Source organism: Scyliorhinus torazame, chromosome 3 (genome assembly GCF_047496885.1).
Source record: "Scyliorhinus torazame isolate Kashiwa2021f chromosome 3, sScyTor2.1, whole genome shotgun sequence".
NCBI classification, from domain to species: Eukaryota; Metazoa; Chordata; class Chondrichthyes; order Carcharhiniformes; family Scyliorhinidae; genus Scyliorhinus; species Scyliorhinus torazame.
Window position 1 is genome coordinate 165,526,364 of NC_092709.1, and position 288,358 is coordinate 165,814,721.

General features: G+C 45.7%; 1 protein-coding gene and 1 long non-coding RNA gene across 3 annotated transcripts; both read right to left on the reverse strand.

Moving 5' to 3' along the window:
- Positions 1-15,504: 15,504 nt before the first annotated feature.
- On the reverse strand, positions 15,505-34,374 carry LOC140409552 (uncharacterized). Its single transcript, XR_011940392.1, has 3 exons — positions 34,271-34,374; positions 18,691-18,928; positions 15,505-15,552 (listed from the first exon to the last, which is right to left on the reverse strand). It is a non-coding gene; the product is annotated as an uncharacterized lncRNA (long non-coding RNA).
- Positions 34,375-47,738: 13,364 nt separating this feature from the next.
- dhx15 (DEAH (Asp-Glu-Ala-His) box helicase 15) lies at positions 47,739-219,265 on the reverse strand. 2 transcript variants are annotated; one of them, XM_072496497.1, is made up of 14 exons: positions 218,911-219,265; positions 178,727-179,066; positions 176,193-176,386; positions 174,629-174,788; positions 170,875-171,093; positions 125,727-125,894; positions 87,201-87,287; positions 83,599-83,748; positions 81,857-81,965; positions 76,622-76,813; positions 75,214-75,336; positions 69,519-69,709; positions 63,913-64,082; positions 47,739-48,409 (listed from the first exon to the last, which is right to left on the reverse strand). In XM_072496497.1, the coding sequence occupies exons 1-14, from the start codon at positions 218,979-218,981 to the stop codon at positions 48,292-48,294; spliced, it is 2,292 nt and encodes a 763-aa protein (XP_072352598.1). In that variant the 5' UTR covers positions 218,982-219,265; the 3' UTR covers positions 47,739-48,291. The 2 variants fall into 2 exon arrangements, with proteins under 2 accessions (XP_072352598.1, XP_072352600.1); XM_072496499.1 differs by lacking the exon at positions 218,911-219,265 and adding an exon at positions 218,570-218,818.
- Positions 219,266-288,358: the final 69,093 nt, after the last annotated feature.

The following is a 288,358-nucleotide window of genomic DNA, read 5'->3' on the forward strand; positions in this document are numbered from 1 at the left end:
CCAAATTTCTTTACCCGTCAGTCTGGCCTCAATAAAAGTCGAGATGAATTTGCAGGTACAGCATTAGTTATTTTATTTGGCTTGCAAGCTTGATTCATTTCACAGAGGAATAAGACACATCCAGTCTCCTACACCCCGGAAAGCGAATGAACAAAGAGACAAAGGGATCTCTGCAAATCAATTCAAATGGTATCAAGTTTCACATACACGATTCCCATAGGTCATCCTATACCCCTCCTGACCTAGTCAGACATTCTGATTGGCTCACTTCCAATCCCTTCCTCTGGCCCCTATGACCCAGCATCCTTTTCTCCTCCTTTGGTGGACACACCTCCTCCTTGCTTTGCCATGCGGTCTGAAATCCTTTGTCTGTGAACTCACCAGAATGAGACTGGCCTATCTCTACATTACAGTAACTAATATCTCTAAAGTAACTATTTTATATCACATTCGTCACAACCGCTTCTGTTCCTGAAAGATCATTGGCTATCTTATGTTGTCAGTATTGACGCTCTTCCAAAGCAGTTGAAACACCAAACAGCGCAATCATTTATATCTCACAAATAGCATCCAGAATGTAGTCAGAAAACTGCTGCTTTCATCCAACATCACTTGGCAGTACCCATCCTTTTCATCATAAATGTTAATCGAATCCACACCGGTTGGTGAAGTTAAAAATAAGACACAGCTGCTTTCTTTTCTGGAATGAGTCAATGCTACACTAATCCTCCCATCGTCCCAGCTAGCCCCATTTATTAGTGTACAAATACCAATCACATGTTTAACAGTGTAATTGTCATTAAACAATAACAATGTAGTTAATAGGACATTGACAGGAAAGACCTTTGCCGTGGTAAGTTGAGGCAAAATTTCTTAAAGCGGTTAGCATGGAGTCGTGAATTCTCTTCAATGCTTTCTATGCACACTCTCAGCTTTCAAAGATTTCAAAGTGTTCAGATACTTTTCTGCAGCAGTTTGTTTCCGGTCCAACGAGAGGGCAAATACTGTTAAGACCTAGTTCCGGACAATGAGCTGATCCTAGTGGATCAAACATCAGTGGGAGGGGGTTTGGGACAGTGGCCATTATTTCATAAGGTTTAGGTTGACCACAGAAAATAACTGGAGGAAAGCTAACTTTGATGGGATGAGCATGAGCCATCTTTGATGGCATCTAATTCCAGTGAGCTGGAATCAAATGATGGCAGAAAAGACAGTGGTTGAACAATGGGCCACCATCAAAAAATAAATATTGCAGGCAATATTCAGGTATTTTCCCTTGAAAGGCAAAAAAAAAAAATCACAGAATCTCTATAGTGCAGAAGGAGGCCATTTGATCAGAGTCTGCACCTACCCTTGGAAAGAGTACCCTATCTAGGCCCATGCCCCTGTAATCCTATCCCTGTAACCCAGTAACTCCACTAAGGGGCAATTTAGCATGGCCAATCCACATGCACATCTTTGGACAACAGAAGAAACTGGAGCACCCGGAGAAACCCACACAGACACGGGTCCCTGGCACTGTAAGCCAGCAGTGCTAACCATTGTGCCACCCTGTGGTAGGACAAATTAATCCAGAGGGCCCTGGATAGCGTGTCAGATAGAGGTGAAGATGAAAAGGAAGAAATGTGCATATGACAGATTTCAAGTAGAAAATAATATATAAATATATATGTATAAATATATATATATATATAATAAAAGGGGGACTTGCATGTGGAGGCAGAGAAAATAGCAGAGTATTAAACAAGTACTTTACATTTGTCTTTACAAAAGAAGATGGTGAGAATGGAGGTAACGGACACCCTAAAACAACATCCAATAAAGAAGGAGGTGTTAGAAAGGCTATCTTTACTTAAAATTGATAAGGTACCAGGACTGGAGATGTATCCAATGGTACGGAGGGAAGTGAGAAATTACAGAGGCACTAGTGATAATCTTTCAGTCTTCTTTAGACACAGGGTGACACCAGGGGATTGAGAATTGTGGATGTTATACCCTTGTTCAAAAAGTGGTCAAGAATAAAGCTGGCAGAGGCAGCACGGTGGGGCAGTGGGTTAGCCCTGCTGCCTCACGGCGCCGAGGCCCCAAGTTCGATCCCGGCTCTGGGTCACTGTCCTTGTGGAGTTTGCACATTCTCTCCCTGTCTGCTTGGGTTTCGCCCCCAAAACCCAAAGATGTGCAGGCTAGGTGGATTGGCCACGCTAAAATTGCCCCTTATTGGAAACAAAATGAATTGGGTACTCTAAATTTATTTTAAATTTTTTAAAAAAGAAATAATTAAGCTAGCAACGACAGATCAGTCAGTTGACTTCATGTGGTGAATGTATTATGTCAATAATCCACCATTGTATTTGTATCTGTGCTATGCTGTTGCCCTTGTGGGCTCCTCCTATGGGCCATTGTATGGCATTATCCATCGGGGAACATATTGGGGCCTGTATGGGCTCCGCCCATGGCTCCTCCCCTTGAAGGGAGGTATAAAGAGCAGTCGACCTGTAGGTGGTTCTCAGTATTGGATCAGTCGCAGGCAAGCACTGTTCTAAGTTGATTAAAGCCACAGTTTACTTCTACTCCCGTCTCGAGTGAATTGATGGTCGCATCACTTCAGTGGTAGAGTTACGTCTGGAAACTATAGTTCGGGACATAATCAATGATCACTTGGACAAATGCAGGACAATTAATAAAAGTCAGCATGGAATCATTAAGGGAAAAGCATGTTTGATTAACTTGCTAGAGGCGGTTGATTAGGGAAACATTGTTGATGTGGTTGTACATGGATTTTCAAAAGGCATTTGATATAGTGTCACACAACAGACTTGTGAGCAAAATTCTAGCTCATGAAATAAAAGAGTAAGTTGGCACTTGGATACAAAATTAGTTGAGTTGCAGAAATAGTGTGATGATTGGAAGTTTTAGGAAACTTGGATTATAAATGTAGCAGACAACTTAAGGGTTAAAAGCCTGGGGTTAGTGTATGTTTGACTATAGGTGTCATGTTTTTCCAAAAAAAATTCTGCTTGCAGAGCTTGCGTGTTTTTCGCAGCCAAAGATGAAACCGATGAAGGAATGTGCTTATCAGTCTGGGTTAATGCACAGTGGATTGACAGGGGAGGTCCCTGGGGAGTTAGTGTTCTTTTGCAGCCTGCTGAGGTAATGGGCTGGATTCTCCGATTTTCAGGCTGTGTCCTGCGCCAGTGTGGGAATGGTGGTGTATTACGACCGAGAAATCTGCCGCACAACGGCCACCGATGCTCCGTTTGGTGGGGGGCTAGCAGGCAGGCAGCAGAGAGCACATGGCTCTAGCTGCCGATACTGCCGGAGAATTGCCGGGTCTGTGGTCGCGCGTTCACACGGCGGCGGCCGGGTGCAGACCCGGCCTGCCGAATAGTGCCGCCGGGCCACCCCCCAACAGTACCCCAGACCCTGCCAAAGTCCCCGCTGCCTGGCACCCCCCCCCCCCCCCAACCTGTAGCGACGCTGGACTGAGTCCGCAGCCGCCAAGCCGTGTTCCCGACAAATAATAGCATGAATGACCCTCGCCATCGGGAACTCGGCCGGTCGGGGGCGGAGCACCGGGGGAGGGTTTCAGGCAACTCCTAGAGTATACCGGTTTGGAGGGGCGGAGCATCGCAAAAGCGGCACCACCCCCCCCTCAATTTTGGCATGAACGTTGATTCTCCGGCCGATCGCCGAATGTGATTCCGGCGTCGGTGACCGGAGAATCCCACCCCAAGTTTTTTCTCGCTTGGGGAGAAGAGGTCATTGCTGGTTGGAGCTCAGGCAGTGAAGCAGTGAGTTTTGAGAAGCTTCGAGAGAGAGAAAGAGAGAGAGAGAAGCTGAATTCTGATCTGCTTGATGCTAGTCCACAATTCTTTCAAAGTGAGATAGTTAAAAAGAGTAATAATACTAAAAAGCAAATAAGCCTAGTCTGAAGAAAAGGAAAACGACCTAGTTGAAGCAGCTATTCAAAGACATTCAGCCACAATCTAAAGGCGTTTCAACTGGAGCCAAATCTGTTAAGTATTACTCTATGCCCTGCTAATTTTAATCTGGATTAAGAGCTGTATGCTTCTTTCCCTGTTGTTTAATGGGAATTTGTATAGGCATGCTAAGGGCTAATTGTAAGCTGTTCTTCTCGGGTGTGAAGTTAAAGGTTTAATGTTGTATTCATAATAAAGTATTGTTTTACAAATACCAAAGCTCTATTTTTTCATGCAATGGAGTGAATCATTCTTTCCGCACAGTCTTAAAATAAACTAAAATATTGGGGTTTTGGTGCAGTATCCTAGTCACGGTTGGTATCTGGTCTGGGATCGTAATAACAGTAAATAGTGATAAATGATTTCTTTTTCAGATTGGAAGAAGGTTTGCAGTGAATTTCCCTTGCTTTTTCTGGTATATATTAGACTGTGGTGGTCAAGGCATGATTTCAAAATTTGCAGATGATACGAAGATTGGAAACAACTGGGATGAGGATCATCTTTTTGAAAAATATTTTATTGAGGCATTTCTATATTATACATCAAACATAACCACAAAACAAAACAAGCCAACAGGGCTGCAAGTAACCAAATACCTAACACCCCACCATCCCACTCCCAAGCTCCCCTACCTCCCCATTTTATCCCCCCCCCCCCCTCCCGAATCCCACCATTCTATTAACATCCGTCTCCGGGCTACCAGGGAGGCAAAGGCCAAGACATTGGCCTCTCTAGCCCCTCAGACTCCCGGGTCTTCTGACACTCCAAAGATCGCCACTTGAGACCACCTTCATCTTCAGCACCTCTGACTTAACGTTGGCAAACCACTGCCAGAATCTCCATAGCTTCGGACAAGCCCAAAACATATGGACATGATTCGCAGGCCGCCCCGCACAACCTCCACACTTATCTTCCACCCCTTCAAAAAATTTGCTCATCCTGACCACCGTCATGTGCGTCCTGTGGACCACCCTTAAACTGAATAAGGCTAAGCCTAGCTAACGCATGATGAGGATGCATTCACCCTCCTCAATGCCTCCTCCCACAGCCCAGCCTCCAACGTCCTCCCCAACCCCCAACGTCCTCCCCAACCCTTCCTCCCACTTCCGCTTGTTATGGGTCCGGGTTTACAAAACCCCAAAGTGTTTCCTGGAGTTTAACCAACCCACAACTTTTAGTAGATTGTGGTGTGGGAAGCACACGGCGTACTCTCCAGGTGTGATACAGCAATTGTGGACAAATGGTTTTAAAAACAAAACAATGTTTATTCTATGAACTCAAGTTAACCTCTTAAAAACAAACCTTGAATATCTTAATACCCATTACTTCAAAGATAACCCCAAAAGACTACAACACAAATAATCTTTCAAACTGTTCCTTTAAACATCAAAAAGACTTCAACCATCAAAAACAGACATGAGGTTACATTCAATATATTTATAGTCTTTTAGTATTTATGACATCTACCCCCTGCCACCCCAAGAAAAACAAACAAACCATCAATTCAAGAAGGTTTCATTTTTCACCATTGCACCATCAATTAAGAAATGCACACAGGAAAACTAATTTTTCGTTTAAAAAAAAAAAACCCAAAACACACGCAAACTGGCATAATAATATAGTCCATTTTTCCCGTTCTTCTTCCTCCAACCGAAATCCTTCCCGATTGACAGTCTCTTTGAACAAGAAAGTCTCTACACGATCCATCCATTCCTCTACGCCTCGGCATTTCTCTTTAAAGTTAGATACTTCAGTTCAATCTGATCACAGGTCCCTTGCAATTCTTCAATACAGGAGTATCGGTTACCACAGCTTTCAGGCTGCAAAATGCATGTTGAAAGTCCGCTGTCCATTGAAAGTTTTTTATACGTTTCTTCAGCATGTCCGTCAGTGCAGCTATCACGTCACAAAACACTTGCACAAATGTTCGATCAAATCCACTCATGCCACAAAATCAAATTATTTCTCGTCGTGTCGAGGGTATCGGAAACTCCCCAATAACTTTCGTTTTCACATCCCGTGGGACCAATCGACCCTGTCCGATTGTATGGCCAAGGAAAGTGACGTGGGCTTTTCCAAATTCACTTTTGGCTAGGTTTATCACCAAACCCGCCTCCTGAAGTCGATCGAATAACTCCATCAGATGTTTTAAATGTTCTGTCCATGTCTGGCTGAAAACTATCAGATCGTCGATAAATTGGGTAATCCTGAAATGACTGTATTAGTTAATCGTTGAAATGTCGTTGGGCGTTTTTCATGCTAAATGGCATAACTTTGAACTGGTATATACCATCTGGAGTCACAGAAGATGAAATCTCCTTCGCCCTTTCAGATAAAGGTACCTGCCAGTAACCTTTAAGTAAATTCAATTTGGAAATAAAAGCGGATTGTCCCACTTTCTCAATGCAATCCTCCAAACGTGGGATAGAATAAGAGTCCGTTCTTGTAACTGCATTAACCTTTCTATAGTCCACACACAACCGTTGGGTACCGTCTGGTTTTGGCACCATCACTGCGTGTGATCTCCATTGGCTGCAACCCACTTCAGTTATGCCATTTATAAGCATACTCTCAATCTCTTTGTTAACCTGCACAATTTTAAAGGGTTAAGTCTATATGAATGTTGTTTGATTGGAACAGCATTTCCCACCACATCTACATCATGTATAGCCATTTTAGTACTTCCCAATTTATCTCTACAAACTTGCCCACGTGATACCAATAACTCTTTCAGGTCAGTCCGTTTTTCCTCTGGAAGGTAACTCAACATTTTATTCCAATTTTTAAGAAAAGCCTCATTTTCCAATTTAATTTGAGGTATGTCAAATTCACAGTCATCTGGATTTGGTTTGTCACGGAGCTAGAATCATTAAAACCTCCTCCTTTTTCTCTCCTTCCCTTTAAAAGTACCTTTTAAGCATATTCACATGACACACTCGGTGAGTCTTCCTTTTATCTGGTGTTTTTAACCACATAATTCACCTCACTTAATTTCCTTTCAATCTGATGCAGTCCACAAAACCTAGCTTTTAAAGGCTCACCTACCACTGGTAACAACACTAAAACTTTATCTCCACTGGCAAAACTACGAACTTTGGATTTCTTGTCCACGACCCGTTTCATCACATTTTGTGCAACTTTCAAATGTTGTCTAGCCAATTCATCTGCTCTATTTAATCGTTCCCTAAAATTTGACACGTAATCCAATAGTGTAACTTCCGATTTCTCACCCACCAATTTTTCCTTAATCAATTACAGGGAATGAGTTTCGGAGCCATGAGGTCATGTTGCAGCTGTACAAAACTCTGGTGCGGCCGCATTTGGAGTATTGCGTGCAATTCTGGTCGCCGCATTATAGGAAGGATGTGGAAGCATTGGAAAGGGTGCAGAGGAGATTTACCAGAATGTTGCCTGGTATTGAAGGACGATCTTATGAGGAAAGGCTGAGGGACTTGAGGCTGTTTTCGTTAGAGAGAAGAAGGTTAAGAGGTGACTTAATTGAGGCATACAAGATGATCAGAGGATTGGACAGGGTGGACAGTGAGAGCCTTTTTCCTCGGATGGTGATGTCTAGCACGAGGGGACATAGCTGTAAATTGAGGGGAGATAGATATGACAGATGTCAGAGGTAGGTTCTTTATTCACAGAGTAGTAAGGGCGTGGAATGCCCTGCCTGCAACAGTAGTGGACTCGCCAACACAAAGGGCATTCAAATGGTCATTGGATAGACATATGGACGATAAGGGAATAGTGTAGATGGGCTTTAGAGGGGTTTCACAGGTCGGCGCAACATCGAGGGCCGAAGGCCTGTACTGCACTGTAATGTTCTATGTTCCAATTGAAGTGATCCACTTACCTCATGACCAAAAATATGCTCAAAAAGACTAAATTTGGTTGACTCATTAGGTGCATCCCTAATTGCAAACAGTACGAATGGAATTCCTTTATCCCAATCCTCTGGATAATCGTGACAATAAGCCCTCAACATTATCTTTCATGTCTGATGCCACCTTTCTAACGCTCCCTGTGATTCAGGATGGTACGCAGTTGATTTAAATTGTTTTATTCCTAAGCTATCCATAACTTCTTTGAATAGCTTTGAGGTAATATTTGATCCGATTGAATTTCTGTGGGTAGTCCATATCTAGTAAAGAATTGAAGTAACTCCTCCACAATCTTTTTAGCTGTAATATTACGTACTAGAATGGTATCTGGAAACCTAGTAGACACATCCATTATCGTCAAAAGATATTGATTCCCACTTTTTGTTTTAGGAAGCGGTCCTACACAATCAATTAGGACATTGTAAAAGGTTCCTCAAATGCTGGAATGGGTATTAAGGGCGCTGGTTTTATCACTGCTTGAGGTTTCCCTATCACTTGACATGTGTGACATGATTGACAAAATTTAACTACATCTTTGTGTAGTCCAGGCCAATAAAAATGTTTCTGGATTTTAGCTGGAGTTTACCTTATCCCCAAATGACCTCCCACTGGTACCTCATGTGCATCTCACAACACCTCCTTTCTATACCCTACCGGCAATACTACTTGATGAACCTCTGCCCACTTTTCATCCGCCTGCATATGTACAGGTCTCCATTTTCTCATCAAGACATCACTTTTACGGTAATAACACTCTGGTATACTCGCAGATTCCTCTTCTGTACATGCTTTCTGATACATCCATTTTATTTCTACATCTTTCTGTTGTAACTCCGCCAATTTTCCTGAACTAAAAATATCCGCCTCATCCTCCACCTGTTCTTGTTCCTTTTCAACCGTCTGATCAAAAATAGTTTCTGATAATTGCACTTCAACTTCACTCTTTGATTTCTCCTCTTGTCTTAACCTGCGACTTTGCGACCTTGTTACTGCACAATCCGGAAAAATCCCAGGATATTCGTCCTTCCAACACTTCAGTTGTCTGATTTTCCACTGGCTTATCAACCACAGTAGGCATCACTCCCACCTGCGATCCAGCTATATCATTACCCAAGATAAACTATTCCTGGACAAGATAGATTCTCTATTACTCCTACAACCACTTCACCACTCTTCACTGGACTTTCCAACCTTACTTTATATAATGGAACTCTAATCCTCTCACCCTGAATTCCACATATTACCACCTTTTCTGGCAACATTCTTCCCAAACTACATAATTCCTCATCTCTTACCATTAAAGATCGACTAGCTCCTGTATCTCTTAAAATTGTGACTTCTTTACCTGCTCCTCCCGATACACATGAGTAAACTTTACCCACACAAGTAAATACTTTAAAGACATCTGCCACCTTCTTATCAATCACCTCTTGATCAGGCTGTACAATCTTTTGCACCTCCTTCACTTCACTTGGGCTTTCCTTTACCACTTTAACAAACCCCAGTGTCTTATCCTGTTTTATCACATCAGCCTTCCTGGTGCTTTTCTTCAACCACCAACACTGTGACTTTACATGGCCTAGTTTATTAGTGAAAACATTTGAAACTTTTCATTTCTTTGCCACCCTCCTGGATCTCTTCTTAAAATCTGAGATACACTCTCTTTATTATCTCCCATCAGATCACCTTTGCCTTCACCACTTGAGTATTTCTCATGTCCCCAGTTTCTATCCCTCACAGGCTGAAACTGATGTTGGAAACCAAGCTTTGATTTATGAAATAATTCACAATCATCTGCCATTTCTGCTGCTAACCGCGCAGTTTCAACCCTCTGCTCTTCCATACGGGGTCTCACTACATCAGGAATTGAATTTTTAACCTGTTCCAAAAGTATAATTTCTCAGAGCTTCATACGTTTGATCTATTTTCAAAGCCCTTATCCACCTATCAAAATTACTCTGTTTGAGCCTTTCAAACTCCATGTATGTTTGACCAAATTCTTTCCTTAAATTTCTAAACCTTTATCTGTAGGCTTCAGGCACTAATTCATATGCACCTAAGATGGATTTTTTCACCTCCTCATACGTCCCAGATACCTCCTCCGGTGGTGATGCAAAGACTTCACGAGCTCTACCTACCAGCTTTGTTTGAATCAGTAATACCCACATGTCCTGTAGCCATTTCATTTGTTTAGCTACCTTCTCAAATGAAATGAAAAAGGCTTCTACCTCCTTCTCGTCAAACCTTGGACACATTTAAATAGATTCCCACCAAGCCTTCGACTTTGACGCTCTTTCTCACTATCCTCATCACTATCATCCAACTGTACGTTTCCCTTTGCATCTGCCAATTTTAACTGACTGTCATGTTTCATGGCCATTTTCTGAAGTTCAAATTCTCTCTGTTTATCTTTTTCCCTGATCAGTAACTCTCTTTTTCTTTTTGTTCTGCTAAGGGTATTCTTTCTTTTCTCCTTTCTTCTCTCTTCTTTTCTTTTCCCTCTCTCTCTCTTTCTTCTTCCTCTCTACCTCTTTCGTATTCAAGCTGCTTTAATTCTTTCTCATGTTCCATTTGTTTAATTTGCAACTGAATTTTTGCCATTTCCAATGAGTCAAACTGTATCTCAGGCAACTTTAAATGCTTAGCCGCCACCATAATTACTTCACTTTTTCGCATGTTGTCAGGTAATGTTAACTGCAATGTTTTTGCCAAATCTAACAGTCTGCTTTTAGTCTCCATCCGTAAGGTACTGCGTGTGACTGTCTCCACCCCCAAAAACTTCAGAGCCTCAGAAAGAGCCAGTGTCCACAACACACTCCCTACTTTAACTGAAATACCGCACCTGAAAAGCAACCACAATATGCTCACTCCTCACTGTCTTTAAGTTCACTAAGCCAATCCAATAGATAGACTTTTATCCCGGACGGGCCTCCAATTTGTTATGGGCCAGGGTTTAGGGAACCCCAAAGTGTATCATGGAGTTCACCTGACCCACAACTTTTAATAGATTGTGGTATGGGGAGCACATGGCCCACTCTACAGGTGTGATACAGCGGAAATCGAAAAGTATTTTTTAAAGCAAAACAATGTTTATTCTATAAACTCATGTTAACCTTTTAAAACATACAGTGAACATCTTAGCAACCATTAATTCAAATACAACCCCCAAAGAAGTAAGTAATCCTTAACTTCCCAAACAACATCAAGAAGAAACACCTTTTAACAGAAGCACATCAGGTTTACATTCACTACTGAAAACATTTATAATTCTGAATTCACCAAATGATCAAGAGATAGTCTTTTCATGGCAGAGAGTACAACAGTACACTGGCTCTGTCTGGCTTCAGCTCCAACACTGAAAACAAAACTAGAACACTCCCTGCAGCCTGCTCAAAAACAAAAGTAAAAAGCTCCACCCACTCTCTGACACTACTGCAGTAGTAAACACCCATTTCTTAAAGGTACTCTCACTACAGATATTTATATATACACCCATTTATAAACACCCATTTCTTAAAGGTACTCTCACATGACATGCATCTCATTAGGTGGAAATACTTCAAACTCAAAGCATTCGTATGAACATTTGCAGTGGGGGCCCTATATAAGAGTGGGATCCAAGCTATAAATCCAGGCCCAAAGCCAAACCTCCTGAGGATCTCAAACAAATAACCCCACTCTACCCTATCAAATGCCTTTTCCACACCTAATGAAATAATCACCTCCGGCTCAGGGGCTGGAGAGGGGGGACAAAACAAAATTAAACAGTCTCCAAACAATGGCTGACAACTGCCTAGTCTGAACAGCCAGAGTTCTGCTCCTCTGATATAATCCATGAGAGGCAGGGCTCTAGGCACATAGCCAAGACCTTCACCAACAACTTCACAATTACATTCAGTAACAAAATAGGGTGATACAATCCACACTATGCTGGATCTTTATCTTTCTTTAAGATCAAGGAGATCAACACCTGTGCCAATGCAGCCGGCAACCTTCCCCGTGACATCGAATCTTGAAACATTTCGAACAGCAACGGGGCCAACTGTCCCGCACATTTCTTATAAAAGTCGACCTGGAATCAGTCTGTCCTGGCATCTTATCCAACTGCATCAGATCCCCGTTGCATCACTTCCTCTTAGGTCAGCGGGCACTCCAGTTCCACCCTTCTCTCCAGTTCTACAACCGGGATAAACAAACCATTCAACAACTCCAACATTGACAACCCACCTCAAACACAACTGTAGTGATCTCTGCATACGTAAATACATGATTGATTGATTGATGTGCAGTCAATATAGTCAGATGATCACTACAGGGCAACACTACCAGGGAGTGTATAAGCAAGCTCAAGCAGTTTTCCTGCTCTTCGTGTGTGTTGTAGCTAGAGAATAGAAGTACAACCAGCTCAGAGTGTAGAGTATTGTATTCATTGTTAATTTAATTCAATCTTGGTTAATTCAATTACTAGTCAAAGTATTAAAGTAAAGAACTCACAAGTATATTATTTTGTTACTCAATAAATAATTTGTCATCGACTGGAAGAGTTTTGAGTGTTTATCATCAAAGTTAAGTGTAACTCGGCAAGACAAATGAGTAGCGTATATATTACACCCTGTAATATAACATGGTACCAGCATATAAAAGCTTTAAGAACTGGTAGACAGATTACAAAAGAAAAGAAAAGGTTCCAGCACAGACTATTCGACTGTGGACGGCTTCGCAGCAAACGGATCCTCGACAACAAATTGATTCGATGGACCACGTTCAAGCTCCACGGCAGCTGAAAACTACCGGTAATTTAAAACTAAACTGAAAACTATTTAAACAACAGTTCCAACTCTATTTGGAAGCTAATGATTTAAATACAGCCTCTGAAGCTAGAAGAATAGCACTGCTACTGTCAATGGTAGGTCAGCAAGCTATAGAGATATATAATTCATTTATATACTCAGAAGGCGAAGATAAAAGCAAATTTGGTGTGATTATCGCAAAGTTTGATGACCACTGCAAGACAAATGAAATACTGGAGCGTTTCAGGTTTCATAAGAGGTTGCAGAAAAACGGCGAACTGACCACAAGCTTTGTCACCGACTTAAAGCTGCACAGACATGTAATTTTGCTGATTTACGTGATTCTTTAATAAGAGATCAAATTGTTTACGGACTAAACGACGAAAGCCTAAGAGAAGCATTACTGAGAAAGAATGATCTAACGTTCAAAATCGCGATAGAAAAATGTATTTCGCACGAGCAAAGCAGAAATCAATATTTGGAGTTTTATCACCGCGAAAAGGGATCAAAATTCCACCATGAGGTTGAGAGTGTTAAAATGGTGTCGCAGGCAGCAAAGAAACATGTTCAGGATGGCAGCTATCTTGCACGTGCACACTCCAGCTCGGGACATGAGTAGTTAGTTTAGAAATGCAAGGCTCAACAGAAGAAGTCTACGCATGCGTGAATGTCCATCATGCATCAGAGACACAACGTCATGACATGCTATTGATGTGGTAACACCCACTTAAAGGGGAAATGACCTGCTCAAGATAAAAGATGTTTAAAGTGTTCCAAACTTAACCATTTTGCTTCTCAGTGTAAATCAACAGTGATATATCCTGGTACAACACAGAAACAACATTTCAATGTTCGCAGCATTGATAGAATGGAAAACAACAATTCAAACAAGAATTTCTCAGAAAATGATGACTATTGTTCCCTGGAAAATATGTTTTTGTTGGCATCATTGATGTAGTGGAGAATCTTCAATCAACAACAAAGGCCCCTCAGCAAATTAACTACATTGACATCAACAGTGAATGGACAATGACAGTACAAGTGAATAAAAGCCCAATATTATTCAAACTTGATGACGAGCAAAGATCTCTCAACAATCCAAGGAGATTACGAGATAGTACCTGCGGCATGCAAATTAAAAGATTATAATGGTAACCAGATTGTGTCACAAGGATCGTGCCATTTAAAAGTTGTCAACAAGAATGTCCAGAAAACACTTTGTTTTGAAATTGTGGATGATCACAAAGGTTCTTTATTAGGTGCTCAAGCAAGCAAAGAGTTGCAGTTAATCCAAAGAATCTTCATGCACACAAATGAGACATCACGAATGGAAGAAGACATCTACCTACTGCTAAGTGAATACCGTAACGTTTTTCGAGGTATGGGCACATTGCCATACCAATACAATATTTTGCTCAAGAAGGATGCAAAACCCGTCATACATCCACCAAGAAGAGTACCAGTACCTCTGCGTGAGACTAAAAGCAGAATTACAGAGATTACAATCTCAAGGAATAATTTCCAGAGTGTCACAACCGACTGACTGGGGTCAGCTCGTTGGTTTGCGTCAAGAAACCTTCAGACATCTCAGAATCTGTATGGATCCCAAAGATCTAAACAAGAACGTCCTTGGGAACACTACCCTATTTCCAAGTGAGAGGAAATTACTTCTGAGATGGCAAATGCATGCATTTTACAAAATTAAATGCATCACAAGGCTTCTGGCAGATGCAGCTCGGTGACTCCAGCAAACTACCCTGTATGTTCAACACGCCATTTGGACGTTGCTGTTTTAATCGAATACCTTTTGGGATCATCTCAGCCTCAGAGAATTTTCACCGAATCATGGAGCAGATGACGGAAAATATTGAAGGTGTCAAGAGTATATGTGGACGACAATATTATTTGGTCAGCTACTGAGGAAGAACACATTGCAAGACTAAGAAAAGTATTTAACCGAAAACATCAATATGGTCAAAAACTGAACCAATCTAAATGTACATTTGCCACTTCGTCCTTGAATTTCTTAGGTGATTCCGTTTCAGCTCAAGGTGTCAGGCCGGATAGTGAAAAGATATCAGCAGTACAGAATATGCAGCAGCCGAAAGACAAGAAAGCTGTACTTCGATTTCTTGGATTCATAAATTTCCAATGAATCAAACGGTATCTCAGGCAACTCTGAATGCTTAACCACCACCATAATTACCTCATCTTCTCGCATTTTGTCAGGTAATGTTAACTGCAATGTTTTTGCCAAATCTAACAGTCTGCTTTTAGTCTCTGTCCGTAAGGTACTGCGTGTGACCGTCTCCACCCCCAAAAACTTCTGAGCCTCTGAGCCATTGTCCACAACACACTCCCCACTTAAACTAAAATACCACACCTGAAAAGCAACCACAATATGCTCACCCCTCACTGTCTTGAAGTTCACTAAGCCAATCCAATAGATAGACTTTTATCCCAGACGAGCCCCCAATTGTTATGGGTCCGGGTTTACAGAACCCCAAAGTGTTTCATGGAGTTCAACCAACCCACAACTTTTAATAGATTGTGGTGTGGGAAGCACATGGCGTACTCTCCAGGTGTGATACAGCAATTGTGGACAAATGTTTTTTGAAACAAAACAATGTTTATTCTATGAACTCAAGTTAACCTTTTAAAAACAAACCTTGAATATCTTAACACTCATTACTTCAAAGATAACCCCAAAAGACTACAACACTAAATAATTCTTCAAACTGTTCCTTTAAACACCCAAACGACTTCAACCTTCAAAAACAGACACAAGGTTACATTCAATATATTTAGTGTCTTTGGATTTGCAGACATCAACAGACCAGCTGTTTCTTCCTGCAGCTCTCAGCAAAATACACAGACACTCCCAGCCTTCTCCTCAAACTGAAACCAAAAGCAGAAGTGAGCTCAGCTCCCCCCACACTCTGACATCACTTCAGTAATATGATCAGCTCCATTTCTTAAAGGTACATTGCTTAAACATGCATTTCTTAAAGGTACTCTCACATGACACGCTTCACTAACTATCTGGGCACCCTCCCAATTCATCAACACCGTGTAAATTTCTGACTCTTTACCCTGCCCTAACCCTGTTCTTGACATGGGGTGAGGATAATCTTGAATTTCAAAAGGACATAGACATTTTGGTGGATTGGCTAGACAAGTGGCAGATGAAGCTCAATGCAGAGAAGTGTGAGGCAACCCATCTTGGTAGGACGAACATGTAGAAATACTGGAGTCATATATGTTTACAACATGGAAACAGGCCCGTTAGCCCAGTTGTTCATGCAGCCCAGTTTCTATCACTAAGCTAGTCCCACCTGCCTGCATTTGGCCCATATCCTTCTATACCCACCCTGCCCATGTAACTGTCTGTCTTTTAAAGGAAAAAATTGTACCCGCCTCTACCCGCTCGTTCCAGATGCTCACCACCCTGTGTGTGAAAAATGTCCCCTCTGGTCTCTTTGTATCTCTCCCCTCTCACCTTAAACATATGCCCTCTAGTTCTAGACTTCTCTTACCTTTGAGAAAAGATATAAAAAATATAAAACATAAGGGGAGAAACCTGAAAGGAAATGAAGCAGAGGGAACTTGGTGTATTTGTACATAAGTCATTGAAGGTGACAGGGAGAGCAGTTAATAAAGCATATTGTATCTCAGGCTTAATTAATAAGGGTATTGAATACAGGAATAAGGTCATATTGAACTTGTATAAGATACTAGTTAGGGCTCACCTGGTGTGCTGAATCCAGTTCTGGGAGCCATACCAGAGGAAGGATGTGAAGGCATTGGAGAGAATACAGAGGAGATACACCAGACTGATTCCAGGGATAAAGAACTGCAGCTATGAAGTTAGATTTGGAGGTTGGGAATATTTTCCTTGAGGAAAAGAGTAGTGAGAAACTATTTCCATTCAAGACAGTGTCAAGAGCTATTGGGCACAGATTCAAAATAATTGACAAAAGGAGTAAAATTATGCGAGGAAACATTTTTTTCCCCCGCAGAGGGTGGTTTGAAGCTGGAACAAACTTCCTGAGGGTGGTGGAGGCAGGTTCGAATTAGACATTCAAAAGGGAATTGGCTTGCTCTCTGAAAAGGATGTGCAAGATTACAGGGATAAGACAGGGGAGTGGGACAAGGTAGAATGCCCTTTCAGAGAGTCAGTGAGACTCGATGGGCCAAATGGCCTCCTTCTACACTGTAAAGATTCTGTAACTCTGTGGTCCCAGGACTTCCGGTGACAGCCATGGAGCGAATGGTCGCATATTTGGTGGCTCCCGCTCAAGGTGGATTTTTTCGGTCTTTCCCCGCCCGAAGCGTGTAGCATTTGAGGGCAAAAGGTGCAGGAGTGCCCAGGGATCAGCGGACAAGGAGCACCACGCGAACGAAAGAGCAATTGGAGCAGAATTTTTGCGGTGCATCACAGGTAAAGTTGGTAGAGGGCTGTATATGCGGCGAGCATGCTGGAGATGTTGATGGAGGGGGGCCTTTGACCAGTCTCTCGAGGTGGACTGAGCGCACAGGGCGCTGAGGAGGAGGGCACAGGTGGGCGAGTCGCCGAGGGCAATTGTGGTGCGGCTGCATTGCTTTTTGGATACGGAAAAGATCCTACGATGGGCAGACCAAGAAGTATACCGAGGAAGGGAGTGAGCTGTGCGGGTCTACAGTTGGCTGAGAGGGGCTGGGTTCAACCGGATAAAGGCTGCCCTCTTTGAAAAGGGGCTGAAGTTTTGAGTATTATACCCGGCCCACCTGTGGGTGACTTTCCAGAAACAGGAGCTTTATTTCAATATGCTAGAGGAGGCAACTGACTTTATGAGGGACAATGGACTGGGAGGAGTATGAGGACATTGAGCTTTGGAAGAGTTATGTGTGCTTCTTAAAATATCTTGGCGGGGGAGCAGTGATGGGGAGGGTCTTTTGTTACTCTGTGTGCTGGCGGTTGAGATGGTCAGGTTGTTTGGGGGGGGGGGGGGGAGGGAAAAAGAGAGAACTGGAAGGAAAAAGAGAAGTTGGAGGGCTTGGGCGGGGATCACCATGCTAGCTGGTGGGTTAGTTAACGGGAATGAAGTGGGAATTGGGATTATTTGTTTGGGGATGGGGGGGGGGGGGGGGGGGGAAAGAGTTGCTGACAAGGATGTAGTTGGTGCAACACAGTTGGGAAGTGATTAATGGAGGTGGACATCGAAGGATGGGCCTGGAGGGGTGCGTGATGTGGGCCAGAGGCTGGGCCAAAAAGGTATATGGCTGATCGGTAGAGGAAGGGGGTGGGCAGCCCACCCCTGACTAGGCTGGTCACGTGGATCGTGAGGGGTTTGAATGAGCCGTTAAACGCATGTTCACACATAAGAGGAGTCTGAAGGCAGACATGGCATTTTTGCAGGACATGCACCTGAAATTGGGGGATCAGATGAGGCTGAGAAAGGAATCGGTGGGACAGGTGTTTCATTTGGGGCTGGATATGAAGACGAGGGAGGTGGCTGTGTTGCTCAATAAGAGGGCTAGTTTGAGGTGGGGAGATTTGTGGCCGATCTGAAGGGTAGGTATGTGATGGTCAGCAAGAAATTGAAGGGGATGCCGGTAGTCCTGATGAATGTTTATGCCTGGTGGACACACACCGGCTTAATACGGGGAACAATTTCAATATGGTCCGAGAACAGTGTTTGGACTGGTCAAGTCCTAACATCGTCGAGGGTGTCGGCGGTGGCGAGAGTGGAGGAGATTCATGGAACGCATTGGGGGGGGGGGGGGGGCAACTGCCGCAGTAGAGACTAGATGTGGGGTTGCTGACGGATGAGGTGTGAGCTGCCATGCGGAGCTATGTGGAATTGAGCGACACAGGGGAGGTCACAGCCGCTACGTTGTGGGAGGCACTTAAGGCTGTAATGAGAGTTTATTTCAATTCGGGCACGGAGGGAGATGGTGGAGAGGGAGGCACATAGCATCAGTATCTGTCTGACATGTCACAATAACTTGATTCTCTCCTACTGCAGTTATCATTCCAATAGTCACAGTGCCAACCTGTTCCGAGGTGTAAAGTGATTCATCAGTTTCATTGTCCAATATCTCTCCAGCAACCATCTTTATCAGTTTACTTTTCTTCTTTTCAGCAAAACATTTGCGTACAAAGTGATTCCACTTCTTTCAGTTAGAGCACTGCTTTCCCCACACTGAGCATGCTTCCTTTTCTTTTGGGTGATGTCCTCCGCAATATCTCGATCCAGTACTCTGGCTTGATCCTTCTGAAAATAGTTCTTCACTTTTCTTTGAAAAATATTTTGAGATATATTTCTATATATATATATATATAATATATTTATATATATACACACACACATATCAAACACAACAATAAAAAAGCAAGCAAACAGGAATGCAAATAATAGGGCAGCACGGTGGCACTGTGGATAGTACTGCTGCCTCACGGCGCCGAGGTCTCAGGTTCGATCCCAGCTCTGGGTCATTGTTCGTGTGGAGTTTGCACATTCTCCCCGTGTTCGCCTGGGTTTCGCCCACACAACCCAAAAGATGTGCAGGGTAGGGGGAATGGCCACGTTAAATTGCCCCTTAATTTGAAAAAATGAATTGGGTACTCTAAATTTATATTAAAAAAAGGAATGCAAATAATCAAAACAAATAAATATCGAACACTCCACCATCCTGCCTCCCCAACCTCCTTTTTTACCCCCCTGCCCCCCTCTACGCCCTCCTCCATCCACTGCTGACATCTTAACTATTTTCGAAGAGGTCGACGAACGGCTGCCATCTCTGGGCAAACTCTTCCACAGACCCTCTCAGGGCAAACTTTATCTTCCACAGCCTGAGGAACTGCTCACCCAAACCCCCGGTTTCGGTGGTCCCGAGTCCTGCCATTCCAATTAGATCCGTCTCCGAGCTACCAGAGAGGCAAAGGCCAGGACATTGGCCTCTCTCACCCCCTGGACTCCCGGGTCTTCTGACACTCCAAAGTTCGCCACTTCTGGACTTGGGACCACCTTCACCCTCAAGATCTTCGACATAACGTCAGCGAACCCCCGCCAGAATCCCCCAAGCTTCGGACAGGCCCAAAACATGTGGACATGATTCGTGGGCCCACCCGCACACTGCCCACACCTATTCTGCCCTTCAAAAAACCTACTGATACTGGCCACAGTCATATGTACCCTGTGAACTACTTTGAACTGAATAAGGCTAAGTCTAGCACACATTCACCCTCAAAGCCTCCTCCCAAAGTCCCACCTCCACCTCCCTCCCGAACTCTTCCCTATCCCTATCGGGGTTTCCTCCCAACCCATTAACTCCTTATGTATTTCCAACACCCTACCCTCACCCAACCACCGTTTTTGACACCACTTTGTCCTGTAGCTCCTGGGGCGGCAAATGGGGAAAGGTCAAAACCTGCTTCCTGACAAAATCCTATACCTGTAAATACCGGAACCCATTCCCAGCAGGCAACACAAATCCTCCACCAACCCCATCAAACTCGAGAAGCTGGCCCCAACGAATAGATCCCCAAACCGCTCAACCCCCGCCCGTTGCCACCCCCAGAAGCCCCCATCCTGCACCCCCGGGAACAAACCTATGATTCCCGCAGATCGGTGCCCAAACCGAGGCACCCTCCAGCCTCAGGTGCTGCCGCCACTGTTCCCACACCCTCCGGGCCCCCAGCAGTACCAGTCTTGTGGAGTACCTGACTGGCGTGAACGGTAGAGGAGCCGTCAACAATGCCACATGACTCGAATCCTTACAAGAGGCTGCCTCTACCGCTCCCATACCGACCCCTCCCTGACTACCCACTTCATAACCATGGCTATATTCGCCGCACAACAATAATTCATCAAGTTTGGCAGAGCCAACCCACCCCCCCACCCCTCGACCCCGCTCCAGCAGCACCCTCTTAACTCGCAGGGCTTTACCTGCCCAAACAAACCCGGATATCAGTGCAGATCGGGAGATTCTGGAACACAAATAAGAACCTCGGGAGAACCGTCATCCTCACCGATTGCACCCGTCCCGCCAGCGACAGCACAACCCACCTCCTAAAACCCCCTTCATTTGCTCCACCAACTGAGCCAGATTCAGCTTGTGCAATTGCTCCCACCCCCGCAACACCCGAATGCCCAAATACCTAAAAGCTCACCCCCACTACTCGAAACGGCAACTCCCCAAACCCCCTCTCCTAGATCAGGAAAACCTCGCTCTTCCCCATATTCAATTTGTACCCTGAGAACTAACCAAATTCTTCCAATATGCCCATAACCTCGTCCCACAGTGCACCCTGAAAAACTCAGAGCTCACCCGGTTTGTTCGCACACTCACCTTTGGCGCCAGATAGAACAGCAGGACCCAATCCACAAACCCCTGCCCAAATCCAAACCGCCCCAACACCTCCCACAAATAGTCCCACCCGGTCAAAGGCCTTTTTTCATCCATGGCGACCACCACCTCCACACTTCGTTCCTCCGGGGGTATCATTATAACATTTAACAACCCCCTGATATTAGCCGACAGATGCCTCCCCTTCACAAACCCCGTCAGATCCACCCCGATCACCCCGGAACACAATCCTCAATCCATGAGGCTAGGACCTTGGCAAGAAATGTAGCGTCCAGTAATGAAATTGGCCGGTAAGACCAACTCTGCTCCGGATCCTTATCCTTCTTTAAAATTAAGGAGATTGAGGCCTGCGATAACGTAAGAGAGCAGAACCCCCTGCTCCTTCGCATCATTGAACGCCCTTACCAGCAGGGGCCCCATGTCCCCCAAAAACTTTTTATAAAACACCGTGAACCCATCCAGGCCCGGGGTCTTCCACGCCTGCAAACCCTCCAACACCTCCACCAGCCCAATGGGAGCTCCCAGTCCCTCCACCAGCTCCTCTTCCACTTTAGGCAATTCCAGCCCATCTAAGAAACGCCTCATTCCCTTCACCCCAGCCGGGGTTCCGACTCATATAGTCTCTTATAAAAGTTCCCGACCACCCCATTCACCCCCACCGGTTTTCCCCCTCCTATCCTTCACCTTTGCGATCTCCGACGTCGCCTCCTGCTTCCTCAATTGATGTGCAAGCATCCTTCTCGCCTTTGTCACGTATTCATAGACCGCCACCCTAGCCCTTCTCAACTGCCCTAGCACCTTACCCGTAGATATCAGTCCAAATTTCATCTCGACTTTCTGCCACTCCCTCAACAACCCCGCCTCAGAGGCCTCCGAATTCCTCCTTATCCACCTGCAGAATCTCATGCACTAACCTCAGCATCTCCGCACGCTCCGCCTTGTCTCGATGTGTCCTTATTGAAATAAACTCCCCCCTCACCACTGGCTTCAACGCCTTGTTGCTAACTTTTGGTTGGTTCAATTGGCGGTTTTATAACCTTTGCTCTCGAGTCGTCAGGTATCTTTATGATACTGCCACGAGGTTCAAGTTCAAGTAATGATCAATAACTCAATACACCGATTAGTAAGATTCAAATCAAAGCACATTTATTATACACAGTAATCGCTACTCATGCACAAATTCTACTTCTAAGCTACTTCTACAACTAACAGGCCTATACTTAGCTTCGGACTGGCCCACCAGGTCAGGGGAACAAATGGCCTTTCGTTCGGGTTCTGAGTCTGCGGGATTCGAAGTTGGTACAGATTGGTAGCTAGGAGCGCCTATCTCGTAGCGAGCGTTGACTTAAGACTTACTGGATATCGGCGGCAGCTGCACCGGTCACGGTCAAGGGTTGGTTCGCGTTGCTGAGTGACCTGGTCAAGAAGACGATTTGAACTTGGGGGCTTAACTTTATAGTCCCCAGGGGCTTCCCGCCTTTCGGGGCGGACCTTGTACCTGGTTCCAAGTGATTGGACTTCGTTCCAATCGCTTGGTTCGATTTCTCCAATACTGGAGGGGTTCCCTGATCGATGGGCGGTCTTGAAGTGTCCGTTAACCTCTTTTGTGTTCGCTCCTGCTGGCGCCGAGGAGTCTGGCTTAGCTTTGTTTGTCCCAAATGTTGCGATTGTTCCCGGGGATCGCTTATTAGTATGTAGATGGCTGCTACATTATTATGCAGAGGCTGCTTGTATCGATGCTGTCTGGGCTTTTGCAGAGTTTAATACACAGTAGCTTGCACCTGCTGGTTTCTGCCTGTGTTGGCTGAATTTCCCTTCAGCCTTTGCTGTTCTCCATTTTAAATCGGGACTTGGCCAACCCAGGTGGCTACAGCCTCCCAATGTGTGGCAGTGACACCTCACTTGTGTCATTAAGCTCCACATATACCCGAATAGCAGCCCTCACCCACTCACAAACCTCCTCATCTGCCAACAGTCCCACATCCAACCTCCACAGCGGGCACACGCCCACCCCCCCGCCCTCGATTCACCTGCAAGTCCATCCAATGCAGCGCATGGTCCAAAACCACAATCGTCAGGTACTCTGGACCAACCTCCTCCGCCAACAACTACCTGTCCATCACAAAATAATCGATCCGGGAGTACACCCTATATACATCGGAGAAGAACGAAAATTCCTTCGCCCTCCACTGGTCCACTCCTCCCATACGCTCCATAAACCCTTTCAATTCCCTCGCCATTGCTGATACTGTCATGAGAATGTCGCTTTAAGAAATGGTTAGCTGCTCATGTTACTGCAGTGATGTCAGAGTGTGGGTGGAGCTGAGCTCTGGTTCTGCTTTTTAGTTTCACTTTGAGAAAACCTTGGGTGTGTCTGTCTTTTTGGTTTCGTGTTTCAGAATGTGTTGCAGCTGAAGTGAGCCAAAGCGGCTGTATTGTTGAGCTCTCTGCCATGAAGGACTATCTCTTAATCATTTGGTGAATTCAGAATTATAAAATGTTTTCAGTATTGAATGTAAACTCTGATGTGCTTCTGTTTAAAGGTTTGTTAAGTCTTCTGGGTGAAAAGGACACCATACAGGTTACTTAGTGTTGTATTCTTTGGGGGGTGTATTTGATTTACTGGTTGCTAAGATATTCACTGTTTGTTTATAAAAAGGTTAACTTGAGTTCATAGAATAAACATTGTTTTGTTTTAAAAAATACTTTTCCATTTCTGAAGTACCACACTTGTAGAGTGGGCCGTGTGCTTCCCATACCACAATCTATTAAAAGTTGTGGGTCAGGTGAACTCCATGATACACTTTGGGATTCTCTAAACTCTGACCCATAACAATACCCTCCCCTATCTCGGACGCAACCAATCCAATTTTGGCTCAAGAACCATGTTAAAATCTCCCCCCATTTTCAACCGTGCGAGTCTAGATCCGGGATCTTCCCCAGCACCCGCTTCATAAACTCTACATCGTCCCAGTTTGGGGCATAGACATTCTCCAACACCAGCGGCATTCCCTCCAATTTCCCACTCACCATTTCGAATCTCCCCCGAGTCTGCCACTGTGTTCCCCACTTCAAGCTACCCGCTTATTTATCAAGATCGCCACCCCTCTCGTCTTCAAATCCTATCCTGAATGAAAGACCTGACCTACCCACCATTTCATTAGCCTGGTTTGATCTCCATCTTCAGGCGAGTTACCTGCAAGAATGCCACATCTGCTTCAAGCTCAACAAATGTACAAACACGCAGGCCCTCTTGACCAGCCCGTTCAACCCTCTCACATTCCATATGATCAGGGGACTCCTCCAACCCACCAGACCCACCCTCGGATGTCCATCGTCATCAACCCCCCTTATACCGTATTTTTACAGTCCCTCTCCTGTCAGCATTCCTCCCCCCCCTCCCACATACACAAAAAAAAAATCAATCCCAACCCCAAACAACACACTAACCACTTGCTCCCCCCACTGCGCTTCCGTGAACTAGCCTGCCCAGCTAGCCTAGCATCCTACCCCCCACTGATTCCCCTCACCCCCCACCACTCACACACCATCTTGGTGCAAAGAACAATATCAACAATCAAAGTCAGAAAAAAACCCAGAGGAACAAAGGACAATAGCCCCCAGAGAAAAAACTAACCCAATGCACTCACCCAGAACCCAACGAAGGCCCCCCCACCCCCCCCAGGGAGACACGAACGTTACAGCCATAACTTTCACACAAGAAAAAAAAACCCCACAAGGGGAAAAAAAAAAAAAAAAAAAAATAGGGGGGGGGGGGGGGACGGGGGACGACACCCCCCAAACTCCCCAGCAAGGGGGGAACAGGGAGAACCAACCTCCCCAAATACCTCCTCCAAAGTTCAAAGTCCTCCTTTTCTTGCTAGTCCATTGTCTCTCACAAACTCCATCGCTTCCCCAGTGTTCCAAAATAATTTTCCCGACCATTGTAGGTCACCCAGAGGCGGACCAGGTACAGCACCCCCTTCTTAAAGAAGGCAGCCTTCACTCGGTTAGAGCCCGCTCTCCTGTTGGCCAGTTCTGCATCCAGGTCCTGGTACTCCAAAGCTTGTTGCCCTCCCAGGTATATTGCCTCGTCTGCTTGGCCCACCTCAAGATACGTTCTTTGTCAAGAAACTAGTACAACCGCACCCCCATTGCCCTTGGCGGCTCATTATCCTGTGGCTTCCTCATTAGTGCCCTATGCGTCCGATCCACCTCCAGGGACTGTTCAAAGATCCCCTCGCCCAGCAACTTGGCTACATAAGAGCCAGCTTCTGATCCCTCAGTGCCCTCAGATTCCGTCTCCGGGAACGGTTCTCCAGATCTTCCACCTTCTCCTGAAACTGCTTACGGGTATTTCGCAACACCCCCATCTGGACCGCCAACGCAGTAAGCTGCTCCTCAAGCTCTTCTGGATCGCCTGGCTTTGAGTCTCCAACCTGAGCTCCACGCGGTGGATCCTCGCCTTAAGCAGGTCCACCATCTTCGCCAGGTCCTCCAGAGACTCCTTTCTCTGCTGGGTGAACTTCTCATTCAAGAAGTCCACCAGCTGCTCCATAGGCCATTGAGTTGAAGGGGCCTACACCTTGCTCGCCACCATATTTCCCTGTGTTGCAGGAAATGTTTCTTGCTCTGGTAACTCCTTTTGCCTAAAACCACTTTTGGTCCACGAACCCATCCACCGGTGGAATAAACTCTTCCTCCACCACTCCTGCGCCTTATTCTATCGAAATATCCATCCGTTAATCGGGAAAAAGGCCCAAGGGCAGCAAGGTAGCACAGTGGTTAGCACTGCTGCATCATGGCGCCGAGGTCCCAGGTTCGATCTCAGCTCTGGGTCACTCTCCGTGTGGAGTTTGCACATTCTCCCCGTGTTTGCGTGAGTTTTGCCCCTACAACCCCAAGATGTGCAGGGTAGGTGGATTGGCCACGCTGACTTGCCCCTTAATTGGAAAAAATTAATTGGGTACTCTAATTTTAAAAAAGCAATCGGGGAAAACGCCCAAAAACAGTCACAAGTAGGAGCTGCCAAATGTGTGATCACTCACACCATGGCCGCCACCGGAAGTGCCAATAGTTCTTCCTTTTTTCCATTATCTTGTGCTTGGAAGGCACGGGCTGCCTCTCAACATAGGGCAAAGTCTCTCCAATCAATACGTCTCAGCGGATGATTGACGACTTCAGAGCTTCTGCACAGCTTTCTTGAGAATAAGTTTCTCTCAGCAGACTTGCTCTCACAGAGGGATCTCTTTTTTCGAAGACTATCGTAAGACCATCCTTCAGTTTCTCAAGATCATAAGATCCAGCAAGATATTTCAGTGCAGTCATACACTGTCAGCATGCTCCCCCTGTTCCTGAGCTCTGGACATGTAAAGTTCATTAATAATGTTAGTTGAGGGCTCAAAGTTGGTCATCAAGTACTCCAAAATTTCACAAGACTGGCGTTTCTGCTTCTCGGTGAGGACTAGGGAGCAAAGCAGTTTAAAACACTCTTTCCCCAGCACTGGTAACAGAGTTGCTACTCTTATTTTTTCAGGTTTTCTGTGTCAATGCAAAGTCCTGCCACTAAGACTTGAAAAATTACTGCATTCATCTTCGTAGGAACCAATACTGGAGCATTCAAAGTCATCCTGATTCAACCAGGAGTCAATGTCCTGTACAAAATTGCAGACTGAAATTTTAATTATTCTCTCTTACAGTGGCTGGCTCTCTTCCAACTTGAGGAAATTCATCAAAATCAGTCCTTATTGGCATACAAGCAAATAGTCCTGATTACATTGATCCACCGTGTTCTCATTGCTCTAAAACCCTTTTCCTTTCATTCATGTATCCAAACTAGTCTTGAATGTTGACATAATTTCTGCCTCAAATACTTTGATACACCACGGCAGCTTTTTGCATAATGACCCGAGGTCAGAGGCCACCCAATTATTGACATTTTACATTTCTTAAAAGCTATAGGATTGATATGAAGAGTTCTCCTCTCCATATTGGTGTCATTTATAACACTCTAAACTCAAGACCTCTGCCACCAAGTGAAAACTGCGTGGGCTGGATTCTCCGTCCTGCCACGCCAGATTCCTGGTTCAGCACGCCGGCGGGATGCTGGTCAATGAGGTTTCCCATTGTGGGGCAGCCCCACGCCGTCGGCAAACCCCCAGGCTGCTGGCAAAATGGAGCATCCCGACGGCAGAGAATCCAGCCATGTATCTTTTTGCAGCTAGCATCTTCTTTCCGCAAATAAGTATTTTGCTGGTGCCGCTTGCAAACAGTGTTCGGCACTTGTTTGGTAAAGCTGTCGGAGGTTACAGGCACCCCCTGCATTGGAAGAATGTGTTGTTATAACAGCTAGATTTTACTTTCTCTCTCCAGGAACAGCCATTGCTGTCACAGATGCTGTCAGCAGATATCGCATAGTAGGAGGTGCAGTTCCAGTGTACTCAATTTTGTGAAGCAGAGGCAGTGAAGATGGATCTTCCGACAATTCAAGGTGGGTTTCAGCAGGATCTAGAAGCACACATCCAAGGCTGGTGAGCAGTGTTGGTGAATGATTTATTTATCATTTGTTGACCTTCAAGAACTCCTTTTCCTTATCTAAATCACACAGTATATTTGTTCAGTGTGACAGCAACAATCACAAATTGTTGGCAGCCCGGTAGCATAGTGGATAGCATAATTGCTTCACAGCTCCAGCGTCCCAGGTTCGATTCCCGGCTGGGTCACTGTCTGTGCGGAGTCTGCACGTTCTCCCAGTGTCTGTATGGGTTTCCTCCGGGTGCTCCAGTTTCCTCCCACAGTCCAAAGATGTGCGGGTTAGGTGGGTTACAGGGATAGGGTAGATAGGTGGGCTTGAGTAGGGTGCTCTTTATAAGGGCCGGTTGCAGACTCGATGGGCCGAATGGCCTCCTTCTGCAATGAAAATTCTATGACTCTATGAAATAATGAAGGAAAGTGATGGCAAACAACAATGGCAGAATTGCCAGCAGAATCAAAACTAAAACCAACTGATGCATGGAGCAAACTGCAAGATGTAAATAATGCAAAAAAAGGGTATTTTATCAGGCAGTAAATCTCCCTTTACCAAACCTCCTTGATCAAGTCTCAGTCTTTCTCTGTACCTTAATTTATATTTACAAAGTACAAGTTGTCAGTAAAACCTCTTCTGAGATGGCACAATTCAGCACCTGCTTGTAATCAACAAAATGTTTAAATGAAGAGCCTGCATGGCAGTAGTAAAACCACATTTCTCTGGTCCTAAATTATCCAATCAATAATCAGGTACAATTGATTTTCCAATCTATGCACACCAATGAGGTTCTGCACCATTGATGAAATCTCAGGAACAGTAGCTCATAACCATGGAAACGTAGTTTTTAAGGGTTTAAAAAAAAAAGACAAATTGTAAGCTCCAATTTTAAGACAACAGCATATTTGGAACTGTGCTCACCCCAATTTGTTGATCCAATGCTGGCAGTGTGGCAAAACGGCCTGCAAAACCGTCAACCATGCAAAAGCTCAGAGCCCCATGTGTTTCAATAAATTCTGGCACAATATTGTCATATACTACTGCCTACCCACGCTTCAAGCCCTGTAGGACTTCTTAGTATTGCAACCTCAAAAAGGGGCAGGGCTGATGTCTTCTCTGTGCTGCTGATGGTGTCATCTTAGTTCACCATGGATATTTCTTTTGTTTTTGTCAAGGGGTGCCTTAGTTATGGCAAGCAGGTGGCTGGAGACATGGTTTGGAGTAGCTGAGGGGTAGTTTTGAGTGGGTGGCTGCAAGGCGATGGATTAGGCTCCAGCACCTTCTGCTGGAGTGTGTGAAGTTTAGCTCTGAAACGGTTTCCTCCCACTTGGTGCAGTGCACGGCTTTGAGGGACTTCAGATGGCCTCTGTTACAACCTGCCTGCTTACCATTGGCTGGGGACTAATGACAATCCCACAATCCTGTGGGAGTATGAGCTTCCCCAATGAGGGGGGGGGCGGAGAAATCATTAGCAGACTCCCTGTATAAATAAAGCTGGCCAGTTTGGAACCAGCAGGAAGGAGTAAGCAGCAAGCAAGTTTGCTGCAGTTGTGTATATATATATGTTACTGTAAATAAATGTTATTTCTTTGTATCCTTGAAACTCGTGCTGGATTCTTCGTGGCCGTCACAAAAGCCTCCTACCTTTGGATCACCGATGCTTCGTATGCCTTTAGGAGGGCAGCACTCTCTTCATGTAAAAATGGGATATAGATAGGTTTGTAGCCATGGGAACTGCCATGAAGGCTGCTTTGTAGATGGTACCGCAGACATGGTTATATACTTCATCAACAGTGATTTTTGTAGCAGGATTGTTGAGATGCTATGTCCCAAAGTTTCACTGTACCTTGTCCAGTTTGCATCTTCTTGGGGCTGTTGACGACTGGAACACGTAGGCCTATGTAAACCAATAGTGGACAGTGTTGGCTGTGTGTAAAGTCATCTAAGACAAGGCCCTGTGCAGGGTGGGGGTTACCATTAGGAGAACTGACCCAGCACAGGTCAGGAGAGTAATCCTTACGCCATCTGGATGAATGGAATGCTTGGGATCGTGTACAAGTGTCAGATCATTTTGGGAGCCCACTCTGCAAACGCTTCATCATGGTCCAGTACTGGGTATCCTCCCACAGTCCAAAGACGTGCAGGTTAGGTGAATTGGCCATGATAAATTGCCCTTAGTGTCCAAAAAAGGTGGGAGGGGTTATTGGGTTACGGGGATAGGGTGGAAGTGAGGGCTTAAGTGAGTCGGTGCAGGCACTGTGCCTTAATTTACACATCGATGGCTGGATGGGGAGGGTGGGCAAGACTTGCTGCTCCGAGCTGATGTTAGTAGATATTGATTCTGTCACCATTAGGGTGTCAGAGAAAGTGGTCGCTGTCAGATGATTTGCTTGAGCACTGTCAATTCTGGGTCTGGTCTAGCATAGTGGGCTAAACAGCTGGCTTGTAATACTTAACAAGACCTGCAGCGTGGGTTCAATTCCTCTACCGGCCTCCCTGAACAGGTGCCAGAATGTGACGACTAGGGGCTTTTCACAGTAACTTCATTGAAGCTTACTTGTGACAATAAGTGATTATTATTATGTGGCACACCCATGTTTGGCATGAGGGTGGTAGCACAGGAGGTCGTAGCCTTTGATGGAATAGCAGTAATCCTTTGGCTGTTCCGCTGTGGGCTTCTTGCAGGCAAATTATATCAATGGAGTGTTGAGCAGCAGGACTTTGAGGCTTTGCTTGGCTGCCGACAGGCCCGCAACGTTGAGTTGGAAGATTCGGAGCGGGCCCTGCTGCAATGTAATCTTGGGGCATTTTTTCATTTTACGTTTTGGCTTTGGGACTTTGACTAGGATTCCTGTGTGGACTCTTCTCATGAAGTTTCCTTTGGAATTTAATCTGCTGGTAGGATCATTAACTTCCCCAGGCAAGCCTGGGTACTGGCGGGTGGCACCACATGAACACTGATCCATTGCTCCTTAAGAAATTGCTTCACGAACTTGAACTTTCTCGGGCGTTTCCTAATATCACAATTGCATTGAATATTTTGGTTGTTTGCCTGCATCAGTGGCTTCAGGTGAACAACTTTCAACATGCTGAAGCAGGTAAAGGTCTATCGTTATTCAACTATGGACAAGAGCATTTGAATGGTCGTGCCATGCTTAATATCAACAGTAACATTGCATGAAAGCTAGATTTTTCTTCCATAATTAATGCATTCAGACAGAAAAGGGCTATTTTTGTTGTGGTTCCGGGCCTCAAAAGCTGGAAGTGGCTTGGGCCCCTCTGGACCGCGCGCGGAGAAGGCCTGGCTACGAGTCATAAAATTGGGAAAGCCAACAAATTTTTAAAGGGCTGCTACTCCTGCTAAACAGCAATTACTTGTCATTTTTCTGCTTGTAATTTGAAGGGAACGTTGGCAATGAGGATGGCACCAAAAGTGAAAATCAGGACCACTGGCATGAATTGCCCCGGCAATAATAACGAGAACAATGTGAAGCATTTGTAGCTAATTTTGCTAGCAATGTGTTTTTGGCCAGAGATCATTTAAGAAAATCAAATAATTTTCTTTTCAGAGTTCCCAGATTTCAAAAGCAAGCTCATGCAAGTTTCTGCACTGCTGAACATTAACAATATATCACAATCAATTTATGCTGATTGTAAATTGATCAGCATATCGTAGGGTCCATTGTTGGAAAGAATCTACCATAGATTCAATACGTTGCAGATCCTATCTGTGGATCAATGTTGGCAGGGCTAGAGAAGAGGGTTTTGGCAGAAGTAGCTAAGAGGTTTAATTAAGGTCACTAATGTTCCTTGCTGCTTCTCCATCAATGGGTTGGTTTAGCACAGTGGGCTAAATAGCTGGCTTGTAATGCAGAACAATGCCAGTAGCGCGGGTTCAATTCCCGTACGAGCCTCCCCGAACAGGTGCCGGAATGTGGCGAATAGGGGCTTTTCACAGTAACTTCATTGAAACCTACTTGTGCCAATAAGCACAATTATTATTTAATTATTATTATTTAAAAGCTGCCTCAAAATCATTTTTATCTCGATGCATGTTCATCTGTTATAATTCTTCTATTAAACAATCTTGCCTCTTTGAAGGAACTCGGGACATGTTCCTCACTCAAGGCATCACGTAAATGCACATAGTCAATACTGAATGTGCTCATGGTGAGAATACATGCTTACATGGATGATAAAAAGATGAAGGGGTGGGGGGATTTTGATTCATTTGGCTAGCCCAAGAAATTAAAATCAGAACACAAAGTTCACTACCTATTGTGGTACTGAAAACAGGCCGAGAAGATACACATCGGCCAGGAACAGAAACTGTCTCATGAGACCCAGGCTGGAATCGATACTGACCATCTGCAAAAAGCACCCAAGTTAAGGCAGAAACCTGTTATTGCTATATGAACTTTGATCACCCACTCCAAGTCCATGAATATGTAACAAACTTCCAGACACAGGTGATCAACTTTGCAGCAGGACGAAGAACAGACAAAAGAAGCCATCAGACTCATTAATGAGCTGATGGCTGGTCAGACAAAGGGACTTTCAGAGGACAATGTGTTTTGATTGAACCACCATCGATAAACAGGAGTATCCGGTCTTTCCCATTAACCAGTTGGGGTCTGGCTCGGACAATGGCTGGTGGTGGGAGTAGAATACTGAAGGAGGCTGGAGAGGAAATTGCTGAGGCCTTGACAGAAATCTTTGGATCCTCACTGTCTTCAGGGGATGTCCCGGAGGACTGGAGAATAGCCAATGTTGTTCCTCTGTTTAAGAAGGGTAGCAAGGATAATCCAGGGAACTACAGGCCGGTGAGGCTTACTTCAGTGGTAGGGAAATTACTGGAGAGAATTCTTCGAGACAGGATCTACTCCCATTTGGAAGCAAATGGAAGTATTAGTGAGAGGCAGCATGGTTTTGTGAAGGGGAGGTCGTGTCTCACTAACTTGATAAGAGTTTTTCGAGGAGGTCACTAAGATGATTGATGCAGGTAGGGCAGTGGATGTTGTCTATATGGACTTCAGTAAGGCCTTTGACAAGGTCCCTCATGGTAGACTAGTACAAAAGGTGAAGTCACACGGGATCAGGGGTGAGCTGGCAAGGTGGATACAGAACTGGCTAGGTCATAGAAGGCAGAGAGTAGCAATGGAAGGATGCTTTTCTAATTGGAGGGCTGTGACCAGTGGTGTTCCACAGGGATCAGTGCTGGGACCTTTGCTCTTTGTAGTATATATAAATGATTTGGAGGAAAATGTAACTGGTCTGATTAGTAAGTTTGCAGACGACACAAAGGTTGGTGGAATTGCGGATAGCGATGAGGACTGTCAGAGGATACAGGAGGATTTAGATTGTTTGGAGACTTGGGCGGAGAGATGGCAGATGGAATTTAATCCGGACAAATGTGAGGTAATGCATTTTGGAAGGTCTAATGCAGGTAGGGAATATACAGTGAATGGTAGAACCCTCAAGAGTATTGAAAGTCAAAGAGATCTAGGAGTACAGGTCCACAGGTCGTTGAAAGGGGCAACACAGGTGGAGAAGGTAGTCAAGAAGGCATACGGCATGCCTGCCTTCATTGGCCGGGGCATTGAGTATAAGAATTGGCAAGTCATGCTGCAGCTGTATAGAACTTTAGTTAGGCCACACTTGGAGTATAGTGTTCAATTCTGGTCTCCACACTACCAGAAGGATGTGGAGGCTTTAGAGAGGGTGCAGAAGAGATTTACCAGAATGTTGCCTGGTATGGAGGGCATTAGCTATGAGGAGCGGTTGAATAAACTCGGTTTGTTCTCACTGGAACGAAGGAGGTTGAGGGGAGACCTGATAGAGGTCTACAAAATTATGAGGGGCATAGACAGAGTGAATAGTCAGAGGCTTTTCCCCAGGGTAGAGGGGTCAATTACTAGGGGGCATAGGTTTAAGGTGAGAGGGGCAAGGTTTAGAGTAGATGTACGAGGTAAGTTTTTTTACGCAGAGGGTAGTGGGTGCCTGGAACTCGCTACCGGAGGTGGCGGAAGCAGGGACGATAGTGACATTTAAGGGGCATCTTGACAAATACATGAATAGGATGGGAATAGAGGGATACGGACCCAGGAAGTGTGAAGATTGTAGTTTAGTCGGGCAGCATGGTCGGCACGGGCTTGGAGGGCCGAAGGGCCTGTTCCTGTGCTGTACATTTCTTTGTTCTTTGTATACATATGACTCAATCCAAGCTTCCCAGTATAAGAAAGCAGCATCAAACAGATCTTGAGTGAGTACCTGGGAGTTGCCCAGACACAGCCATCGCAAGAACAGGCCCTGGGTTTCGAACCCAGAGAAGACATCAACATTGAGTGATCGAAGCCTGCCAGCCTCCTTTACTAAGTATGGGTAAAACACAAACTCAGCTGCAAGTCTGAGTCATATTTTCTTGAGTAATATCCACATCATATTTTCTTGAGTAATAGAATTGTGAATAAAATTGCATTAAACGGTGAACCTGTTTTGTCCTTTGTTCACCTCGTAAATAAGGGCACCCAAGTAAAACCTTTGAGTAAGTAAACTGGTCAAACGTATCAGAGGTTTTTAACATTATAAAACCTTAAATTATTTTCGTTTTAAAGAAACTGCTTAACTACTCTATTTTGAGTTTCCAAGGCATTTTAAATGTCACCTCAACAGTCATTACACAAACCACCTCCAATTTAGTCAATTTTATATTTACCATTTAGTCTCACTCGAACTTACCCGTGGCTTCAAACTGTTTTGGTGCAGGATGCTTATAGAAATTAAGTTTGTGCCTTCTTCTTGGGTTTAGTCATAATTTCAATAAAGGCAACAGCTGTTGTTCTAGGGTAAAAGCCACAATCAAAATGGTAAATGTTGATCAATCAGGAAGTCATGACTTTCAAGACTGCTTCAGTTCTACACCTTTCCTTCTTCATCTTGGAAATAAAAAATATCTTTAAACCATGATTAGAATGCATTGTAGCAATTATTTCAAGACTAAGTATGATATCTATTTGGAATTATAGAATCAATAGATTAAGAACCCAACAGTTTTCACAATACACAAAATAGAAATTTACAGCATTTATTTTTCTAAGCAGATTCACTGCTTCCAGCACTCAAGTCAGGAACAGATAGTGTCTAGCAGAATGATTTTTTGTTTAGCCAGATATGAAATGAGCAGAAATCCATCACTTAGATTCTCCAAATTAGGCAGATAAATCTAAGTGTAGAATTTCTGCATGTTTAAAACAAAATATTTGCACTCTCTTATTTATTAAAATTCCGAGAGCTGGGACTGCAGTTTAGACCACACAATTTATCAATAGAGGGCACTGGCATTCTTGCCACTGGTTGTCCAGCTGGTATCCCGTTCCCAGTTGCATCAGGCCTGCAGCTCTGAAAACATGTTGGAAGAATGCCAGTTCGATCGGTACAGAATTTAGAGCATAAGGTGGCCATTCGGCCCATCGAGTCAGCACTGGCCCTTGGAAAGAGCACCCTACTTAAGCCCACATCTCCACCGATCCCCATAAGCCCATCTAACCTTTTTGGACACGAAGGGCAATTCAGCACGGCCAATCCACCTAACTTGCACATCTTTGGACTGTGGGAGGAGACCGGAGCACCTGGAGGAAACCCACGCAGATACGGGGAGAACGTGCAGACTCCGGAGTGACCCAAGCACGGAATCGAAACTGGAGCTGTGAAGCAACAGTGCTAACCACTGTGCTACCATGCCGCCCCACCGATGCCAGCTCTGCCCCTCTTGGTTCTCGCAGTGAATATCTGGTCAATAATTAACTGTTTCTGAGTACTGTGGACATCCATGGTTCAGTTACATGATTACGGGGGTTACCACAGCCATTGGATAGGTTTGAAACTTCCATCAGCAAGTGCCATCTGGGATTAATTCATTCCAAGGAGACTCCATCTACTGGTTAACGTAAGAGAAGGAAAGTCAAGCAGAATATTTCCAGCATTAAGTGCGTAATTTCAAAATTTGAAGGAAATCTTAGAGACAGATCTCCCACTCTTCAGGGGATGGAATCATAGCTAAACTTACACCTTCTTCAGAATAGAGTGGGCATACATTTTGAATATATTACATCTTCTCAATGAGCGCACATAACATCTGGCACGGTTGAAAGGGCCATGCTTGCAATGAATGGGAGGTACTTAAGTGGAGTAGATTTGATATCTCTATCCTCTTAATTTTGATCAGAGAAAAAGGTCTCAGGGAGTCGAATTGACATCACCAAGAATGATGAAACAAAACGATGCAGAGTCAAAGTGAAAAGTCTTAATTTAGGAGCTGACTTTTTAAAAAATAATTGAGAGTACCCAATTCATTTTTTCCAATTAAGGGACAATTTAGCACAGCCAATCCACCTAACCTGCATATCTTTTGGGTTGTGGGGTCGAAACCCACGCTGACACGGGGAGAATGTGCAAATTCCACACAGACAGTGACCCAGAGCCGGAATCGAACCTGGGACCTCGGTGAGGCATCAGGGCTAACCCACTGCGCCACCATGCTGCCCCCTAGGTGCTGACTTCGGAATGGCATACAAAAGAACATTTCAAGTGAGGGTCAGGAGAGCTCTAAGGAGATGTTAGTAGAGATGGGGTGAGGCCAAAATGGAACTTGGTAAGTACTATGCTGTCATCATGGTGGTTTGAATGTGATTGTTAATAGAATAAATAACCAGTTAGGAAGATTTTGGTGGCTGGGAGAAGGGGCGGGGGCTGCTATGGGGGCAGGAGGCAAGAGTCACCACTCATGAGACAGGTTTCTGTAAGTATCAGAATATTAATAGATTCTTCCACAGTGGATATCAACAGATTCAACGTTCTGGATGACAACATGGCGAGATTGGGAAAGAGCACCAAACAGAGTTTAACCCCCCATTCTACCCCTCCCTAAGCTGGGTGACAGTTTGCATTTATATGGCACCTTCAATAAAGTAATATGTCCGAGGGTCTTAAATATTTGGTAATGAAGGATGTGGCAGCTAGGGACGTTGCACTGCGACAGCTAGCAATGGATGCTGTAATAAATAAAGCAAATAATAGTAGATGCAGGAGTGGTCTTGCACTCATTCAAGGTGGACATTTAAACAAGAGAGGACAAATTGCGGAGTTAAGTATCAGGCCCGGGGTGTGTGGGTTAGGGGGAAATCAAGTTAGTCGCATGGTTATTAGCAAGGGAGAAGTTAAAATGTGACAGAAAAGCATTGCAGATATTTGTGATGAAAACAGTGAATGATGAGGTATCAAAGCACTTCTTTAGTCCATGGTACTAACGAAAGACAGTGCCTTCAGGTTTAGATGGGGTTTAAGTTAACATTGAAATGTGTGCACATTGAGGAAAAGGGAGAATAGATTTGATTATTTATTCAACAGTATGGTCGCTGTAGAGAATTATCTTGCAGTAAAACTCCTATTATACTTCTTATAACCATGATCATAAATAAACATTGGGGCAAAAAATTCCAAACCTATTTTTCAAGCAAGTTATTTTTCCCAAATACGAGACGCCACAATTCTATATATTACATTGAATCCACAACTCAGAAATAGGCCATTCAATCTAACTGGTCTATGCTAATATTAATGCTCTACATGAGCCTCCTCCCACCTCTCCATCCTTCCGTTCCTTTCTCCCATATGTTTAACAGCAGTAGTGGTGGTCTGCCCTAGGCCAGATCCTCTGCTCATTTTCTCCATGCCTCATGATCTTCCGCATTCCTCTTCAGTTGCTTGTAGGAGACTCCAATTTTCAATTTTGTCTAACACCATCATTCTCTTCCTCTCTCTTGGTCTACCTCCCTCTAATCCTGCTCGAGCTTGTTTATCCAGCCTCCCTGTAAAATGATCAATTAAGTACTTCATCCCAGGCATTAACAAAGATGCAAATAAATTCTATTATGTAATTTATGCAACTTTCTATTCCCCTGATGTTTAATAGAAAGACATCATGATGATTGAGATGCTGGTGTGCGAACAGCCGAAAAACAAAATAATTGAATTTAATTCAGCAAACTTTGCATCTTATTGTCTCTGAAATGAAATGAATTACATTGTAATTTTATTTTGCGGGAGCTATTTGTTTAGCATTGAACCATTAATTTAATTGGAGAATCCTGCCATTTTAATTTAAAACAATGTAATAACTTTCATAGGTAAGAGATCCAGCTATACAAAAGGATTTAATCAAGCAAAGTTCAGTGAAGTACAACTTTGCTACTTACCACCAGTAATCAAGAAGCTGTCATTCACAACCATTCTAGCTCTTTCGCAATATCTAATTTGGTCATTACCACATTTCCCCCGTGCAGAAATGGGTGCGTGATGGCAGTAAGAGGTAGCTATCTTTCTCAAGATTTGTTTTGCTGAATTTAAATTTGGCTATTCCAATAGGGGAATGACTATGAATTTATTCCATGACAAGTATTAGAACAGCATTCTGCTCCCTAAGTCTATTCTTGGATAATATGCACTAGCATTACAATGTACCAAATTTATTCACAATGCTATCTATATGAAAATTTACAGTTGTAATATAGCTATTATAGTATAACAAAGTCTGAAGGGTAGACAGACTTGGAAAATATGTATTTGCTGATGAACAGCTTCATGGAAATTGCGTTCATATACAGTAAATGAGGTGCCCTGCTGATAAATAGGTTCAGGAGAAACACTACTGTCTTGGTGCATTTTTCACTAATCTTTTAAATCCTCTCTGGCCACAGGAGAAGTGCCAGAGGACTGGAGAACAAGAATGTAGTACCATTATTCAAGACGGGAAATAGGGGGGAAAAAACAAGGAACAGGCCAGTGGGTTTAACAAGCGGAGAGGCATGGATTAATCAAGGATAGTTAGCATGACTTTGTCAGGGGGAGATCATGTCTAACAAATATGATTGAATTTTACAAGGTGGTGGCCAGGTATGTAGATGAGGACAATGCAGTTGATGAACTTCAGTAAGGCTTTCGACAAGATCCCACATCGGAGTCTGATCCAGAAGGTAAACGTCTATGAGGTCCAGAGCAATTTGGCAAACGGCAGGGGGTGATGGTTGAAAGGTGTTTTTGTGACTGGAAGCCTGTCTCCAGGGGTGTACTGCAGGGATCAGTGCTGGTTTCCTTGGTGTTTGTCGTGTACATTAATGATTGAAAATGGTGGCATGATCAGTAGGTTTGCGATGACACGAAAATTGGTGGTGTGGTAAACAGCAAGGAGGAAAGCCTTAGATTACAGGATGATACAGATGGACTGACCAGATGGGAGAACAGTGGCAAATGGAATTTAAGCGAGAGCTGTGAGGTGATGCATTTTGGGAGGGCTAACAATGCAGCGGAATACACAATGAATGGTAGGACGCTAGGACGTACAGCGAACCAGACGGACCTTGGGGTGCATGCCCAAAGATTCCTGAAGGCAGGACAGGTAGATAATGTGGTTAAAAAGGTATGTGGGATATATCTCTTTATTAGCTGAAGCAAAGAATATAAGAGAATGGAAGTTATGATGGAGCTGTATAAACACTTGTTGGGCCACAGCTGGAGTACTTTATACAGTTCTGGTCACCACAATAGAAATGATGTGATTGCACCAGAAAGGGTGCAGAGGATGCTCACCAGGACATTGCCTTGGCTAGTGCAAACATTGTATTTGAAAAATGGTACCTCCGACAGTACAGCACTCCAGTACTGTCAGCATGGTTGTAGAGTTGGACTTGAATTTACAATCTTTTCTCTGAGATGAGAGTACTACCAAATAACCATGGCCAACAATTATACCACAAAACTAGTGAATGCAGTAAAACAGGTGGATTCAGATATCAGGACAGGATGAAATGACCAGTGCTTTACCAATGTAATCCAAGCTAACAGTGAGTTAGTTAGACTTATCCTCAAGTATCACAATATACCTAAAGGCTTATTGACACAGTGGATAAGATATTATCTTTCCGAGCAGGATTTATATCCAGTGCAAAAATATTTACGTTTTTTCCATTACTTTGTTTCTAACAAAGAAAGACAAAACAGTAGTGTTGACAGAATTGGTTTAAATTTTGCTCTCGAAAAGCCTGTCTTTTCTCTTCAGTGATACTGATCACACAACCTTTTGAAACACAGGCTTTTCATCACAGCAAGGGGGTACCCACAAAGCTATGTGTGGCTTGGGAAAATCAATGATAGTAACAGCGTTGTGTGAAAAGGCATGGGCATCTAATCTCCGTTTGTCAATCGGTTTCAGCACCTGTGATCATAAAACATTATAGACAGCACTGCACCGAACAGGAAGAGAATCATAAAAGAAAATTGCTTAAAGAGAGGCCATGTTCTTACTTAGTCAGAAAGAAACCTCTTGCTTCTGTGGCATGAACTTAGAGAAACCTTCTTTATGATTCCTTATTCGTAGCCAAGTATGCAGTTTCTGGATGTGAGGCCAGTGTGTGTAACTCTGAATGGTTGTTTCAAGTGTTCAGATAAATGTTTCTGTCAATAACAAATTAAGTGAATTTTCAGGCATGTTACTTTAAAGGATAAATGACTTGTTCAAGATTCAGTACAAATCGGCTTGAAAATCTCTTCTTGCTCTTGGCTCCAAATATTAATTGGAGTCTCACCAAAGTTCCTAGTGGATGTGGGGCGACATCACGAAATAGCTCACTTGTGGAAAAAAGCCAATATTATAATCTTTTGAATAGCTGAGTACAGAAAAAATAATAATACTGTTGCAGAATCAGAATAGTGAGTTTTTGAGGTGACAGACGAGGTGCATAATTACTGGGGGGGGGGGGGTTGTACTTCATCCCATTGTTCTTTATCTAACATAAGACCTTCATTTTCCAACCTTCAACTTAAACACACAGTATACAAGTTACTTCCTCCTGCCAGACCTTGTTTGAAGGTTTTGGGAAATCACTCAACTCCCATCCAACCCACATTGAGATCAACCACGGTGGCTTTATACTCCAAAAAGCTGCTTCAGAGGACATGATGAGATTCAGCGGCACTCAGCTAATATTGAAGTTTTCCATACTCAAAATACTTTGATAGAGGTCCAGATAGGAAAGGATATCAATCTGTCCTTGCAAAATATTCTTTGATCTTACCTGCAGGATGATTTCTTGCCAGTTGGCAAAAATGTATAATTCAGTCCTCTGACTAATGAGCCACATTTGTTGCCAAGTTTATCTTAGATAGAAACGGCTCAATGGATTTTTTGACACTTCTATTCAGTCTACCCGTTTCTCTCAGCACCATTTTGTTTCATGCAATATTAACATTCATTTTTCTCGTGGAACATAGAAAATGATGCTCCATTCTGAGCCAGATGGAATTGAGATATCACAGAGTTAAGATTTGGGAGGTGAGCTTACTATCATGCTGGGCTTGTGCTGATTAAATCATGAGTTTAGGAGGCATTTTAGCCCACTTTGCTGATGCTACCGCTTCCAGTGGAGCTGTCAAATTTATTCCCATAACTTTATTCCTTTCCAATAACTTTAGTAAGTTTATTAATTCCACCATTAAAATGACACCCATGGTAAACCATTCCATACCCTTTTAAATTAAAGAATGTTTGAGAACTAAGATTGTTCATTTTCAGCTGTAGTCATCATAATTCCTGAAATTAAGGGATAGGTCACAACATGACGTACAGAAAGCAACTCAAAAGCATTTGTGTCTTTTTCTCCAAATAAAAATGTTCACTTCAGCAGGTATCCCAGTTATTTCCTCCAAATGGCAAATCTTTGTGTCTGCAGCACAATCCCAATATCTTTTGCCTTTAGTATAAATGAAAGGCACTGAAAAGTATTTGTTTTACAAAGGAATTTAGATTACTTTAGTACTTGGTTTCCTCCTAAAATACTAGTATCACACGTAAATTAAGACGGTAATATATCAATTGCATGTAATTAAGACATCTATTGTACTTTGCAATGTCTCCCAAAGAGCTCACTAAAAAAGTGAAAGTCATCTATCTACACAATCTGGCAAAAAATGGACCTTACTCACGATGCATGGTAAAAAAAAAAAAGTATGCAGATTATTCCAGGTAGTTAGCTTGAATTGCGAGTTTCTCAAAACAAGCTCGGTAGCAGCTGCTGTGCATGCTGGTGATTCTCTGGTACCACTAAGAATGCCCTGGTCGCAAGGCAAGACTAAGTTAACGGTCATACAGACCCATTGAGGTGTCCAAAACTTTTCTATTGTAGAAAAGTTGGACTGACTTGCTGAACTGGTTTTAGTTATATAATCATTTCAATGCCACTAACAAAACTGCACTTTAAATATGTACCCAGTTCTGGTCATCAAAACACACGAGAGGTGTTCAAGTGTTGGAGGCAGTGCAGAGGAAAACTAATCCCTCATGTCAACGGTATAGGGGATGAGAAAGGTGGAAATGTGGCCTTTTCAAAGTAGAAAATCGCAGAAAGGTTACCTTATAGAGTTAAGATTGGAGATGCTATAGAAAAAGTAAATCCAAACACTTCAAATTAAATTGTGAGAATAGGGCAAGGGGTCACAGGTTCAAATTAATTAAAGACATTTGTAGGATTTAGAGGCGAAAACTCTGAAAACAAAATGCTCGAGGATTTTCTGGATGGATTAATTTGTTTGGCTGATTGGTTTTTCTTGTTCATAGGTTTCCTATGAGTTTTTTAAATCAGCTGCTGGTTGGGTATGGTTTGTACCCTTGCCCATTTCAAACACCAGCAGGGACTGGAGGTTTGTTTGACACAATACACCAGTCTTTGGGACGTGTGGCCTATGTACCTAGCATCACACTGGCACTGTAATTCATATACCATATTATTAATTTGTGTGATAAGACAGAATGTTCCTTTTGGCTTGACGGCAGCATTTTGCTGTTCGCAATAGGCAAGGAACAGACCATACACAACCAGCCCATGCTTGCAAAACTCACAAGTGTCCAACATTAGATGCGATTTTGCAATTGGATGTTTGTTCAATATTACGTTGACAACAAATTTAAGATAGTCAGTCAGGCTTGCAGTGAGGTGCACTTGCATGTACTAGACGCTACATATTAATACACAGGGCCCTGTTCTTTGCAAACAGAAAAAACATTTTCACACGTTGCGCCTGTTTCAGCTAAACAAAGTACATGATAGCCATTCATTGATCTGTTCCTCAGGACAATGCCTTGACCAATCAGTTAAGCTGCCTGGTTTAAATTTTCAGCAGCTAGCTGTCAGTTACCATTAGCTGAAGTTCTCAATGGCAACGTCTCTACCAATCGGAGCCCACTTGCCAACCAATCAGCACTCTCTTCTCGGAATGTAAAGTTTTTGTTTCCCTGATCTTGGTATTCTTGCGATTGTCCTGACGAGTGCAAGACAAAAAGCTTCTAAAAAATTTACTTTTTCAACAATACTCAAGTTCTGTACGATCAAATGGCTTTTTAAAAAAATCGTTAACAAAATGCTGGATGAATCTCGAAATCAATAATGGAAGTTTCTAAGCAGATAGTGTGTCTTGTGAAGGTGCAATATTAGCAGCATAATCACGATATTTAGCTTAAAAATGGTTTTCATTGCCAATTTTGGAATAAAAATCAAAATTAGTTGAAAATGGGGGGGGGGGGGGGGAAAGAGGAGAGGTACTTAGTAAATGGAAGAATATTTGCCATTAAAATTTCAGCATAGTCTTTTAGACAGTCACTAAGCACGTAGTTAAGATAAAAAAACAGACACTTGTTTAAGCAACATAGAAACAAACCCAGGAAAGCATCAATGACTGCAATGGCCTACTTTGTATTGCACACAGTGAAAGAAGCATTTGTGCAATAATGCCTCAGGGTTCGAAGTGCTGGGCACTCTGCCCCATTTATATTGTGTTGTATTTATATTCCACAAGATTGGAACAAAACTGTACAAAAAGGAGAAACAACGGAGATGGAAAAAGTATTTGGGGTGTGGAAACTAGGAAATATTAAGAGAGAGACACAAATATAGTCCAGAAATTGCAGCTGTGGTGAGGGATGAGGAAAAGAACTGATGTAAATAAAAATATAATTGTCACGTGATAATTATCTTTGGATTGTGTATTGAACTTGAGAGGAAGTGCTACAGGACTTTTATCACCACGTGTAGCTGAACAGGCAGCATAAAATCAAATCTAGTGAAAAGTCAATTTTACAGCAAACCTCAATACTGAAAAAAATTATATATATATCATAATATTTCATGCAATTTTCCTAATTATCTTTTAATAAGACAAATTTCAGAACATTGTACAAGTTATAATTTTCCCCAGAAGTTTAACTAAGTTGGTTAGAAGCCCACAATAGTTGACATCAAACATGGACTGTCAGAAGGAATAAAAGTTCCCTGATCTAAATGTCTCATCTCAGTCATTATTTTTTCCTTTGGAAAGGATCAAGGAGGTTTGGTGATTGTGGGTTGAGAGCAAAAAGTAATCAGCGTCTGATGCTCTTTCAGTTGCACAGCAGTCAATTAATCAGTAAGAGAACAGCAATTTTATAGTCATAATATAGATGTCTACAGCCATTCTTGATTTATAGCCAAGCACACTGGTGAAGGAGCGTCTTTCATTGAACAAGGCTTATGTTTTTTACAAGATGCTGCAATTAGTGTAACTTTTCAATTACAGGGGGCGGGGGGGGGGGGGGGAAAACTCTGCCTTGTGGTGACTTTCATAACTGACCTATCTGACATCTCACAATTTGTTCAGAAAATGTACATTATTCCCCTTGCTCATGGAGTGGTATTCTTTGGGAAATTCAGGAGATCACAACATTTACAGTTTAAATTATTCACCAGGAATGAAACATTTTCTCCAGTACACATCTGTCCATTCTAAATGGCAAACACGTTCCTTGTATTTTACTAAACTTTTCCCCCAAAAGGAACGTGACAAAAACGTAAATATGGTGACATTAGTTAGCTGCAAGGATGAATATGGCCAAGGGCACAACCATTAGCCTGCAATTATCACAATTTAAAAAGCTTACCCAAAGACATTTAAATATCAGTAACAAATGAGCACAGTTCATATGCTTTTCAAAACAAGAATCCGGTGAGCTTTTATTTACCAAACAAAAAGATAGATAGGGCATCCAAAGCTAAAGCTACCTGGATAACAAAAATAGAGAAATACAACAGGAAAAAAGGTTTATGGCATATCAGGTACAGAATACAGGGAAATTATAAAGACACAAGGACAAGGAGGGAGTATGTGAGAAGATTAGCATATCGACGTAAAAAGAGAATCCACCATTTTTTGTAAACAAAGTAAAAAGGGTAGTTAAATAAATGGTGGAACCATTAGGGACAAATAAGCAAGTCTTCAAGTTGAGGCCGAAATCTTAATTGAGTATTTTGCATCAGCCTTCACAAAAAGAGTATATACATATATATATATATTGAATAGGGTAAAAATTGATATAAAGACGATGCTAAAAAGGTTAGCATCACTCAAGATTAACAAGCCAACCATTCCAGATGGGACATCTCCTAGGTTGTTGAGAGAAGCAAGGGTGGAAATAGTAGAAACTCTGACCATATTTCAATCCTCCTCAGATACGAGTGGTCCCAGAGGGCTGAAGGATTGAAAACATTACACTCCTATTCAAAATAGGACAGGGACATCTGATAACTACAGGTCAGTCAAAAGTCAACGGTGTAAAAACTACTAGACACCATTGTCAAGGATTAAATTAATTCTTCTCCGGGGAAGAATGGGTTAACAAGAAACTGATTTGTTAAAGAAAATTAGCGCGATTAAGGTGTTTGATGAAGTAACGGATGCTTGATGAAGGTAGCGCAACAGTTGTATATATGACTTTCAAAAGTCAAAAGGAATGGAGAAACTACTTCTCCCAAAGGGTCGTGAATCTGTGGAATTTGCTACCCAGAGTGCGGTGGATGCTGGGACAGTGAGTAAATTTAAGGAGCTAGACAGATTTTGAGTTAGTAATGAGTTGAAGGGTTACAGAGAACGGGCAGGATGGTGGAGTTGAGGTCATGATGAGATCAGCCATGATCGTATTGAATGGTGGAGCAGGCTCAAGAGGCTAAATTGCTTACTCCTATTTCTTATGTTCTAAGAAAGAACTATTTTGTCTAATTCCACCTTCCAGCTCTTGGTCTGCAGCCCCTGTGTAACAGCAGCTCAAGCACAAATCTGGTGTTCTTGATTGATATGGGGATCAGGGGCTATGGGGAAAAGGCAGGAGAATGGGGATGAGGAACATATCAGCCATGATCGAATGTCGGAGCAGACTCGATGGACCAAATGGCCCAATTCTGCCCCTACAGTGACACATTACAGGCATTTGGAAAAGAAAAGCACATGAGATTCAAGTGGTAACTTGAGTACATAGTTGGCTAAGTGATAGGTGACAGTGTGCTGTGTTGAACATGTTTTTCTAACTGGAAGGGTGCAGCAGGCTCTGCCCTGGTGTCGGTACAGGACCATTGTTTTTTCTGCTATATTTAAATGACTTGGACTTGGGTACAGGGAGTACAATTTCAAAGTTTGCAGATTATTTACTACATTGGCAAGTTTTGTTACAATGAGCAGAATAATAGCAGCTTTCAGAAATACAGACGGACCGGCGAAATGGGCAGAGATGGCAGATGCAATTTAATGCAGTTAAGCGTGATGTGATGATGCACTTAGGGCAACACGGTAGCATTGTGGAGGGCAGCACGGTAGCATTGTGGATAGCACAATTGCTTCACAGCTCCAGGGTCCCAGGTTCGATTCTGGCTTGGGTCACTGTCTATGCGGAGTCTGCACATCCTCCCCGGTGTGTGCGTGGGTTTCCTCCGGGTGCTCCGGTTTCCTCCCACAGTCCAAAGATATGCAGGTTAGGTGGATTGGCCATGATAAATTGCCCATAGTGTCCAAAATTGCCCTTAGTGTTGGGTGGGGTTACTGGGATAGGGTGGAGGTGTGGACCTTGGGTAGGGTGCTCTTTCCAAGGGTCAGTGCAGACTCGATGGGCCGAATGGCATCCTTCTGCACTGTAATTTCTATGAAACACAATGGAGAATCGGTACAATCTAAATAGTACCATTTTTAGGGAGGTGGGTCGAAGAACAGAATCACCTGGGGGTGCACATTGACAATTTTCTGAAGGTGGCAGGGCAATTTGATAAGGCAATTAGGAAAGCTGATGGGGTACTTGACTTTGTAAATAGGGTCACTGAATAAAATACAAGGAATGTGCCAAACATGTCCAAATCACTGGTTAGGCCTCAGCTGAAGTACTGTGTACCATTCTGGTTGCCACACTTTCCAAAAGGTACAAAAAGGCCTTGGAAAGGGTGCCAGGGATGATGGGCTTCTGTTATGTGGAAAGATTGAAGAAGCTTCGAGAAGATGAGGTTAAGCAGAGACTCAATAGAGCTATTGAAAATTGAGTGACTTTGACAAAACAATTAAGGAGAAACTATTTTCTCTCACTTGTGTGTTAGTAACTAGGTTTTGGATTTAAAATAATTGGCAAAAAGTAGTAGAGAGAAAATTAGGCAACATTTTTCCACAGAAGGTTGTTGAGATGCACAATCTGAAAAACAGTGGAAGAATAATCAATAGGAAGCTTCAAAAGGCATTGGACACATAGGACTAATTTTTAGGTTATTGGGAAAATGTTGGGTTGTTGGACAGCTATTTTCAAGAGCCAGTACACGCACAATGAGCCAAAGGAGATCTTTCTGTTCCCCAAGATACAGCTTTTCAAAACCATTAGCGGTCCCATCCAAGTCTTTTTTCTATTGGAGTCTAGAGGCACTAACTTTCACGATAACATCGCCAAGAGGACATCTCCAGCTCTAACAACTGGCTGCACTTCCTGTGGTAGGTAAAGATCTTTAAAAGTCAAATTCAGCAAAAGTTAGTAAAGTACATATGTGAAGTTGGTCACAAAATAAATGGTGTACTTGACTTCGTAAATAAAGCTACCACGCTTATGATAACAGTTCAAATGGCCGCGATGCCAAAGGAAAGATGGCCACACAAGGGTGCTGTAACAGATGCTATATGCACTGTGCAAAAATAAAATCATTTAAGGGTAAATGTCATCTATGGTCCTTCCAAAGGTTACTTGGCTTACCTGAAGGATGTAGAGAATCAATGATGAAAATCTATTTCAAACTACCTCTTCCTTCCCAATAAGACACTGCATACACAAAACTTAACTTGTCACTATACCTTTATTTAAGTCAAAAATTGGTGTTGGGAAAATTCAGAGGTGCCTACATATAAATTTTCCAAGTTCTTTGAATCTCTACAACTTTCTAGTAAGAATGTCAACATGGGCAGGATCATGCAGTATGTGGTTGAGAAATACATACTTTAATTGCCAACTCTGAATCACTACAAGAAATTCAGACAGGATTGTAATAATGATGAAACTCTTTAAAAATTAACAGTTACAGCATTATTCCCAAACCTTTGCCCACCCCAGCCCCATAAAACCCAACAGGGTTTGTGACAAAAGTCAACATAACAATAAAAAAAGCCACATAACACCAGCAACATACTATGTTGCTCAACACAGTGTTACACAACCTGTCATAAACAAGGTTTTTTAAAAAATAAAGTGAGGAATTGTCCAGCCATTTGAGAGAAAACATCCATAGGTTTTCCTTAATAGACAAATTAAATTTGTTACTGGGCAGAATCTGAAGTCCATACTTCTTCAATATGAAATCTGCATTTGCCTGGCCTCCTACTTCAGAATTACTTCAGTATTGAGAATATTCCTTGGACTGAAGTTTGCCAATAATGCGTTCCAGTTGTCTTTTGGCCTCGCACTGGGGAAAGTTGCCCATTTCATAGTATTGAGGAGCGATCTTCACTAACCTATTGAAAAAAAAAAAGTAAATTTGACTATATCTGAAAATTTACACAGCAGAAAGTTTACCAAGCATCAACAAACTCAGGCAGAACTCAAACATCATTTTTGTTTCTGCTGATCACTCGATAGAATTACTTAGGACTGCGTGACAGCATTTTCAACCTGCGCACTTAACTATCTAGCTACAGTATAAAAGTCATTAGAAAACTGAACAATAGTCAGATTAACAAACTATGGAAATCAAAAGGTAGTCAGAAGTTGAACGCAACACAACTGCAGTTGTAAAATACTGGAAGAAAAAAGGTTAGTGCAGCTATTGCGATATTGTTTTTTGATGAGAATTTAATACAGAATGGTTTTCGGTTATAATTTTCCACATCGGAGAAGAGTAGCCTGAAGTGAGTTGTTTGGAAGACGAGCAAGCAAAGCAGGCTGAGATTTCAATCCTTCCCCACAGGCAGGAAGAATCAGCAAGTCATCACTATCAGCTAACAACGGTTGGTTGGAAAGCAACCCAGAAAATCCCTGGAGCCAAGGAAGGCCTGGAAGACTGCAATTCACCAGTTTACTAATTCACCATGTAATCTGAAGCAGGGATTTGGCAGCTGGCTACACTTTGTCAACAAACAGGACCATGCTCCTTTTATCACCACCATCCCATATTAAAACTTCCAATGTACTACTTCCAATGATAGTCAGAAGCTGATATCACCCTCAATGTGCACACATTATTACTGTTGCCCCATTTCAATGGATCAATCCCAGTTAATGCCCCTGGAAAGAATGACAACCAACCAGAATACAACCAAAATCCACTGTACGCGCTTTAGACACACAAGGGCCGGGATTCACCGATATCGCGGCCAAGTGTTGACGCCGGCGTCAATGGGCCTCCAGGCCCAATAATTCTCCTCTTCTTCGGGGGCTAGAACTGCGCCGGAATGCTGTGCGCTGCTCCGGCGCCGAAAGCCAGCCCTACACGGCCGGCGACGGTCCATGCGTGCGCGCCACGGCCATCTCCGTGCCGGTGCATGGGGCCATCTCCGCACCGGCCCCCGTGCAACATGGCGGAGCCCTAAAGTGGCCCGGCGCGGAGGAACATAGGCCCCCCCCGGAATAAACGCGCCTGCCGATCGGTAGCTCCTGATCACGGGCCTGGCCACCGTGGACGCCCGCCCCGGAGTCAGATCCCCCCCCCAAACCAGGACAGCCCCCACAGCCAGAACGGGAGGTCCCGCCGGGTGGGACCACACGTAAACCACGCCAGCGGGACTCGGCAGGCCACTCGGCCTGTCGAGCGCGGAGAATCGCCCGGGGGTGGTGGCGCTTTCAAAGGCTCCCGACCGGGATTGGCGCACATTCTCCAGTTTCCGGAGAATCGGCGGCCCAGCGTAGGAGCGGCATCCCCCCCCCCCCCCCCCCCCCCCCCGATTCTCCGACCCAGCGCGGGCTCAGAGGATCCCGGCCTAGGGGTCCATTCAAATTTTAGGTTTAGGTCAGCCCCCCTAGTTTTATGAGGACACCCAACAGAACAATTTTCCTGCACTGCAAAACTTGCTTTCCAAGAAATTTGCATTTAATCCCTAATCACATTTCAATGTGGAAGCAGGGGCCGAGATTTTCCTATTAAATACTGAGCTGATTGGAAATAATTCATGTATAAATTCTTTAAGAAATATTTCTTTTTAAAGATTAAGTCATGTATAATATTTTAAAAAGACTTTTAAGAGATTTTCCATTTTACTATAAATTTTACAAAAATCATAAGCAGATGATGCACAAAAGCAACATAACAAAAAGCAGCCAATCATATCCACTCCATCCACCAAGATAGGCAACTGAAAAAACAAGCGATCTCCGGTAGAACCCCTCCGCCAACCCCCTAACGGTGTACTTCGACTTTCCCCAAGGACAAGAATTCCATTGTCGCGCAACCAGGCGCTGGGCGGAGAAGGCCACCACCCCAGCAGAACTCACCTCCTGGCAATCAGCAAGGCGAAGGCAAGGACACCTGCCGTCACTTCCATTTGCAGCCCTGGCGAGTCAGACACCCCAAAAGCGGCCATCAGAGGATAAGGCTTCAGATCAATATTCAGAATCAACGACATGTTGAAGGAGACCCAAAAGTTTACCAGTTTGGGGCAAAACCAGAACGTGTGTATGATTGGCCGACCCCCCCCCCCCCCCCCCCGGAACACTGCTTGCGCCAGTCCTCTACTTCGGGGGAAAAAAACTCACCAATTCTAGTTTTGGTCAGGTGGGCCCTGTACACCCCCTTAAGGTGGACTAGGCCAAGTCGCACACATGAAGATGTGGAATTCACCCCGCGAAGGGCCTCACTCCACTGCTCATTATCCACTATAGGCCCCAGCACCCTCTCCCATTTCGCCTTCACCCCACCTGCCAAAGCAGAATCCTCAGACAAAATTTGCTCATAAATACCCTCTTCCAACCCCGTCAGCGAAAGCATCCTTCCCAACATAGATGTCCCCGTTGCCTCGGAAAATGTTGGGAAGGCATAATTCCGGAACATAATCCCTCTTCTCCCCAGTTCAAACTTCGCCAACAATTCCTCCAAGCTGACAAACCGACCATCTATAAACAAATCCCCGAATCTCTCCAGCCTTCCCTCACCCCGAATGTGGCATCCAATCTGGATGGCTCAAATAAATGATTGGCAAAGATCGAGGCCAGCCTCGGCCTAGCTCCAACCTTAAAATGCTGCCTGAACTGTCTCCATATCCTGTGCACAAAACCACCGGGTTCGAGGAGTATCTAGCCGGAGAAAGCGGAGGCGAGGTCGTCACCAACATACCCAGACTAGACCCCCCTACACAACCTACAACACCAGGAATGATTGTTAGATGTTCCGGGGTTTAGATGTTTTCAGAAGAATAGGGAGGGAGGGAAAAGAGGAGGGGGAGTTGCATTGTTAATTTGTGAGTGCACCACAGCTGCAGAAAAGGAGGTAGTTGAGGAGGGTTTGTCTACTGAGTCAGTATGGGTGGAAGTCAGAAACAAGAAAGGAGCAGTCACTTTATTGGGAGTTTTCTATAGACCGCCCCCCCCCAATAACAACAGAGAGATAGAGGAACAGATTGGGCGGCAGGCCTTGAAAAAGTGCAGAAGTAACAGAGTTGTTGTAATGGGTGACTTCAACTTTCCTAATATTGACTGGAACCTCCTTAGTGCAAATGGTTTGGATGGAGCAGATTTTGTCAGGTGTGTACAGGAAGGATTCCTGACTCAATATGTAGATAGGCCGATTAGGGGGGAGGCCATATTGGACTGGGTGCTCGGCAACGAACCAGGCCAGGTGTCAGATGTCTCGGTGGGAGAGCATTTCGGTGACAGTGACCACAACTCCTTGACCTTTACCATAGTCATGGAGAGTGATAGGAACACACAGCATGGGAATGTATTTAATTGGGGGAGGGGAAATTATACTGCTGTTAGACAGGAGCTGAGGAGCATAAAGTGGGAACAATTGTTCTTGGGGAAATGCACAACAGTAATGTTGGGATTGTTTAAGGAGCACTTGCTGCGAGTGCTGGATAGTTTTGTCCCACTGAGACGAGGAAGGAATGGTAAGGTGAAGGAGCCTTGGATGACAAGAGAAGTGGAGCTTCTAGTCAAGAGGAAGAAGGAAGCTTACGTAAGGTTGAGGAAGCAAGGATCTGACTCGGCTCTGGAGGGTAACAAGGTAGCCAGGAAGGAACTCAAAAATGGACTGAGGAGAGCTAGAAGGGGGGCATGAAAAAGCCCTGGCAGGAAGGATTAGGGAAAACCCCAAGGCGTTCTACACTTGTGAGAAATAAGATGATCAGACTGAGAGTAGGGCCAATCAGGGATAGTGGAGGGAACTTGTGCCTAGAGTCTGAAGAGATGGGGGAGGCTCTAAATGAATACTTTGCTTCAGTATTCACTAGAGAGAGGGACCTTGTTGCCCATGATAATAGTGTGAACCAGGTTAATAGACTCAAACAGGTTGATATTAAGGAGGAGGATGTGCTGGAAATTTTGAAAAGCATCAGGATAGATAAGTCCTCTGGGCCTGACGGGATATACCCAAGGTTACTACGGGAAGCGAGGGAGGAGATTACTGCGCCATTGGCGATGATCTTTGCGTCCTCACTCTCCATTGGAGTAGTACCGCATGATTGGAGGGAGGTGAATGTTGTTCCCCTACTCAAGAAAGGCAATCAGGAAATCCCTGGGAATTACAGACCCATCAGTCTTATGTCTGTGGTGAGCAAAATATTGGAAAGGATTCTGAGAGATAGGATTTATGATTATTTAGAAAAACATAGTTTGATTAAAGATAGTCAGCATGGCTTTGTGAGGGGCAGGTCATGCCTCACAAGCCTCATTGAATTCTTTGAGGATGTGACGAGACACATTGATGAAGGTCAGGCAGTGGTGTATACGGATTTCAGTAAGGCATTTGATAAGGTTCCCCATGGTAGGCTCATTCAGAAAGTTAGGGGGCATGGGATACAGGGCAATTTGGCTGTCTGGGTACAGAATTGGCTGGCCGAAAGAAGACAGCGAGTGGTAGTGGATGGAAAGTATTCCGCCTGGAGGTCGGTGACCAGTGGTGTCCCGCAAGGATTTGTTCTGGGACCTCTGCTCTTCGTGGTTTTTATAAATGACTTGGATGAGGAAGTGGAAGGGTGGGTTAGTAAGTTTGCCGATGACACAAAGGTTGGTGGAGTTGTAGATAGTGTTGAGGGTCGTTGCAGGTTACAACAGGACATTGACAGGATGCAGAGCTGTGCTGAGAAGTGGCAGATGGAGTTCAACCTTGATAAATGTGAAGTGATTCATTTTGGAAGGTCGAATTTGAATGCTGAATATAGGGTTAAAGGCAAGATTTTTGGAAGTGTGGAGGAACAGAGGGATCTTGGGGTCCACGTACATAGATCCCTCAAAGGTGCCACCCAGGTTGATAGGATTGTTAAGAAGGCGTATGGTGTGTTGGCTTTCATTAACAGGGGGATTGAGTTTAAGAGCTGCGAAAAGGCATGTTTGGCTCCCCTCCCTGGGAGGTTAACCGGAAAACATTCACTTTTTCAGAATCAGCTTGTAACCCGAAAATGAACCAAAGCTCCGCAATAGCTCCATTATATCACCCATAGTCGGGACCTGGTCTGCAACATAAAACAGCAGATCGTCAGCGTATAGAGACACCCTATGCTTCACCTCTCCCCTCTTTATTCCCTTCTACTTACCTTAAACCCACAAAGTTATGGCTAAAGACTCAAACGCTAATGCAAATAAGAGGGGAGACATCGAACACCCCTGTCCAGTCCCCCTTTTCAAATGAAAATACCCTGAACTCAAGGTACTTGTACGAACACTGGCCAAGGGGCCCTGTACCACAACCGTACCCATGAAATCAATTTTGTCTCTAAACCGAACCTCTCGAAAAGGTACCTCCACTCCACCCTGTCGTATACTTTCTCGGCATCATAAGACACAATCACCTCCAGCGCGGGCTTCTGGGCGGGGAGAGAACCACATTTAACATGCTCCGAATATTGGCTGACAATTGTCGGCTCTTGACAAGGTTTGTCTGATCCTCCGCAATCACCTTGGGGAGACAGGGCTCCAGCTTGACCGCCAATACCGTAGCCAGAATCGTGGCAACCACTTTTTTTTTTTTTATAAATGGGATCTGGGTGGCACTGGTTAGGCCAGCATTTATGGCCCATCCCTAGTTGCCCGTCAGAAGGTGGTGGGGAGTTGCCTTCTTGTACCAATGCAGTCCTTGAGGAGTAGGTCACCCACTGTGCTGTTAGGGAGGGAGTTCCAGGATTTTGACCCAGCGACAGTGAATGAACGGCAATATATTTCCAAGTCAGGGTGGTGAAAACCTCCAGGTGCTGGGTTCCCAGGTATCTGCTGCTCTTGTCCTTCTAGATGGTAGTGGTCGTGGGTTTGGAAGGTTTGTCTGAGGAACCTTGGTGAGTTACTGCAGTGCATCTTGTAGATGGTACAGATGGCTACCACTGTTCGTCGGTGTTGGAGAAATTGAATGTTTGTGGAAGGGGGAGCAATCAAGCAGGCTGCTTTGTCCTGGATAATGTTGAGCTTCTGGAGTGTTGTTAGAGCTGCACTCATCCAGCAAGTGGAGAGTATTCCATTACAGTTCAGACTTGTGCCTTGTAGATGGTGGACAGGATTTTAGGGGGGGGGGGGGGGGGGGGGGTCAGGAGGTGAGTTATTCGCCGAGGATTCCTAGTCTTTGACCTGCCCTGGTAGCCACGATATTAATATGGCTAGTCCAGTTCATTTTCTGATCAATGGTAACCCCCAAGATGTTGATTGTGGGGGATTCAGCGATGGTAATGCCATTTAACAACGGGATAGGCCGTTATGACACACACACACTCAATTAGGTCTTTATCCTTTTTCAACAGTAGTGAAATGGAGACCTGCGAGAGTGTAGCAGGCAGAGACCCCTGGGACAGAGTCGTTAAAATATATTTATCAGCAACGGAACCAACTGATCTTTGAACGTCTTGTAGAATTCCACTGGAAATCCATCAGACCCATGCGCTTTACCTGTTTGCATTCGCCCAATACCAGTCAAAGTCTTCTCAGGGCCTAACGAGGCTTCCAACCCCCACCTCCGGCAACTCCAACCTATCTAAAAATATTGACAAGTCCTCCAAATCCCCCCCAGACTCAGACCGTCCAAGATGCTTGTAAAAAGCCTCAAATGCCACGTTAACTTTACCTGGGGCAGAAGCCAAACTACCAGTCGAATTCCTAACCTGAATAATCTCCCAGAAGGTGGCCTGTCGCCACAGCTGATAGCTCGTCTTCTCCCCATATTCATAAAAGACCCCCCTCAAATGCAGCAACTGTCCATCATCTTTCCCATAGATAACAGATCAAACTGTGTCTGCAGCTTTTCCTGTCCGAGATAGGGTAGCACAAGTACCTGCGGCCCATCTCAAAGATATCATCCACCAACCTGTGTCTCCATATGCACGTTGCACGACGTCATCTCTCCTCTAATCACCGCCTTCAAGGCTTCCAAAAGCGGAAGGAGAGAGAGAACCATTCCTATTGAATTCTACATACTCACCAATGCTTTGGACATGCACCCACAAGGCCCCAAATCCGCCAATAGCCCTACATCTAAACTCCATGGTAGGCGCTGAGCAGGGCCCGGCTCCAAAACCAAATCCACCAGATGCGTGGGGCGCACCACTCTAAACCTCACTCCACTCTTATGTAAAGCCAGCCGCTTGGGCCTTCTTAAAAGCCATCCGCTTCTTCACAAGCTCCGCACGGACATCCTGGTGTTTTCTAACGTGGCATTCCTCCCATCTCAGATCATGATTCTCCTTGGCCCACTTCAGGACCTGCTCCTTTTCCTGAAAGCAGTGGAATCAACGCCCCCCCCCTCCCCCCCGAGGCTTCTGCTGCAGTGTTCGATGGGCCCTATCCAACACTGGAAGGGACGCCATCTGCGAAAAGTATGCAGTTGGATTCGAGCCCTCCACAACCTCACTACCCTGAGGTTTTGTCTATTTGACCGATTCTCCAGGTCATCTACCTTCGCCCGCAGATTCATATTCTTCATTGCCACCACGGAGATCTCGTCGCTGTGCCTCAAAGCTGCTCCACCCCCCTTCAACCCCTCTCCATGCTCCTTCACAGCTTCCGAGTCCTCTCCAACTTTTCGTGGACAGGACCCAGCGCCTCCTCGAGCCACTTGGAGAATATTGAATATCCTTCTCCATTGCCTCCAAAAATGCTTTTCAAACTGCTTTTCAAACTCAGTAGCCAGTATCCCAGTTAGCATACCTACTGTGGTCGGGGCAGCCCCGGGTGTGAACTGCTACCCACAGACTTAGCTGTGGTCTTTTTTGACATAGTTCCACATTAGGCCCCCTCTACTATCTTATAGGAAGGGTTTGTCCACCAAAGAGCTCTGGGAACTGGGCATTAAGGGCCAAAAAACAATGCCCTGGTGGGAGATACCTAGTGCATGACTTCCTCCTACGTGCCACCACTGAAAGTCCCCCAGTCATGTATAACTTATGCCTACTTAAACTGACTGTTGCCAGATAGAAATATTGGTGTAGGAAGCAAGAAAGAAGTGGGAGACTTGTTCACACAAACTGTTAATAGGACCCATTGGGCAATGGAAGTAGGTGGCCATGCAGTACAGAATGATAAATAATATTAGCAGGTCATACAAAGTAAAAAGAGCCTACCCCACCTACCAAGAACATGCATCAGTGTTTTTCAAACTTTTTGGTCAGGGACCCATTTTTGCCAACTGGCCATCCTTCAGTACCCACGTGGCCAACTTTCACGACCCACCATTTTCACTTACCTGGAATGTGACAGGTGAGCCTATTTGGCCATCACGATCTCACTTGCTTTGTCATTCAACATTACATTTCTGCTAAAGGTTTCAACTGACATCCGTTGAAAAAAATCAAGAGGTTTGTCCTCGAACTCGCCATGCTTAGTCTTCAAATGCCTTTGAAGTTTTGAGGGTTTAAAACTTCCATTTGGCAGTACTTCCTTGTATATAACACACATGGGCTTTGCATCCTGATTTGCACTGGCACAATTAATAAAGCCATACCTTAAAAAAAAATCTTTATACCGATTTGTTCCAGATTTCAGCTTCTTTTTCATGGGCTGTTCACCAGATTCTCTGGAACTCACACCAGCACTGCTTTGTCCTGCTGTGGACTCTCCTGAACAGTTCACACCATCACTGCTTTGTCCTGCTGTGCATTCTCCTGAGAAACTCCCTCCATCAGATTTAGTTGTGAGATCCTGGCCTGTGTCTCTGGCCCTCTCTTCCTTATTACAAAACAATCCGTTTAAAGTTCTTCAAGTCCTGTTGCTTGCTTGCTGCTAACGAAATGGAGGAATCTCTCTTCAGTCCAGCGCACATGACATCAGTGTACAGGGCACTTGACCTGCTCTCTGCCTCTGCTCGAGGCAGGAAGACTCCATCGATATAAAAAAAAGACTGCTCCTGGGTCAGCGCGCTGAAGTCAGGAAGCGGCGGTCTGCCCCTCTCGGCTTCGGGCCTGCGTAGTTGAGGGGGCACACATGCGTGTGATGGCCGGCATTCTGAAAGCCGGTCTGGTCAGCTGGGCACTACTTCCTGCGATCAGGAACACCACAACTCATGGCCCCACGATGTACCCGACTGCAACCCTCCCGCAGGTCGCTACCCTGGGTTTTAAAATGACTAATGTACATGACAAAGTATATATGTCTTTTAATAGCCCCTACTTCACGCTGTTTAATATACCTCAATGGTTCATCATTACAGTCCCCAGATTTTGGGAAGGGAGGGTGGGAGTTGTTGGGAAACTTGGGTAGCTGGATTCAGCAGGGCAAAGAGTAAATATCCACTGAAACATTGCTCATTTCAAAGAGCCTGGCGTTGCATTTTCCTGCAAGAAAATGTCCTGAACGACAAAAGACAATTCCTAAAGTACAGTTTAAAAATCCCCAAAACCCACTAGACTGGCATACTCGATTATTGTAACCAGTGACTCTGCCTTTATCCACTGGAGCACACAGGCAAATAAAACTGAAGTCCCGAGCATCTTGGTTAATAAATCTTCTGTTCCCTCTTTACGCCTCCCAACAAAGAAATCCAATGCTACAATAATTCTGGAGAACATTATCTGATGCAAGAAGCACATTAATTTTTAAAATTTGATTATCAAAAGAGGTGTATTTTGCCTCGAGAGCTTTCAGCATGAAATGCTGTGCATGCAATAGTTTCTGGAAGCTGTAGCTCAAATCAAGAAGTCGAAATGGTGATGGTGTAGTTTTTTGTCCAAAGTTCTTCCATTGAGTCTACAAGCACAGAAACAGGCCATTCAACACAACTGGTCTATGTGGATGTTTATACCTTACATGAGCTTCCTCTAAGCCTATCACAGCATATCACTTATTCCTTTCCAATCCTCCTCATGTGCTTAGCGACCTTCCCCTCAAATTCATTTCTTCTATTCAGCTGAACTGCTCCATGTGGTAGCATGTGCCATATTCCCATTACTCATTTTCCATGAGATGTCAAACCAAGGTCCTATCTGCTTGGTTGGATGGACACAAAAGACCCATGGCACTATTTCAAAGAACAGGGAAACAGGGAAGTTAGCCCCAGTATCCTGGCCAATACTTATCCCTCAATTGTTCCCCTACTCTACATTCCCCAATAAACTCTGATTTTAATAATATTATTCTTTATTAGTGTTACAAGTAGGCTTATATTAACACTGCAACAAAGTTACTGTACAAATCCCCTAGTCGCCACACTCAAGTGCCTGTTTGGGTACACTTGAGGGAAAATTCAGAATGTCCTATTCACCTAGCAAGCACGTCTTTGGGGACTTGTGGGAGGAAACCGGAGCACCCGGAGGAAACGGACGCAGACACGGGGAGAAGATGCAGACTCCGCACAGACAGTGACTGAAGCCGGGAATCAAACCCGGATCCCTGGCACTGTGAAGCAACAGTGCTATCACTGTGCTGTATTTTCCATTACCAGATCCAGAAGGGATTCCTCTTTTATTGGGCTTCATATGTACAGAGCAGGAAAGTGGCCCTGAAAACAAAAAACACACTTCTCCTTTCCCTACCTCTTACTTCCAGTTTATTTATGACGGGGAGTAGCTGAAATCCCCGAAGAATATTAATCAACGTTTCGCATTTCGTTTTTGGAGAAGTTAGTAGCTTCTGAAATCCCCAACACATCAATGTACCAAATCTATTATCTGTAAAACTGTAGTTACAAATCATAAATGTTTCCCCGTTTCATTTAGGAATTGCCTGGGACTTCAAAGTGCTTGGCTTGCTGAGATATCTGATGGTGTGAAAGGCATTTTATAAATGCAAGTCTTTTTTCTTTATCCACCAGAGGAAATAGTTTCTATTTCTACTCTATCCAATAACTATTATTTTAAGCACCTTCATTAATTCGCTCCTAAACACTAGCCTGAAGGGAATACAAACCAAGTTAAAGTAACCTGCCCATTAAGCCCCAGTATCATTCTGGTCAATCTGCACTGCATCTCTTCCATTGCCAATGTATCTTCTTTGAGATGTGGTACCCAGAACTGAATGCAGTACTTCAGAAGAGGTCTGACAACTGAAAAATATTTTCCCTCCCCACCCCTCATTTCAAACTTCCTTGAAATAAAGACCAACATTCCACCAGCCTTTTTGATTATTTTTTTGTATCGGTTTACCATATTTAGAGATTTGTGGACATGGACAGTTCAACCTCTTTCCTACTCCAATTCATGTTTCTCATCATTAAGAAAATATTCTCATCTGCCTTTCTTGAATTCAAAGTGGATAACCCCACTTCCCTGCATTGAACGCCATCTGGCAGTTTAGACTGACTATGTCGCTTTCTATTTTCCTGCTCCTTCTACGCAAGTCAGTGTGTCTTAGTTATACTACTTTCTATTCCTTCAGCCAAGTCATTGACGTATAATGGTGAACGGTAAAATAGTAAGTGGAAGCCAGTAACTTGGTCACTCTGTTCATAATATTCCTGTAACGCAGATAAGCTTAGTGTCAAAGAGGTGGGTTTTAAGGAAAAGTGAGATAGAGGCAAAGCAGTTTTGGGAGGAAAATTAGGACCAAGGCAGCTGAAATCACAGGTACCAATGGAGAAATTATTAACATCTGGAATGCTCAAGAGGCCAGATTAGAGCACAAATATTGAAGAGTTGTGCACCTGGAGGAGAATATAAAGGTAGGAAGCGATGATGCCATGAAGGTGATGAGAATTTTAATACCAAGATGTTGCTTGGACCTATGCAGATTAACAAGTACAGGAGTGGTGGGTCCTCGCAGGCCATTAAAGAGCCCTGGGTGGTCTGGGACAGGGAAGGGTAGTACCCTGGCACTCAGGCATTGCCAAAGGTTTGGCCCAGGTGGGTGCCTTGCCCATTTGCATGGGGGGGGGGGGGGGGGGGGGGGGGAGGAAAGAGGTCAGGGCAGCCAGTAAAAATGGTGCCCCAATCTCCGAGGAACCAGTCCTGCTGGTGAGCTCAGCTCGGCAGCGCATAGTGTGGTCTCGACGGGAGAAACGCCGAGGCCCAAAAATGCTTCAAAGTGCCAGTGAATGGCGGCATTAATCTCGGCGCTGCAGCTGTCGAGTAACACCCCGCCAAACACGCCCAAAAGCGGACTTTGTTTCAAGTCTGCTGAATCACACTCTATTTCACCAAACAGCAGAACAGGCTTGAGGGGTTATATGGAAAATTCCTGCTCCTTAGTTCTTGTCCTCACTCTATCGATGCCTGCATCATCGTTTCTCCTCACATTTTCAGTTGTTGGCACTGTATAAATTGCCATTCAGGTCATTTACATGTTTTTATTTATCACTCCCCCTTTATTTTAATGGGTATTTTCTTATAACTTCCTATAACCTTTTCAGATCAGTGTATTGTTATGGGCCAGGGTTTAGAGAACCCCAAAATGTATCATGGAGTTCACCTAACCCACAACTTTTAATAGATTGTGGTACGGGGAGCACACTGCCCACTCTACAGGTGTGGTACAGCTGAAATGGAAAAGTATTTTTTTAAAGCAAAACAATGATTATTCTATGAACTCACGTTAACCTTTTTAAAACATAGTGAACATCTTGGCAACCATTAATTCAAATACATCCCCCAAAGAATACAACATTAAGTAATCCTTTAAGCTTTCCTTTTACCATCCATAAGACTTAAAACACCAGGTTAAAGTCAGGTTAGTGATGCAAACACTTCACTCGCCCTACTTACCAGCTTTGTTTGAATCAGTAATACCCACATGTCCTGTGGCCATTTCATTTGTTTAGCCACCTTCTCAAATGAAATGAAAAAGGCTTCCACCTCCTTCTCGTCAAACCTTGGCAATGCTTGGACATATCCAAATAGATTCCCACCAAGCCTTCGACTTGACGCTCTTTCTCACTATCCTCATCACTATCAACCAACTGTACGTTTCCCTTTACGTCTGCCAATTTTAACTGACTGTCATGTTTCATGGCCATTTTCTGAAGTTCATACTCTCTCTCTTTATCTTTTTCCCTGATCTGTATCACCCTTTCTCTTTCTTTTTGTTCTGCTAGGGCTATTCTTTCTGTTTTCCTTTCTTCTCTCTCTATTTCCTCTCGCTCTCTTTCTCTTTCTTTTCCCTCTCTCTCTCTTTCGTATTCAAGCTGCTTTAATGCTTTCTCCTGTTCCATTTGTTTAATTTGCAACTGAAGTTTTGATATTTCCAATGAGTCAAACTGTATCTCAGGCAACTTTAAATGCTTAGCCACCGCCATAATTACCTAATTTTTTCGTATTTTGTCAGGTAATGTTAACTGCAATGTTTTTGCCAAATCTAACAGTCTGCTTTTAGTCTCTGTCTGTAAGGTACTGCTTGTGACCGTCCACACCCCAAAAAACTTCAGAGCCTCTGAAAGAGCCATTGTCCACAACACACTCCCTACTTAAACTAAAATACCACACCTGAAAATCAACCACAATATGCATACCCCTCACTCACTTTAAGTTCACTAAGCCACAATATGCTCACCGCTCGCTAACTTTAAGTTCACTAAGACAATCCAATAGATAGACTTTTATCCCAGACGAGCCCCCAATTTGTTATGGGCCAGGGTTTAGAGAACGCCCAAAGTGTATCATGGAGTTCACCTAACCTACACCTTTTAATAGATTGTGGTATGGGGAGCACACGGCCTACTCTACAGGTGTGGTACAGCAGAAATGGAAAAGTATTTTTTTTAAAGCAAAATAATGTTTATTCTATGAACTCAAGTTAACCTTTTTAAAACAGTGAACATCTTAGCAACCATTAATTCAATACAACCCCCAAAGAGTACAACACTAAGTAATCCTTTAAGCTTTCCTTTTAACATCCATAAGACTTAAAACACCTTTTGCCAGAAGCACATCAGGTTAAAGTCACTACTGAGAGCAGTTATTAGTTTTAAATCACCAGGATAGGCAGCCCGGTGGCGCAGTGGTAGCACTGCAGTCTCACGGTGCCGAGGTCCCAGGTTCGACCCCGGCTCTGGGTCACTGTCCATGTGGAGTTTGCACATTCTCCCCGTGTTTGCGTGGGTTTCACCCCCACAACACAAAGATGTGCAAAGTAGGTGGATTGAACATGCTAAATTGCCCCTTAATTGGAAAAAATGAATTGGGTACACTAAATTTTTTTTAAAAAAATCACCAGGATCGATTTACAGTCTTTAGATTACAGAGAGAACTCTAATACACCTTCTGGCTGTGACTGCAGCTATCCAGCTCTGAAAACAAAACTAAAACATACCCTGCAGCAAACAGCCTAAAATGAAAGTAAAAAGCTGACAGACAGCCCAGCTCCACCCACACTCTGACATCACCGATAAACACCCATTTCTTAAAGGTGCATTTCTTAAACACACATTTTTTAAAGGTACTCTCACATGGCAGTATGCTATCACTTTTTAAAATACTCTCATCCCTTTGTTTCTTATCTTCAGCTTTCCACTAAAACGGTCTCTGCCTGAAGTACAAGACTGCGATAATTAACATTCTGCGCTTATGAAACTGAAGTCTGAATATTACTGCTGACTGAACACCATCCTCAACATAATAAAAACTGTGTGTCGGAAAATTATTAGGTTCATATCGCAAAGCATTCATAAAACATTCCAAAGTCACGCTTTTTCCATTGCATTTTCAAACAGCATGATGATATAGATTTTATTTATAAATGCATGGTTTTCTCGTCCAAGCAAAGCTGTAGAACAGTCCATGCATGCAGAACAAACTAGATCACCATATACAATTTACATTTCCTGATCCCTGCAATCTCATTTGAGTTAAGCCAGAAAATGAAAGGCAATAGTCAGCCACCACTATAGCTCCGCATAAATTGAACATAAAAATACTATTAAATTACACAGTCTAAAATGTGATTGATCAAAGTGTCTGCAGCCTGATTATAGATATTTGGTAGTGACTAAGTATCACAAGTGGATAGTTTTAATGACCATTACAAGAATGCTCCAGGAATGGCAATCAATGCTTCTCTGAGCAATATATATAACACATGAGCGACGCTTCAGCTGTACAGTTTTACCCAAAACAGATATTTAACTTTTCCATTAGTGAAATGACAAGTTCAAAAATTTTGAAGGAAACAAGCATCGACACGACCAAGTCAGAGTCTTTCTAACCCCTTCTTTTTTTGCCATATTAAAATTCTGCTATTGGTGTTTTTCTCTGTTTAGATAAAACTCCAGAATTAAAGGTCGAGGTCAGGAATTATTATTTAATTATACGAAGTATCTATCTTTGAGCCTTGTTCGAATTATTTTAAATGATGTTGGAAATCTCGGTTTCACGATTCAAGACTGGTTGATCAAAATTAAACACTTAGCGGATGGGGCTATAGGCAGATTGCAGTAAATACACAATACTAATAAATCTGTGTCGCAGAACATTACCATTCCGGTTTGATGTCTGTACAGGTGCGGATGTAATTTTTAGTGGTAAGTACAAATTCATTGTAGAGCACCCATTCGGGTTTGTGGTCCAGGACAGTCGAAGGATGAAGCTGCACAACCTGGTTATCTTTCACCGTCAAATAGTGGCCCGTGCGTTCCAAGTGAGCCACCTGAAACAAAAATATTGACAGAAAATAGCCATTAGTCATCACACAAAGCATTCGGGCATACTTTTGGCGAGGGCAGGTAGGGGTGGAAAGCAAAGGAAAAAATTACTCTTCTTTCGAACATTCTTATTATTACGAGCCTCATCATAAATCGAAATGCCAATTAAACCTTCAGTCAAAAGGAAAAGTCTAGTATCCATGATATTTTCCTGTTTTCCAGTCATATAGATGTATCTAAGTTTCACCAGGTTTACGAAGAAGAGTACACCTCCTTCAGAATAGTTATAATTTAATTACGTACCAACATCCTTTTAAAAGTATAGGGAGAATAAAATACCTTGGGAGTGTCCCCTGGGAGAAGTAATATTCCTTCCGAAGTAGAGAATGAATATAACGGTAACTAAAACACCAAAATTGGTTTGATGTGGTTGTAGAGGGTTGTTTTCCAAACTGGAGGCCTGTGACCAACAGTATGCCTCAGGGATCAGTGGTGGGTCGTTATCTGTCATTGATATTAATGGATTGGATGAGAATTTAGAAGACATGGTTAGTAAGTTTGCAGGTGACACCAAGATTGGTGGCATAGTGGACAGTGAAGAAGGCTATCTATGATTGCAACGGGATCTTGATCAATTGAGCCAGTGGGACGACGAGTGGCAGATCGAGTTTAATTTAGATAAATATGAGGTGTTGCATTTTGGTAGATCGACTCGGGGCAGGACCTACTCAGTTAATGGTAGGGAGTCGGGGAGAGTTATAGAACAAAGAGATCTAGGAGTACAGGTTCATAGCTCCTTGGAAGTGGAGTCACTGGTGGACAGGGTGGTGAAGAAGGCATTTGGCATGCTTAGTTTCATTGGTCAGAACATTCAATACAGGAGTTGGGACGTCTTGTTGAAGTTGTACAAGACATTAGTAAGGCCACACTTGGAATACTGTGTATAGTTCTGGTCACCCTATTATAGAAAGGATATTATTAAACTCGAAAGAGTGCAGAAAAGATTTACTAGGATGCAACCGGAACTTGATGTTTGAGTTATAAGGAGAGACTGGATAGACTGGGACTTTTTTCTCTGGAGAGTAGGAGGCTTCGGGGTGATTTTATAGAGCTCTAAAAAATAATGAGGGGCATAAAGTAGTTAGCTATAAGGTAGTCAACATCTTTTCCCCAAAGGTAAAGAGTTTAAAACTAGAGGGAATAGGTTTAAGGTGAGAGGGGAGATACAATATAGAGTCCAGAGGTGCAATCTTTTCACACAAAAGGTGGTGAGTGCCTGGAACGAACTGCCAGAGGGAGAAGTAGAGGTGGGTACAATTTTGTCTTTTAAAAAGCATTTAGCCAGTTATATGGGCAAGATGGGTATAGAGGGATATGGGCAGGCAATTGGGACTAGCTGTGTGGTAAAAACTGGGCGGCAGACAAGTTGGGCCGAAGGGCCTGTTTCCATGCTGAAAATGTCTATGACCAGATAATAAATGTGTTTAGTGCTTGAAATGAAAGCAACTTAAATGAGGATTTGTCACCAAATTTGTTGCAGTGTATGTGTCATCATGCACTTCTAATAAAGGAAATACCTTAAGACATATTAAGAAAAAAAAAAAATCAATAACATAAATAAATACCAGTAAGCCATGCTTTTTATTTGGTATTTTTTTGTTGCAGCATTGAAGTTTCCAGTGTGAGGATCGTCCAACAACAGGTACAGCAGGCAGTAAAGGCGGAAAATGGTATGTTGGCCTTCACAGCGAGAGGATTTCAGTATAGGAATAGGGATGTTTTACTGCAATTGTATAGGGCGTTGTTGAGGCCACAACTGGAGTATTGTGGGCAGTTTTGGTGTCCTTGTCTGAGGAAGGATGTTCTTGCTATGGAGGGAGTGCAGCGAAGGTTTACCAGGCTGATTCCTGGGATGGCGGAACTGTCATATGAGGAGACACTAGTTGGTTAGTATTATATTTATTGTAGTTTAGAAGAGTGAGAGGGATCTCATAGAAACGTCTAAAATTCTAACAGGATTAGACAAGGTAGATTCAGGAAGAATGTTCCCGATGGTGGAGGAGTCCAGAACTAGGAGCAATAGTTTGAGGATAAGGGGTAAACCTTTTAGGGCTAAGGCGAGGAGAATTTTCACTACCACAAAAAGTAGTTGATGCCCAAAACCTTGTATGATTTCAAAATGGAATTAGATATAGTTCTTGAGGCTAAAGGAATCAAGGAATATTGGCTCCTGCTTCTATTTTTTATGCTTCTATGTATGTTTACTATATAGTAGATATCTTTACTGTTGCCTTAACCTGGTCATGCTGAACTTTTATGAAGTTTAAATCTCACTCCATCATTTTTTTTTTTTAAATTTAGAGTACCCAATTCATTTTTTCCAATTAAGGGGCAATTTAGCATGGCCAATCCACCTGCACATCTCTGGGTTCTGGGGGTGAAACCCACGCAAGCACGGGGAGAATATGCAAACTCCACACGGACAGTGACCCAGAGCCGGGATCGAACCTGGGACCTCGGTGCCGTGAGGGTGCAGGGCTAACCCACTGCGCCACCGTGCTGCCCAGAAATCTCACTCCATCATATAAGTAACTGTAGGTCTCTTAGAAAATTTTATAATACTAGAAATATATTATAATTTACTGAAGTATGCAGCTGTCACAAATATTTAAATAGCTTGACAAAAAACTTCAAGTTGGCTGCAATTCAAAGCATCAGAAAAACAACACTTCTCTGCCAAGAGTTCCATATACACCGCATTGCATTTCTGGCACTGCAATGAACTTATTATTTCACTGTCAAGCCCCAGCGTCCCATTAAATTATCAATATCTCCCATCCCTCTGAAGAGCATGAGTCACACCGTATATAATAACCCACATCTATTTCCAGGCTTTTCGATTCTGATGGTAGGTTTTTAAACTTGATGCCATCCACTCCTCAATTTGCTTCCATCATCCTATCATATGTCTTTAATTTTATTTCAGCACACACACACCACTGAGATTTGCGCTTAAAATGACTGATAAATAAACGGCCCGTTTAACAATACAATTGTCCTGTGAAAACTTGACAGCTTCCATTTTTGTTGAAGGTCAAATAGCCTGTCTTTTTTTTAAATTATGTTGGAGGTAAAACAATTTTTAAAAATCTTCAGACAGTAACAACCTGTTTGATTACATCAGTCCTGTTACAATCTGCAGGCTCACTCAACAAGTCCTTAGATACAATACAGAAGGCTACTGTACTGTTATCCAAATTTATGATCAGTTAATTGATAACCCTTTCACCACCAACCCCAACTCCCTCCCTCCCCCACTGCTGGTTGCTTTTCAGAATGGCATTAAAAGTAATCGATTCAAACCTGGAGAATACAAAAGCTATGATACGTGCTGTGGTTATGATGTTGACCAGCAAGACTACTACCATTGACAGCTACTCAAAATCTATTCTTGTTAGTGCCAAGGGCAAGTTTCTTTTTTGAATTTTCAAATCAGAATTAACAACCCCGTGAGGAAGACAAAAACTACAGCCGTTTGTGAAAAGCAATTCTTCAAAACCTAAAAACCAAGAATGAGACAAACTCCAATGCGGTTTCTTGCAATATGCTCATAACAATATTCAATGGGAAGGATCACACTTTCGCCAACTGGACGCTGACATTGGACAAAACCCTTCATTTCCAAAAATATTCTGTCATCACCAACAAATCTACACAATGTGCAACATATACCTCAAAACATTCCCCAGGTACTTCAACTCATTCTATCCAAATACAGTATATTAAATTTGGTTTATGGGACACAAATGCCATTATCTCTTCTACCTATAATGCCCATTACCCCGCTAGATGACACTGTTACAGGATTGCAAACACCAGAGAATTTATTCCTCAACACACACAAACAGTGAGTTTGTAAGTTTGCAGGGGGAGGGACATGCAATGACACACAAGAGACAACAGAACTATTTTCACAATGCAATTTGAAAAATACACAGCTACCTTGCCTCAAGTCCTTGTGAATGCACTGCATAATTTTTATCAGTGGCTCTCTTAATTTCTTTGGATGTTAAAATATCACCGATGCTAAAAGGACCGGCCAGCCTTTAATCTGACTAAAACATCCAAAGCAACAATAAGTAAAATCATAATTTTTAAATTTAAACGTTAAGTAACCTGTGGCTTTGTGAAGATTTGACACAGATTTGAGTAGAAAACTAGCCACAACGCTTTATGCACTAATCAGCATATTTAAGATTACCATTGTACAGTAATAAGATACCGGAGTAGAAAATGGTGAGTTTTTTAAAAAATCAATCCACAAATCCATGATGTTTTGCTAGGAAATCTCGTCTCTATTAAGTGATCTGAAGTTTGAAAGCAAAACTCCAAAATGGCAACACGTTTCAAATAAAGGAAAAGGAGAAAAGCAGCACGAATAAAACTTGGGATGTACATTTCAAACTGCAGACGAACCTTATGAATTCTCACAGCTACATGAACAGCTTGAATTTTACAGATCACCAAAAAGCCCCAATCCATTTACTGATTGTGAAATACAAGTCCACTAATATTTTCCATTTATTTTAACGATTTAAGCATTCAGCTGCTAAATGAATTTGGAATTGATGATCAAGCCAGAAACATTGACTAATAAATTCTTTTCCCATTAGAAACAATAGGGAATGTTGCAGAAATCATAACATCGGTTTGATTTGTAAAAGTATAAATAACCCCATCTAATAGAGTTGGAGGCACAGATCAGTCATCATATAATTGAAACACGGAACAGGTTGGAGGGATTGCATGATCTATGTCTGATTTTGTTATTGTCCAATATCCAGATTGAAGATCAAGTCCTCTTCTGTATGCTCATGTGTTTTTGTGCTTATTCGTTTTCCAAAGGTAACAACTCTTGCTAACGTAATGCTCCAAAGACAACAGCCACCCACCAGTAGAGCGAGCTCAGGCAACCCACCACAGCTGATGTTGAAATTGTCGCATTGCATTTTGTGCTCTCTTGTTCGACTTTTTGGCAAATCTTAAGCACTCCACACTCTGATCTCTTCTTTACATTCAACATCTATGACAATTTTTTCTTTGATTTTAAATTTCATTCCATTATGATCTTTTGTTTCTGTCTAATCCTAGAGTCGCACTCAACTTTCAGCCCGTAAGACCCCAACTTCTCATTCTTGCGTTTTCAGTCACCCTCCTTTTTCTTCTTTATTCAAAATTGATGAAGTGCTTTCTTCAATAAAGTCTGTTCCCATTAACAACTTGCTTCTACCACACTGCAGACACACACAATTGGCACATGTAGTACAATGCTTGATGTTTCAACCAGCAGAGATTTAAAGCTACAAATGAATGAAAGACTCTCCAAATGTTAAATTATTGAACATTTCATGAACATGAGTTAACAACGGCTTTTACTATACCTGCATAAAGTAGCCAGAGACCAGCGCCTTTCTAATGTTTATGTAATAGTCTCGACTTGTGAATTCTGTACTTCTCCGGGGCAAGTTGAATCGGTCCATGATTCGTGACAGCTGTTGACGTACATTGTCAGCAGACATCAAGGATCTGTAGTTAATAAAGTTGTCATAGCACCACTGAACCGACTCATGGTCTAAAAATAAAAACAGTGCATCACGATTAATAAAAATATTGCAATTAAATTATAGCTTTATAAAGCATTTAAAAAGCCACTGCAGCATAAAATAGCTCTTTTCATTAAAGTCTCCCATCAAGGTCGTAAACGTGCAGGTACGCAACCCAAATCAGAATCCTGAAGGCAATTCATTCTGTTGTGAGGGAGTGCCAACTGCAGGCCAAGTGCTTTGCCAAAGGCACAAGAGAAGAGTCACAGGGATTCACTTTAGGTATCTTCAAGCTTTAAAAAAAAAAGGTCAGCTTTCACAAGTTAATCATTACCATAAGCAAATCACCCACCGGCTCAGTGAGAAGTGGAGGAAATGATCTGACAAATTCATTTAGTTTGAGATACTGATATTCTACCTTGAAGAAAACTTGGAAGTTCAATGAAGTAATATAATGGTACTCTGAATTCAATCACAGTCAAAACTTCCATTTTCCTGTGTTATTTATTTGCTGAATTTGAACTACTGGAAAATATCATTTTTCTTAATAGAAAAAAATGACAATATTTGTAAGACTTGTTCACTAAAATATTCCAGTTAATGACTGGAGCATTATTGTTGACCTATTGTGTTGATTATGATAAGACTTCCCAATTTGGACTTGGGTCTTTTTTACACTGCACAATTGGAATAAAAACACCCATGTCCAAATTTATTTATTTATTTTTATTTATTGGCAGGAGCAGCCTTGCTCACAAATTAATGATTACATGCTCTACTCTAAAACAGCACTATGGGGATTGTAACGAATGCTAAATCACAAATTGTTGGAGTTAATCATTTCAAGGGAAAGGATCACAAACTCAAAAGCAACCAGATTTTCTGGGAATCAATACAAGATGCCCAAAACATGGAGACTGTAGGAAAACTGTTAAAGGAAAACTTGGAATTACAAAACAAAAGAAGCAAAACTTCTTTTCCCACTACCTGCCTGTCTTCTCTCGAAGAAGCCAGTTCACACTACCATACTGTTTTACATGTTCTGGCATCAGTCACTCTTCATGCAAATACACACACCTCAGCAAGGTCGGTGCCTTGCCCACTGTCCTCTTTTACATGCCAATATACATTCTAGCAGGAGTCAGTGAAGAAACCTGACATAGCCTGTACACATTGTGGGGATCCACGTCACCCCAAATGAGGTCATTTAACTCAGCAGAGACCTTCCTGGCTGGTACAGTGGAATATCAACTAAGGCAGATGATTTATCGGCAATGCCATCACGGAAGCCAAAAGAAATCAAAAGATTTTATCCCACTCCTTGTGTAAATCTTGTTGCCAGGTTATCGCCCATCTCCAGTTGCCAGAGAAGATAGTCGTGGGTTGCACATGGAGAGTGTCAAGCCCACCAAGACTCCGACATCTGTCTCAGCTTCATCCCAAACTACTTCAACGCCACTCAGGGAGTCTGTGTTGCTTGCCTTGTTCTTCCTCGGTACATATTTTACATTTGTCTGCAGCATAAACTTGAGAAAAATCTAAAATGTTCCCAATGAGGAACCCATAAAGGACTGACAATGCAACTTCCAAACACATGGCGTTAAAAAGAACTGATAATCCCTAAACAATTCAAACTCTAATGGTCCATAAAGTACGAGCAAACACAGCATAATGCTGTTAAGAACTGGAGTCTAATTAACAGATGGCATGCTGAATGCCCCAGAATATGCAGGAAGATGAGAAATCAACTTGATATAGTGCCACTCTGCAACACTTTTTCACTTTGTTCTCAGCTTCATTTAAGCTATAGTATTTAAGCTATAAAGTAACAAGCAGATAGTTTTCTTTGGACTTTTTTAGCTGCTGAACAAAAGCATTACTTTTTATTATCGACTACTTCAATTGTCACTGTTCAAAAACAAAATGTTTCCATGAATCCATGAAATACCCAACTCCCTAACGCAGAAGTTGTACCAATGGACAATAATCAACACAGCGCATGCACGCCCAACAGACTGGGTGTTGTTGGATTCTTCAGCTTTCTAAGTTCATCTATTTTGTTCTGAACATTGCAGGAAATGTGGTGTAACACTTTTTTATATGATGATCATCTGCAACGAGTGTTGAATTTTTCCACTGTATTTAAATGCTTTAAATACAGTCAGGGAAGTGCTAGGTTTGTTTTTGATGCGTGTAATGTATTGCCTGAAACAATGCCAAACAGTATATTGTATGACAAAGGCCCAGGGCCCAGAGAGCACAAAATAAATTTAAAATTTGTGCTTCATTCCTTTTACATCTACACTCACATTTTCTGCCTTGTTTGTCCTTTATATTACAGCTTAGGGAGCAAATGATCGTATGATGCAATTAGCTTGCGACCTAGAGCTGGGCCTCTTCTTTCTACTTTTACATATCTCTTGAAAATGACTGCCAGTTTGTTTGATGTCCTGCCTCAACACCAACTTAATACAGCAGCTAAAAAGTAGAGTGGAGTCCGAGGAGATAGAAGACGTGCTAAATGAATATTTTTCGTCAGTATTCACACAGGAAAAAGATAGTGTTGTCGAGGAGAATATGGAGATTCAGGCTACTAGACTAGAAGGGCTTGAGGTTCATAAGGAGGAGGTGTTAACATTTCTGGAAAGTGTGAAAATAGCTAAGTCCCCTGGGCCGGATGGAATTTATCCTAGGATTCTCTGGGAAGCTAGGGAGGAGATTGCTGAGCCTTTGGCTTTGATCTTTAAGTCATCCTTGTCTACAGGAATAGTGCCAGAAGACTGGAGGATAGCAAATGTTGTCCCCTTGTTCAAGAAGGGGAGTAGAGACAACCCCGGTAACTATAGACCAGTGAGCCTTACTTCTGTTCTGGGCAAAATCTTGGAAAGGTTTATAAGAGATAGGATGTATAATCATCTGGAAAGGAATAATTTGATTAGAGATAGTCAACACGGTTTTGTGAAGGGTAGGTCGTGCCTCACAAACCTTATTGAGTTCTTTGAGAAGGTGACCAAACAGGTGGATGAGGGTAAAGCAGTTGATGTGGTGTATATGGATTTCAGTAAAGCTTTTGATAAGGTTCCCCACGGTAGGCTACTGCAGAAAATACGGAGGCATGGGATTCAGGGTGATTTAGCAGTTTGGATCAGAAATCGTCTAGCTGGAAGAAGACAAAGGGTGGTGGTTGATGGGAAATGTTCAGACTGGAGTCCAGTTACTAGTGGTGTACCACAAGGATCTGTCTTGGGGCCACTGCTGTTTGTCATTTTTATAAATGACCTGAAGGAGGATGTAGAAGGATGGATGAGTAAATTTGCAGATGACACTAAAGTCGGTGGAGTTATGGACAGTGCGGAAGGATGTTAAAAGTTACAGAGGGACATAGATAAGCTGCAGCGCTGGGCTGAGAGGTGGCAAATGGAGTTTAATGCAGAAAAGTGTGAGATGATTCATTTTGAGAGGAATAACAGGAAGACAGAGTGCTGCCAAGATTCTTGGCAGTGTGGATGAGCAGCGAGATCTCGGTGTCTATGTACACAGATCCCTGAAAGTTGCCACCCAGGTTGAGAGGGTTGTTAAGAAGGCGTACGGTGTGTTAACTTTTATTGGTAGAGGGATTGAGTTTCGGAGCCATGAGGTCATGTTGCAGCTGTACAAAACTCTGGTGCGGCCGCATTTGGAGTATTGCGTGCAATTCTGGTCGCCGCATTATAGGAAGGATGTGGAAGCATTGGAAAGGGTGCAGAGGAGATTTACCAGAATGTTGCCTGGTATGGAGGGAAGATCTTACGAGGAAAGGCTGAGGGACTTGAGGCGGTTTTCGTTAGGGAGAAGGTTAAGAGGTGACTTAATTGAGGCATACAAGATGATCAGAGGATTGGATAGGGTGGACAGTGAGAGCCTTTTTCCTCGGATGGTGATGTCTAGGATGAGGGGACATAGCTTTAAATTGAGGGGAGATAGATATAAGACAGATGTCGGAGGTAGGTTCTTTACTCAGAGAGTAGTAAGGGCATGGAATGATCTGCCTGTAACAGTAGTGGACTCGCCAACACTAAGGGCATTCAAATGGTCATTGGATAGACACATGGATGATAAGGGAATAGTGTAGATGGGCTTAGAGTGGTTTCACAGGTCGGCGCAACTTCGAGGGCCGAAGGGCCTGTACTGCGCTGTAATGTTCTATGTTCTAAAAGCACAAAAACCATAGAGGGGGCTGGAAAGATCAACATTTTGTGAGTATCTGATGGGACCCACTTCTTTAGAGGCTGAAAAACTGGAGCTAAACTTTTGCTATGTTCAAGGTAACGATAAAAGCATCAAAGCGAGCAATGGACTGGCAGAATGGTGTAGGCACTAGGCCCCACACCTTCTTCACACCCCTCCCCCCGCTGAGGAATATCTTTCCATCCAATTATTTGAATGCATTGAAAATTGGGTAATATGGATTTATCATTTTCTAGCTCCCATGCCCTTTTTAAATGTCGCTCCAGGTACGAGTGCGCAACTGTGAATCCAGGCTTGTGCAGCACTCTCTCCAATACAGACCATATAAAGTTCCAACCAAGAAGTCACCAAACCGAGCAAATTTCTGCCCAGTTATAGCCTGAAATTCAGCTACTAGTTTCAAACCAGTAACAGCAAATCCTTGCGCAGCACATAAGCCAAAGAAAACCACTCCTCTTTCACCCCATTATGAATGTCCTAGTTATAGCTTCAGACACTATTCCTGTTGCAAATTAGAATGCAGGATGTAAGCTATTCAGCTACTTATTCTTTTCTGGCTGTTTAATGAGAATTCAACGGTTATATACTGAAAGAAAACTGATAACATACTGAAGTAATAGTATAATTGGGAAACAAAGACCCACCTGAAGAAGACACAAATAGAGAACATATTGATTTTTGAATTTATATTAAATTGTTTATAAGTAATACCCTCCCTGTGCAGGATTCCTCTTTACAAATAATGAAAACAAATGTTGCAATTCAGTGAACATGCTTTGTAGGGTTTGACATTTTGATGCATAAATCATTGACAATTCTTAAATGGTGGGAACATTGCATTAATGTCTTTCAGGCAAATGAACAGACAGGTTTGGATGTTGCAACACCATGTTACATTGTTACCTCCCAATTTCTTGCAGCGTAGCCCACTGAGTGCCTTTAATAGCATAAAATACACCAAGAAAAGGCCATAAAATAGGTTTACAATCTAGTCTTAGAGGTAGAGTCTATTAAGGTGGCAAGGAACTACTGTACGACAGTAGTCCTGTAAAATGAATAATTAAAAACAAAAATGTCAATACAAATTTGGGGCAGCATTTAAGCTATGACTGCAGTGATCTTCATACGAAGTCCACTTTAAATAGTACAGGGACAGCTGCACAGCAATTCCTTGGTGAACAATTCTCAGATGTGTATGCTGAAGCTCAATATTCAGGAGTTTACTGTACAAAGTTGTGCAAGCCCACAAAACAAACCCATTTGAAGATCTGCCCCAGATAAATGGAAAGTAAAACATTTAACTTACTTTGCTTGAATGCATGGTAAACGTTGAGCAGGGTCAGGTGATCTCCATCTATATGTGCGAACCGCATCTTGGCTTCGTCGGCTGCTTTCTTAGCTTCCGTTGGGCGAACAAAACACTGTGGGACTAAACAATGTTGGTATGGGCCCAACACAGACGCCCATATGGATGAGTCACTCATTCACAGACACAGGAACAAGGCCTAGCTAGGTCAGTTCAGAGAGCATTGGGCAGGGCATGATGGGACATGGTCACCAACTGCATCTTGGACTGTCTACTACCTTGGCTTGGTACCAAACATCAACACCTACTCACATCTGCAAGACAAGAGTGTTTCAGAAGCTACACAATTACCAGATTTTAGTGAAAAAGGCGGTGCATAGGGCAATACAGAACTATCATAATGTATTAACTGAATGCCTTCTGTAAGCATTTTCCTAACCTACTAAAGATATATGTAACTATAAAACGTTTAGTATTTGAAGTGTACAATAGATGACTCGAATCTCACCCTTGCAAACAGGTTAAAAACCCAGGAAGAACAAAAGGAAGCAAGGATGAAACTCTGCCCTGCCCAGCTGCTCTGAATCTGATTTAATCTATAGTACTGTACTGACACAGAGTTCAAGTCTGTCGCCTTGCTAAACATTACTTACAAAAACGTAATCAGCCCATTAATGGTTTTGTATAAGTATTCTACAGGATAGAATCAGCATTATTAATGAAATACAAAACCACAAGTTACCTAAATTAGTGACCGGTGTTTAGGTCACAACGAGCATTAGTGCCGCCCATCTCTGCCAATTGGATACGCCAAAATAATGTAAACTGTCAAACCACGTTACTTTTTGTAGCTCAATTGCACAAATACTTTAAAATCTCACACAAGTCTTCATTATCTCAGCCAATTATTAAATTCAAAATATTTTGTTTTTTCTGGATCCTAGGGAAGTAGGATTGCAAAATGATTTCTCTACTATTGAAATTCTAAGACTGGGGTGAAAATTAGTTTCTGGACTACAAAATATTAAACCCAACTATGCTGAGCAGTCTCAATAGTCATCAACACCTCTCCTTCATTCAGCTTTCCTCCCATACTAGATAACTGCTTGAGCAGAAGTGATTTATGGGCAGAATAAATGTTAAAAATGGTTTAAAAAAATACCTGAAATTAAGCATCAAATCTGGAAAATTGTAATCAGAATTGCTTGAGCTTGTACATTCTTCAGTTCAAATCTTTTCAAAACTTCACTACTTTCCACAGACCATTCAAATACATTACATTGTGCTTACTGGGCATCCATACAACACATTCCCTTGGAATAGATCAACTCTACCACAAAACCTGTTAAATAATTTTGTTTTGTCTAACTGCAAGTCATGTTTTTACAATTCCGTCCCCGCTTATTACCTGACAACATTGCAGTGATGGAGAGAATCTCATTTGAACAGTTGTGTTCACAGCTGGCAATAACCATCTTGGCCAACTGTGGATCTAATGGGAATTCTGCCATCATGGACCCAAGTTCCGTCAGGTCTCCGTCGTCATTCAGTGCAGCGAGGTAATTCAAAAGCTCCAAGGCTCTCATCAGTGTCTCAGGAGCTAAAACACAATTATTAGAGACATAATCTTTGATGAGTCAAAACCACTCAGCTGATGTACTATTTGGTATCCCTAATTTAGGTCAATATTTAGACATACACCTTTCCAATGTGGTCTCAACTTTCTCCGGAATTCAATTTGGGCAACTTGACAAATTAGACCGCATTGCCTTTCGCCAATCTGAACCCAAAACTATTCAAGCCAACACAATCAATGACACGGGACTGGCCCAGAAAAGGAGATGGCTAGTCGGCGGGGCGTGAGAGCCCCTCCAATCCGGCTGATAACGTGGAACGTGAGGGGCCTGAATGGGCTGGTGAAGAGGGCTCGAGTGTTCGCGCACTTAAAGGGACTGAAGGCGGACGAGGCCATGCTCCAAGAGACACATCTGAAGGTGGCGGACCAGGTCAGGTTAAGGACAGGTATTCCACTTGGGACTGGACGCGAAGAATAGAGGGGTGGCAATATTGGTGGGAAAGCGGGTGTCATTTGAGGCCAAGACTATTGTAGCGGACAATGGAGGGCGATATGTAATGGTGAGCAGTAGGCTGCAAGGGATGTGGGTGGTGTTGGTAAACGTATACGCCCCGAACTGGGATGATGCAGGATTCATGAAGCGCATGTTGGGGCGCATTCCGGAGATAGGAGGCCTGATAATGGGAGGGGACTTCAATACAGTGTTGGATCCAGCACTAGACTGCTCCAAATCAAGGACTGGAAAGAGGCCGGCGGCAGCCAAGGTACTTAGGGGGTTTATGGATCAGATGGGGGGAGTGGACCCATGGCGGTTTGCAAGGCCGCAAGCCAGGGAATTTTCTTTCTTCTCCCATGTACACAAAGCCTACTCCCGGATAGATTTCTTTGTTCTGGGTAGGGCGCTCATCCCGAGGGTGGAGGGGACGGAGTATTCGGCTATAGCCGTTTCGGACCATGCCCCACACTGGGTGGAACTGGAGTTGGGAGAGGAGAGGGACCAACGCCCATTGTGGCGGCTGGATGTGGGACTGCTGGCGGACGAGGTGGTGTGTGGGAAGGTGAGGGTGTGTATCGAAAGGTACTTGGAGGCCAACGACAACGGGGAGGTGCGGGTGGGGGTGGTATGGGAGGCGTTGAAGGCGGTGATCAGGGGAGAGCTAAATTCCATTAGGGCTCATAGGGAGAAGACAGACGGTATGGAAAGAGAGAGGTTAGTGGGGGAAATTTTGAGAGTGGACTGGAGATACGCAGAGGCCCTGGAGGAAAGATTACTTGGGGAAAGACGACGGCTCCAGATGGAGTTTGACCTGTTGACCACAGGGAAGGCGGAGGCACAGGAGGAAAGCGCAGGCGGCGACCTACGAGTGTGGGGAAAAGGCTAGTCGGATGCTGGCGCACCAACTCCGTAAGAGGATGGCAGCGAGGGAAATAGGGGGAGTCAAAGATGGAAGGGGAGCCACGGTTCGGAGTGCGACAAAAATAAACGAGGTATTCAAGGCCTTTTATGAAGAGCTGTACAGATCCCAGCCCCCAGCGGGGGAAGAGGGGATGAGACGATTCCTAGATCAGCTGAGATTCCCGAGGGTGGAGGAGCAAGAGGTGGCTGGTTTGGGGGCACCAAATGGGTTGGAGGAGCTGAGCAAGGGCTTGGGGAGCATGCAGGCGGGGAAGGCCCCGGGACCGGACGGATTCCCGGTGGAGTTCTACAGGAAGTACGCAGACCTGTTGGCCCCGCTACTGGTGAGGACCTTTAATAAGGCAAGAGAGGAGGGGACCCTGCCCCCGACAATGTCGGAAGCGACAATTTATTTGATCCTAAAGCGGGACAAGGACCCACTGCAATGTGGATCGTACAGGCCGATCTCGCTCCTCAATGTGGATGCGAAGTTGCAGGCAAAAGTGCTGGCCACGAGGATCGAGGACTGTGACCCGGGGGTAATCCACGAGGACCAGACGGGATTTGTAAAGGGCAGGCAACTAAACACCAATGTGCGGCGGCTCTTAAACGTGATAATGATGCCATCGGAGGAGGGAGAGGCGGAGATAGTGGCAGCTATGGACGCGGAGAAGACCTTTGACCGAGTAGAGTGGGAGTACCTCTGATGGGGGTGCTGCGCAGGTTTGGGTTCGGGGTAGGGTTTATCAATTGGGTTAAGCTCCTTTACAGAGCCCCGATGGCAAGTGTAGTGACGAACCGGCGGAGGTTGGAGTACTTTCGACTGTACCGAGGGACGAGGCAGGGGTGCCACCTGTCCCCCCTGTTGTTCGCATTGGCGATCAAACCATTGGCCATGTCATTGAGGGAGTTTAATAAATGGAAGGGGGTGGTCCGAGGGGGAGAAGAGTATCGGGTGTCGCTATATGCGGATGACCTGTTGCTGTACGTGGCGGATCCAATGGAGGGGATGGTGGAGGTCATGCAGACTCTAAGGGAGTTTGGGGAGTTTTCGGGCTATAAGCTCAATGTAGGGAAGAGTGAGCTCTTTGTATTACAGACGGGGGACCAAGAAAGAGGGACAGGGGACCTACTGCTGAGGAGGGCGGAGGGGTGCTTTCGGTATCTGGGGATCCAGATAGCCAGGAGTTGGGGGACCCTACATAAACTGAATCTGACGAGGTTGGTGGAGCAAATGGAGGAGGATTTCAAAAGATGCGACATGTTACCGCTCTCGCTAGCGGGTAGAGTGCAGTCGGTCAAAATGGTGGTCCTTCCGAGGTTTCTGTTTGTGTTTCAGTGCCTTCCCATCGTGATCACGAAGACCTTTTTTAAGAGAGTAGGCAGGAGTATTATGGGGCTTGTGTGGGTGAATAAGACCCCGAGAGTAAGGAGAGGGTTCCTGGAACGCAGTAGGGACCGAGGAGGGTTGGCGCTGCCAAACCTGGGGAGCTACTACTGGGCAGCAAATGTGGCGATGATCCGCAAGTGGGTTATGGAGGGAGAGGGGGCGGCATGGAAGAGGATGGAGATGACGTCCTGTAAAGGAACGAGCCTGGGGGCGTTGGTGACGGCACCGCTGCCGCACTCGCCGACAAAGTATACCACGAGCCCGGTGGTGGCAGCAACGCTCAGGATCTGGGGCCAGTGGAGATGGCACCGGGGTGCAATGGGAGCATCGGTGTGGTCCCCGATCAGGGGTAACTACCGGTTTTGTCCCGGGGAAGATGGACGGGGGGTTCCAGAGCTGGCATCGGGCGGGGATTGGAAGAATGGGGGACCTGTTCATCGACGGGACGTTTGCGAGCCTAGGGGCACTGGAGGAGAAGTTCGAGTTACCCCCGGGAAATGCCTTTAGATATATGCAGGTGAGGGCTTGTGTGAGGCGACAGGTGAGGGAATTCCCGTTGCTCCCGGCACAAGAAGTTCAAGATAGGGTGATCTCGGGTGTATGGGTCGGGGAGGGCAAGGTGTCGGAAATACACCAGGAGTTGAAAGAAGAGGGGGAAGCGCTGGTAGAAGAGTTGAAGGGTAAATGGGAGGAGGAGCTGGGGGAGGAGATCGAGGAAGGTCTGTGGGCTGATGCCCTAGGTAGGGTTAATTCCTCCTCCTCGTGTGCCAGGCTCAGCCTGATACAATTTAAGGTGGCCCACAGAGCGCACTTGACGGGGGCGAGGTTGAGTAGGTTCTTTGGGGTAGAGGGCAGCTGTGGAAGGTGCTCAGGGAGCCCGGCGAACCATGTCCATATGTTTTGGTCATGCCCGGCACTGGAGGGGTTCTGGAGAAGAGTGAAAGTCCGGGTCAAGCCAAGCTGGGGGCTAGCAACATTTGGAGTAGTGGACGAACCGTGAGTGCAGAAGGCGAAAGAGGCCGGCATTCTGGCCTCCCTAGTAGCCCGGCAAAGGATCTTGCTAATGTGGAAGGAGGCGAAGCCCCCCAGCCTGGAGAAATGATATGGCTGGGTTCATAAAGTTGGAGAGGATTAAGTTCGCCTTGAGAGGGTCTGCGCAGGGGTTTTACAGGCGGTGGCAACCGTTCCTAGACTATCTCGCGGAGCGTTAGAGGAAGGTCGGGCAGCAGCAACCTTTTGGGTGGGGGGGGGGGGGGGGGGGGGGGGGGGGGGGAGAGACTGCCTTGGAGGGTGGATGAGCAAGAGATAACATGAAGGGTTGGGGAAACTGGCACGTACGGGTGAGGGCCAGTGTACAAAGCCGTGTAAATATATCATTTTGCCATGTATATATCTTGCTCTGCGCGATTTCTCGTTTTTTTTTGTTACGGGGGGGGGGGTATTGTTTGTAAGGGATAAAAATTGTGTTAAAAAAACTTTAATAAATATATATTTTTTTAAAAGTCTACGCACTAGATTTACTTTGACAGAATGCAAACACATGCCTAGATTTTTGGAAATAATTTGCACTGCATATTGAATATGCTATTATAACATCAGGGTTGGAAAATTTCACTGGCCCCTTTCAAGTTTGATCAAACTGAAAGATAGACCAACAGCCAATTTCCAATAAACACCCCAGTTTTCTCCAACCTTCTTTTCTCAGCATTCCTGTTAGTGTTATTAAACTGAAGCACCCATGAAACTCAATGGTGGCACTCTCAATTTGGGTTAACACATTGTCAGTGTAGCACCATTTCAGGAATGCAGCATATTAATTGGACTGATATTTCACTACCGCACGTGAACCTTGCACTGTCAGAGTTGCTGCCTTTCACATGCAACATTAAAGCTAGGTCCCAAATGCCTGCTCATGGGGATGTACAATAGCGCAGGGCACCACTGAGGGAGAATCTGTCTGCTCAGAGATGTCAACACTGAAAACTCAATGTCCTGCCTTAGCCTGGGAATTTCATAACCCTCCAGAGCTTTCCAACAGAGAATGACCACAAATAGTAATCCTTTCACAATACCTAGAATGGTAGCTTAGAACAGACGAACTGCAGAATGTGAATTACACAAAGATAATCTGAGATCTATTGACATTTTGTAGACGTAACAGCAATATTACAGCTCAGCAAGGCAAATGTAAACTAGATGATTCCAAAATGGATCTAAACAATAGAGAGAGATTAAAGCTGCTTTAAATATTTCAGAAAGTAAAATTTGTCCAGCTCCTTACCTGGTGGATCCATGAAGTCAAAATGTACCAAGTCATCAATGCCAAGTTTCTTCAGTTGAAGAACTACAGAACCCAGATTAGACCTCAAAATTTCAGGGTAAGTATTGTCCTGTTAATTTAATAAAGATCAAATAAAATTATTGAGAAAGGCTTACAATCTCCCAGTGTAAACAACAAGAACAACTTGTATTTTTGTAGCACATTTAACATAAGAAGTCCTGTGGCACTTCACAGGAACATTATAAAACAAAATTCGACACCTGGCCACATAAAAGAGATATCTACAAAGTTGACCCAAAAGATTGGTTAAAGATCAACATGTTGCTTAACTTGGAGCCATTTTAGGTCAACAAGCACAGGACTTGGTGCAAGTTCAGATGTGGGCAGCATAGTTCTGGATGATCTCAAGTTTATAGAGGGTGAAACATGAGACAACAGTCAGCAATATACTGGAATAGTCAAGTCTAGAAGTAACAAAAGACATGGATAAGGGTTTCAGCAACAGATAAGCTGAGACAGGGACAGAGTCAGACAAAGTTGGGAATAGGGGGTTTTGGTGTTGGTGCTATTATGTGGTCAGAAGTTCACCCTGGGGTCAGTTGCGATGCCCTGTGAAGCTACTGACTTTTCAAATTTCCTGCCTCACTGTCAATTTAGTTTTAGTACACCAAGATAATTACCAAACTATATTATGTAGACCAGCTAACTTAAAATGCTGGCATTGCATTTCAGCATCATGCTTTGGAAGCAGCAACTAACATGGGATTATTCATGAAGATTATCTATATGTGAGAATCTGCCTTTGCAAGAGAGAAACAAGGTCATTAAAAAAATTCTTTTAAAAATAAATTTAAAGTGCCCAATTCGTTTTTTTCCCAATTAAGGGGCAATTTAGCGTGGCCAATCCACCTACCCTGCACATCTTTGCGTTGTGGGGAGACCCACGTAGACACGGGGAGAATTGCAAACTCCCCACGGACAGTGACTCAGGGCCGGGATCGAACCCGGGTCCTCGGCGCTATGAAGCAGCAGTGCTAACCACTGCGCCACCATGCCGTCCTTCGATAGAAGCAAGGTTGCCCTAAACACCATGAAGGCTAAATTCCCTCAACAATGACATCATGGTACTATAGCCGTGCCTGATATTTCCTTTACTGGTATCACATACAACCATCCGGAACACAGCCATCAACAAATCTTTTCTCGAAGGAGGCTATTAATCGCAAAAGGGACAATGAAAGGGGTTTGAAAGTTAGAGATGAGGTATGTGGAGGTTTCTTCAATTCAAATGAATCCAGACAGAGTTTTTTTTGTACCTCACCCATTTTGTAAACAAATATCCAGAATGGGTGGGAAGGCACAAAATACAGCTCCAATTGATGTTATCCTTACTCGGCATTCGTATGTATGTACTTTCCAGCATTGTGGACGATAATCAGAAATGAGATTGATAAAGCTGCAGACTCACAGCCCAAGTTACACTTAAGGGAAAGTCAGCAGGTACGATCCCGTGATGCTATAAGGTGGTAGGGTAGACCGAGCAATCCAGACTCGTGTTTCTAGGTCAAAGGATTAAGTGTTTGAATATCCCTCCAGATGGAGAAACAAATACATTAATCATCAATTGGATAGTTCCAGGTAAATGTCAGAATTTTCTGATATCGATAAACATCATGCAAATTCTCTATATTGATATAGTGTAACAAGTAGATACTGATTGCAAAGAGATGTACAAAACTTGCCTGCATTTCAGTTTTATAGGCCTTTTCAGTATATAGTCTGAAGCACTTTCCTGGTCTAGTACGACCAGCACGACCAGCTCTTTGCTGTGCAGATGCTTTGCTGATAGCCGTCACCAATAACGATTCAACTCTGATACGTGGGTTATATACCTGTTGATCATGAAAAGACAGTGAACACATTTGCATTGAACACCAAAACCAGAGTACTAGACAGGCCAAAAGGTCAAAGGACAAGAAAATATTTTCCTCTCTCAAAGTCAAATGCAAACAAAGTGCCGATTCTTCAAAAGGCAACACAAAAATAATCCATAGCAACAGAACGATGAGGATCATTTAAAAAATAAATGTCCTGGTCCTTCAACTTCAACAGTAAAAGTGAAGTAGATATACCTTGACAAAGAAACCTCTGTATCAATAATCATTTTCGGACTGTTTTGACTTCTTTACTCTTTTCTCAAACTAACCATCTCCAATACTCACCTTAACCCCACCTATGCTTTTCCTATGTTCGAGCAAAATGTCTGGGAACAAAAGGTTAAAAGGAACAAGACATCGAACAAGGTTTAGCTTTAGATAGATTTTGGTTCAAATGATCAACATAGATTAATAAACAGTGCCAATAATAGTCTGAGCTGCTGGAAAATGAAGCCATGCAACAATGAGCGATGATTTCACTGAAAGGCAGAACAGGCTCAAGAGGCTAAAATGGCTCCTACAGCCCCAATGTGCCTGCTACAAGAATGGAAGGAGGAAGGTGACCATAAAGCCAGCTTTAGGATGGTAAATGGACTGTTATTACAAACTATAAACTCTGCATAGATCAGATGGGAGGAATGACCATCTGCTAAGTATTTATTTTTAATGGCTTTCAGTGGGGGTGCAAGTGGGGACGAGAAATATTGCTATTTTGAATTAAAAAGTGGCACGATCCTGTGATAAATAGCAAGAGAAAAGTAAAACCATAATGACTCATTGCAAAGAAAAAAAGGCTGAGTGTATGCTTGTGGCATCCCTATTATTTTCTTGTATTATTTTCAGTATGACATCTAACTCTGGCTTTACTCTACATGATCTGCTGCTTATCATTTGTCATTCCAGGTAAGTTTAGACTTTAAGGCCATATTAAGAAAACTATAAAATGCACTATTCAGCGATCCACGTTATAAATACTTGCTCGTTCACCATGATGAATACAAGTTCATGATTGGTACTGATATCATCTGTGGTCAATTCAACCTCACTATTTTAGATCAATTCAGTAATGGCTCATTCAGTTATGTATGGATATGGAGGATTAGACTAAGCACGAGAAATCTGCCTCCTTTAGCAGAGAAGAGGAAGAAAGGGTCGCAAAGAAAACTGAGCACAATGAAATATACATTTATAAATCTGCAGGCAGAAATGTTTTAAAATTCATTTTTACAGGATGTGGACTTCGCTGGCTAGGCAAGCCTTTGTTGCCCACCCCCAATTGCCCATGAGAAGGTAGTGGTGAGCTGCCTTCTTGAATCGTGGTGTAGGTACACCTATTGTGCTATTAGGGAGCGAGTTCCAGGATTTTGACCCAGTGAGTGAAGGAACAGTGATATATTTCCAAGTCAGGATAGTGAGTGACTTGGAGGGAAACCTCCAGGATGTGTTCCCATGTATCTGCTGCTCTTGTCCTTCTAAATGGTAATGGTCATGGGTTTGGAAGGTGCTGCCTTAGGAGCCTTCCTGTGTTCCTGTAGTGCATCTTGTAGATGGTACACACTGCTGCTACTGTGCGTCGGTGGTGGAGTTAGTGAACGTTTGAGGAAGGGGTGCCAATCAAGTAGGCTGCTTTGTCCTGGATGGTGTCGAACTTCGAGTGTCATTGGAGCTGCACTCATCCATCACACTCCTCACTTGTACCTTGTAGGTGATGGCAGGCGTCAGAGAATTACTTGCCTCAGGATTCCTAGCCTTTGACCTGCTCTTGTAGCCACAGTAATTATATAGCTAGTGCAGTTCTGTTTCTGGACAATGGTAACCCCCCAGGATGTTGATAGTCAGATATTCAATGATGGTAATGCCATTTAATGTCAAGGTTTGATTCTCTCATATTGGGGATGGTCGTTGCCTGGTACTTTATTGAATATTATCACTTGTCAGCCCAAGGCTGGATATTGTCAAGGTTTTGCTGCATTTGCATGTGGGCTGCTTCAGTGTCTGAGGAGTAACAGATGGTGCTGAACATGTCAGCAAACATCCTCACATCTGACCTTATGTTAGAAGGAAGAGCATTGAAGCAGCTGAAGATGGTTGGGCCTAGGACACTGCCCTGAGAAACTCTAGTTATGTTCCAGGAATGACCCTCCGACAACCACAACCATCTTTCTTTGTCCTAGGTTTGACTCCAACCAGGAGAGTTTGCCCCGATTCCCATTGACTCCAGTTTTGCTAGGATTTCTTGATGCCACATTCGGTTAAATGTTGCCTTGATGTCAAGGGCAGTCATTCTCCCCTCATCTCTTGTTCAGCTCTTTTGCCCGTGTTTGAACCAAGGCTGTAATGACATCAGGAGCTGAGTGACACTGTGGGAACTCAATCGGAGTTTCAGTGAGCAGGTTATTGCTAAGTGCCGCTTCAGAGCACTGTTGATGACTCCTTCCATCACTTTACTGATGATTGAGAAGTCGGTGAGGATGAGTCCAGTATGTTTATCCTCTTGTTGGTTCTCGCACCACTAGTCGTAGACCAAATCTAGCAGCTATATCATTCAGAACTCGGCCAGCTCGGTCAGTCACTAATGGTGCTGCCGAGTCACTCTTGGTGATGGACATTGAAGTCCCCCACCATTTTGTGCCCTTACATGTTGGCATCCTCAGTGCACAAATGGTGTTCAACATGGACAGTGGACGGTACATGGTCATCAACAGGAGGTTTCCTTGCCCATGCTTGACTTGAAGCTTCATGGGATCAGGAGTCGATGTTGAGGACTCCCAGGGCAACTCCCTCCCGACTGCATACCATTCTGCTGCCACCTGTCAGTGGGACAGGACATGCCAAGGGATGGTGGCAGTGGTGTTTGGGAGGTTATATGGAAGGCGAGTACGACTTTGTCAGGCTGTTGCTTGATTAGTCTGTGAGACAGCTTTCCCAATTTTGGTACAAGCCCCCAGATGTTAGAGAGGAGAACTTCACTGGATTGGATTTTCCGTTATCGCTTCCAGTCCCCATGTCGATGCCAGCTGCTCCGCCCAGTCTCTTTCCTTTTTACTGACTTCATAGAGGTTTTGATGCAACTGAGTGGCTTTCCTTCCCTAAAGAACATTAGTGAACCAGCTGTTTTTTTTAAACATTGGTTTCATGGTTATCATTAGGCTTTTAATTCCAGATATTTATTGGATTCAATTTCCACCATCTGCCATGGTGGGATTCAAACTCGGTCCCTGGAGCATTACCCTGGGTCTCTCGATCCCCAGTCCTGCGACAATACCACTACGCCACCACCTCCCTTTTAAATGTGAGGGTTTATGGGCAGGAATACCATGAAACTCTTGCCAAAATGACAAAGTAGTGGCAGATAAAGAGGGGTGCAAACATCTGTTGAAAATGGAATGGACCACTTAAATACTTGCCTTCTGTTTAGCAAAGCCAGGATCAATCACAAACACAACACCATCAATAGTGAGTGAAGTTTCAGCAATATTTGTGGACACGACAACCTAAAGGTAAGAAAATAAACGCAAATGAAAATTCATAGCAATGTTTGAACAATATCTTTCAGGCTGTTAAAATAAATTATTTACTCGAATGTATCAAAATTAAATGTTAACAGATCAAAACTCACCCAAAACAAAACTGATCCATGATAAATGTTTTAATTTATCTGGTATGTTCATTATTCTATTTGTAATAATAAGCACACGGTGTGATATTTACAAGCAATGGACAACACAGGTAAACAGGAATAACATGGTAAATTTTAATAACTACTAACACCTCCGGTTCTACAATCAATCCCAGTGTACAGCACAGCCCAAAATTACACAGTCGTAACTAAATCAAAAGACTAATTTCAAAAATACAGATGAGACATCTGCTGAAACCAGCAGGAGCGCTGGCTATTTAATTCATGGTCCACTCTAAAATTACAAAGAGTGGGCCTTCAGGCAGAAAATCAGCGCTAAGTTACACCCACCATGTCCATTTACTTTTTGCTACTATTTTAGGCTAATAAAATAATTCAGATGTTGAGCTGAATCAGACCACTCTGCTCTGACACCTTATAAAAGATTCTTTCCATACTCCGAGCTTTCCGGAGCTGGCGTGTATATTACAAATACTCCCAATACCTTGTTGGATTACAATCCCCTCCGACCTGACCTCTGCATTTCCAACCGTTCAACCTCAGGCACCAAACTTTAAAGGTGGGCTGAAGAAATATACACAAGGTTTTCTCCTTTGGGTGCAGTGAACTCACAAACTGATCCTCGTCGGAGATTTCAATTCCAGAGTCGGGTAGGGTGAGAATCTCTGAAAGGGTGTGAAAGGAAAGAAGGAGCAAGGAAGGCTAACTCCCATCGGTGTCCTTCTCCTGGCGAATGACTAGAACACAACCTTGTCATTGCCAACACTCTGGTCCAGCAGAAAGACAAGCACGAGACCTCATGGCATCACCCACGGTCCAAACACTGCCCCTGCTCATCTACATCATCGGTTGAATAAGGAACTGCAGAGATGTCCACATCACCCACACCGTGGCAGGTCCTGATGACTGGTGGACCGATCAGCACTTCATTTGACCTACCATCTTCATGAGCCTGGCCCCAAACAGCACGGCAACAGAAGCGATTCCACAAGACAATTATCCAAAACCTCAAATATTCTACCAGGGCAGCCTTTTCAGTCAGCTCCTCAATGTCATCCTGCAGCCACATGGAGCCACGGTGTCTGTAGTGCCTTGTCCACCCTAATGTCCACCGTAACAAGCACCTGCGGAGATACTTGGTCTCTTTACCAGGAAATATTTGAAACTGGTTTGATGAAAATAACATACAGGACATAATTGAACTCAAATTTTTCATTGACTGAAAACTTCACTGCAACTCAAGAGAAAAGCAGCAGACCGACATGTGCCTAATATAAAGAACAAATGATGAGTAGAAATATCACCAGAGATCCAACACCCCGCGAACACCAATGACATGCACAGTTTCTTCAGCACGGTCAAGATGGTCCATGGCCAAAGCACTCAAGGGCCCAACCCACTGAGAGTCAAGCCTCAAGGAAAGGACAGTCATAGTGTTTGCCGGAGAGACCATTTTGAAGAACTCCTCAATTGAGACTCTGTCTTTGATTTGAACACACTCAACTTCGGTCTTCAATACCCCATCCAGCTCGGTCTCCGTACTATCTGGGTCGAGCGAGAAGTTGAAAAAGCCATTTTGACAGCTGAAAAACAAAGAAAAAATACCTCTGGAGCAGACTGAAGCCTGCTGAAATGTTGAAACACTGTGGAGATGCACCCCCAACACAGTTGCACCACCTCATATTCTTCACCTGGGAAGAGGAAGTGCATGCCGGGGGATCTCAGAGAAACTGTGATTGTGACTTTGCTAATATCTTTTCATGAGATGCGGGCATCGCTGGCTAGGTCAGAATTTATTGCCCACCCCTAATTGCCCAAGATTAAGTTCAAGAAGGCAGATATATTGTTCTGCAGTAACTACAGAGCAGTGTCTGTGCTGCTTGTCCCAGGGCAAAGCGCTGCAAGGATCCTCCTCAATCGCCTCCTCCCAGTGGCCCAGGAATGGCTTCCAGAGTCGCAGTGTGGGTTTTTCCCCATCGAGAGGCACCACAGACATACATGATCTTCATTATGTTTGCAAATTCAAGGGAAGTGCAAGGCAACAGCACCGAACACTGTACATGGCCTTTCTCGACCTCATGAAAGCCTTATGATTCTGAAAGCGTGAAGGCTCAGCCTCAAATTTGGATGCTCTTTGCCTATGGAACCAGCACAAACCCCATCTCAGTGAAGACCAGGGTCAAACAAATCTGCCCCATCACACCAACCATCTTTTCTATTTTCCTCACTGCAATACTGCACCTCGCCTTCAGCAAGCAATCCACAGACGTGGAGATAATTTACAGAACAGACTTGTTCAGCCTGTGCTGCCTTCAAACAAAAACCATCCCAACCTGAGTCATAGAGCTTCAGAAGGCGTTTGTGCCACTCACTAAGAAATTGAGCTCCAGAGAATTGGCCTTTCACTCGGAAAACCAAGGGGCTCTTCCAACCACCTGTAACACCTCAATCAACTGATCAAGGTCAACTGTGAAATACAAGATAACATGGGCCACTTTCTGCATCTTAGGACCCCCTCCTTAATGAAGGCAAGCATTGACGTCAAAGATCATCATTGCCTCCAATGTGCAAACTCAGCCTCTGCCAACTGTAGAGTAGTTTTGAGGACAAGGATCTCAAAACCCAAGACTAAGGTCAGTATTTACAAGACAGCAGTGATTGCTGTGCTCCTTGTAAGCTTCAGAGACTTAGACAATCTCAAACCAATGGAGAAATACCACCAGCAGTGCCCACACAAAATCCTCCAAATCCGATGACAAGAAAGGCAATTCAACAGCAACATCTTCTCCAAAGCCAATATGCCCACTCAAACCCAGCTCCACTGGGCGTAGGGTTAATGACACAAAAACATTGAAAATAGGAGTAGGAAGACAACATTTAGCCATTCGAGCCTGCTCCACTATTCATTTTCATCATGGCTAATCATTCAACTCAATAGCTTGTTCCCACCTTCGCCCCATATCATGGGATCACAACAGTGCAGAAGGAGGCCATTTGGCCCATCGAGTCTGCACAAACCCTCCAAACGAGCATCCTACCTAGGCCCATGACCCCTCCCTATCTCGTAATCCAGTAACCCCACCGAAACTTGTGGACACTAAGGAGCAATTTAGCATGGCCATCACACCGAACCTGCACATCTTTGGACTGTGGGAGAAAACCGGAGCACCCAGAGGAAAGCCACAGAGACACGGGGAGAATGTGCAAACTCCACAGTCATCCAAGTTCAAATCCGGATCCCTGGTGCTGTGAGGCAGCATTGCTAACCACTGTGCCACCATGCAACCCTTTGATTTCTTTCACCCCAAGAGATATATCTAATTACTTCTTGAAAATATACAATGTTTTGGTCTCAACTACTTTCTGTGGTGGAGAATTCCACAGGCTTACCACTCTCTGGGTGAAGAAATTTCTCATCTCAGTCTTAAATTATCTACCCTGTTTCTTCAGACTGTGACCCCTGGTTCTGGACTCCCCCACCATCGGGAACATCCTTCCTGCAACTATCCGGTTTAGTCCTGTTAGAATTTTACAGGTTTCTAGGAGAGCCCCCTTTTAAACTCCAGCAAATATAATCCTCACCGACTCAAGCTCGCCTCATATGTCAGTCCCTCTATCCCAGGGATCAATCTGGTAAGCCTTCGCAGCACTCCCTCTTATAGCAAGAACATTCTTCCTCAGATAAGGAAAACCAAAACTGCACACAATATTCCAGGTGTGGTCTCACCAAGGCCCTGTACAACTGCAGCAAGAAATCCTTGCTCCTGAACTCAAATCCTCGCGTTATGAAAGCCAACATACCATTTACCTTCTTTGCTGCCTGCTGCATCTGCAGATTGACCTTCAAACAGCAGGAGTACTCAGGTCTCTTTGCACTTTCCCCTCTCTCAATCTACAGCCATTCAGATAATAACCTGCCTTCCTGTTTTCACTACCAAAGTGGATAGCTTCACATTTATCCACATTATGCTTCATCTGCCATGCATTTGCCCACTCACTCAGCTTGTCCAGATCACACTGAAGCATCTTTGCATCCTCCTCACAGCTAAACCTTCTACCCTTGTGTCATCTGCAAGTTTAGAGATATTACATTTAGTTCCCTCATCCAAGTCATTAATATAACGGGTGAACAGCTGGGGTCCTAGCACCGATTCCTGCGGTACCCCACCAGCCACTGCCTGACATCAGACTCTCAAAGGAATCGCTCTACTCCGAGCAGGAGATGCCCAGGAAGACAGCAGAAACACTTTAGGGACATCCTCAGTGCACCCCTGAAGTCATCACAAACATCCCCGCTTGTGACTGACCAAAGCGGAGGCGGCCTATCCAGAAAGTTACCAAACACATCAACTGGGAATTTTCAGAGGTGAAGTCAAGGCATCAGAGGAAGCATACAAACTTCCAAACAACCAATCTACCCAACCCTTCAAACACCCCATGCATACCAAAAACTCTTATTTTTTTCCCCTTTATTTGTTCTGCTCCTTATTCCTTTAACTTGCATCTTCCCTCAAAAAAGAACAAATTCTCATATTTGAAATGATTGCTTGTACTGATTTTAAAAGATCGCGGCCTAGTTTCGGGAGCCGTTCGGAGGAGGAAGCAGTCTCTGTCAGGAAGAGAACCTGAGAACATCTAAGATACTCAGAAGGTAAGAAGGTAAGTAAGTGATTTTTACTTTTATACCTTTTTCAAATTGTGTGTGTCGGGGGGGGGGGGGGGGGGGGGGGGAGAGAAACTGAAGTGACATCACAGAAAAGCTGTGACCGGAGTGGCTGGTTGGGAATCTACACTAAATTAAAAAAATTAAGCATTGGTAACTAATTAAACATAATTACTTAATTATAATTTAGAGGGGTATCTAAGCCAGAGATCGGAGAGTACTATATTTAGCTTTTGCATTTATATTAGAAATCTAGTGCTAGGAAACAGTTAGTTAACAGTAACTTTTTTAAAAATAAAAAATAAAAATATAATTTTGAAAAAAAAACTTTTAATTTTAATTAATTGACGCAATGTCAGTTAGAGGGGTGCAGTGCTCCGACTGTGAGATGGGGCAGGTCCGGGAGGCTTCCAGCGTCCCGGATGGCTTCATCTGCAGAAAGTGCACCCAACTGGAGCTCCTCACAGACCGCATGGTTCGGTTGGAGCAGCAATTGGATGCACTTAGGAGCATGCAGGTGGCGGAAAGCGTCATAGATCGCAGTTATATAAATGTGGTCACACCCAAGGTGCAGGCAGAGAAATGGGTGACCACCAGAATGGGCAGGCAGTCAATGGGGGAATCCCCTGTGGTTGTCCCCCTCTCGAACAGGTATACCCCTTTCGATACTGTTGGGGGGGGGATAGCCTATCAGGGGAAAACAGCAGCAGCCAGAGCAGTGGCACCACGGCTGGCTCTGATGTTCAGAAGGGAGGGTCAAAGCGCAGAAGAGCAATAGTAATAGGGGACTCTATAGTCAGGGGCACAGATAGGCGCTTCTGTGGATGTGAAAGAGACTCCAGGATGGTATGTTGCCTCCCTGGTGCCAGGGTCCAGGATGTCTCCAAACGGGTAGAGGGCATCCTGAAGGGAGAGGGCAAACAGGCAGAGGTCGTTGTACATATTGGTACTAACGACATAGGCAGGAAGCGGCATGAGGTCCTGCAGCAGGAGTTCAGGGAGCTAGACAGAAAGTTAAAAGACAGGACCTCTAGGGTTGTAATCTAGGGATTACTCCCTGTGCCACGTGCCAGTGAGGCTAGAAATAGGAAGATAGAGCAGCTAAACACGTGGCTAAACAGCTGGTGTAGGAGGGAGGGTTTCCGTTATCCGGAGCTCTTCAGGGGCAGGTGTGACCTATATAAGGACGGGTTGCATCTAAACCGGAGGGGCATAAATATCCTGGCCGCGAGGTTTGCTAGTGTCACACGGGAGGGTTTAAACTAGTATGGCAGGGGGGTGGGCACGGGAGCAATAGGTCAGAAGGAGAGAGCATTGAGGGAGAACTAGGGAATAGGGACAGTGGGGCTCTGAGGCAGAGCAGACAGGGAGAAGTTGCTGAACACAGCAGGTCTGGTGGCCTGAAGTGCATATGTTTTAATGCAAGAAGTATTACGGGTAAGGCAGATGAACTTAAGAGCTTGGATTAGTACTTGGAACTATGATGTTGTTGCCATTACAGAGACCTGGTTGAGGGAAGGGCAGGATTGGCAGCTAAACGTTCCAGGATTTAGATGATTCAGGCGGGATAGAGGGGGATGTAAAAGGGGTGGCGGAGTTGCGCTACTGGTTCGGGAGAATATCACAGCTGTACTGCGGGAGGACACCTCAGCGGGCAGGGAGGCTATATGGGTAGAGATCAGGAATAAGAAGGGTGCAGTCACAATGTTGGGGGTTTACTACAGGCCTCCCAACAGCCAGCAGGAGATAGAGGAGCAGATAGGTAGACAGATTTTGGAAAAGAGTAAAATCAACAGGGTTGTGGTGATGGGAGACTTCAACTTCCCCAATATTGACTGGGACTCACTTAGCGCCAGGGGCTTAGACGGGGCGGAGTTTGTAAGGAGCAACCAGGAGGGCTTCTTAAAACAATATGTGGACAGTCCAACTAGGGAAGGGGCGGTACTGGACCTGGTATTGGGGAATGAGCCCGGCCAGGTGGTAGATGTTTCAGTAGGGGAGCATTTCGGGAACAGTGACCACAATTCAGTAAGTTTTAAAGTGCTGGTGGACAAGGATAAGAGTGGTCCTAGGGTGAATGTGCTAAATTGGGGGAAGGCTAATTATAACAATATTAGGCAGGAACTGAAGAACCTAGATTGGGGGCGGATGTTTGAAGGCAAATCAACATCTGACATGTGGGAGGCTTTCAAGTGTCAGTTGAAAGGAATTCAGGACCGGCATGTTCCTGTGAGGAAGAAGGAAAAATACGGCAATTTTCAGGAACCTTGGAAAACGAGAGATATTGTAGGCCTCGTCAAAAAGAAAAAGGAGGCATTTGTCAGGGCTAAAAGGCTGGGAACAGACGAAGCCGATGTGGAATATAAGGAAAGTAGGAAGGAACTTAAGCAAGGAGTCAGGAGGGCTAGAAGGGGGTCACGAAAAGTCATTGGCAAATAGGGTTAAGGAAAATCCCAGGGCTTTTTACACGTACATAAAAAGCAAGAGGGTAGCAAGGGAAAGGGTTGGCCCACTGAAGGATAGGCAAGGGAATCTATGTGTGGAGCCAGAGGAAATGGGCGAGGTACTAAATGAATACTTTGCATCAGTATTCACCAAAGAGAAGAAATTGGTAGATGTTGAGTCTGGAGAAGGGTGTGTAGATAGCCTGGGTCACATTGAGATCCAAAAAGACGAGGTGTTGGGTGTCTTAAAAAATATTAAGGTAGATAAGTCCCCAGGGCCTGATGGGATCTACCCCAGAATACTGAAAGAGGCTGGAGAGGAAATTGCTGAGGCCTTGACAGGAGGCCTTGAGGATCTTTGGATCCTCACTGTCTTCAGGTGATGTCCCGGAGGACAGGAGAATAGCCAATGTTGTTCCTCTGTTTAGAAGGGTAGCAAGGATAATCCAGGGAACTACAGGCCGGTGAGCCTTACTTCAGTGGTAGGGAAATTACTGGAGAGAATTCTTCGAGACAGGATCTACTCCCATTAGGAAGCAAATGTACGTATTAGTGAGAGGCAGCATGGTTTTGTGAAGGGGAGGTCGTGTCTCACTAACTTGATAAGAGTTTTTTGAGGAGGTCACAAAGATGATTGATGCAGGTAGGGCAGCGGATGTTGTCTATATGGACTTCAGTAAGGCCTTTGACAAGGTCCCTCATGGTAGACTAGTACAAAAGGTGAAGTCACACGGGATCAGGGGTGAGCTGGCAAGGTGGATACAGAACTGGTTAGGTCATAGAAGGCAGAGAGTAGCAATGGAAGGATGCTTTTCTAATTGGAGGGCTGTGACCAGTGGTGTTCCACAGGGATCAGTGCTGGGACCTTTGCTGTTTGTAGTATATAGAAATGATTTGGAGGAAAATGTAACTGGTCTGATTAGTAAGTTTGCAGACGACACAAAGGTTGGTGGAATTGCGGATAGCGATGAGGACTGTCAGAGGATACAGCAGGATTTAGATTGTTTGGAGACTTGGGCGGAGAGATGGCAGATGGAGTTTAATCCGGACAAATGTGAGATAATGCATTTTGGAAGGTCTAATGCAGGTAGGGAATATACAGTGAATGGTAGAACCCTCAAGAGTATTGAAAGCCAGAGAGATCTAGGAGTACAGGTCCACAGGTCACTGAAAGGGGCAACACAGGTGGAGAAGGTAGTCAAGAAGGCATACGGCATGCTTGCCTTCATTGGCCGGGGCATTGAGTATAAGAATTGGCAAGTCATGTTGCAGCTGTATAGAACCTTAGTTAGGCCACACTTGGAGTATAGTGTTCAATTCTGGTCGCCACACTACCAGAAGGATGTGGAGGCTTTAGAGAGGGTGCAGCAGAGATTTACCAGAATGTTGCCTGGTATGGAGGGCATTAGCTATGAGGAGCAGTTGAATAAACTCGGTTTGTTCTCACTGGAACGAAGGAGGTTGAGAGGCGACCTGATAGAGGTCTACAAAATTATGAGGGGCATGGACAGAGTGGATAGTCAGAGGCTTTTCCCCGGGGTAGAGGGGTCAATTACTAGGGGGCATAGGTTTAAGGTGAGAGGGGCAAGGTTTAGAGTAGATGTACGAGGCAAGTTTTTTTACGCAGAGGGTAGTGGGTGCCTGGAACACGCTACCGGAGGAGGTGGTGGTGGAAGCAGGGACGATAGTGACATTTAAGGGGCATCTTGACAAATACATGAATAGGATGGGAATAGAGGGATACGGACCCAGGAAGTGTAGAAGATTGTAGTTTAGTCGGGAAGCATGGTCGGCACGGGCTTGGAGGGCCGAAGGGCCTGTTCCTGTGCTGTACATTTCTTTGTTCTTTGATAATGCAGTAAGTTTCTAGGCATTTGATTTGTAAATAAAATATATTAAGTGCATTGATGAGGATCCAAGTATTAGCCCTAATGAAAAGTCTGTGCCCTTAATATGATTCCCGTAGTAGCACTGCACGCAGGGAGGTCTTTTCAAATCAACTTCCCTCCAATAGTTTGTCCGATTTTCTGGGAAGATGGCTCAGCAGTAAACAATATCTGTCCAATTCTGACCTGCAGAAACAGAGTAATTATTTCTTTTTAAAATAAACCTTGTGCTGAATGACAGCACCAGCACACCTTGGAATCTGAAAAGTTAGCAACGTTGGTGTAGGTTCACACGTTCTCCAAAACCAAGACCCTCAGGATATGATCGCAAAACCGCTGCTCCTAACCCAAGCAATGAGGCAGGCTGAACGAATTCCAGTGAAATTGTGCACGTACAAATCATGCCCAACAGATTAATCGTACTGGCTTACACCATCATCATTGTACTGCTTGTATCATCAGTGACTGAGTCCAAAGTGATAGTTCTTGAACTTGTTAATGTATCACATCTGATAGATTTATAGAAGTGGAGGATCGTTCATGGCAATTCAATAGCAAGTACATTATTTTCCATCAACCTCCTGGAAGCAGGATGAAGTTGCTGTCTTGTTTCTGTTCTCTGCTGAATTTCAATGACCGTTCCTTCATGGTATTGTGGTGATTTATCAGTGTTCCCAAGCAGTCCAGGGACCCTTGTGGGAAGGCAGCACTGGAACTGGAATATTGGCTTTATGGTACTTTAGAATCTTAGATTATTTTTTCTTCATGGGTAGGATTTGGGTCAGTCATTGTTAACTATGCCTACAACAGAAATTCATCCACACAGGTTTAAAAACCAGAGCCACGGCCGCTGGCCGGCAGCGGGTCCACAGCCAGGATGACCAATTTAATCTCCTCCCACATCCTGAGCAGGCGAATGGCCCCCAAACAGTGCAATCTGCCGGCCTGCCAGAAGGCAGGAAAACTGACCGAATCCTGCTGCAGCCAAGCATTTACAATTGGAGTCAATGGTCTCACTCCACGAATAGGTTGGGCCACACTATTGAGAGAGTAGGTGTTTGCTTTTAAGTCTCTCGCATGGGACTGGACGCACGCAGAACTTTTATCGACTCGCCTATTGTAAAATCATTAAATGGAAAAAGAACTGCCCATATGTTAGGAACAGAGAGTGGGAAAACCTAATAACCAATTAGGTTGTGTGGGGAAGCCTGACCTAATGATTGGAAACTCATTCAGTTAGGATGAGAAGGCTCATCAGGGAACACTTAAGTGATCCAACACTATGGCTCTTCAAATAAAAAAATCTAATTTTGAACACAACTGCAGAGAGAATATGCTTACCAAAACCTTAGGAATTGTCACGGAGGTCAATGGAACTGCACTGGTTATCATTTTAACTGAACTGTACTTATAATAGAATAGAACCATCTAATCCATTCAGTGAGATGGAGGTCATTTGGCCCATCGGGTTTGCACTGACCCTCTGAATGAGCACCCTACCCCAGGCGCACTCCCCCACCCTATTCCCGTATTCCCACCTAACCTGCGTGTCAATTTTTATCATGGCCAATCCATCTAAACTGCACATTTTTTGGACTGTGGAAGAAAACCCAAACACTAGGAGAATGTACAAACTCCACAAGGCTGGAAATGAACCCAGGTGCTGTGAGGCAGCAGTGCTAACCACTGTGCTGCCCCAGTCTCATACTGGTGGATGACACAGCAGTTGGCACTGCTGCCTCACAGCACCAGGTTGAATTCTGACCTTGGGTGACTGTGTGTGGAGTTTGTACATTCTCCCTGTGTCTGCATGGGTTTCCTCCCATAGTTCAAAGATGTGCAAGTTAGGTGGATTGGCCATGCTACATTGCCCCTTGGTGTCCAACGGTTAGGTGGGGTTACGGGGGATAGGGTGGGGCAGTGGGCCTGAGTCGGGAGCTCTTTCAGAGCGTCAGTGTAGACTCAATAGGCCGAATGGCTACCTTCTGCACTGTAGTGATTCTATACTTGCTTTAATGTTTTGTGTTCAAAACTGATACAGGCTTACTGATTTAACCTTATTTAAAAACTGAATGACACTGTTTTTGGGGAACTACTTCCCCAACACAACTTCCACTAAATGTTCTCCCAAATTTTGATCCCAAGAGTAAAAATCAGAAAACATTCCAAAAATCAGCAACAAAAACCCAACTTTTGAAAGGACTTCTTTGCTCATGGTGTTTATGTTCTATGCAAACTCAATATGCAGTCATTATAAATCAATCACTTCAACAAGTCTCTTGTTTTTCTTTTAATACATGGCATTGTGACCCAAGTTTTGAAGTTTGCATACTCTGAAATCTAAATCAATCACCTTGATTTCTGACACTTCCGTTTGTGCACTCAATCTTTAATCTGGTAGTGGTGCAAGTAGCACGAGGAGAGTTTGGATGTTCATGAGCAATGTGCCCCAGTGGTGAATTAGGGCTCTATCTGGGAGTTTAATGCAGACATGCAAGTGTGGGGCACTATGAGGGGCAGGGGTTTTCATAAATGGCAAAGAACAGGCAGATTAGCAGACAGCAGAGAAACCAAACCACTCATTTTAACTTTTAACATTCTCATCTTGGTTTTCAAATCCCTCCATAGCCTTGCCCCTCACTATCTCTGTAGTCTCAAGCCCCACAATCCCAATACGAAACGCTTGAGAATCCCTGATTTTAATCACTGCACCAATGGTGGCTGTGCCTTCAGCTGCCTGGGGCCAAAGTTCCAGAATTCCCTCACTAAACCACTTTGTACTCTACCTCATTTTCCTCCTTAACATGGATTTTAGCCACCTGGCCTAGGATCTCCTTATTGGGCTGTGTCAAGGGCTCTGAGGCAACTCGGAACACTTAAATACATTGAGGGTGTTAGACAAATACAAGTGGTTGTGGAAAAGGGTCACTGGAGAATGTAAAGCTTTGCAACAGCGAGTGGCTGACACAACAGCCACCGTCTCCTTTTAAAACAGGAAACCAGGTAATTATTTGAAGCATGGCTGCAAGAGGAAAGAGCAACCAATAGGTGAGTTTGAGGGTATGGATTGGCAGCCAATGCCTGGGTTGGAAGACAAACTGAAGACAACAGCGAATGGGTGGGCATTTGAGCCGATTGGGTGGGGGGGGGGGGTCAACAAGCTAAGAATTTGAGTTCTGCTGACTAGCAGAAAATCCTTTGATTAATTAACCACAATTGATTTTGTGGTTTGATGCACCTGGATCTTTAGAGAGATTCCAGATATTCACTGGTTACTTGGGCTCACGTTCTTTGGGTTACCATCTTGTAATAAACTGTGAGACTTTGGATGATACCTGCTAAAGTTTGACCCGTTTGTTTGAACCAATTTCCTTGGATAGAGCAAAAACGGAAAATGCTCTCCAAGTAGTACTGACCACAGTTTAGTAAAAATCCGTCAATGTTTCATGAAATACCCTGAAGAGACATTCATTGCAGTCACGGCTCTTGATGTTCTCACCAATTTAGCTTTACAAAGATGGCTGGCATGCTCCAGTAAATATGTTGGTTTTACCACCATCTGGTGACAAGTGTAAGGAGCTGCATCAGTATGTCAGATGGTCATGTAAACATTAGACCCTGCTGCAATATATTCAGTATGTCACTTACAAACAAAGAACAAAGAACAAAGAAATGTACAGCACAGGAACAGGCCCTTCGGCCCTCCAAGCCCGTGCCGACCATACTGCCCGACTAAACTACAATCTTCTACACTTCCTGGGTCCGTATCCTTCTATTCCCATCCTATTCATATATTTGTCAAGATGCCCCTTAAATGTCCCTATCGTCCCTGCCTCCACTACCTCCTCCGGTAGTGAGTTCCAGGCACCCACTACCCTCTGCGTAAAAAACTTGCCTCGTACATCTACTCTAAACTTTGCCCCTCTCACCTTAAACCTATGCCCCCTAGTAATTGACCCCTCTACCCTGGGGAAAAGCCTCTGACTATCCACTCTGTCTATGCCCCTCATAATTTTGTATACCTCTATCAGGTCGCCCCTCAACCTCCTTCGTTCCAGTGAGAACAAACCGAGTTTATTCAATCGCTCCTCATAGCTTATGCCCTCCATACCAGGCAACATTCTGGTAAATCTCTTCTGCACCCTCTCTAAAGCCTCCACATCCTTCTGGTAGTGTGGCGACCAGAATTGAACACTATACTCCAAGTGTGGCCTAACTAAGGTTCTATACAGCTGCAACATGACTTGCCAATTCTTATACTCAATGCCCCGGCCAATGAAGGCAAGCATGCCGTATGCCTTCTTGACTACCTTCTCCACCTGTGTAGCCCCTTTCAGTGATCTGTGGACCTGTACTCCTAGATCTCTTTGACTTTCAATACTCTTGAGGGTTCTACCATTCACTGTATATTCCCTACCTGCATTAGCCCTTCCAAAATGCATTACCTCACATTTGTCCAGGTTAAACTCCATCTGCCATCTCTCCGCCCAAGTCTCCAGACAATCTAAATCCTGCTGTATCCTCAGACAGTCCTCATCGCTATCCGCAATTCCACCAACCTTTGTGTCGTCTGCAAACTTACTAATCAGACCAGTTACATTTTCCTCCAAATCATTTATATATACTACAAAGAGCAAAGGTCCCAGCACTGATCCCTGTGGAACACCACTGGTCACAGCCCTCCAATTAGAAAAGCATCCCTCCATTGCTACCCTCTGCCTTCTATGGCCTAGCCAGTTCTGTATCCACCTTGCCAGTTCACCCCTGATCCCGTGTGACTTCACCTTTTGTACTAGTCTACCATGAGGGACCTTGTCAAAGGCCTTACTGAAGTCCATATAGACAACATCTACTGCCCTACCTGCATCAATCATCTTAGTGACCTCCTCGAAAAACTCGATCAAGTTAGTGAGACACGACCTCCCCTTCACAAAACCGTGCTGCCTCTCACTAATACGTCCATTTGCTTCCAAATGGGAGTAGATCCTGTCTCGAAGAATTCTCTCCAGTAATTTCCCTACCACTGAAGTAAGGCTCACCGGCCTGTAGTTCCCGGGATTATCCCTGCCACCCTTCTTAAACAGAGGAACAACATTGGCTATTCTCCAGTCCTCCGGGACATCCCCTGAAGACAGCGAGGATCCAAAGATTTCTGTCAAGGCCTCAGCAATTTCCTCTCCAGCCTCCTTCAGTATTCTGGGGTAGATCCCATCCGGCCCTGGGGACTTATCTACCTTAATATTTTTTAAGACACCCAACACCTCATCTTTTTGGATCACAATGTGACCCAGGCTATCTACACCCCCTTCTCCAGACTCAACATCTACCAATTCCTTCTCTTTGGTGAATACTGATGCAAAGTATTCATTTAGTACCTCGCCCATTTCCTCTGGCTCCACACATAGATTCCCTTGCCTATCCTTCAGTGGGCCAACCCTTTCCCTGGCTACCCTCTTGCTTTTTATGTAAGTGTAAAAAGCCTTGGGATTTTCCTTAACCCTATTTGCCAATGACTTTTCATGACCCCTTCTAGCCCTCCTGACTCCCTGCTTAAGTTCCTTCCTACTTTCCTTATATGCCACACAGGCTTCGTCTGTTCCCAGCCTTTTAGCCCTGACAAATGCCTCCTTTTTCTTTTTGACGAGGCCTACAATATCATTTGTCATCCAAGGTTCCCGAAAATTGCCGTATTTGTCTTTCTTCCTCACAGGAACATGCCTGTCCTGTATTCCTATCAACTGACATTTGAAAGCCTCCCACATGTCAGATGTTGATTTGCCCTCAAACATCCGCCCCCAATCTATGCTCTTCAGTTCCCGCCTAATATTGTTATAATTAGCCTTCCCCCAATTTAGCACATTCATCCTCGGACCACTCTTATCCTTGTCCACCAGTACTTTAAAACTTACTGAATTGTGGTCACTGTTACCGAAATGCTCCCCTACTGAAACATCTACCACCTGGCCGGGCTCATTCCCCAATACCAGGTCCAGTACTGCCTCTTCCCTAGTTGGACTGTTTACATATTGTTTTAAGAAGCCCTCCTGGATGCTCCTTACAAACTCTGCCCCGTCTAAGCCCCTGGCACTAAGTGAGTCCCAGTCAATATTGGGGAAGTTGAAGTCTCCCATCACCACAACCCTGTTGTTTTTACTCTTTTCCAAAATCTGTCTACCTATCTGCTCCTCTATCTCCCGCTGGCTGTTGGGAGGCCTGTAGTATACCCCCAACATTGTGACTGCACCCTTCTTATTCCTGATCTCTACCCATATAGCCTCACTGCCCTCTGAGGTGTCCTCTCGCTGTATAGCTGTGATACTCTCCTGAACAAGTAGCGCAACTCCGCCTCCCCTTTTACATCCCCCTCTATCCCGCCTGAAACATCTAAATCCTGGAACGTTTAGCTGCCAATCCTGCCCTTCCCTCAACCAGGTCTCTGTAATGGCAACAACATCATAGTTCCAAGTACTAATCCAAGCTCTAAGTTCATCTGCCTTACCCGTAATGCTCCTTGCATTAAAACATATGCACTTCAGGCCACCAGACCCGCTGTGTTCAGCAACTTCTCCCCGTCTGCTCTGCCTCAGAGCCACACTGTCCATATTCCCTAGTTCTCCCTCAACGCTCTCACCTTCTGACCTATTGCTCCTGTGCCCACCCCCCTGCCATACTAGTTTAAACCCTCCCGTGTGACACTAGCAAATCTCGCGGCCAGGATATTTATGCCTCTCCGGTTTAGATGCAACCCGTCCATCTTATACAGGTCACACCTGCCCCGGAAGAGCTCCCAGTGTTCCAGATAACCGAAACCCTCCCTCCTACACCAGCTGTTTAGCCACGTGTTTGTCTGCTCTATCTTCCTATTTCTAGCCTCACTGGCACGTGGCACAGGGAGTAATCCCGAGATTACAACCCTCGAGGTCCTGTCTTTTAACTTTCTGCCTAGCTCCCTGAACTCCTGCTGCAGGACCTCATGCCTCTTCCTGCCTATGTCGTTAGTACCAATATGTACAACGACCTCTACCTGTTTGCCCTCCCCCTTCAGGATTCCCTCTACCCGTTCGGAGACATCCTGGACCCTGGCACCAGGGAGGCAACATACCATCCTGGAGTCTCTTTCACGTCCACAGAAGCGCCTATCTGTTCCCCTGACTATAGAGTCCCCTATAACTATTACTCTTCTGCGCTTTGACCCTCCCTTCTGAACATCAGAGCCAGCCGTGGTGCCACTGCTCTGGCTGCTGCTGTTTTCCCCTGATAGGCTATCCCCCCCGACAGTATCCAAAGGGGTATACCTGTTCGAGAGGGGGACAACCACAGGGGATTCCTGCACTGACTGCCTGCCCTTTCTGGTGGTCACCCATTTCTCTGCCTGCACCTTGGGTGTGACCACACTTACATAACTGCGATCTATGACGCTTTCCGCCACCTGCATGCTCCTAAGTGCATCCAATTGCTGCTCCAACCGAACCATGCGGTCTGTGAGGAGCTGCAGTTGGGTGCACTTTCTGCAGATGAAGCCATCCAGGACGCTGGAAGCCTCCCGGACCTGCCACATCTCACAGTCAGAGCACAGCACCCCTCTAACTGACATTGCGTCAATTAATTAAAATTAAAATTTGTCTTTTTTTTTATAAATACTTTTTTTTTTTTTAAATTACAAAGTTACTGTCAACTATCTGTTTCCTAGCACTAGATTTCTAATAGAAATGCGATAGCTAACTATAATATCCTCCGATCTCTGGCTTAGATATCCTCTAAATTATAATTAAGTTATTATGTTTAATTAGTTCCCAAATAGTCAAAAAAATTTAGGTTAGAATCCCAACCAGCCACTCAGGTCACAGCTTTTCTGTCCCCCCCGACACACACAATTTGAAAAAAGGTATAAAAGTAAAAATCACTTGCTTACCTTCTGAGATGTTCTCAGGTTCTCTCGCTGACAGAGACTGCTCCTCCACCTCCAATCCTTGGCCTGCACAATGCTAATAATATATAATATAATATGGCACTTACCTTACACCAATGGGTCTTATTATTAGGTTAGAGGAGGAGGGTGGGTGGGAGACACTACACGTGTAGTGTCTCGGGTTTCCTCTCCACCAGAATTTATTGGGGGGGGGGGGGGGGGGGGGGGGGGGACTTGCCAGAGGTCGAACTTCCGGTTCCCGCCGAAATCCAAAGGGCTGCTCCTGTAAAGGTAAGTGCTTTTAAACTAACTACTCACCTCCAAGAAGGCCCCTGCGCACCGCTGCCGCCGAAATCCAATGGGCTGCTCCTGTAAAGGTAAGAGCTTTTAAACTAACTACTCACCTCCAAGAAGGCCCCTGCGCACCGCTGCCGCCGAAATCCAATGGGCTGCTCCTGTAAAGGTAAGAGCTTTTAAACTAACTACTCACCTCCAAGAAGGCCCCTGCGCATCGCTGCCGCCGAAATCCAATGGGCTGCTCCTGTAAAGGTAAGAGCTTTTAAACTTACGCTCCGTCAACTGCAGGAATGGTACCTTCAGAATCCTCAAATCATTTGTCCATTGTTAATATACAGCAGCTATTAATTTTATGTTATTAAATAGTAAACGTTTGTCCAATTTTAGTTGCGTGTTTATTTTTTTACTTGGAAGGCCTTAGCTTTTCCCAGAATCTGGAGCTGGAATTTGACATTTATTTTGTCCAGAGCTTTGCTATCATTGACATGGGAGTGTAATTACACCATGACAAATTCCTATGATAATATTGGCAACAATGTGGCTTGCCTTCCCATAAAATGTCCTGAAAGGTCAACTGGTAAAAATCTAATGTGTAACATCTAGAAGAAGCAAACCTGCCCCAATGACAATGTGGACTGCGTTGATGGAATTACAATTTTCTGACACAATGGAGAGAGCAAAAACAAAAAATGATCCACCAGTAATATTGACCACAGTTTAGAAAAAAGCTGGTGATGTTTCACGAAATATCCTGAAGAGACATTCACTACACAATCATGGCTCTTGATGTTCTCATCAATTCTGCATCCATGGCAGCTTGCTAAGAAACAGCACTTATTGTGCAGCAGGTTCGGCCCAGGCGCACACATTGATTCCCCAAGTTATGACATTCATCAGAAAATACTTCCTGCTTCACGAGATAACAATTTTATTAGTGTTATACCAGTATCGCAGACTGCAGTATCCAAGTGGCCTCGCCGGTTAATGAGCTTGAACACCTCATCACAGTCAAAATAAGGTCCCAAATTAATGAGTCAATAAACGCAGCAAGCATCCTTCAGCATACAAATACCTCATTTTCAATGCTTCAGAAATGACAAGTCCATTGCAGCTACTTGTCTGCCTTGTGTACAGTAAGCTTTCCAGTGAAGGAGCAGGGGGGGGGGCGCAAGAACTGATCAGGCTTCAAAAGGAAAAAGGAGGGAGAGACCACTGGGACCGCACTTACCAACAGCCAGTACAGGCGCAATGGGCTGAATGGCCTCCTTCATGCTGTACAATTTCATGTTTCTACAGCTTGGAGCCTGCCTGGTGTGTCTCAATTTTACTTGCCACACAGAAGGGACATTTTCTGAGTTTACATTGGGGGCAAGGATCTCCCACCCACCATCAGCACCAAATGGAAAACCACATCTGTATTGCCAAGTACAAAGAGAGAGTTGCTGCTGGTGAGAACCATTCCAATACTGGGGGAGTACGGATTACCTCCCTTTAAACAAGCATCTAAAGAGCTTGCTTGCATTTAGGGCTTCAAATATTTTCTGCCAGTATTCTTAATTCTTCCATCAAATATACTGGAGGTTTTCTGATGAATGCAGGATGTTACAGATATTCATTGTATTATAAACATTTGGCAATTTAAGCATGAGAGTGTGTTTGACTTCAGTATTGTTTTTAAAAGAATCATGCATGCTTTGCAAGACCAGAAAGCTCTTCGGAGCCAGGGGTGAATTGACCAGAGTAGAAAGCCTGGGCTATTGCACGGTTGTTTGACAAGGGTGAGTCCCTGGGCAGTTAGTTTGTTTTCAGCCTGGGGAGTTAATTTGTCGTCAGTCTGGGGTGATGATGCCATTGCTGGGTGGAGCCAAGGTATGCAGGCTGTTTGAGAAAGCTTTATGAGTCAAGTTCTGATCTGGCTGTTCTTTAGACCACAAGTATTTTGCTTTCACAGCAGGATACTTAAAAAAGATTGGTAATATTTAAAGCGGTGCAGACTTGTCCGAGGACAAGGGGGAAATTGAAACAGCTTTTTGAAGACACCCAGCCAGAGTTTGCAGGGATTCTAACAGGAGTCAAATCTGTTTTGGAAAGTATTTCTCTGTGCCATTGGGATGTAGGATGGATTGAGAGTTGCATGTTTTTCCTTTCTTATTGTTTAATTGGGAATAGAGATAGCAATTAAAGGGATAGTATTTACTGTATTGAGTATTGTTTAACGGGTAATTGTAAGCTATTTTTTCGGGTGATGTTAAAGAGTTGAACGTTGTGTTAATAATAGTGTTTTGTTTTAAAATACAATTTTACAAAATAAACTAAAATATTAGGTTTTTGATCCAGTATCCTAGCCACTGTTGGGGTCAGGTCTGGGATCATAATAGATTGTAATTTAAGACTTTCAACTGAATAGGGCAGCAGATCCCACTTTGTAGGAACAGCTGCTCCTACAACATTGATCATATACGTAATAATATTAATCAGATCAGTGAGCCCGCTGTCAAAAGTAAAACAAATTCAAATCATGCTTAAAAAGTACTCAGGTTTTCAAAATAGAACAAAATAATCTTAAAGCCACCTTTGACTTGATGAATCACAGTGCCACCGTCAATCCTGTTCTCAGAAATTCCAAATAGAGCTAGCATTTACATAACACCTTTCATGTAATATTTCCCACGGCACTTTACAGGAGCACTATCAAACACCAAGCTAATGTCTGACCGCACTATGGAGATATCAGCATAGGTGACAAAAAAAAACTTGGTCAAGAGATTACTTTAAGGAGCATCTTCAAGGAGAGAGGTAAAGGGACAGAGGTTTTGAGTGGGAATGTCAGAATACAGAGTCCAGTCAGCTGAAGGCATGGCCACAGCGATGGAGTCATTAAAACTGGTGAAACACAAAAGGCCAGAATTGGAGGGGCACAGGGATCTCAAGAGGATTATGGGGCTGAGAAGATTACAGAGATAGTGAAGGAAGGATGAGAATTTAAAAATTGAGGCATTGGTAGATGGTGACCAACGTGAGTCAGCAAGCGAAAGATGAACAGAACTTGGTGCGATTTCAGATAAGGGTAGCAGATTTTTGGATAAACGTGAATTTGTGAGAAGTGGAGCAGAAGTGTGGTCAGAAATTCACCTTGAGATCAAATAGGATGCCAAGATTGCAAATCATTTGGCTCAGCCTCAGGCAGCAAGCAGGGAAAGGAACAGAGCTGGTGCCACAGTTTGCGACAGTGACCAAAAACAATGGCTTTGGCTTTCCCGATATTTAGTTGGGAGAAAATTTCCCCTTGTCCAAGACTGGATGACCGACAGAAGACGAGGCATGACAAAATCAGAGGCAAGTGGGAGATGTATCAAATTACAGAAATGTGCCGGACAATCACAGCAAGAAACACTAGGATTAAACCAGAAATCTGCAGCACCCAACAACATAGTTGATTTTTTTCAATCAATAGTTTAGCCATGCAGGCAAGGAAGCCCCTAGATTCCATCACTGGTAAATGATTCTGAGCCAGTTTGCCAAAAGGTTGAGTATCAACCTGCAAATACTTTCCAACACATCAATGGATGGCAGTAAGAGTGAGAAACACTCCTGGTCAGCCATGCCTGATGTGGAAAGCTGCCCCTCAAACTAGAAGTCTCTGGTGACAGGGTAGCGAACTGTTCCAGGAAAAACTAGCTATGGAAACAGATGAAAATCTGCCTTGTCCACCACTAGGTGCGCGAAGAGAAACAACAACAAACAATGGAATATTTTTTGTGCAGAGGTTTCTCATGTTGGGTTGAAGAACATCGATGGTAATATCCCTGAGGTTGTATAATCTATTGGCTGATTAATACTCCATAGTATCTATTTTAGCCAAGACCTAGAGGCCAACAAGCGAGTGCCTGCAGAACCATATCCAGTGTAGCAATCAACATCACAGGAAGGAAATGGCCAAGGGAAAGAAAGTATATTGAAAAATCACGAACACTTAATTAGCATACCCATGGTCCCCAGTATAATCATAATCAGTGATTTTGTCAATACTGACTGCATTTTCTTTTTCCACTTCCATCTTGTGGTTCTAGTTCTAACAATTTTAACACAGTTCTTCAATTTATTTATTTTTTCATTCTTTTCTAAAGCCAAATTGTACTTGCTATTTTCTATTTCCTTAGTTATTCTTGAACTTTTAACACTTAAAAGTGGCAGGACATTTCGAACGCACTGTTAATTGGAAACAGTATGTCCCCCTCAATGTAAACAATTATTTTCAGAAATCAAATAGTATAAATACTGCATGCTGATGGATGGGTTAAATAATTATACCAAGATTAACAGTCTAATAAAACTTACCCAAATAGTTTGCATTCTTATTGAAAAGATTGATATCGATGTCGTGCATCCAGTTTTTAAAATTAAAATATTTAACAATTGAATTTTAAGTTGGTGGTAAGTACAGTTTTGTCAATGAGCAGCTATCTAAAATCTGGAAGGAGATTAACCCAATGTCCTTGCGTCAATAATCACGTGAATTTTCCAAAAATACCACTCGACTCTCCAAAGTGAAAGAGCCGAGAGATTTAGATGGATGACTCAGCTGTGCTCTGATTAAACATTAAAATATTCAGTCGTGTGTCTTTTACACATGGGACTAATCTCTGGACCCCCATTATCAACAATGCAAGGCAGTTATTTCGCATTCATTCCCTTCCCTTCCCTCCCTAAAAGCACTTGCACATCTATTTCATGAAGTTTTAACATTTACTTCAAGATTGATGAGAAACCTCTGGCATGAAAGAGAATGATGTGGAGAGGCCGGCGTTGGACTGGGGTGAGCACAGTACGAAGTCTTACAACACCAGGTTAAAGTCCAACAGGTTTGTTTCGATGTCACTAGCTTTCGGAGCGCTGCTCCTTCCTCAGGTGAATGAAGGGGTCTGTTCCAGAAACACATATATAGACAAATTCAAAGATGCCAAACAATGCTAGGAATGCGAGCATTAGCAGGTGATTAAATCTTTACAGATCCAGAGATGGGGTAACCCCAGGTTAAAGAGGTGTGAATTGTCTCAAGCCAGGACAGTTGGTAGGATTTCGCAGGCCAGATGGTGGGGGATGAATGTAATATAGAACATAGAAAATACAGCACAGAACAGGCCCTTCGGCCCACGATGTTGTGCCTAACCTTTGTCCTAGATTAATCATAGACTATCATTGAATTTACAGTGCACAAGTAGGCCATTCGGCCCTTTGAGTCTGCACCGGCTCCCGGAAAGAGCACCCCACCCAAACTCAACACCCCCACCCAACACCAAGGGCAATTGGTAATGTGACATGAATCCCAGGTCCCGGTTGAGGCCGCACTCATGTGTGCGGAACTTGGCTATAAGTTTCTGCTCGGCGATTCTGCGTTGTCGCGGGTCCTGAAGGCCGCCTTGGAGAACGCTTACCCGGAGATCAGAGGCTGAATGCCCTTGACTGCTGAAGTGTTCCCCGACTGGAAGGGAACTACTCTCCAAAATCAGTTGCATTCTTGGACACACTCGTCTCCATCAAGGACGGTCACCTCAGCACTTCGCTTTACCGCAAACCCACGGATAACCTCATGATGCTCCACTTCTCCAGCTTCCACCCTAAACACATTAAAGAAGCCATCCCCTATGGACAAGCGCTCCGTATACACAGGATCTGCTCAGACGAGGAGGAGCGTAACAGACATCTACAGACGTTGAAAGATGCCCTCGTACGAACGGGATATGGCACTCGACTCATCGATCGACAGTTCCAACGCGCCACAGCGAAAAACCGGCACCGACCTCCTCAGAAGACAAACATGGGACACACCCGACAGAATACCCTTCGTCGTCCAGTACTTCCCCGGAGCGGAGAAACTACGTCATCTTCTTCACAGCCTTCAACACGTCATTGATGACGATGAACATCTTGCCAAGGTCATCCCCACACCCCCACTACTTGCCTTCAAACAACCGCGCAACCTCAAACGAACCATTGTTTGCAGCAAACTGCCCAGTCTTCAGAACAGTGACCACGACACCACACAACCATGTCATGGTAATCTCTGCAAGACGTGCCAGATCATCGACATGGATACCACTATTACACGTGAGAACACCACCCACCAGGTACGCGGTACATACTCGTGCGACTCGGCCAACGTTGTCTACCTCATACGCTGCAGGAAAGGATGTCCCGAAGCGTGGTACATTGGCGAGACCATGCAGACGCTGCGACAACGAATGAACGGACATCGCGCAACAATCACCAGGCAGGAATGTTCCCTTCCAGTCGGGGAACACTTCAGCAGTCAAGGGCATTCAGCCTCGGATCTCCGGGTAAGCGTTCTCCAAAGCGGCCTTCAGGACCCGCGACAACGCAGAATCGCCGAGCAGAAACTTATAGCCAAGTTCCGCACACATGAGTGCGGCCTCAACCGGGACCTGGGATTCATGTCACATTACATTCATCCCCCACCATCTGGCCTGCGAAATCCTACCAACTGTCCTGGCTTGAGACAATTCACACCTCTTTAACCTGGGGTTACCCCATCTCTGGATCTGTAAAGATTTAATCACCTGCTAATGCTCGCATTCCTAGCATTGTTTGGCATCTTTGAATTTGTCTATATATGTGTTTCTGGAACAGACCTCTTCATTCACCTGAGGAAGGAGCAGCGCTCCGAAAGCTAGTGACATCGAAACAAACCTGTTGGACTTTAACCTGGTGTTGTAAGACTTTGTAATGAAAGAGAATGCTTAGTCAGCAATGATGTATACATCTTTTGTGTGAAATTGACAGCTATCTGCATTGAGAATTTAACCTGCTGCGATTCTGCAGTCTTAAATTATCAACTTTTTTTGATTTAACAAAAAATACTTAATTTGCTGCAATCAAACCAGCAGAGGACACTGCTCAGCGTTCAATGTTGCAGAGTTATGCAAGATTGCAGATAAATAATCAGGTACCATCACTAGTAGGCTTTTAATCCTTTGGAAAACATGCATGCCCCTTAACATTCACCCCTATTATTCAACCAAACATGGGAAACTTACGCTGTCTTCTGAAAAGATATTCCAATGTTTAAAAGCCGGGCTATATTTTCTGAATACACATTACCTATTTAGTAGAAGGTAGCACTTAAAAGGCAACCTGTGGTGAAACATTCAATTATTCTGACAGAATATCCATTTCCTCTTTTGCATGCAGTACTAATTATTCTCCTGAGAAGGGAACTTGCCATCCTTACCCAGTCTGACTTACACATGACACCAGTCCCACATTAGGGGGCTGACTCTTAATACCCCCCTTCAAAGTTGTAAAACCACTGTTACCAAAACAGAAATGAAACATTGTGCAGGCCCATCAGCAGCAAATCGGGCATCAGTTACAACACGACTTGGCCAATTTCATGAAGTCAAGAGGCGATTGGTAAAATGAAAACAACAACTAGCTGTGGGCTCTGATAACATCCCAGTTGTAGGTTTGAAGACCTGTACACAAGAACGAAATGAACAAGATATTTCAGTGCAGCTGTGACACTGACATCTAGCGGACAACGGGGAATATTGCCCAGGTGTGCCTCATCTGCAAAATGCAGCATAAATGTAATAATAATCTTTATTAGTGTCACAAGTAGGCTTACATTAACACTGCAGTGAAGTTACTGTGAAAATCCCCGAGTCGCCACACTCTGTCACCTGTTCGGGTACACGGAGGGAGAATTCAGAATGTCCAACTCACCCAACAAGCACTTCTTTCGGACCTTGTGGGAGGAAACCGGAGCACCTGGAGGAAACCCACGTAGACAGGGAGAACGTGCAGACTCCGCACAGACAGTGGCCCAATTGGGAATCGAACCCGGGTCAAAAGTGCTAACCACTGTGCTACCGTACCGCCCTTGACCAATCTTCAATAATCAACCAATTAATGCTCTATCCACCTTCACCCAATCAGCAAAACAAAAAGATGTAGTTCTGTGGATCGTTACAAGACCACCGGACAACTCAAAGCGCTTTGCAGCCAATGAAGTACTTTTGATGTGTTGTCACTGTTGGAATGTAGGAAGCATGCAGCCAATTTGTGTACAGCAAACACCACCAAACAGCAATGTGATAATGACCGGATAATCTGGGGTTTTTTCAATGATATTGTGTGAGAGATGAATATTGACTGGGATACGGAGGATAACGTCCTTGCTCTTAGTTAAACTAGTGCCATGGGAACATTTACATCCACCCAAATACGCAGATGGGGCTTCAATCTGACATCCAAGCAGCGCTGTTGTTCCCTCAGTACTGCACTCAAGTGTCAGCCTAGATTTTAGGTGCTCAAGCCCAGGGGTGCAACTTGAAGCTGGAATAAATCTGGAACCTTGTGATTCAACGTAGAGTCTTCCACCAACAACTGACACTTAAAGATGCCCGCATTCGCAACATTAGAACGATACCGGATAAGTATTGCCTACTCACCAAATTTCTGGTGCTCAGTTTTGGCTTTGACGTAACTACTTAGCTCCAGATTTCATTGCAACTTGATCCAGGTATTGACACAAGAGTCAATATATGATAATTAGAGAGAGCAATTCCCTTCAAGATTGAAGCTCTATGTGATCACGTATGGCAGCAAGGAGCTCTAACAAAACTGAGATCAATGAGTGTCATTCTGAAAATCTTCCTGTTGCTGAAGTAATATGGCACACAGGAAGATAGATGTGATCATCTGAGGTCAGTCATCACAGCCAGAACAACACATCAGGGAATTCTTTAGCAAACAACATGGCCCAACTAGCTCCTGCAGTTCCATCTATGACTATGATATTAGGCTATATGTGGAGCTGTTCACTGATAATTGCAGAGTTCAACTCCATTTACTTGTTCTGATAGTGGTGCACAGCAGCACAGAACAGCATCCGGGCCAACAAAATAGGGTCACAGGATCAGGGTAGGCCATTTCGTCGATTCCTCAAGTCTTTACCGAGACCATGGTTGATCTGCGACCCAACTCTTTTCCCCCACCTTTATCCCACATCCATGAATAACTTTGGATAACAAAAATCACTACCTCAGATTTAAAACTTACAACTTATCAAACTTTAGTTCATTTGAAGCTTCTATCACCCTCTGTATCTAAAGTGTTTCCTAAAATGACAAGGTAACTTTTGCACCACCTAAGCACTGAACAATTAATCGCCAAGAGAGGTCCAAATCATCTCCTAACCTTCAACAGTAACATGATCACAGATTCCCAAGTCAACATCTTGAGGGTTACCAGTGCTCATGAGCTTAACTGGACCAGCCAGGTCAACACAATGGTTACTGCATGGTGCAGCAAGCCACCCGCACCATTTACAGGGTTCACATCAGGCACAGAGCCACAATGGGCGTTGGGTTTGACAGCAAGCTACATAAAGCGGTCCACTCGATTAGCGGTCCAGCCCCTCCAACACAGGCATTATGAACTTGTACGATGTATCATCTACAGGATGAACTGGTGTCTTGCGAGAGTGCCTTTAAGAAATGGATGTTTAAGCAAGGTACCTTTAAGAAATGCAATGATGTCAGAGTGTGGGTGGAGCTGGGCTTTAGATCAGCCATTTTGCAGTTTTTTTTAGTTTTGAGAAGAAGAGCTTGGGAGTGTCTGCATTTGCAGTGAGCTGGACCTGCTGTGATCTCTGCCATGAAAGACTATCTCTGGATCATTTGGGTGATTTAAACTCATAAAAGTAATGCTTTTAACCTGATGTGTTTCTGTTTAAAGGTGTTAAGTCTCTCTTGGATGTTGAAAGGAATAACTGAAGGATTATTTAGTGTTGTAATATTTTTGGGGTTATCTTTGAAGTAAGGGGTGTTACGAGATCTAATGTTTATTTAAAAGGTTAAGTTGAGTTCATAGAATAAACATTGTTTTGTGTTTAAAAACCCACGGGTCCATAATTGTAATCCCACACCTGGAGAACAAGCCGTGTGCTCGGAAAAGCAACAATACATTAAAGGGGGAGGTTGGCTGAACTCCATGATACATTTTGGGGTTCTGAAAACGCCTCTCCCATAACACTGGGGGAAAATTAAAATCACCAAGCTAACTTCCAATAGCAGCTTCTGACCCTGCCAGAACAGGAATAACATGGGACGATGATAGTTTTGAATCACCCACCATGTTGACTTACGCATATCACCATTTCTTCAATGCTGCTGGGTCAATATCCTGGAATTCTCTTTCCAGCACCAAGAACTAGAGGTTCATGGAGTAGACCCATCACCACCTTCTCAGGGAAACTAGGTCACAGATGCAGTTTATTTTTATAAATATATTTTATTAAAGTTTTCAAACACAATTTCCCCCCCTTTCAAATCAACAAAAACGGTAACATGATAACTGATAGATAACATTGTTTAAATAAAAAAGTGAACTAACAAAATATCACAAAACAGTGCCCCCCCCGCCCCCTCAAGAACACAAACAATTCCCCCCCCCCCCCCAACCTGGCTGCTGCTGGCTATCTATTTTCCCCCCTAACGTTCCGCTAGATAGTCGAGGAACGGTTGCCACCGCCTGGTGAACCCCTGAGCCAATCCTCTCAGCGCAAACTTCATCCGCTCCAGTTTTATGAACCCTGCCATATCGATTACCCAGGCCTCCACGCCGGGGGGTTTCGCTTCCTTCCACATGAGTAAAATCCCACGCCGGGCTACTAGGGACGCAAAGGCCACAATATCGGCCTCTGTCACCTCCTGCACTCCCGGCTCATCCGCTACCCCAAATATAGCTAACCCCCAGCTTGACTTGACCCGGACCTTCACCACCTTCGAGATCACTCCCGCCACTCCCCTCCAATGCCGGACACGACCAAAACATATGTGCGTGGTTCGCCGGGCTTCCCCCGCACCTCCCGCACTTGTCCTCCACTCCGAAGAACCTGCTCAACCTTGCTCCCGTTATGTGTGCTCTATGTAGCACCTTAAATTGGACCAGGCGAAGCCTGGCACACGAGGAAGAGGAATTTACCCTACTTAGGGCATCAGCCCACAAACCCTCCTCAATCTCCTCCCCGAGCTCTTCTTCCCATTTTCCCTTCAGTTCTTCTACCAGCTCCTCACCCTCTTCTCTCATCTCCCGGTATATTTCGGACACTTTGCCCTCCCCGACCCACACCCCCGAAAGCACTCTATCCTGGATCCCTTGTCGGGAGCAGCGGAAATTCCCTCACTTGTCTCATGAACGCCCTCACCTGCATATACCTAAAGATATTCCCCGGGGGCAGCTCATACTTTTCCTCCAACGCTCCCAAGCTCGCAAACGTCCCATCTATAAATAAGTCTCCCACTCTCCTAATTCCTGCCCGGTGCCAGCTCTGGAACCCTCCGTCCAACCTCCCTGGGGCAAACCTATGGTTGATCCTGATCGGGGACCACACCGAGGCTCCCAGCACACTCCTCTGTTGCCTCCATTGCCCCCAGATACTTAATGTTGCCGCCACCACTGGGTTTGTGGTAAACTTTTTCGGGGAGAGCGGTAGTGGCGCCGTCAGCAGCGCTTTTAAGCTCGTCCCTTTACAAGACACCATCTCCAGCCTTTTCCACGCCGCCCCCTCTCCCTCTATCATCCACTTACGGATCATCGCCACGTTGGCGGCCCAGTAGTAGTCGCCCAAATTCGGCAACGCCAGTCTCCCTCTGTCCCTGCTATGTTGCAGGAACCCCCTCCTTACCCTCGGGGCCTTCCCTGCCCATACGAAGCTCATGGTGCTCCTATCTATTTTTTTGAAAAAGGCCTTAGTGATCAATATAGGGAGACACTGAAACACAAATGGGAACCTCGGGAGGACCATCATCTTGATCGCCTGCACTCTACCCGCCAGTGTCAGCGGCTGCATATCCCACTTTTTGAAATCCTCTTCCATTTGCTCCACCAGCCGAGTCAGATTGAGTCTGTGTAAGGTTCCCCAGCTCCTGGCTATCTGAATCCCCAGGCATCGGAAGTTTCTTTCCACTCTCCTTAGCGGCAGGCCATCTATCCCTCTACTCTGGTCCCCAGGGTGTATTACGAAAAGCTCACTCTTCCCCATGTTAAGCCTATATCCCGAGAAATCTCCAAACTCGCTCAATATCTGCATAACCTCTATCATCCCCCCCACTGGATCCGCCACATATAGCAGTAGGTCATCTGCGTAGAGTGACACTCGGTGTTCCTCTCCCCCTCTAACCACCCCTCTCCATTTCCTGGAGTCTCTCAGCGCTATGGCCAGTGGTTCAATTGCCAGCGCGAACAGTAATGGGGACAGCGGGCATCCGCGTCTTGTTCCCCTATGTAGTCGAAAATATTCCGACCTTTGCCGATTTGTGACTACACTTGCCATTGGGGCCCCATAGAGGAATTTAACCCAGCTGACAAACGCCTCCCCGAACCTCCCATAGATACTCCCACTCTACCCTATCAAATGCCTTCTCTGCATCCATTGCCGCCACTATCTCTGCCTCCCCCTCTGCTGGGGGCATCATTATCACCCCCAATAGCCGCCGCACGTTGACATTCATTGTCTCCCCTTTACGAACGCTGTCTGACCTTCGTGCACTACCCCCGGGATACAATCCTCTATCCTCATTGTCAGCACTTTTGCCAGCAACTTGGCGTCCACGTTTAGGAGTGAGATAAAGACCCGCATTGCAGCGGGTCTTTATCTCGCTTCAGGATTAGTGATATCGTCGCCTCCGACATTGTCGGGGGTAGGGTCCCCCCTTCTCTGGCCTCGTTAAAGGTTCTTACCAGCAGCGGGGCCAACAAATCCACATATTTCCTATAAAATTCCACCGGGAACCCGTCAAGTCCTGGGGCCTTCCCTGCCTGCATGTTCCCAGCCCTTTGGTCACCTCGTCCATCCCAATTGGCGCCCCCAGGCCTGCCACCTCCTGCTCCTCCATCCTCGGGAACCTTAGTTGGTCCAGAACCTGCTGCATCCCCTCCTTTCCCTCCGGGGGTTGGGACCTATATAACCTCTCATAAAAGGTCTTGAACACCTCATTTACCTTCCCTGCTCTCCGCACCGTGGTTCCCGTTTCATCCCTAACTCCCACTATTTTCCTCGCTGCTGTCCTCTTTCGAAGCTGGTGGGCCAACAGGCGACTCGCCTTTTCCCCATATTCATATCTCATCCCCTGTGCCTTCCTCCACTGTGCCTCTGCCCTCCCTGTGGTCAGCAGGTCGAACTCCGTCTGGAGTCGTCGCCTCTCCCTGTATAGTCCTACGTCCGGGGCCTCCGCATATTTTTTATCCACACTCAAATCTCCCCCAGTAATCTTTCCCTTTCTTTGGCCTCTGTTTTCCCCTTGTGAGCCCTGATGGAGATCAACTCTCCCCAGACCACCGCCTTCAGCGCTTCCCATACCACCCCCACTCGGACCTCCCCATCATCGTTGGCCTCCAGGTACCTTTCGATACATCCCCGCACTCTTCCACAGACTCCCTCATCCGCCAATAATCCCACATCCAGTCGCCAGAGTGGACGCTGCTCCCTCTCCTCTCCTAGTTCCAGATCCACCCAATGTGGGGCATGGTCTGAAACAGCTATAGCCGAGTACTCCGTTCCTTCCACCCTCGAAATCAGTGACCTTCCCAAAACGAAGAAATCTATCCGGGAGTATACCTTATGGACATGGGAGAAAAAGGAGAACTCTTGGCCATCGGCCTAACAAATCGCCACGGATCCACTCCCCCCATTTGGTCCATAAACCCCCTAAGCACTTTGGCCGCTGCCGGCCTTCTTCCGGTCCTGGATCTAGATCTATCTAACCCTGGGTCTAGCACGGTGTTGAAGTCCCCCCCACATTACCAGGTTTCCTACCTCCAGGTCCGGGATGCGTCCCAGCATCCGCTTCATAAATCCCGCATCATCCCAGTTCGGGACATATACGTTGACCAGCACGACCTCCATTCCCTGCAGTCTGCCACTCACCATCACATATCTGCCCCCGCTGTCCGCTACGATGTTCCTAGCCTCGAACGACACCCGTTTCCCCACCAATATGGCCACCCCTCTATTCTTTGCATCCAGCCCTGAGTGGAACACCTGTCCCACCCATCCTTTCCTTAACCTAACCTGGTCCGCCACCTTCAGATGCGTCTCTTGAAGTATGGCCACGTCTGCCTTCAGTCCCTTTAAGTGCGCGAACACTCGGGCCCTCTTAAATCGGCCCATTTAGGCCTCTCACGTTCCACGTGATCAGCCGGACTGGGGGGCTGCCCGCCCCCCTCCCCTGTCGACTAGCCATCACCCTCTCTGGGCCAGTCCCACGTCCCGGTTCCGCGCACCCACCCGTCCCCCAGGCGGCGCATTCCCGCCTCGACCACCTTTTCTCTTACCAGCTCCCTTCCGATCTCCGCAGCAGCAACCCAGTTGTCCCCCCTCCCCCCCGCTAGATCCCCATCTAGCATGGTTACTCCCCCCATATTGCTTCCGAAAGTCAGCTGACTTCAACTGACCCCGGCTTCTCCCGCTCTCTCCTTGACGACCCCCCCCCCCCCGTGAGGAACTCCCATCCTCCTTGCGCCTATCTTCCCGCCATCATCTCTCTGGCGCGGGAAAAGAGAAAGAAACCCCGCGCTTTCTAGAACCATCCTGCCCCCCATGGCGCAGCTCCCCCTACTGCCCCCTTCCCATTCCCCATCCCCCGCCGGTGTCTCTTCTTCCCCCCCCCCCCCCCCCCCCCCCCCCACTGGCGGCCACATTTCTCAGTGTCCCCCCCTCCCCAATTTACACCTCTATACATCAGCATTGTCGTTTCCCCTCCAACATCAGTACCTCAGTTCTGGTCCAGTTTCTCTTTTTGAATGAAGGTCCATGCTTCTTCCGACGTCTCAAAATAGTAATGTCTATCCTGGTGCGTGACCCACAATCGCGCCGGCTGCAACATCCCGAACTTCACTTTCTTCTTATGCAGCACTTCCTTGGCTCGATTGAAACTCGCCCTCCTTCTCGCCACCTCCGCACTCCAATCCTGATACACTCGTATCACCGCATTCTCCCATCTGCTACTTCGTACCTTCTTGGCCCATCTCAGAACCATCTCTCTGTCACTGAAGCAGTGAAATCGCACGATCATCGCCCTAGGTGGTTCTCCAGCCTTTGGTCTCCTCGCAGGGACCCGGTGGGCCCCTTCCACTTCCAAGGGGCCCGAGGGGGCCTCAGCTCCCATTAGCGAGCGTAGCATCGTGCTCGCGTAAGCCCCGCCGTCAGCTCCTTCCACTCCCTCGGGGAGACCCAGGATCCAGAGGTTCTTTCTCCTTGATCTATTTTCCAGGACTTCAATCCTTTCGATGCACTCATTGTCCGTTACCTTCTGCTCCACCACACGGAGCTCTATCTCCTGGGCCTTTTGTGTCTCTTTAAGCCCCTCGATTGCCTCTAGCATCGGGGCCAGCACCTCCTTTTTAAGCAGCTCCACACACCGTCTTAAAAATTTGTCTTGGTCCGGTCCCCATGTCGGCTGGGCTCCCTCCGACGCCTTCTTGCTCCTTTCTTTCTTCTGCCGCTGCCCTCGAGGATTCTCCGAGATCTGGCCGCCGCCGCCAATATTTTTCTTTCTCACTGTGGGGGGTGGACTCCCTGTTGCCTCACCCCACACCGGGTTACGTCAAAAAATAATTTCCCGTTGGGGCTCTTAAAAGAGCCCGAAGGTCCGTTTAAGCTGGAGCCGCCGAAACGTGCGGCTTAGCTGGTCATCGCCGCAACCGGAAGTCCATAGATGCAGTTTTGACAGTGTTGTGCATACCCTCAATTTAAAAAGCCCATACAACACAAATAACTCACTAACATGGAGATGCCTAAAGACACAACCTTCAAACTATTTTTATGGAGCTTTTACCACTATTTGCATTGCATCCAACTATATTCTATTCACACCCACCTCTGTAATGCTCTTCCTCGCCAACTTACACAACACATACCCATTCAACTACCACACCACTCTCAATCTTCACAAACACATACCCACTCAACCTCCACATCACCCTCTTAATTCCACAACACATACCCACTCAACATTTATTCCTCCGCTCCTTCCTTACTTCAAATCTGCCAATACACTTTAAAATAAAGCGATCCTCAGACAGCAAAGGCTCCTCCTCAAGAAGCACAGCAGAACCTTAAAAATATAGATACTTTCTCTAAAATAGCACATCTCACACAGCAATAAAATCTATTTCCAATTAAACATTTAGTCATTGGCCAGAATAAAACAAGTTCACTTTTTTGTGTCCTAATGACGTACTAATTTCTGACAGAATGAAAAGCAGCCTGGACACGTGCAGAGAACACAAATATAGAAAATTTGAAACACTCTCCAGGCAAATTCCAAGAGAGATGCAAACAAATGCTGCAGTTGAAAAAAAATTTCACCTTTCATGGTTCGCTGCCCCAAAGCAACATCCCTTCAGGACAGACAAATAAACGCCACATGAAAATGACTCAGAAAAAATATGAGGCAATGCATTTAGCAAGGTTGCATAATCAGAAAACTGATTCAGTATGTGGCAATATTTAAAAACGAGGAAAAGCTTTGGCATTCACAAATCGTCTAAAAGTGGGAGAAAAGTTGTCAAAGCTGCTTAAAACACATATGGAATCTGAGGTTTATGGATAGAGGCACTGTGTACAAAAGCAAGGTGGTAATAATTGTGAGGAAAGACAAGAAAACCCAACTAGAATGTAGAAAGCCAAGAGGTATTAAAACTCGTGACAAATTTTGATAGATCGACCAGGACACACTAGTTCCAGTTATGAATCAGCAGCCAGCAGGCATAAAGGGGCACAAGGTGATAAGAAATGGCAGCAGGAACAGACAATATGGCTCATCGAGCCTGCTCCTCCATTCAATATCATGGTTGATCTTTTCCCACTGACTCCACATTCCCTGGATTCTCGGAGACCAAAAATCTGTCGACCCCAACCTTAAATAAATTCAATGATGCCGCATCTACAACACTCCGGGATAGAGAAGTCCAAAGATTTACAACCCTTCTGAATATAGACCCAATTAGCCACTAAATTGGGGCTACATTCTGTGGAGTTTAGACATTTTAGAGGCGATTTGATTCAACCATTGGAGAAATGGATGTGTTCCCATTATATAAAAAAGATAGATTGATTTTAGGCTACAATGTAGGCAAATTCCATAATACCTTTTGAAAACGAAGCAAATAAATGTTTGAAACATAAAAACGATACTATGTGGTTAATTATTTTAAGAGTCGGCAATTACTATGGGTCAAAAAGCCTCTTGTTAGACTGTCAAGCTGTTATTTGATTCTATCCTTAAGCGTAATCTAATGAAAGTCGATACAGAAATTCAATACAGAAAAGCAAACCAAGTGGGTTTATGCCCAGGCCAGAGAAGGTCTGGAATTCTACAGGTGGCAGAGACAAAAAAGTCAGCCAAAATTAGATTGGGCCAACCCTAGTTCACACAAAGGGGAGCTGCTATCCCACTGCATCACCAAATGATCTTCTCATGTGTCAAGGACCAATTGCTCATTTTCTCTTCCACAAAACAGCCGCTGAAGATCAGCTTTAAGTCAACTGCTGCACCAACTTGAAGCAAATTCAGAAGCTATTTCCAATGCCAAAAGGAATAAAAAATAAATAAGAATTGGAGCAACTGATGAAGAATGGGCAGTTAACTGGCAAATGGACTTTAACATCGATCAACATAGGGTAAAGGGGAAAAACAGAAACATCACCTACACCGTAGAAAGAAACTGAATGTGGTGGAAGAGCAAAGGGAAATAAGTGGACAGGTGAACAATAATTTTATTTCTGGTAGGAATAGCAAACAAAAGTGGTGAATTTATATTAAACTTGCATAAAAGCGATTGTCAGGTTGCACGTGAAGTACCGTAAACAGTTCTAGTCATCATAATATCAAAAAAGGATGCAGAAGCAAAAATCTTTTTACAGGGTTGTTCCAGGACTGAGACATTGTACTGCTATCGAGAACGACTGAATAACTTTATTGTGTTAGAAAAGAGAAGACTTAGAAGTGTCCTGATAGAGGTCTTTAAAATTATGCATGGGTTGGGGGAGGGAGAATATGGGCAGAACATTCCCACTTGTGTAAAAATCCAAAGTAGGGATCATAAATACAAGATAGTAAATCTAACAGGGAAACAAGCAGAAATGTATTTACTCCTAGTGAATGCAATGTGGAACTTGCTGCCACAGAAAGTGACTGAGGCTCAGAAGCTTTAAAAAGGTTTCTGCTGCTACTCCTATCAGATCTGCTGTCATGCTATCACAGTCGTATGACTTGCACGATCTTCACACATCCACTGTAGATCACCTGAGATCGCTCGGTGACGTCCATCATCCACCACACCCAAGTCGACCCTTGTCTGCTGCCCTTCACTTTTCCCCCTGGTAAAGATATCTGAAGATTTTCAGCTCTGATCAACTGGCCACAATACTGGCATTTTATTTTTCTGGATGTCATTTTCTAAGGGCTCGTTTTGCTCTCGCAATTTCGAGCACCTCTTCATTTGTCTTATAGTCTGTATGTGGAATTTGTAGCATACATCTTAACATCCACAAATCAGAGAACTCTCGGTTCTTCCACAGATCTTTATTTAATGCCCAGGTTTCTGAGGCACACAGGAATGAGAATAGAATTCTGCACATCAGGAGTTATTTTTACCTTGTTACAAGCTTGATGAGTACATGAGAAAAAAGGGAATAATGGTATTCTGAAAAGCTGAAATAAGGTAGATGGAATAATTCAAATACCCACAGACAAGTTGGGTTATTACCTGTTCTGTGCTATACATTCTATGTAATTCGCTCGAAGACTAAAGTCAAGAATAACAAGCCATTTTATAAAACCTACAGATAGTGGGCAACATGGTAGCACAAGTGATTAGCATTGTGGCTTCACAGCGTCAGGGTCCCAGGTTAGATACCCTGCTGGGTCACTGTCTGTGCGGAGTCTGCACGTTCTCCCCGTATCTGCGTGGGTTTCCTCCGGGTGCTTCGGTTTCCTCCCACAGCCCAAAGACGTGCAGGTTAGGTGGATTGGCCATGATAAATTGCCCTTAGTGACCAAAAAAGGTTAGATGGGATTATTGGGATAGGATGGAAGTGAGGGCTTAAGTGGGTCGGTGCAGACGCGATGGGCCGAATGGCCTCCTTCTGCACTGTATGTTCTATGTATTCAAAAAGTGAAAAAATTCTAGGGTAGAGTTTTTGGCTTATCTTAACAGTGAGTTAAAAGGTGAAGGGAAGATTTTCGACATTGTGAAGATCAAAGTCAAGCAACTCTACGCAGCCAATATGAATAAACAGGGAGGTTAGAGCTACCTGGTTGTGCACACACTTTGGATCAAAAGTTGATGTAGAAGGCGCAAGAGAGAATGAGTAAAGGGAAGGGTGAGAGAAAAGCAAAAGCTGGGTTTCAATGAGACACAAAATGATAATGGGTGGAAGGATCCCAGATGGACAGAATAAAGATTTGATGATGTACCAAAGATATTTCAGATTTCCATGTTAAAGCAAGAGATGGTCACAGTGGATGCAGGGTAAACAATTAGGCATGTCAGAGGACACAGCAAGTTGTCAATCTTTAAACTTGTTCAGGAGAGATATTCAATGTTAATGGCAAGGAGAAAATCAAGCAGAGATAGCTGGCTGTATCATGTAGATGCAGTGTTGTGACTTTTCCCCGGGCGCTGCTCCGTATCAAGTTGGAAACTAGCAGGACGACGAAGGGAAGTAGCTTTCCAAAACACCAATGATCTCAGGCATTGAATGATCCAGAGGCTATAACACATTTTACCATTACCTAATCGCCCTCATGTGTAAAAACAGAACGAGGAAAAATATTTGACAAAGAGCCAATGAATTTTAAAAAAGGGGCGGGGGAGCATTTGATGGAGAAAATAGAGAACAACAAATACACAAATGTGGTTTGAAGAACAAGATGAAAGTGGACACAGGAGGCAGTCAATGAAAGTTAGTACGGTAAGAAATCCATAACAATAGAACTTTTGTGTGGAGCTGAACAGCAGCTATTGAGGGTGGCAGCAATGCTACACCAGAAAGAGTTCAAGAGAAAATAGCACCTAAGGTGGATGCAAACGTTACTCACTACTCCACTGAAGCAGAGAGATGACTTCTCCTAAATTGGAAAGGTGATAAAAAAAATCCCAAGTTTAATTCCCCAGGCACATCACTGTTCAACAGTTTCAGGTTGCAATTAGCAGAAGTAAACAGGGAACTACTTCTACTCTCTCATGCACAGGTGATGAAAGTGTATGGAGGCAGAATGGAAAGAACAAGCTTGTTTTAATGAGCAGTAGGGAGTACGAAGGAGGAGTAGAAATTAGATCCTAGACCTATTTAGAGAAACAAAGTTAAGAACTGCCGACAGCTGAAATATGAAGTTTCAGCTGCTGAGCCTCGAGGAGGTGCGAAGGTTCCAGGTTTGAGTTATGGTGTGTGCTGAGTTAGCTGATACCAGTGGAGCGTCAGAATGGGTGTGAAAACTGGCTACAAACCAAGCTCTGGAAGAAGAAAAACATTTAATCAGATAGGATTTTTGCACCTCATCACTAAACACAGATGATGGGCGTCTACTTAAGTGGGCTCGGTTGTGATACAGTTAACGGGCCTATCGACCGATACTCCCCAATGTGACCGATGAAGAGTGGCCACTTGGACCAGGTACCAGAGTGATCACCACATGTAATCATACTACAATAAGGAAATCGAATTGCTTTAAAGGGTAGAAAAGAGGAAAACAACATCTAGAAGGTACAAAATGTGTCTTTACTCATCAGAACTGAAACAACTTATATTTATAGAATGCCTTTAACATAATAAAACATCTCAAGAGGTTTCACAGGAACATTATGGCACAAAACATGACAAAATATAAAACTCTTGAGAACGAAACGGAAGAGATTACTCAAGTGGTTTTCAAACTTAAATAACCGTTCTAATTAAGTGCTGCATAATGTTCGGTTCTAAATAATGCATTCCAGTGCTTCCAGACACAGTACATCAGGATCAGTAATTCAAGAGGACTGTTCAAAAAGCTCAAAACTACCATACCTTTCTTCCTATGGCTCCGCTTGTTTTTTTGGGGGGCGGAGGCTCAAATATCCTCTGCTGCTGTTGGGGTGGCAACGTGGAATAAAGTGGAATGATTTTGATATCTCCAACTTCAGGACCTAGGTCATCAATTTCACGCTTTATCCGCTTACAGGCTTCATCAATTTCCTGTCAGAATGACACAAATTCAAACATTATATGCTGAACAGCAATTAACGCTGGCAGAACCGCTTTTTTTTTTAAACCAATTTTTAAAAGTGAGATTCAATAAAATCCAGAAGATTGGAATTTTTTAAAAAAAAACACACAAAGAAAAGTAACGAACCTAGATGTAATTATAAGACATTAGAGAAATAGCTGCTAACCGAAATCTCACAATACCCTCTTCTGTCAGCCTAATTCTAAATCACAGTTCAATTTTTTTGAGACTGCTAAGCACTGTTTTGTTCATCATGAATCACTGGACATTTTAAATTAAATAGGATAAAGTGTAAAAACGTTTATTTTACTCTGTAGATAACCACATCTGCTGTAAATCATCTTCACCGCCTTCTCCCAAATTATAAATAGCAGGCTCCTTTCACCACACCTCTTAAATACCATATCCCATTCGAAAAATGTTAATCATCTGGTAAAATTTCTAAAATGGCACATTACACGGTCCTGCATTCTAAGTCAATCACGGCACATGTTGAAGTGGTGTAAACATCTTCACGAGTCTAAAAACCTCTAATATTGACATTTATGTTTACATACTTCAAAACCATGATAAAAGGACTACTACATTGACAACATACTTGACAAATATAATACACTCATAGAACATTACAGCGCAGTACAGGCCCTTCGGCCCTCGATGTTGCGCCGACCTGTGAAACCACTCTAAAGCCCATCTACACTATTCCCTTATTGTCCATATGTCTATCCAATGACCATTTGAATGCCCTTAGTGTTGGCGAGTTCACTACTGTTGCAGGCAGGGTATTCCACGCCCTTACTACTCTCTTGAGTAAAGAACCTACCTCTGACATCTGTCTTATATCTATCTCCCCTCAATTTAAAGCTATGTCCCCTCGTGCTAGACATCACCATCCGAGGAAGAAGGCTCTCACTGTCCACCCTATCCAATCCTCTGATCATCTTGTATGCCTCAATTAAGTCTCCTCTTAACCTTCTTCTCTCCAATGAAAACGGCCTCAAGTCCCTCAGCCTTTCCTCATAAGATCTTCCCTCCATACCAGGCAACATTCTGGTAAATCTCCTCTGCACCCTTTCCAATGTCTCCACATCCTTCCTATAATGCGGCGACCAGAATTGCACGCAATACTCCAAATGCGTCCGCACCAGAGTTTTGTACAGCTGCAACATGCTCTGAAACTCAATCCCTCTACCAATAAAAGCTAACACACCATACGCCTTCTTAACAACCCTCTCAACCTGGGTGGCAACCTTCAGGGATCTCTGTACATGGACACCGAGATCTCTCTGCTCATCCACACTGCCAAGAATCTTACCATGAGCTCATGCTCATCTTTAACCTGTTGAACAGGAACTGAATGCATACACATTAGAAATTTGTATTGATCAAGTGTGGAATAAAACTTTCTGATCTTGAATAATAATTATAATTTTCCAAAGATAGTCAAAGGGTCGCCAACAAATAGCATTCAGGTCTCCCAAACAGGATTGTAAAAATAAATCTACCTTTTATATAGCTGTTTTCACAGAGCCCCTTATAGCCAATAAATTACTTGCATAGTGTCATTACTGTTCCACGGGTAGTTTTAACTCAAATTTGCAACTAGTAAGGTCCTTTTTAAAACAGTTCAAGAAGAATAACCACACGAAGAATAAAACAAAATGTGATCCAGGACAATGGAAGAATTATCCTGGTCCCCTTTGTAAAATTCTAGATCTATCTTAACAGGTAGATGAAGTCCCGGTATTACAATCCCAGACTAGACCCCAATAGTGGCTAAGATAAGGGACAGAAACCCCAATATTTTATTTTAATTTTGTAAAACTGTGAGGAAAGGATACCTTTCTTCAGGAGTGGTTGCATAAAGGAATTGGGATATGGAATATTAAAACAAACTTTATTAACATAGTATTAAAATCTTTAGCATCACACAAGAACATAGCTTACAATTACCCCGTAAACAATACTACTCAATAATGAATACAATATCCTTCTGCTATCTTTATTCCCATTTAAACAAAAATAAAAAACATCTCAGCAGTCAATCCACTGAAACTACCAATGACATATAGGAATACTTGCTTTAGAGAGATGTTATTTGAGAAAGAGATATCTCTCGACACTTCTTTAAAGAAAAGATCTGAATCCTGTCAGATCCATGCAGAAACTCTGGCTGTATTCCTTCAGAAATGGCTCCTCAGCTTGTTTCAACTTCCCCTTTGTTCTCAGACAAGTTTGTACTGCTTTAAAGACTTTTTAATTGAACTGTAGGGAGAGTAAAACTGCTCGACTTCTGGACACAGCATTATTCAGCTCAGAACTGCAGTGACCCGCTTTCTGCAAAATGTCGGATGCCGTAGTTCTACCCAGAAACAATATTATTGTACCAAGCTGAAATCTAATTAACTCCACAGGAAACCGTGGCGCCGTGAGGCCGCAGTGCTAACCACTGCACCACCGTGCTGCCCTTAAGCTAAGATTCTTTTTAAACAGGAGCACAACTGGCAGACAGAACAATTGTCTACTGAGTCATTGAACACCTCAGAGAACACCCGAAATGGAGAAGCCATTCAGCCATTCAATAAGATCAAAGCTCAAATGTTTGTGTTTCTGAGTTCCACATTCCCTCGTTTCTCCTCACCTCTGTCCTAGAAGGGCAGTGCCTCCTAGTTCTGGACTCATCCAGAATAGGAAACATCCTTTCCACATCCACCTTGTCAAGACCATATCTCGTATACTTCAAATAAGTCACCCTTCAACTCTTCTAAACTCCGGCGGAAAGAAGCATGATCTACCTAACCTTTCCACATAAGGCAACTCGCTCATTCCAGGCATCAATCTAATAACCTCCTTTGAATCACCTGAAACACATTTACATCCTTCTTTAAATGGTTAGCACTGTTGCTTCACAGCACCAGGGTCCCAGGTTCGATACCAGGCTTGGGTCACTGTCTGTGCGGAGTCCGCATGTTCTCCCAGTGTCTGCTTGGATAACCGCCGGGTGCTCCGGTTTCCTCCCATAAGTCCCGAAAGACGTGCTGTTAGGTGAATTGGATATTCTGAATTCTCCCTCCGTGTATCCGAACAGGCGATGGAATGTGGCGACTAGGGGCTTTTCACAGTAACTTCATTGCAGTGCTGATGTAAGCCTACTTGTGTCAATAAAGATTATTATTAAATAAAGAGACCAAACTGTGCACAGTATTTGAAAAATTGTCTCACAAATGTCCTGTATAACTGAAGCATAAAACCTTTCCTTTTATGTTCAAATTATCTCTTAAAAAAGGATGGCATTCCATTAGCCTTCTTGATTACTTGCTGTATCTGCATTCCAACTTTATGACTTATACACTACAACACTGTTTATCAAACGTTTTTCCCCCGGGACCCACTTTTGCCAACTGGCCAACGTTCGGGACCTGCGCCACATTTGCTAACCCAATCTATCCAGATTCAAGGCAGCGTGGTGACACTAACGTTGCCCCAGGCAAACGATGGAAAATAAATCATCTAGTTTTCCTTTTCTTATTCACTATCCAGGAGCCTCTGGTGCACTGAATTTCTGTCAGCATTGAGTGAGGACAGGATCATATATGCCTGCGATGTCCTCCCTTCTATAAATGTCGACTGGCCAGGGTCACACATGAAAGATAGTTACTCATAAGAGAGATCTGCCAACAATTGTGAACCTGCATTCATCGCGGGACACTGCCTCGAGGAAACAGGAAAGACTGAGATGAGGAGAACAAAGAATAGATATCACTCGGAAAGATCAAAATGTGGTTCTTGTAAATAAAACAGCCATAAATCTGAAGATACTGATATTAAAATCTTGTGCCTTCACTGTGAGGTCATTAATTAATTCTGTCACATTACATAATATCAAGCGGAATATAACCTGCTCTCTGGTTGATTCCAGAACGGGCTTTTCTAAGAAACTATCTCGAAAGAATTCTATGAACTCCTCATTCCAGGTTTAATCTGATTTTTCCAGTTTTTATTTCAATTAAAGTCAACCATGACTATTGCCGTTCCTTTACTACAGCTCCCAATATTTCTTCTCGTCTACTTTGTCCTACATTGCGATTACTGTTAGGAGGCCTGTAAACTACTCCCTCTATTGACTTCTTTCCCCTACTATTCCTCATCTCCACCCAAACCTATTCTACATACTGATCTCCTGAACCAAGCAGATCTCTAACTATTGCACCAATACCACCCCGGATTGACAGTGCTATCGCTCCACCTTTACCTAGCTTCCTATTCTTCTTGAATGTCAAATGCCCTCAATAATCAGGACCCAATCCTGGTCATCCAGCAACCATGATTTCATAATGCCAATCAGAATATATTTATTTACTTCAATGCGTGCTATTAATTGGTTTACTTTGTTATGAAAGCTACGCATGCCCAGATAAAGGGGGCTGGATTTTCTGCATGCGCCCACGGTGTGTTTTGTGGCTGATGGCGGAATCTTCTGGACCCGCAACAGGGGGTCCACCAGAAGATCCCGCCAGCGAGAACAGCTGGAAAGGTTCAGCCAGGGTCTTCAGTTTTGACTTTTTGTTAACGTTGTAACATCTATTCCACTGTTGGGGCAAGTATTTTCCTCTCTTATCTGGCCTCTACTCTTTGATGTGACACATCTTTCCACATTTGATCCTTTGCCCCCACTATTTAGTTTAAAGCCCTATTTCCCTGGTTATACTGGCCCAAGCCGAGTTCAGGTGCAGGCAGTTGCAACTCAACAGCCCCCACTTTGCCCAGTACTGGTGGCACTGCCCTACAAACCAAAACCCATTTCACTCACACCAGTATTTGAGTCACATACCCTATACCAATTTGAATGCAGCTCAGGCTATAATCTAGAAGTTATAACCTATGAAGTTCTAATTTTTGATGTAGTGCCTAGCTCCTCAACTCCCTATGCAGAACCACTTTCCAATTTCTACCCAAGTTGCTGGTACATGCATGGATCACGACAACTGGATCCTCCCAGTCCCAGAATAAAGGGTAAAACTGAATCGCATAATCCAGAAAGATACATGATGTGGAGATGCGGCGTTGGACTGGGGTGAGCACAGTAAGAAGTCTTACAACACCAGGTTAAAGTCCAACAGGTTTGTTTCAAACACTAGTTTTCGGAGCACTGCTCCTTCCTCAGGTGAATCTGTATCAGAAAGATACAGATATCGCTTCTCATCAGACAATACAGTTATGAGGGTATTACAATTGGCTTCATTACCCCAGGCTATGAAGGAGAAAGTGAACCGTTTCCACACCTAGTCACTATACAGTGACACCTGCTGGAAAATGCAAGCACATAGATGTTGAGCAAGGACACATTCAGGCTCAGCTGTGAACAATCTGGCCAACATTCCCTACTGAAGCTTACACACAAAGAATGCTCATTCAGGTGAGGAACAAGAGGATTAATTGTGCCTGCGGAACTGTGCATCACCATGAGGCACTCTGCTTGGCAAGAAGAGAAATAAATGAGAAGGAAACTGGCAGGGGAAGAAATGTCGATTACATCGATTCAAATTTAAAACTGAATCCTGGACATTTAAACTGATGAGCATGTGGAGATCGTTTCTGAAATGGAATGCCTAGTGAATGAATGGTTATGAAATTAGGCCAGTGTTTCCAAACTGTGGTTTGCAAACCCCCCCCTTTCAGAGGGTTCTTGGGAAAAATTCCATAATGGGTAAAGCAAGAGCCTTTAGGCTGAAATTGCAAATTTACAGGAAAACAATTGGCGCATATTTCACAAGTATGTAGGAATTGGCGGACAATTAATTTGGTCCATGTATAAATAAATAGTCAATTAAACACAACTGTGGCAGCACAAGCCAAGTGAAAGGAACACCTGCACAACTAAGCTACTTTTGCTTTTATTTGCATTATTCGGAAACAGCTATCAGTTTTACGCCCACCAAATGAGCAAACGCAATCAATAAGAGATAGACAACTATTTTGGTGCATTATAACAGCAAATTACTGCGGATGCTGGAATCTGAAACCAATGAGAAAATGTTGGAAATTCTCAGCAGGTCTGGCAGCATCTGTAGGGAGAGAACAGCGCTACGTTTTGAGTTTAATGTTTCGAGTCCAGGTGACCCTTTGTCAAAGCTATAATACAGAGAAAGTGGGAAATATTTATACTGTGGTGTGAGAATGACTGATGAGTCATAGTCTCAGAAACCCAGGGAAGCGGGGTGCTAATAGCCATAGAAACCACAGGGAAAGAATGCCAATAAATAACAGTCCCCAGAGAGAACAAAAGGTGTCAAAGATGTGCAATAGACCAGATTGAAAGAGGTGCAAGTGAAACTGGTCTATTGCATTCGCTACTCCCAATGTGGTCTCCTCTATATCGGAGAGACCAAACGCAGACTGGGTGATCGCTTTGCTGAGCACCTTCGGTCAGTGCACATTCAGGACCCTGACATTCCCGTTGCTTGCCATTTTAACACAAGATGCCCACATGTCTGTCCTTGTCCTGCAGCAATGTTCCAGTGAAGCTCAATGCAAATGGAGGAACAACATCTCATCTTCCGGTTAGGCACACTACAGCCTTTCAGTCTCAACATCGAATGCAACAACTTCAGATGATTAGCTCTACCCCACCTTGACCCATTTGTTTTCATCCAATTTCATTTTAATTGCCTTTTACCATTTATTTCTCTCTTGTCTTTCTTTATAGACATTTGACCCCCCCCATCTTATCCACCTTTCCTTACCCTTTCTCCCCTTTGCTTCCCCTTTCCCCTCCCCCATATCTACATCTTTCACAGTATACCCTCTGATGTTAGTTTCTCTGCTGTTTGGCCTTTCACGCCTTTTGTTCTCTCCGGGGACTGCCATTAGCACTCTTTCCGTGGCTTCTGTTGCCATTAGCACGCCGCTTCCCTGGGTTTCTGTGGCTATCACTCATCTTTCATTCTCACTTCAGTTTTAATATTTCCCACTTTCTCTGTATTATAGCTTTGACAAAGGGTCACCTGCTCTTTTCTCTCCCTACAGATGCTGCCAGACCTGCGGAGATTTTCCAGCATTTTCTCTTTGATTTGGTGCTTTGATGACCAAAGCCAAGATCATTGGAGCCAATGTAGCAGCCGTGCAGTCCTTCAGTTAGTCAGTCCTCAGTCACTCTCTGAGTCACAGAGTGCCGAAGAGGCCTTTTGGCCCATCGAATGTGCACCTACACATGAAAAACACCTGACCTGTCTACCTCATCCCATTTGCCAGCACTCAGTCCATAGCCTTGAATGTTATGACGTGCCAAGTGCTCATCCAGGTACTTTTTAAAAAAGAAAATGAGGCAACCCGCCTCGACCACCCACCCAGGCAGTTCATTCCAGACCGTCACCTCTGGATAAAAATGTTTTTCCTTAAATCTCTCCAAACCTCCTGCACCTCACCTTGAACTTTGTGTCCCCTCATGACTGACCCTTCAACTAAGAGGCGCAGCTGTTCCCTATCCACCCTGTCCAAGCCCCTCAATCTTGTACGCCCCTCAATCAGGGCCCCTCAGTCTTCTCTGCTCCAACGAAAACAACCCAAGTCTATCCAATCTCTCCATAACTTAAAATGTTTCATCCCAGGCAACATCCTGTTGAATGTTCACACATCCCTTCCTGTGCAATCATGTCCTTTCTGTAATGTGACAACCAGGATTGCACACAGTACTCCAGCTGTTACCTCACCAAGGTTCTATGCAACTTCAATGCGACCACCCTGCTTTTGTAATCTATGCCTCGATTTAGAAAGGCAAGTATCCCATATGCCTTTTTCACCACCCTATTAACCTGCCCTCCCACCTTCAGAGATCTGTGGACAAACACGCCACGGTTCCTTTATTCCTCGGAACTTCCCAGTGTTATGCCATTTATTGAATACTTCCTTAGCAAATTACTCCTTCCAAAAGTTTATCACCTCACACTTTCTAGGGTTAAATTCCATCTGCCACTTCTCTGCCCATTTGATCATCCCGTTTACATCTTCCTGTAAACCAAGACATTCAACCTCACTGGTAACCACCTGGCCAATCTTTGTGCCATCACCAAACCTACTGATCCTACCTCCCCGCATAGTCATATATGCCGTTTATATAAATGACCAATAACACAGGACCCAGCACAGATCCCGATGGTACGCCACAAGCTAATTGGCTTCAAGTCACATAAGCAGCGGTTTGACATCACCCTGTTTCCTACAACAAAGCCAATTTTGAATCCACCGTATCAAATTACCCAGTATCCTATGGGCATTTGCCTTCTTTAGAAGTCTTCCCTGTGGAATCTTGTCAAAGGCTTTGCTTAAATCCACATAAACTGTATCAACTGCACTTCCCTCATCTACACACCTGGTCATCCCCTCAAAACATTCAATCAAATTTGTTAGGCATGACCTCCCTCTGATAAAGTCATGCTAACCATCCCTGATCAAACCTGGTCTCTCCAAGTGGAAATAGGTTCTGCTGTCCTTCACTTCACAATTTTCTCCACTAAAACTAGGGGCACAGCCTCAAAACAAGGGGTAGCAGATTTAGGACTGAGTTGAGGAGAAACCTCTTCACCCAACTGGTTGTAAATCTGTGGAATTCCCTGCCCAGTGAAGCAGTTGAGGCTGGTTGGATGCTTTTAAGGCAGACATAGATAGATTTTTGAATGGTAAAGAAATTGAGGGTTATGGTGAGCGGGCGGAGTCCATAAAAACATCAGCCATCATCTTAATGAATGGCGGAGGAGGCTCGAGGGGCCAGGTGGCTTATTTCTGCTCCTAGTTCTTATGTTCTACCATGGACGTGAGACTCGCTGGTCTGTAGTTCGCTGGCTTATCTCTACAACCCTTCTTAAACGTTTGAACCACATTAGCTGTTCTCCAATCCTCTGGCATCACTCTCGTGGCCAAAGAATTAGAAATTTGGGTCAGTGCCCGTGAAACCTTCTCCCTCGCCTCCCACTGCAGCCTGGGACACAATTCGTCCAGATTTGTCCACTTTTAAGCCTCCCAACACTTCCAATACATTGTCACGCCCTATGTTAATTTGGTCAAGAACCTCAGTCTCTGTCCCAGAGTTCCATACCTACATCCTCATTATCTTGGGTGAAGACAGATGTGAAGTATTCGTTCAACACCTACCAGTGTCCTCTGGTTCCACCCACAGATTGCCCCGTGTTCTCTAATGAGCCTTACTCTATCCTTGTTTATCCTCTTTCCATTGAGATACTTGTAGAATATTTTTCCTACCTTTACCAGCCAGAGCTTTCTCATATCCCCTCTCATCTCTCCCAATTGCTTTCTTAAGCTTCATCCTGCACTTTCGGTATTCCACTAATGCCTCCACCGATTTGCTCCCCTTGTACTTGCTAAAATCCTCTCTTCCTTCTCATCGTATCCTGAATGTCTGTTAGCCATGGTTCTCTGGGCTCGTTACTCCATCCTATCACCCGAGGGAACATGTTGGGCCTGTACCATCCCCATTTCCTTTTTGAACGCCTCCCCACTCCACTGCTCTTCTGTAGATTTCCCCACAAGTAACTCTTCCCAGTCGACCTTGGTCAGATCCTTCCTTATTTTATGAAAATCCACTCTCCCCCCAAATCACAAAACCTTTTTTTGCAACTAGTCTATTTCTTTGTCCATAACAAACTTAAATTGTACCATGTAATGGTCGCTATCACCAAAATGCTCGCCCACCACCACCTCAACCACCTGTCTTGGTCATTTGGGGTGGGCACTGCTGCCCTACAGTGCCAGAGACTCGCTGACCATCAGGTGTCTATAATTTTTATTTTTTAAAAACTTTTTAAAAAAAAATTTAGAGTACCCAATTCATTTTTTCCAATTAAGGGGCAATTTAGTGTGGCCAATCCACCTACTCTGCACATCGTTGGGTTGTGGGGGCGAAACCCATGCAAACACGGGGAGAATGTGCAAACTCCACACGGACAGTGACCCAGAGCTGGGATCGAACCTGGGACCTCTGCGCCGTGAGGCTGCAGGGCTAACCCACTGCGCCACCGTGCTGCCCCATCAGGTGTCTATAATAAATACCTAGCAATGTGGCTGTCCCTTTTTTATTCCTAAACTGGACTCCAGAGCTTAATTTGATGCCTCCTCCAAGATATCACCTCTCCTTACTGCAGTAAATGACTCAACTAATAATGCAATGCCTCCTCCTTCTTTTACCCCGTCTCGCTTGATGATTCTATACATCGGGATGTTGAACTGCCAATCCTGCCCCTCCCTCAGCTATGTCTGCGTGATGGATACTATATCACAATTCCATGCGTCATTCCTTGCCCTTAACTCATCTGTTTTACCTGTAATACTCCTGGCATTAAAGTGGAGGCCATCCAGCCTCGTCTTACTCCCATGAAACCTGTGACCGCTGTAGTCCCTCTGACTCGATTGTTTGTGTTATGCTATGTTATTTGTCTGCTAGTATTCTGTGTCCCCTCCCCCTGCCAAATTAGTTTAAACTCCTCCAAACAGCACTAGCAAACCCACCAGCAAGGATGTTAATCTTGTTCTGGTTTAGATGTAGACCGTCTTGCTTATAGAGGTCCCACCTTCCCCAGAACGGCCCCAGTGATCCAGGAATTTAAAACCCTCCCTGCACCAACTCTTAAACCACGCATTAATCTGCGCTATTCTGCTATTTCTGTACTTGTTAGCACGTGGAAGTAATCCAGAGATTACACCCCGCGATGTCCTGCTTTTTAGACCAGGCATTTTCAAAGTCGGTGGTTTTTCAGGCAGGTCGCGGAGCCGTCCGTCACGGCGCTCCCGATTGCGCAAATTCGCTCGCAACAGCCGGCTGTTAACAATGGCGGCTGCTGTGGCCTTTAAAAGGCTGCGAGCATATTAAAAAAATGCGACCACACTGCACATGCACAGTTTTGCGCATGCGCACCGATGAGCAGGGACGCATGCACAGTGCGGCCGCATTTTTTTAATATGCGCGCAGCCTTTTTGAAGGCCGCAGCAGCCGGCATTGTTAAAAGCCGGCTGCAATAGGATCGGGGAGAATGATGTGATTGGTTGGTTTCTGAACTTTGATGCTGATGAAGTGGAAGTCTCTTACTCCAAAAATGGTCAGGATCTGGGTATCGCATTTCAGATTGGGAAAAGACAGTCTCGCTGACAGAGCCTTATTTCCGCATGTTCTGTACCACAAGTGTGCTGTGGAGCTTAATTTGGGACAGATGGAGACTCCATACTTTCCGACACCGGAAAGCTTCACCTTCATCCAAAAGGTTACATTGGAGGAGCGTGTACGAGGGCCAAAGGGACCCAAAACCATTTCCTTCATTTTGTCAGCAGCAAACAAGGCAAGAGAAAATGGTGGGTCGTGAAGGTCGGCCGGTTGGCAAAAATGGGTCCCCAGAAAAAGTTTGAAAAGCACTGTTTTAGTCTACTGCCTAAGCTCCCTGAATTTTTGATGCAAGACCTTATCCCTCTCTCTACCTATGTCATTGATACCAATGTTCCATGACCTCAGCCTCATCACCCTCCCCCTCAGGATGCCCGACAGCCTTTCAGTGACATCCCCGGATCGTGGCACTAGGGAGGTAACACAGCATCCTGTAGACATGTTGACAGCCACAATAGCGCCCATCTGTTCCCGAGTATAGAATCCGCTATTATTAACGCTCTTCCTCTTCCCCCACTGCTGTACAGACAGCAGCACGGTAGCATTGTGGATAGCACAATTGCTTCACAGCTCCAGGGTCCCAGGTTCGATTCCGGCTTGGGTCACTGTCTGTGCGGAGTCTGCACATCCTCCCCGTGTGTGCGTGGGTTTCCTCCGGGTGCTCCGGTTTCCTCCCACAGTCCAAAGATGTGCAGGTTAGGTGGATTGGCCATGCTAAATTGCTCTTAGTGTCCAAAATTGCCCTTAGTGTTGGGTGGGGTTACTGGGTAATGGGGATAGGGGGAGGTGTTGACCTTGGGTAGGGTGCTCTTTCCAAGAGCCGGTGCAGACTCGATGGGCCGAATGGCCTCCTTCTGCACTGTAAATTCTATGATAATCTATGACAGGCTGTTTGTGGTGACAGAAGCTTGGCTCTGGCTGCACACCCTGGAGGAACCATCAGCCTCCAAAATGGAGTACCATTTTGATGACTTTCGGTCATGTGTTTTGCTCCGGTGAGTAAACATCATCATTTACGAGTTACTCATTTGTATTCTCAGTGTGTTATATTTTATTTGAACTGTGTTACGACTCTTAATGGACAAGTAGCTGAAGACGGGAAATGCAAAGATACGGGGAAACCAGCCAGTGTTTCACCAGGTCCAAAGTACGAAAATCTGAGTCAAATGATCTCGATGGTCCGGGCAAGTTGCTTATTAAGAAAGCACGATGATGGATTATATAAAATATGTTTTCACATGCATTGGTGATCAAGAGTGTCCAAAGCCAGGGTGCACAATCGTGGTGATTTCCGAGCAAACAGCAACCACAAACCTTCAAAAGAAAAACACATTTTATACTTCCAAGATCATTCAGGCAAGGGAGAAAATCCCTGGAAGATATGTTTTTTTTTTGCAGGGTGGGGGGGGGGGGCCTGTGGAGGGGTTAGGGTTTTGCAAGATTTAACATTTTACAAAAGGGGTTTCCGCAGGATAAAAGTTTGCAAATCACCGAATTAGGCTAAAAATTCAAAACAAAGCAACATTTTCAAAGGCTACAACTTTGTTGTTCTTTTTCTCCCCCATCGGTCTCATTCATGGGGGATTAATATATAATAGCACGCATTTATATGGCATCTTATTATGTCAACCTCATTTCAAATTCACCTCATTAGTACACATACTTTCTTACCTCTATACGCATATTTGAAGTCTACTTTCAAAGTCAGCTGTATAAATTTGGAAATATTTGCATATGGAATCAGGTGGACAAGATAGTTAAATGAGTTCAAAAATAAATGGATGGGAAGAGAGTAGGGCAACAGTCAAAGTTTTAGGCACTACAAGTAAAGGATACAAAGGAATTGAACCCAGGGGTTATATGAAACATTCGAGCAGAAGGATGTGTTAACCAAATAAACGGTCTAGATACAAATGCATGGGAATACAAGGAACAAACTGTATCAATTACAGGCATAAATTCAACTTGGAAGGTGTGACTTGGTAACCATGACTGAGACATGGTACAAGACAGCAGGACTGGGAACGAAATATACCAGGTTATAAACATCTAGAGAAAGGATGGGAAAATATCAGAGGGGATGGCGCAGCATTCGTGATGATAGCTGGCAGCCCTTCAATGCTAAAAAAGGATGCAGGCAGTAGGGAGTTAATGGGTAGAATTAAGAAATAGAAAAGGATTTAAGACTGCTGTGGGAGTGGTCTATGGGTCCTCTGGTAGCAGCTGTTAAGAGGTAGTCACAGAACAGCCATGATCACGGAATGGCTGAATAGGCTCGAGGGACTAAAATGGTTGATTCCTGCTTGTATGAAAATTGCATTCAATGAATATTGTACAGCATGGAGCACTAGTGATGGAGCATAAATGGACATTCAGCCCACTGTGCCCGCGTTTTGGTTAGTTTTCCAATTCATTCCTCCCACGGTCCAAAGATGTACAGGTTAGGTGGATCGGCCATGCTAAACTGTTTTTAGTGTCCAAAAGATTATGTGGGGTTACTGGGTTACGGGGATAGGGTGGAGGTGTGGCTTAGGTAGGGTGCTCTTTCCAAGGACCAGTGCACTTAGATGGGCTGAATGGACTCCCTTCTGCGCTGTAAATTATATGATTCTATCCCATTTTGTTGTTCTTTCCCCATAACCATGTAAACATTTCCCCCATCAAGTATTTGTCCAATTCCTGCTTTGAAAGCTACTATTGAATCCGCTTCCAGCACCTTTCTAAATAGCGCACATCACAACACAAGTTGTTGCATAAAGAAATCTTTCCTCAGATCGTCTCTGGTTCTTTTGTCAATCATCTTAAATCTGTGTTTCCGGATTACCAATCCTTCCGCCACTACAGTTTATACAATCAAACCCATTGGTGATTTTAAACACCTCCATTAACATCCTCTTACTCTTCTCTTGCTTTAAGGGGAGCAACCTTAGCTTCTCAAGTCTCTCCAAAAATATCAAACGCTCCTTATTGGTTTCATTATAGTAAATACCTTCTGTGCCTTTTTTTCAGGTCGATATCCTTCATAGGAGTGCAGTGCCCGAAAGTGAACACAATACTCCAGCTGAGGACTAACCAGTATTTTACGAAACATTTAGCTTAACTTTTGCTTTTATTCTCTATTCTCTTTATAAAGCCAAAGATCCCATATGCTTTTGTAGCATTTTCTCTGCTCTGCCACCTTCAAAGATTTGTGTACATACATCTCCAGGTCTCTATTCCCACACATACCCCCTTCAAAACTGTATCTTTTATTTCATATCATCTTTCCTCATTCTCTACAAAAATAAATCACTTAATACTTCTCTGCACCAAATTTCAGCTGCCTATATCTGTGGATTTCACCAAGCAGTTTATATACACTACTCAATTGTTTAGTACACTTCCCAGTTTTGTGTCATGTGTAAACTTTGAAAATATGCCCTGCATACCCAAGTTCTAGGGATAACCAAGTCGAAAGGTGGTGGGGCATGGAGAGAGCGCGCAAGAGAGTTTTAGGTGCAGAATACCAGAGATGAAGATTATGAGAACCAGGAGAGTTCTGACTCGAGGTCGCTATGATTAAGACATTAATGGCATCTTTGTTGAACAGGGAGTCTACAACCGTGATATGGGTGGGGGATAATTGAAGGGTGCATAAGGCCTAAGAAATCTCAATCCTTATACAAATCTTTGAAACAGTACTCAGAGTAAGTGATTAACCTTCCAATTTTTGATAAGTAGAAGACTTGAGTTATTGAGGGTGTAAGTCAAATGGGTGTAGAAGGAAATTTGAGTAAACAAGTTGGTTCTGGGAATAAGTAACTGTGTTCAAGGTACTTTTAATATCTTTAACATAACTGACTACTTAAGAGAGAGTTAAATATTCCTGTTCTAGATTTTTTTTTGTTTAAACGTTTAGTAAAATGTTTTTGTTTTAAACAGTGAACCTTGTAGATTCATTCTTTTAGTAACTTCCTGGGTTTTAGATTCCAAAAAGTATAAACACGTTATTGATCTCTACCAAGACCGTAACAAACTATAGTCCTTTGTCAAACAACTTTATACAATTGCAATGGTACCCTCCAACAACCCTGTAACTCCATACAAGTAGCTAATCCCTTTGATTGAAAAGTCTACATTTAGATGCTTGTTCAAAGTCTAATCTTTGATCAGTTCCAATTGAAAATTCCTTGCTACCTTTATTAATGTCTCCAATTTTACAGAAATACTGCACGTTAATCTCCTTCCATCAAAATACAATAATAGGAAAGGCAGCAACTATATGACACAAGGGACTCAACCAAATTCACGCTTATGCGCAAAGTATTAGTAAAATCATTAGGCATTAGACACCATTGATTTGCAGTGTTCCCATAGAAAGAGAGAATTGCAGAATGTAATTCCCAAGACACCTGTAAGAGGCCCAGAATCCTATACAATAAAATGGAATTTGAATTATTCAATTAACTTAAGGCTTTTATCAAAATGACGACAACAACAAAAATAAATGTTTGCCATTTATTCGATTGATTTTGTACTTTCAAACTTCATTTGCACCTTTTGGTGATGATCAACTTCAGATTAATGGACAACCTGCATTTGATTTTGTGGAATAATACAAGTATTCCAAACTTCTGCCTAAACATTGCTGAGGGTACCTGATAAATTCTGGACTCAACGGGGAATATGTTATCCCGTGCAGCTGGATCAAACGGTACACACATGGGCAATGGGAAAAGACAATCAAGATCAGCTGCCAGCATTTTCTTTAAAAAATAAATTGCTCATGCAATGTGCACATCGTTGGCAAAGACGGAGGTATATTAAGCCTGGGTCAAGTGGTAACATTCTCATCGGAGTAAAAACGTGATGGGTTCAAGCCCCTCACCAAACCCGGAGTACAAAAATCAAGGCTGACACTCGAGGGCAGTACTGAGGGAATGCTGCACTGTCAGAGATATCGGGCCGCATTCTCCGTTTCGGAAACTAAGTGCTGACGCCGGGACTGAATCGCATGGGTTCTATGGCCCCCGAAAGCGGTGTGGTTCAGGACATCCTAATAGGCCAGCACAGGCACCACATGGAACAAGTTTAGTTCCAATGAACACTGGTGTGTGATTCGCCCGCGTCAGGATCTGCACTGGAGAACCTGATGAGCAGGTGCTGCATGCAGGCACTCCACTCCCCAACACCTTCACCCCAGCCAAGAAGATGGCACTGGTTGTGCTGGAGCACACCCATCCCGTTGATGGGTTGGCTCGGGCCAGAGGGTAACCAGGGAGGTGGCCTGAGGAGGCACCCATACCGTATCGCTGCCTTGCAGGCTGCGGAAATAGTGGCCCATGCCCGTCCACACCGCGACTCCATGGCCCATCATGCCGCCCCCCCCCCCCCCCCCCCCCAAGGGCAGAAGCCCCCCTAGCCAGCAACACTTAACTGTCAGCACACTACAACGATGTTGGACACCTTTCACACCCCCTCTCTCCCCCTCAAGCAGCCATGCACCCGGTTCCCCAATTTTAAATATCACAAGTGAACCTCACCGGCAGCAAATCCGGAGGCGGAGCATCACGGGGCCCTGGAAATTGCTGGGTCAGGTCCGTTAATGATATGCCGACAGCGCTTACCGTACAATTTGCAAGTCCATGTTGCCGTGCAGTGTGGAACACATTCACGCTGCTGTCAAGGCGCCGGAGCATGGCATCCTGCTGGGCACCCGACACCGGCCTCAACTTTTGGCTGACACGCGATTCTCTGCCCAATCATGTTTCCCGATTCAGGCATTTCTGGACGGAGAATCTAGCCCATCGTCTTTTGGACGAAATGTTAAACCAAAGCCCTGTCTGTCCTTCCAGGTGAAAGCAAAAAATCTCTTAGCACTATTTTAAAGGAATGCAGGCGAGTTATCTTTGTGTCCTGGCCAATTTCTGTTCCTCAACATCAAAGAAACAGATTACCTGGTCATTACTACACTATTTGTGCGAGAATGATGCAAAATTGCTGCCATGTTTCCTACATTTCTGTGACTACAATTAAACCAAGTACTTCATTGGCTGTAATGCGCTTTTGAACATCCAGGGGTCACAAAAGGCACTACATAAATGCAAGTCTTTCTTTATCTTCATTTACTGTCCATTACTAATGTCTGAAAAAATGATGAGCTGCCTCTTGAACTACTGCTGTTTTTCTGATTCAGGCGAATTCGCCATTCTGTTAGGAGTTGCAGTCAGTGACAGTGAAAGCTTTCCAAATCAAGATTCTGTCTGACGTGAAGGAAAACCCGTCTGTGGTGGCACACACTATCACAAATTTGGTAGGTGCTGTGAAAGAAACATTGAAGACCTGCTGCAGTGGATCTTGCATATGGTATACACTGCTGCTACTACTGAGCACTAGTGTTGGAGGGAATGGATGTTTAAAGAGGTGTACAGAATGCCCATCGAGCAGGCTGCTTTGTTCTAGATGTTGTCACACTGCTAGATCATGGTTGATCACATTATGGCCTCAACTCCATTTTCCTGCCCATGTCCCATAACCCTGGACTGCCTTGGCAATCAAAAATCTATCTCCAGGATTGAATGTATTCAATGACTCAGACTCAACTGCTCTCTGTGGAAGAGAATTGCATATACCAACGCCTTTCAGAGAAAAGAAACTCTCATCTCAGTCTTCAATGGGAGGCTCCTAATTTTTAAACTGGGTCCCCTAGTTCTAGATGCCCCCACAAGGGGAAACATCTTAACATCTACCCAGAGTATAGGCCAAACCTGCTCAACCTTTCTTCAGACGATAACGGTCTTTCATGTACATTTGAAATACAGTCATTGTTGAAATGTAGGTAACACAACAGGCAGCCTGCACACAGCAAACAAATCCCACAATCAACAAGACCAGAAAATCTGCTTCAAACATGTTGGTTGAGGAATAATTATTGGTCAGGATACCCATGTTTTTCTTTGCAAAAATGACATGGGGTAATGTCATAGAGGTCTACAGAAAAGGTCCTTCTGCCCATCGCCTCTGCACTGGTCAAAAACAACCCCCTAAGTATTTTAATCCTATTTTCCAGCACTTGGCCCATAGTCTTGCATGCCTTGGCATCACAAGTGTACATCCACATACTTCTTAAATGGTATGAGGGTCCCTGCCTCCATTACCCTTTCAGGCAGTGAGTTCCAGACTCTCACCACCCTGTGGGTGAAAAAGCTTATCCTCACATCCCCTTGTCCTCATTCTGCTGGTCCATTCTGCTTCTATATTATTTCTGAGTGTTACTACTATCCCAACGTATTTAGATTCAGGCACTGACCATGCCATGGGGTATTGTTTGCAATATGTTGGCAAAGCTCATGCCCTCAGTTTTGAAATAGTCAACCTACTATCCTGAAAGTTATCATTACTTTTTAAAAATTGGATAATGAGGCAGAACGATTAGTTATCTAGAGTAATATGTCAGTGGCATTTAGCAATATTTTGTATGCGACTTCTCCATTGATGTCAGAGCCCTCATTCTGAAAGCTAAAGCACTCTGCTGAGGAGTTGGAGAAGGTGTATGGAGGCTTCCCTGTCTGGGCCTTCACTGCCCAGCACAATGTTGAGGGAGTCTAATCCATTTCCTCAGCATGTGTCTGAAGGCTATTCACCAGATTACACAAAACATAATTCAGTTTTACCTGGTTAAATGTTATCTTTGCTTTCAGGGAGGATACAAAGCAGAAAGGAAAGTAGTTGCTTTTGCAATGGTCCCCAACAATGATTCGACATCTGGTTTTGCCTCTGCAATAATTGTTCCCTCATGATCCCTATAGTCAGTGTGGACTAAGCTGAGGATGCCACTGGCCAGTGTGGTGTCTGGGATCACTTTTGAGCATGTATGCAGGTTCATAAGATGTCCAGAGGATGGGGTCTATGGGTTTTTAGCAAAAATGTGTAATTGCACTTTTCTCAAGTGTACAGCACAGAAAAGGCCCTTCAGCCCATCACGGCTGGGCCGGTCAAAATCAACGACCTAACTATTCTAGTCCCATTTTCCAGCACTTGGCCCATAGCCTTGTATGCCTTGGCATTGCAAGTGCATATCTAAATATGTCTTAAATGTTATGAGGGTCTCTGCCTCCACCACCTTTTCAGACAGCAAGTTTCAGACTCCCACCACCTTCTGAGTGAAATAGTCTTTCCATACATCCCCTCCAAACCTCCTGCCAATTACCGTAAATCTATAGCCCTGGCCATTGATCCCTCCAGCAAGGGGAAAAGTTTCTTCCTGTCTACTGTATCTATTATTCATAATTTGATACATCTCAATGATCCCCACCCACGCCCACTCACTCCCTCCCCAGTCTCCTCGGCTCCAAGGAAAACAACCTGAGTCTATCCAATCTCTCTTCGTAACTAAAACTCTCCAGCCCAGGGACCTTCCTGGTAAATCTCCTCTGCACTCTTTCCACTATAATCAATCCCTCCTATAATGCCGATTCCAGAACTGCACTCAATATTCTAGCTGTGGCATGTCTTATTCATTTATTGATTTTTAAAAAGGTATTTTTATTCCAAACATGTTCAACATAGTAACACAACCATAACATCCAACGAAGTGTACACTTTGCACATTTTTCCCCCCATTTACTTCCCCCCTCTCCCGCAACAAACAGCTCCTCAAATACAATCATGAATGGCCTCCACCATATCTTAAAGCCCTCCTCCGTTCCCTTTATGGCAAATTTGATTTTCCCCAACCGTAGAGTTCACCTGGCTCATTACTTCGCACCAAAGCCCCAATCCTATCTCCCTCTCCAACTCCTCCTCCCTCTTCCACTTGATCGTTTTCACTTTGGGTGCTCTCCCAGCAACCCAAATATGTCCCCAATCCTACCATCTCACCACCATCTGGGAGCAACATTTTCATCAAATGTCCGGTACCCGAGGGAATGAAGACAGCTCCTTGGGTAAAAATTCTGCACTTGCCAGCATCTGAACTCATTCCCCTGTGGTAACTCAAACTTCTCCCGCAATGCCTCTAAGCCCAGCAAAGTTGCCCTCCGTAACCATGTCCCTGACCCACACTAGCCCTTCCTCCGTCCATCTCTGAAACATCCCATCCACTCCACCCCCCCCACCCCCCCCCCCCCCCCCCCCAGCAAACCTATGATACCCACACAGTGGAGTCATCACCGACATGTGCCCCAGTTTAAAGTGGTTCCAGATTTTTATAGACAGCTCCACCACCGGGCTGCTCGTGTACTTCCTCGGGCCAACAGCAGCGGAGGGGCGTCTCAAGGGTCCTTTTGGCTCCCCCCTCACAAGACTCCTCCTCTAACCTGAGCAAATCTGCCCCTCACACACACCCCAATCGGATCACCTTTTCCACATTCTCTGCCCAATAATAATGCAACAAATATGGGAGTGCCAGACCCCCAGCCCGCCTCTGCCTTTTTGCAACAGAGCCCTATTAACCCTCGACACCTTCACTGTCCTCACAAATTCTGAGATTAGCGCATCTACCTTCTGAAAAAAGGCCTCGAGGAGGAAAATCAGGAGGGACTGAAACACAAACAGGAATCTTGGCAGGACATTCATCTTTACCACCTGTAACCTCCCCCCCAATGTTAGGTGCAGAGTGTCACACCGTTTAAGATCCCCCTTAACCTCATCCACCAACCCCAGCAGGTTCCACCTAGGCATCATGGCCCACTCATGCCTTACCTGGATAATCAAATACCGGAACCTCTCCCTCGCAACCTTAAATGGCAGAGCACCCACTTTCACCCCACCCCGAAGAGTTCACCGGGATCACCTCGCTTTTCCCAACATTTAATTTATAGCCGATAAGGCGCAAACCTCTCCAGGAAGCCCATGATTCTGCCCATGCTTTCTAACGGGTCCGTCACGAACAGCAATGTCATCAGCGTAAAATGACACCCAGTGCTCTCTGCCCCTCTCTCAATCTCCTGCCACTCAGCCAAGGCTACAAGTGCCATCGCCACAGGCTCAATCGCCAGCGCAAACATCAATGGGACATTGGACGTCCCTGTCCCATTCAGCCCAAAATACCCAGCGTCCGTCTCATTGGTTCGCACATTTGCCATGGGGGACGCATATAGCAACCCACGCCACAAACATCGGCCCAAACCCAAACTTTCCCAGGATTTCAGATAAATACCTCCACTCTATTCGGTCAAAGGCCACTGACACCTTCACGGACCCTGTTTGGTCTTTCGAGACCACCTCCGGCACACCCCCTCCAACCTTCTCACCAATACCTTTCCCAGGGCTTTCATGTCCGCATTCAGCAGCAAGGTGGGCCTAGAGGGGACACACTCCAACGGATCATTCCCCTATTTAGAGACTAGCAAAATTGACGCCTGTGCTAGCGTTGCCAGCAGCTCCCTCTTCACCACCGCTTCATTAAACATCTCCAAAAGGTGAGGGGCTAACTCCATTGTGAACTTATAAAATTTCGATGGGAAGCCATCCGGCCCTGGCACCTTGGATTAGACTCCCCCCACCTCCTTTAGCCCTAATGGTTCCTCCAGCGCCTGCCTCTTCCCCTCCTCCAACTCCATGAAGTCCAGCATATCATTAAACCGACCCATATCAACCTCCTCACCATCGTCAAACTGATCCTGCAGCCTCTTTTTTTCCGCCAGCAACTCTTTCATGGGGGCCATAATATACTTTCTATCCACCCCAACTATCTCGTCCAACAATCGCCTCTTCTCCACCCTCCCCATCCTACCCTCATGAGCCTTGAGCAAAATAATTTATCTCGGACCACCGCATTAAAGGCATCCCAAAACATGGCTGCCGATACCTCCCCATTCTGATTGAGCGCAACCTAATTCTTAATCGCCACCTTCCCACAGAACTCCCTGTCGGCCAAAAGCCCTGAATCAAACCTCCACGTCGGCCTCTGCGCTTGACCGAACAAAGTCTCACGTCTAGACAGTGCACAGCATTGTCCGAAATAACTATTCCCCCATATTCCGCACCTTCCACACCCATCGGCACCGCCCAGCTCACACAAAGAAGTAAATCCAGGAATATACCCTATACACATACGAGAAGGCGGCATACTCCCTCTCTCCTAACCTCCACTGATCCACCACCCATCTTCTACACAAACCCTCCCAGCTCCCGCACCATTCTCGACCTCTCCATCAACTTAGGGCTCGGCCTATCCACCCTCTGCTCCAGAACACAATTAACCCCCCCCCACACCAAACCCATAATCGGCTAGTGAGAATCCAAGTCCAGGATCGCCCGACAGCCTCTTCATGAATTTGGCATCATCCCAATCAGGCGCATACACATTCACCAACATCACCGGAGTCCTCAGTAGCACCCCACTTACTATCACAAATCTCCATCCCCTCCCCAACCACAGGGTCCCACGTACTTGGAATACTTGTCCCGCCCATCCCTTCCTCAACCTCATCTGATCTTTCACCCCAAAATGCGCCTCCTGCAGGAATATTACCTCTGCTCTCAAACATCTCAAATGCAGAAACACCAGGGACCCCATTCAGCCGGCAGACATTCCATGTTACATTTCCCACTAGACGCTTCCGCTTGCCCTCGAGAGTCCATCATCATAACACTTGATCGCCACACCTTATTCACAAATTAAATCGGGCCCACCCAAGATAGCCCCCCAGCCCTGTCCATGGCCAAACTCACCCTACATAACTGCCGCATCACCTCCCCTCCCCACACCACTCGCTAACCACTGTAGCACCCTTTCCCACTTCAATTTATTTCATTAGTATTTCTTGCTAACGTGGCGGCTCCCACCCGAAGGCCCCAACCCCAAACCCCACCGTCACCAACCCGTTTAGCCATCTCTCCTGCACCAACCCACCGCCCCCTTCCCCCCCATTGCTTATCTCCAGTCCTCCTCCCTGTCCCCTCCCCCAGTACCGCACACCCAACCCAATGCAAGAAACAGCACCCTGAAATGGCCCTCATACAATTTAACTTAGCAATACAAAAACAGAAAATAATACAAAAGGGTGGGGGGCCGTGGCGAGAGAGAGAGAGAGAGAGAGAGAGAGAGAGAGAGAGAGAGGGGTGCAACCACCCCCTTAACAACCTTTTCCAAATCGGTAAACAAAAACATGTAACAAAATTTAACAGAGACAAAACTTACCCCCATATTCCCCTTTCAGCCCTTTCTCAACTTATGTGCCTCAATAAAGTCATTCATCTCCGCCAGCATCCCAAAGCAGCATGTCCGCTCTTCGAAGATGACCCAAAGTTTGGCCGGGTACAACACCCCAAACTGAATCTGGTACCGGTATAACATACTCTTGACCAGCTCCGCACGAATGTCCTGATAAATCCAGATTCGGTTTCCTTCTCATTCGCAATCCCACTGCGCTCTGGCCCACCTCAGGATCTTTCTTTGTCCTGGAACTTGTGCACATGCTCAATCACTGCCCGTGGCGGCTCCCCCGCTCTTGGCCTCTGCCTCAGGGACCGATGGGCCCAATCCACATCTGGGGCCTTATTCAGCACCTTCTCGTTCACAAACCTGGCCAGCATCCTCGCAACATAGCCCGTTGCACTCGCCCCTCCACACCCTCCAGTAGGCCCACAATCTGCAGATTTTGGCGCCTGAACCCATTTTCCTGGTCCTCCACCTTTGCTCACAGCATCTTGCACACGTCCCACAGGATCGCCAAATCTGTTCCCAGCGACACAATCCAGTCATTCTGGTCGAATACCACCTTCTCCACCTCCTGGATCGTCACCACCTGCACCTCCAGACTATTCTCCACCCGTTGCAAACTCCCGCGAAGAGGTGCCAATGCACTCTCAATCGCCTTTGGCCAGTCACTCTGCATTTATTTACACTGCTGCCGAAATTCATCCTTAATGAAGCTCATCAACTGCTCCATTGGTAGCTTTCCAGTCAACGACGACCCTCCCCTCCCGCCATTTTCCCAATTGATACAATCCCACAAGTTTCCTCCAACTCTTTAGCCAGGACTCTCAACTCTTCTGGAGAGTTTGGTCACCCGCAGACAAGCCCATCCGGGGGAGAACTGATTCCCCTCCACTCTCCGCACAACCTTTCTGCTGAAATTCCTCGAAGTTCGAGTAAAAGGGATTAAAGCCAACGCCCTCAAGCAGGAGCCACCTTATGAGCAACCACTCACTCCATGACCATCACCGGAAATCTTAACCAACGTTTTATACAATTCCAGCATAACCTGCTCTTAAACTCTACACCTCAACTAATAACGAAAGTATACCACATTATCCACTTGCCCTGCTGCCTTAAGGGACTGGTGTACATGCACACCAAGGTCCCTCTGATCCTCGGTGCTTCACAGGGTCTTGCCGTTCATCATCAACAAGCCTTGCCTTGTCTGTCCTGCCCAAGTAAATCACCTCACACTTATCCGGACTGAATTCCATTTTCTACTGATCAGCCCACTTCACCAGTCTCTCCAAATCCTCCTGTAATCTAAGGCTATCCTCCTCACTATTTACCACCCCACCAATTTTCGTATCATCAACAAACCTACTGATCAAGCGTCCTAAATTTGAGTCTAAATCATTTATATCAACCACAAAAGCAAGGACCCCATTGGACACAGATTTCCAGTCAGAAAAACTCACCTCAGCCATCGCTTCCTGCCACTCAACCAATTCTGGATTCAATTTGCCACATTTCCTTGTATCTCATGGGCTCTTGCCTTCAACATCAGTCTCCCATGTGGGACCTTATCAAAAGCATTGCTGAAGTCAAAGTAGACCTCGTCAAATGCACTGCCCTCATCTACACATAAGGTCACCTCTTCAAAAAATTCAATCAACTAGGGCAGCATGGTGGCGCAGTGAGTTAGCCCTGCTGCCTCACGGCGCTGAGATCCCAGGTTCGATCATGGCTCTGGGTCACTGTCCGTATGGAGTTTGCACATTCTCCCCGTGTTTGCATGGGTTTCACCCCCACAACCCAAAGATGTGCAGCCGAGGTGAATTGGCTACTCTAAAATTGCCTCTTAATTGGAAAAAATGAATTGGGTACTCTTAAGAAATAAAATTCAATCAACTTGGTCAGACATGACATCTCCTTAACAAAGCCATGCTGACTGTTCTTGTCTAATCCCTGCCTCTCTAAGTGCAGATTAATTCAGTCTCAGAATTGCTTCCAATAGTTTCGCCACCACCGAGGTTAGACTGACTGATCCATAGTTTCTTGGTTTAACACTTCCTCTCTTCTTGAAAAGTGATATCAGTTGGCTATCCTCCAGTCCTCCGGCACCTCTCCTGTAGAGAGGAATTGAAAATTATTGCCAGCGCCCCTGCTATTTCCTCCTTTGCCTCGTTGAACAGCCTGGGATACGTTTCATCTGGCCCTGGAGATTTATCTCCTTTTAAGCCTGCCAGACAACTCAGAACCTCTTCTTTGTCTGTGCTAATTTCTTTAATTTTATCACAGTCCTTTGCCCTGATTTCTACACCCACATCCCCCCTCTCACTGGTGAACACAGACACAAAATATTAATTTAGAACCCTACCTACACCCTCTGGTTCCACACACAAATTACCCTGTGGTCCTTACTGGGCCCTACTCTTTCCCCCGTTGCCCTTTTACTCTTAATGTACTTGTAAAACGACTTAAGATTTTCCTTTATTTTACCTGCCAGTATCCTTTCGTGTCCCCTTTTTGCTCTCTCGATTTCCTTTTTAAGTTTCCTCTTGCACATTCTACACACCTCTATGGCTTCTGCTGTTTTCAGCCCGCAATATCGATCATAAGCCTCCACTTCCTCCTTATTCAATGCTGTATATCCCCCAATATCCAGGGTCCACTGGATATGTTGGTCCCTCCCTTTTTCTTTATTGGAGCAAGTTAGTCCTCTACTCTCCCTATTTAATTCTGGAGTGTGCCCCACTCTTCTGTCACAGATTCACCTAAAAGTGTCTGCTCCCAGTCCACTCTGGCCAAATCAGATCCGATCTTATTAAAAATCAGCCTTCCCCCAGTTTAGAACTTTGATCTCAGGCCCATTCTTGTCCTTTTCCATAACAATCTTGAATCTCATGGAGTTATGGTCACTGTCTGCAAAACACTCCCCCACTTCAATCACTTTCCTGCCTTTGTTACCTAAAATTAGGTCCAGGACCACCCCCCTCTCTTGTAAGACTCTCTACACACTAACTTAAAAAGTTCTCCTGGATGCATTTTAACAATTCCGCTCCCTCTAAACACTATGACTACCCAGTTCATGTTGGGGAAGTCGAAATCCCCCACTATCAGCAGCCTATTATTCTTACACTTCTCAGAAATGTGCCTACATATCTGCTCTTTTTATTTCCCTCAGACTGTTAGGGGGGCCTGTAGAACACTCCCAGCAATGGGATTGCTCCTTTCTGGTTTTTAAGTTCTATCCTTTGTTCTTCGTTTGAAGAGCCTTCTAAGACGTCGTCCCTCCTTACTGCTGTAATTGGTTGCCTGATCAAAATTGCGACACCCCATTCTCTTTGACCTCCTTCCTCTCTCGCCTGATGATACTATATCCTGGAATACTGAGCTACCAATCCTACTCCTCTCTCAACCATATCTCAGTGACAGCAAAGTATAATCTAAAAGCCAGCAACTCAGTATTGTACTGGAGCGTTAACCGAGCCTTTGATTCAAGTTTCCGGGGTGGTTCTTGAGCCCACAATCTTCTGACTAAAGAGACAAAAGGTGCTACCGTTGACCACGGCAGACACCAGAAGTGGCAAAATATCTAGTTCCCACTTCATAAACATAATTCCATAACCACCCAACCATCAATTTAATTTTTTTCCTTACCCGTGTTAATTAGGTTTGCACTATGGACATGGGAACACTGATGGTGAAATAGGAGCAAGGGAGTGGCACAGCATACCATATTACCAATGCATTAACGGTTCATAACAGGCAGACAAAAGCAGAAGACAGCTACAAGTAAGAAACATCTTCCTTTATTGGGGGCATATCAAGTTTCAACACCACGTTAGTCCCATAAATACCAGAGGCAAACGTGCAATTATCATGTACTCGGGAGAGCATCAGGAAATAATAATTCACACTGATGAAAGAAAGATGAAGCAACTTTCAATTAATCCAGTCGCACTTAATAAAACTGAGTGTTGAAAATCAGGAAGTGCTTAGCCCAAGGGTGGTTAAAAATACATTTCATAGCAATTCACCCAGAACATCAGGCTTTTCCTATGACCTGAAGACTTAGTTATTTCAAATCCCAAAGTAGTTTCATGAAATACAATTCTTTAACACTGCAATAACCAGAATGATGAAACTATAAAACTTCCATTTTTGTTAAGAAATTCGTATCCCTTGAGAGAAGGTCTTTCCTGAAAATGATTAATATTTGAAGCTTAATTAGGACAGAAATGACAACCACAGCTGCAATGATGCTCCAGATGAAAGTTATCTTCGATCTGACAGGTTACAATTAATAGAAGTCAGCTCACACTCTACCTTAATCTCTCTGGTACCAAAAATAGGAAATCCACTTTCCGATAGCTAGATCTTGCAGCAATATGTCAAAGTTAGTCTTAGGGAATTAACATGTGGGCTAAATGAAGCAATCACTTTGGTTAATAGAATATTGATTATTGACACAATTAAATATAAAATATAAATCTTAATACAGTGCATTAAAACACCCTGGTGCAATTGCCTGATGGAACATCCATTCTAGTTAGCAAAATGCCAAGCTAAAAACAACTGAACAAGCAGATACTTGCTCATGTTACGTAACAATAATAAAACACCAGAAATTCAAGCTTATAAATTCAGGATCAAAAACTGAAGGCAACTGCCGCCTTCCTTGATACTATCTAGGTCATCTCACCCCAGTTTGGTATTGTTTTGGGCATGCTATGCCTGAAGTGACAAGATTCAGGTTTGTCAAATTTACCCACACAGCTTCCTCATCTCGACAGTGCCCACAAGGGCAGCTTTCATACACAACCTCCTGGTCAGATCCATAATCATTATAAAAGCCTGAAAAACATTTCGCCATATCAGATCTAGGAGTGGTATTTATAAGGGAAGAAGGATGAGACATTTATGAAGACTAAAGATATGCAACTTTACATATAGTGCAAAAAATACCATATCTTCAGTTAGAGAAATCCTTTCATTTGTTCGAAGCACAGACAGTTTAAGGGTATTAATTTGCAGCAATTTGGTTTTTAAAATGTGCAAATTTCTAACAGCATTAAGCATGGATAAATCTGCACCCCGGGAATTCACTTGGACATCGACAGCAGCCAATAGGCTTTTGTTTAAATGCAACAAATACACTCGAAAGGATACGCAACATCCAAAAGGATACAGCATCCTACTCGCAGAACACTCCTTGGTATTAGATTTCAGGACTGATTGTTCAATGTTTGAACACAAGGTACGAAGTGCGAATGGAACATCTGCCATGCGTTATTGCCACCTCCTGAGGAAATAGCTCATCTATTTCACGCCAGTCAAATTCTCATGGCAATAATTCTATCAAATGTATTCCAACTTGTATTTAGAGCGCCTTTTAACATAAACACCCCAAGGCACTTGACAGAAGCATTATCAAACCAAATATAACACGGAACCACGTAAAGAGATATTAGGGCAAATGACCAAAAGCCTGGTACAGAAATAAGTTTCAAGAAGTGTCTTAAAAGGAAAAAAAGTAGGTAAAGAGGTAGTTAAGGTTAGTGAGAAAATTCCTGAGCTTCATGCTCAAGCATCTGAAGACGCGGTCATCAATGGCGGGGCTATTAAAATCAGGGATGCTCAAAGGGTCAGAATGAGAGGAGTGCAGATATCTGGAGGCCATGATGTGGAGATGCCGGCGTTGGACTGGGGTGGGCACAGTAAGAAGTCTTACAACACCAGGTTGGAGTCCAACAGGTTTATTTGGAATCACTAGCTTTCGGAGCGCAGGTCCTTCATCAGGAAAGTCGCCTGATGAAGGAGCTACGCTCCGAAAGCTAGTGATTCCAAATAAACCTGTTGGACTCCAACCTGGTGTTGTAAGACTTTTTACGATATCTGGAGGATTTTAGGGCTGGATGAGATTTCATTGATAGGGAGGGGCAAGGCCACAGAGGAATTGGAAACAAGAATGAAAATTTAAAATCTAGGCCTCGCTTAGCCAGGAGGCAATATAGGTCAGCAAGGCCAGAGATGATCAGTGGAGGGCATCTGTTGTGAATTAGGAAACGGGCCACAGAGCTTTGGATGACCTCGGGTTTACAGACGGTCGAGCATGCGAGGTCAGCCCATAGCAGATTTGGATTGGATTTTTCATGCATACAGTCCATGCAGATCGTTCGATACATGAAAAAACATAGGACATACGATCGATACACAATGTAAATACATAGGCATAGGCAGAATACACGGAGTGTAGTACTACTCAGTGAAGAAGATGTATGAAGAGATCAGTTCAGTCCATAAGAGGGCAATTCAGGAGCCTGGTAACGTTGGAGGGGAAAGAGAGAGAGAGAGAGAGAGAGAGAGAGAGAGAGAGAGAGAGAGAGAGAGAGAGAAAGTGAGAGAGAGATGGAGAGATAGATAGAGGTAGAGATAGGGATAGATAGAGAGAGATAGAGAGAGAGAGAGAGAGAGAGATAGAGAGAAAGAGAGAGGGAGAAGCCGTGTGTATAGGGAGTATAGTAGGGGGCTAAGTGCTCAGCCTTGCGGGGGCCCCTGACCAATGGCATTAACAAGGATTTCAGCAAGTGAGCTGTGCATGGCACGGAAGAAGACAGGTGATGTTACTGAGGTGGAAATTGCTGGTCATGGTGATGACAAGAATATGCGGTTGTAAAGTACATCTCGGGGTCAAACATAGCACTGAAGTTCCTAACTATCAGCCAGTTGCCAGGGAGAGGGATGGAATCAGTGGGAGTGGGATTTGTGACAAGTACTAGAAACAATGGCATCAGTATTCCCATTATTTAATTGGAGGAAATTTCTGCTCATCTTGCTCTGGATCCTGGATAAGCAGTCCCCAAATTTAAAGACAGTAGAGAGGTTAATACAGTTAGTTGGTGGTGAGGTCGAGCTGGGGCTTCCCGAGGGGAGCAGGTGGCTGAGGTAAAGATGAGGGGTCTAAGGTGAGATTCTTGGGGGATACCAGAGGTAATTGTGGGAATGCAGGAAAAAATCCACTGATAGAGATTCTATGGCTACGATTAGAATGAAAAGAGGCAAGAGCAGTTCAACCCAGTTGGACGATGTTCGGGAGGAGGGGGATCTGGTCAACGACATCAAAGGCTGCTGATAGATTGAGAAGGTCGAGGAGGGACATTTACCTTTGTCACTGTCGCACAAAGTCACAACTGACACCTTGAGGGCCGTTTTGTTACTGTGGCCGGAGCAGAAACCTGTTTAGGATTCAAACATGGGAGTCCCAGGGAAGATGGGTATGAATTGGGGAGGTGACAACATATTGGAAGGAAAGGGAGGTTGGAAATGAGACAGTGGTTTGCAAGGACATTGGGGTCAGGGTTGATTTGTTTTGATAAGAGAGGTACGGTGGCAGATTTAAAGAGAGGGACAGTACTTGAAGATAAGAGTGCCATTGACAAAATCAGCTAACCTGGAAGTCAGGAGGAAGAGCTGGATCATCAGCCGTTTAGTGGGAGCAGAGCTGAGAAAGCAGCAAGTGGGTCCCATGGACAAGATGAGCTCAGAGAGGGCGTGAAGGTAAACAGGAATGAAACTAGACAAAGTGTGTTCCTGGCGAGGGTGGAGGAATTAAGGGAAGTTTAGCCAGGTGGGCTAGTGGAAGGGAGAGAAGGCAGCTGGTTGGATGGTTTCAATTTTGGTGACAAGTCCATGAGTTCTTTTCACTTGTGTCATTGGAATTGAGGGTGAAGGGGACTTAACAAAGGGAGAGAGAGACGAATCTGAGATTTAGCTTTGCAATCCAGGATGTTCCTGTAAAAGTGAGCAGTTTTAGCAAACAATAGCAGGACCTGTAGAAAGTTTTATATGGATCAGCCTGATCTGGCGGTGAATGGTCGAATCAGTTGTCCACCATAGCAATTCAATTCTGTGCCCTTTCGACTTGAGGGAGCAGAGACGAGATCCATAGCAGAGGGAACGGATAGAATGAGAGAGAGCAATAGTTTTAGTGGGGACCAGGGCATTGAAAGTGGAGAGGAGGGTGCTTTGAGTAAATCGGTAGCTCCAGAAATGCTGTGGTGAAAGGAGGGCCAATGGTTATATAGTTGGGAATAAGAGTGCAGTTCTAACTAAATTGGGTGATAAGGAAGTGATCAGTGATGACCTTTCTGCGATTGATACAATGGGGTAGCGAGGGCACGTGAGATAGCAAGGTCAAGCAGGTGGCCGTAAAATGTGTCAAAGGATTTATATGGAGGGTAGCATTAAGAGAGTATTAGAGGGCAGTGAACTCAGAGGACAGGAAACACTGAGTTGAGACAGATTAAAATCATTTAGGATGAGAATTCGCTCACTGCAAAGACCAAATGGGGGAAAGCAGTGAAGATAGCTCAATGGGGAAATTGACATGCTTCTTGGATGGGAGTTAAGAGAACAACGTTTTTTTAAATTTAATTTAATTACCCAATTATTTTTTCCAATTAAGGGGCAATTTAGTGTGGCCAATCCACCTACTTTGCACATTTTTGGGTTTTTTTTTATTCATAGAATTTAGTGCAGAAGGAGGCCATTCGGCCCATCGAGTCTGCCCCGGCTCTTGGAAAGAGCACCCTATCCAAGGTCCACACCTCCACCCTATCCCCATAACCCAGTAACCCCACCAAACACTAAGGGCAATTTTGGGACACTAAGGGCAATTTATCATGGCCAATCCACCTAACCTGCACATCTTTGGACTGTGGGAGGAAACCGGAGCACCCGGAGGAAACCCACGCACACACGGGGAGGACTTGCAGACTCCGCACAGACAGTGACCCAAGGCGGGAATCGAACCTGGGGACCCTGGAGCTGTGAAGCAATTATGCTAACCACAATGCTACCGTGCTGCCCTGAGAACAAAGGTTTTTAATGAGAGGCTCAAAAGGAGGAGAGTGCACCAAAGGAGCATGGGGACAGACCAGGGTGAGGTTTGGATGCAAGAGCCACACCAGTCTAGTTGATGCAAATACTGGAAGGTATAGTCAGACATACATTGTGTATGGTAGGTGCCATCATTGCTCAGTCAGATTTCTGTCACGGCGACTTCCGGTAGGGCTCTGTAGGGGGAAGACATGCACGGGGAGCTCCCGTTACAAAACTAGGTTCTATGGGGGGGGGGGGGGGGGGGGGGGGGGGGGGTTTCTTGTTTTTTGCTTGTTTTGTCCGGGAGGGTTTTCTTCTTCTTAATCCTTGTGGGGTTTTATTTTTGTGCATAAAAAAAACGGAGGAGAAAAAAAAAAAGGACCCACGCAGCGCTTTTTCAAAAAAAAAACTTCAAAAAGAAAACTTTTAAAGGGAGAGAAAATTTCTTCTTTTTTTCCCCCACTTTTAAAAAACAAACTTACCTAAAAAGAGTATTTTTTAAAAGGGGGAAGAAAAAAAAAAAGGGAGGGGGGAAAAAAAGGGAAAGGAGGAAAAAAAACAAGGGCCTGGCGGAGGAACAGCTCGCCCTGGGCAGAGCAGAGAAGAAACTGGAAGCCCAAGAGGAGAAACTGGAAACCCAAGAGGCGACCATTAAGGAGCTGGAAAAAGTCGCAACAGACATGAGCGACCAGATCACGGCCCTGGAGAAAGAGGTGGCACAACGCAGGGGAGCCTGAAGGGCAGGGTGGACGATCAGGAAAACCGCTCAAGACGACAAAATATCAGGATAGTGGGCCTATCAGAGTGGATCGAGTGTCGAAACCCTACAGCCTACGTGGCCGAGATGCTAGGCAACAGAGTGGGGAGGGAAATGCTCCCCAACCCACCAGAAATGGACAGAGCACACCGGTCGCTGCGTCCGAAGCCCAGGGCAAGGGACCACCCGAGGGCAGTTATAGCTAAACTGCACCGGTACCAAGACAGGGAAACAATCCTGCGCTGGGCCAGGCAAAACAGCACTTGCAAATGGGAAGGACACCTCATTAGAAATCTCGGCGTTAACTGGAAGCTGTTTAAACTGCGCATCCAGCTCTTCCTAGAAGCCACAGACAGGGAGAATGCATCGGACACCAGGAAGATCGCCCTCCTCCTCTCCACGGCAGGGCAACATACCATCCACATCTACAACTCCCTGGCATTCGCGGACGGCGAGGACAAGACGAAGTATAAGATGGTCCTTCTAAAATTTGAGGAACACTTCAGCGTCGAAGTGAATGAGAGCTTCGAGAGGTACCTCTTCCAGCAGAGCCTGCAGGGTAAGGATGACACACCTCCATATCCTCGCGCAGTCCTGTGGCTATGGGGTCGCCTACGATTCCATGATTCGGGATCAGATAGTTTTTGGGATCACCTCGGACACCCTACGCCAGCAGCTCCTCAAAATAAAGCGCCTCACCCTAGCCACCGCCATCGAAACCTGCGTCCTCCACGAAAACGCGACCAGCTGGTACTCCCAATTCCAGGCACCGAATCGGCACGGCAGGGGTCCTACGAGGCCGAGCGGGTCCAGTCGATCGGGTTCCTCCCGGCCAGCGGCCCGGACGAGGGAGGCCATTTTGCGCACTTTCAGAGGCCTCCCACGCTTGAACGCGCCAAAAGAGGGGACGTCGACGCAGAGGGACGTAATGTGCAGGCGCGCTCTACGCAGGACCGCACCTCTCATGCGCGGTGGCGCAACGAACGCCATGACTTCACGACGTGCGGCAACTGTGGATCCGCACACTTAAAGCGGCAATGTCCAGCCAAAACACAACAATGCCTCCGCTGTGGCAGGATGGGCCACTACGCTGCCTGCTGACGAGCAGCTCAACCTGCCAACGCTCCACAATTCCGCCAGCCTCGCAGGGACGTGCAGGCCATTCAGCCTCCATACACCGGGTCATACCCTGACGACGTACAGACCGGTGATACCGACGACCGGGAAGCCCTCCGCGTTGCGGTAATGGACAGGAATCCGATGTCCCCAAGTAGGACCCACCAGCCGATGCCAGTGCACAGCGTTAATCCGGGCGATGAATGGTGTGCCACCCTAACGGTCAACCGACCACCAATCACATTCTGCTTAGACACTGGTGCCTCATCCAATCTCGTTGCATGGTCAGCCTTCCACACCTTGAAGGTCAAACCACCGATTCGGCCATCCCACTGTCAGTTGGTCGATTACAACGGTAATGTTATCCCGGCCATGGGGTCCTGCCAGCTCGAGGTTGCACACAATTCATACACAGCCACACTGTCTTTTGAGATAGTTGGATCCTCGAAGGACTCTCTGCTAGGCGCACAAGATCCTCCACCTCGTTCAGCGGGTACACACTCTGTCTCCAGAAGGCACGTCCGATTTCCCGGATGCAGACTTTAGGGCGCAGCTCCACTCGCCCACAATCAGGAGGCTTTCACGGGCATGGGCACGCTGCCCTACACTTACAGAATACGGCTCAAACCGGACGCCACCCCGGTCATCCACGCACCTCGTAGAGTCCCAGCACCACTCAAGGACACCTCAAGCAGCAGCTGCTACAATAGGATGCCGTTTGGCATCATCTCGGCATCCGAGGTGTTTCATCGAATCATGGAACAGATGATGGGAGGGCATCGAAGGGGTGCGCGTCTATGTTGACGACGTCATCATCTGCTCCACCACACCACAGGAGCACATTTTGCACGGATACGAGATCACGGCCCGTGCCTCAACCGAGCCAAGTGTTCTTTTGGCCAAACTGAGCTAAAGTTTCTGGGGGACCGTTGTGGGAAAAATCAACCACTTCAGGAGTCAGGCTTGCTGTGATCAGATAAATGCAGTTTTATTGTTACACGAAGCTTCGGGAGAAAGCGTACGTACCCCACGGTACAGTAGCCAGCCTTTCTCCCGGTTTGAATGGCAGTCATTCATTTTATACTTTGGGTTCACAATGAGCCCAGATACAAAACAATTATCACCTTGTTATCTTTAAACATTTTATAGATTGTACATCGCTATTTGTAAGCGTTTTGCCATTTACACATGGCCACAGTCAAAGAGGTTTAACAGGTTACAGGTAGCAGCAGGAAAGCAGTATCAATTGTCCCTTTGTTTTAGGAAATGGCCCAAGACATTCGTATTAGCATCTCATCGTGTACAGCTTGGCTGAAGTCAGCTTTATTCAAGTGGTGTCCCGCATTTATGTATTTCTTAATCTTCCTGTCTGGCTTCCTTTGTCCTGGATCTGTTCCTATCTGTCCTACTCCAGGCATCAGTTATGTCTGCTTTATTCTCTGTGTCTCCATCTTGTGTGTCAGGCAGCCATCTTCTGTGCCAAGTGCCCTTTTGAACCATTTCCCACTTCAGAGACCACATATCCCGGTCAGGGGTGCGTCCGGATGCCGACAAAGTGGCAGCTATTGCAGCCATGCCGCAGCCGGCAGACAAGAAGGCAGTGCTACGCTTTCTCGGGATGGTCAACTTCCTGGGGAAGTTTATTCCCAACCTTGCCTCGCACACAACGGCTCTTCGCCACCTGATCAAGAAGACTACGGAATTCCAGTGGCTGCCCGCACACCAGAAGGAATGGGAGGAGCTCAAGATCAAGCTCACCACCGCCCCGGTATTGGCATTCTTCGACACTACTCGAGACACAAAGATCTCGACTGATGCCAGCCAGTCCGGCATTGGGGCGGTACTCCTGCAATGGGACGACACTACATCATGGGCCCCGGTCGCCTATGCCTCGTGGGCCATGACCCCCACAGAACAGCGCTATGCGCAGATTGAAAAGGAGTGCCTGGGTTTGTTAACCGGCATAGATAAATTCCACGACTACGTGTATGGTCTTTCTCAGTTCACCGTGAAGACCGACCATCGCCCCCTGGTCGGCATCATTCAGAAGGACCTCAACGAGATGACCCCTCGCCTCCAGCGCATTCTGCTCAAGCTCCGGAGGTACGACTTCCAACTTGTCTACACCCCGGGAAAGGACCTCATCATCGCGGATGCCCTGGCCAGAGCAGTGAGCACACCGCCCGAATCGGGGGGGTTTGTTTGTCAGGTCGACGCACAAGTAGCCTTCACATCGGCCAATCTGCCGGCTACTGATGCAAGTCTGGCCCACATTCGCCGTGAGACTGCGGCTGACCCCCTTCTACAGCGTGTGATGCACCACATGACGGAAGGTTGGCTCAAGGGGCAGTGCCCACAATTCTACAATGTCCGGGACGACTTGGCCGTCATTGATGGTGTCCTCCTAAAGTTGGACCGGATTGTGATCCCACACAGCATGCACCGGCTTGTCCTCGAACAATTGCGCGAAGGCCATCTCGGGGTTGAAAAGTGCAGGCGGAGGGCCCGAGAAGCTGTGTACTGGCCGGGCATCAGCGACGACATCGCCAACATGGTGCTCAACTGCCCCACCTGCCAAAGGTTTCAGCCGGCGCAACCCCGTGAGACACTTCAGCTCCATGAGTTGGTAACGTCCCCCTGGGCAAAGGTGGGTGTGGACCTCTTTCATGCACTCGGCAGGGACTACGTCATTATAATTGACTATTTTTCCAATTATCCGGAGGTCATACGCCTGCACGACTTGACATCATCAGCTGTAATCAGAGCATGTAAAGAAACCTTCGCTCGCCACGGAATTCCGTTTACTGTCATGTCGGACAATAGGTCCTGTTTTGCGAGCCAAGAATGGTCTTCTTTTGCCACTTCATATGGCTTCACACACGTGACGTCCAGCCCTTTGCATCCCCAGTCGAATGGCAAGGCGGAAAAGGGCATCCATATCGTGAAGCGGCTCCTCTGCAAGGCTGCTGATGCCGGATCCGACTTCTGTTTTAGCCCTGCTGGCCTATCGCTCGGCCCCACTGTCCAAAGGCCTCTCACCAGACCAGCTGTTGATGGGTCGCACCCTCAGGACCATTGTGCCGTCCATTCATGTTCCTAAACACGACCATGCTCCAGTACTGCAAAGGATGCGACAGCAGCGTGCTCAGCAGAAGGTGGCACATGACACTCAGGCAACTGATCTTCCTGCCCTGGCGCCTGGAGACAACGTCCGCATACACCTACCAGAGGGTGGCTGGTCAGCAACCGCCGAGGTTCTCCGCCGCGTGGCTTCCCACTCGTTCCTGGTTCACATGCCTGATGGCTCCATTCGCCGGCATAATCGGCGGGCCCTTCGGCTGCTTCCGCGCTCGCTACGTGATCATGCACTGGCGCCACGCCCTCCTGTTGTCCCTGATGTCAACTTCGTGGAGCTTCCTGCCACTCTGCCTATTCCTCTATCGCCTGTGGCCAGGCCCATTCCTCAGCCGGTGGATCCTGACCCACCCTTGAGGCGGTCAACCCGAATTCGTCGCCCACCTAATAGACTGGACTTATGAGCCTGTTTGCACATTGGAATCACTGAATTGTTGTGCAATAATTTTAACACGTTTCTGTTTTGTCGTTCCAGGAGTTCTCTTTCGATATTTGATGATTGCACTTCTTTTGTTTGTGGTACAACCTCGTTGCTCTGTTTCACCTGACACCTTCCTATGTATATAGTTTAGCCTCATGTACATGTTGTAAATATTGCACACACATACTCAGCTGCACTCAGTACACACCAATATTTATTACCATGTAGGCACATATCCTTGTGAAAAGGGGGGAATGTCATGATATCCATATTAACGTATCATGGTGCAATCACACACACACACTGATGGGACAGGTAGATGGACCAACCAACACACACACAACATCACAGCCAATCACCAGTGAGAGCACACGCACTATAAAACAGGGAACACCACAGTTCCTGCTCATTCTACCAGGAGATAGCTCAGAGCACAGAGCTCACAGCTTGCCACTCAGACATACACAATATGCTGAGTGCCTCACTAAGATAGTGCTAGGGCTGGGTCCACAGGTTAGCTGGTGAAGTACGAACCACAGCCAGAAGTTAACAGTTATTAATGTACAGAATAATAAAACAGAGTTGCACCATCTACAACAGTGTTGGTTCGTTTGTGTATCGGAACACCCAACACAACACAAACCACTACCCGAGGGACCGCCACAGGTGGGAGACCAGGCTCCAGCACGAGGGAACAAGAGTAGCGGAGAAGGGAGAGCAAGCGAGGGGAGGGCAGGGTAGGATGGGGGAAGAGCGGGCAGAAAAATGCAGAGACTGGGCAAGGGAGAAGCGAGACAGTAACTCCCGAGAGGGGAGTCACCGCACTGACAAGAAAGCGAGCACCGGGGATATGCAACAGGGAGGACCACTCAACAGAGGTGGGAGAGCAAACGGGGTTAGGAACAGGGAAAGAGGGACAAAGGAGGGATATACTGGAGAGGGGGAGAAAAGGAGAGGAAAGGGAGGGATGGGGGGGGCGGGGGAAGGAGACGACGACACAGGGACGGAGGGACGACACAGGGACGGAGGGACAAACAAGGCTAGAAAAGGAACAGCAATAGGGCTACAAAGTGCCACAACCAAGGGCTCGGAACAAGGAATCGCTGCAAGCATCCACCCAGTACGTCTCTGGGCGAAGGGAGATCCCAGAGCGCAGGGGGCTACCCGCGAGGCGGTCGTACAGCAGGCGGCCATATCAGGTGCCTCCAGGACGAAGGGAAACCCCGGATTGCAGGGGCCCGACCGCATGGAGAGAGCAGTGACAGCGGTCATCCTGGACGGCTCCCTAACAAAGGGGAACCCTGGAGGGCAGGGGCGCGTTCACCAGGTAAATATGGTTAATCCCACAGGAGCGAGTGGCAGAAGTCACCTGGACTGTAAGGGGACTCAACGGCCCAGTCAAAAGATCCAGAGTCCTCACCCACCCATGAAACATGAAGGCAGACAATTTTCCTTTAAGAGACGCACTGGAGAGCAGGACCGACTGCGGGTATGAAAGGGCTAGGTAGGACAGACCTACCATTTCTATTACGGGACGAGGGCCAGGGGGTGGCAATACTGATCAGCAAATGGACGATGTTTAGGGCGACAAAGACGGTTCCGGACCCAGGGGGGGCGGTACGTCATGGTCAGCGGGGCCCTGGATAATGGGGGGAGATTTTAATACGGTGTTGGAACCAGGGCTGGATAGGTCGAAGTCCAGGACTGGAAGGAGGCCGGCAGCAGCCAAGGTACTTAAAGATTTTATGGAGCAGATGGGAGGTGTAGACCAGTGGAGATTTAGCAGACCTAGGAGTAAGGAGTTCTCGTTTTTCTCCTATGTCCATAAAGTCTACTCGCGAATAGACTTTTTTGTGCTGGGTAGGGCATTGATCCCGAAGGTGAGGGGAACGGAGTATACGGCTATAGCCATTTCGGATCACGCTCCACACTGGGTGGACTTGGAGATAGGGGAGGAAACAGGAGGGCGCCCACCCTGGAGAATGGACATGGGACTAATGGCAGATGAGGGTGTGTGTCTAAGGGTGAGGGGGTGCATTGAAAAGTACTTGGAACTCAATGATAATGGGGAGGTCCAGGTGGGAGTGGTCTGGGAGGCGTTGAAGGCGGTGGTTAGAGGGGAGCTGATATCAATAAGGGCACATAAAGGGAAGCAGGAGAGTAAGGAACGGGAGCGGTTGCTGCAAGAACTTTTGAGGGTGGACAGACAATATGCGGAAGCACCGGAGGAGGGACTGTACAGGAAAAGGCAAAGGCTACATGAAGAATTTGACTTGCTGACTACAGGCACTGCAGAGGCACAATGGAGGAAGGCACAGGGTGTACAGTACGAATATGGGGAGAAGGCGAGCAGGTTGCTGGCACACCAATTGAGGAAAAGGGGAGCAGCGAGGGAAATAGGGGGAGTGAGGGATGAGGAAGGAGAGATGGAGCGGGGAGCGGAGAGAGTGAATGGAGTGTTCAAGACATTTTATAAAAAATTATATGAAGCTCAACCCCCGGATGGGAGGGAGAGAATGATGGGCTTCTTGGATCGGCTGGAATTTCCCAAGGTGGAAGAGCAGGAAAGGGTGGGACTGGGAGCACAGATCGAGGTCGAAGAAGTGGTGAAAGGAATTAGGAGCATGCAGGCGGGAAAGGCCCCGGGACCGGATGGATTCCCAGTCGAATTCTATAGAAAATATGTGGACTTGCTCGCCCCGGTACTGACGAGGACCTTTAATGAGGCAAAGGAAAGGGGACAACTGCCCCCGACTATGTCTGAAGCAACGATATCGCTTCTCTTAAAGAAGGAAAAGGACCCGCTACAATGCGGGTCCTATAGACCTATTTCCCTCCTAAATGTAGATGCCAAGGTCGTGGCCAAGGTAATGGCAATGAGAATAGAGGAATGTGTCCCGGGGGTGGTCCACGAATACCAAACTGGGTTTGTGAAGGGGAGACAGCTGAACACGAATATACGGAGGTTGTTAGGGGTAATGATGATGGCCCCACCAGAGGGAGAAACTGAGATAGTAGTGGCGATGGATGCCGAGAAAGCATTTGATAGAGTGGAGTGGGATTATTTGTGGGAGGTGTTGAGGAGATTTGGTTTTGGAGAGGGGTATGTTCGATGGGTGCAGCTGTTGTATAGGGCCCCAGTGGCGAGCGTGGTCACGAACGGACGGGGATCTGCATATTTTCGGCTCCATAGAGGGACAAGGCAGGGATGCCCTCTGTCCCCATTATTGTTTGCACTGGCGATTGAGCCCCTGGCGATAGCGTTGAGGGGTTCCAAGAAGTGGAGGGGAATACTTAGGGGAGGAGAAGAACACCGGGTATCTTTATATGCGGATGATCTGCTACTATATGTGGCGGATCCAGCGGAGGGGATGCCAGAAATAATGCGGATACTTGGGGAGTTTGGGGATTTTTCAGGGTATAAATTGAACATGGGGAAGAGTGAGCTGTTTGTGGTGCATCCAGGGGAGCAGAGTAGAGAAATAGAAGACCTACCGTTGAGGAAGGTAACAAGAGACTTTCGTTACCTGGGGATCCAGATAGCTAAGAATTGGGGCACATTGCACAGGCTAAATTTGACGCGGTTGGTGGAACAGATGGAGGAAGATTTCAAGAGATGGGATATGGTAGCATTGTCAATGGCAGGGAGGGTGCAGGCGGTTAAGATGGTGGTCCTCCCGAGATTCCTCTTTGTGTTTCAGTGCCTCCCGGTGGTGATCACGAAGGCTTTTTTTAAAAGGATTGAAAAGAGCATCATGGGTTTTGTGTGGGCCGGGAAGACCCCGAGAGTGAGGAAGGGATTCTTACAGCGTAGCAGGGATAGGGGGGGGCTGGCACTACCGAGCCTAAGTGAGTATTATTATGGGGGAGGAGATCGAGGAGGGGCTGTGGGCAGATGCCCTAAGCAGGGTAAACTCGTCGTCCTCGTGTGCCAGGCTAAGCCTGATTCAGTTTAAGGTATTACACAGGGCACATATGACTGGAGCACGGCTCAGTAAATTTTTTGGGGTGGAGGATAGGTGTGCGAGGTGCTCGAGAAGCCCAGCGAATCATACCCATATGTTTTGGTCATGCCCGGCACTACAGAGGTTTTGGATGGGGGTGACAAAGGTGCTTTCAAAAGTAGTAGGAGTCCGGGTCGAACCAAGCTGGGGGTTGGCTATATTTGGGGTTGCACAAGAGCCGGGAGTGCAGGAGGCGAGAGAGGCCGATGTTTTGGCCTTTGCGTCCCTAGTAGCCCGGCGCAGGATATTGCTAATGTGGAAAGAAGCCAAGCCCCCGGGGGTGGAGACCTGGATAAATGATATGGCGGGGTTTATAAAGCTAGAGCGGATTAAGTTCGTCCTAAGGGGGTCGGCTCAAGGGTTCACCAGGCGGTGGCAACCGTTCGTCGAATACCTCGCAGAAAGATAGACGGAATGGGAAAAAGGCAGCAGCAGCAGCCCAGGATCGGGGGGGGGGAGGAACCAGAAGGACTCTCAGGGTTGTTAATATATACTGTATAGTATGTATAGGTCGTTGCTACAGATAATTATATATTGGACTGTTAAATTATATTTTTGGAGAGTGTTACTTGTGACAAGGCAGTTGCCAATTAGGGCTAGTTTTCATTTTTGTTATTTATTATTTATTCATTTTTTGTTTATAAAATAGGTCATTGTTATTTGTGTTGTTATAATATTGTGTAAAGGATGCACAATGTACTGTGTTGGTTGACCAAAAATTTTCAATAAAATATTTAATTTTAAAAAAAGATACTACCCATAATTCCACGCGCTTTAACTTTAATCTGCTATGTAAGACCTTGTTGAAAGCCTTCTGAAAGTCTAAATAAACCACATCCACTGGTTCCCCCTGGTCAACTCTACTGGTTACATCCTCAAAGAATTCTGGTATATTTGTCAAGCATGATTTTCCTTTCATAAATCCATGCTGACTTTGTCTGATTACACCACTGCTTTCCAAATGTTGTGCTATGAAATCCTTGATAACCGACTCCAGCAACTTCCCTACTACCGACATTAGATTCACTGGTCTATAGTTCCATTTCCCCTCCATCTCCCTTTATGAATAGCAGGATTACATTCGCTACTCTTTGGAAAATGACACCAATGAATCTACTATTTCAGGGGCCACTTCCTTAAGTACTCTTGGATGAAGATTATCAGGCTCTGGAGATTTGTCCACCTTCAATCCCATTAATTTCCCCAAAGCCATTTCTTTACTAATACTAATTTCCTTCAGCTCCTCATTAAAACCTATGCTTCTCAGAACTTCCGGCACATTCCGCTACAAATGTTTTTTGCCCCTTGATCTTTCTTAACTTGACCTAGATTCCACATCAACTGTACTAATAATAATAACAATAATAATCACTTATTGTCACAAGTAAGCTTCAATGTAGTTACTGTGAATAGCCCCTAGTCACATTCCAGCGCCCGTTTGTGGAGGCTGGAACGGGAATTGAACCCACGCTGCTGGTCTTGTTCTGCATTACAAGCCAGCTGTCTTAGCCCAATGTTCTAAACCAGAGCTGTACTAATATATTTCCTCAATATTGTATCAATATCTTCTTTAATTAACAATGCTCCAAGTTCCTTTCTGTCTGAACTTCCTAAAAACTGAATAGCCCTCAATGTTTACTTCCCATCCTTGGTCACCTTGGAGCCACGTCTTTATAATCCCAACTATATATCCCTTAACATCTTTTTGCGCAACAAATTCATTCATTTTATTTTGAATACTCCGCGTGTTCAGGTACAGAACTTTTATGTTTTTAACATAGGGACACAGTCCCTATTATTTTTTTATTTTAAGTGTCACTGTCTGATACATGCCTTTGATTTCTCTGCCTATCACTTTTATTATTATTCTCTTTTTCTCTTGTTCTTGATTTCTCCTGCTCTGAATCATTACATAGGTTCCCATCCCCCTGCCATATTAGTTTAAACTCTCACCAGCCGCTATAGCAAGTACACCAAAGGACATCAGTCCCAGTCCCGCCCAGGTGTAACCCGTCCAGTTTGTTCAGGTCCCACCTCCCCCCAGACACAGCCCCAGGCGTGGAACGCATGGTTTATAAATACAAGTTGCAATTTAAAGAAAACAAATGTGCAGACAATGGTATCTTTATTATTGATGATATTCATGATTTGTAAATGGGTGTTGCCATGATAACAAAAACATGATAAATAAGAGAAATGGATCATCCTGCCCACCGCGGTGCCTGCTCCTGCATTCAGTAGGATTGTGTTTGATATTTGACGTCAACTCCACTTTCCTGCCCAAACACAATTTTGTTCAATCCCCTTGGTCCCAAAAATCAATCTCTGCCTTGCATATGCTCAAAAACTGAGCACACACAACCCCAAGTGAAAACATTGCTCCTCATGTTATTTCTAAACAACCAACCCCTTATCCGGAGACAGTATCCCAGCTTTAGGTTTTTCAGCAAGGCGGTGAAGCAACCCCAGTGTATACCTGTTAAGCCCCTTCAGTATCTTATACATTTCAGATATATTATGGGGCTGGTTTAGCACAGGGCTAAATCGCTGGCTTTGAAAGCAGACCAAGGCAGGCCAGCAGCACGGTTCAATTCCCGTACCAGCCTCCCTGAACAGGCGTTGGAATGTGGCGACTAGGGGCTTTTCACAGTAACTTCATTTGAAACCTACTTGTGACAATAAGCGATTTTCATTTCATTATCCGATATTAAGGTTTTGCACTGCTGCCTTTGCAGCTTTATTCTGCGGCCACGCCGGATCCTGGATAGACATCCACATTCACCAGGACTGAAATCCGTTTCAATAGCTTCTCCTCTTTACTGCGACCTTCACCACAGCCAACAAAAGCTATTCTCACTAACCTGCTTCTATTTCAATAGTTGGTCTGCTTCAACAGTCTGTGTCTATCTTTACTTTCCTACCTTCGAAGTTTGGATTCCCTGCAGGAAAGCCCACAAGTCACTGTTTCAAGAGCCCATTGAGATGGTGGTGCAGTGGTTAGCACTGCTGCCTCAAGGTGCCGAGGACCCGAGTTCCATCCCAGCCCTGGGTTACTGTCCGTGTGGAGTTTGCGCATTCTCCCAGTGTCTGCGTGGGTCTCACCCCCACAACCCAAAGATGTGTCGGGTAGGTGAATCAGCCACACTAAATTGTCCCTTAACTGGAATTTTTTTTAATTAAATACATTTTTCAGTTTCTTGAATTTTCACTTGGTCCATGGATGAGTTGGAAATCTTCAGGAATCAGCTTCATTACAGCCCACAGTTATTGCAGGGAAAACCGTACACGGCGACACTAGTGATAGAATTCAATTTTCAGCTGCAAATAAATCTTGATCCTTACCTCTTGACCTGTGAGGAAAAGCAGAACGTCTCCCTCCTCTTCTTCACACATATGAATCTGAATTACTGTTCGAATCGCTGACTCTAGATAATCCCGCTCCGGTTCTGGGGTATAGAATATTTCTACAGGATGCGTACGGCCAGGAATGGTGAGTAGTGGGCAACTATCAAAGTAGACCTGAAACTTGCCTGCATCAAGCGTGGCACTCATGATGATAATCTGAAAAGAAACAGTGAGTACTTTAGTCTCCATTCACATTACAAAAGACCGCTTTTAAAACTTGCAAAATTGCCCCATGGAAGAAAACGAAGGGCATGATTTACCAGTCCCGTTGTGTCAACCAGCTGAGATTCTTGACACTTGAGACATCTCGCGTGACATCACGATCTGGACCTCGCCGAGATCCAGGTATACATATTTACATGAGCCATATGGCTCATTTAAATATGTTTGCGCCGTATTCTCTCGAGGCTCATTAACTAATGGCCTCGCCAGCGAGGCCAGGACCAGATGGTGTTTAGTACTGGTCCACACAAACGTGGACTAGGCCTAACGGCACCTGGGGAATTTCCCAGGTCTTAGGACACCCCTGGATAGTAGAGGACAGGACAGGGTGGTCCGCTGGCTCACCCTCTGGCACCTGGGCACTGCCGGCCTGGCACTGTGGTACTGCCAGGGTACCACTCCAGGGTGTGCGTGTAGCAGTGCCAGGGATTTGGGCCTAACAGGGGTCATGCCCATGAAAGGGGGGATTTCTTTTTTTGGGGGGGGGGGGGGGGGGGGGGGGGGAAATAAGGAGGCCTGAAAAGGGAATAGTGAGGTGTCTTCACTTCAGGGAGTGTGGGATAATGCCCATGTGTACAGGGGATGACATTGCCAGTGGGTGGGGGGCCCCTCAAGCTCACTCAGACTTTGGTGGACGCTTTCAAAGTCCCATCAGTGCAGCTCTACCTCAGTGCCACACCAGATTGTTGGCCTGAGTTGCAAGTTTCTGGAGTGGGAGTTGAACTGGTAACCTCTGCTCAGAGGAGCCAGTTTCACCGGAGTATTCAGCTCCCCAGTGTTGAAAATATTTGTGTGTGGACTTGACCAGGGAGAAACTCTCCAAGGCCCAAAGAAAATGACTAAATGTGGTTGAAAAGCGGTGTGGATCTCACCCAAAAAACACCCACCAAGCATGGCCAAAATGACACTTAGAAACTTTTTGTTTGAACAGCGCCCAAAATCTACTGTAGTGGAATTGTTCAGGTTTCGGTTTCCACCACCTGTCGAATTGAACAATCTAATAACACAGCACAAAGCAGGACTATGCATGTAATATGCAGGTTTATTTACCAAATAGTAAATGCAGCAACTTGTTACTTGCTAAATCAAAAAAGCTGCTAAAACTCTTCAGGAACCCAAGAGGCTGTAACTAAACAGAGATCGAATCTATCTACAATCTGAATCTATAATCCTGAAGAGCAAATTTTTTTTCCTATTGTGCTACGCAGTTTGCTGACTAGAAGGTTACAACAGTACAATGAAATCATGTCTATTGGTCAGAATGGGTAGCACTTGGATCCATCCGATTGCAAATCACCTGAATTTCAACTCATTTCTTGGGATTTAATTTTGTGAATTAGCATTAATCTGTTAAATTTCCCTCTTACCAAGAGATAGTATCAGCTCAGAGACAGGAGAGCTGCCAACTGAACCAATGAGGTTTCTTTTCGGGCCATTTCCACGTTTGATTAAATTTTATTTTCTGTACTGATATATTCAAAAGCCCAAGTTAAATGATGGAGGTCTAGTCATATAAGTGTCAGCCTTAGCTCCATGGTAACACCCTTGCCTCGGAGACAGAGGTTACCAGTTCAACTCCCACTCCAGGAACTTGCAACTCAGGCCAACAATCTGGTGTGGCACTGAGGGAGAGGTGCACTGATGTGACTGACGGTTAATTATTAGTCTTAAACAATTGACTGAGCAGGAGACAGAGTAGGGATAATAGACATGTCCTCCAATATGCAGAATGAGATCAGTGGTGCCCTTAACTAGTCACCATATTCATTAACGATTTTGACGACGAGACAGCTAGCAATACGCCAGGTATTGCTGTGACGACAGAAAGATAGGTATGGAGTGTAGACAGAAGCTAACATTGTGAGATATTATATTGATAGATTAAGTGAATGGGCTAACCTATGACAAATGGATTTTAACGTTGACAAATACAAGGACATCCACTTTGGACACAAATAGGATAGAACAGGGCACTTTCTAAATTGTGAAAACCTCAAAACAGTGGGAGTTGAAACAGGCTTTGGGAGTCTCAGTCCACATATCATTAGAATGTCAAGGACATGTACAGTAAAGAATCAAAAAGGCTGATGGGATATTGTTGTTTATACAGAGGATTAGAATACAAGTGGCTGGAAGTCATGCGTCAGCAATACAACATCCTGGTTAGATCACACCTGGAGTATCGTGAGCAGTACTGGGCATCGCACCTTAGGAAGGATATATTGAGGGAGCACAGCATAAGCTTACAGAATGATAACTGCACAAAGGTTAATTTTGGGTGAGAGATAGCACAGTGGTTAGCACACTGTTGCTTCACAGCGCCAGGGTTCCAGGTTAGATTCCCGGCTTGGGTCACTGTCTGTGCGGAGTCTGCACGTTCTCTCTGCGTCGGTGTGGATTTCCTCCGGGTGCTCGTTTCCCCCTACAAATCCCGAATCACAGCTGTTAGGTAATTTGGATATTCTGAATTCTCCCCCAATGTTCCCAGACGCCCGAGTGTGGCGACTAGGGGATTTTCACAGAAAATTCATTGCAATGTTAATGCAAGCCTAGTTGTGACAATAATAAAGATTATTATTACACAAACTAGGATTCCCTGGAATTTATAAGTATCACAGCTGATTTGATCGAAGTTCAAGAACTTACGTAGAATGAATAGGTAGACAGAGAGGAAGTATTTCTGCTGGATGGGGAATCTGATTGGGGCAACAGTTGGTGGGGTGCAGAAAAACAAGCATTTTGTTGCTATTGGCCTTCACAACAACATACATGTGCCATGTTGGATTTTTCGTTCTCACAAAGTTGAAGATGGTAAATAGCGAAATGGCTGATCTCTGCAACTGATGTGCACATTGCACATGTAGCACCCTTTTTGCCCAAAGTTGTACAATCCTGGCTCAATTGTGTCATGACACCACAATGCTTCAAAAAGACACAGGTCCCAAAGATCTACCATATGGGGAGTGAACCCTTGCTGCCAGCATTATTGAGCAACATGCACTAACCAACTGAGAGAACTGGCCCTACTTTGCCATGCCTATCAAGAGTGAAATGAGAAACATTTCTTCACACAGAGGGTGGCTGAAGTTTGGAACTCTCCTCTGCAAACAGAATTTTGATACGAGAGCAATTGTAATTCATAAAGCTGAGATTGACTGTTTTTTTGTGAAACAACAGGTATTAAGGGATATGGGGCAAATGCAGATAAATGGAGTTTGGTCACAGATCAGCCATGATCTCACTGAATGATGGAACAGCCCCCAAAGTCTAAAAGGCCCAACTCCTATTTCCATGTTCAGTGATGGAGGTGCTGTATTTCAATCAAACATTAAATAGAGTCCTGCTCCGTACTCTCAGGTGGACATAAAAGATTCATGGCAGCGTTCCTGATGCTCTGAATATTTGTCCCTCAACAAACATGAAATGTTTGCACTTTGGAGGGTTCAAGGATCTTTTTGCAAAAGGTTACCTTCAAATCTGATCTTTGTTTCACAACTTCTTTTAGTACACCCATAAGAATATCTGTTGCTAGTGTACGCTCATGGGCCTCGTCAAGAATGATTACACCATATCGCTCCAGTAGAGGGTCATTCATAGCTTCTCGAAGCAACATACCATCAGTCATATACCTGGAAACAAAACAGCATCACAGTTTACTACTCAGTGTTCATAGTTCAACAAATAAAGGAGGTTGTTAATGAGCATCACCAAACGAGGCAAACTGTTCGAAGCTTCTTAGCCATGACACGCCACAAGTGCGCTTTCACCAACTTGAAACCAATAGGACTGATAAATCATTTGAGGAATAATTTAAAAATCACACTATGCGCTATTCCAAGGACCAAAACACAATAAACCACTGTCACAAATCATGCTTACTCAAACAATAATAGCAACACTGCTTCAGGCAAGTTGCAAAATTGAAGCAGCTAATTTTTGACTGCACAAACTAACTCGCTCAAAATCTAAAAATGTGAAACTAAACTTGGCAAAATAATACTAAAATAGACTTCTTTAAATTTCAGTAGAGGGGCCACAATATAGTCCAGGATCACCATTAAACTTTTATTAAACAACACATTAAAACAAAATAAAGGACTACATTTTGCCACACACCCTCACTTACTGATTGGGCACATTCCGAACATGGTTTACATTCACAATAGTAACCATTATAACTCAGGTTTCCTCCTAGGAATAAGATAGATAAGTTTCACAATTCTAGTCATGCATTTAGCAAAATTTAACTCAGTTTCATTGCTGGTACTGCTTTAACCCAAAATGTACACTAGAGTTGAACTATTACACATTTTTATGATGCGTACATCTAAGAACATTTCTGGTCATGTTATGTATAAAACAGAATAAAATGTGTAGCACAACTGGTATCTACCTTAAAGTCTGTTATTAATCGTTACTTCAACACAAGTTAGCCTTTATGTGTAATTTTAAAAAGTTTAATGGTAATTATATTTAATGGTAATACGGTGACCTCTGTAGAGCTACTGAAATTTAAAGAAAACCTTTTGAGGCTATTTTAGGTTTAATCATTTTAAGCTCAAGTTTTCTTTTGCGAAGTTTAGTTCTGCTTTTTTGGATTTATATGGAGTTAGTTTGTGCAGTGAAAAGTTAATCTTGGCATTTGAACGATAACATTTTAAAAGCATCCACTAAATTTTACCGACGGTGTAATGACTTTCACCTACCCTGCAAAAATCAGTATCAGACCTCTAGGACTTAATCTTCATAACTGACCCCATGGCACTTTGATGAACTCTCTATTCATTTCAGATGATTCAGGAATAAACTTGTTCCAGAGGTCGGGGTAATTCAAGCAGTAAGAGTGAATCAGTATGGACACAGGATTGAAGAATTGCCATCAAATTTCCTCGGAGTTCTTTTCAATTAAAAAGGATGGAGCGGTATTGTATAAACAACAGTAATGTTGCTTTTACACATTGGAAATTTCGACAAACATTGCTAAATGTGGTTAAAGAACCACATTCAAAAGAACCCGCAAAAAGTTCACTTACTTCAGACATGTTTTTGCACTGCTACAGTCTTCAAATCTAATGGAGTAGCCAACCTCTTGGCCTAGCATCACATCCATTTCATCAGCTACTCGCTGAGCCACGCTCATGGCAGCCACCCTCCTGGGTTGGGTACAGGCCACACCACGTTTGGGTCCCACCACTGCCCGCACATAATCAACGCACCATTGAGGAATCTGCAAATGCATTAAATCACAAATTAATTGCTCAAATCTTAAACACCAACTACGATGCAAGCATTACACACAAAAACTTTCTCAAGTACAATACTCTTGAACCCTTTGATTCCTTGTATTAAGGCAGCAGAAACCAACAACTCCATGGAGAGGATTAAACCCATGCACCATCGACTCGACATTTTATGTCTCCACTGCGCTGCCTGAAGTACTTTCCTCCTCTAAAAACAGAACAGCCCCCTCCCACTGTGATATGATGTTTAACAAGTATTTTGTTTATCATGCAGTAAGTAGAATCACTGCTGCCAAGGCTGACATAAATACGTAGCCAGCAGCATTTGCTTTATTTTTTATAAACCGTCGAACCCTGACTGCAAACAACAAACTGAATACTCTTAGGAGGTAGACAATGCAAATCAGGAAATCACAGATTAATTTACTGTACATTCAATTCTGGTTACCTCTCATTGCTACTTGACAGTTCTTTTTATGCCCCAGATGTTATGCAATCTTTCAGGAAAACAAAACATGACTGTGCACTTAATGGGTAGCTTCACCAAGCAAAAACAAGAAACCAGATGAAAATTCTAGTCAGTGCTCCAGGTGCAATGGCAGATTGATAGCCCGACAGCCAGTGCTTTGAGGTTTAGGCTAGAATCTGTTCCATTTAGTAGGTGGCCGGGATGGAAACACATGTCTGGACTTTATTAGCCCTCTAATGCAGGTATGAACTGGAAGCATTTATTATTAAGCGTGGAAAACCCCAGGGATTCTCACTGTTCCAAGGGGAGTGGAGAGTTATTGACAGAGGACTAGATACATGCTGACCCTGCGTTGGGAAAAAAAACTTGAAGACAGGGAACCTCAAGAGGCAAACAAAAAGTTAAACGTACTAACAGCCATGCCATTCAATCAAGGAAACTGAGTTTGCTATCATATTGTTAATATAAAAACACCATTCTCACTGCACACTGGCTGTACATCCTTTACAGTAACTGCCCATATTGGCATGGAAACCTATTAGTCACTGCCGCATTTATGAAGTATAATCCTCAGTAGATTCAGTCCGGCATCAGCAAGAAGCATAAAGAGGGAACAAGATCAAACTGTACAGTTGGCTTTTTATTTTTCCATAGCTGTCTTTCAAGGCACAGATGACATAAAAATTGTACGTTAGAATTATAACAAACTGTGACAATTTGAAGTGCACAAGATTTTTTTTTTTAAACTTAATACAAATACAATACTCAGCAGTTTTCAATCAGCTCAAAAACGCTCAGTACCAGATTGAGCAACGGCTGTTTCTAAGCTGTATCCACTTGATGGTATAAAATGGTTGTGGCCCTAATGGTACTCCAAAGGATAAGAAAGTCAGCTGTTAGGCTTCAATTATTCATCTCTTCTGCCAATTCAAGCATCTCCTTAATTTCTAGAGTTAAATTTATTGGAGGTGGGAGAAGGCACTCTTATTATATTTTTGGGTTGATGGCACTGGGGTAACTTAAATGTCTCCAATCAACGTATTTATAAAATAAGTGAAGGAAGAAAAGTGGAAGGAAAATATGCAAACCAAAAGGTGAAGAGAGAGACAGAGGCAGGGAGAGAGTGTTCTGTAACTTGCAGCACTTGTCAGAACTTTCTACTGGAATCAGTTAAATAACCCAACACTTGGGGGTGGTAGTGGAATGGAAGAGAACTGTAGAGCATCACTGGATGCACTAGTAGAACAGTGCATGCTCACTGTTCTAGCTGGTAATAACTGGTATTAGGACCTTGGTTAGCTGCCAGCATGGCAAGTTATCTATACATCCTCTCCACCATAAAATGTGTGTTGGGAGGAAACAGACCCAAATCCAATTATTATATGCCCAAAGTCTCTCAAAATCAGTTCTTTAATAATTCACATATACGTCAACCAACATCTAACTGAAGTGGATTAAATTTAATGTCTATTCAACATGTATGCTCAAGTGCTTCAAGAAACTACAATTTGGTCCAAAGTTCAGTAGGCTTGTTGAATGAAAGACCATCTCGAGTACTGCATTGCAACTAAATCATGTTATGGTATAGAATAATAATTCCCCCTCTCAAGTTTCCAATTACATTCCTTGTTGTATAATTTGAGTCATTGACAAGTCAGTTAATTACAATGTACTCAAATTCAAGTCAATTAATTCATACACCATTGAACAATTCAAATTTATTTTATATCAAAAAAGGCTTTAAATTCCCCCAGGAGCCTGTACACTGTATACGAGTAGGCCGAGTAGCCTACTCCTGTTCCTAATTCAAGTTTGTATATTCACAAAGTTAATTTCGCACCAACTAAAAATCACCAACCTGTGTTGTCTTTCCAGAGCCTGTCTCACCAACTAGTACAAAGGACTGGTGTTTGGTCAGGATTTCAGTGAACCTTTCCTTATAATCCCACACAGGCAGCTGAAGTCTCTTCTTCAGGATCTCATAATAGCGTGGCGTGTGGGGTAAGTTGGTAAATGGATTGATAGCCTGTTGGTGAAGTGCCGGAGATGTAATGAGAGGCATGCTCCCTCCTGTAGTTAAAGCTGGATTGGACGAGTTCCTTGAATCTTTGTCTCGGTCCCGATCTCGATCCCGATCCCGGTCCCGATCTCGATCCTTTGAACGATCATAATCTTTGTCACGGTCTCGGTCTTTCCTCCTGATGTAAATAAAAGTTGGCATTAAGACAATGAGAAATCAAACAAGATTACCAAGTACTTATGCTCTTAAAATCAGCACCAATGGAACTAAAGGCGCAAAGACAAATAAGGAGCATGATATCCCAAGGATTGTATTTTCAGTCCATTAGCAAGTTATTATTTGACATGTAACTTTGTAAAATGTGACACGCATTGACCATCAAATATCTAACTATTTAAATCACTCCACAGGAAAAAAGAAATTGATGCTTTGCTCACGCCATCTTCAATTAGACTTAAGAACAACAGATTTCCTAAATTTTGAATGAGAGAACAGCCAAGCTGAGAAATAAAAGGAGTTAACATGACCAATCACTGCAAGAGTACCAAACAAAGCTGAACATTAGCCAAACAATAGAACACAAGTCAGAGGCAGGCATGTTAAATCAGTAAAACACTCTGGTCAGACTGCAACTCAAATAAATGCAGAACTTCAAATACTGTGGCTTTGAGAAACACGGAACGGGAACATTCAAATCTTTGAGACAATTCATGGAAATATCATACTTGATTCCCATCAGTCGTAAGGAAACACTGGAAACACCTGGGTCCTGCAGCCATCAAAGGAAATGGGGCTGGTTTAGCAGTGGGCGAAACAGCTGGCTTGTAATGCAGAACAAGACCAGCAGTGCGGGTTCAATTCCCATACCGGCCTCCCCGAACAGGCGCCGGAATGTGGCGACTAGGGGCTTTTCATTGAAGCCTACTTGTGACAATGAGTGATCATTAAATGGCTGAGAAGGGACCTCGACAGGTGCAATATGGCAAGTGGTCCAAAAAGGTAAATCCAGAACACAAATTTCAAGTTTAACCGAATATTTTGGGGGGGGGGGGGGGGGGGGGGGGGAGGTACAAAGTTGAAACTATCAAATAATAAATTTATTATGCCATTAGGTTCTTCTGTGCTAAACACATGGAACCGGCAGAGGCGAGTATTGGTAAAGATCTGGAATCAGTCAATCAACAGTTCAGTATTTGGATAGAGAAGGAGCTGCAATACATGTCCTGGATGGACAAGGCAGAATGAACTGAAGATTTGTTTTTCTTCTGTAATGTCATTAACTAAGAGGAATTTCCCCAGACAAAAATGGTGCTCGGGATAAACGATATGGTATTTCCATGAACTGCCTCGAAGCCTTGAATGTGTTCCTGGTGTGTTGATCGAATTCTCAAACAAATAATTGGGCAACCTATGAACTATGTTACATCATGATATATTCAAGTCCCAACATATTGGAGGCCTCAAAGAACAGACTGTGGGAGATTGCTACCAGCCTTGATGCACCAGTAATGCTCTCACCTCTCAGTCAGAAGGTTGTCAATTGAAGACTACAACAGAATCTTGCTTACCGCTTGCAGTAAAACGCAGCTTTAAATTGCTAGGGGTCCAAAAAGGGCATTTGTGACAATGTTGCTGAACTTTGGAAAAAGAAAGAGCCAACCATGGGAAGCCAAGACAGTATCGTGAGGAGCTGGCACTTGGAAATGCAGCAGGCATTCGAGGCTATGCTGTCTACTCGACAAACACCACAAGAGGGGAAAAACCTGCCTTTAAAAATGGATGGAGAACGGACGCACATGTGCAGTTGGGGCATGTTCATGACTCCAAGTCAGTAAACAGCCCTGTGCAGTTTGTTTCCTTTTTAAGCTAAGATTCATTTCCAGGCACCTGCACAGAAGGGAAGTGGAAGAAATGATTTTAAGAGATATTACGGTAGGTACGTCTCCTGGGTCGGATGGGATTTACCCCAGAATGCTGAGGGAAGCAAGGGAAGAAATTGCTGAGGCCCTGACTGACATCTTTGTATCCTCATTGGCTACAGGTGAGATCCCAGAGGACTGGACAATAGCTAATGTGGTACCGCTGTTTAAGGAGGGATAATCCTGGAAAATATAGGCCGGTGAGCCTCACATCGGTAGTAGGTAAATTATTGGAGATAAGGTAGATTTTTTTCACAGGAACAGTTAATCCGTGTTGAAGGCAGAGGTGCATCCACCAGCAGCCAGGGAAAGGAACACAGGAGGCCATTAGGAATTAGGAGTGCGCCTGATCTGGAGTCACTAAGCAGGAATTGAGAGTGGACTTGTCCTCATGCTTGGAATAAAAAGACCAAGTGCAAGAGGAATTAGCAATGCCATATCCGCCTGGTAAAGCTGGTGGAAGAGATCAGCAGTGGAATCTTCGCAAAAAGTGCTCAGGAAACCCTTCAGCTATTGCATTCCAAATCAGAAATTACGGAAAATGAAATTTCCATTTTGCTCTGTGGATCTTTGTCAGTCTCTTCCAATCCACTCGACCCAAGACATATCATTTTAAACACTTCAGGGAGGAAAAGGGGACAGAGAGAAGGAGGAGAAGTACCAGAGTGGGAAGCTGAGGAGGATCAAAATTAATTCCCGAGAGCTGCGGTCTGTTGAGATTTTCAGGTTTAAATAAGGATGAACAAAATACTGTTAAGTTAGTAGCACCTGCTTTAATTTTTGTGCAGTAGAAGGTGTTTAAAAACATGAAATCTTCTAACATGATCCTTTAAGTGAAAAACTGGGCGCTCAAATTTATTGTTTAAAGTTCTTGTTCTCCCTCAAGATCATGAGAGTTTCAATTAGGTCATTTCTCATTCTTTTAAGCTCCAAGGAATTCAAGCCTCATCTGGTCTATTCCTCATCCTAGGAATCATCTAATGAACATTTGTTGCACTCCCTCCAGGGCAAGTATGTGCTTCCTTGAGTGAGGAGACCCAAAGTACGCAATGCTCCAGAATCCAAAGTTCCAGAATTGGCCATAGCAACGCCCTGTTTAACTGCCCTCTTTACTTTATAGTCCAATGTTGTTGCAAGATCTAACATACATAGTTATCCTAATTGTTTTCTGTACGAGCATAATCATTTTCTGCGATTCAAGTTGGAAATGCAGGTCCCTCTGATTACCAACATTTCCTTGTCTCTTACCATTCAGAAAATATTGTTTATTTTATTTTTGTAGAAAACTGGATAACTTCATACTTCCACCATCTGCCTTATTCTTGCCTGCTCAACCAGCCAGTGTATATACCTCAAAGCATCTTTGCATCCTCCTCAGTGCTTACTTTCCCACATAGCTTTGAACTGTCATCAAACTTTGATAAGTTAGTCAGTTCCCTCATCCAAGTCATTAACATACATTATAATTAAGGCCCAAGCACAAATCCTTGTGGTACCTCATTACTTACAGCCTGCCAAGCTGAAAACATCCTGTTTATTCCTGCTGTCCTCTTCATTAACCATTCCTCAATCCATGTTAATATATTACCACCAATTCCATGAATCCCAATTTTGTGGGATAACGGCTTGCTTGGCACCTTATCAAACAAGTTTGAAAATCTAAATAAAACTACATACACTGGTTCCCTCATTCCTTTTACTAATTATAGCCACAAAATTGATTTGTCAACCATGATTTCTCTCCTCATGAACCCATGTTGACTCTGCTTCATCGTAAAACAATTTTCTTAGTGCCCTGTAATCACATCCCTGACAGTAGATTCCAGCATTTTCACTCCAACTTCAGCTTTACGTATGGATATAAATGATAGCACAAGTTATATCTATTTTAAACTCTAATATTCATGCCAGGTATGCAGTGCAAGTAAGCTAATAGCAAGTTAAGACTAGCTGGCCTATCATTCCACATTTACTTTCCGCTACCCTTGTTAAATATCAGAGTTATGTTTGCTACCTTCCAATCATTGGCAACTGATATGGAACCTAAGGAATTCTGAAAGATCAAAACCAGTGCATCCACCATGTCTGTGGCTATGGCTTTTAAACCCCTAAGATGCAGGTTGTCAGATCCAGGGCGATTTGTTTCCACTTGTTGGAGGACCAGATGTCCAGGTTTGGCTGCTCGGGGACAGCCTGAGGAGCTTTTCCTTATTTCCTGACGGTTTTCTCCAGATCGCTCAGATGTCCTGGTTTTCAGCTGTGCTGATGCCCTTCCTCTTTAACCTACTCCTTGCATTCAATTTACTGTCAGCAAACCCCCCCCCCCCCCCCAAGACCTTCCATGCGCTGTAGCCTTGGAATCAATACCTAATCTCAATCCAACGCAAAAACATCGGCTTCCAATCCTGCAGCAGGTTTGGGGCATCTTAATAACCTGCTCTGGAGGGGCGCACCTGAGATTGTAAGATTTAAATGAGATTTTATTCTTCTGATTTTGGCAGCCATTTCAGTTCAATGCAGCAAACATGGCAGCTAGAGAGGTGGGGGCTGTCAGCTCCAACAGGCAAGTGCTTGTGAACCAAAGGGACCAGGATACCTCCCCCCACCCTCTCAAGCAAATGTTCTGCCTTAATCTAGTCTCCCCCAGTTATTTCCCTCGCTAATAGTATCCTCATGTGGCTTTCCACAGCTGGATTTCGCTCCTGGCAACTGGCCAGACGCTATTTGGCTGGCTGCTGAGAGGGAGAAACTGAGTTTGTTTAAAAAAAGTTATGTCTTCCCGCCATTTAAATTCAGCACAGCAGCCATGTTCCAGGCATTCCTGGGTTTCCCCTCTGCTAACAAATCTCCCACACACCTCCCCATAAATATCAGGGCCTCTTGTCGCCAAAGAGTGTCTCCTTCAGAATTGCACTGAAACGTCAGCCTGGATTATGAGAGGCTGGAGTGAGGCACAAAGTCCTGAATCATTAATTAATGCAGAAATGGAGACAGACTGGTACAATATAAAATCAGTTTTGGATTTTAACACCTGGATTACTGTGTTCCTGTGAGGTACTCTGAATATTCACTAAGTTACAAACCAAAAAATTAATTAATATACACTGGACATTGCCTTCTCAACTACAACAAATATAATCATCTTTTGGAAACCTTTCCCAAAAAGAGTACACAAGCTGCAGCCAATTCAAACCTGGGGACATAGTTAGTGACCAGGAGCGGCTATGGACCGGAGACAAATAGACATTAGCTCATACCCACTGGCTCCATGAGCAAGGCCCAGCCAGAGAAAATGAACAGGAGGCTACTGCTCAAGAGGAAATCCTTAGCGTCGTCCAGCAACATGCCAAAGCCAGCAGACAGCCACAGCTGCAAGTGAGACAAAGTCGGGGTGGGGAGTGGCGGCCAGTTCCAGGCACAGATGTTGTAATAAAGGCCTAGGCAGGGCTGCTCTGCCCTTCAGTGATTTCCCTCCCCTCCACCACCTTTGCAAACCACCCCCACCCCCGTCCACTTTAAATGGAATTACATTAATACCATTAACTGCACCCTAAAATTATAATACCCAAAATCAGCAAACCGTAACTATGCAGAAACAATTCTGACAATCTGGTCGCAAGCTAACTCTTGACTGTTTAGTGTTTATGCAACTGATCTCCTACCTTCAACTGCCCTGTCTCTAGGCTCCTGCCATTGGTAGTTCAATGTGTCAGTCATCAGTCAGAGACTTTTTCCCCGGGTGGAACACACCATTACAAGGGGACATAAATTTAAGGTGAAAGGTGGAAGATATAGGAGGGATATCAGAGGTAGGTTCTTTACCCAGAGAGTAGTGGGGGCATGGAATGCACTGCCTGTGGAAGTAGTTGAGTCGGAAACATTAGGGACCTTCAAGCAGCTATTGGATAGGTACATGGATTACGGTAAAATGATATAGTGTAGATTTATTTGTTCTTAAGGGCAGCACGGTAGCATTGTGGATAGCACAATTGCTTCACAGCTCCATGGTCCCAGGTTCGATTCCGGCTTGGGTCATTGTTTGTGCGGAGTCTGCACGTCCTCCCCGTGTCTGCGTGGGTTTCCTCCGGGTGCTCCGGTTTCCTCCCACAGTCCAAAGATGTGCGGGTTAGGTGAATTGGCCAATGATAAATTGCCCTTAATGTCCAAATTGCCCTTGGTGTTGGGTGGAGGTGTTGAGTTTGGGTAGGGTGCTCTTTCCAAGAGCCGGTGCAGACTCAAAGGGCCGAATGGCCTCCTTCTGCACTGTAAATTCAATGATAATCTATGATTAATCTAGGACAAAGGTTCGGCACAACATCGTGGGCCGAAGGGCCTGTTCTGTGCTGTATTTTCTATGTTCTATGTTCATCACTGCAAAGTCTTGGAAGGTGGGACTCACGTGTCCCAATTTTGACTTTTGTACATCGGGTCACCCAACACTTCTCCAAGACGATTTTACTTCTACTGATTCCCCAAGTTCCTCATTCTTATTAAACCTTTGGTTTCTCATTTCTTCTGGACCACGGTTTGTATCTCCACCAAGACGACACACACACACACGTCTCTGCCATTTCCTTATTTCTCATTGATGTGGAGATGCCGGCGTTGGACTGGGGTGAGCACAGTAAGAAGTCTTACAACACCAGGTTAAAGTCCAACAGGTTTGTTTCAAACACTAGCTTTCGGAGCACTGCGCCTTCCTCAGGTTCCTCACCTGAGGAAGGAGCAGTGCTCCAAAAGCTAGTGTTTGAAACAAACCTGTTGGACCTTCACCTGGTGTTGAAAGACTTATTTCTCATTAGAATTTCACCAGTCTTGCCTCTTTTTAAAAAAAGAATTTAGAGTGCCCAATTCATTTTTTCCAATTAAGGGGCAATTTAGCGTGGCCAATCCACCTAACCTGCACATCTTTGGGTTGTGGAGGTGAAACCCACGCAAACACGGGGAGAATGTGCAAACTCCACACGGACAGTGACCCAGAGCCGGGATCGAACCTGGGACCTCTGCACCGTGAGACAACAGGGCTAACCCACTGCGCCACCGTGCTGCCGTCGGTCTTGCCTCTTAATGGGCTCATGTTTATTTTCACTAATCTCTTGCGAGTTACATACCTGTAGAAATTTCTACAATTGGTTTCTTAATCTCTTGTTAGTCTGCTTTCATATTCTCTTGCCTCATCAATTTCTTGGTGCTCATTTGCTGAATTTTAAAATGCTCCCATTTCCCTTACTACACTTTTTGACAACATTATAAGCCTCTTCCTTTGATCTAATACTATTTTTAACTCCTCTTGTCAGCCACAGTTCGACCATTTTTCCCTATCTGGTTTGTTTTACCAAGCAATGTGAATGGAACCTGAGATGTAGTGTACTTGGATTTCCAGATGGTATTTGATCAAGGTTACTGCACAAAATAAGACTCGTGGTATAGAGGATAATATATTAGCATGCATAGAAGATACTACATCTGCAGGTTCCATTCACATTGTTTGTCACTTCCTCAAAGAGCTCTTCAGTCAAACATGATTTCCCTTCCACAAAACCATGATGACTCTGCCTGATTGCATTAAGATTTAAGTGCCCTGCCATAGACACCATAATATAGGGGTAAATGGGTGTTTTTCAGGTTGACTAACTGTAGAGTGCCACAGGTATCAGTTCTGGGGCCTCAGCTAATTATAATTCATACCAATGAATTGGATGAAGGGACTGAACGTACGGTTGCTAAATTTGCTGATGACACAATGATAGGCAGGAAGCAAATTTGAGAGGAGGACAGAAGGAGTCTGCAGGAGGATACAAATAGATGAAGTGAGTGGGTAACAATTTTGAAGATGGAGTATAATATGGGAAAATGCGAACTTCGACATTGGCAAGAATAGAAAGGTAACGTATTATTTAAATGTAGAAATGAGGTACAAATCACAAAAAGCTAGTATGCAGGTGCAGCAACTGATTAGGAAGAAAATTAGGGTGCTTTTGTTTATTGCAAGGGAAATGGTATACACAAGTAGGGAAGTTGTGTGTAAAGATTTAGTATAATTGTGATTGTTTGAAATTTTGCATTATTGTGTTTTATCCTGATGAATGCAAAACAAAATGCTTCAACAATATTAAAGTTCCATACTACCAAGCAACTGTATGGAAGAACTACTATGGGAACAGATGGAGATTTATTGCACTCAAGTTCCAGAGATGAGCACAATCTTCCCAGAGGAACAAGAGGATCAATGCCACTATGCTGACTCAGGAGAATAGTTTTATAACCTTCTGGAGTCTTTGCTAAAGCTGCAAGCTCATCAAGAATATGGTGAACTAACTGGACTTTGAATACATTCAAGCAGCTGGCTAGTTAGAGCTGTTATACATAGGAGTCTAATCTAAACTATCCTTCATGACTGTCAACGTAATCAGTCAAGCCAGGCTGACGCTGTGATATACCAACTTTGTAAACTCAGTTTATTAATTCCATCAATTAATTATGTCTGATGCATAGACTTGTTGGTGGATCATTATTAGGTGGGCACAATGGTCATTACTAATTATTTAATAGCCTTCCTCCCTCTGACACCTTAAGCAAGAAGGGCTGAATGAGTGGTTTGTACTTACCTAATTTTGAGGTGAGGCATTTAAATGCTTTTACAATTTTCAACAATTGATGCAAGGTGAATAAAGTGAGGTAAATTTAGGACATCTAGTACTCGGGTATAAACTGATAAGAATTAACCATGAAGGTATTAAGGATTTGTTCTTTAAATGTTATGAATCTACTGAACCCAGTACTCCAGGCCTCACAGGTGCATATACAAGACTATTCAAAAAGTATGGAATTCTTAAGAGGCCAGACCAAAGTTTATTTTTCAACCAACAAATTGCCTGGTCATCTAGATCATTGATATATATGAGCCCTTACTGTGCAGAAACTAGTTGGTAATTTTATCTGTGGTACATTATGGGTGCTCTTCAAAAGGTAATCATCAATAAAGCACATTGGGATGGCTCAAAGCAAGATCAGAGGAAGAGTCCAAGTGTACCGTAACTTTCTAACTACCAACACGATAACATGAAACTTTACATCAGCAAAAAACAAACATGATTACCATTCAAAATGTACTCTGTTTAACTTAAAATTTAGGTTTATACTAGCAGGAAAAGGAACTAAAGATGTTATTGTGCGCTGGGCTGAGCATCATATTCACTACTGAACTGGCAAACTCTTTCATCCTACAAACAAACAGGATCACACGGTCTCTTAAAATGTATTAGATAAGAATTGTTAACTGTATTTCCATGCTTTTTTTCTGTTAATGCCTTGTAGAAGAAAAAAACAACATAATTCACTGTATTTATCAGTCCAAACATGCTATTTCTCTTTCCATATCCTTGCCTTTAACTCAATAAACTTAATTTGTAGGTACTGCAAACAGAGGTTATACATGTCAAATCTTAAGAGGCAGGCTACCAATAAACATGGATCATACTAGAACTCCATTTAACTTTCATGATACAAGTACAATGACCAATCAGAAGACTGCACAGCATAAAACTAATACTATTTAATGCCTAAATTCAAACAAGATTTTCCAGCAACCCATTCTCAGACATTTTGCCCGTAGAAAACCTCCCCAATTTGTATCAAATTCTGTTTACAGACTTCAGTGATTAAACTCTAAATTCAGAATATTCAACACTTTGGGCGAACTTCCGAATGCAGTAGGGGGCAAATGTTTCTCCAAGAGATCATTCAATAATTTGGGAGAGTGGTACACAAGAATCCTGAAGGAAATCAAGGTGATTAAACATGGAAGAATTGCTAAAGGAGAAAGCAATGGAACAGGTAGTTATGACAATAGGTGTAGCTAGGTAATCAGACAGGAAGGAATGTCCTAGGTCCAACCATCTTCAGCTGCTTCAATGATCTTCCTTCCATCACAAGGTCAGAAGTGAGAATGTGGCTTCCGGGTGCGGCGATGACCAGCTGAGTTGCACGTTTCGGCAGCTCCCTGTGAAACGGACTTTTGGGCTCTTGATAGGAGCCCCAACGGCAATTTTGACGGCTAAAAACACTGTGCGGTAAACCAGAAGGGAATCCCCCCTGGATACGGATGGAAAGAGGAGGAGAGAGTGGCCTGATTGCAGTGGATCCTTTAGAACAGCGGCAAGGAAGGCAAGCAAAAACCAAGATGGCGTCGGAAGGTGGCAGTTTAACATGGGGCCCTGAACAACAAGAGTTCTTGAAATGCTGTGTGGAAGAGATCAAAAAGGAAATGAAGAAAGAGCTGCTGGCCCCGATACTACAGGCGATCGAAGGGCTAAAGGAGGAACAAAAGACCCAGGAGCGGGAGCTTCGGGTCGTAAAGGCAAAGGCAGCCGAGAATGAGGACGACATACAGGGCCTGGTGGTGAAGACGGAGACGCAGGAGGCACATCAGAAACGATGTGTGGAAAGGTTGGAGGCACTGGAAAACAACGCAAGGAGGAACAACCTGAGGATTCTTGGTCTTCCTGAAGGTGTGGAGGGAGCGGACGTCGGGGCATATGTGAGCACGATGCTGCACTCGTTAATGGGAGCGGAGGCCCCGGCGGGTCCGCTGGAGGTGGAGGGAGCATACCGAGTGATGGCGCGAGGACCGAGAGCAGGAGAAATTCCCAGAGCCATAGTGGTGAGATTCCTCCGTTTTAAGGATAGAGAAATGGTCCTTAGATGGGCGAAGAAAACTCGGAGCAGTAAATGGGAGAACGCGGTGATCCGCGTTTATCAAGACTGGAGTGCGGAGGTGGCGAGAAGGAGGGCGAGCTTTAATCGGGCCAAGGCGGTGCTTCATAAAAAGATAAAATTTGGAATGCTGCAACCAGCAAGACTGTGGGTCACATATCGAGGGAGGCACCACTACTTTGAGACGGCGGATGAAGCGTGGACTTTTATTGTGGAAGAAAAACTGGAATGAGCGGGTTATTAAAAAGAACGTTCGAACAAAGTGGTGGGGCGAATGTGGGGGGCAAAGAGGGGTTTTATGTACTAATCCTGCGATGTGGTAACTTTTCTCTCTCTCCCACAGGTGGTGATGGGGGGAGGAGGGGAGGTGGAGGAGATGGGGCGTTGGCCATTGGGGGCGGGGCCAAGGGAGAAGCGCGGGCTTGGTTCCCGCGCTATGATAATCATGGCGGGAAGAGAGAAGCAGGAAGGAGGGGGCGTCGCACGGTGCGAGCCGAGGTCACGGGGGGAAGCCGAGGTCAGCCAGAGTTTGCTGACTTCTGGGAGCAACATGGGGGGGGGGTAATTACGCTAGCGGGGGATCTAGCGGGGGGGGTGGGAGGGGGGAATTACTGGGTTGCTGCTGCTGGGGAGAGGGGGGAGCTGGTATGGGAGAGGATGGACGGGGGGGCACCGCCTGGGGGAGATACAGCTGCGTGGGAACCGGGTGAGGAGCTGGAAAAAGGTGATGGCTAATCGACAAGGGGGGGGGGGGTAGGAAGCCCCCCAACTCGGCTGATCACGTGGAACGTGAGAGGGCTGAACGGGCCGATAAAGAGGGCACGGGTACTCGCACACCTTAAGAAACTTAAGGCAGATGTGGTTATGTTACAGGAAACGCACCTGAAACTGATAGACCAGGTTAGGCTACGCAAAGGATGGGTGGGGCAGGTGTTCCATTCGGGGCTAGATGCGAAAAACAGGGGGGTGGCTATATTAGTGGGGAAGCGGGTAATGTTCGAGGCAAAGACTATAGTGGCGGATAACGGGGGCAGATACGTGATGGTGAGTGGCAAACTACAGGGGGAGACGGTGGTTTTGGTAAACGTATATGCCCCGAACTGGGATGATGCCAATTTTATGAGGCGGATGCTAGGACGCATTCCGGACCTAGAGATGGGAAAGCTGATAATGGGGGGAGATTTTAATACGGTGTTGGAACCAGGGCTGGATAGGTCGAAGTCCAGGACTGGAAGGAGGCCGGCAGCAGCCAAGGTACTTAAAGATTTTATGGAGCAGATGGGAGGTGTAGACCCGTGGAGATTTAGCAGACCTAGGAGTAAGGAGTTCTCGTTTTTCTCCTATGTCCATAAAGTCTACTCACGAATAGACTTTTTTGTGCTGGGTAGGGCATTGATCCCGAAGGTGAGGGGAACGGAGTATACGGCTATAGCCATTTCGGATCACGCTCCACACTGGGTGGACTTGGAGATAGGGGAGGAAACAGGAGGGCGTCCACCCTGGAGAATGGACATGGGACTAATGGCAGATGAGGGGGTGTGTCTAAGGGTGAGGGGGTGCATTGAAAAGTACTTGGAACTCAATGATAATGGGGAGGTCCAGGTGGGAGTGGTCTGGGAGGCGTTGAAGGCGGTGGTTAGAGGGGAGCTGATATCAATAAGGGCACATAAAGGGAAGCAGGAGAGTAAGGAACGGGAGCGGTTGCTGCAAGAACTTTTGAGGGTGGACAGACAATATGCGGAAGCACCGGAGGAGGGACTGTACAGGGAAAGGCAAAGGCTACATGTAGAATTTGACTTGCTGACTACAGGCACTGCAGAGGCACAATGGAGGAAGGCACAGGGTGTACAGTACGAATATGGGGAGAAGGCGAGCAGGTTGCTGGCACACCAATTGAGGAAAAGGGGAGCAGCAAGGGAAATAGGGGGAGTGAGGGATGAGGAAGGAGAGATGGAGCGGGGAGCGGAGAGAGTGAATGGAGTGTTCAAGACATTTTATAAAAAATTATATGAAGCTCAACCCCCGGATGGGAGGGAGAGAATGATGGGCTTCTTGGATCGGCTGGAATTTCCCAAGGTGGAAGAGCAGGAAAGGGTGGGACTGGGAGCACAGATCGAGGTCGAAGAAGTGGTGAAAGGAATTAGGAGCATGCAGGCGGGAAAGGCCCCGGGACCGGATGGATTCCCAGTCGAATTCTATAGAAAATATGTGGACTTGCTCGCCCCGGTACTGACAAGGACCTTTAATGAGGCAAAGGAAAGGGGACAACTGTCCCCGACTATGTCTGAAGCAACAATATCGCTTCTCTTAAAGAAGGAAAAGGACCCGCTACAATGCGGGTCCTATAGACCTATTTCCCTCCTAAATGTAGATGCCAAGGTCCTGGCCAAGGTAATGGCAATGAGAATAGAGGAATGTGTCCCGGGGGTGGTCCACGAGGACCAAACTGGGTTTGTGAAGGGGAGACAGCTGAACACGAATATACGGAGGTTGTTAGGGGTAATGATGATGGCCCCACCAGAGGGAGAAACGGAGATAGTAGTGGCGATGGATGCCGAGAAAGAGTGGAGTGGGATTATTTGTGGGAGGTGTTGAGGAGATTTGGTTTTGGAGAGGGGTATGTTAGATGGGTGCAGCTGTTGTATAGGGCCCCAGTGGCGAGCGTGGTCACGAATGGACGGGGATCTGCATATTTTCGGCTCCATAGAGGGACAAGGCAGGGATGCCCTCTGTCCCCATTATTGTTTGCACTGGCGATTGAGCCCCTGGCGATAGCGTTGAGGGGTTCCAAGAAGTGGAGGGGAGTACTTAGGGGAGAAGAACACCGGGTATTTTTGTATGCGGACGATTTGCTACTATACGTGGCGGACCCGGCGGAGGGGATGCCAGAAATAATGCGGATACTTGGGGAGTTTGGGGATTTTTCAGGGTATAAATTGAACATGGGGAAAAGTGAGTTGTTTGTGGTGCATCCAGGGGAAGAGTAGAGAAATAGAGGACCCACCGTTGAGGAAGGTAACAAGGGACTTTTGTTACCTGGGGATCCAGATAGCTACGAATTGGGGCACATTGCATAGGTTAAATTTAACGCGGTTGGTGGAACAGATGGAGGAGGATTTCAAGAGATGGGATATGGTATCCCTGTCACTGGCAGGGAGGGTGCAGGCGGTTAAGATGGTGGTCCTCCCGAGATTCCTCTTTGTGTTTCAGTGTCTCCCGGTGGTGATCACGAAGGCTTTTTTTAAAAGGATTGAAAAGAGCATCATGGGCTTTGTGTGGGCCGGGAAGACCCCGAGAGTGAGGAAGGGATTCTTACAGCGTAGCAGGGATAGGGGGGGGCTGGCACTACCGAGCCTAAGTGAGTATTATTGGGCCGCTAATATTTCAATGGTTAGTAAGTGGATGGGAGAGGAGGAGGGAGCGGCGTGGGAGAGATTAGAGAGGGCGTCCTGTAGGGGGACTAGCCTACAGGCTATGGTGACAGCCCCATTGCCGTTCTCACAGAGGAACTACACCACAAGCCCGGTGGTGGTGGCTACACTGAAGATCTGGGGACAGTGGAGACAGCATATGGGAAAGACTGGAGCCTTGGGGGGGTCCCCGATAAGAAACAATCATAGGTTTGCCCCAGGGGGGAATGGATGGGGGATATGGAATGTGGCAAAGAGCAGGAATAACGCAACTGAAAGATCTGTTTGTGGATGGGAAGTTCGCGAGTCTGGGAGCGCTGACCGAGAAATATGGGTTGCCCCAAGGGAATGCATTCAGGTATATGCAACTGAGGGCTTTTGCGAGGCAACAGGTGAGGGAATTCCCGCAGCTCCCGACACAAGAGGTGCAGGACAGAGTGATCTCAAAGACATGGGTGGGGGATGGTAAGGTGTCAGATATATATAGGGAAATGAGGGACGAAGGGGAGACTATGGTAGATGAACTAAAAGGGAAATGGGAAGAAGAGCTGGGGGAGGAGATCGAGGAGGGGCTGCCCGAAGCAGGGTAAACTCGTCGTCCTCGTGTGCCAGGCTAAGCCTGATTCAGTTTAAGGTATTACACAGGGCACATATGACTGGAGCACGGCTCAGTAAATTTTTTGGGGTGGAGGATAGGTGTGCGAGGTGCTCAAGAAGCCCAGCGAATCATACCCATATGTTTTGGTCATGCCCAGCACTACAGGGGTTTTGGATGGGGGTGACAAAGGTGCTTTCAAAAGTAGTAGGAGTCCGGGTCGAACCAAGCTGGGGGTTGGCTATATTTGGGGTTGCACAAGAGCCGGGAGTGCAGGAGGCGAGAGAGGCCGATGTTTTGGCCTTTGCGTCCCTAGTAGCCCGGCGCAGGATATTGCTAATGTGGAAAGAAGCCAAGCCCCCGGGGGTGGAGACCTGGATAAATGACATGGCGGGGTTTATAAAGCTAGAGCGGATTAAGTTTGTCCTGAGGGGGTCGGCTCAAGGGTTCACCAGGCGGTGGCAACCGTTCGTCGAATACCTCGCAGAAAGATAGACGGAATGGGAAAAAGAAGGCAGCAGCAGCAGCCCAGGATCGGGGGGGGGGGGGGGGGGGGGGGGAACCAGAAGGACTCTCAGGGTTGTTAATATATACTGTATAGTATGTATAGGTCGTTGCTACAGATAATTATATATTGGACTGTTAAATTATATTTTTGGAGAGTGTTACTTGTGACAAAGCAGTTGCCAATTAGGGCTAGTTTTCATTTTTGTTATTTATTAATTTATTCATTTTTTGTTTATAAAATAGGTCATTGTTATTTGTGTTGTTATAATATTGTGTAAAGGATGCACAATGTACTGTGTTGGTTGACCAAAAATTTTCAATAAAATATTTAATTAAAAAAAAGAAGTGAGAATGTTCGCAGATGAATGCACGATGTTCAGCACCATTCGTGACTCTTCCAATACTGAAGCAGTCCATGTCGAAATGCAGCAAACCTGGACAACAATCAGACTTGAGCTGATAATTGGCAAGTAATATTCCCTCCATATTATTCATCTCTCTCTCGTCGCTGTTAAGATGCTCCTTAAAACCTGCTTCTTTGTACAAGCTTTGGGTTACCTGTTGTAATATCTCTTTACTTGGTTCACTGTAAAACGTCAGTGCTCTGGGATGCATTGGGTAAAGGCAAATTGTTGACAAATAAAATGAGAGGTTCAGTTATCCTTACAAGAGGGATATTAAGGGCACGCTAGACCTAGTTTAACCTAGTTATTTAAACATACCGAGATACAGATTAAGAAATTTAAGATTACAATGATGTGGGAAACAGCCAATATTTGATTTTTTTTAAAAAGTCTAAATTATAACAAAGCATCAATCTAGTCTGGGTGTGGATACAATTATAAATTGGCATTTGACACAAAGTGAAGTGAACTAACTTTGAGTGTCTGCACAAGGGCAGGAGGCTGAATTAGATCAAGAACTTCAAAAGGACAGAAGTGTTTATAGCAACAGGCGATGCTGATATAGGTAACTGGAATAGAACTGGGAATGTACAGATGCAATAGGAGTGAAAATGGATCCAGGGTCCAATACTGGATTCTTACAAGCAGCAACTGATCATGGCACGGATGCTTTTGGACCTGATATTTCATCTCCTGGATGTTACTTAATATGTCCGAAAACTCTGGCAACACTGATTCAAACATGCTTTTAAAGCCTCGAGGCTTGCAGGGAAATTACAAAGTACAATTAAAATTGAGAAAAATATCATAAGGGATAAGGAGAAAGCTGGATGATAATTAGAAGCAATACACACCAAGTATAGAAGAACAAATACATACAATGCGGAAAGGAAGGGAAAAAGCGGAAACGGTCTGGTCAACGACAATGGAATAAAGGCAACATAAAACTACGTAGCTCAGAAAAAGACTATTTGTCCAATCAGTCCAACCTGGTAACTAAAGTAAGCATGAACAAGTAGGGATGAAGGGCAGTTAGCCACAAATATAAACTGCTATTCGTGGCTGTGTATTAATGTGCTGATAGTTGGTTTGCAGGGGAGAGGTGCATTGAGGGAGAGGCAGAACAGAATGATCAAGAAGTTTCACATACTAATCAGCCACTGACAGGAAAATAACCAGGTCCAGACGGACCTCAAAGAAGTCCTCGCTGTCAGACATGACCTTGCCACATTTTATTTGGGAGTAGTAGACATGAACAATGATCCCCTAAACATTGCAATTGTTTACCAGTGCAAAGTTAGTAAATAGCAAGAAATAAAACTTTTTAAAAAAAAGAGAACACAGGGACAATCCAGATAAATGAGAGAATTGATCTTGACATCCATTTAATGTGTAAGAATGTATCCCAAATGGGTGATAATGCACCACCTGGTAAGGAAAGGTAGAATCAGCATGGATTTGTGGGAAGCAGATCTTGCCTGACAAATGTACCAGGAGTTCAAGGAAAGTATAAAGATAACACTGGTGTAGTTTTTTTTTAACCTGTAACACAATGATAACATTATAGTAAATACATCTGACTTCACAGCATAATTGACACTGCCTCCCCAAATGTTTCTTCTGTTCCTACTTAGTTCCAAATATTACATCTTAAAGCACTCCTCCCTGTATCCATGCTGTCTGGAAATCAAGTTTCAGGACAGCGTAGCCTCCTCTAATTCCTTCTTTTCTAAGGCTTAAAAACCAAAACTTCAACCGTCTTCTGTTTTCCCTACCATATGAAGAATTTTAGGAGCCAGATCTGGTACCATACCATCTCTACACTAATTTACCACATGTTCTCTTTGAGCCCACGCTGCCTTGCAGTAGGGCTTTCTTAACATCTGAACCCAAACAAGTCATTAGTTTGGCTTATGTCTCCTGGCAAAATTAAGAGGACTCTCTACTCCATACGCTTATTTAACAGTGTATTTACAAGTGTTACACATAATACTCCATGCCACAACCATTAGTTGGCTGTTCTTCGAAACATGAAAATGTCGTGGAAAATGAACTATGGCACAGAAGGAGACATGTACAATGATCTCCCAAACATTATCCTCAGATATACAGCTCAAATGAAAAAGGGCCACTGAAAGTTAAGGGTCATCTCTGCTGGTGCAAACTAGGAGGATATTTTATAAATTATCAGTGCATGCATCTTCGTGAGATTTGCTTAGGAATCCAGGTCTCTAAACTGGTTAAACAATTTATAACTCAATGCTATTAAGCTATTCACTGGTGTGTTCGCTTGAGTTTACATTGCACTAACAATTCCACCCCCCCCCCCCAAAGTACGAAAAGTAAAAACCAAATTTCAGTACTCTGGTGCTTTAAAAAAACACTAATTAATTCAGATTAGGTCAAAACCAGCCACTGATTAACTTCCTCGCACCAACAAAAACAGGGGTGTGGGGCTGGATTGTACAGCTCCCGTACCAGTTACCCCCACCAGCTAAAAGGTTGGTGGTTGGAGTGGGGTGGAGGGGTGCCTGTCCATGATCCCAACGGCTGTCTCACAGCAATTTAATAAATGGGAGCAGTCTCAATTGTTTCAAGGTCAGACTTCCACCCCTTTTATCAGGAGAAAGACACAATTTTTAGTCCAAGCTGTGCCAGCTGGGAGCAGCGGAGACTACAGTCCCACTATGCTGAGGATCCCAGGTAAGTCTGCCCGGGAGTATGGGAGTGATGCCTCTGATAGACCTAGAGATCTGCAAAGATGTTCCCCACACTCCTCCATGCAGCTAAAGCTCACAGCCTTCCTGGGGGTTAAAATACTAGAACCAATGGTATGAGGCCCTTAAATGGCCAGTAATTGTCACTTAAGGGTCTCAGTAGGCACAAGTGTGGGCAGATCACAGGTCCCACCTCCTGTAAAATAGCAGACAGGTTGAGGCGGGTGGGTAGACCACCCACTGGAATTTATTTGTCCCCCCTTCTTCTAACCCGCCAATGGGAGAGCATAAAATTCACCAGATAGAAAACAGCAACAGGCTATCTGAAATCAGGCTTGCTCCAACTGTATCGGAGGTATCACAAAATGGCAGGTTCTCATTTTAAACTTCTACTAAAAGCAGCAGGACAACAAACCGTAATATCTTCCACCACCATGCTGGCACGCCATCTTTAACCAAACCTGGCACTAGCATTAGGGTATGGAGAACAAATATGCCTAGTGGTGTGGAAAAAAAAATCTAAAACCACACAAGTCAATTCACCATCCAAAATTAATTTGATTCGTATGATCATTGTTGAAATTGCTCACACCCACAATCTCCTTTCACTGAATTTCGAATGGCATCGCTGGCATAAATCACTCCCACAAGTACAATCCGAGAAGGCAGAAACGCCATTCTCTTGCTGAAATCAATCTGAGCCAGGGAGTACCGTTCTTTTATTCCTCATCAGGTTATGGGGGCAACTTATAGAGGGAAATCCGACAATCAGTGGGCAATATGTTCTCTATCCTCATCAAAATCTTTCTTGAGGCGATGGTGAGCTACCTTCCACATGAAGTAAATATGCAGATGATACAAAGCTGGGTGGGAGGGTGAGCTGCGAGAAGAATGCAGAGGTCCAAAAGTGTGATTTGGATAAGTTGATTGAGTGGGCAAATACATGGTAGATGCAGTATAATGTGGATAATTGTGAGGTTATCCACTTTGGTAGCAAAAACATGAAGGCAGATTATCTGAATGGCTATAGATTGAGAGAGGGGAATATGCAACCAGACCTGGGTGTCCTTGTACACCAGTCGCTGAAAGTAAGCATGCAGATGCAGCAGGTGGTAAAGAAAGCAAATGGTATGTTGGCCTTCATAGCGAGAGGATTGGAGTGCAGGAGCAGGGATGCGACGCTGCAGTTATATATGGTCTTGGTGAAGTCACGCCAGGGATATTTTGTGCAATTTTTGTCTCCTTTTCTGAGGAAGGATGTTCTTGCTACCGAGGGAATGCAATAAAGGTTTACCAGCCTGATTCCTGGGATGGTGGGACAGGTGTGAGGAAAGATCGAGTCGGTTAGCATTACAGTCACTGGAGTTTAAAAGAACGAGGGAGGTCTCATTGAGTTAGATATAGCTCTTAGGTCTAAAGGGATCAAAGGATATGGGGGTGGGTGGGTGGTGGTGGTGGTGGTGGTAAAAGCCGGAACAGGTTTCTGCATTGGATGATCAGCCATGATCATAATGGTGGAGCAGGCTCGAATGGCCTACTCTTGCCCATATTTTCTGTGTTTCTATTACATCCACAGCGCTGTTCAGGAGTTCCAAGATTTTGATGAAGCGACAGTGAAGGAACGGCAACATAGTTCCAACTCAGGAATGTGTGTGGCTTGGAGGGAAATTGGTGGTGGTGTTTGCTGCCCTTGTCCTTCTAGGTGGTAGGGGTCGCAGGTTTGGAAGGTGCTGTCTGAGGAGTCTTGGTTAGTTGTTGTAGATAGTACACACTGCTGCCATCGTGGGTCAATGGTGGAGGGAGTGCGAATCAAGCTGGCTGCTTCATCCTGGATGGTGTCGGACCCGAGTGTTCATGGGGCTGTACTCGCCCAAGCAAGTGGAGAGTATTCCATCAAATTCGTCACTTGTGCCTTGTAGATAGTAGACAGGCTTTGGAGAGTCAAAAGGTGAGTTACTCGTTGCAGAATTCCCAGCCTCTGACCTACTCTTGTGGCCATGGTATTATATGGCTGGTCCAATTAAATTTCTGCTCAATGGTACCCAACTCACCTTTAGTCCAGCTCTTTTATCCATGTTCTGGAGCACCAGACTTCAGTACTATTGCCGGAGTATTGTCAAGGCCAGTGCTTCCAACCATTTCTTGATATTACATGGAGTGAATCAAGTTGTCTGAAGACTGGAATGTATGATGCTGGGGCCCACCAGAGGCAGAGATGAGTCATCCACTCGGCACTTCTAGATGAAGATCAGTGCAAATGCTTCTGCTTTGTCTTTTGCATGCATGTATGGGCTCCCACATCATTGAGTATGGGGATATTTGTAGAGCTTCATCCTCCCAGTTAGCTGTTTAATTGACCACCACCATTCATGGCTTGAAGTGGCAGGCCTGCAAAACTTGCATCTGATCTGTTAGTTGTGAAATTGTTTAATTCTGTCCATCACATGCTGCTTTTGTCGTGTAGTCCTGTGTTGTAGCTTCACACCTCTTTTTTAGGTATGCCAGGTGCTGCTCCGGTCACGTCCTCCTCCATTCGTCATCGAGCCCCCAGCTTGATGGCAACGGTGCAGTGAGGGATATGCTGGGCCATGCAGTTATGTGGTTGTATGGAATTCTGATGATGGTCTACAGCATCTCATGAATGCCCAGTTTTCAGTTGCGAGATCTTTTCAAAATATATCCCATTCAGCATGATAATGTCACAACACAATGTAGAGTTTCCTCAATGAGAAGGCAGGGTTTAATCTCCACAGTACTACTTTCGCCACTGCTTCTCAGAAGTTCCAACGACATGCTCTAAAACGCATACATTCCCATGAAACAAAGGCATTTGATTGTTTCCTGTTCAAATGTATTTTCTTTCCAGGCATGAAATGTAGCTACTTCTACATCTATTCATTCCTCCTTTAATGCTTATACTATTAAAACATAATTTTAACAGTATATTTTATAAGTACCTCCAGTTTCTCAACAAGTAACAAGTAAAAAAAGGGATTTTTAAACAGAAACAGAAGGGGCTGATTTAGCACTCGGCTAAATCGCTGGCTTTTAAAGCAGACCAAGGCAGGCCAGCAGCACGGTTCAATTCCCGTACCAGCCTCCCCGAACAGGCGCCAGAATGTGGCGACTAGGGGCTTTTCACAGTAACTTCATTTGAAGCCTACTTGTGACAATAAGCGATTTTCATTTCATTTCATTTCAAAGCCCTTTACAAAGCGTGTTTGAGAGGAAATAGGGGGAAGAAGCAATTGTCATAGTAGTAGTAGTAGTAGTAGTAAAATAGACAGCTCGAAAGGTTGTAATTGGGCTGCAGGTTGAAATATCCAGATGAAAAGGATCAGTAAAAGGCTGATCTTAAGTTTAACTTGCTTCTGGTTCTTGTTCCCAGAAGCTAAAATATTGGGCTGAAGATTGAACATGCTTTGTTATGGAGTTATTGCACTGTCAAAACCATGAAAGATTCACAAGGGTAAATCTTTGTGACTGTACAATAAAGGAAAACGAACGGCAATGTATATAATTTTGAAAATGCCAATAAAAAGATTAAATTTAAAAAAGATTCACAAGGGTAAATTTACATGATCCTGCCACCTCTATTACTTAGAAGGACAAGGGCAGCAGATACCACCACTTGCCAGCTCTCCTCCAAGACACACGCCTTTCTGACTTGAAACTATATCATCGTTCCTTCGCTGGGTCAAAATCCTGGAACTCCCTAACAGCACTGTGGGTATACCTATGCCACACGGACGGCAGTGATTCAATGCAGCCGCTCACCATCACCTTTTCACTGGCAATTAGGATGTGCAATAAATGATGGTGTAGCCACCCCATAAATGAATACATTTCTTAAAATTTGAGAAATAACTTAGCACTGGTTAAGGCTACCTTTTCCATCAATTGTGACAATTGGACTACCAAATCAACATCCATTCAGATGCCAATGAATATCATCTTCTACAAGTTCAAATCTACGACAGCAAATGCATTGTCAGCAAAAACAGGAGCATCTTTAATTTGTACCCAGCACTCTTGGTGTAACGACAGCTTCTTGGTCTCAATGCTACTGAAAATCAAGGTTATGGCCATGTAGCTTTCACTCAATCTGCAATTTTAGGACTTCCCCCTGATAAAAGATATACAAGTTCATTGAAATCCAGAACATTTCTGAGACTATTATAAAACTGTCCAAGTACATCCCAGACAGCCCCGAAAACACAGAGAGGTAAGCAACGCAACTGTCATCACCAGCAGAGTGAATGCAAGAACATACAGACCATTTTAAGGGTAGGGATTCAATGTATTTATCTATATTCCATCACAGGAGCATCATTGCTGAAATGTCCAAAAGTATGTGGCCATATGCCCCAATGTCCATTTATCAAGTTCCAATGTTATTCAACTGTGGTTTTAATTATATGCTCGAGATTACACGGAACACACAATGACCGATCCAACCTGCTTACAGAAGTGAGGGTGCTTTGGGTCTTTGGAAACTTCACAATTGGTCCTGATATTCTATTACCAATATTTCACATTAAATTGAAAGGGTAGAAACATTCCCCACTGTTGGAAGTGTCCATCACAAGGGGAAACAACCTTCAGGTCAGAGTCAGGCTATTCAGGATGTTAGGAAACATTTTTTCACGTCAAGCAGAACTATTTAGCATAAAAAGCAGCAGATGCGAGCTAAATTCAGAACTTTGAATCTGACAAACAGATTCTTGCTAGCTCAGGCTAGTAAAAGGATATGCAGCCAAAGCAAGGCATGGACCTCTGATTCAGATCAGCCAGGATATTGTTGAAAGGCAGAATAGGCTCATGGGGCAATTCCACGTTGGTTGGCTCTAATCAGCTTATATTCTGCTCTCTCGACTAATCCTGCCGACAATTTAACACAGAATGTCCTTTCAAAATGAGCAAAACAGGCCTGGTTTGGCAGGAAGGTAGGCTGGGGAAGACAATGGCAGGATAGGGGCAGATCACATTATTCTTGGGGAACCTGAAGGAGCCCAAAAAAAGAATTTTAAACTCCCCTTCTGCTGCACGATCAGGTTTTACTATCAAAATGGGAAAGACTTTTGCTGGAAGTATGAAATTGGGATGGGGTTTGCAAGGTTTTTTAACTTCATAAAATTTACCAAACATTCCTGTGACTGTATGCTTAATTCATAGTTTTCTCCATGATAGGTGTTGGACCAACAGGTCTACATTTCCTTTTATCCCCACTATTACGTTCCTTGAACAAAAGGACTGACATCTGTAATTTTCCAACTGACAAGACAATTTATAAATTGTGTTCCCTTGAGAGGATTAAACCATCGGCAATGTTTTCACCTACTTCCTTTGAATCCCTGAAGGGGAATCCACCAGGTCTTAGGGTATTTAGCGCTGTCATGAGTCTGTCTCTGCCTCACCCTGTTAGCCCTACCAAACTGCAGAACCGTAGTAACTGTATTGGGGGCCAGCTAACTCAGTTGGCTAGAGTGGTTCAGAATAAAGGCAACAGTGCGAGTTCAATTCTGAGGCAAACTTGCGGCTTGCCTCCCCCCCCGCAGAGCCTTAAGGCAGAGCACACATGAATGAATGAGCAGCTGTATTACATTTCTTCTTCTCAAATCTAACATTGAATTCAATCATATTATCATCACTGCTAGTTAATAAACTATCACAGTAAGAGAACATTTAATCAAATCTGACTTGTTGGGTCAACTATCTTTGTCAAAAAGCCGGATCTTGCGAGATGGAGAAGCCAGATCCTACAACTGCTGGGAACTGGACACCTGCCTGGCCTTAAGCATCCTTAATGTTCAAAGCACAATTGTGCATGATTTACAGGTGACAATGCACAAGATTACTGAATGCTATATTATTTTGCACTGTTAAACATTTTTGAGCAGTCTCCCCTCATCCAAAAAGCCACATTTCCAGCATGTGTTTCGATTACATCGAGTAAGGGTTCCATCCTGTTTCACACCACTGATACTACACTAATTGGTCCACAGACCTCTGGACTTCTTTTCCCTTTTTGTTATATGCCGAAATCACATTAGTTTTCAGCCAGTCCTCTTGTTGTATTTCCCTTTTCTAAATAATAATTATCTTGCATCCCAATAAACCAGAAGGACCCAAAACCAGGAAATCCCCGTTTCTGGCACAGGTCTGGTCCAGAGTTTCCCGGATAATGGGTACCTGTAACTGGAACAGTGCCTCTGCTATCTGCTCGCTAACACTTTTAATATGTGCAATGTATTCCAACTAGACTGGGGGTTTTACCCTCTCCATATTTGATTAGTTTAAAATTTTAAGTTATTCTTTATGTTTTTAAATAAAAGGTTAATGTGGCGACACGGTAGCAGTGTTTAGCACTGTCGCTTCATAACGGCAGGGACCCAGGTTTGATTCCCGGCTTGGATCATTGTCTGCGCGGAGTCTGCACGTTCTCCCCATGTCCATGTGGGTTTCCTCCGGGTGCTCGGGTTTCTTCCCACAAGCTGCGAAAGAAGTGCAGTTAGGTGAATTGGACATTCTGAATTCTCTCTCAAGTGTACCCGAACAGGCGCCGTAGTGTGGCAACTAGGGGATTTTCATAGTAACTTCATTGCAGTGTTGATGCAAGTCTACTTGTGAGACTAATAAAGGTTACAATGGAAAATGGGATGTTTTACCACAAAAGTATGCTGAGGCTACAGCTATCTTAATAAAGTACCATGCCAAAGGTTACTGCTGAAAATAAAAGCTCATGGTATAGGGGTGTCACATATTAGCATGGATAGAAGATTGGCTGGATAACAGGAAGCAGAAAATTGGCATAAAGGGGTTGCTTTCAGATTGGCAAGATGTAGTGGTGTGCCAGTGCTGGGACCTCAACTGTTTACAATTTATTTCAATGACTTGAATAAAGGGATTGATGATTGGCAAACTTTCTGATGGCACAAAGATAGGTGGGAGTGTAAGTTGTGAAGAGGATATAACAAGGCTAAAAAGGGATATAGATAGGTTAAGTGAGTGGGCAAAGATCTGGCAAGTGGAGTATAATATGGGAAAATATGAAACTGTCCATTTTGGCAGGATGTTTAAAAAGTACATTATCTAAATGGTGAGGGATTACAGAGGTCTGGGGTGCAGAGATCTGGGTGTCCTGGCGCATAATTACAAAAGGTACGCCACGGAATTAGGAAAACGAATTTATCGCAAGAGCAATTGGAATACAAAAGGATGTGCTTCAGTTATACAGGGCACCAGTGAGACCAAATTTGGAATGCTGTGTACAGCATTGGTCACCTTATTTAAGGAATGATGTAAATGCATTGGAAGCAGTTCAGAGAAGATTTATTTAAGACTAATACCGGAAATGGAAAGTTCAACCACTGCATCTCCATCCACATTTCCCATCCTTTCGAACATGGCCTTTCCCGCAACCGTACTTAATTTTGCAATGGGTCACAATCCATTACTACAATGTCCTCAAGATTTCCAAACACATTAATTTATAAACAACACATTAGCTACATTATACAGCCGACAACATACACCCAGTTCTTTAGACCATACAGCAACTGCAGAAAATGACACCAAAAGTGAATCCATAAATACAAGCGGTATCTTTTGCATTTTAACAAAAGTCAAGGAGCAAAGCTGGCTCTGACACAATAGAATGCTCCCAGTTATTTCCTCAGAAAAGCAACTTTAGCTTAAAATAACCTGTAATGGTCAAGCTGCACCATCTCAATCTAACCCACTCACATCAAACAGTCTGTGATTGATGAATTCGCCATGTTAACTGTGCCAATGTAACGCAGCTTTTTAAAACGTTTAAATCATCTCCAACTCAGCACGCTGATGTTAACCTAATGGATCCATTCTATTCAATGGGCAAAATCCAAACTTCAAAACCGTTCACAGAAATCAAGTTCCAATACCATGGCTTTGAAAAGGCCTGTTTTAGATTCAAATTAATGAACACAGGCACATCACTGAAAGAAGCAACAATTGGTTTATTTGCAGGTTGTGTACACAAATGAGAAACAGCACAAACAAGTTAAATTTTAATAAACAATTTTAACTTTTAACAGCTGTAACAATATGAATTAAAAGGAAATTACTTATTGCACTGATGCAACAAATCACTGCTCTTTGCTGAGCCATCCAAGTGTATGATGGAGACCTTTCACTGCACTGAGCTTCAAGTAAAACCCGAAAACCTGTGACAACACATCGGCACTTATGAAAACTTCAACAACTGAGATTGTAACGAGATGTATAAATCTAGCGCTTTTAAAAAATATATTGGCAATTAACCTTGGGAGTATTGACTCAGTGTATGGCTCTCACCTGAGCCATGTCAAAATAATAATAATCTTTATTAGTGTCACAAGTAGACTTACATTAACACTGCAATGAAGTTAGTGAAAATTCCCTAGTCTCCACACTCCGGCGCTTGTTCGGGCGGACGGGGAATTCAGAATGTCCAATTCACCTAACAAGCACTTATTACAGGACTTGAGGGGGGAAACCGGAGCACCCGGAAGAAACCCACAGACTCGGGGAGAACGTGCAGACTTCACACAGACAGTGACTTAAGCCGGGAATCAAACCTGGGACCCTGGCGCTGTGAAGCCACGGTGCTGCCGGTCCGCCCAAACCAGTTGCTTGGCCAAGAGGCAAGAACATCAAAGGGCTCGTCTGGGATGTATTTATTCAACTCCAGCAACTTGAACAACGTGATCTCAGCTACCTCCAGTGCCGTACTGGAGGAACTGCTGCACTTGCAAAGATTCTGTCTTTCAGATGTGATAATAATTTGCATTTACATTGCACCTTTACCTTAATTTAAAAAACTAAAATGCTTCACAGGAGTGTTATCAGACAGGGGCAACGCCACAGAAGAATTTGAACACGTGGAAGAAAGGTTTAACTGAGATGCTGTTGGACTGGGAGCCAAAGCGAGCACAAGGAACCTGACTTGCTGCGAGTCAGGATATGCACTGAGATTAGGATAAACTGAACTGCAGAAAGTGAAGATAGGAGGCCAACTAGGATAATGTTGAAGAGTCAAGACTGGAGGTAACCAAAGCATAGAGGGTTCAGCTGCCAAAGCAAATGTCACCAAGGTGTAAGTAAGCAGTTCTGAGTGAAAGGGAATTTGTGGCCAAAGCTCATGGTAAATTAAGTCACCGAGTGGTCTCAGGTGGACATAAAAGATTGCAAAGCACTACTGAAAAAGATTAGGTGTTTTCCAAGTGTCAAATCAATATTTATCCTTCAATTAACATCATTACCAGGTTATTACCTCCTACCTGTTGTGGGACTTTGCTGTGCAAAAATGCCTTATCTCCCTCCATTACAACAGTAACTACAGTCAGGTATCCCAAGGTGATGAAGAAGCCACATCATGTTCTATCTTTACTAAAGAAGTTAATCACCTGTGTTATAGAGTGGGAATGTGGTGTGGTGTTGGAAACGGCTTCTGCTTTTTGCCTCCTGTACCAGAGGTGGTTTACCGACACTTCAGGCAGTCAGCATTTAAAATGTTATTCAATGTTTCATGCTTAGTGCAGGTTAGTATGTAGAAGTATGGAGAAAAGGAGAACATAAACTCTCATTCTAAAAAAATGTATAAATAAACCAGACTAAGGTACAGCAGAGTGAGTTCTGTGTTTGGACTGACATATTGGGATAATTGACAATGGGACTACCCAGAGAGGGAAAATGCATATGCTGTCGACGCCGCTATCTCCAATATCTCTGTCTCAAAATCATTGAGCTGGTCTGTAAAATAGAGACTGTACAATGCAAGAGAGTGGAAGAGAAGAACCTCAGTCACAACCTGTAGAGAGGTGCAGGTTCAGAACGAAGTTGGTATGACCAATGGTACACAGAGTAAAGGGAACCCAAGTGAGATACAGAATGAGAATCTTCAGAAACTGATCTTATCGAACAGGTACAACTAAGTTGCTAATGTAAGGATAAGGATGAATATTTTTGGAGAAAAAACAGCATATGGAACATGAAGCACCTTGGAGCAGGAGGATCACAGAAAATAGTACAGAAGAGGCCCTTAGGTCCATGAAAAATACCTGACCTACCTTTCTAATTCCATTTGCCAGCACTTGGCCCATAGCCTTGCATGTTATGATGTCCCAAGTGCTCATCCATTATTAATGGATGTGAGGAAACCCACCTCTACCACCCTCCAAGGCAGGGCATTCCAGACCGTCACCACCCTCTGGGTAAAAAAAGGATGTTCAAAGGAACGGAGATGGGGAAGTGTAATGCGACAGTTGGAAGGGATTCCATAATTGTTGGGGGGGGGGGGGAAAGAGATAGTTTCACTTCTGTAATAAGAGACTCTGGTATGGTTTGTTGCCTCTCGTCCTGGCACCAGGTAGACATTGCAAACTGGCTCAAAAGTATATTGGAGAGGTAGGGAGAGATCCCAGGGAAGAGGGTTCAGGTAGAAAGCTGGCATAAGTGTAGAGAGGAGTAACATTCAGTATGTGTGTTTTGGACACTATACAGAAAAGGAAACCCAAAAGATGTCAGGTAATTTCTTGGTGGTAGCGTCGACGTGGGTGGACCAAGACAGATTTTTGGAGATGTGCACCCCATGGAATTTGAAACTGCTAACCATCTCCACCTCGGCCCCGTTGATGCTGATAGGGGTGTGTACAGTACTTTGCTTCCTGAAGTCAATGACCAGCTCTTTAGTTTGGCTGGCATTGAGGGAGAGATTGTTGTCACTAGGTTCTCTATCTCCCGCCTGTATTCTGACTCGTCGTTATTCGAGATCTGGCCCACTAAAGAGATGTTCTTTACACCAATGCTTTGAATACAAGGTCCAAATTAAATGAATTACTGGCTCAAATTCAACTGGGAGGGAATGACATGGTAGCCACTACTGAGAAATGGCTGCAAAACAGGACTGGGATTTAAATATACCAGATTGCGAATGCTATAGGAAAGATAAGGGAAATGGTAGTGGGGAGGAGTAACTTCAATGACAAAAGATATATGATGAAAACAGGCAGTGTAGACTTCTATGGGCACAATTAATAAATAGAAAAAAAACTTAGGGATGCAGGGGTTGCGTTCCAACTGGTAAGAGGTGTAAAGTGAAAGACTAAAAAAAAATGTAGAGATTAGACAAGTGTGCAGCAAAACGAGACAGTGTATTGTGTTCATACAGATTGGGATAAGCAGAATAGCTGATGTGTTTTTGACTCTTCTACTGTGGCGGTCAACATAAAATACCCGTAGTTGTTTAGCACCTGTGCCATTTTCTTCTTCCCCATCACTATTTCTCCAGCATCTAACAGACTTAAACTTGCTTTCACTGGTCACTTCCTTTTTTCACATACCGTCTCACTTTTAAATTAATTTCCCAATCTACATTAGCCAACTCACCAACCTAACTGGTTTTAAGTTCAACGTATTGACCTTGAAAAGATTGCAATGTAGGTTCACTGAAATGGTAGCTGCAATTTAACCTTTGAAGTCCAAAAGACAGATTGCACAAACTGAGTCTGTATTCCCTGCAATTTAGCGAGGTTAAGGAGTGATCTAATCAGAGTTTTCAAGGTAGTAAGGGGACAGACAAGATAGTTGGTAACAATTTCCGCTGGCCTGAGAGACTAAGATTAGGGAAGATAGGCTTGGCTCGGATTTTCAGACTTTCATGAGCTGAATTAGGAAATACTTATTTACGCTAAGGGGAGAAGTCTCTTCCCGTACCAGCCTCCCCGAACAGGCGCCGGAATGTGGCGACTAGGGGCTTTTCACAGTAACTTCATTTGAAGCCTACTTGTGACAATAAGCAATTTTCATTTCATTTCCACAAATGACAACTGATGCTGCTTGAATTGTCCATTCTAAATCTGATCTCAACAGGATATGTAGCAAGGAGACATGTGGAGCTATATTCTCAGTGAATAATAGAGCAGGTTGAAGAGGCTAAATAGCCTACCCCTTGATCCCATGCCTAGTCCCTTTTTGGAATCCCCCCCCCCCCACTCCACCTTAAATAGAATTCCTACAGTGCAGGAGGCCATTTGGCCCATCGAGTCTGCACCGACCCTTCGAAAGAGCACCCCACCTAGACCCAATCTCCCACCCTACCTTTGGACACCAAGGGGAAATTTATCATGGCCAATCCACTTAACCTGCACATCTTTGGACTGTGGGAGGAAACCGGAGCACCTGGGGGAAACCCATGCAGACACAGGGAGAACGTGCAAACTCCACAGTCACCCAAAGTTGGAATCAAACCCAGGTCCCTGGCACTGTGAGGCAGCAATGCTAACCACTGAGTCACCGTGCCATCCCTTAAAACTTACTTCTAAGTTGTTTGTCATGTCATGAGTAGCTCCGTCAATGGTTCAGTGTCAAATTGTGACCGACACCACTCTTGGGGAGCAACACAAGATGTTTTACAATATATAAATGCTAGCAACTTTGGATGTTTACTATATATAAATGCTAGTTATTAATCTCTTTACATGAATAATACTTCTGACGTTGGTCTTCAAATCATATTTTACTGGTTTGCACCTACATCCTCTCGTCCTACAATAATGGTCTAACTTTAACCCAACACTTATTCATTAAATGCATCCTTTCTTTTATTCCAACATGCAAAAACACTGCACATATTGAATTATATCTGTTATAGTCCTGCCCACTTGCAAACTACATCTAAATCTTTTTGTAGTTCATTGGGTGACTTCTGCAAACCACTCCCTCTCCTTTTTAGTCACTCCCCTCCACCAAAATATAGAGGAGAGGGCTGGTGGTATGCAAACTTGACCATCTGGATCGAGCTGATCTCAAGTGCAAGGACAGTTATCATACTGTATGACAAAGGCAGCAACGGTTGTAAATTCCGGAGGCTCTGACCATAAACTTCTAAACCTCCTTTGGAGCTTCTTCCCTGCTGTTACCAGACTCCTAAACGACCCTCTTATGGACTGATCTGATTAATACAATACGCTTGTATGCTTCACCCAAAGCTTGTGTCTATGAATTTACATTGTGTACCTTGTGTTGCCTACTACCATAAGACATAGAAGAATTAGGCCACTTGGCCCATCAAGCATCAAGTCTGCTCTGCCATTCAATCATGGCTGATATTGTTCTCAGCCCCGTTCTTCTTCCTTCCCCCCATAACCCTTGATCCCCTTATTAATCAAGAACCTATCTATCTCTGTCTTAAAGACACTCAGTGATTTGGCCTCCACAGCCTTCTGCGGCAAAGAGTTCCACAGATTCACCACCCTCTGGCTGAAGAAATGCCTCCTCATCTGTTTTAAAGGATCGTCCCTTTAGTCTGAGATTGTGTCCTCTGTTTCTAGGTTTTTCCCTACAAGTGGAAACATCCTCTCCATATCCACTCTATACAGGCCTCACCGTGTCCTGTAAGTTTCAATAAGATCCCCCCTCATTCTTCTGAACTCCAACGAGTACAGACCGAGTCCTCAACCGCTCCTCATACGACAAGCTCTTCATTCCAGGGATCATTCTTGTGAACCTCCTCTGGACCCTTTCCAAGGCCAGTACATGCTTCCTTAGATATGGGGCCCAGAACTGCTCACAATACTCCAAATAGGGTCTGACCAGAGCCTTAAACAGCCTCAGAAGTAAATCCCTGGTCTTGTATTCTAGCCCTCTCAACATGAATGCTAATATTGCATTTGCCGTCCTAACAGCCGACTGAACCTGCACGTTAACCTTAAGAGAATCGTGAACAAGGGCTCCTAAGTCCTCCCGTGCTTCTGATTTCCGAAGCATTTCCCCACTTAGAAAATAGTCTTTGCCTCCATTCCTCCTTCCAAAGTGCATAACCTCATACTTTTCCACATTGTTTACCATCTGCCACTTCTTTGCCCACTCTCCTAGGCTGTCCAAATCCTTCTGCAGCCCCCCTGCTTCCTCAATACAACCTGTCCCCCTACAGATCTTGTATCATCTGCAAACCGAGCAACAATGCCTTCAGTTCCTTCTTCCAGATCATTAATGTATATTGTGAAAAGTTGTGGTCCCAGCACAGACCACTAGCCACCGGCTGCCATCCTGAAAAAGACCCCTTTATCCCCACTCACTGCCTTCTGCCAGTCAGCCAATCCTCTATCCATGCCAGGATCTTACCCTTAACACCATGGCTGTTAACTGATTTAACAGTCTCCTATGTGGCATCTTGTCAAAGGCCTTCTGGAAATTTAAACAAATCACATCCACTGGTTCTCCTTTGTCTAACTTCCTTGATACCTCCTCAAAGAACTCTGAACAGATTTGTCAGACATGACCTCCCCTTGACAAAGCCGTGCTGACTGGGTCCTATTTTATCATGCACTTCCAAGTATTCCGCAATCTCATATTTAATAATGGACTCTAAAATCTTATCAATGACCGAAATCAGGCTAACCGGCCTATAATTTCCCATCTTTTGCCTCCCTCCCTTTTCTTAAACATGGGTGTTACATTAGCCACTTTCCAGTCCTCTGGGACCCTTCCTGCCTCCAGTGATTCCTGAAAGATCACCAATGGCTCCACAATCTCCTCAGCTATCTCTTTTAAAACTCTGGGGTGTAGTCCATCAAGTCCTGGTGATTTATCCACCTTCAGACCTTTTAGTTATCCCAGAACCTTCTCCTTAGTGATGGCCACTGCAGTCACCTCTGCCTCCTGACTCTCCTGGAGCTCTGGCATCCCACTGGTGTCTTCCACCATGAAGACTGGTGCAAAGGGCAGCACGGTAGCATTGTGGATAGCACAATTGCTTCACAGCTCCAGGGTCCCAGGTTTGATTCTGGCTTGGGTCACTGTCTGTGCGGAGTCTGCACATCCTCCCCGTGTGTGCGTGGGTTTCCTCCGGGTGCTCCGGTTTCCTCCCACAGTCCAAAGATGTGCAGGTTAGGTGGATTGGCCATGATAAATTGCCCCTTAGTGTCCAAAAGTGCCCTTAGTGTTGGATGGGGTTGCTGGGTTCTGGGGATAAGGGTGGAGGTGTTGACCTTGGGTAGGGTGCTCTTTCCAAGAGCCGGTGCAGACTCGATGGGCCGAATGGCACCTTCTGCACTGTAAATTCTATGATTCTATGAAAGTGACTATTCAGTTCCTCTGCCATTTCTGTTACGTATTTTCTTTTTATGTACTAAATGATCTGTTTGAGCTGCACGCAGAAAAATACTTTTCACTGTACCTTGGTAAACGTGACAAAAAGTCCAATCCAATCCAATCCACAAGGGTGGTGCAAGATGAGATTTGCAAATTTACACTTGTTGAAAAAAATACAAGGATAAGCCCAGGAACTACAGGCGAACTACAGGCCAGTCAGCTTAACCTTGGAGGTGGGAAAGCTTTTAGAAACAATAACCCAAGACAATAATTAAGTTTTTTGGATAAACGTAGATTAATAAAAGGAAAGATTTGTTGAGGGCAAATCATGTTTAACTTGATTTGAGTTTTCTGATGAGGTAACAGAGGGGACCGATGAGCGTAAAGCGGTGAACACAGACCTCCTAATGCTGTTTGATACAGTGTCACAAGCCTGTCAGCAAAGTTGAAGACCATGGAATTTTAAGAGACAATTGCAACATGGCAGGAGTTGGCAGAGTGAGAGAAAACAGCGAGCAGTGACAAATTGTTTTCCAAATTAGAGAGAAGTGTTTAGTGGGACTACCAAGCTGTCTGTATTAGGACCAGTGCTCTTTTTAAATCTATATCAGCAACCTAAACTTAGGAAAGTACAATTTCAAAATTTGCAGATGACACAAACTTGGAAGTATTGTAAACTGTCAGGATAGTGATTTTATCTTTATTCTTTCATGGGAAGTAGGCGTCACCAGCAAGGTCAGCATTTGTTTCCCTTCCCTATTTGTCCTTAAACTGAATGACTAGCTCGGCATTTCAGAGAGCAATTAAGAGTAATTGCTGAGAGTCCAGAGTCACATGTAGGTCAGATAAGGGATGGCAGATTTCCTTCCCTGAAAGGACATTAGAGAACCAGTCTACATTAATGAGACTAGCTTTATATTCCAGAGTTATTTATTGAATTTAAATTCCACCAGCTGCCGTAGTGGGCTTTGGACCGGTTTCCAGAGTCTGGGCCTCTGGATTACTAGTCCAGCAACATTCGCCCAATTCTGCACACCAAACTTTAGGAAAGGCATGAAGGCATTTGGAGTGCGTTAGGGTACAGAAAAGATTTACAAGACTAGCTTCAATTAAGTGGATTTTTAAAAATTAATTTTTACGGTATGTGGGAGTCGCTGGTTAGGTCAGCATTTATTGTCCATCCCTAGTTGCCCTTCAGAAGGTGGTGGTGAGTTATCTTTTGAACCACTGCAATCCTGGAGGTGTAGGTATACCCACTGAGCTGTTAGGGAGAGAATCCCAGGATGTTGCTCTAGCGAAGAAACAATATATTTCCAAATCTGGGTGGTGAGTGACTTGGAGATGGAACTGCACCTCCTGGTGGCGCAGTTCCAGGTATCTGCTACTCTCGTCCTTCTAGATGGTAGTGGTCGTAGGTTTGGAAGGTGCTATCTAAAGAACCTTGGTAAGTTACTGCAGTGCATCTTGTAGATGGCACACATGGCTGCTATTGTTCGTAGGTGGTGAAGGGTTTGAATGTTTGTGGGAGGGGGAGCAATCAAGCAGGCTGCTTCGTCCTGGATGGTGTTGAGCTTATAAAGTCATCGATGTTATCAGGGGGCGGCACGTGGCAAGCACTGGGACGGCGACGCTGAGGACCCGGGTTCGAATCCCGGCCCAGGGTCACTGTCCGTGTGGAGTTTGCATATTCTCCCCGTGTCTGCATGGGTTTCACCCCCACAACCCAAAGATGTGCAGGTTAGGTGGATTGGCCACACTAAATTGCCTCTTAATTGGAAAAAATAAATAAATAATTGGGTACTCTTAAAAAAAATTTTTTAAATTTTTTAAGATGTTTTCAGCATGGAAACAGGCCCTTTGGCCCAACTTGTCCATGCCGCCCAGTTTCTGCCACTAAGCTAGTCCCACTTGCCCGCATTTGGCCCATATCCCTCTATACCTATCCTGCCCATGTAACTGTCTAACTGCTTTTTAAAGGATAAAATTGTACCGCTTCTACCACTGCCTCTGGCAGCCCGTTCTAGATGCTCTCCACCCGTGTGAAATTTCCCTTCTGGTCTCTTTTGTATGTCTCCCCCCTCACCAATGCCCTCTAATTCTAGACTGCTCTACCTTTGGGAAAAGATGTTGACTATCTACCTTATCAATGCTCCTCGTTATTTTATAGATCTCTATAAGGTCATCCCTAGCACAGTGGTTAGCACAGTTGCTTCATAGCTCCAGGGTCCCAGGTTCTATTCCCGGCTTGGGTCACTGTCTGTGCGGAGTCTGCACATCCTCTCAGTGTCTGCGTGGGTTTCCTCCGGGTGCTCGGGTTTCCTCCCCAGTCCAAAGATGTGCAAATTAGGTGGATTGGCAATGCTAAATTGCCCTTAGTGTCCAAAAAGGTTAGGTGGGATTACTGGGATAGGGTGGAGACAGGAGCTTAAGTAGGTGCTCTTTCCAAGGCAGACTCGATAGGCCGAATGGCCTCCTTCTGCACTGTAAATTCTACGATTCTAAGCCTCCTACACCCCAGGGAAAAAAGTCCCAGCCTATCCAGCCTCTCCTTGTAACTCAGACCATCAAGCCCTGGTAGCATTCTCGTAAATCTCTTCTGCACTCTTTCTAGTTCAATAATATCCTTCCTATAATAGGGCGATCAGAACTGAACACAGTATTCCATGTGTGGTCTTACCAACATCTTGTACAACTTCAACAAGACCTCCCAACGCTTGTATTCAATATTCTGACCAATAAAACCTAGCATGCTGAATGCCTTCTTCACCACCCTGTCCAGCTGCAACTCCACCTTCAAGGAGCTATGAACCTGTACTCCTAGATATTTGTTCTTTAACTCTCCCCAACTCCCTACTATTAACAGGGTAGATCCTGCCCTGATTTGATCTACCAAAATGCATCACCTCACATTTATCCAAATTAAACTCCCATCTGACATTCAGCGGCCCACTGGCCCAATTGGTCAAGATCCTGTTGCAATCTTATTTAGTCTTCTTCACTGTCCATTATGCTACCAATCTTAGCGTCATCTGCAAACTTACTAACCCGGGACTCCTACATTCTCATCCGAATCATTCATATATATCGGTCGCCACGCCAATTTCATATCCAATTGGCTACCTCACCCTGGATTCCGTGAGATTTCACCTTTTGCAATAACCTACCATGCGGTACCTTGTCAAAGGCCTTGCTAAAGTCCATGGAGACAACATCGACCACACTGCCATCTACCTTCTTGGTTACTCCTTCAAAAAACTCAATCAAATTCGTGAGACATGACTTTCCCCTTACAAAGCCATGCTGACTTTCCCTAATTAACCCATGCCTGTCTAAATGCCTGTATAACCTGTCCCTCAGAATACCTTCTAACAACTTACCCACTACAGAAATTAGGCTCACCAGTCTGTAGTTCCCAGGCTTATCCCTACAGCCCTTCTTAAACAAGGGCACATTTGCTATCCTCCAATCTTCAGGCACTGCTCCGGTGGCTGTCGATGATTCAAATATCTCAGCTAGGGGGTCGGCAATTTCCTCCCTAGCCCCCCCACAATGTCCCGAGGACACATTTCATCAGGTCCTGGGGATTTATCTATCTTGACGTGCTTTAATACCTCCAGCACCTCCTTTTCTGAAATATGTACACTCCTCAAAACATCATTTTTATTTCCCCAATTTCCCTAACATGCATGCCTTTCTCAACAGTAAACACGGACGAGAAATATTCATTTAGAACATATTCCATCCCTTGTTGATCCGCACATAGATGACCTTGTTTATCCTTTGGAGGCCCTACCCTTTCTTGCCCTTTATGTATCTGTGGAAGCTTCTTCAGTGTTGTTGGAGTTGCTCTCATCTAGGCAAGTGGAGAGTATTCCATCACATTCCTAACTTGTGCCTTTAGATGGTGAAGAGGATTTGGGGGTCAGGAGACGAGTTACTCGCCGTTGAATTCTTAGCCTTTGACCTGCCATGATAGCCCATAGCTAGACCAGTTCAGTTTCTGATCAATATTTACCCCCAGGATGTTGATTGTGGGGGATTCAGCGATGGTAATGCCATTGAATGTCAAGTGGCGGTGGGTAGATCCTCTCTTGTAGGAGATGGTCATTGCCTGGCAGTTGTGTGGTGCGAGTGTAACTTGCCACTTGTCAGCCCAAGCCTAGATATTGTCGAGGTCTTGCTGCGTTTGGACATGTACTTCTTCATTATGTGAGGAGTCGCGAATTGTGCTGAACATGTGCAGTAATCGACAAATATCCCCACTTCTGACCTTATGATGGAAGGGAGGTCATTGATGAATCAGCTGATGATGGTTGGTTCTAGGACACTACCCTGAGGAATTCCTGCAGTGATGTCCTGGAGATGATTGACCTCTAACCACGACAACCATCTTCCTTTGTTCCAGATATGACTCCAACCAGTGGATAGCTTTCCCCCTGATTCCCATCGACTCCATGTTAGCTAGGGCTCCTTGACGGCATACTCGGTCAAATGCTGCCCTGATGTCAAGGGCAGTCCTTTCACCTCACCTCTAGCATTCAGCTATTTTGTCCATGTTTGAACAAAGGCTGTAATGAGGTCAGGAGCTGAGTGACCCTGGTGGAACCCAAACTGAGCATCCGTGGGCATGTTATTGCTGAATAAGTGCCACTTGATAGCACTGTTAATGACTCCTTCCATCACTTTACTAATGATGGAGAATAGACCACTGATGATGGAGAGTAGACTTCTTGGGCAGTATTTAGCTGGGTTGGATTTGTCCCATTTCTTGTGTACAGGACACACCTGGGCAATTTCCCACATTGCCGGGTAGGTACCAGTGTTCTGGCTGTACTGGAACAGTTGGCTAGGGATGCGACAGGGCAGTTGGCTAGGGATGCGACAGGTTCTGGAGCACAAGTCTTCAGTACCATTGCTGTGATTGGAGAAGCAGGGGCTGTTCTCCTGACAGAAGATTGAAATGTATTCAGAGTTATCGGGGGAAAAAATTAGTTCCCATTGTCAGAAGGGTGGCACAGTGGTTAGCACTTCTGCCTCACAGTGCCAGAGGCCAGTGTTCCGATTCTGACCTTGGGCGAGCATCTGTGTGGAGTTTGTAGATTCTCCTTGGGGGTTCTCTCCAGGAGCCTATTTCCTCCCAAAGATGTGTAGGGTTGGTGGATTTGCCATTCAAAATTGCCCCTTCCAAAGATTAGATGGGGTTACAGGGATAGGGTGCAGTGTGGGCCTAGGTAGGGTGCTCTTTCAGAGGATCAAATGGCTGAATATCCTTCTTCTGCACCGTTTGGATTCAATGATTTCAATGACACCTAGGGAATCTAAAGTGATGGCCAAAAGAACCAGAGACGGTACAAGTAAAAACTACTTTAAAGCAGCAACTGGTTGCAATGTGGAATACAACTGCCTGAGAATGTGGTGGAGGCAGATTCAAAAAGGAATTGGACAATAATTTAAAGAGAAATGATTTGCAGGGCCACTGGAAAAGGCAGAAAAGCAGGATCAGGTGGAAAGATGGGCCGAATAGCCTCCTATGTTAGAATTATTCTCTGATTTCCCATCATTAGAGCTGAATCTGCAAACAGCCAGTGGTCAGGTGCGATAAATGAACAATATTATTTGACCGAGACACCAGGAAAGATTTTCACCCTTGGAACTATAACACAAAAATCAATGCCGTCGGAAGTGGGGAGAAAACTGGACCAAAATAACACGTTCCGAAAAATTATTTCAATTTAACAGGTTCAGAAAAGACACTGATCTGGGGCACTTTACCCGGAGTTAGATTGTCAAGAAAGGCCTAGCCAGCAATCATCCTAGTGGTTTCTCTGGGAGAGGGGGGGTTGCCTTTTCAGAAGCAAAATAAACGTTAAAATACCAGTAACTGCAAATTATCTCTCATCATAACTCCCCACTTATCCCCAAACCTTAGTCTCTGAAAAGCGAAGAGGGAGTGACAGCCATTCTGTGCCAGTCAGGGCGCACCTACACAGGAGAAATAACTTCGAAAAGAAACAGTTAGTAAATGTGTCGAAAGCTCACTCCCGCCCGGCACTGGACACGAGAGAGCAGGACGGGGAAAAGTTTAACGCCGCCTTTCTTCCCCCACCTCCCTCCCTGAACAAATCCTTAAAGAAGGCCCCGGTGTGCCTCGGAAACGTGGCCCACCATGTGCAGAAAAGAGGCGCACGGGACAGGCGCCAATGTCTTCCCGAGGCTCCTTGTGCTGCACACCCCAGCAGAAGGCGCGCTGTCCCGCCGAGAACGGCCAGAAACCCTGCAAGACACCGCGGCGGCGACAGTTACCTGAGACGGGACATGAGCAAGACAGCCGCAAGGCCGATGGCACCCGGAGAGGGGAGGGAGGGGGGGGCGGGTTGTCGGGGGAAGAATTTCGCGGGCCCGCGGCCTCCACTCGCTCGGCTGCTCTGTGGCGATTAACGCTCTCCCTCCCTCTCTCTCTCCGCAAAACGGAACCGCGACGAGCCGCAGCCGCCCCTTCCGCTCGGCTCCCCTCAGCTCGAAGATTTACCGCTCGCCGACCAGGCCGCTGTCTCCGGCAATACGGCGGGAGGCCCGAGCCTGAGAGCGAGCGACTGGGATGCAGCGTCCCTCCGGCGCCCCCGCCACGCTGCGGATTAACCTACCCGTCCGAGGTGACGCGCTTCTTACTGGACGAGTAATCGTCCCCCAGGTCGACGCGGTGCCGCTTGGACATGTCTCCGCGCTCTAGAACGGTCCGGGCGCGTTCCGATTCAGCCTCTCCGTTCGATCCTCTCTGTTCCGGGTTCCGGCCCGATTGTTGCAGAAGCGCTCGTGCCCCGGGCAGCGCCTCCCTCCTCTGGATTGCCCCGCACCTGTCCGCCTCGCTCTCTGTCGCCCTAGACGTGCCTGTCCTTGCTCCCCATTCCCTGTGTTTCCTGTACCTTCAAATAAGCAGCACCTCCCCAGACCCGGCAACAGGCCCAACGTACTCTTTCCCCACCCCCCAGCACTTCCACAAGATGGCGGCTCGCCGACTGAGACGTACCTCGTTCTCGCACGCTCACGCCGCGGGACCGCAGCGGAGAGGGAGGGAGGTGTGTGTATGCTTTAAAAAAATATATTATTGAGTGGCCTTGGCGATTTGAGTTTCCTAGTCGTACACATTATAGCCATGGGTCAATCTAAAGTGGAGAAAACAAATCCACAGTTTCTGGTAGCAAGATTTTACAACTGCCTAATTTCCTGCCCCAAACAAACACGGTTATTTTCCTGTTTCAATAATTACCGGATCTCTCTTCAAACGGGTTGACAATAAATATTATAGTCCAAAATTCTTCACCCTGCAGCAGATTTAACAGTGCAAAGGCGGGGGTCATAATCTTCAACGGAAGATCGTCTTTATTCAATATTGGCCATTTGGTTTGGAACGTTTATTTTAATACAATTTCAGCATTCATTTGTATTCCGAAGAAGTGTCAAGTTGGACCGAAAAATTAACTCTGTTTAATTTTTATGTTCTTTCGTGGGATATGGCCTTCACCAACAAACCGTATTTGATGCCGATCCTGAATTGCCCTTGTGCTGAGGCTCGCTCAGCCATTTCAGAGGGCAGTTAAGAATCAACCACACTTATATGATTCTGGAGTCACATGTAGGCCAGCCCAGGTAAGACCATAGACCACAAAATTTACAGTGCAGAAGGAGGCCATTCGGCCCATCAGGTCTGCACCGGCCCTTGGGAAGAGCACCCTACTTAATCCCACACTTCCACCCTATCCCAGTAACCTGCCAAACTTTTTTTTGGACACTAAGGGCAATTTAGCATGGCCAATCCACCTAACCGGCACATCTTTGGACTGTGGGAGGAAACTGGAGCACCCGGAGGAAACCCACACAGACACGGGAAGTTCATGCACACTCCACACAGACAGTGACCCAGCCGGGAATCGATCCTGGGACCCTGGAGCTGTGAAGCAACTGTGCTAACCACTGTGCTATCTAGCTGCCTAAGGATGGCCCAAAAAGGACATTAGTGAACCAGGTGGGTTTTTACTCCAATTGACAACGATTGCATCGATACCAACTTTTAATTCCAAATTTTATTTATTGAATTCAAATTCCACCAGATGCCATTGTGAGATATTGAACTCATGTTCTTCAAGAATTTGCTTGTGCCTCTGGATTACTACTCTAGTGACATTACTACTACACCACCATCTCCCAGTCTTGACCCACTGAGGTTTTTCCAACATTTTCTGCTTTTATTTCAAATTTCACTACAGACAACTGCAGAGATAGAAATATTCATTTATCTAATTTAAAGTTTGAATTACAAGGAAGATAGTATACAATCATTCCTGGTTTAGATATTGACATTTTGTTGAGCAACAAAATAAAGGTATTTAGATAAACTTTGAAAACATTTATGTGCATATCATCATTTAACATGTTTAAAATCACAAGTTTACAGAATGTCTCACAGTCCATGGGATACATGAATCTTTTGCATTCATACAAGTATCAATGACTAATTTAGCATTTGTGTATGCTGTACTGTTACTTAGCATGAAGGGGTGAAATGACTTGAAACTTCTATGATAAAACACACTGTAATCTTCTGATATCATACAGTCATACACCTCATGCCTCTGCTAGCTCCTTGAAGGAGCTATTCAATTAACCCCACTGTTGCCCCAGAGCCCTGTAATTTTTTTATTCAAGTATTTATCTAATTTTCTTCATAATAATTCTGTTGATTTTACTTCTACCACCCCCTGCCACATGACCCATGGTTCTTTTTTCCAATTACCTTAAATCTGCGTCCTCTAATTATTGACCCTTCTTGTCACGAGGAACACTTTTTCCTTACTTAATCCAAACCATTCATGATTTTGATCACCTATCAAATCTCTGAACCTTCTATGCCCAAGGAGAACATCCCAGCTTCTCTACATAACTAAAGTCCCTCTTATCTTATGGGGGAGGGGGTGGCGCAGTGGTGTTGTCACTGGACTATTGCACCAGAGACCCAGTGTAATCCTCTGGAGACCAACCACTGGAGATGGTGAAATTTGACATCAATAAAACTCTGGAATGAAAAGTCTAATGATAAAACCATTGTCAATTGTCGTGAAATCCCATCTGGTTCACTAATATCCTTTAGGGAAGGAAATCTGCCACCCTTACTTGGTCTGGCTACATGTGACTCCAGACCCACAACAACGTGGTTTACTCTTAACTGCTCCCTCAAGGGCAATTAGCGATGGGCAATAAATGCTGGCCCAGATTGCAATGCCCACATCCCATGAATGAATAAAAATAATCTTTGGTTCCTTTCTAGCAATCTCTCTTACACCATGGCCAATATCATTTGTAAAGTGTGGTGCCCAGTCTGAACTCAGCACTTGAGCTGAGGTCAAAACTACATGTCGTACAGGTTCAGCATGACTTCCTTGCTTTGGTACTCTGTGCCCCTATTAATAAAATTGAGAACCACAACTGCTTTTTAACAGCCTTCTTGTACACTGCTAGATGTCTCTGATCCTGCACCCTTTTAAAAATTGTACCATATAGTTCGTATTGCCTCCCCATTATTCCTATCAAAATGTATCACTTCACACTTCTTGGCATTAAATTTCAAATTGCAAACTTTGTGTATACAGGATGTGGATATATGTCAAAAGTATATAAGTGACCCTTTTGAACGTCCATGTACACAACATCAACCCTTTCCATAACTTCATCAACGAACTTGATTAAGTTAGTCAAACATGATTTTCCTTTAATAAATCCTCACTCATGTTCATTTATTAGTCCATACTTTTTCAAATGCTAGTTAATTTTATACCGGATTGTTGTCTCTTGGGAGAAACTTTTAGTGACCTGGCAGGACTCCTGTCTACACTCTCCTCATCTGATTAATTGCAGGACAAACCCGCGCACAATCAGCATGAGCGGGCACAACCTGCCGGAGCCATGCTCGAGATGAGATGCCTAACGCCCTTTTGGGGAGAGAACCCCTGAGCAGGCAGGCAATACAAGAACGATATTGCAATAGTGACTTATCTCTACTGGTGCCTAGATTTACGCGTGTCCACTAGGTCTCTAATTTCTTACTTTTCCTCACCCACCTGCTATATCTAGGTGTATCAAGAAAGCACAACAGCGCCTATACTTCCTCAGGAAACTAAGGAAATTTGGCATGTCCACATTGACTCTTACCAACTTTTACAGATGCACCATAGAAAGCATCCTATCAGGTTGCATCACAGCCTGGTATGGCAACTGCTCGGCCCAGTACCGCAAGAAACTTCAGAGAGTCGTGAACACCGCCCAGTCCATCACACGAACCTGCCTCCCATCCACTGACTCCATCTACACCTCCCGCTGCCTGGGGAAAGCGGGCAGTATAATCAAAGATCCCTCCCACCCGACTTACTCACTCTTCCAACTTCTTCCATCGGGCAGGAGATACAGAAGTCTGAGAACACGCACGAACAGACTCAAAAACAGCTTCTTCCCCACTGTCAACTGACTCCTAAATGACCCTCTTATGGACTGATTTCATTAACACTACACCCTGTATTCTTCATCCGATGCCAGTGCTTATGTAGTTACATTGTATATGTTGTGTTGCCCTATTATGTATTTTCTTTTATTCCCTTTTCTTCTCATGTACTTAATGATCTGTTGAGCTGCTCGCAGAAAAATACTTTTCACTGTACCTCGGTACACGTGACAATAAACAAATCCAATCCAATCCAGTCCCCAGGATCCACAGCTGAGGTTGAGGCGGCCTGTTGCCTGAGATGTCCTGGGGCTTTCTCTGGGGGGCTTGAACCTTAGGGGTCCTGGCTGGCTTTCAGGCTGCACAGGTTTTGTAGTGCTGCCCTTCACGGTATGTGGGACTAGAGGTGTATCACTCACAGGGAGTGTGGTGTCAAATGGGGTGAACACCCCCAAGGTCTTCTGAGTGGAAGGCACCAGGTTTCGCTCTTGACAAACCTCTTCCCTTCGGGGGCCCCTTTGCTCCTCCATGGGATAGACGGGCAGTTGGAGTGAGATCCGGAAGCCCCGCCGTCTTGTGGATTCCTACTAGTGCCTGCACCATGCAGTTGAAGACCTGCGCTATAGATTTATGCCGTCAGCCATGAAAGTCATGAGTTGAACCATGGAGTGGACATAACCTGCCATGGAGTGCATGTCCTGCCCCAAGGTCTCCACTGCAAACGCCCCCCCCTCCCCCCAGTGTCTTATTGCGATGGTGTGCAGGCACCAACTCCTCGGACAGAAAGCGATGGGACTCCTCCAGCCGGCCTTGCAATCCAAGAAGAGATACTGTCATTCCTTCCTTACGCTTGCTACTCTACCTTTGCACTTCCAGCAGCTCTGGGACGACTGGACTCACTGGCATGTCATCGGCCAGGGGCTCAGCTGAATCTTGGGCTTCATCATCCCTCCGAGTACCTGTTCCCAGAGACGTTCCTTTCTCTGCCTGCTGTAAGCTGCTCTCCAGTGAATGACCCAGAAGTCTGCCTACTAATTAATCCCACTGAGGTATGAGTATCTGCGCTGGTGGAGGGAGTGGGTGACAGCCGTGATGCATCCTCAATGCTTAGCTCCAAGATGTCTCCCTCGCAGCTGCACAGGTCTGTGATGTCCAGAGGGCATGAGGATGGTCCGAGCTGCTGATTGACAAGAGAAGCTAGATGGCATTAGTCATCGCGGGGGATAAATGACGGGAGAAAGTTAACACATTTAAGGCTGGCACCATGGTTGCATGTCTTAACAATTTTCACATTTGTCTCCTGCTCCCACTTCACCTTCTGCACGGCTGTGGTCCTGCTGCTCACCGCAAGCTCAAGGGCACTTTCCTCAAAGGGCATTAGGTATCCCAGCTCGGGCATGACACCGGCAAACTGCCCACTCATGCCGGTTGTGCGCGCGTCTGTCCTGCAATGAAACATGGGGAGAGTGTAGGTGGGAGTCCTGCCAGGGCAGATGGTGATAACATCTGGCATGCGTGGGACATGAGTGGGAACGGGGATGTGAGGAGCAGGTTACTGTGGAGGACTTGGCGGGGGAGGGGGGCGGCATGAGAGGAGTTGAGAATCCATGAGGTGACTGGGTGCGAGATCACCATGGAGATGTGAAGGGATGCAACAGCATACATTAGGAGGCAGACATAGCCTGGCTGCATGGAAAGGTTTTTGACGCCTCTGCTGGCATCACCTGACGAATGGAGACAAAATTGAATACTCACTGCCGTTGAAATAATACAAATTTATGATGGCTATGTGTTTATTTAAACCACACAAGTCTCAAGACTTGAACAAAAATATATGCTACCCCAATGGAGAGAACTTGGCCAGATTTTCTCTGGAGGTTGCATTATGAACCTTCAAACTCCGGTCTGATGTCGTCTTGTGAATGTTGTTCCCGGAGTTATCACTAACTAAATCTCGGCGGTGCTATGTTTTGTAAGGTTTATATTTCAATCATATTAACATTCCGTTTGTGCATATAGGCCTTATTTGTCAATGAGGAGAGAGAGAGCCTTGATCTCGAAGTGCCATAACAAAGGTGTTATCAGTAAAATGTCCAGCTGCAAGTTATTGTTCAATTCGTTCCCACAAAAGTTGTTCTGCTGAGAAGCAGTTATTTTCACACAGATAAGTCTGTTGCCATCTTAACCATCATGCTTCACAGCCCAATATTAGCCATTATCCTCTTTTACCATCATGCCTTATGGTTAATGTTGGCAATTATCCCACTCAGCAAGGTAATTCATCTTCTTCTGGCACCGTTGCCCTGTCCTCATATGCAGCGAGCTGGCACTCATTATTGCGGCCAATGTCTCCCAGGTGGGGTGGTGTGGTAAACCACTGTCAGTGTATTATATGTATTGTGGTAAACAGTTACTGTACTACATGTATTGTGGTAAACCACTGCCTGATGGCTCCGCCTCCCCTCGGGCTCGGTATAAAGGTGGCTGACCTCCGGCCTGCCCCATGTCGGGATCAGTGGCCAGGAGGCTTTCTGTTTAGCTTATTAAAGCCACAGTTTTGTTCACTACTCGTCTTGTGTTAATTGATGGCACATCAATTTAATAAGCTAAACCTTTAAGATGAATTCACAACTCAAGCCTGATCGCCTGGAGCTGGAACCACAAGCAGCCGACGCCACTGTGACATTCGAGCACTGGCTAAGCTGCTTCGAGGCTTACCTCGGATCCTCCACCGACAACGTCACCAACCTCCAAAAGTTTCAAATACTCAATGCACGGGTGAGCCCGCAAGTTTTCCTTCTTATCAGAGACGCTCCCTCGTATACGGAGGCGATAATGCTGCTGAAGGGACAGTACGTAAAGGCAGTAAATGAGGTGTATGCCAGGCATCTCCTTGCCACGAGGCGACAACGCCCCGGAGAATCAGAAGCCGAATTCCTGCGTGCCTTGCGGGTACTTGGCTGGAACAGCTTGCCAGGTGGTATTGGCTGTCCAACACATGAAGCTGCTGATCAGGGACGCCTGTGTCGCGGGCATTAAATCCAATTACATCCGCCAGCGCTTGCTAGAAGGGGGTACACTCGGCCTCCCAGAGACAGTGCAGCTCTCAAACTCGCTGGAAGTGGCTTTCCAGAGCATGGAGGCCTACACCTCCGACCACGCGGCACCCTCGTGGGCGCCGCCATCACCCGACTCGAGTGCGGCGCAAGCCTGTGCCACTCAGCAGCCTGCCAATGCCGGAAGCCCGAAATGCTACTTTTGCGGCCAGTGTAAGCACCCCAGACAACGCTGCCCTGCACGGAAAATGATTTGCAACGTGTGGGAGGAAGGGCCACTTTGCCAAAGTCTGCCAGGCCCGACCTGCCCCTAAGGTTCCTAGGCCCAGTAGCGCTGCCTGTTGTCTGTCGGGACCGCCCCCATCTGCCGCACCACCCGCCATGTGCGACCCGTGAGCGCCGCCATCTTTGCTGCCACCCACCATGTGGGGGCCGCCATCTTTGACGCCACCCCCCACGCGCGACCCTTGGGGGCCGCTATTTTAGAACCACTCCGGCACCTCCCGGAACCCCTGCTCACCCGGTCTTACACTGGCCACAGCTACCTCCGACCGGCCCACCCACCATCTTCCGAAGCTCGCCTCCATCACACTCGACCAGTCTCGACCTCATCATCTCACAAAATCCACGATAACCGTCCGGATCAACGGGCATGAGACAGCCTGCCTCTTCGACTCCGGGTGCACAGACAGCTTTATCCACCCAGATACAGTAAGGCGCTGCTCCCTCCCAATTTTACCCGTGACCCAGAAAATCTCCCTGGCTTCCGGATCACATTCCGTAGAAATCCGGGAGTACTGTGTCGCGACCCTTTCAGTACAAGGCGTAGAGTACACTAACTTTAAGCTCTACGTCCTCCCCCATCTCTGCCCTATTACTGGAGGTCGACTTCCAGTGCCACCTCCAAACCCTTACCTTAAAGTTCAGTGGACCCCTGCCCCCACCCTCACCGCCTGTAGCCTCGCGACCCTGAAGGTCGCCCCACCCTCGCTCTTCGCTAACCTATCCCGGACTGTAAGCCCGTCGCCTCTAGGAGCAGACGATACAGTGCCCGGGACAGGGTCTTTATCAGGTCGGAGGTCCAGCGACTCCTACGAGAGGGGATCATTGAGGCTAGTACCAGCCCCTGGAGAGCCCAAGTGGTGGTCGTCAAGACTGGGGAGAAGCACCGGATGGTCATTGGCTACAGTCAGACGAGCCAGCCTTGGCTACGTTGTGGAAAACGGAGTCCTAGGACCCGGCCCGACAGCATGCGCCCCCTCCTGGAACTTCCCCTCCCCCACTGCCCCAAGGCCCTGAAGAGATGCCTGGGTTCTTCTTGTTATGAGCGAGGCATTTTCAGAACCCCAAAATGTATCATGGAGTTCAACCAACCTCACCCTTTAATTTGTTGCTTTTCCGAGCTTTTTCCCTCGGTGTGGGATTACAATTATGGACACGTGGGTTTTTAAACACAAAACACTGTTTATTCCATGAACTCAACTTAACATCTTAAATAAACATTGGATCTCTTAACACCACTTACTTCAAAGATAACTCCGAAAATATTGCAACAGTAAATACTTCCTTAAAATGTTCCTTCAAACTTCCAAGAGACTTAACGCCTTTAAACAGTATCACATCAGGTTAAAGGATATATATATTTTCTGTAAAATGGCAGAGGTATATTAGCTTGGTTGATTTCAGCTCCAGCACCTTGCTTTTCTTCATGCAGCTCTTGAAAAACCCACAGACACACCCAAACTGCTTTCTCAAACCTGGCTTTCTACTTTTTAATCAGCTCACAGCAAAACAGCCAGGCACTTTTAAACTGCTCTCAGCAAAACCAGCCAGGTTCTTTTTTTAAGTTGTTCACAGCAAAACCAGCCAGGTTCTTTTCAAAACTGAAACTAAAAACCTGCAAAACACCGACTGCAAAATGGCTGAACAGAGCTGAGCTCCACCCACTCTCTGACATCATTGTTTTCTTAAAGGTACATTGCTTACACATCCATTTCTTAAAGGCACCCTTGCATGACACCTCCCCCAAAGAAAAAAAACACCAACTTCAAGATGGTTTCATTTTTCACTTTTGCACCATCCACTAAGAAATGTACATAGTAAATATACCTTTTTGTTTTTTAAACAGCAACACATGCAAACAGGTATAATAATATAGTCCATTTTTCTTTGTTCTTCTTCCTCCAACCAAAATCCTTCTCAATTGACAGTCTCTTTGCACAAAGTCTCTGCACGATCCATCCATTCCTCTACTCCTCGGCATTTCTCTTCAGAATCAGATAATTTAGTTCAATCTGACCATAGAGCCCCTTGCAATTCTCCAATACAGGAGCATTGGTGATCACAGCTTTCAGGCAGACAAATGCCTGTTGAACGTCCACTGTCCATTGAATCTTTTTACGTTTCTTTTGCACAGCTGTTCGATCAAATTCATTCATGTTAAGAGATCGCATTGCCTCCCTTCGTCTTGAGGGTATCCTCAAGGAAAGTGATTTGGGCTTCTCCAAATTCACTTTCGGCTAGGCTCATCACCAAACCCTCCACCTGAAGTCGATCGAAGAACCATACGATGGTTTAAATGTTCTTTCCATGTCTGGAAGTTGTTAATAAAAGCAGATTGTCCCACTTTCTCCATGCAATCCTTCAATGGTGGGACAGGATAAGAGTCTGTTCTTGTAACTGTATTCACCTTTCTATAGTCCACACACAACCGTTGGGTACCGTCTGGTTTAGGTACCATCACTATGGGTGAGCTCCATTGGCTGCAACCCACTTCAATTATGCCATTCTTCAGCATACTCTCAATCTCTCTGTTAACCTGTGCCAATTTTAAAGGATTAAGTCTATATGGATGTTGGTTGATAGGAACAGCATTTCTCACATCTACATCATGTATAGTCATTTTAGTACTTCCCAATTTATTTCTACAGACTTGCCCATGTGATATCAATAACTCTTTCAGGTCAGTTCGTTTTTCCTCTGGAAAGTAACTTAACAATTCATCCCAATTTTTAAGAACATCCTCATTTTCCAATTTAATTTGAGGTATGTCAAATTCACAGTCATCTGGATTTGGTTTGTCACTTTGAGTTAGAATAATTAAAACCTCCTTTTTCTCTCCTTCCCTTTAAAAGTACCTTTTAAGCATATTCACATGACACACTCGGTGAGTTTTCCTTCTATCTGGTGTTTTTAACCACATAATTCACCTCACTTAATTTCCTTTCAATCTGATACGGTCCACAAAACCTAGCTTTTAAAGGCTCCCCTACCACTGGTAACAACACTAAAACTTTATCCCCACTGGCAAAACTACGAACGTTGGATTTCTTGTCCGCTACCCGTTTCATCACATTTTGTGCAACTTTCAAATGCTGTCTAGCCAATTCACCTGCTCCATTTAATCGTTCCCTAAAATTTGACACGTAATCCAATAGTGTAATTCCCGATTTCTCACCCACCAATTTCTCCTTGATCAATTTTAGTGGTCCTCTTACCCCACGACCAAAAAGTAGTTCAAAAGGACTAAATTTGGTAGACTCATTAGGTGCATCCCTAATTGCAAACAATACGAATGGGATTCCTTTATCCCAATCCTCTGGATAATCTTGACAATACGCCCTCAACATTGTCTTTAATGTCTGATGCCACCTTTCTGACGCTCTCTGCGATTCTGGATGGTACGCAGTTGATTTAAATTGTTTTATTCCTAAGCTACCCATAACTTCTTTGAATAACTTTGAAGTAAAATTCGTTCCTTGACCTGATTGAATTTTTGTGGGTAGTCCATATCTAGTAAAGAATTTAAGTGACTCCTCCACTATCCTTTTAGCTGTAATATTACGAACTGGAACGGCCTCTGGAAACCTAGTAGACACATCCATTATAGTCAAAAGATATTGATTCCCACTTTTTGTTTTAGGAAGCAGTCCTACACAATCGATTAGGTTCTTCAAATGCTGGAATTGGTATTAAGGGCGCTGGTTTTATCACTGCTTGAGGTTTCCCTATCACTTGACATGTGTGACATGATTGACAACATTTAACTACATCTTTATGTAGTCCAGGCCAATAAAAATGTTTCTGTATTTTAGCTTGAGTTTTCCTTATTCCCAAATGACCTCCCACTGGTACCTCATGTGCAACTCGCAACACCTACTTTCTATACCCTACCGGCAATACTACTTGATGAACGTCTGCCCACTTTTCATCCGCCTGCATATGTACAGGTCTCCATTTTCTCATCAAGACATAATTCTTATGGTAATAACACTCTGGTATACTCTCAGATTCCTCTTCTGTATATGCTTTCTGATACATCTGTTTTATTTCTACCTCTTTCTGTTGTAACTTCGCCAATTTTCCTGAACTAAAAATATCCGCCTCATCCTCCACCTGTTCTTGTTCTTTTTCAACCATCTGATCAAAATTTGTTTCTGATAATTGCACTTCAACTTCATCTTCACTCTTTGATTTCTCCTCTTATCTTAACCTGTGACCTTGCGACCTTGTTACTACACAATCCGGAAAAATCCCAGGATATTTGTCCTTCAACGCTTCAGTTGACTGATTTTTCACTGGCTTATCAACCGCAGTAGGCGATCCAGCTATATCATTACCCAAGATAAACTGTATTCCTGGACAAGATAGTTTATCTATTACTCCTACTACCACTTCACCACTCTTCACTGGACTTTCAACCTTACCTTATATAATGGAACGCTACTCCTCTCACCCTGAATTCCACATATCACCACCATTTCTGGCAACATTCTTCTCAAACTACATAATTCCTCATCCCTTACCATTAAAGATTGACTAGCCCCTGTATCTCTTAAAATTGTGATTTCTTTACCTGCTCCTCCTGATACACATGAATAAACTTTACCCACACAAGTAAATTCTTTAAATACATCTGGCACCTTCTTAACAATTCTTGAACAGCTGTACAATCGTTTGCACCTCCTTCGCTTCCCTTGGATTTTCCTTTACCACTCTAACAAACCCCACTGTCTTATCCTGTTTTACCACATCATCCTTCCCAGTGCTTTTCTTCAACCACCAACACTGTGACATTATATGGCCTAGTTTATTACAGTGCAAACATCTGAAACTTTTCATTTCTTTTCCACCCTCCTGGATTTCTTTTTTAATCTGAGGTACACTCTCTTTATTGTCTCCCATCAGATCACCTTTACCTTTACCACTTGAGTATTTCTCATGTCCCCAGTTTCTATCCCTCACCGGCTGAAACTGATGTCGGAAACCAATCTTTGATTTATGAACTAATTCATAGTCATCTGCCATTTCCGCTGCTAATCTCGCAGTTTTAACCCTCTGTTCTTCCACATGAGTTCTCACTACATCAGGAATTGAATTTTTAAACTCCTCCAAAAGTATAATTTCTCTGAGCGCTTCATACGCTTGGTCTATTTTCAAAGCCCTTATCCACTTATCAAAATTACTCTGTTTGAGCCTTTCAAACTCCATATATGTTTGACCAAATTCTTTCCTTAAATTTCTAAACCTTTGTAAGCTTCAGGCACTAGCTCATATGCACTTAAGATGGATTTCTTCACCTCCTCATACGTTCCAGATACCTCCTCCGGTAGTGATGCAAACACTTCACTAGCTCTACCTACCAGCTTTGTTTGAATCAGTAACACCCACGTGTCCTGTGGCCATTTCATTTGTTTAGCTACCTTCTCAAATGAAATGAAAAAGGCTTCCACTTCCTTATCGTCAAACCTTGGCAATGCTTGGACATATTTAAATAGATTCACACCAAGCCTTCGACTATGACGCTCTTTCTCACTATCCTCATCACTATCATCCAACTGTACGTTTCCCTTTACGTCTGCCAATTTTAACTGATTGTCATGTTTCATGGACATTTTCTGAAGTTCAAACTCTCTTTATCTTTTTCCATGATCTGTATCTCCCTTTCTTTTTCTTTTTATTCTGCTCGGGCTATTCTTTCTTTTCTCCTTTCTTCTCTCTCCTTTTCGTTTTCCTCTCTATCTCTTTCTTTTTCCTCTCTCTCTCTTTCTCTTTCCTCTCTCTCACACTCGTATGCCAGCCGCTGTAATTCTTTCTCATGTTCCATTTGTTTAATTTGCAACTGAATTTTTGCCATTTCCAATGAGTCAAACTCTATCTCAGGCAACTTTAAATGCTTAACCACCGCCATAATTGCCTCATCTTTTCGCATTTTGTCAGGTAATGATTTTTTTTTTTTTAGAATTAAAATGATAACTGCAATGTTCTTGCCAAATCTAAGTCTGCTTTTCGTTTCTGTCCATAAGGTACTACGTGTAACATTCTCCACCCTCAAAAACTTCTGAGCCTCTGAAAGAGCCATTGTTCACAACACTCTCCCCACTTAAACTAAAATACCACACCGGAAAAGCAACAATCCTTCACTGTCTTTAAGTTCATAAAAGCCCATAAACCTCAGGCATTTCCTCCACACCGCTAAGCTCCTTAACCTCACATACAATAAGGAGAAATGCGTTTTCTGTACAACCCGCCTAGCCATCCTTGGCTACGTTGTGGAAAACGGAGTCCTAGGAACTGACCCTGACCGCATGCCCCCTCCTGGAACCTCCCCTCCCCCACTGCCCCAAGGCCCTGAAGAGATGCCTGGGGTTCTTCTCTTATTATGCCCAGTGGGCCCCCAATTATGCAGACAAGACCCGTCCACTCATTCAATTCACCGTTTTTGCCCTGATGGCTGAAGCCCACCTGGCCTTCAACCGCATCAAGGCAGATATTGCCAAAGCCGCAATGGACGCTGTGGATGAGTCCATTCCGTTCCAGGTGGAGAGCGATGCGTTGGACTTTGCCCTGGCCGTTACCCTCAACCAGGCGGGCAGGCCCGTGGCTTTCTTCTCCCGTACCCTCCATGTCTCCGAAATTCGACACTCCTTCGTCGAAAAGGAAGCCCAAACCATTGTAGAAGATGTGCGACATTGGAGGCATTACCTGGCCGGCAGGCGATTCACTCTCCTCACTGACCAATGGTCGGCTGCCTTCCTGTTTAATAATACACAGCGGGGCAAAATCAAGAATGACAAGATTCTGAGGTGGAGGATCGAACTCTCCACCTGCAACTACGATATCCTGTACCGACCTGGGAAGCTCAATGAGCCCCCAGATGCCCTACCCCGCGGTACATGTGCCAGCGCACAAGTAGACCAACTTCGGGCCCTCCACAATGACCTCTGTCACCCGGGGGTCACCCGTTTTTTTCATTTTATCAAAGCCCGCAACCTGCCTCACTCCATTGAGGAGGTCAGGACCATGACCAGGGACAGCCAGGTCTGCGCGGAGTGCAAACCGCACTTCTATCGGCCAGACAGGGCGCACCTGGTAAAGGCCTCTCGCCCCTTTGAGCGCCTCCCCTCCACTGACCGTAACGTGTACTTCCTCAATGTTGTTGACGAGTACTCACGATTCCCCTTTGCCATCCCACATCCCATGCTCTGACATGACCTCTGCCACCGTCATCAAGGCCCTGCACAGTCTTTTCACCTTGTTCGGTTTCCCCACCTACATCCATAGCGATCGGGGTTTCTCCTTCATGAGCGATGAGTTGTGTCAATTCCTGCTTAGCAAGGGCATCGCCTCAAGCAGGATGACCAGCTACAACCCCCGGGGAAATGGACAGGTGGGGAGGGAGAACGCGACGGTCTGGAAGGCCGTCCTTCTGGCCCTACGTTCTAGAAGTCTCCCAGTCTCCCGCTGGCAGGAGGTCCTTCCCGATGCGCTCCACTCCATCCGGTCGCTCCTGTGCACTACCACCAATGAGACCCCTCACGAACGTATGTTTGCCTTCCCTAGGAAGTCCACCTCAGGGGTCTTGCTCCCGTCCTGGCTGACAGTCCCAGGGCCCGTCCTCCGGAAGCATGCGAGGAGTAATAAATCGGATCCCCTCGTCGAGAAGGTCCTGCTCCTCCATGCCAACCCACAATATGCCTACGTGGCACATCATGACGAGTGGCAGGACACAGTCTCCCTCCGGGATTTGGCATCTGCAGGTTCCCCAGCGACCATTACCCCCCCCCCTTCCACCGACTCAACTACTGCGCGAAGAAGAAGACAACACGCTCCCGGACACGCAGGTCTCGACACAAGTGCGCACACCACAGCCGGGACTGAGGCGATCACAGCGGAAGGTCAAAGCCCCCGACAGACTCGACCTTTAAGTCCACTTCACCCCCGCTGGACTCTTTTTAACATGGGGTGAATGTGGTAAACCACTGTTAGTGTATTGTGGTAAACCACTGCATTATGGCTCCCCTTGGGCTTGGTATAAAGGTGGCTGACCTCCGGCACTGCCCCAGTTCGGGATCAGTGGCCAGGAGGCTTTCTGTTTAGCTTATTAAAGCCACAGTTTCGTTCACTACTCATCTTGTGTTAATTGATGGCACATCAGGTGGTGACCTTGATTGATGGACAACTGCAGGAACGTAGGTAGAGGATGCCATGGCTCTGCTCCACATCATCCAAGAGATTCGTAAGGCTCTCCGAAAATCTTGGTGCTGCTTACCTGGCAACCAACCATGACTGGACTTGGGACAAGTGATGGTGAGGCATTTAAAAGGTGCACCCCACTGATAGCAGAGATTATGTTTTCCCAGAATGAGTGAATAAGAAGCAAGCCACCACGAGAGTGGTCTGAACATGTGGGAATAAAAAAATTGTTTAAGAGGCTCTGTTTTCTCACCATCAGTATCCGCAGGATTCTCACTGGTGCTCACCAGAACAGACACTTTGTAAAAATATGGGAAGATTCCGCCCCCTTTGTCAAAGTAGAGGTTTTTTAAATAAATTGAGAGTATCCAACTATTTTTCTTCAAATTAAGTGGCAATTTAGTGTGACCAATTCACCTACCCTGCACATCTTTTTGGGTTGTGGGGGTGAGACCCATGCAGACATGGGGAGAATGTGCAAACTCCACAAAGACAGTGACCCGGGGCTGGGATCGAACTCAGGTCCTCAGCGCTGTGAGGCAGCAGTGCTAACCACTGTGCCACCGTGCCACCCCTGTTAAAGTAGAGTTTTCATGTCCTCTGCCAATATCAGTCATCAGTGTAACAATTCGAACATAACTTGGCTGCTTAATTCAATGTAATGCAGTCTCAGACTGGCCCTATAATCTTCTACAATACTTCCAATTGCTTTCTCAATTATCAACCATTTGTAAATTTGCTAGGAAGCAGCACCATTTGAATGGTGGGACTCTGGCCTATGAAATTGCTGAATTTCCTTATCTCACATATTTCAAAAGTGACTTTACAGCTCACACATAACAGTGTTTAGTGACATTAAAGGCATTATGTAAATGTAAATTGTTGGCTATTTGCCTTTTATCTCTAGATAATCTTCTCAGGAATATCTTATCAGACCACTCCTGTAAATGAGTCCTCACTGTTCCCTGCAATGTGGCTTGTTCATTCACCTTACTGGCAAGCACATAGAACATACAGTGCAGAAGGAGGCCATTTGGCCCATCGAGTCTGCACCGACCCACTTACGCCCTCACTTCCACCCTGTCACCGGAACCCAATAACCCCTCCTAACCTTTTTGATCACTAAGGGCAATTTTTCATGGCCAATCCACCTAACCTGCACGTCTTTGGACTGTGGGAGGAAACCGGAGCACCCGGAGGAAACCCACGCAGACACGGGGAGAACGTCCAGACTCCGCACAGACAGTGACCCAGCGGGGAATCGAACCTGGGATCCTGGCGCTGTGAAGCCACAGTGCTATCCACTTGTGCTTATGTGCTGCCCGGCGAAGGGACTCCTGGTCAAGAAATCATACCTTGAAATGATCCATAACCACTTCAAGAAATCAATCCTTTCATTTCAATTGATGCTGATCCTTAGACTTTCTAACTTTAAATCCAGCCATAATTTTCAAATTTCCATTTCTATTACTCTGGCTATATAAATAAAAAGATCTTTCTACAGCTTCTTGAATTTTTGACTGTATGCTTCAAGTATTAAATAAAAAGCAGTGAGAATTTTTTTTTTTACAATTTCATAGTCCACACGGTCTATTTGATTCACATGAGAGAATGTAGTAAGCATTTTACACTCTGTGGTATTGTGAGTTTTCCAGCCAAGACATTTGTTGCACTTAAAATAGTCTATAATAAATTGAAAAACTATCATGAACCCATCTATGTCATTCTCTTCTTTAAAATTTGGTACGGTGTTGGGTGTACAGTTTAATGGGCTATATTAATTGTGCTCCTACGGCGCAGTGGTTAGCATTGCTGCCTACAGCGCTGAAGACCCGGGTTCGAATCCCGGCCCTGGGTCACTGTCCGTGTGGAGTTTGCACATTTCCCCCGTATCTGCGTGGGTTTCGCCCCCACAACCCAAAGATGTGCAAGGTAGGTGGACTGGCCATGCTAAATTGCCGCTTAATTGGAAAAAAAAATAATTGGGTACTCTTAAAAAAAGATTCTTTAAATTGTACTCCTACTAGCCAATTTGTTGTCAGCATGCCTTTCTCATCCATTTCAAGTTCACATTGATGCTGTATCCTGCCTCATATTTGTGTAGATCAGTGATGGGCAACCTATGCTTGTGAGTGGGTCGCATGAGGGTCCTGCTTCATCTCAATGGGCCGCAAGATTGAAATCAGGCTTGTTCACAAACCATGACCCCATGAATAAGGTTGAATACATGTCAAATGTTTCATAACAAGTTATAGAAAATGCTTAATGATTTATACATTAATGGAGTTATCAACTTCAAATGGCAAAAACAAAAAGATGTTTACACTTTGGAGAGAGAGGGAGCGCACAACTCTCAATGTTTTGTGCAGTCAGCATGCATCTCACTTCATTTGCTTTTGCTTTTCATGCATATCACTTCATTTGTACCGATAGGAAAAAAAACTATGCGGATGGAAATCAGCGGAACTTGGCAACACTGCACGTGGGCAACAGTCAACAGAATGTTTTGTGGTCCACACTAAGAAGCCAGATGTGGTCCCCGGGCTATAGGGTGCCCACTACTAGTGTAGATCTTTTATTATCATTGTTCCTCTTCATTTCAGATCTGTGATATTTCATCTTTTTCTTCCTTTGTATTTTCAGTGATTTATTTCTAAGTTCCAAGCTGAGGTTTTAAGGCAGCGGAGATACGGAGGGTAGATAATTCATAGAATGGGACCTGTCATAATATACACCAGTATATCATGGTGCAGACACACACACTAATGGACACACAGCAAGACCAATCAACACACACAACACCACAGCCAATCACCAGTTAGAGCACACTCACTATATAGACAGAGGGCATCAGAGTTCCCGCTCATTGGGGTGCAGCTTCTCAGAAGGACAGAGCTTACAGCTTACAGCACAGATCTTCACCATGTGCTGAGTGCATATACTGATTAGGACAGGCATAGGCCTTTAGTTTAATCTAACATCGTGTTAACACACAGTAAAAGTATGTTCAACAGTTTCTGACTTAATAAAATAGTGTTGCACTATTTTAAGTGTTGGTGGCCTGTATGTGTTCCACGGATCCAGAGCACCCAACACATTTGGGCCCAGGCTGCAGCAGGCATACAATTGCAAAGGGAAAGGAAGGTCAGTCAAAGCAAGTGGAAGTCCAGGAGGTAGGATGTTATAGATAATATGGGGGAGGTGAACATGTGATGTGAACATGAAGAAAGGAATTTAAAATTTGAAGCTATGGTGGACTCAGGGCTTACGTGGGTTGTGATGAATGTTGGAATTTTAGATATATTGTGTTGTGTTATGCTGCTTCAGATAACACAGGCTGCTACTTGATGTAGTCTTAACTAAAGGATGCTCCAGTTCGACTCTCTGCTAATCTAACTGTAGTAACTCAGTCTAACTGTACCAGCTTTCTCAAAGCCACGTGCTGGGGTGTGATGCTGCTGATCAACCCTGTCTAACTCTCTAGATGGCTGTCTGTGGAAAGAGGCAGGGTGTGAGTGCCTCATCCGTTTTATAGTGTTTATGTCATGCCCCCTTGTGGTGATGCCACCTCTGAGAGTCCTGACTGCCCATTGGTTGTGTCCTATTATGAGTGTTCATTGGTTGCATGTTTGCATATCATGACATCTCCCCCTTTTCTTTTAGTTGTATATATATGTGAATGTGTCTGTCTAATGTGACTGACTGAGGAATACAGAACAGAACAAACAAAACAAATGCTCATAAGTCCAGTCTCTGAGACTTGCATCTGAACCTCGTCGACTGCCGGAGAGGTGGTGGAGGGGATGACGGTGTCTTGACAGGCGAGTGGGAGGCACGGCTGGTGGTCTCGTGGTTTGAGGTGTCTGGAGGTGGCAATTCGACATGTGGAAATGGAGGGGAAAGTGGTTGTGGGCAAGCAACGTTTCGCAGTTGAAGTTAAAAACTCACCACTATTCTTAGAATTCCCCCTATACCAAAAAAGGTCGATATTCTAAATGGTGAACAGGGATTCTCACTCCCTGATTCCTATGCAGGCTTAGGTGGGTGCTATTCAGGTCAAACTATATTTTCAAGTTATCCCCCGGTATAACCCATACCTTCACAGAAGAATTTTATCTACTTACCACTTAGTAGCATCGATTCTGGGTCCCGCATTGCTAAGTAAGTAAAGTAGACTTTGTAATAACCACTGTTTCAGGTTAAAACTTTAAGTTATTTTATTATTATATTTTTTTCTTTTAAAAGATGCAATCACTGTCTTTACAGAAAAGTAAAAAGATCTTGCTTCTGTATTCTCCTGGTTGGTTGAAGAGACCTTCAGGTCCACCTTGACAATCACTCTTCTTTAGCTTTTGGTCTTCCTCAGATGTATTCGCTGTTCTGCTCGGTTGCTATGCTCTATCTTTCCCATGTACCGAGCTGTGAGAGCTGGCTCTCTCTCTTCTTTAGTTTTTGGTCTTTCTCAGATGTATTAGCTGTTTTAGCTCGGCTGCTTTGCTCTGCCCCTTTCCCATGACCGAGCTGACTGTAAGCTGACTCTGAGTTGACTCTGCCTCCTCTTTAAATTCTAGTCTTCCTTAGATGTATTAGCTGTTTTAGCTCGGCTGCTTTGCTCTGTCCCTTTCCCATGACCGAGCTATGAGAGCTGACTCTGATGGCTGTCCCCTTTCTTAGGGTTTATATATCTTTCTAACAGTTATTACGTTTTTATTGTAAAGTAACTTTTATTTCATTTGGATTGTAAAAGGTACTTTAATCTGAATTTTTCTAACATGACTAAGTATTCATTTTGAGCATGACCTCATCTCATAGATCTCTGATTACATTGTATCCTTTGTGATGTTCAAAAATGCTTTGATTTCAAAGTGGTGTGTCTTTTGATTCCTGTCATTTCTATAGTTTTATTATTATTAAATTGTGTCCCCAGCTCATAATTTTGACTTTGATTTGGGTCTACTTTGTGTTCTCATAAACATGTTGTCTCCAGCTTCCCATATTCACCTGGTGTCAGCAGAATTTCACTTCTAAACATTTGTCACCTAATTCAACTGAAACCCTCATCCATTCTTTTCCATCTGCTTACTTAATTTCAATGAAGGTGTGAAATATTGCTTTTAGCTTTGTACTAAAATTCAATCGGTTGTGAGTTAAAAGACTTGCCTCACATTTCAACATTTGTCACCTAATTCAGTTGAAAACCTTATCCATTCTTTTCCATCTGCTTACTTAGCTTCAAAGGGAGGTGCGAAACATTGCTTTGAGCTGTGTACTAAAATTCACTGATTGTGGCTTGAAAGACCTGCTTGTTTTGTTTGCTAAGCCTGCTTGACAAAGGCTATCTGCATTTCACAGCCCTCTCCTGCAGCTGCTGTTAACCCTTCGTGGGATTTTTCCCTACATTCGCCCATGCACTCTTAGATCAGGTATTGCCAGACTTCCATGTTTCAAATGACAGATCTTTCCATATTTTCAATTACACAGTGCCCTTTGATTCCTTCGCACAATGGAGCCATCAGCCATACGTATGACATAGGATCTGGGCGCGGCCTGTCGAACGACGACAGCTGGAGCAGACCACCCCCATCCGGTCTCTTGATCCTGACCATGTCTGCCGAGGAATGCACGTCCAGATCGGTGGCATGTGCATCATAGCCCTGCTTCTGGCTGTCGTGAAGCTGCTGCATCTTCTGCAGCACCGGGAGGTGATCAAGGTTGGGCAGGTGTATGGCTGGAAGCGTCGTCCGCAGGTCCCTATTCATCAGGAGTTCAGCTGGCGACATGCCAGTGGACAAGGGTGTCACCCGGTACGCAAGTAGTGCAAGGTATATGTCGGAAGTGGAGTCTGAGGCCTTGCGGATGAGCTGCTTAACGATGTGCACCCCTTTTTCGACTTTGCCATTGGACTGTGGATAGTACGGACTGGAGGTGACATGCCTGAAATTGTAGCTCTTGGAAACCGTGGACCATTCTCGACTGTGGAAGCACAGGCTATTGTCGCTCATGACGGTGTTCGGGATGCCATGCCGTGAGAATGTCTCCTTACACGCTTTGATGATGGTCCGTGAGGTGAGGTCTGGCAGTTTCAGCACCTCAGGATAGTTCGAAAAGTAATCGATGATTAAGATATAGTCGCGACCATTCGCGTGGAATAGTTCAATGCCAACCTTGGACCACGGAGAGTTCTCTTGGTCATGTGGTTGGAGCGTCTCCTTGCTCTGCGCTGGTTGGAACCTCTGACAGGTTTCGCAGTTCAGGACCATGTCCGTGATGTCCTGGTTGATGCCGGGCCAGTAGACAGCTTGCCGGGCCCTGCGTCTGCACTTTTCTAAGCCCAGGTGTCCCTCAGGAATCTGCCGCAGCACCATGCTCTGGAGACGTAGCGGGATGACTATCCTGGCCAGCTTGAGCAGGATGCCGTCGATCAGCGTCAGGTCGTCCTTGACGTTGTAAAATTGAGGGCATTGCCCTTGCTGCCAGCAATTGCTGAGGTTGTGGATGATTCACTGCAACAGGGGGTCTTTGGCCGTCTCTTCTCGGATGAGAACGATCTTCTCATCTGTTGCCGGGAGAGTGCATGCACACAGTTCTACCTGCAATTCAGTGTGCTGGATGATCTCTAGTGGTTCACTGGGTGAGTTGACGGAACGGGACAATGCATCGGCGATGATGAGCTCCTTGCCAGGTGTGTACACCAAATTGAAATCATACCTCCGGAGTTTGAGCAGAATTCTCTGCAAACGAGGCATCATGTCATTCAGGTCCTTATGGATGATGTGGACCAGAGGCCTATGATCCGTCTCAACAGTAAATGTTGGCAAGCCGTAGACAGAATCATGAAATTTGAGGATGCCGGTGAGAAGACCTAAACACTCCTTCTCAATCTGCACATATCTGGTCTCAGTGGGTGTCATTGCCCGTGACCCGTATGCTACTGGTACCCAGGATGACGTGTCGTCTCTTTGAAGCAACACCGCCCCAATGCCATCCTGACTCGCATCTGTGGATATCTTGGTCTTTCGGTCTGGGTCAAAGAATACAAGGACGGGTGCAGTGGTGAGCTTGGCTTTCAGCTCCAGCCACTCTGTTCGGTGATCCGCCTTCCACACAAAGGCAATTGATTTTTCACCAGGTTGCGTAGGGCCGTGGTGTGTGTGGCCAAATTCGGGATGAACTTGCCAAGGAAATTGACCATTCCCAGGAAGCGCAGTACTGCCTTCTTGTCCTCGGGGACTTTCATTGCCTCCATGGCTTTAATTTTGTCTCTGTCCGGGCTCACCGTGTCGCGAAGTCTGATTGCCAAGGAATGATCCAAAACAGCACTTGGACCTGTTTAGCTTGAGGCCATGTTCATGTATGCGTCGGAATACTTTCTTGAGTCGCGACACATGTTTCTCTGGGGTTGTGGACCAGATTATGATATCGTCAAAGTAGACACAAACCCCTGATGCCAAATGGCATTCGGTTACAGCAAAATCTGCCAACAGGCGTGTTGAAGGTGCAGAGCCTTCTGCTGGATTCTTCAAGTTGGATTTGCCAAAACCCTTGGGATGCGTCCAATTTTGTGAAGAAATGCGCGTGTGCCATCTCACTCGTGATTTCTTCCCTCTTCGGGATGGGGTAATGTTCCCGCATAATGTTTTTGTTTAGATCCTTGGGGTCAATACAGATGCGTAGGTACCCCGAAAGCTTCTTTACGCACACCATCGAGCTGACCCAGTCGGTTGGTTCAGTGACCTTGGAGATGATGCCTTTTTGTTGTAGACTTGTGAGCTCTGCCTTCAGGCGCTCTCTCAGTGGAGCAGGGACACGTCGTGGTGTGTGGACCACTGGCTTGGCAACAGGCCACAGTAGTATCTTGCATTCGTATGGCAGCATGCCCATTCCGCTAAATACATCTGGATACTGGGTTAGGATGTCGTTAATGCTGGCCTGAAAATCCGAATGGGGCGTCGTCGTGGTGTAGACCCTTTCAATGTGGTTGAGTTGCTTGCAGGCGTGCGCACCTAGCAGGGACGCCCTGTTTGGTTTAAGAATCTCGAAGTGTAAGCTTGCTTGTGTGTGTCAGCTGGACACCTGCAGATGGCAGGACCCCAGTGCCTTGATTGTGTTTCCATTGTAGTCCAGGAGTTTGCAGGCAGCTGGAAGGATTGTGGGGGCTTCTTGATTCTCTTGAAGTCCACCCGTGAAATCAGATTGGCAGAGGCACCTGTGTCCAGTTTGAACTGGATGGGGCAGTGGTTGACCTTCATCACTGCATGCCATTCGTCCTCGGAATCCACGGCCAGGATTGATTGGACTTGCGATGTGTCTGGTGTGGCGTATTCACACTTTGTAATAATGCCCACTCGGTAAGTGTTGTCCAGGTATTCATCATCTGGATCCGTCGCACTGCCTGGATCAGAGTCATGCATTCGGTGTTGCACACTTCTGATGCGCCTCTGTCGGAATTGGGAGCACTGGCTGCTGACTGGTGGTGCAGATCTACACAGGGCTGCATAGTGGTTTGGTTTCCCACAGTTTAAGCAGCGTTTGCCTCTTGCAGGGCAGTTTTTTTTAAATGGGCGGTGCCGCAGTTCGCGCACGTCATGTTGTCGGCGTCATGATGCTCAGTGCGTCGTTGCGCATGCGCGGTGCGGTTCTTGGACATCTGCACCTGCGCAGTGCGGTTTTCAGCCATTTCGGTTCCCGATCGCATTGCGCATGCGTCGGGCCCCGAGAAGAGCGCTCAAAATGGCCGCTTTCGTCGGTGTGGAGGCGCTGCATCCGGGAGATGGTCTGAACACTCTCCACCTCGTGGGAGGCTTGTTTTTTTACTTTCTGCCATTTTGTACTGTGAATAGTGATTTTTAGAGTGCTCATGCACAGGACACGTTTCAATCGAGACTGGCAGGGTCATGTGCTTGATTTTCAACAATTGTTCCCGCAGAGGATCAGAGTGGACTCCAAAAACGATTTGGTCTCTGATCATGGAGGCAGTGATATCAGCAAAGTTGCAGGATTGCGCTAGCTAAGGTTAGTTAGATAGGAGGTGAAGGATCCGGCTTTACCTTGCACCCTCTGCTTGAAGATGTAGCGCTCGAAGATTTCGTTGGTGTCCACCTCGCAGTGGCTGTCGAATTTGTCCAGGATGGTTTGGTACTTCGTTTTGTCCTGCCCTTCGGAAAAGTGAAAGGAGTTGACGATCTCTATCGCATGGTCACCCGCAGTGGTGAGTAGAAGAGCTATCTTCCGACCATCGGTCGCGCCATTGGGGTCGGATGCTTCCACGTATAGTTGAAATTCCTGCTTGAATGATCGCCAGTTGGCACTAAGATTGCCTTAGGTGGTCTAAGGTGACTAAGGTGGTCCTGAGCTGATGAGGAGCCTGAATCTTGTCCATTGTGCCTGTAAGCAGTAGCTGGTTGTCACGGATCTTGCTGAGTTGAACTAGATAGATTGAACAGTCACTCCTGGTATCATGTTGTGTTATGCTGCTTCGGATAACACAGGCTGCTACTTGATGCAGACTTAACTAAAGGTTGCTCCAGACTCTGAAATGAGTTCAACGTGTTTATTGAACTATTAACACAGTTCGCAAATGAGTTCGACTCTCTGCTAATCTAACTGTAGTAACTCAGTCTAACTATACCAGCTTGCTCTAAGCCACGTGCTGGGGTGTGATGCTGCTGATCAACCCTGTCTAACTCACTAGATGTCTGTCTGTGGAAAGCGGCAGGGTGTGAGTGCCTCATCCCTTTTATAGTGTTTATGTCATGCCCCCTTGTGGTGATGCAACCTCTGAGTGTCCTGACTGCCCATTGGTTGTGTCCAATTCTGAGTGTTCATTGGTTGCATGTTTGCATATCATGACATATTGTACTTCATGTATTTGGTGCAGTAGGGTTAAAAAACACGGTTACTGTGTGTATGACTGCTGCAGTAGTGCTTTTTAAAATCCTGGTTGCAAGACAACTAGGCTTTTTGTGAGCCAGAGATGCAATTAAGGCATCGTAAAGGCTTGGTCAAATGGATTTTTGTTGGGGTTAAGAGGGTTCCGTGTGGAGTAGTTCATTAGAGGCGATATGTTTCAGCTTGGTAAGGTGATGTAAGTAATGGGAGGAGCTGGAGTACCAGGCCTGTTGCAGAAAAGCAGACATTTCAGTTGGGAGCTGGAAGAGAAACCAGAAGACAGTTTCTCAAGACTTCAGCTAGAGATCCTGCATTGTTCTGACAGCATCAGGTCTTTTCTTTAAAGCAGTCAAAAGATCTCTTTCAAAGTGGCGTATGCAACAACTCTGTACAGCAAGCATTGCTGAATGCTAACTTTTTAAAATTGGATTGGGATCTGAGATGGTTCTACTTGAATGGAAGTAAAGATAGCAATTAAGGGCTATTGTATCATTATTGATTTGTATTGTTTAAGGGGTAATTGTAAGTTATTTGATCATGGCCATGGTGTGAGTGGTCGCACATTTGGTGGTTCCCGCTCGTGGTGGATTTTTTGGACCTTTTCCCCGGCAAAATGCGGAGCTGAAAGATTGTGAAAGGTGCAGGAGGGGTGGAAGAGGAGAGTATCCCACCGGTGTTTGGATTTGTGGACCAAAAGTGGTTGAAAAGAGAGAGAACAACGGTCAAACGTTGGTGTGGTGCCTGCGACACAAGGGAAGATAGCTGAGGGTCAGGGCCCGTCCTTGCCCGCCAATTGGTCGATGGATCAGCCAGTGGGCTTCCTCCACGGGAAATGTGCCCAGCAGAGGAAGGAGAACTTGGAGGACCTGACCAGAGTATTCGACCCGATAAAGGCGGGGATCAACCACATGGAGATGAGGTTAGAGGCCCAGGGCCAGGCGAACCAGAAGATGGAGGAGGCGGTGGGGGAGCACAAGAAGCAGCTTGCCTCGATCGCAGTGGAGATGGGGTTGATGCGAGATCAACAAAGGAGGCTGCAGGAGAAGATGGAGGACATGGAGAATAGATCACGCAGGTAGAACATTAGGTTCGTCGGCCTGCCGGAGGGCAGCGAAGGAGCGGACGCCAGTGCATATGTGGCACGGATGTTCAAGAAGTTACAGGGTGAAGGGGCATTTGCTCGCCCCCTGGAGGTGGACCGGGCGCACAGGGCGCTGATGAGGGAGCCAGCCGCCGAGGGCGATGGTGGTGCGCCTGCACCAGTTTCTGGATAAGGAACGGATTTTGAGGTGGGCCAGGCAGTCGAGGTGCTATACTAGGAAGGCAGTGAGCTGCACGTCTATCAGGACCTGGGTGTGGAGCTGGCCAAAAGCAGGGCGAGCTTTAACAAGGTGAAGACGGTCCTCTTTAAGAAGGTGGTGAAGTTCGGCATGTTATATCCAGCGCACTTGTGAGTAATATATGAAGGCCGGGAACTCTACTTAGGGTAGCCAGAAGAGGCACTGGAATTTGTCAGAGACAATGGACTGGCAGGCGAAGGAGGACATTGAACTCTGGAGGGGTTGTTCCTGTTTTGTATTTTGCTTTTTTTACTGGTTTGTATGAACCCCTTTTGCACTGTGTTAGGGGCGGTTGAGCTGTTCTGGGTTTGTTTTGGTCTTGATGGGGTTGCCTTTTTCTTTCCGTTTGGTGGGTATTGTAAAGTTTGCACTGGGAGAATGATTGAGTGGGGGGGAGGGGAATCAGCGGGGGGTAGGATGCTAGGTGCCATGGGTGGGGCTACCAGGCTGGCTGGGCGCACATCTGAAAAGCTTAAAGGTGGACATGGCAGTGATAAAGGAGACACACCTGAGGGTGGTGGATTAGACTCAGCTGAGGAAGGGGTGGGCTGGGCAGGTATTTAATTCAGGACTAGACTCCAAAACAAAGGGGGGTGGCGATTCTGGTTAACAAGCAGGTGGTCTTTGATATGGGAAGTTTTGTGGTGGACTCGGGGGCCAGAAACATTACGGTGAACGGGAAGCTGGAGGGGATGGCAGTGGTGCAGGAGAACATCGATGCACCGAATTGGGATGACGTAGAGTTCATGAGGTGGGTATTGGGGAAGATCCCCGATCTGGCCTCGCATCGGCTGATTATGGGGCGGGGGGGGGACTTTAATACGGTTATAGATCCAAAGCTGGATTGGTCGAGTTCGAGGACATGGAAGGTATCAGCGGCTGCGAAGGAACTAAAGGGGTTTATGGAACACATGGGGGGCTATCTGTGCAGGTTTGGATGGCCGAGAGCGAAAGAGTGCTTATTTTTCTCCCATGTACACAAAGTGTACTCCCAAATTGACTTTTTCGTTATCGATAGGATGTTGTTGGCGGGGTGGTGGGCGTTGAGTACTCGGCGATAGTGGTGTCGGATCATACCCCGCACTGGGTGAACTTACGGGTGAGTAAGTGGGGGGGGGGGGGGCAGCACCCTTTTATGTGCCAGTGTTCAGAAATCATGGAGTTCACCTGACCTACAACTGTTTATCGATTTTGGTTACGATGAGCACAAGGGCCGACCTTTCAGGGGATGTTCAACAGAGGCCTTAAGCACTTTGAATCAAAAACAAGCTTTATTCTACGAATTTAGTTAACATTTTTATAAACACACACCGTAAGCATTTTTATTAACTACAAACATAAATACCCCACACAGCTACAGTAATCTATGTATAACGCTTAATAAATTCCCCCCTTTAACTGTTCCAATTTCATAACAGGATCCCATAAACCAGTACCCCCTTTTCAAAAGGTGTGGCCCAGCACACAGCACCGAAGACCTGGTATGGATGCTCTTGTTTCCTTTCCAAAACAGCAGGTTTGAATTCCTTCCAGAAAGCAATTATTTATTTCCAAGTTATCAAACAGTCTGGAAACAGCTTTTAAAATGAAGATAGAGAGACAGGCTAAGATACTTCTCTTTCTGAATTCGGCAGCCAAATGTGAAAAAACAAAAGCAAAAAACACAGAGCCACAAACAAGCCCCACACTAAAGCGAAAGTAAAACCAACTCCCAGAGCCACAGCCCAGCTCCACCCACATAGTGACACCACTGAAGCCATGTGATAAGACAAAAACATTTCTTAAAGGGACACTCCCATGCCAACCCGCACTGGAGGTTAGCGGAGGAGGAGGTGCGGGTGAGGGAGGCCATTCGGAGGAAGTTGGAAATAAATGATACGGGGTGGTTTCGGCAACTCCGGTATTGGAGGCATTGAAAGCAGTGGTGAAAGGGGAGTTTATTTCGATACAGGCACACAGGGAGAAGGCGGAGCGGGCGGAGATGGATAGGTTAGTGAAGGAGATTCTCCAAGTGGACAAGAAGTACTCGGATGCCCTGGAGGCGGCATTGTTGAAGGAGTGGCAGAGGCTGCAGATGGAATTTGGGTTGCTGTCTACAGGGAAGGCGGTGGGGCAATTGAGAAAGGCGAGAGGGGCGGTGTACGATTTTGGGGAGAAGGCTAGTAGGATGCTAGCACACTAGCTAAGAAAACAGGAGGCGCGAGGGTGATTGGGAAAGTGAAGGACAGGGCGGGAATAAGATCTTGGACCCAGTGGGGGTGAACGTGGTGTTTAGGGACTTTTATTGCAGGCTATATGAGTCGGAACGCCCAGGCGGGGTGGAGGGGATGAGGTGGTTTTTTGAGGGGCTGGTGTTTCCGAGGGTGGAAGAAGAGCTGGTGGAGTGTCTAGTGCCCTAATTGGGCTAGTGGAAGTGGTGGAGGGGCTAGAGGTGATGCAGTCGAGCAAGGCCCTGGGGCCGGACGGGTACCCAATGGAGTTCTATAAGAAGCTTTCAGGAGTGCTGGTCCCCTGCTGATAAGGGCATTTAATGAGGCGAGGGAGCGAAGGGTACTCCCCCCAATGATGTCACAGGCCTCGATTTCTCTCATCCTGAAGCGGCAAAAGGACCCAGAACAATGCGAGTAGTACAGGCCAATCTCCCTTCTAAATGTAATTGCCAAGCTATTGGCCAAGATCTTGGCCTTGAGAGTAGAGGATTGTGTGCCAGGAGTGATAGGGGGGGACCAGATGGGGTTTGTGAAGGGGAGACATTTAGCAGCGAGCATTATAAGGCTGCTAAATGTGATTATGATGCCCTCCAAGGGAAGGGAGGTGGAGGTGGTGGTCGCCATGGATGCGGAGAAGGCCGTTGATCGGGTGGAGTGGGAGTATTTGTGGGAGGTCCTGGGGCAGTTTGGGTTTGGGCAGGGTTTTGTGGACTGGGTCCGGTTGCTGTACCAGGCACTGGTGGTGAGCGTGCGGACAAACTGTGAGCTCGGATTATTTTAGGCTGCACCGGGGGACGAGGAAGTGATGTCCACTCTCCCCACTGTTCCTTGCCTTGGCCATAGAGCTATTGGCGATGGCATTGAGAGTGTCAAAGGACTGGCAGGGGATAGTACGGGGAGGGGGGGGTGAAGCACAAGGTCTTCCTATACGCGGATAACTTACTTTTGTATATTTCTGACCCGCTGGGGGTGATTGTAGAGTTTATGGGGATTGTAGGGGAATTCGGCCGGTTTTCAGTGTACAAATTGAATATGGCAAGAGCGAGGTCTTTTTGATTCAAGCAAGGGGACAAGAGAGGAGATTGGGGGAGATGCCGTTTAAGATGGTGGGAGGGAGGTTTCGATATTTGGGGATCCAGGTGGCGCGGGAGTAGGAGCAGCAGCAAAAGCTGAATATGGCTTGGTTAGTGGAGCAGATGAAGGGGACCTCAGAAGGTGGGATATGCTCCCATTGTCACTGGCGTGGAGGGTGCTCCTATATCTAATTTAAAAATCCCACGGGCCTCTCAATTCCTGCATCATCGTCTTCTCGTAGCACTGCCCCCACCCCTAGGTCGCTGGCATCTGCGGCAATTTTAAAAGGTCTGGAAAAATGTGGCAGAACGTTGCTTAGCGTTCTGTGGACCACACCATTTTTGCTTGTTTCTGCAACATATCCAACATGCACTGGATTTCCGCCTCTAACTGAGCCAGTCTCTATGGGTTCAGTCGAACCAGATGTTGCTTTATTGGTTCAGCATTTCCTATGTCGACACCATGATTAGTTAATGTAGTGCACACTGGTGTGTCCCTACAAATCTGCCCACATTTTTTCAGTATCTTTATTAGATCTTTTGAAATGAAATGACAATCGCTTATTGTCACAAGTAGGCTTCAAATGCAGTTACTGTGAAAAGCCCCTAGTCGCCACATTCCGGCGCCTGTTCAGGGAGGCTGGTACGGGAATTGAACCGTGCTGCTGGCCTGCCTTGGTCTGCTTTAAAAGCCAGCGATTTAGCCCAGTGTGCTAAACCAGCCCCTTTTCGCTGTTCTTCTTCTAAATAGACAAACTCTGGATCTAAATGTCCTAGGATGTCCTTACTTGTTAGTCGTACAACAGGAGGTAATTCTGTGAGCTGTTGACCTCTTCTCCTACCACACTCTTCCCATCTTTGTCCTCTTCCACTACTCCTACCACTTGGTACACTTGTTCCTTTCTATTCTCTTCCCTACAACGGTATTTCTTCAACATATATATGTGGCATATTTGGTCCTTCCTATTGTCTGGAGTATCTATGAGGTAAGTCACCTTACTGAACCTCCTAACTACCTTAAATGGGCTGTTGAATTTCACCTTCAGAGGTTCACCCTGCAACAGCAACAATATTAATACCTAATTCCAACCTGGAATGTCCTGGACCTGGCATGTTTGCCCACATTTTCATTTTTGCACCTGAAACCTTTAAATGCTCGCAGGCTACCTGACAAGCTCCTGTGAGTCTTTTCAGAAATATGGACACGTAATCCAACATTCAGGATTCATCCTGTTGTTTTAGAAACTTCTCTGTCATCAGTTTTCATGGACCCCATATTTCATGATCATAAACTAATTCAAATTCAAGTACATTTGTTTGGAGAATCTCTGGTGGCAAATACTATAAAATCCAATCCCTTGAGCCAATCTCTTGGATATTTATTGCAATAGGCCCTAATCATGCTTTTGAAAGTCTAATTATATCTCTCCAAAGCTCCCTGGGTTTGTGGGTGATAGGCGGTTGATTTTAATTGTTTGATACCTAAACTACAAATTATGTCCGGGAAAATTTTAGATACAGTTAGAACCCTGGTCAGATTGCATTTTTAAGCGTAGGCCAAAGGGTATGAAAAACTACTATGTCAACTTTTCCACTACTACCTTAGCTGTAATTGTTCAGAAATTGGTTAGTCATATATCAATGGCTGTACGAATGTACAGATGCCCCGCTTTCATTTTAGCCAACGGTCCTATGCAATCTACCAATACCCAACTAAATTTTTCTTCAAAAACTGGAATGGATATTAAAGGTGTGGGCCTAATCAGATCTTGTGGTTTACATATTACCTGAGAGGTTTGCCAGGTTCTACAGAATTACACTACATCCTTATGCAATCCTGGCCAGGAAAAATGTCTGTTGACTAATACCCAAGTTTTCCAAATGACCACATGTCCTGCCTTTGGTATCTCGTGTATTATCCACAGTACTTCCCTACGATACTTGGGCGGTACCACTACCTGATGAACAACCGTCCATTCCTCGTCCGCAGGTCTATGAGGATGCGCTACTTCCTCATCAGAACTCCGTCTGCACTTTGGAACTCCCTCAGCCTCAACCTCTGTGAGAGCTGAATGTGCTAATCTGCCTCTTGGGCCTCAATTAATGAAATCCTACCAAACACTTTCTCGGAATTATCTTCATTCTCAAGGATAGTTTTGGCTAGTCTACCATCTGCTTATGGTGTGACTTTGATCGCTGGCAGTGAACTTTGTTCACACTTTGGCTTCCCAAGTTAAAATTGATTCCCACCAACATGGAGACCGTGTTATGAGATTATAAATATGAAAAATGATAGCAGAGATTTGCAGACTTCAGAAGAGTTCAGGGTATTGATGGATACCAATCGTACTGAATTGTAATGTGGCATGCTGATAATCAATACCAATCATATTTGGGTGGTTTGATAGTGGGCTGTGAGAGCAGGAGTACATGTTCTTGTGTGATCAGGATGGATATCTGTCTCGGGGTTGTGGAGCTGAATGACAGGTAAAAGACTAATGGAGACCACAGGCTCTGGGCTAGTTTATAAAAACCAGAGATGAAATGAAGGATAGTACCAGCTCAGTGTTTGAATCGGGCTCACTGTGCCCGTGTGTGTGCTGAGGGAGGCTCCCTGCCTAAGTGAGAGGGCGCTGACTACCGGGAACCTGTTCCGCCATGATGTCCCAACTGGAGCGCTGGGGTGAATGCCTCAGCAAAGGGATTGTTTATTTCATGGCCTCTGGGCTAGAGAACTGCACTGGATGCTTCCTCAGGCGGACTATTTTTATCTACATCTTTTGCTTTTGGGCTGCTGCAGGCTGAGGCCTTACCGGCTGGTGCCAGTTGTGAGTCGGGTTCTGAGGTTGATGCCTCAGAAGGGACAATGCTCAGGGTTGGCTCAGGGTCAGGGTCTGGATCAGTGACTGGGGCTTGCCAGGGAACAGGATCTGAGGCAGTGCCTGGCACTGGATCAGCAGAGGCCACAGGAGGTTGGAGTCTACTTCGATAAGACCATAAGACAGAGGAGCAGAATTAGCCCACTCGGCCCATCGAGTCTGCTCCACCATTCAATCATGGCTCATATTTTTCTCATCCCCATTCTCCTGCCTTCTCCCCATAACCCCTGATACCTTTAATAATCAAGAACCTATCTATCTCTGTCTTAAAGACACTCAGTGATTTGGCCTCCACAGCCTTCCGCGACAAAGAGCTCCACAGATTCACCACCCTCTGGCTGAAGAAATTCCTCCTCATCTCTGTTTTAAAAGATCGTCCCTTTAGTCTGAGATTGAGTCCTCTGCTTCGAGGTTTTTCCTACAAGAGGAAACATCCTCTCCACGTCCACTCTATCCAGGCCTCGCGGTACCCTGTAAGTTTCAATAAGATCCCTCCTCATCCTTCTAAACTCTACCGGGTAATCTCCGGATTACTGCCCGAGCCACGTGCAAATTGGCATAGGGAGGCAAGAATAAGGGAAGTTAACACGTGGCTGAAAGAGTGGTGTGGGAATGAGGGGTTCCTTTTCATGGGACACTGGCATCAGTTTTGGGACAGGGGGGACCTATACCGTTGGGATGGTCTCCACCTGAACCGAGCTGGGACCAGTGTTCTGGCGAAAAGAGTAAATAGGGTGGTCAATAGGACTTTAAACTAAAGATTGGGGGGGAAGGGAAAGTCAGGGAACCAAGAGGGGAAGTAATCAGCGGGGAGCGTAGCTGCTTAGGAATACAAAAAAACACGAACAGACAAAACTCAAGAGTGGTTACGATAGTCCCCATCCCACAAAATATGACAGTGTATGGAAAGGCTCAGTAAACCAAGGTCCACCACACTAAGAAAACAAAAAGGGACGGTCAATAGAGAATTAAAGGTGCTATATTTAAATGCGCGCAGAGTACGGAACAAGGTAGATGAGCTTGTGGCCCAGATTGTGACTGGCAGGTATGATGTGGTAGGCATCACAGAGACATGGTTGCAGGGGGTTCAGGACTGGCATTTAAACATCCAGGGATTCACAACCTATCGAAAAGACAGAGAGGTGGGCAGAGGGGGCGGGGTTGCCTTGTTAATTAGGAATGAAATGAAATCAATAGCACTAAACGACATGGGGTCGGATGATGTGGAGTCTGTGTGGGTAGAGTTGAGGAACCACAAAGGCAAAAAAGCCATAATGGGAGTTATGTACAGGCCTCCTAACAGTGGTCAGGACCAGGGGCACAAGATGCACCACGAAATAGAAAGTGCATGTCAGAAAGGCAAGGTCACAGTGATCATGGGGGACTTTAATATGCAGGTGGACTGGGTAAATAATACTGCCAGTGGACCCAAGGAAAGGGAATTCATTGAATGTTTACAGGAGGGCTTTTTGGAACAGCTTGTGATGGAGCCCACGAGGGGACAGGCCATTCTGGACTTAGTGTTATGTAATGAGCTAGACTTGATTAAAGATCTTAAAGTAAGGGAGCACTTATGAGGCAGTGATCATAATATGGTCGAATTCAATCTCCAATTTGAAAGAAAGAAGGTAGAATCAGATGTAAAGGTGTTACAGTTAAATAAAGGTAACTACAGGGGCATGAGGGAGGAACTGACGAAAATCGACTGGGAGCAGAGCCTAGTGGGAAAGACAGTAGAACAGCAATGGCAGGAGTTTCTGGGAGTAATTGAGGACACAGTACAGAGGTTCATCCCAAAGAAAAGAAAGGTTATCAGAGGGGGGATTAGGCAGCCATGGCTGACAAAGGAAGTTAGGGAATGCATCAAAGCAAAAGAGAAAGCCTATAATGTGGCAAAGAGTAGTGGGAAGTCAGAAGATTGGGAAGGCTACAAAAACAAACAGAGGACAACAAAGAGAGAGATAAGGAAAGAGAGGATCAAATTTGAAGGTAGGCTAGCCAGTAACATTAGGAATGATAGTAAAAGTTTCTTTAAATACATTAAAAACAAACGGGAGGCAAAAGTTGACATTGGGCGGCTCCAAAATGACGCTGGTAATTTTGTGATGGGAGACAAGGAAATAGCCGAGGAACTGAATAAGTACTTTGCCTCAGTCTTCACAGTAGAAGACATGAGTAATATCCCAACAATTCCGGAGAGTCAGGGGACAGAGTTGAGAAACTAAGAGGTCTAAAAATCTCCGGGCCCAGATGGGCTACATCCTAGAGTTCTAAAAGAGATAGCTGAAGAAATAGTGGAGGCGTTGGTGATGATGTTTCAAAAGTCACTGGAGTCAGGGAAAGTACCAGAGGATTGGAAAATCGCTGTTGTAACCCCCCTGTTCAAGAAGGGAACAAGGAAAAAGATGGAAAATTATAGGCCAATTAGACTAACCTCGGTTGTTGGCAAGATTCTAGAATCCATTGTTAAGGATGAGATTTCTAAATTCTTGGAAGTGTAGGGTCGGATTAGGACAAATCAGCATGGATTTAGTAAGGGGAGGTCTTGCCTGACAAACCTGTTAGAGTTCTTTGAAGAGATAACAAATAGGTTAGACCAAGGAGAGCCAATGGATGTTATCTATCTTGACTTCCAAAAGGCCTTTGATAAGGTGCCTCACGGGAGACTGCTGAGTAAAATAAGGGCCCATGGTATTCGAGGCAAGGTACTAACATGGATTGACGACTGGCTGTCAGGCAGAAGGCAGAGAGTTGGGATAAAAGGTTCTTTTTCGGAATGGCAACCGGTGATGAGTGGTGTCCCGCAGGGTTCAGTGTTGGGGCCACAGCTGTTCTCTTTATATATTAACGATCTAGATGACGGGACTGAGGGCATTCTGGCTAAGTTTGCCGATGATACAAAGATAGGTGGAGGGGCAGGTAGTATGGAGGAGGTGGGGAGGCTGCAGAAAGATTTAGACAGTTTAGGAGAGTGGTCCAAGAAATGGCTGATGAAATTCAACGTGGGCAAGTGCGAGGTCTTGCACTTTGGAAAAAAGAATAGAGGCGTGGACTATTTTCTAAACGGTGACAAAATTCATAATGTTGAAGTGCAAAGGGACTTGGGAGTCCTAGTCCAGGATTCTCTAAAGGTAAACTTGCAGGTTGAGTCCGTAATTAAGAAAGCAAATGCAATGTTGTCATTTATCTCAAGAGGCTTGGAATATAAAAGCAGGGATGTACTTCAGAAGCTTTATAAAGCATTAGTTAGACCCCATTTAGAATACTGTGAGCAATTTTGGGCCCCACGCCTCAGGAAGGACATACTGGCACTGGAGCGGGTCCAGCGGAGATTCACACGGATGATCCCAGGAATGGTAGGCCTATTAGATGGACGTCTGAGGATCCTGGGATTATATTCATTGGAGTTTAGGAGGTTGAGGTGAGATCTAATAGAAACTTACAAGATAATGAATGGCTTAGATAGGGTGGATGTAGGGAAGTTGTTTCCATTAACAGGGGAGACTAGGACCCGGGGACACAGCCTTAGAATAAAAGGGAGTCACTTTAGAACAGAGATGAGGAGAAATTTCTTCAGCCAGAGAGTGGTGGGTCTGTGGAATTCATTGCCACAGAGGGCAGTGGAGGCCAGGACGTTGAGTGTCTTTAAGACAGAAGTTGATAAATTCTTGATTTCTCGAGGAATTAAGGGCTATGGAGAGAGAGCGGGTAAATGGAGTTGAAATCAGCCATGATTGAATGGTGGAGTGGACTCGATGGGCCGAATGGCCTTACTTCCACTCCTATGTCTTATGTTCTAAACTCCAACGAGTACAGATCCAGAGTCCTCAACCGTTCCTCATACGACAAGCTCTTCATTCCAGGGATCATTCTTGTGAACTTCCTCTGGACCCTTTCCAAGGCCAGCACATCCTTCCTTAGATACAGGGCCCAAAACTACTCACAATACTACAAATGGGGTCTGACCAGAGCCTTATACAGCCTCAGAAGTACATCCCTGCTCTTGTATTCTAGTCCTCTCGACATGAATGGGCAGCACGGTAGCACAAGTGAATAGCACTGTGGCTTCACAGCGCCAGGGTCCCAGGTTCGATTCCCTGCTGGGTCACTGTCTGTGCGGAGTCTGGCGGTTTCTTCCCACAGTCCAAAGACGTGCAGGTTAGGTTGATTGGCCATGCTAAATTGGCCTTTGTGTCCAAAAAAAGGGTAGGATGGGTTATTGGGTTATGGGGATAGGGTGGAAGTGAGGGCTTAAGTGGGTCGGTGCAGACTCGATGGGCCGAATGCCCTCCTTCTGCACTGTGTGTTCTATGTCCTGTACGTTCTATGGATGCTAACATTGCATTTGCCTTCTTAACTGCCGACTGAACCTGCAGATTAACCTTAAGAGAATCGTGAACAAGGACTTCCAATTAATCTAATAACAGGTGGTACTAGTGGCTATTGTTCTCGGCTCCGAATGCCTTTAATTGGTTCACATGATACCATCTGATCTTCCCGAAGTCCAGTAGAAGTTTTTCACTGATGGGTTTGCCTGTATACAAGAGAGTGGGGACCGAAATACCTGGGGGACAGGAATGTTCCGGGCTGAAAGACCTGCAGCGTGACCTGCTGCCCTACTTCCGGATTCACTTTCTCATCGTCATAATAATAATAATCTTTATTAGTGTCACAAGTAGACTTACATTAACACTGCAATGAAGTTTCTGTGAAAATCTCCAAGTCGCCACACTCTGGCGTCTGTTCGGGTACACTGAGGGAGAATTCAGAATGTCAAATTCACCTAACAGCACGTCTTTCGGGACTTGTAGGAAGAAACCGGAGCACCCGTTGGAAACCCATGCAGACACGGGGAGAACGTGCAGACTACACACAGACAGTGACCCAAGCAGGAATTGAACTCGGGATCCTGGCGCAATGAAGCAACAATGCTAACCACTGTGCTACCGTGCCGCCTTATATAAGCCTCTGCTTCTTTTCGCTATTCTGATGGCTGCTTCCTTCTGTGCAGCCTGTCCATTTTCAAGTAAGCTTTTTACAGTTTTCTCGTGGCTAAGGCTGTGACCTCGGCTCTGAGAAGTCCAGTCCCAGTCGGGGTTTGAGACCTCTCGTGGGGTGTCCGGTCATTAATACATAGGGAGTCAATCTAGTCGAAATGGAGGGCAAGTTCCTTAGGATCATGAGGTGGGCAGCATGGTGGTACAGTGTTTAGCACTGCTGCCTTACAGCTCCAAGGTCCTGGGTTCACTCCGGCCTTGAGTGACTGTGTGGAGTTTGCACTTTCTCCTCATGTCTGCGTGAGTTTCCTCTGGGTGCCAAGGTTTCCTCCCACAGTCCAAAGATGTGCAGATTAGGCCATGCTAAATTGCCCCTTAGTGTCCAAAAGGCTAGGTGTGCTTACTGGGTTACGAGGATAGGGTGGAGGCATGGGCTTAAGTTGGGTGCTTTCCAAGGGCAGGTGCAGACTCGATGGGCTGAATGGCTTCCTTCTGCACTGTAAATTCTATGATTCTATGACAAAAGGGGTAGGACTTATGTTCCAGGTCAAGTTATTTTGTTGGACGACCTTTCTCAGCATTCCTTTGAGGGTGCAGTTCACCCTCTCTACAATCGCACTGCATTGAGGATGGTAGGTGATATGAAACTTTTGGCTGACGCCAGATATATTCATCACTGCCTTCATTACCTGGGCCATGAAGTGAGTATCCTGATCTGATTCTATACTATTGGAAAGATCCCATCTGGTGGACACATGTTGTGTTAAAATGTCCTCTATAATTTTAGCGGTGTTAGTCTGGGTTGGGAAAGCTTTTATTCACTCACTAAAAATGTTCACGATGACCAAGATGTATTTGTATCCCCTTTACAGGGTGGTAGGGGGCCGATGTAATCTACTTGGTGGTCAGTCTACAGTCCTGCCATTGGCCGAGTATGTCTTAATTCACCTTTGTTAGCATACTTGAAACAGTTCTTGTTCTTGGAACAGATAATACAATTTCCAGACATAAAGTTTTATATGTCTTTATCCATGTCTGACTGCCAACACAATCCCTTAATTCTCTCTGCAGTGGCTTCTATTCTCTGATGGCCCTGGACATCATGATATTGATAAATTATCTGGTTTTGGTCTTGGATCGTAACCACGTACTGTCTATCTTTAAAGATAAGTCTGTCTATGAAGGTCAGTTTGTCCTTCCATTTACTATCGTAGGTGATGTGTGTTCCTTCCTGTATTTGCTTTAAATCATGGCCGCTGCTCTAAGCCTGTATAAGATCCTCGACCTTAGTTTGGTTCACAGCGACGGTGTCCATCTGTTCCAGGATAGGGGGCTGCCATGGTTCTGCCCCATGGGTGCCCTGCTTGGCCAATTCATCTGCCCTTGTGTTCCCAATTGCTGAAGTTCTATGATGGGCCCTAGCTTTAATGATGTCATACTCACAGCCTTGGGCAGTCCAGCAAACAAATTTAAGCAGGGGTGCAGATGATAAAGGTTTTGCATCTGTTGAAACAAATCATCCAGCTTCCCATGGTGCCAGGAAGTCAGCTAAACTGTTGCAGACATACATGCTGTCTGAGTGTATGTCTGTCGGTGGGGCGAACTTGTCAGGATGGCTGGCCAGGTAGGCCAAGGTTGCAAGTTTCAGGATACAGAATCTTCAGGTGGGATAGGGAAGGAGGGAAAAGAGGAGATGGTGTCGCAATTTTGATCAGGGGTTCAATTACAGTCGTTATGAGGGATGATATCTTAGAAGCTGTTCAAGCACAGGGCTAAATAGCTGGCTTGTAAAGCAGCCTTGATCTGACAATAAACAATTTTCATTTCATTTCATTTCAACTGAAGCTAAATGGTTAGAACTTAGAAGCCAAAAAGGAGCAATCATATTGGTGGGAGTGTTCTATAGGCCTCCAAACAGTCCAAGAGAAATAGAAGAGCAGATATGTAGGCAAATTTCAAAGAAGTTTAAAAGTAATAGGGTAGTGATAGTGGAGGATTTCAACTTCCCCAATTTTAACTTGGGAAGCCAAAGTGTGAAAGGTTTAGAGAGAGCAGAATTTGTAAAATGCATCCAGGAGATCTTTTTAAGTCAATACATAGAAGGACCTACAAGAGAGGGGATGAGTCCTGGACTTAATTTTTGGTAATGAAGCTGAGCAGGTGGTTGAAGTATCAGTGGGGGAACATTTTGCAGACAGTGATCATAACTCCATTAGATTCAAGATTGTATTGGAAAAGGCCGGAAATCAAAGTTCGAAACTGGGGGAAGGTTGATTTTAATAAGATCAGATCTGATTTGCCCAAAATGGACTGAGATCAGACACTTTTAGGTAAATCTGTGACAGAATAGTGGGATGTATTCAAGAAGGAAGTAGGGAGAGTGCAGGGCCAACATGTACCAATCAAGAAAAAGGGTGGAACCAACATATCCAGTGAACCGTAGATATCAAGCGATATACAGCATTGGCTGAGGTGAAAAAGGGAGGCTTATGGCAGATATCGAAGGCTCAAAATAACAGAAGCCCTGGAGGTGTATAGATTGTGCAAGAAGGAACTTAAGAAGGAAATTAGGAGAGCGAAAAGTGGACATGAAAGGATACTGGCGGGTAAAGTAAAGGAAAATCCTAAGTTGTTTTACAAGTTGGCATGAGAATGTCACTTAAATAAATGTTTGTCTGCTCAAGTTACTGTAGCGGTGTCAGAGTGTGGGTGGAGCTGGGCTGTCTGTCAGCTTTTAGTTTCACTTTGAGAAAAGCTTGGGTGTGTCTGTGTTCTTTGGTTTCGTTTTAGTGTTAGAGCTGCAGTCAGCCACAGAATGTGTAATGTTGTTCTCTCTGCCATGTAAAGACTGTCTCTTGGTCATTTGGTGAATTCAGAGTGATAACTGTTCTCAGTAGTGAATTTAAACCTTATGTGCTTCTGTTAAAAGTTTGTTTTTGTCATAGGGATGTTAAAAGGAAAGTTTAAGGATTACTTAGTGTTGTATTCTTTGGGGGTTGTATTTGAATTGATGGTTGCTAAGATGTCCACTGTGTGTTTTAAAAAGGTTAACTGAGTTCATAGAATAAACATTGTTTTGCTTTAAAAATACTCTTAGATGTCTGCTGCATCACACCTGTAGAGTGGGCCGTGTGTTCCCCATACCACAATCTAGTAAAAGTTGTGGTTCAGGTGAACTCCATTATACACTTTGGGGTTCTCTAAACCCTGGCCTATAACAAAGTACATTAAGGGTAAAAGGATAACGAGGGAAAGAGTAGGTCCCATTAAGGACCACTGGTAATTTGTGTGTGGAGCTGGAAAACAGAGGTAGGGTTCTAAATGAATACCTTGTGTCAGTGTTTACTCATGAAAGGGACAGTGTGAGTATAAAATTAAAGTGATTAATATAGACAGAAAGGAGGTTCTGAGTGATCGGGCAGGTTTTTGCCAACAGTGATCATAACTCCATTAGATTTAAGACTTTATTACGCTTTTGTTACGGGGAGGTCATGTCTGACCAGATGATTGAGTTTGTTGAAGGGGTGACCAGGTGTGTAGATGAGGGAAATGCATTTGATGTAGTCTACTTGGACTTCAGCAAGTCTTTTGATAAGCTCCCACATGGGAGTATTTGGAGTATTGTGAGCAGTTTTGGGCCCCGTATCTAAGGAAGGATGTACTGGCCTTGGAAAGTGTCCAGAGGAGGTTCACAAGGATGATCCATGGAATGAAGAGCTTGTCGTATGAGGAACAGTTGAGGACTCTGGGTCTGTACTCATTGGAGTTTAGAAGGATGAGGGGGAATCTTATTGAAACCTACAGGATACTGCGAGGCCTGGATAGAGTGGGCATGGAGAGGATTTTTCCACTTGTCGGAAAAACTAGAAGCAGAGAACACAATCTCAGACTAAAGGGACAATCCTTTAAAATAGTGATGAGGAGGAATTTCTTCAGCCAGAGGGTGGTGAATCTGTAGAACTCTTTGCCGCAGAAGGCTGTGGAGGCCAATTCACTGAGTGTCTTTAAGACAGAGATAGATAGGTTTGTGATTAATAAGGGGATCAGGGGTTATGGGGAGAAGGCAGAATGGGGATGAGAAACATATCAGCCATGATTTAATGGTGGAGCAGACTCGATGGGCCGAGTGGCCTATTTAGAACATAGAGCATACAGTGCAGAAGGAGGCCATTCGGCCCATCGAGTCTGCACCGACCTACTTAAGCCTTCACTTCCACCCTATCCCCGTAACCCAATAACCCCTCCTAGCCGTTTTGGTCACGAAGGGCAATTTATCATGGCCAATCCACCTAACCTGCACGTCTTTGGACGTGGTCCTATTTCTGCTCTTATGTCTTATGGGAGACTGCTGGCAAAGGTAAGATCCCATGTGATCCAAGGAAATTTGGCAAATTTGATCCAAAATTGGCTGAGTGGCAGGAAGCAGAGGGTGATGGTCGAGGGGTGGTTTTCTGAGTGGAAACCTGTGTCCAGTGGGGGTCATACAGGGATCAATGTTGGGGCCCTTGCTGTTTTGTGCTTTATATCAATGATTCAGGTATGAATGTAAGAGGGCTGGTCAATAAGTTTGTGGATTATACAAAAATTGGTGGCGTGATAAGTAATGAGGAGGATAGCCTTTGGTTACAGCAGGATATAGACGGACTGGTGAAATGGGCTGATCAGTGGCAAATGGAATTCAATCCAGATAGGTGTGAGGTGATGCACTTGGGCAGGATAAACAAGGCAAGGAAATATATGATAAACGGCAGGAACCTGTGAAGCACCGAGGATCAGAGGGATCTTGGTATGCATGTACACCAGTCCCTTAAGGTAGCAGAGCAGGTGGATACAAAGAAGGCATTTGTTAAACTTGCCTTTGTTAGCCGAGGCATAGAGTTTAAGAGCAGGGAGGCTATGCTGGAACTGTATAAAACATTGGTTAGGCCACTGCTGCAGTATTGTGTGCAGTTCTGGAATCCACATTATAGGAGGGATGTGATAGCACTGGAAATGGTGCAGAGGAGATTTACCAGGATGTTGCCTGGGCTGGACAGATACCGTTATGAAGAGAGATTGGATAGACTTGGATTGTTTTCCTTGGAGCAGAGGAGACTGAGGGGGGACATGATTGAGATGTCTAAAATTATGTGGGGCAGAGATAAAGTAGACAGGAACAAACCTTTCCCTTTGGTGGAAGGGGGGGCAAGAGGTTTAGAGCAGATGTTAGGGTGGTAGGAGTTTGGAATTCACTGCCTGAAAGGGTGGTGGAGGCAGAGCCCCTCATAACATTTCAGACGTATTTAGATATGCACTTGCAATGCCAGGGCATACAAGGCTATGGGCCGGGTGCTGGAAAATGGGATGAGAATGGTTAGGTGGTTGTTTTTGACTGGCGCAGATGCAATGGGCCGAAGGGCATTTTTTGTGCTATACGATTCTATGATTGCTATGGGCTGAATTTAACGGAAAAATTACTACGTTTATTTCTGGCCGGATTTTCGGAGAATTTATCGCTGGCTTTGCCGGCGAATTCCCCAGCGCTATCAAACGACACTTAGTCACGTTTGTGGACCCTGGTGAGCTTCTCAATGGTTTAGCCCACACTTCGAATTTTTTTCAGCACTGGAGAGCTAAACTCAGAGATTGGGCCGCCATTTTGAAAGAGTGCCCCAATCGTCAAGTGAACGTGTGGTTCCTCACACCCCCACCCATGGGCAATGTCACCTCCCCACCCCACACACACACACATATGAACACTATCGCACACCCCACTAAGTGAGGGCACCCTGCGATGAGGTCCCTGGGGGGGCCCCCTCTTCAGCAGCCCCATACCCCCATACAGCCCCCCACCCAACAGGGCCCCGGCACATCACCCCCCCCCCCCCCAAAGGGCAGCACGTTAGCATAGTGGTTAGCACAATTATTTCACAGCTTCAGGGTCCCAGGTTCGATTCCCGACTTGGGTCACTGCTTGTGCGGAGTCTGCACGTTCTCCCCGTGTGTGTGTGGGTTTCCTCCGGGTGCTCTGGTTTCCTCGCACAGTCCAAAGATGTGCAGGTTAGGTGGATTGACCATGAAAAATTGCCCTTAGTGTTGGGTGGGGTTACTGGGTTATGGGGATAGGGTGGAGGTGTGGGCTTGGGTAGGGATGCTCTTTCCAAGAGCCGGTGCAGACTCGATGGGCCGAATGGCCTCCTTCTGCACTGTAAATTCTATGAAACTTCCCAGAGGCTCCTACTTACGTGCCAGGCATCCCTCAAGCTTCAAACTATCCCTCCACCCTCCTTTCATGGGCATAGCCCTTCTCGGGCCCTGGTGCTTGGCAATGCCACCCTGGTACCCAGGCACCCTTGCACTGGGTACCCATGCAGAGCTCCTGCTGGCTTGGCAGTGTTACCTGGGCACACCCTGGCAGTGACCAGGTGCCAACTGGGCAGTGACATAGTGCCCAGGTTCCAGGCAGAGGACCAGGGAGTCATCCTGCACTATCCCTGGCCACCAGGGACCTCCCATGGCCCGGGAGACCCCCCAGGTGCCGTTCCACTTGGTCCACCTTTGTGTGGACCAGTACTAAATGGCGCCCGGCAGCAGCCTCGTTTAAACCCTACTTAGGTGCGCCCCGTTCGGTCACACCCCCTTTGGGCAAGATTCTAAATTTGACGCCTCATGGGACGTAGGTATATCCCGCGGGGCATAAAGGCTGCCAGGAGAGGCCTCTCCGGGATCTGCAGGCTGCACTGCACTCTCGCTCAAGTTAAACATGGCTGGTAGATCGTGGCCATTGACTCTATGACTCTAGTTCAGCACCTTGAGCACCCATTTTATCGGAGAGCTTTAGCGCTAATTCTACCAGCTGTTCTCATCTGTGGCTCTTCATATATGAGCTGCATCCTGGGCTGGATTCTCCAAAAATGGGGCTATGACCCCAAGCCAACGTAAGAACGTTGGAGTTTTACTCTGGAGATTCCTTAAAAATATTAGCAGCTATTCTCCTACCTGCAGGGGGCTGGCAGGGCCCCGGAGTGCTTCTCGCAGCTTCAGCTGCGGATACGGGCCCCTGCACGTCCGGTTCCCAGTCCGTGCAGGCACACGCCGGTGGCCTCAAGCAGCCGCGCCGAGCACCGTGGCAGACTCCGCCGGCGGACCTGGACGAGGAAAGAAGGTCCCAACGATCGACATCCTTTAGTGGCAAAACCATCAATGTGGTTCCGGCAATATCCCATTAAGCCCAGAAAAGAACACAACAAGCTTCCATCTCTGGGAAGGGGCAAATGGTCTATGGTCTTGATGCGCTTCTTTTCTATATCATCTTTCACCCGGGCTATTACGGTTCCTGTATGAGACCTGGGACCTCATGATTTGTGCCTTCTTTGGGTGACTTTTAATCCTAGTGAGGAGGGTTAACAGTTCCTTCAGCAATTCTAAATGTTCGGTTTTCATGTCAGTCTGTGAGAGGTCGTCTACGAATTGTATTAAGCAGTCGGTCGGGAAAATGCCCTTTAGCCAATCTCTGGTGAAAGATAGAGGGGGAGTTGCGGAAACCCTGGGGCAAGCAAATCCATGTATACTGCTGGCCCTGGAATGTAAAAGCAAATTTCTATTAACATTGCTGTGAAGTGGTATAGGCCAAAATCCGTTGCTAATGTCCAGCACTCCAAAATATTTTACTCGTGGGGCTTATCACATCATGGTCTTGGGGCTGATTGCTATTGCAGGTGCTGTAATTATGGTGGTTTTAATTAATTTTCAACAGTCAATAGTAAGTTGCCAAGACCCACCGAGTTTCCTAACTGGACAGATTGGTGAATTGTTAGTGGATGCCACAGGGCGCAGGACTCGCTGTTTCAGTAAGCTGTTGATGACCTTGGCTGCTTACCCCTCTGCCTGTTTCGTAAAGGTGTGCTGACCCTGGGGTTTTGGTCCATCAATCACTACCTCACCAGTCATGTGACCGTAGTCGTGTTTATGGCTGGCGAGTACTTTTGTGTGCTTTGCCTATGCTGCTGGGTCATCTGTCATCTTGGTGGTTTAATCCACAACTGCCCCACGGTATAAACACTTTCTACATACATGCTGGTGCAACTCCTGCTGGGGCCTTATTGGTTTTCGGCATCTGCCCAATTTTGCTGGGTCGAATGACAAATTATACCTCCAAATAAGGTCCCAGCCCAGGATAGGTGGAGACTCACATTTCCCAATTTAAATTCTAAAGGGTCTGTCTCTGCTCCCTTCACTGGATGCTCTGTGAAACTGCAAAGGATGACCTTCCTATGGGTGCACCATGTGTTATCTAAATCGCAGGCTGTGTTAAGGGTACTTCTGGATCCCCCTGTGTCTTATTGGAACTTAATGAGGTGGCCCCCTACCTCGCCTTCTACCAGGGCCCTCCTACACTATTCTACTTGACACTGTGCACCAACTGTGGAGAGGCATGGCACCGTCACACTCTAGGGCTAGAGTGTGTCGTCTTCCCCATTAAATCTACCGCAGCTTGCCTCACCAGTCCCTCTAGCAGCAAAGGTCGAGGTCTCTGTTCTTGTTCCTGCGGTAGCGCTTGCTGACGGGGTGCCTTACAATCTCTAACAAAGTGTCCCGTGTATCCACAATTATAACATTTTCCCAGTGGCGGCTGCTGCCTAGGATCACCCTGCTGCGGGTCCCTACCTCCCATTGTGGGAGGGGCATATGGGGGCGGATAACCCCTGTGGTAGCCACCCCTATACCTGTCACTCCCTTCATTCCACCACACAGGACCTGGGTGTTGGTCTGAGGGGTTGGGATCTGTGGGGTTGTGGTATGCGGGGTTTGGGTGTGCAGGGTTTGGGTATGCAGGGTTTGGGTGTGCAGGGTTTGGGTGTGCAGGGATTGGGTGTGCAGGGTTTGGGTGTGCAGGGTTTGGGTGTGCAGGGTTTGGGTATGCAGGGTTTGCGTGTGCGGGGTTTGGGTGTGCAGGGTTTGGGTATGCAGGTTTTGGGTGTGCAGGGTTTGGGTGTGCAGGATTTGGGTGTGCAGGGTTTGGGTGTGCAGGGTTTGGTGTGCAGGGTTTGGGTGTGCAAGGTTGTGGTACGCAGGGTTTGGGTGTGCAGGGTTTGGGTATGCAGGGTTTGGGTATGCAGGGTTGTGGTGTGCAGGGTTTGGGTGTGCAGGGTTTGGGTGTGCATGGTTTGCGTTTGCAGGGCTTGGGTGTGCAGGGTTTGGGTGTGCAGGGTTTGCGTTTGCAGGGTTTGCGATTACAGGGTTTGGGTGTGCAAGGTTTGGGTGTGCAAGGTTGTGGTATGCAGGGTTTGGGTGTGCATGGTTTGGGTGTGCATGGTTTGCGTTTGCAGGGTTTGGGTGTGCAGGGTTTGCGTTTGCAGGATTTGCGTTTACAGGGTTTGAGTGTGCAGGGTTTGCGTTTGCAGGGTTTGCATTTACAGGGTTTGGGTGTGCAAGGTTTGGGTGTGCAAGGTTGTGGTATGCAGGGTTTGGGTGTGCATGGTTTGGGTGTGCAGGGTTTGAGTGTGCATGGTTTGGGTATGCAGGGTTTGGGTACGCAGGGTTTGGGTGTGCAGGGTTTGGGTATGCAGGGTTTGTGTATGCAGGGTTGTGGTGTGCAGGGTTTGGGTGTGCATGGTTTTGGTATGCAGGGTTTGGGTGTGCAGGGTTTGGTGTGCAGGGTTTGGGTGTGCAGGGTTTGGGTGTGCATGGTTTGCATTTGCAGGGTTTGGGTGTGCAGGGTTTGGGTGTGCAGGGTTTGCGTTTGCTGGGTTTGCGTTTACAGGGTTTGGGTGTGCAAGGTTTGGGTGTGCAAGGTTGTGGTATGCAGGGTTTGGGTGTGCATGGTTTGGGTGTGCATGGTTTGCGTTTGCAGGGTTTGGGTGTGCAGGGTTTGGGTGTGCAGGTTTTGCGTTTGCAGGGTTTGCATTTACAGGGTTTGAGTGTGCAGGGTTTGCGTTTGCAGGGTTTGCGTTTACAGGGTTTGGATGTGCAAGGTTTGGGTGTGCAAGGTTATGGTATGCAGGGTTTGGGTGTGCATGGTTTGGGTGTGCAGGGTTTGGGTATGCAGGGTTTGCATGTGCAGGGTTTGGGTATGGGGTTGTGATATGCAGGGCTGTAGTATGCACGGTTTGGGTGTGTGGGGTTTGGGTGTGTGGGGTTGTGGTATGCAGGGTTGTGATGTGCAGGGTTTGTGTGTGCAGGGTTTGCGTGTGCAGGGTTTGCATGTGCAGAGTTCTGGTGTGCAGGGTTTGGGTGTGTGGGATTTGCGTGTGCAGGGTTTGGGTATGCAGGGTTGTGGTATGCAGGGTTGTGGTGTGCAGGGTTTGGGTGTGCAGGACTAGGGTATGTGGGGTTGTGGTATGCAGGGTTTGCATGTGCAAGGTTGTGGTGTGCAGGGTTTGGGTGTGCAAGGTTGTGTGCAGGATTTGGGTGTGTAGGGTTGTGGTATACAGGGTTTGCGTGTGCAAGGTTGTGGTATGCAGGGTTTGCGTGTGCAGGGTTGTGGTATGCAGGGTTTGCGTGTGCAGGGTTGTGGTATGCAGGGTTTGGGTGTGCAGGGTTTGGGTGTGCAGGGTTTAGGTATGCAGGGTTTGGGTGTGCAGGGTTTGTTGGTGCAGGGTTTGGGTGTGCAGGGTTTGGATGTGCAGGGTTTGGGTGTGCAGGGTTTGGGTGTGTGGGGTTGTAGTATGCAAGGTTGTGGCATGCAGGGTTTGGGTATGCGGGGTTTGGGTGTGCAGGGTTTGGGTGTGCAGGGTTTGGGTCTGCAGGGTTTGGGGTGCAGGGTTTGGGAATGCAGGGTTGTGGTGTGCAAGGTTGTGGTATGCATTGTTTGGGTACATGGGGTAGGGGTATTGGGGTTCGTTGCCACATTTCCCGTGTTCACCCGATTTATCTTGCTTCCCTTGCTTTGTTTAGGGTGCTCTAACTCCTGGACCTCTTTTTCCCAGGCCCAGGCTATCCTTCTATGTACCCAAGCCTCAGGGGAGACGGTGATGTAGTGGCATTGTCACCAGACTAATAATCCAGAGGCATTGTAAAAACTGAACAGCAATGACATGTTGGGCTGAAGGGCCTGTTTCCGTGCTGTAAACCTGTATGATTCTATAGGAAAACACATAGGAACATAGGAATTAGGAGCAGGAGAAGGTAATTCAGCCCCTCGAGCTTGCTCCGCCATTCAATCCGATCATGGCTGATTTCTCAAATCCACCTCCCTACCTGTTCCCCATATCAGGAACAGAACCAGGGTAATGTACTTGGTCCCATCATTTGAATTAAATAAAAATCTGGAATTAAAAGTTTAATGATGACCATGTAACCATTGCCGATTGTGTTATAACCCATCTTGTTCACTCATGTCCTTTAGGGAAGGAAATCTGCTGTCCTTACCCGGTCTGGCTTGTATGTGACTCCAGACCCACACAGTGATGTGGTTGACGCTCAACTCCCCCCCTCTGAAATATCCACTCAGTTCAAGGGCAATTAGGAATGGGCAACAAATGCTGGCCCAGCCAATGACACCCACATCCCAAAATTATCTGCTGGGTCGAAATTCTCACACGCTTCTTTCCCTCCTCGGTGGCATGCAAAACTCTCACACGCTTCTTTCCCTCCTCGGTGGCATGCAAAACTCTCACACGCTTCTTTCCCTCCTCGGTGGCATGCAAAACTCTCACACGTTTCTTTCCCTCCTCGGTGACATGCGAAACTCTCACATGCTTCTTTCCCTCCTCGGTGGCATGCAAAACTCTCACACGCTTCTTTCCCTCCTCGGTGGCATGCGAAACAAAGGTTCAGGTCCAGTTGGCCCTTTGCAGCATAGCTGCACGGCTCTGTCCATGTCACCAAAGACTCCTGTAAACTGTGGCCACAGGTGTCTGGCAAATGCAGTTGGGTGCTCTCCTTCCTTCTGCTGGCATTTATTCAATCATTCAATAGGGCCGATTGTAACCTATTGTGGTCAGGATTGCCTCATTCATGTCCGTGAAAGTGCCTCCCCCTACATTCTTGGGATTGGATAAAGCTGAATGATAAGTGGACTCGGGCAGTGTAAAATTAATTTAATCTCTTCGGCATCGCCCAGCCCATGCAGGACCCGATGGTGATGTGTGTGATCAAAAAACACGGGTCTTTCGACGGCTTGAATACAGGGATTTTCGTAGCAATTGCGAAAGTTGGGTGACAGTGAAAAAGGTGGTGTATGTGATTGGGCTGCTGTTGTTCTGACAATTCTGGCGGCTGGTGGTCAGAGAGTTCATCGGGCTGGAAGCAGGAGCAGGAAGAGGAAGCTGCTGAATTGCGGGGACTGGGGTGGGTGCTCAGGTTGCTTCAGGATGGAGGTTCTACTGGGACAGGAGGCCGTACTGGGATGGGAGTGGGTAGTGAGTAGGGGTCTAGGGGGCACGGGGCCTAACAAGATGTTCCAAAATGGAATTATAGAATTATAGAACTTACAATGCAGAAGGAGGCCATTCGGCCCATCGAGTCTGCACCGGCTCTTGGAAAGAGCACCCTACCCAAGCCCACACATCCACCCTATCCCCATAACCCAGCAACCCCACCCAAGACTAAGGGCAATTTTGGACACTAAGGGCAATTTAGCATGGCCTATCCACCTAACCTGCACATCTTTGGACTGTCGGAGGAAACCGGAGCACCCGGAGGAAACCCACGCACACACGGGGAGAACGTGCAGGCTCCGCCCAGACAGTGACCCAAGCCCGGGATCGAACCTGGGAGCCTGGAGCGGTGAAGCAATTGTGCTAACCACTAAGATGGGGGTCTCCATTCAAATCCGGGACAGCTAACCTGTGCGCCTCCTCCTCTATATCCTCCCAGGCTATGATGTAGGCGCTATCCCCTGGGCCCCCACAGTGCCGAAGGCGGACATCATGCCCTTCTGTACTGGCAGTAATGATTTAAGTCTGTTGATCTCACACTGGCACTTCGAATGATCAGCAAAGCGGGCTTTATTTTCTTTAACTGCTTGGTGCAGAACTTTGACCGCCACTTGCAAATCTTTACACTGATCTGCAAGCTTGGTAGCGTTTCTTTGGGCAGCATTGTGATCCCTGATCGCCCGCTGCTCCTGCTGATAGGCCTTCTCAAACTGGGCCTGAAACCACCTCATGTGCAGTAGGTTTGCTTCTCAAACTGGGCCTGAAACTGCCCCATGTGCAGTAGGTTTGCTTCTTTTTGAGAGGGCCACGAAGAATCCAGCACGAGTTTCAAGGATACAAAGAAATAATATTTATTTACAATAACATATATATACAACAGCAGCAGCCATTTCGCTTGTTGCTTACTCCTTCCTGCTGGTTCCAAACTGGCCAGCTTTATTTATACAAGGAGTCTGCTAATGATTTCTCCGCCCCCTTCATTGGGGAAGTGTGGTATTATCAGGTATTACAGTGCCCAAGAGGCCGAAGACCATTGGTTAAACTTAGGAGTTTACCATTGGCTGTTGGTATGTAGCTCCGCCTTGACAGGCAGGGTATAAGAACCGGTGCCGTCCCAGCAGCCCTCGCTTTCTGTACCAAAGCTGCTGGGGAACAGTTCTAGTCGATTAAAGGTTTCAGTTATGTTACAACCTCGTCTTTGAGTGTAATTGATCGTGCATCAATTTAATCGACTACACTTAAGCTGAAAGGATGGATCTCTGAATCAAGCCGGAGTGTCTATAACTCAGCCCCCACGCGGAGAACTCAGCGGCGATATTTAAGCACTGGCTGGCGTGCTTTAAAGACTACCTCGAGACGGCTGGAGGCACCACCTCAGGAGAACAGAAACTGCATCTCCTGCACTCGAGAGTAAGCCCTGGGATCTTCACCCTCATCGAGGAGGCGGAGGGCTTCGATGCTGCGATCAAACTGTTAAAAGGACATTATATCTGCCCTGTAAACCAGGTCTACGCACGTCACCTGCTTGCAACTAGACGGCAAAACCCCGGGGAATCGCTGGAGGACTTCTACCGTGCGCTACTGGTGCTGGGCAGAAACTGTGACTGCCCGCAAGTTTCGGGGAGCGAGCACACGGAACTTCAAATCCGGGATGCCTTCGTAGCAGGTATGAGCTCCTCAGAGATCCGCCAAAGACTCTGAGAAAAAGACACCCTGGGACTCAGAGAGACACGGGCCCTGGCAGGGTCCATGGATGTTGCCTCCAGAAACGCGCAGTCCTATGCGCCCGACCGCGTGGCGGCCCCCTGGGCTGCGTGGCATCCCACAGCGGCAACCCCACTGACCTTCCCCGTGTCCCCACAGGCCTGCGCTGTAAAAGGGCTCGCTAACTCCGTCGGGCCCCGCTGTTTCTTCTGTGGGCAGGCGAAGCACCCCTGCCAGCGCTGCCCGGCCCACACCTCCACCTGCAAAGGGTGCGGCAAGAAGGGCCATTTTGTGGGGGGTCTGCCAGGCATGAGCCGTGGCCGCGGTCTCCAGCGACTCCGGACAGCCGCGGCAACCTTCCCTTCGGACCCCAGGCGGCCAGCACTCACCGCCACCCCCCCTATCCTAGGGCAACGTCTGACCCACGGGCGCGGCCATCTTGCCCCACGGACACCATGCTGGACGGATGGGTGCCGCCATTTTGTCCAACCGCGCCGCCATTTTGTCCATCCCTGACCACCATGTGCGACCCATGGGAGACGCCATCTTGGATGGGGCCCCAGGCCCCCCAGCACTGCCGACTACACGCTGCCCGATCACAACCCGCAACTGCTCCATCTGGCCTCGGTGACGCTGGACCAAAATCGACTTCAGACACTCGCAACAGCTACGATGACGGTCTTCATCAACGGCCACGAGACGTCTTGCCTGATCGACTCTGGGAGCACGGAGAGCTTTATACACCCCGACACGGTAAGGCGCTGTTCACTTGTTACCCACCCTGTAAACCAAAGAATCTCCCTGGCCTCCGGGTCACACTCGGTGGAGATAAAGGGGCTCTGCCTAGTGAACCTCACTGTCCAAGGCAGGAGATTCAACATGTTCCGCCTTCATGTCCTGCCGAACCTCTGCGCGGCTACACTCCTGGGGTTGGACTTCCAATGTAACTTGCAAAGCCTGACCTTCAAATTCGGTGGCCCCATACCTCCCCTTACTGTCTGCGGCCTCGCGACCCTTAAAGTCGACCCGCCTTCCCTGTTTGCGAATCTCACCCCGGATTGCAAACCCGTCGCCACCAGGAGCAGACGGTACAGAGCCCAGGACCGGACCTTCATTAGGTCAGAGGTCCAAAGGCTACTGAAGGATGGGGTCATTGAAGCTAGCAACAGTCCCTGGAGAGCTCAAGTAGTGGTGGTAAAGACCGGGGAGAAACATAGGATGGTCATCGACTACAGTCAGACTATCAACATGTTTACGCAGCTGGATGTGTACCCTCTCCCCGCATATCCGACCTGGTGAACAGGATCGCGCAATACAAGGTCTTCTCCACGGTGGCTGTCAAGTCCGCTTACCATCAGCTACCCCTCCGCACTAGTGATTGCAAGTATACTGCCTTCGAAGCAGATGGGCGGCTCTACCAATTTTTATGGGTTCCCTTTGGTGTCACTAATGGGGTCTCGGTCTTCCAGCGAGAGATGGACCGAATGGTTGACTGGTACGGCTTACGTGCAACATTCCCATATCTGGATAACGTCACCATCTGCGGCCATCTCCGGAAATTTCTCCAGACAGCGAAAATCCTTAACTTAACGTATAATAAGGATAAATGCGTATTCAGCACCGACCGCCTAGCCATCCTCGGCTACGTGGTGCGAAATGGAGTTCTAGGCCCCGGGCCTGAATGCATGCGCCCCCTTATGGAATTCCCCCTCCCTCACTGCCCCAAGGCCCTGAAGCGCTGCCTCGGGTTTTTCAGTTATTACGCACAGTGGGTCCCTAACTACGCAGACAAAGCCCGACCCCTAATCCAGTCCACAACCTTCCCCCTGTCGACGGAGGCCCGTCAGGCCTTCTGCCGCATCAAAGCAGACATTGCAAAGGCCACGATGTGCGTCATCGTCGAGTCCCTCCCCTTCCAGGTCGAGAGCGATGCGTCCGAAGTAGCTCTGGCCGCCACTCTCAACCTAGCGGGCAGACCCGTGGCCTTCTTCTCCCGTACCCTCCATGCTTCAGAAATTCGCCATTCCTCGGTCGAAAAAGAGGCACAAGCCATAGTAGAAGCTGTGCGACATTGGAGGCATTACCTGGCCGGCAGGAGATTCACTCTCCTCACTGACCAACGGTCAGTGGCGTTCATGTTCGATAATGCACAGCGGGACAAGATAAAGAACGACAAGATCTTACGGTGGAGGATAGAACTCTCCACCGACAACTACGAGATCTTGTACCGTCCTGGAAAGCTAAACGAGCCTTCCGATGCCCTGTCCCCCGGCACATGTGCCACGCGGACAAGTGGACCGCCTCCGAGCCCTTCACGAGGACCTCTGCTCCCGGGGGTCACTCGTTTTTTCCAACTCATTAAGACCCGCAACCTGCCCTACTCCATCGAGGAGGTCAGGACAGTCACCAGGAACTGCCAAATCTGCGCGGAGTGCAAACTGCACTTCTACCGGCCAGTGAGGGCGCACCTGATGAAGGCTTCCCGTCGCTTTGAATGCCTCAGCATGGACTTCAAAGGCCCCCTCCCCTCCACCGACCGCAACACGTATTTCCTGAACATGATTGACGAATACTCCCGGTTCCCATTCGCCATCCCCTGCCCAGACATGACCGCCAACACCATCATCAAGGCCCTCCAGGGTATCTTTACACTATTCGGGTTCCCCGCGTATATACACAGTGATAGGGGGTCCTCCTTTATGAGCGACGAACAGCGTCAATTCCTGCTCAGCAAGGGCATTGCCTCAAGCAGGACGACCAGTTACAACCCCCGGGGAAACGGGCAGGTAGAGAGCGAGAATGGAACGGTCTGGAACCCCCCCTCCCACAGCACCTCACTGGAGGGTCAGTCCTCCCGCCACTCCTGCCTAGGCCCTCCCACCCACCAGCGCCCCCTACAGGCGCCCACCCCTCGGGCCAACCGTTTGCCCCAACAGCACCGTCTAGGGGCGACGAAGTGGCCATGGAGGCCGATGCCACGCTCCCGGAGTCGCAGATGCCCGGACCCCCACCAGAATCACCACCGAAGCCCAGACGATCCAGGAGGACGACCAGGCCACCCGACCGACTGATTGTTTCACAAACGAACACTGACTATATTTATCTTCCACGCTTGTAAATAATCGACAACTCTGTAAGGAGGTATCACGGTACCTCCGTATCTGATCATCCCATGTTAAGTGCAATTGTAACCACTGGCTACCAGCCCCGCGGGACTCTTTTTTAACAGGGTGAATGTGGTGTTATCAGGTATAACAGTACCCAAAAGGCCGAAGACCATTGGTTCAACCTAGGAGTTTACCATTGGCTGTTGGTATGTAGCACCGCCTTGACAGGCGGGGTATAAGAACCGGTGCTGTCCCAGCAGCCCTCACTTTCTGTACCGAAGCTGCTGGGGAACAGTTCTAGTCGATTAAAGCCTTCAGTTATGTTACAACGTTGTCTTTGAGTGTAATTGATCGTGCATCAGGAAGCTCATACTCCCACAGGATTGTGGGATTGTCATTAGTCCCCAGCCAATGGTAAGCAGGCAGGTTATAACATCCCTCCCCCCCAAAGTCCAAGGAATCCACCAAAGACCCTGGCGAAGGAGGGCGTCGGACTCTTTTTGCTGCAGGCCGGACACCATTTGCACGAGGCGCTGGATCGGGCGGTGTGTAACGAGACGGAGACCGGCGCTTCCATGATGAACGGCATAACGGTTGTCCATCCACGGCCCGTGGGCCCGAGGATTCCCCCTCTGATGCATCCTGTGTCTCCATCTTGGAGTCAGAGTCTGCTGCCTCTGTCATCTCGGCGTTTCTATCTCCACGGGGTTCTGTAACGACCTGCGCAGGCTTTGAGTGAGGCACCAGAGGAAGATTGTGAGGACTACTTTCCATTGTCTCTGGTCTCTGTGGCTGTAGAAATGAGCTCCGGGGGCGGGGAATCTTTGGAAGGGATAGTATTCTGGATCGAACGTGGTCTACATGTTTGCGCTGGAGACGGCCCTGGGCTTGCACCTGGTAAGATATAGGGCCCGTTTGGCGAAAGGTTACGCCAGGGACCCACTGGGCACCACCAGCAAAATTGCGAACGAACACTGGGTCACCAGGCGCAAACTGCCGAATCGGCCGATGCCGAGAAAATCCCTGTCCCTGCCGTTCTTGTGTGCGGCGTACTTTTGCGCCAATATCCGGGAAAACCATACTAACGCAGGTGCGAAGTCTCCGGCCCATTAGGAGTTCTGCGGGAGCTACCCCAGTCATCGCATGGGGGGTGGTCCTATACGAAAACAAAAAGCGAGCCAGTCTCGTGTCCATTGACACGGAAGACTGCTTCTTTAGGCCTTGTTTGAATGTCTGCACTGTGCGCTCCGCCAACCCATTTGAAGCTGGGTGGTAAGGGGCAGTGACGGATATGGCATATGCCGTTCATCTTCATGAACCTCGCAAACTCCTCACTGGTGAATGGAGTGCCATTATCCGTGACCAGCACCTCGGGGAGGCCACGCGTACTAAAAGACAAATGCATCTTCTCAATTGTTGCGCAGGACGTTGTGCCTAGCATCTTATGCACCTCTAGCCATTTAGACTGGGCGTCGATTAATAAAAGGAACATGGATCCTTGAAAAGGGCCTGCGAAATCTGCATGCAAGCGTGCCCAAGGCCGCCCTGGCCATTCCCAGTGATGTAGGGGCGCGGCCGGCGGAAGCTTCTGATGCTCCTGGCAAATGGAGCAGTTTTGGGCCACCTTCTCAATGTCGAGGCCTGGCCACCAAACATAACTCCGGGCCAATATTTTTATTTTGGTCACACCTGGATGCCCATTGTGCACGTCTCTTAGTATCAGCTTCTGTCCTTTTTCCGGGACAATCACACATGTCCCCCACAACGTCTTCCACATTGAATTCTGACAGCTTGGAGGAAAATGCCCGCAACTCGCCTAGGAGCTGTCTATGCTGCCCACCATATAGGACTATGTGTCGAACCTTTGACAGGACTGGCTCCGCCTGGGTCCACTCACGGATCTGTGATGCCGTGACAGGCAAGGTGTCCATAAAATTTAGGGTTGCAACCACCTCACCGGTCATGGGGGTCGACATGGGGCCGATCGATAAAGGCAATCGGCTCAGTGCGTCGGCATTCGCTATCTGCGTTCCTGGTTTATGCTCCAGAGAATACTCGTATGCAGTGAGCAACAAAGCCCAGCGCTGGATCTGTGCGGAAGCAATGGGCGGTATTGGCTTATCCTCGCTGAAAAGTCCCAGCAGAGGCTTATAATAGAATTTACAGTGCAGAAGGAGGCCATTCGGCCCATCGAGTCTGCACCGGCTCTTGGAAAGAGCACCCTACTCAAGGTCAACACCTCCACCCTATCCCCATAACCCAGTAACCCCACCAAACACTAAGGGCAATTTTGGACACTAAGGGCAATTTATCATGGCCAATCCACCTAACCCGCACATCTTTGGACTGTGGGAGGAAACCGGAGCACCCGGAGGAAACCCACACACACACGGGGAGGATGTGCAGACTCTGCACAGACAGTGACTCAAGCCAGAATCGAACCTGGGACCCTGGAGCTGTGAAGCAATTGTGCTATCCACAAGGCTACCGTGCTGCCCAGTCACGATTATGATCAGTCACGATAATGAAGTGGCGGCCATACACATACTGTGGAAACGTTTCACCGCAAAGACCACTGCCAGGCCTTCCTTCTCGATCTGCGCGTACTTTTTTCCCGCTGCAGTCAATGTGCGGGAGGCGAAAGCTATCCGCCGCTCGGCCCGGTTCTCCATCTTGTGGGACAGGACGGCCCCAATACCATACGGGGATGCATCACATGTGATGAGCAAAGGCTTTCCAGGATCATCGTGGATTAGTAACCCAGACGACGACAATTGTTGTTTTACCCGCCGGAAAGCGTTTTCTTGCGGCTGACCCCAAACCCAGGTGTGATTTTTCTTTAGCAGAAGGTGCAACGGGACCAGCGTGGCTGCCAGATTGGGGAGGAACTTCCAGTAATAGTTTACGAGGCCGAGAAAAGAACGAAGATGCGAAGTGTCAGTCGGGGCGGGGGCCTGTTGAATCGCGCGCACCTTCTCTGCGACGGGGTACAAACCTTTGCGATCCACCCGATAACCCAGGTCGACTACTTCCTTTGCCTGAAAGACACACTTTGTGCGACGTAAACGGACTCCAGCCTCCGAAAAGCGTCTCAGGACAGCCTCCAGATTTTCCAAATGTTCCTGCTCCGACGTCCCTGTGATCAAAGCGACACGTGGTAAACCTCTCAAAATGCCCTCCATAACCCGTTGAAAAATAGCGCAGGCAGAGGATACTCCAAAGGGCAAACGTGTATATTCATACAGGCGTCGGTGTGTATTTTTAAAAAATATATATTTTATTGAAGTTTTTCAAACAAAGATTTTCCGTTTTTACAACTTAATAAAGGAATATACATTAAACGTTATTTAAATAATATATTAAACTAACAACAGATGGAAAAATAAATAAACAAAAAGCAAATATCAACAACTAACTAAGAAAAAACAAGAACACGGAATAATCCTCTCCCCCGCCCCCCCCCCCCCCCCCCCCCCCCCCCCTCCTCCCTCCCCCCTGGGTTGCTGCTGCTGTCTTTTCTGTTTTTCCATTATCGTTCCGCGAGATAGTCAAGGAACGGTTGCCACCGCCTGGTGAACCCCTGAGCCGATCCTCTTAACGCACATTTTATTCGTTCCAGTCTTATGAACCCTGCCATGTCGTTTATCCAGGCCTCCACGCCCGGGGGCTTCGCTTCTTTCCACATAAGTAGAATCCTTCGCCGGGCTACTAGGGACGCAAAGGCCAAGACGTCGGCCTCTTTCGCCTCCTGCACTCCCAGTTCTTCTGCAACCCCAAATATAGCCAACCCCCAGCTTGGTTTGACCCGGACCCCCACCACCTTTGAGATCACTCTTGCCACACACCCCCAGAACTCATGCAGTGCCGGACACGACCAGAACATGTGAGTGTGGTTCGCCGAGCTTCCCGAGCACCTCCCACACCTGTCCTCCACCCCAAAAAACCTGCTCAGTCTTGCTCCCGTCATATGCGCTCTGTGTAGAACCTTAAATTGAATCAGGCTAAGCCTGGTACACGAGGACGAGGAATTTACCCTACTTAGGGCATCTGCCCACAGCCCCTCCTCAATCTCTTCCCCCAGCTCCTCTTCCCATTTTCCCTTCAGCTCCTCTACCATCGCCTCCCCCTCGTCTCTCATCTCCCTGTATATTTCGGAGACTTTACCTTCTCCAAACCATGCCCCCGAAATCACTCTATCCTGGACCCCTTGCGTCGGGAGCCGCGGAAATTCCCTCACCTGTTGCCTTGTAAATGCCCTCACTTGCATGTATCGGAAAGCATTCCCTGGTGGCAACTTATATTTTCCTTCCAATGCTCCCAAACTCGCAAACGTCCCATCCACAAACAGGTCCTTCAGCTTCCTAATTCCTGCTCGCTGCCAACATTGAAATCCCCCATCTATCCTCCCCGGGACGAACCTGTGGTTATTCCTTATCGGGGACCACACCGAGGCACCCGTCACTCCCCTATGTCGTCTCCACTGCCCCCAGATCTTCAAGGTCGCCACCACCACTGGGTTTGTGGTGTACCTTTTCGGGGAGAACGGTAGCGGCGCCGTCGCCAGCGCTTTTAGGCTCGTTCCCTTACAGGACGCCATCTCCAGCCTTTTCCACGCCGCACCTTCTTCTTCCCTCATCCACTTACAGACCATCGACACATTGGCGGCCCAATAGTAGTCACTCAGACTCGGCAGTGCCAATCCCCCTCTGTCCCTACTGCACTGCAGGAACCCCCTCTTTACCCTCGGGGTCTTTCCCGCCCACACAAAGCTCATAATGCTCCTGTCTATTTTTTTGAAGAAGGCCTTTGTAATCAGGATGGGGAGGCACTGAAACACAAAAAGAAACCTCGGGAGGACCACCATTTTAACCGCCTGTACTCTGCCCGCCAATGACAGGGGCACCATATCCCACCTCTTAAAGTCCTCCTCCGTCTGCTCTACCAATCACGTCAGGTTAAGTTTAGTTCCTGGCCACCTGAATCCCCAGGTATCGAAAATTCCTTGCTACTCTCCTCAGCGGCAGAGCGTCTATCCCCCTGCCCTGTTCCCCGGGGTGCATCACAAAAAGTTCACTCTTTCCCATATTTAATTTGTATCCCGAGAACTCTCCAAACTCCCTGAGTATCTGCATTACCTCTGGCATCCCCTCTACCGGGTTCGCCACATATAGCAGCAAATCGTCTGCATATAGTGACACTCGATGTTCCTCTCCCCCTCTAAGCACCCCCCTCCACTTCTTAGAGTCCCTCAGCGCTATGGCCAATGGTTCAATTGCCAACGCGAACAGTAACGGGGACAGGGGGCACCCTTGTCTTGTACCCCTATGTAATCGAAAGTATCCCGATCTTTGCCTGTTTGTAATGACGCTTGCCACCGGGGCCGCGTACAAGAGTCTAACCCATCTAATGAACCCCTCCCCGAACCCAAATCTCTTCAGCACCTCCCACAAATAGTCCCACTGCACCCTATCGAATGCCTTCTCTGCATCCATCGCCACCACTATCTCTGCCTCCCCCTCCGGTGGGGGCATCATCATCACCCCCAGCAACCTTCGTACATTGGCATTCAATTGTCTCCCCTTAATAAACCCTGTCTGGTCGTCATGTACCAACCCTGGGACACAATCCTCTATCCTTGTTGCCATCACTTTGGCCAGCAGTTTGGCGTCTACTTTTAGGAGGGAGATGGGCGTGTATGACCCGCACTGCAGCGGGTCTTTGTCTCGTTTCAGGATTAGCGATATCATCGTCTCCGACATTGTTGGGGGTAATGTCCCCCTTTCCTTAGCCTCATTAAAGGTTCTCGCCAAAAGCGGGGCCAACAGGTCCATATACTTCCTATAAAATTCCACCGGGAACCCATCTGGTCCCGGGGCCTTCCCTGCTTGCATGTTCCCAATTCCTTTGATCACCTCATCCACCTCAATCTGCGCCCCCAGACCTGCCACCTCCTGCCCCTCCACCCTCGGGAACTCTAGCTGGTCCAAAAAGTGTATCATTCCCTCTTTCCCCTCCGGGGGTTGGGACTTGTACAGCCTCTCATAGAATGTCTTGAACATCTCGTTCACTTTCCCTGCTCTCTGCTCCATCTTTCCCGTTTCGTCCCTAACTCCTCCGATCTCTCTCGCCGCCCCCCTCTTCCGAAGTTGTTGGGCCAGCAGCCGGCTCGCCTTTTCCCCATATTCATATTGTATCCCCTGTGCCTTCCTCCACTGTGTCTCTGCCTTTCCCGTGGTCAGCAGGTCAAACTCCGTCTGTAATCTTCGTCTTTCCCTGTATAGCCCTTCGTCTGGGGCCTCCACATACTTCCTGTCCACCCTCAAAATTTCCCCTACTAATCTCTCTCTTTCTTTACCCTCTTGTTTCCCCTTGTGGGCTCTGATGGAAATCAGCTCTCCTCTAACCACCGCCTTCAGCGCTTCCCATACTACTCCCACCTGGACCTCCCCATCGTTATTGACCTCCAGGTAACTTTCGATACATCCCCTCACCCTTCCGCATATCCCTTCGTCCGCCAGTAGTTCCATGTCTAATCGCCAGAGTGGGCGCTGGTCCCTTTCCTCTCCGAGTTCCAGCTCCACCCAATGCGGGGCGTGATCTGAAACGGCTATGGCCGAGTACTCCGTTCCTGCCACTTTCGGGATCAGTGCCCTTCCCAAAACAAAAAAGTCTATCCGGGAATTTCCCTTGTGGACGTGGGAGAAAAAGGAAAACTCTTTACCCATCGGTCTGGTGAATCTCCACGGATCTACTCCCCCCCATTTGCTCCATGAATCCCTTAAGCACCTTGGCCGCTGCTGGCCTTCTCCCGGTCCTAGACCTGGACCGGTCCAGCCCTGGACAAGCATTGTGTTGAAGTCCCCCCCCCCCCATTAACAGGTTTCCCACCTCCAGGTCCGGGATACGTCCCAGCATTCGCTTCATGAATCCCGCGTCATCCCAGTTCGGGGCATATACGTTCACCAGCACAACCGCCTCACCCTGCAATCTGCCACTCACCATCACATACCTGCCCCCACTATCCACCACTATGGTCTTAGCCTCGAACGATACACGTTTCCCCACCAGTATTGCCACCCCTCTGTTTTTCGCGTCCAACCCTGAGTGGAATACCTGTCCCACCCATCCTTTCCTTAACCTAACCTGATCCGCCAACTTCAGGTGCATCTCCTGGAGCATAACTGCGTCCGCCTTCAGTCTCTTTAAGTGCGCAAACACCCTTGCCCTCTTAATCGGCCCATTTAAATCTCTCACATTCCACGTGATCAGCCGGGTTGGGGGGCCATTTACCCCCCCCCCCCTCCCCCCCATCGTCGACTAGCCATCCCCTTTTTTAAACCATCTCCGCACCCAGGTCTCACGCACCCGTCTGTCCCCCAGACGGCGCCCTCCCGTCCCGACCACCTCGTCTCGTATCAGCTCCCCCTTACTCTCAGCAGCAGCAACCCAGTTAATCCCCCCCCCCCCCCCAGATCCCCCTCTAGCTTGATTACTCCCCCCATATTGCTTCCGGAAGTCAGCTAACTCTGGCTGACCTCGGCTTCCCCCGTTCATCCTTTGACCTCCCTGCGTGTGAGGCTCCCTTCCTTCCTGCACCCTTTTTCCCGCCATAGTTTCCATAGTGCGGGAAAATACCCACGTCTTCCTCTCGGCCCCGCCCCTAATGGCGCAGTTCCCTCATTCCCCTTCCCTGTCCCCTTTTCCACCGGCGCCCACATTTCTTCATGTCCCCCACATCGGGGGGAGAAAAATTCCCCGTCCAACATTATTATACATTAGCCCTCCCCTCTCCCCACTTTACATTTCTATGCCACCACCTCGCTACCCCTCTCCGGGCATCAATTTCTCAAGTCTAGTCCAATTTCTCTTCCTGAATGAATGTCCATGCCTCCTCCTGCGTCTCGAAGTAGTGGTGTTTGCCCTGATGTGTGACCCACAATCTCGCCGGCTGCAGCATCCCAAATTTGACTTTCTTCCTATGGAGCACCGCCTTGGCCCGGTTGAAACTCGCCCTCCTTCTCGCCACCTCCGCACTCCAGTCTTGATACACGCGTATCACCGCGTTCTCCCACTTGCTACTCCGTGTCTTCTTAGCCCAGCTCAGGACCATCTCCCTGTCCCTGTAGTGATGGAATTTCACCACTATTGCTCTTGGTGTTTCCCCTGCCTTTGGTCTTCTCACAAGGACTCGGTACGCTCCCTCCACTTCCAGGGGGCCTGTTGGGGCCTCAGCTCCCATTAGAGTATGGAGCATCGTACTCACATACGCCCCAGCATCAGCTCCCTCTGTTCCTTCGGGGAGACCTAAAATCCGTAGGTTCTTCCTCCTCGAGCTGTTCTCCAGGGCTTCCAGCCTTTCTATGCACCTCTTGTGTAGTGCCTCGTGCGTCTCCATTTTTACCACCAGGCCCTGTATCTCGTCTTCGTTCTCGGCTGCCTTTGCCTTCACTCCACAAAGCTCCATCGCCTGGACCTTTTGTGTTTCCTTTAGTCCCTCGATTGCCAGTAATATCGGTGCCAGCACCTCTTTCTTGAGCTCCTCCACACATCGTCGGAGGAACTCCTGCTGTTCCGGGCCCCATACCATCTGGGCTCCCTCGGCCGCCATCTTGCTTCTCCCTTCTCTTCTCTGCCGCTGCTCCAAAGGATCCTCCGCAATCTGGCCACTACTGTCGCTTCTTTCCATCCACACCCGGGGGCACTCCTTCCTTTGTCACCTCACACTGGGTTTGGCCGCAAAAAATTTCCGTTGGGGCTCCCGATAAGAGCCCAAAAGTCCGTTGAAACGGGAGGTGCCGAAACGTGCGGCTTAGCTGGTCATCGCCGCAACCGGAAGTCCCGCGCCGGTGTGTATTAATCATTACATATGGTCGGGAGGCAGGGTCCAGCTCCAACTGTAGATAGGCGTGACTCATATCTAATTTTGTGAACGAGATTCCGCCTGCAAGCCTCGCGTAGAGATCCTCTATGCGAGGCATTGGATATCGGTCGAGTCGGGAAGCCGTATTCACTGTAGGTTTATAGTCGCCGCACAAGCGAACTGTGGCATCTGGCTTCATTACAGGTACAATTGTTGCTGCCCAGTCAGCGAAACCGACGGGCCTGATAATACCCAAAGTCTCCAAACGAGTGAGCTGCCCTTCTACCTTCTCGAGCAAGGCGTAAGGCACCGGGCGCGCCCGGAAATAGCGCGGCGTGGCTCCTGGTTCGACTTGGATACGGGCTACGGCCCCTTTTATTTTCCCCAAACCGGGCTGGAATACATCTGGGTATCGTCCTAGCACTTCAGTCAACCCTCCAGAAACTGTTTGGAGGATGTGCTGCCACTGCAACCGCAAATGGCGCAACCAGTCCCGACCCAACAGGCTGGGCCCATGGCCGCACACCACGATAAGTGGGAAACGCCCCTCCTGTCGTCCATAAACTACAGGGGTCATCGTCGTTCCTGCAATGTCCAATGGTTCCCCCGTATAGGTGGCCAACCTGGCCTGTGTGTCGGTTAATGCAAGGGTCTGTATACCCTGCTTGATGCGGTCGAATGTCCTCTAGGCGATCACGGAGACCGCTGCGCCAGTGTCCAACTCCATCTCGAGCGGGTGACCATTGACCCGTACTGTCACCTTAGTGGGGGCCACACGGGGAGCTGCCACACAATGCAGCTGCAGGCAGTCATCCTCCGTCTCCACGTCCTCAGGAGTAGTCGCCGCAGGTTCATCCACATGGAAGGTACGGCCCCTCGGCTGGTCCCAGTTTCGGTCGGAGCGACGGCGCCTCTGGCGCCCCCAAGACCGGCGTCCGCGACGGGGTCGGCGCCTACAAGTCTGACATGGGCATGGCTCCTCATCCATTGGTTCTGAAGAAGGCTCCCTTCGGGGAGGAATGTCCGACGGCCACTGGCGTCGATCCGGACGTCGCCTCGCCCAAGGTACCGCAGGAGTGCGGGGGGACGTTTTCGGATGGAAGGGGTTGCGCCCCAAGGCATGCACCTCCATTCCCTGTAGCTCCTGCACTCCTCGTTCTGTGCTCTCTCGGGACAATACTATTTGAATGGCCTGTTGAAAAGTCAATGTTGGCTCAGCTAACAACTTTCTCTGGGTGGCCGCATTGTTAATACCGCAAACCAAACAGTCGCGTAACATTTCTGACAAGGTCTCACCATAGTCACAGTACTCCACAATTCTGCGTAGCCTGGATAGAAAATCGGCAAGGGATTCTCCTGGGGTCCTCTCTCTCATTCTGTGTGCTTAGTTAAATTTAAGATCTCCACTTCTTTACTGCGTAGCTGCTCCATACAACTAGTTATGGCTGTAACTACTTTGGAAACACGCTTCCCGAAACAACGATGCACTTCCCCCCAACAATTCTGGCTCTCAGATCCCAGACCGATGCCAGTTTATCCCAAAATGTTATCCACTTAGGCCACTTCTTACTTAAATATTTTGTTAGGGTTTTCTCCCAATTCATATCACTGGTCATAGTGTTTACTTTATCCCCCCTCAAGGGAAGTCTCAAAATCTACGGTTTGTATTTCACAATGTAAGCGCCTGGTTCTGCCCAATTTCTGGTTGATTACCTTTCCTTTTGGGTGGGGTCCGATTTACCGGAGTATCCTTTTGGGTACTTCTTACTGGGCCCACCCAGAGGGACGCCAAAGTTGTAAAGGGAAAGGTGGGTAAATGTGCCCCGACTAACCTAGACCAGTTTGCAGTAACGCTTTTCAACTCAGGTGGGTTACGCAGTGAGATTGACAAAGGAGACAAAAGTCAGGTGAAAGTTCAACACAACTTTAATGAACACTTTATTATGTAAAACAATATTTATCAAACTCTCTATAACTAAACAGTATCAAATCTACATTAGCTTTCTACTTCTGTCACTCGCTCCCGAGGATTCATACACCTTATCCACAGGTCCCTATCATGATATTTGAACTGTTTGTCTGAAAAGACTGGTAATACTCATTCCATAAGACTGGGACACACTGTTCCTCAGTCTTTGAGAGTTGGCTGATGTATCAGAATCTGCAGTCATCAATTTGAGCTTCCCCTCTTGTCTCGGACTGGTTCTGGTCTTCGGGTCGTCTCACCGGGGTGGTCTCCCAGAAGACGTGGTTGAAGAGGTGCAAAGGTAGAGAGAGAGCTGGGGTTCTAGGTTGTCCTTTTTATAACCCTCTTTGTGCCATTCTTGAAACTTTTGTGGCCTGTGTCCAATACTAGTATCGGCCGGGGGCAGGAAGGTCCAATGAGGTGCCTGCTCCCCATGTTTGAAGGTTGCAGAACAGGGCTTTGAACGTTCAACTGTCAGGTGTGGTTCTGGTCATGCCGTGTCTCTGGTCCCCTACTGAGCTGGGTGACACTAAATCTGTGCAGCATTCTCCTAACAAAGCAGGTTCTCTGGAGGTGTAAACAATGGCTCACTCTGAAACAATATGGCCATTAGCACCTGATCAGGCAGTTCCAAACCTGTGTGGTTTCAACGGGAAATTGATTGTCTAAGGTGTGGGTGCACGAATATAGTCTGTTCCAGCTCTGCAGTTTGCAAATTGCAGGGTCTGGCTATGTTTAAACTTGGCTCCCACATTTCGAGTTTTTATCCATGTTCATGAAAAGAAAATATCAATATTTCTGGAATACTCCTGGAGGTCATGGGTCACATGACCACACTAAATAATCACCAAAAGAAATATTCGACCATCGAAAAGGAGACATTACATTTTGTATTGGTGTTGCAGCATTTTGACATTCTAATGATTCATCGGAGACAATTATCCATTAAAGCTTTTGGAAAAGTTTCAGGATTAAAATGCAAGATTGTTTAGATGGAATTTATTGCTACAACCTTCTAACTTAAAAACTATGCATGTAGCAGTAAGATAAACCATGATTGCAGATACTTTATCATACCTTTGTAATGTGAGAAGATTGGAACATTTGAAGGTGGAAAAAAAATACTTAAATGGACTGTACTCATGTTTAAATTTGCATGCTTAAATGTAATATATGTATCTTATTGAGTATTAATGGTGTTTAGTAATAAGACATGTTGAGAGTTGAAAGGCTTTGGAAATGAAGCCATCTTTTTATCTTGCTGGTTCATTTTCTTTAAGGGGGAGGTGTGATGAATGTAGGATTTCCATACATATTGAAATATATGTATTTGGTTTACTTTCGGTGACGGTGATGTGCTGAGCAGATGTACATCAGGTGACTCTCCTCCAGACCAGAACCAAAAAGGCACTTTTAGTCGAATTTTGCCCAAAAGTTCGAAGATAAATTTACCTCAACGGCAAGAAGAGAATAACCACAAACGAATGCCAGCAAACAGGGACTCAAGGACCGAAGAGGCGGCAGAAGCGGTGGAAAGGGCCACGAGCAGCAGGCGGACGAGGCGGTGGACCCACGAGTCGACGGAGCCCTGGCCACCCAGGAGAGATAGAACAAAGACCCGAGCATCAGCTTCCCTTCCCCCCCGCCCCCCGCCCCCCCACCACCACTACCTGGAGACGGATGGAAGACCTTTCTTATGAAGGAGCTGACCGCGATGAAAAGGGTGATTAGGATAGAAATACAGGTGGCGGTCAATTTGGCGGTGGCAAAGGCGATAGCCACCACGCAAAAGGACAGAAATGGACTGGGGGAGAAAGTGGAGACACAGGAGAAGACGATTCTCGACTTGGAGAAGGCCTTGACGGACCAGAGCGACAGAACGTCGCCCTCGAAGCAGAACTGAAAAGGTTGCTGGCGCCCCAAGGGAACTTAAAGGGGAAAGTCGAGGACCAAGGAAGCAGGTCCAGACGACAAAATAGTCAGATTGTGGGCCTGCCGGAAGACATCAAGGGCAGAGATCCGACAGGCTACGTTGCCCAAATGCTGGGTAACCTAGTCGGGAGAGACAACTTCCCCGACCCCCCAGAGCTCGACGGAGCACACAGGTCGCTCAGGCCGAGACCCAAAGCCGGGGAGCAGCCGAGGGCAATCGTCGCAAAGCTCCACCGGTATCAGGATCGTGACAGGATCCTGCGGTGGGCACGTCAGATGAAAGCAAATACCCGGGAAGGACATAGAATTAGAATTTATCAAGACATTTGGGCCAATCTGGCAAAACACAGCACCGAATTCAACCAGGTGAAAGCGGCCCTGTACAAGTGCGGGGTGCGACTCAGTATGCTGTTCCTGGCCAGGCTGTGGTTCACACACTAGAATAAAGAACATTACTTCAACACCCCGGCGGAAGTGAATGAATTTGTGTGAACCAATGGCCTGGTCAGGGGCAGGCAAGGCAACAATGAGGGCTGATCTGAGAAGGATTGCAAAAGAATCAAAGGCTCAATGGAGAGAGAGCATGTTTGTGCAGGACTGTGCTGCCTCGCTCTGATCAAAAAGAAGACTGGGTCACAGAAAGAAGCGAGGACAGGGGAAGACAGGTGAGGGTTTAAACAGGGAGAACGGGCAGTCAGTGCTCATAAGTAAGGGGCTAGACTAGCCCCGGGAGACAGACAGCAAGGGGGGCTGCAGCGCACCTCCTGGCAGGGAGGGAGCGTCTTGTCTGGGAGGTGGGAACACAGGGATGGGGAACGGGAACACATAGGGGGAGACGAGGAAAGGGTGATATAGGAAGGGGTGCGGTGGGTGGGGATGGGGGGGAAAGAGCACAAAAGGAACCCAACGGGAAAAATTAGTTGCTTTTCATATGGGCTTCGGCAGATAAGGTGCAAGCTCAGAAACAAGATGGCGCCGCAAGCAGCCATTTTGGTGGACCCTGAAACAAAGGGAGACCCCGCAGTGCAGGGGTGCACCCACATGGCGTACACACATGTGGCGGACTTGTTGGGTGCCCCTTGGACAAAGGGAAATCCGGGAGCGCAGGGGCCCAACCTCAAGGTGAGAACAATGGCTGCGGCCATTTTGAACGGCCCCCTAACGAAGGGAAACCGCGGAGTGCAACAACGCGTCAAACCAGGTAAGTATTGTTGATCCTGCAGAAGCAGGGGGTCAAAAAACCCCAATCAGGATTATCACCTGGAATGTCAGGGGACTGAACGGCACATGAAATGATCCAGAGTCTTCGACCACCTAAGAAGTTTGAAAGCCAACATAATCTTACTGCAGGAGGCGGCCCTGAGGGAGAAGGACCAACTGTGGGTAAGAAAGGGCTTGGTGGGACAGACGTACCATTCATGCTACGGGATGAGGGCTGCAGAAATAGCCATACTGATTAGCAAGAGGACAAGGTTCACAGTGACAAGGACGGTCAAGGATCCAGGGTGACAGTACGTCATGGGCAGCGGTGTCCAACTGGGACGACACAGATTTCATAAAAAAGACCATGGCGGAAATACCCAACATTGACACGCACCGACTGATCAACGACATATGGGGAAGAGGGCTGACGCCCTTGCTTTTGCTTCCTTAATTGCACACCAGGGAATCCTGCTTGGCTGGCGATCAGCAGCAACTCCCACAGCTGCAGACTGGCTGGCAGATCTGTCGGAATTTCTCCACCTGGAGACGATTAA

Excerpts from the sequence above, each read along its gene's own strand:
- dhx15 (XM_072496497.1), bottom strand. The coding sequence starts at position 218,981 with ATGTCCAAGCGGCACCGCGTCGACCTGGGGGACGATTACTCGTCCAGT. Across the intron at positions 125,895-170,874 it reads TTTTCCTCACAGGTCAAGAG|GAAATTGATGAAGCCTGTAA; the intron begins GTAAGGATCAAG and ends TCATTCTGACAG. Across the intron at positions 83,749-87,200 it reads CTGGCTTTGCTAAACAGAAG|GTATATAACCCACGTATCAG; the intron begins GCAAGTATTTAA and ends CATGATCAACAG.